The sequence below is a fragment of the Molossus molossus genome, unplaced genomic scaffold (assembly GCF_014108415.1).
Source record: "Molossus molossus isolate mMolMol1 unplaced genomic scaffold, mMolMol1.p scaffold_m16_p_9, whole genome shotgun sequence".
NCBI classification, from domain to species: Eukaryota; Metazoa; Chordata; class Mammalia; order Chiroptera; family Molossidae; genus Molossus; species Molossus molossus.
The window spans coordinates 64,809,621-65,097,978 of NW_023425403.1; the positions used below are offsets into that span (position 1 = coordinate 64,809,621).

The following is a 288,358-nucleotide window of genomic DNA, read 5'->3' on the forward strand; positions in this document are numbered from 1 at the left end:
TTCTGTAATCTGGATATATGTTACAGTCTGTGGCACCTTAGATTTGATTAAAGACAAAGATTAGAGGATGGAGACACCACAGATGTGGTTTTCAAGGCAATGGCAACTCAGAATTAACTTTTTAAAATACATTTTTAAAAACAAGTTTCTAGGCTTTGATTCAGGTCCTCTGAATTGACAGTCATTGAACTAGGTTATGAATATGATAATAAAATGACAGCAGCACAACTTTTTATCCAGTCGCGCTTTCTGGAAAGTGGTGGTAAATTCTATTTAGGCTTGAAAATTTTGTATCCTCAATCGAGGTACCCTTCCTTGTATGTTGTATGTTGGTAAATTGTGAGTTTAGCAATCCACGTTTTTTTCTTTGCTTTTGTATCAATCGTAGATCACAAGTTAGATGAAGTAAATATTGCACTGCTAAATGTTACCACGGGTGACTATTGTAACTGCTAGTTTTAGTGCTTATGGTGATAGAGGATTTTACAGTTTAGAAAGTATTTTGCATAGATATCTCATTGGATCATTACAATGTTGTTGTTTTTGTTTTTAACAGTAATTTAAAGTTTATTCCAGCTATAATGCAGGTTATTCTGACTTTAAGGTAGCACCACGTGGCATACTTCTGAGTCCATTCCCGAGACGTTCTGCTGCACTTATCTCCGTCTGTTTTATAGACCCGTGCAGTCTCTGGCACCAATCACATAGCAGTGAGCAAACAGATAAAAGAACTTTAGACATAGTTAAAGCAGGAGACTACTGTGGTCTTAGAATATTAAGACAAAAGCTGCCATTACTGTTAAATATTTGGGTGATAAATTCTTCTTGTAAATGCAGCCTTAGGTGGTTTGAAGGGGTAGTCTGTAGGAAAAAGAATTGTCAAAAGGAATACACCGCCTGGTTATGGGCTGTCATTAGGTCCCCAAATTGTGGCTAGCCAATGAAACTCATCCCCAACTGGACCATGATTGTGCTGGAAGGTCACAGGCCAGATCACTCATTTCCTTATTCATCCGTTTCAGCGCCCTAGTCTGTGCTTTCTGTCTGGTTCCTCACTATGTCGGTGTGTGCTCAAAGGTCCGGCCCAAACTCTTGATGATCCAGCCGCAGGGAAGGCTTGACTCTTTGTCTCACATCGGCTCTGCCAGACACGGAGGGCACTGAGGGGCTGGGGCCTCCCCAGCCCTGCAGGCTCACGTGCAGGACGTGGCCACCTTTACGGTGGTTGCGGAGGAAAATACAACAGACATTATTATGCCTTTTGGTACCTATGACATCATAACGTGCTAAAGCACCATGGCTAGTTCACATTCAAATCTCCACAGGAAGTCCAAGGGGTCCTATAGACAAGGAAGTGTTCTGTTCTATGTATTTGCAGATATTTATTCAACAGCAGCTTGAGCATTTTTAAGAACAGTGCCATTCATTGTTCTGTGTGCTGTGTGGGACCCAGAAATGTACAATGTATGCCTGTAGATTATTTCTCATTCTGTAAAGATGTAACATTGAGAAACGACAGTTATCTCTGTGGTTATATTTTTTGATGGCTGCATAATATTATTAGGAAATACCAGTTTTGATATAGTATGAGGAGAACACTAGCTTTGGAGTTCACATAGTCGAGATGACAGCACTTAGCTTTTCCATTGGTTAAGTGTCTGTGACCTCGAGCAAGTGGCTTCTTTTTGATTGCTATTTGGAAAATGAAGATGATTCTATCAATTCCCAGAGATTTGATGAGGGTTAACTGAGACTACGAACATAAAGGGCCTAGAAAGTTGCCTGGCAATCAATAAATGGTAGTCACCTGAGATTTGGGCTACCTGTAGGAAATGGAGATTTCCTTTTGAGACCATCAAACTTGGGGTGAATTTTCTCCTTTTTGACAGCTACCTACTTTGCGCCAGGGGAAAGTGTACTTATTTACTCAGATGGACGTAATGTTCTATTTTTGTAATGTGCAAAGGCATAATCTAAATCCAACTGGGAGTGTATTTCTATTACTTATTTCCCTTTGTAAACATTGAAATTATTCAACAAATAGTTTTTGAATGCTAAAAAAAATGGTAGTTATTAATATAATTTTCTTTCAATATTGAAATATAAATTAGAGAAGGGAAACCCTTAAGTCATAATTAAATCGCATTGTAAATTAATGTCTTAACACAATACCAATATAATAATTAAAATTAGGTTTATAAACAAACATATAGGCAGCAGGGATAAATATATGAACAACCTTAGAACCAAAGGTATTTTATTTTATTTATTCTTTGTCCCTTGAGTTGTTTTCTAAGTGTTTAGGTGGCCTGTGGAAAAGCTGGGGAATACATCGTAGTTGTTTTAAGCCCAAGATTCCATGTTTCTTCATAGACAGGATGGTGCTCCAACAAACTAAGCCACCTGGCCAGGGCACACTCAATTATTATTTTACATTTATGAGCACAATAAATCTATATTTTTCACTAAGGATTATCTTTTGATTTAAAAAAAAAAAATTCTCACCCCAGATATTTTTCTATTGATTTTCAGACAGAGTGGGAGGGAGGGAGGGATGGAGGGAGAGAGAGAGAGAGAGAGAAACACTGATGGGAGAGAGACACATTGATTGGTTGCCTCCTGCAGATCCCCAACCAGAGCCAAGGATTGAACCAAAACTGAGGCATGTACCCTTGACTGGAATCAAACCCACGACTCTTTTGCTTGCCGATGCTCTAACTGTTGAGCCAAACCGGCCAGGGTGATATCATTTGATTTATACAGCTACATTCTTTCACCTTTCCCCCAACAACTAAATTTAATTTCTTGAGCATTTGGGCATGTCTAGTATCAGTGGTTACCTTGCCTTTGTTCTCTGTTACTCTAAGTAATAAAGCTACTACTTTTTCCAGCTGTTCCTTTATTTCCTACTTTGTCTGCTTATAAAATGCTGTAAGCAAACTCTGAAAGTCACTCCGCTGCCATGTCCCTGTGTTCTAATTGTCAGAGCTGCTGGTGGTCCGATGTGCTTGGCGAGGCAGCTGAAGACCTGTCATACTGCCAGCGTCCTTTTCCTGGTCTCTGTGATTGCTGATGGCTATGGTTCTGGGTAGGGACAGGGCTCCCTGACAAATTCAAAGTGGTGCTTTCAGGTATGGGGTGGAAGAGGGGCTATCTTGCCTCTGCAGAGTGAAGGAAAAGCCTCCCTGGTGATTCTGATGAACAGTCTTTATCTTCCCTTCATTGACAGTCACGATGTGTAGGAGGAAGGTAGGAGTCCTCCGGCTGCTGCGTTAGGTGTGACTTCAGCTCTGGAATGGTGACTGGAAGGCAGTGTCTGATCATACTGTATTGTCCCCTGGTACTGTTCTACTGCTCCCCCCGTTCTGGACATGTTATGATGAGAGGACTTTTCCAGTCATGCACCTGATCTCGCCCATGCTTGGCAGCATGCTTTGATTTATATGTAATTATGTTTTTGTCTTATGTAACACTATATTTAATACCTTCAGATGATTGTAATCAAAATACGGAAACATGCTTCGGCCTGCATGGCTCAGCTGGTTGAGCATCGTCCTGTGCATTGAAAGGTCGCCAGTTCCTTTCCCAGTCAGGGCACATGCCCAGGTTGCCGGTTCGGTCCTGGGTCGGGTTCACGTGGGAAGCAACCGTTCGATGTCTCTCTCTCTCTCTCTCTCCCCCCCCCTTTCCTATCCCCTCTCTCAAAAATCAATAAAAACAATTTTAAAGAATTGAAATACTTTATATATTCATACGGAAAGCTCAAACATCTGGTTAGGAACCAGGTTATCTGGCAAATCTAGCTGCCTTTGTGTCTATAATTCTAATTTTTATATATTTTTCATAAACTTTCAAAACTCTGACAAATCTTGCCTTTTAATTTCTTCATGGTTAAAGTCAACAGTGAAAACGGTTGCCCAGTTATTTGTCAGTGCCATATTCCAGCCACTGTATCCACTTTTCATCTGCTCACATTCACCGAGGGGCCTCTCAACCAAGTAACTGAGCCCAGAGGAGCTATGACAAACTTCATAAAATAAACAGACCATTGATACATGTAGCAGTTTATCCACAATGGTGCTGTCATCAAGCTAAGTGGTGATGCTATTTTTAGCTTAGACAGGACCCAGAGAAGAGTTCTCAGCCAGGCGGGGTAGGAGCCTGCACTATTTTCTGTTTGTTTGCTTGTTTTTCCCCTTCGCTATCTTTTCTTCCCTCCCCACTCCCAAATAGGTTACACTAAAATTTAAATATTAGTTTTAGATTATATTCCAGAACCAAATGTAAGTGATTTTATACTTGTCTTCTATTTTGAATATTCTAACATTACTGTATTTTATTACTGTTGCTCATTAGGATCTCAATGATAATATCATTCATTATCATGATTACTATGGCTAAGGTTTAGTGAACATCGATTATGTGCTAGATTCTCTCCCGGGAATTTGATTTTGTTTAGTTGTAAAATTATTCTGCGAATAAGTTTTATTATCAGCCCTATTTCATGGAAGAAGAAACAGGCTTTAAGAGGTTAAATGTAAAACAGCATTTGCCAAAAACTAACTAAATACCACTTCTTTCACTTTGAGACCTCATATATATATATACAATTATATATATATATAAAATTATATATATATATAATTGATTTTAGAGAGAGAGGAAGGGAGAGAGAGAAACATTAATTTTTTGTTCCACTTATTTATGCTCTGTATAAATAATTCATTGGTTAATTCTTGTATGTGCCCTGACTAGGGATCGAACCAACTGAGCTATCTGGCTTGGGCTAATAATAATAATAATAATAATATATATATATATTTGAGTTTACTCATTATACAACTGACAAAGTTAAAAAAATATACACACACACACACAGAGAAAGTATATATTATGTTTATAAATTATCCAAGTATTTACTGAAACCATTGAGTAGTCCTAAAATGGAAATTATGACTAATCATTATTAATGAGGACATTTAGCTGAGTTCTCTTCAACACAACGATTGAGCTTAAATATTGAGTGTAGTTACACCATACCATTAGATACAAAGACATGTAAAGTGAGTCTAGCTTGCCTTCTTATGGGTGAAACAGACACATACAATGAAACTGTAGCACGAATCAGATTGTGATGGCTGCTATAATTTGGGGAAAACTGCTATGGGGATAGAGAACATAATGATTGATTTTTACTGGCAGGATTGGGGAAGGCTATAGAGTTGTCATTCTGTTTCTGGATTTAACTGACCCAATTGCATCTTGCAATTTTAAATTAGTTCAAATTGTCATGATTACATAATTTTGCAACATAGTAGGTGTTGTGTGCCCTCTGTGCATGTGGTACACCTTCCTGGGCTATGGCAAATATGAAACTATATTTTTAATATACTTAGAGAGATTCAGAATATAATACTTTAAGGTACCTGTTTGGGGGACCTATTTGAATTTTTTGTAAGAGTGTAATTCCTCAATTTTTATTTTTGAGATTGATTAGATTGCAATTGGAAGTGGGGTACAGACTGACAATCTCCAGAAGAGGGGGTGGTGGGGGAGAGATAAACCACAGAACTTACATGCATGTATGCATGAACAATGGACATGGACAACAAAGCTGGGGACAGGGCGGGGGGGAGGGGAGAATCAGTGGGGGAAAAGGAGAAACATCTGTAACAAAAATAAATAAATGAATTAATAAAAAAAGTATGCACATAATAATTGTTTTCTCATATTAATTTGTGGTTTCTTGTGGTATTTGGTGTCTACTCTTGACAGTATAGTTTCTAGATGAGTATCCTAACATGGAGATAGCTGACTTCATTGTATGTATTTCACATATTAATGTATACATAAAGCAGTACTTTTTTTCCTTTTTAAACATCTCTATTGTTGAATGTATTACAGATGTCCCTCCTGCAGTAGTTTTTTTTTTTTTAATATCTCAATAGTATTATCATATCTTACTCTCTTTTTTATCCTAGCATTGAGCATAGCACCTGTCTGAAGCAAATGATAACTGAATGTGAATTGATTTTAAAACATGGAGATGTAAACACAGGTTCAGTCTTCAGTCTTGCTTTCAGTCTAGTCTTCATATTCTCTACACCACAAGCAGTTTCTTTTTCTTCTTCTAAAATTTAATTGTGCCAACCACTGCAGTAGTTAACTCCTCAGCTGTTTTCTCATTACTTGAAGGATGCAGTCCAATTTTGTGTATGGTCTGCTGCACACTTCATGAGGTGGCCTGGCTCAGCTTAACCTCAGACTTCTCAAGGGACCCATTCCCCCTCGAAGATTGAACCATTTCACTTGGGTACCCTGCACTTCCTGTTGAAATACCCTTCTTTTTGCTCTCAATTAAAGCACTTTTACTCTACTGTAAATGTTCATTCACTTTAGACTCTTTGGTACTTCTTGAAGGCCTTGTTATATTTATGTTGTTCATCTTTTAAATACCAGTGTCTGATTCATGGTAAGTAGGTAAAACAATGCTCGTCGAATAATTGTGTGCTGTTCTCAGAGTCTTGCATAGTTTTTATGCTCATTAAGTTAAGGAATCTTTCAGTAAAAGATACAGTTCCAGGTCAGATGTTACTTTTAACATTTAGTAGACTATTTTCCAAGGAGTTTCCACTGTTGTATGTGCATCCGCTTTTTTTCATACTGACACATTTTACAGTAGTAGTTAATAAAAATGACTGAATTCGTTTTCTATTGCTGCTGTAACAAATGACCATGGATTTAGAAGCTGAGCCAACACACATTTATTATCTTACGGTTCTGGAAGTCAGAGTCTGAAATAGGTTTTACGAGATAAAGCGCATGTGCTGGCCGGGCTGCTTTCCCTCAGGAGTCTGCAGGGGAGACTCCATTCCTTGACTTTCTCTGCAGCCTTTGGCTTGGGGCTCCCTGCAGCAACTGCATCACTGTGATGTCCGTTCCCACCAGTTACATCTTCTCTGACACCCTTGCCTCCCTTTCTCTTGTAACTCTTGTGATTACACCAGTCTCAGTGGGATAGACCAGGCTAATCTCCCCATCTCCAGACCCTTAATTTCATCACACCTGCAGAGGCCCTTTTGCCACGTTAAGTATTGGGGATTAGGACATGGATGTTGTTGACAGGGGACATTATTCTGCCTAATACACCGATTAAAGGCTCTCAACAATTTATTTGTTTTTCTATATAGTGGGCCAAGCAAAAATAGTAATGGATAGAAAGAGAAGCAGATTGAAGAATGTATTCTAAGCAACTACAAGTGAAGTATTTATCAACTTATGCCAGGATTTAGACATAGTCAGTGGTGTATAATTTCTGTTAAATACTCTCCATACTAACCTTATTATTTTGTATAAATAACATAATATTTTTGAGCGAACAGTATGATTTTTATAGGAGAAAAAAACAAAAGGTAAAAAGATCAAGCATATTAGACTTATAGTTATCAGTAGCATATTCAGGCTGATGACAAAGTATTAAATATGAACTCATAAAAGTAAAATTTATAAATTTAATCACAATACTTGGCCTTAAGTGAGTAAAAATCAGCATATATACAGTAAGAGCTAAAATTTTATGTGAAGTTGAGCATAAATATATTTAGCGGTGGCAAATTTTAATTAAAAGTCTCCATCAAGAGACTGGAATTATGTCTTGGATGAGGAACAAGGCAATTTTTGGGAGATTTTCTCTACGGCAAACATATTTATAGAATTTTCAAGGAGAAATAGTAATAGTTATCCTCAGCTGCAACAGCTAAGGAGTTTGTTCTCAAAATATATGCTTCACACAGCACTAGGAAATAAAGTATTAAACCTTCAGTACCAAAATATGTAGGTCTTCATTTAAAGGACCTTAACCCGGAAATATTTTAATCTAATATTGTATCCCCCTTTTTACTGTACAGGTACATAACTGTAGAAATGATTTCTACATTTGCTAAAAAACGAGTCTAAGGAATTGGATTAGCCACTGTTTATCTGTAGTGGATGATGTTGACATTAAACTGCTACAATAAAGCACTGAAGAGCCATGCCATGATTTTTGGATGAAAGTCTTAACACTGTGAAAGTTTTCCATAAGGTTTTACTGTTTGTAACTTGAACTTTCAGTGTTGTAGTTGCGTGCCCTTGCCTTTCAGATCTACCATTGTTAGAGACTTTAGCAGCGTGCCTGTTGGCTATGCTTCCGAAACAACAGGTGCTTTGGAGGACATTGATTGGATTTGCCCCTTTCTGCATATCCGGGATGGAGCCTTTTCCTTTCCTTCTTTTTTTTTTGATCATCTTTAGACATTTGCAAGTGACTAGACTTTTGTTAAAGTGGATATTTCAGGAACCACTAAAATGCAGAGACATAGTTAATGAAATGTTTCTAGAGAAAACCTGACATAAACATTGCTTGTGTTTATTATTTGGAATTATTTTTTTTTTCTCACCAGTGTCAGATTAATAGAGATGCTTATTTGTTTTATTTTGTATGAGTTATATAAGTTTCTAATAGTTCCTAGAAAATCTAATATTAATGGAATATATACAACTTCAAGAGGAAGGTTTGACTATGAAAATTAAAAGGTGGAAATTGTCTTTTGAGAGAGCAGCTCATCATCATTTTAATTATTGGATAAAGCAGAGTGACAAAAAGTTTACAATGCTGAAACATTAGGGTGGGATGGGAGAGTGTTTCTGTTTGTTTGTTTGCCGTATTAGTTGAGCGTTTTTGAGTATCTTCTAGGCCAGAGATTTTCAACCATGTGTTCGGCACACTGGTGTGCTGCAAGAATCTGTAAAACAAGCAATGCCTGACTAGTCAGGAGCACTGATCCCTTTTCCCTTAGATTGTCAAATAAAAAATGATAACAGCTGCCCAGCTGGTGTGACTCAGTGGATTGAGTGTCGTCCCATGGACTGAGAGGTTCTGGATTGATTCCCAGTCCAGGCACATGTCTGGGTTTTGGGCTTTATCCCCGGTAAGGGATGTGCAAGAGGCGGCTGATCAATGTTTCTTTCTTACATTGATGTTTCTATCTCTCTCCCTTCCTCTCTCTTTAAAAAAAAATCAATGGAAAAAACATATTTTAAAAAAATGACAACAGCCACACAACAATAGCTATCCAGTGTGAATGAATCAAAATTATACATTTTATATTTTGTCAGCTTGGCAAAATATATGATATAGTTTTTGGTGTGCTGCAGAATTTTAGTAATTAGTTTATGTGTGCCATGAGATGAAAAAGGTTGAAAATCGCTGGTCTAGGATAACAACTGTTTCCCCAAATAGCAATAATTTCAGATACAGTTTCTCTAAAATAGTTTAGAAAGGACTTAAAAAAACAGGTTTATGGATGATTTTAAGCACATCTCCACTCTTTAGCAGCCCTTTACCAGTAACCAGAGAGTGAAGGCATCTTCAAATAGTTCACAGCAAATAACAGTGACTCTGAACTGAGAAGGTCAGGACACTTAGCAGCCTGCTCACTTTTATGCAGAAATTAGCTGCTACTGGTGAGTTAGCTATTCTCTGAGAGGCTGTTATCCACGGAGAACTGCCAGGCTTTTTAAGACATCAGCAACTTCTTAGTGTATTCAATCTGAAAAGTTGTATGATTTTTTAAATTTTTTTATTTTTTGTGGAGGAGCTAGAAGTAGCCCCACAGTTTTGTTGTTGTTGTTGTTAAGCCTCAATCAATAATGGTTCTTCCTTTTTTTTTTTTTGAAAGGAAGGGAGGGGGGAGTGGGAGAAATAGAGATAGATGATAGATAGATAGATAGATAGATAGATAGATAGATAGATAGATAGAAACATTAATATTTGAGAGACACATTGATTGGTTACCTGCTGCATGTGCCCCAGCTGGGGCCAGGATTGAACCTGCAACCTAGGTACCCGCCCTTGACCAGGAATCGAACCTGAGACCCTCTGGTGCGAGGGCTGACACTCTAACCACAGAGCAACAACAGCCAGGGCCACCCCATATTTTGTATAGTCTATAAGGAGACTATAACTTAAAGGAATTTGCTCCAAGGGAATAATTTTTCTACTGGACTCAAGGAATGTGTACACTGTAGCTGACTGATTGTAGATTTTTAATGACTTTTTTTGATTTTTAATGACTTTTTTGTTTTGAAATAGTTTCAGACTTACAGAAACACTGAAACAACATTACAAATAACTCATATTCCTCTTGATCAGATTTCCCGTTTGTTAACATTTTTGCCAAATTTGCTTACAATTCTCTCTTCATATACTTTTATGCATTTTTAATGAATTTTTGAACTATTTGAGAGTAAGTTGCAGATGTGATGATTTGCTAACCCCAATAGTACTTAAATGTGTTTTTCTTTCAAAAAACGTCACTCCTATATACCCACAGTGCTACCCCTAAATCAGGAGTCAACATCGATCTATTGTTACCATTTAATCTACCAGCCCCACTCAAATTTTATCACTGATCTCCATGATGCTTTTCATAGGTATAGGATGTATGTCCAATTCATTTGACATAAATCCATCTAGTCTCCTTCAACCTGGAATATTTTCTTGTCTTTCCTTCCCTTTCATTACCTTAATAAGGATATCTCTCAATTTGGGTATGGCTTTTTAGAAGAAATGCCACAGATGTGTGTCCTTCTCAGTGCATCATATCAGGAGACATAAGATGTTGTTTTGAGCCCAGCTGGTGTGGCCCAGTGTTGAGCATTGACCCATGCACCAAGAGATCACCGGTTTGATTCCCAGTCAGGGCATACGTCCAGGTTTTGGGCCCAATCCTCAGTGGGGGGCATGCAGGAGGTGGCCAATTGATGTTCTCTCTTATTGATGTTTCTCTTTCTCTCTCTCCCTTCCTCTCTCTCTCTAACATCAATAAAGAAAAAAAAAGATGTTGTTTTGTCCCATTACTGGTGATGCTAACTTTTAAAAAATTGAGATATAATTGACATACAACCTTATATGGTGGTGCTAACTTTTATCACTTTGTTAAGATGGTGTCTACCAGGTTTCTCTAGTGTAAAGTTAATGAGATTTTGTACTTATAGATTAATGATATTAATATTTGTGAGGAGGTACTTTCAAACTTTTACCCATGAGTGTTCATTGATGATTTTCTTCCTAAATCCATTGTTACTATTATGGTGGTGAAATGGTAATTTTTTTTTTTTATCCTCACCCGAGGACTTTTTTGTTTTGCATTCATCTTCAGATAGAGTGAGAGGGAGAGAGGGAGGAAGAGAGAGAGAGAAACATCAATGTGAGAAAGACATTGACCGGCTGCCATCTACATGACCCCAACCCGGGCTGGGGACAAACTGCAACCAAGGTATGTGCCCTTAGTGGGAACCGAACCCAAGTCTCTCTGGACTGTGGGCCGACACTCTAACCACTGAGCCAAACTGACCAGTGCTGAAATTGTTAGTTTTTGATTTCTTAACACTTAACATGTTATTTTGAAATGTCTATGTGTACAAGTCTATGTCTCCTACTCTATTTTGTTTCTAACAAAAATAGTATGAACCCTAGTGCTAATACAGATTCAGGCTCATTATAGATACTCAGAAACTGTTTGTTTAATGAATGGAATGACAAAGCAAGGATCTGCCTACTTCTATTTACAAGTAGTTCCTTAAAAGATCTTTGGTAACAAGGATGTAATGTAAAATTCATGTTATTTATTTTTATCATAAATCTGTTCTCTAACCCTGATTATTAATGTAATGAAGATTACTGAGAAAATTTAGAAAATGCACAAAAACTGTCCTATAATTCTACCATCTGTATGCTTGATAGACATATGACATCTGTTGTCTCATTTCTCGAGAATGAAAATTACACAGAAACAAAGCATTCAGCACTCAGATTGCTCATACTTTGTGTGTACTATTACTCGCTTCTACAAACCAATGAGCAAATTCCTAATTTCTAGGTCCTCTTCTATAATTGATTAGAAGTATTTAATAAAGCTTTTGTAAAGCCCATTCCAGCCAGGTTTCCCTTTTATTCTCTCTGGGACACCTCCAGAAATAGCTTAGCTTAAGCTTGCCATGGGTATTCACTGGCTGGGGTCCCCTCAGGAGCTGAGTTTGAGTCCAGCTCACTTTAAGCCACAAGGCTTAAAATTTACTTAAAAATTTTTTTTCTTTATTGATTTTTAGAGCAAGAGGAAGGGAGAGGGAGAGAGAGATAGACATATCGATGAGATAGAACATCGATTGGCCGCCCCTCACTGGGGACTTGGCCCACAGTCTTGGCATGTGCCCTGACCAGGAATCAAACTGGTGACCTCTTGGTGCATAGGTCGATGCTCAACCACTAAGCCACACTGGTCAGGCTTAAAATTTACTTTGTCTTTGAATGAGACAGCAAATATATTTTTTTCAGGTATGGTGATGGGATAGTGGGGAGCTGGGTAGGAAGGCAAGTGTGAGCAGACGTACCTGGAGAGGCCGCCATGCTGTATTGAAAGGAGAAGTGGGGGGAGAGAGAGAGGGGCATGCCAGAGGAGGAAGCCTTCGGGGAGCACTGGTTCATATCCACACAAATCAATGGGAAGTAAAAGAATGAAAGATTCAAAACAGAAACAGCCATCTGCACCTATAATAAACATTTGGTAAGTTGTGATTTCTCCATCTGTCCCCTGATGAGCTGGGGGTGTTAAACTGGTATAAAGCAGCAACACGTAACAAGAGAAGCCCTTGTAATGACCTCTTTCCCACTTACCCAGTCTGTCATTCTGTTTTCTAAATTGTGATGGGGACCTTTTGGTCGTGTCTGGAAAGATGGGGCTAAGAAATAAGAAAGAAAAGAGATTTTGGAGTGTGTGCTTGGGATGGGATGAGGGAGCAGTATAGACTGTTTTGAGAGATGGCCTATTTAATTTAGAATTTACAAAATTTATTTATTTAATTCCAAAGCAATGAAACATGAAAACTCCATATTTTTTTCAGAGTAGAATGTTGTCAGCCTTTAAAGAATGTGTGTGTTTCACAGTGAAAAAGGAATGTCCTCTAACTTAAAGTGTAATTTTTGTCATGTCTTGATCCACATTACAGAGTAAATTTTGTAATTTCCAGTTACAAAGTAAATTTATAGTAAGATATAGGTTAAGATGCTGTAAGAATACTTTGTGCAAACTTGGATTCTCAACTGTCATGTGTATTTGTCATAATTTTCTTTTATTATGTTCACCAGGGTGCTTGCTATAGTGAAGGAATAAATTTTCCTGATCTATCCTTGTCTGGAAATTCAGAGTGAAATGCCTTTATCAGATCTCATTCTATGTGGACTAATTTTTCCCCTTTTCCATGTGAGCATTCTTCGAAGACTTCATTATGTAGATAACAAAATCATTCTAAAGGTCTTTTCATTCTATTCAAGTTCTTCAGGACTACTCTATGCTCTGCGGTCCTTTGGGTTCTGAGACTGCTTCTTCCAAGTTCCTCTTTGCTTTTCAGTGTTGTTTTAGTCTGTTTGTGCTGCTATAATAAAATATCATAGACTGGGTTGCTTATAAACAACAGAAACCTTTTTCTCACAATCTGGAGGCTGGGAAGTGCAAGAAGAAGGCACTGCAATGTTTATTGTCAGGTCGGGGGCCACCTCCTCGTTCATAGATGCTTCCCAGTTCCCTCTGTAACCCCCAGAAGGGGCCAGGGAGCTCTCTGGGTCTCTAAGAGCACTAATCCCATTCGTGAGGGCTCCAGTCTTAGGACCTGTCACCTCTCAAGTCTCCACCTCCAAATGCCATCACATTGAAGGAATACATTTCAATATGTGAATTTGGGGGGTGGGGCACAAATATTCCATCTACAGCAAGTACCTTAAGGTTTAAACTTTTGTTTTTCTAATTTGCTCCAGATTTTTTTTTTTTTTCATTCCTTTTTTTTTTTTTTTAGTAGCAGTTCTACATAAATAAACTTAAAAAGCATTTTGGATTGCCCTGGCTGGTTTGGCTCAGCGGTGGGAGCATCAGCCTGCGGACCAGAGAGTCCCGGGTTCGGTTCCCACTAGGGGCACATACAAAAGCGTTTTGGATCATTTAAATTTATACCTTTTATTTTATGTTACCCAGAATTTTTTTTTTTGAAGAAAAATTATATAGACTTTCTTATGTGACAAAAGTAAAAATGCCCAGGAATGGAAATCCTGGCAAACAGCACACTGTTTGTCAAGCCCCAGAGCCTTAGCTAAGCGAGGTCAGAGCAGAGGATTCCAGAGCACTGGGTTAACCCATTTTACAGCCACACCCCAGGTCTGTCCATATGAGGACTTCGGTTTCTTAACTGAACGGTTGAACTGGACTCTTCCTTGTGATTGATGAAAACAGCGTTATTTTCAGTGACGGAGATTATGAAGGGAGGAAGTTTGCTTTATCTTCTCTAGACTGTTGATTCCCATATTGACCTACTTCATAGAGTAGGGTAAGCATTTATAAACATTTAGCTTTGTTTGCTATGTTGCCTGAAAGAAAAATATTATCAAACATAAAGTAGTCATGGATATGAAATATTAATGATAAAGAGCTTAAAACATTCCATATGAAATGTTAACAATTTTTGATTATTTTTGACCATGATACTTTATTGACTTTATAGACCCCTCTATGTAATGCGGTATTCCTGAATCTATTTGCTGTGTTTTTACACAGTTTTTCTCCAAGGATGGACATGGGATGACTTAATATTTACCCAGTCATCATTGAAATGAGAGTATCTCTGTTTGACAGTCTGTCTTAACCTGTTTTAACTCTAGAAGAAAATGAAACAGTAGCTAATATATTTGGGCATGGTTTTTAAAGCACTTTCATATGAATCATGTCATTTGATTCTCACAATTGCCTGGAAGTAGGCAGGACAGAAGTCTTTATCTCAATTTTACAGATGTGAAAACCAGCTTTAGCGTAAGAGTTAAATACCACGCTGGAGATCACACAGCAACCTTGGTGACAGAATCAGAATCAGAACACAGGATTCTTGGCTTGATTTTTTTCTTTCAATAAATGATGCTCTCTACAATGAGTTATTAATTTTATAGAAGGATATGGAACTCTACAATAAATTTCAACATCAGACTTCTTTATATAACCAGTTTGACTAAAAGGGTGGTTTTATCATTTTTACATGGGGGTTTTGGAAGGCATTGTTGATGATATCATCAGTCATGGGTTTGTAGTAAAAATGTGTTCCCTTTGCTTTGTAGGACCTCCCCTCCCCACTCAATCTGGTTTTTATAATGTTGCCTACTGAAGGTTTCAACCAAGAGAAAGTGGTCAGAGGCTGGCAACACTGGGTGGCAGAGTTCTGGTGGGGCCTCATGATTGCCTTGTAGCTTTAGAATTGCTTTGTTCCACTTTAAAAGAGCTGACCCTGAACTCTGTCTCTTGACGACTTGGCTCATTCACTGATTGCTTCCTTTAAAACTCATTTAATTTTTAATCTGACAATTCCTTTAATTAATTTAATATTTTATTATAGGCTTGTTAGTAAAAAAATATTCGGCTTTCTCATTTTCTTATTTTGGTGTGATAATCTCTTGAGACCATCTCTTCCAGTTATCAAATGGTGTGTTCCCCTTTTGGATATGCAAAAATGTTTAATTTATATTTTAGGTTACTCAAAATACTCTTATATTACTAGTAACTAAAAATTACAACCATTCATATCCTACTGGTGGTTAGAGGGTCCTGCTGGAAAAGTAAAAAAAATTCCCTCAATTTTGAGAGTCAAATTTTTTATCACCAGACAGGTAATTTAAACAAAAGTAATACTTCAGAATCTATATCAAAACTTAATCGTCCCCAAACTTTTCAGTTTGCTTTATTTCTGCATTATTGCTTCCAGTGTATTCTGCATGAAATGCTTTTTATTAAAATGAAAAATAAGATTGCAAAATGAGCACTGACCATTAAACAGAATACGAAACACTTGATTTTATGTTTTGTGTACAGTTTTTTGTAGAAACTGACCTAAATCTGGGGTCACATGTAGTGGAACTAGTTCTTCATTGGTCATAAGGTGAAAAGCACAAAACAGGAAATGTTAGCCAGTCGGAGGGGGGAGCCTGCCAGTGGAGCGCCTGGCCTTTGATGAGGGGTCTTTTTCAGCAATTTGGAATATGTATGTCCCTAGTATCCCAACATACTCTATCCAGATCCGGGAACTGAAGAGATTGGGATAGTCAAGGGCATTTGTCTTTTACTCTGTGTGGTGGAAAATGACAAACCTGTGAGCGGATACAAACACACATACCTGTCTGCTCTTTTCCATACATTCGGGACTTGATCTCCAATATGAGTCAATGTCATATGCAGGTTAGCATGTTTTCCTCTCTATGAACTCGTGTGGATCCACGTGCCTGTATCTAAGCATGCGTCTACACATACACGATGAATAGGGGCCTGGTGCCTCATTATAGGTGACCTTGTATTTTATAACAGGTGATTTGATGCCATAAAAACATAATGTGATGGTTTTAATTTGTTCAGTGATGCATGAAAATAAAAAACAAAAGGAAGTCTCACCCAAAGCTAGGATAGTCACCACTGGCGACTGTGTGATGGTAATCTGGGCGTGTGGTATATGAGATTTTGTGATAGTTGGGTGATTCAACAGTGCAGTTTCCACAGTGAATTTATTCTTATCTCTAGGGTGCATGAGTTTTTAGAAAGTGGGGCTCTCACCATCATTATTTCTCTGAAAGTTAACCCCTAAAGACCAAAGCCATAAGAGATAGCAACAGGGGAGCTGTAGGACAAGTGTGATGAAGGGGGTTCTTGGTGACAAGCTCGCATTCTCCTATTCCCACCCCCACCCCTGGTCGGCCTTGAAGATGTTCGTGACAGGCTTTGGTCCAAGAAGGCACCAGGCTCTGTAACATTGCCTCAGATTTGGTGTGATTCCATTCAAAATGGACAAGTGAGCTAATCCAGTGAGCTATGTCACCAAAGTCCACTTTGGAAGAAAATGTTCCTTGGTTGCTGATCATATTTTTATTTCTGTTATGTTCAATTCCTGATTCTATAGATGGGGTGTTTTAGCTTATAAAAGTATTGTTTTTATTCATAAGAGCTAGATGAAATTATTATGTATTAATTACTGACTTGTTTTTCTAGAAAAATCTAAAATAGAACCAGTTCAGTGAACACTGTACTAATTTTCCAGTATTTATTTTACATATGCTTTTAAAAATGAAGAGTAGAGCAGAAACATACTATGGGATGGTATGCAAATGTGAACATTTTCATAGGTACATTTTCAATTTTTTCTCTTTAAAATTCTGCTTTGATAGTCCACATCAGAAATGAGTGTAGAATGTACAAAAACAGATACATGTTTGAGATCTGTCTCTGCAATGAAGCATTTATACTGTAATATGAGAGCTTTGCTTTCTTTATTTCTTGTCTTCTCACCGAAAACCTTAATAAACCATAATAAACACACAAACCCCAAGTATGGAAGCACCCAGTATAAAAGTTGCATAGTATATCCTTTGTAAGTGTTTATACCTGTAGAGAATACCAGTTACTAAATACCAAGATTTATATTATTTGATATCAAGTATTAAGTGTTCTCTTCCGGACTTTAATTTTATGGTTCACACTCTTACAATCTATCCCTTATTCCAGTCCTTCTTCCTGTGCATAGACTGTTAAAGGATTGTTTCCCAAAGTACATTAGAAATTGATAAATAATTTACTCAATTAATTATCATGAGAAAAGTAATTTAGCGTTTTCCTTTTGATCCTCTAACCAACACAGAGTAAAAGTGGACAGGAATGTGCAGTATGTTGTAGAGGCTTTTCAGTTAAAGAGTGAGTAAGGCACAGCTGGAAATGCTGCAGTGGATGGAAGATGAGTGAGACCCTGACCCATCCCTTGGTCTAGGGACTGGGGTGGTGTTCATGAGGAGTTTGACAAAGAATGTAGGACTAAGGTAAGTTTCCAGTGAGGCATAAATAGGAAGGAGCCAGCCTCAAGCCTCAGCAGTATCAGGTTCGTGACCTGCTCTCAGAATTCTGTTTTAAGAATGTCGATATACACGAGTACTTAAAAGTTGGTGTTTTGAGATATTTATTCTCTCTACTTTTTTTTTTTTTTTTTTTTGGTAGATGCTCCTAGCGGGAACTGAACCCGGGACTCTCTGGTCCATAGGGCAACGCTCTAACCGCTGAGCCAAACCAGCCAGGGCCTTTCTACTTTTTTAAAAAGATTTTTTTTTTTTTTTTGGTTAATCCTCCTCACTCAAGGATATTTTTTCCATTGATTTTTTTTTCCCCCCTTTTTTAGAGAGAGTGAGAGGAAGGGAAGGGGAGAGAAACATCGGTGTGAGAGAGACACATCGATTGGTTGCTTCCCGCATGCTTTGGGGTCGGGGATCCAACCTGTAACCCAGGTACGTGCCCTTGACTGGGAGTGGAACCCACAACCCTTCGGTATACAGGCCAGTGCTCTAACCACTGAGCATACCAGCCAGGGCTGTTTAAAGATTTTTGATCTGGCATTGTTTTCCCTTTTGTGATGTTTTTGTGCATCAAAAGCTTTTTGTGGCCCTGGCCAGTTTGGCTCAGCGGTTAGAGCATCTGCCTGCAGTCCAGAGAGACCCGGGTTCAGTTCCCGCTAAGGGCACGTACCTCGGTTGCAGTTTGTCCCCGGCCCTGGTTGGGTTGTGCAGGTGTGTCTCTTTCACGTCGATGTTTCTCTCTCTCTCTCCCTGTCTCTCCCTCCTACTCTGTCCGAACAAAGAATGGAAAAATGTCTTCAGGTGAGGATAAAAAAAACAAAAAAAGCTTTTTGTACTTCATGACCAGACATTGGATTGTGCAAGACGACTTCCGAGCTAGTGTAGGGTGTTTGACCCATTAGGTAAGGAGTTGATTCAGTACTTACCTGACGCGCACTTCCTGGAATTTCATACCAGTGTTGCTAGGATAGTAATTTACATGGGAAGTGAGTAAGAGCAAGCATTATTGGATTTTTGTGAATTTATCCTGCTAAGTCTAGAATCACGGGATTAGCAGAACCAGTCATAACTAAAGGTTAACCGCCTCCTCGTTACTAGCTGTTTGTGTGCTTCCTGTGAAACCACTTAGTAATAGGAACCACTCCTCCTATTAGTTTTGAAAATATGATCGACTTAAGCATTATCTAAAATGTTTTTGTTTTTTTTAAAAGCAGTTACAAAAATCCAATACAATTAAAAGATATAAAATTTATTAACTGACATTTCCTGGAACAATTCTTCATCCATAATTTTTTAAAAATTGATTTTAGAGAGCAAGAGGAAAGGGGAGAGAGAGAGAGAGAGACAGAGAGACAGACCGGTCAACCCGTGACCTTGTGGTGCATTGGACGATGCTCAGTCCACCGAGCCACGCTGGCCCGCCTGGTGTCCACTTATTTATGCATTCCTTGGTTGATTCTTGTCTGTGCCTTGACTGGGGATTGAACCCATAACCTTGATGTATTGGGATGATGCTCTAACAACTGAATTATACTAGAAAGGCCTTAAAATAGAGACTCAACAGAAAAAATAGCTGTGAAGTTACTAAATGGTGGAAGTTTTCTTTGAGAGTCTCATAGTGATGTCTTCCTTAGCTTTCAGTACCTAGAATCAGTAGAGTTTTAATGTCTGGAATTGATCACTGTCTTCACCTGCTTGGGTTTCCCCCTCCACCTTGGTCATTCAGTCTCCTTCCTTTTTGCAGCTTTACTAACTGTAAAAAATATTTTAAGAGAAAACTCCCTCTTTCTTAAATATAACTTCTGGAGTGAGGCAGCAGTCTCACAAACCACCTCTTGTTAAAAACTATGCTTCCTGTATTTTTACTGCTGTAATAACTGAGGGGAAATATATATGTTATTATGCCACATTCTTTTGGAAATAAGTTATATGGAAATTTGCTGAGATATTTCTCTAAAATTTACTAATTAGCGATGAACAGCAAAGAAAAACTTAAATGTATGTATATCTAGCTAAATATGTTAAACATTAATATTGGTATATTACAATAAAACTGTAGCTACTTTGACTGAGGGAAAATGCCAACGCTCTCTTTAGACCTAGTTTGCGATTACTTTGGGCTAGTATTTCTGTTTCCAATTCAGAGAGCTTTTGCTATTTGAAACGTTCCTTACCAAGATCAGCTCTGGTATAATGCCATCATAATATGTTTTCTCTGTCCACTGGGTCATTAGCATAACACTGGCCTGATTTGTTTGAAGTTTAATTTGAGTAAAAACTATAAAGTAAATTAAAGTAGAGTGGTAAACAGATGGCTGTTAGACATACAAAGTAATGGAAAACTAAGGCAAAAATCCATTTTAAAATCCGAAAGTAGCTAGATACTTGATTGAATTCTCTGTTTTACTTGTATAGAAAAATGATCACATTAAGGGTCTCCTAAGTATTCTGTAGCATTTAGAAATGCATTGAGGGTTTTTCCCCCTGTGTCCCAATTTTTATTAGAATAAAGTAATTTTTTTCAGTGACTCTATTTATTAGGAGGTGCATTACCTTTACATAAAAGCCCAGAGCAGGTCCTTTTCACGGTCTCTGTAGAACAGTTAATTTAGTAAATGTATAACTAAAGTACAGCAGTTTTCAAAAAGATGAATTTCAATCTTGTGAAGGGTTGGATTTTTAAAAGAATTTTATTTGATTATGAAAAATTTATAGTACAAATTCTCAATATTTTAAAATGAATTTCCAGTATTATTGGATTCCAGAGTTAATTAATTTTTCATCTGAAATAATTAACCCATTTAAAAAATTTTTTATTTTCAGAGAGAAAGAAAGGGAGAGAGAAAAACATTGATGGGAGAGAGAAATATTGATCAGTTGCCTCCTGTACATGTCGTGACCTGGGATCAAACCTGCAACCTGAATATGTGCCTTGCCCAGGAATCAAACCAGTGACCCTTTGGTGCATAAGATGATGCTCAACCAACTACACCACTCTGGCCAGTTTGCTTGACACAAATGTGCTTATCAAAGGGTATTTTAAGATGGAGACAAATGAGATAGTGTCTGGGACTGTGTGCCACTTGCAACTTCTCATGTTGTCTGTGAGAAAGGACAGGCTCTCCTCTGCTGTCCCAGAAGCAGTGGCCTTCTAAGTTCAGGCATGAATTATTTTGATTTTTTTCCCTCTTAACACTGTATTTTTTAGATAGCATCCCAGGGGACTCTGTGAGGTCAGGGGACAGATGGATTCATCTTTGCTCAGTATTTCACAATGTGGATCAGCAACTTTAGCCCCTTGGAATAAGATCTGTGATATTATAGTGGGTGACATTAAAAATAACATCTAGTTCACTCCATTTTCATTTTAGTGTGCAATCGTTGTACCCCATGTATCTGGGGGTAGGGGGACAGAAAATGCCTTTGTACAACAGTGAATGAAATGGAAGAACAAAGAACCTAAGTGATTGATGTATCCCGAGGTCAGTGATTAAGCTAAGTCACAATATTAACCTTAGAACAAACATATCTTTTACAGATTTAGAATATAGTTTTTTTTTTTTTTTATAAGATTTTTTATTTATTTATTTTTTTGTGGTATGTGCCCCTAGCGGGAACCGAACCCGGGACTCTCTGGTCCGCAGGCCGACGCTCAACCACTGAGCCAAACTGGCCAGGGCTAGAATATAGTTTTCTTTTGCTAAGAAAGTTTTCACTTTCGCCTGGCCTGTTTGGCTCAGTGGTTAGAGCGTTGGCCTGCAGTCCTGAGAGACCCGGGTTCGGTTCCCGCTAAGGGCGCGTACCTCGGCTGCAGTTTGTCCCCGGCCCTGGTCGGTTGTGTGGGTGGCAGCCACTCGATGTGTTCCTTTCACATCGATGTTTCTCTCTCTCTCTCTGTTCCTCTCTCTCCCTCCCACTCTACCTGAACAAAAAATGGAAAAATGTCCTTGGGTGAGGATAAAAAAAAAAAAAAAAGAAAGTTTTCACTTTCAAAGAAATTCCTTAGTTGTTTTTAATATTAAAGGAAATGAGGTATATGTATTTTTAAAAATAATTTCCCTTTATTGACTTTATAGAGAGGGAAGGAAAGAGAGAGAGAGAGAGAGACATTGATGAGAGAGAACATCAATTGGCCGCCTCCTGCATGCTCCCCACTGGGTATCGGGCTCACAACCTGGGCATGTGCCCTGACTGGGAATCGAACTGGCTGACCTCTTGGTGCATGGGTCGATGCTCAACCACCGAGCCACACTAGCTGCGCGAGGTACATGTATTTTAAAACCCTAAAATTGTCTTATTGAAAATGAGATTTATTACAGTTCTCTTTTACTAGTCCATGATATGCTGATTCATATCATATCTCTTCCAAGACTCTACACACAACCAATATAGTAACTATTAGTTCTCCTTTGAAGTGTAATTAGTCTTAGTAAAAATAATTATTCCGGAGTTCTTGTTATAGAACAGTTTGTTACAGGAAAGCATGTATAAAAACACTCCAAAGAAAAATTTAGTAACTGAGTTTCCAGTTCCACAAGAAGTTCCTGAGGACGCTAGACCAGGCCCCCAAGGGTTGCAAATGTGAGTGTGACCCAACTCTCAATCCTTGAGGACTTTTGTGAACTCGGCATGGGGATAAGATCACACAGTTAGGGAACTGGAAATGGGGTCCGAGAGACCAAAACCAACAACAGTGATGTTTCTAGAGATGGAGGGATTAATTTGGCCACAAGGGTAAGAAAAGGCTTTGTGAAGAAAGTGGTTTGTTTTATTGTCCTTGTTTCGAGATGTCATTTGTGTTATCATGAGATTTACAGAAACACCTCAAATACCTGTGGTGTGGCGATGCCACCCAGTTGTTCCCCAGTTTACTACTTCTCTGAGAAAAACTTGGAAAGCAAATATGGCAGAGTTGCCCAGATTTCATTAGTGTTTCATTTTGAATATGCAGGTACGGTTTCCGTTGATAAGCAAACATATACGTATGAATGAAGAAAGCTGTTTTTCATTTGCTGATGTTGGAATGTCTAAAGTCGAGCTCTTAATAATAACCAGATATAAATCTATTCATATCTTTCCTACTGCAGCATTTTGTATTCATTTAAGTTCCATTTTCTAAAGGTGTTGTTCAACTCATATATGCTACCTCTCTTCTCCAGAATTGCTTCTCTCTTTCCAGAACGATTTCCTACTTTTATGTTTTCTTGGACTGTTCATTCTCTTTCTGTCTTCTTCTTATTCTTTTTTTTAATCCTCAAGTGGGAGGGAGAGAGAAGAAGAGAGAGAGAGAGAAACATCGACGTGAAAGGGACACATCGAGTGGCTGCCACCCGCACGACCAACCAGGGCCCAGGACAAACTGCAACCGAGGTACGTGCCCTTAGCGGGAACCGAACCCGGGTCTATCTGGACCACAGGCCGACGCTCTAACCGCTGAGCCAAACTGGCCAGGGCTCTTTCTGTCTTCTTGGCATCCGCATACCGCACTATATTAGACGTAACTTAAATTATTGTTAGGTAGAATTCACAAGGATCTCACAAGGCATGATTATGTGAGGTTATTTGAAACTCTTTGTTATGTCTGATTATGTTCCAGGAACCTATAATAGTGATCTGATTATGATTCCTGCTTATCTTCTTGAAAATAGAAGTATTTGCATTTCAGGTTGCATTAAATACTTCTAAATTTCTTGCTTATTTGCTTCACCAAATCTTCCCTTGAGACCCGTGTAGTGTCAATGATAAAAGGTAGGATACCTGCATTTTGTTGATGACTTATTAAGGCAGCACTCTAAAAAGAAATTCAAACTTTTAAAAATCTAAAACTTACGCCGACTCCATGCTTATGATTTACATACCATAAACTCGCCTGCACATGTGAGTACTTCTGCTCTCTGAATTTGTAAAGGCCATGGCGTTAGAAGGCTAGGTACAGCTGGTGCATCATGGCTGTCCTTACTCAACTGAACTTCTCTGGATCCACTTCAAATAAGAGAAGTCTCTGTTCCAGTCCTGTTTCTGCTGCTCTGCCCAGCTCTCATCCCCCACCCCTTTCTGGACGCTGTTGGCATTTAACTTCTTTGTTTGCCACTGAGGAATTTCCCAGACCCAGGCTTTTTGACATTCTCTGGCCCGTTCTGTCTCTGCCAAAATGTGTTACTTGGATTCTTCTGATACATTCTTCTCTCTCCTCTTACATGGGTTTGCTAGTGTAACATTCTTCCCAGTTCTGCTCAGTGAAATCCTGCTTTTCCTTCAAAGTCTGCCTCTACTCTCTTCCCGCACGAGGTCTTCTGATCCTTCCAGAAATTGTCGTCGGTGCTAGTGGTATGATGTTTTCTAGGGCTTATCATATTTGGTGTTCTGTGGTTGCATGTGTGAATCCTACTCCCCACCCTGGAGGAGAGCTGCTATATCATGTAATTCATTTTAATATTCCCTATGGTTTGTAGCATGGTACCATGCACATGGGAAGCACTCTGTAGAGATTTTTTTTTTTTGATTTAATGACATTTCTGAGGCCCAAATGTACCAGCACGCATAAGGTGGTGATGGCTGGGGACCACAATTAACGTATGATGCCTGCCTCGGCCTCTTCTTGGGAAGGCTGTGTATTGTGATAAACTGTTTACTACCATGTGGCGGTTCTCATTCATTTCCTATTGTCATTTAAGAAGTACCTCTATTAGAATATTTGGATGAATTTTTTTCTCATTTAATATTATTTTAATAGCTTTTTCATAGAACTTTGAGGTGTGCTTAATCCGAATTAAGATACTTGCCTTCTTTTAGTCTATACTTTCTTAAAGCTGGTAATAGACTAGTAAATCTAAAAAGTTGGTAATATCTGTGAGCTTAACCAGATACATGCATTTCTTAATGTAGCAATCCAAGGAACAGAATGTGGGAATGTTGAATGAAACTTCAACTTTTTTTTCCCTTCCAGTGCTGGAATGGGAAGAGGGCAGATTGGTCAAGAGGCCAGAGGGTTGCTTAAAATCACCTCTTGGATTTCCACAGAACTTGACTAGCAAAATAAACTCCAGTGAAACTTTCTTAAGCAATTAGCTGAGGGGATTATAAAATCAACTGAACAGGAAAGGAGCTCCTTAAGTAAAGGTCATATTCAAATTGGAATTCCTGTAAAAGCGCCTCGAGTTAGTTATAATCAGAATATCCAAATTATAATAGTCAGATTATTAACATTTATTAACATGTGTGATCATGTTACCTATATTTTTAACTTAATTTAACATTGCTTGAGATGCTTTGAGGTATTTGGAAAGCAAGTATTCTATTTCATTCCATTAATTAATCAACACTTTTTATTGAAATATAATTGGCATACAACATTATATTAGTTTCAGGTGTACAACATAATGATTCAGTGTTTGTATATATTGCAAAGTGATCACCACGTATAAGTTAACATCCATCACCATACATAGTTGCAGATGTTTTTTTTCTTGGACTGGGCTAAGTGGCTTTATTAGAGAGAGCCAGTATTGACATAAGAGTTGGCTTTGGGGATCTTCTTTTTGCCATAGGTGGGCACACATAGACAAGACGTCAGTTGTACTGCATCTGTGGTTTAGTCCGACCAGTCTTCTTTTTTCTCCTGTTTGGCCACCTTGGGTGTCCGACCTCTTACTTTCCTGGCACGGGCCAGGGAACCATGGACTTGACCTCCAGACATGTACCTGGCTGCTTCCAGAGTGATCAGAGCCTCCACCTCACACTGGCCCAGGCAGCCTCTTCCTCTGGGGGCGTGCCTGCCAGGGGCACAGCTTGATCTGTGGTGATGCCCCCCAGCAAGGCTCATGGCCTTGATCTGGGCCACAGTCTCCTGGCCTGTCCCCTCGAGGGTGTGTAGCTCCTGGGCACGGACACAGAGCTGTGTCAGTGACAGAACTTCGGCCTCTCAAGATTTCTTTTTTAATCTTCACCCAAGGACATGTTTTTGTTTTTGTTCTTTAATGTTATAGAGAGAGGAGTGGAGAGAGAGAAAGAGAGTGAGAGAAACACTGAGTGGTTGCCTCCCATGCATGCCCTGATTGGAGATTGAACTTGCAACCTAGGTTTGTGCCCTGACCTGGCATTGAACCCACAACTGTTTGGTGCGTGGTGTATGACACAACACTCCCAACTAACTGAGCCACCTGGCCAGGGCTCCAGATTAGTGTGTGTGTGTGTGTGTGTGTGTGTGTGTGTGTGTGATGAGAATATTTAAGATCTACTCTCTTAGCAACTTTAAAATATGCAATATAGTATTAACTATAGTCACCATGCTGTACATACAATCCCCAGGACTTATTGATCACTGGTAGTTTGTACCTGTGACCACCTTCACACATTTCACCCACCCTCACCCTCTGTCGATCATGCAAATAATCTATTTTAAAAGTACGTATTTTCTGGAAATGTTTAAAGGGCCTTATCTTAGATTCATTAACAAGAAGTTTTGTCCTAATAGCTAAATATATGTCTTTAATTGCTTTTGATTTTTTTTTTTTTTTGGCCAGGATCTCTTCTTCCTTGTTCACCTGGCTGATTCCTCCTTACCTCGAGGGCCCAGCTCAGATGCCACTTGATCCATGTAACTGTCCCAGATTCATCCCCTTTCTGGTATGAAAAGTCATTGTCCCTCCATCTGGATTCTTATTTAGATCAGTCTTTTCCCACCTTTTATTACAATTTTTCTTAACATTTTGACTTCCCAGTAGAGTGTAAGGATAAGTACTATGGTGTCCTCAATACTATATTTTGGAGCTAAGTATCAACAGTGACAAAAATAAATCAATCAAACTTTGATTGAATTAAAAATTGGGAAATTAACTTAATTTCAAATGAATTTCACTAAATGATTTGTAAGTCAGTCTTTGTCAGCTCTAAGATTTTATGATTCCAGGAGAAATATATACTTTTTAGTATTTTTACAATCATGATGATGATAATAGCAACAATAAAAGTAAAGTAGTCAACATTTATAGGCTATTTATTATATTCCATATTCTGTGATTTATACCATTTAATCTTGGCACCAGCATCATGGTGTTGTTAGTGTTATTATCATATTAACAGATGTGGAAGAGATAATGTGACTTACTTGAGGTCACATAATTAGTAATTGGAAACTTTTGACCCTAGGTGTCACTGACTTCTGAGCTTATCTGTCGGTAGAGTTGGAGTTAAAAAGTGAACCAAATAAGCAGCCATCTGGAGCATTTATTTACAAGGGTTGGTAACTCACGAATCACTGGACTGAGAATAAATACTACCAGTTAAAATAGGTTTCCTATATTAACTCTTACTGTCTGAGAAAAGCTGCCAAGTGCAGGCCTGAAGGAGGCGTATTCCTCAGCGGCTGTGCTCCCCTTCCTCTGCCTCGTCTCCACTCATTCCTGTTCTCCACAAGCTGAAGGTCTGGCCCCAACCAGGCCTTTGATCAAGCCTGTCCCCCTTCCCTAAGCTAGAAGCAGCGTCCTGTTCTGAAACCACATGGTGTTCTTATTTCTGTGGCTCTTCCTTTCTATCTGTGTTATAGTGTCAACAAGATGATACAATGGGATTCTGTCTGAGCCGAGGTCCTAAGTGCCTGTCACTCTCATGGTCCGAAGCACAGGGCGGCACCTCCTAGACAGGACTTGCTAAGGGCAGGGTGAGGAACGGGTTCGGGGATGCCGGGTCAACACCGCCTTCAGCCTATCAGCGAGGCTGCTGAGGCTGAATGGAGATGTGGAAAGAGGAGATGATGAAACTGGTGTGCTGTGAACCCCATCCCAGTGAGAGGTGGCAGAGAGAGCCTCAAGTGTGTGCCCTGGAGCATGGGGAACAGAGGGCACTGTGCGTCATGCCAGAGAGATTAAAGGGGAAGAAGTGGGCTGATACAGCCAGTGGCAGCGGATAGAGGACAGTGGACGGGAAGGAACTGTCTCCCTCTGCCAGCGGTGGTCTGTGGAATTGTAGGTGACCATCCAGAGAAGGTGCCTTCATGCCCCTCAAGGATGAGCTCACAGAGGGCCCACCTGCTGGTAGAGCAGTCAGCCTTGAGCATCTGCACAGCAAGCCAGTCGGATACGTGCAGGGTAGTTCGGACTTTGTCCGCCCCTTTAGCTCCCCGAAGGGGGTCAGAAGCAACTGCGCATCAGTTGTCAGGGGCCTGGGCCGATCTGCTGTCCCCGTGCAGAGAGGAAGCTGAGACGCCCTCCTGCCCCAGGCACGCTGCTGGCCAGAGCCAGGGGAGGCACTGCTGCGGTTTAGAATGACATCTGAGTTTGGTTTTGACACGGACTAAGTGTTTAATGACTGAACTGAGACTATTTTAGGGACTTTTTCTTATTCAACACCTGGCACACAAATTTGAGGCCTGTCCTAGATTTAATCCCAGGCCCGAGGAAGATTTCCCCTGGCAGAAGAGGTTTCTAGGTGTGCACGAGAAAGGGAAACCCGTTGCTTTATGACTTCTGTGTGTTGCTCTTACAGTGTCCTGGGTCTTAGTTCTTCTCTCCTGGACATGAGGTTCCTTGGCTGTGGGAGTTTGGAAATTAGAGGGAAATGGTGTCTTTGTCATCAGCTCTTAGTTATTTATCTTTGTAAACAGTGTGGAGCTGAGCACCCATCTGTTCAATGCGTATTTACTGAATACATGTTTGGTTTATGATATTAAGCAAAATGTGATACAATCTTTAAGTAAAAAGAAGTACAGTCATTTTTTTTTTTTTTTAAAACAAACTTCTTATTTTAGGGTAGTTTTAAATTTATAGAAAAATTACGAGGATAGCACAGAGAGTTCCTATGTACTTGCCAGTTTTCCCCATCATTAAAATCTTACTTTAGTGCAGTGTGTCACCAATAAACCAGTGATTACTTTTTATTGTACAAGTTGTGCTTCCTACAGTATGAGATAATCCAGGACAGAATGCCACAGTATTTACTCCAAAGAGGAACCATCTTGATTTCTGGGTCAATAATTTTGTACTAAGTATTTGTTAAGCTTCTTCAAGAGTTTGCGTTCTACAAGCAATCTGCTTCCTAATTTTAGTTAGGAATCAAAGAATATTGCAGAACTCATGAGTCATGCCACTAAGGCCCCTGCCCCTTGAATTTCACAAAGTAGTTGCACTTTTCTTTAAAATGGTAACGGAGAAACTTGATATTTATGGGAGCTGCTATTTTCTTCAGTCCATGATGGAGTGTTTCATGTTGCCAGAAGTAATATGAATAAAAAGTTAAGATTGCTTTTGGTTCAGGTAGTTTTGTACAAAACCATATAATATCAGGAAGTGATCAAGTAAAACTTTTTGATCTAGGAAATTTTCCTCTCTCTGTAGCGCAGCCTTTATATCTTTGATCCAAACAAATTGTGTGGTCTTCCTCACAGAATAATTGCAAAGGAAAATGTCAGTTCATGTAAGAAAAATACTCAAAGCCAAAAGCCCTAAGTAAATTCAAGCAACAGAATCAATTTTGTGTTAATCATGTGATACACACTTTATCACTGTTTGCCAGACCACATGTGGTGGTCTGTTATTTAATATTTATGTGTTCACAAGCACAGTTTAAAAATCAGAGTAAACAGCCCTGGCCGGTTTGGCTCAGAGGTTAGAGAGTCAGCCTGCGGACCAGAGAGTCCCAGGTTCCATTTGGGTCAAGGGCATGTACCTCGGTTGCGGTTCGGTCCTGGCCCTGGTTGGGGCTCTGGGAGGCAACCAACTGATGTGTCTCTCTCACATCGATGTTTCTCTCTCTCCCCCTTCCACTCTGTCTGAAGATAAATGGAAAAATATCCTTGGGTGAGAATTAAAGAAATTAAACAATGCTGAGATTAGAAGTACTTTGAAAAGGTGTGCCGATGTAAAAATGGCTTCATAAACTTAGTCACCGGTAGGGGAAACTTGATCAATCCAACGCTCCTCTAGTGTCACCCATTTTCAGCAGTCTTGTGGTCACTGGGACTTCTCCCGTCATGCCTGCCGCCGGGGCTGGCGGCCATAGGGTGTCTCCATGTCACTCCAAACTCAGTATGTCTAAAATCAGCTCAACTTTTTAAGTCTTTAAGTATTTCTCTTGACATCCTCTTTTCAGTTTATGGCAATAATTCGGTGACCTATCCTCAAACCTCCTATTTTACCTTTGATTTTTTTTTTCTTTCCATCCCTGTATTCAAAAAATCTTTACATTGTTGACTTAGAGTGTATTTCTTCTTTCCATTTCCAGATCCTTAGTTTAAAGCTGGAATACCTCTTATCTGAATTATTGGCAAAGCATCCTAAGTGGTCCACCTTCTTTTATTTTCTGTTCCCCGACACACGCATACCACACTCCGACTCCTACAAAAACACATCACAAACAGACATCCTGTCCATACCCTTCCTGTACAGAAAGCACGCCTGTGCACACATGTACACACACACACACGCACACACACACACACACACACACACACTTTTTAATTGATCTAGCTCATGGTCAGAATAATGTTTCTAAAGGACTTCCATTCATTGAAACATACTAACAAACTTTTTAAAAAAAGTTTTCCCCCCTTTATTGATTTTAGAGAGAAATGAAGTGAGAGGGAGAGAGAGATAGAAACATTGATGAGAGAGAACATCGATTGGGTGCCTCCTGCATGCCCCCCACTGGGGTTGAGGCCCACAACCTGGGCATGTGCCCTGACCGGGAATCGAACTGGCAACTTCTTGGTTCATGGGTCTGTGCTCAACCACTGAGTCACAACGGCTGGACCGTACTAACGAACTTTTAATGGATGGCTCCTCATGCTGATAGAATGTTGTCTGAACTTCTCAGCCTGACTTTGTAGGTAGTTCACCTTTTATTTTGCTTTGTTGAGAACCCCCCCTCTGCCTGCCCCTGGATGTCTGTACATTGGAGATCCCTGTCCTCTTTATCGAGACTTCTAAGAAAGTCAGCTATTTTTTGTGGCATCATCCAGAGCTCAGTCAGGACTGTCCACTGACCTCGGCCTAGAATCCTCCTTCTCTTACATCGAAACCTGAGAATATACTGATTGATCTGTGCTTAGCTGTATGAAAAATTATAGGATTAAGTAGAGTTAATATTGCAAGTGCAGGTAGTGCTTTTGATCCCTAACAGTTTTAAAAGACTCAAAACCCTCTGTGGTTGACTGACTCAGAAAGTAGGGGCTGTTACTGTAGCTTCAAACACCAGCTTCAGCGTTGTTTTTTCAAACACTCTGGAAAGTAGTTCCTGCCACTGGAGCATTTTGAGAAAAGTCCTTCCCCCCAGATGTTTGTGGCTTTGAGAGGGATCCTAAAGGCCTCATGGGGCAGAGCCCTTTATTGACAAATTATATTTTGTGTATAAGTATATCATTTATAATATTGATACTATTAACTGGGTTTTACAGGAGACCTTCTGCTTCATACTAAGTGGTACTATTTCATTATATGACACTGAAAAGGAAGAATGAATGGTATTGTGTATTTTATTTCACTCTAATTTTCGGCATTAGAATTTGAATTATTGTCCTATTTACCATATGCTTGCCCTTTAAGCTCAGTAAAGCAAAGGAACAGTTGTGGACAAGAGAATCATTTAATTATTGTAAAATCTGTGGCACAATGTGAGGGCACTTTTCACTTCCTAATCTGATACAGCTTTTGCCTCTTGGATCTGCAGTTTGTGTGACGTATCTGTTGTTTGATGTGGGCTGAAATATTTTATACTAGACTTAGAATGTAGGACGTACGTTTCCCTCTTCAGTGTTTCTAAGGTAGTTATTTTTACCTTTAATTTCCATGTAGTATCTCTGAAAAAAAAAAAAAAGACGGGTGTCTAATATGCTGGGGACAAATGTAGATCTGCACGTCATGTGGCAGCTTTCTTCTGTGCCGTGTGCTGTGAGCCATCGTCTTAGGAAAATATAGCACATGTGGAGTTTATTTATAGCTTTGACATCTAGTCTTCATTGGCTCCTAGTTTATTTGGGGCATAACTCACTAGGGTTATGGGTTGCAGTATCTAAGGGTCAGCTGAGGAGAAGGAGACAGAAGAAACCTGTCCTATGGTGGATAATACACTGAGGTGTGTCCACACTTGGATTATGCGTTATGCTGGGTGTGGTTTAGGAAGACCGTTGAGGAAGGCGGACTGAAGGCACAGGAACACCTGCTGTGAAAGGGGGAGATGGGCACAAAATAGAAAAGCTTTGAAAATATGCTTAAATATTACTGCCCAGAGCTATCATTTCCTGAGTGGTTGTCTTGAGCATGCACTGTGTTAAGAGCGTTATATACAATAGCTTATTTAAACTTCACAACACGTTTCTGAGAGGGCTATTATTTCCTGTGTAGCAAATAAATAGCTGAGTTTTAGGGCTGTGGCAAGTCAGGTAAAATAAACAAACATGAATTCAGTGGAAAAATTTAAAAATTCTGAAGTTGAGTAAAACCTGGATAACTTCTGTGAAATGGATCCGAACATTTAAAAGTTTTGCTCTCAGATTCATTTTCTCAAGAGGTAATAGAGCAGGACAGGTATAAAATGGCAATGGTATCTTAACATCCAAAGATTAGAAGGGACTTCTGTAGCAATCTAGAAAAGGGTTGGCAAATGTATTAATTGAAATTACATAACTGTCTAAGGAGAAGCTGGAATTGCAGAGAACATTTATCACCTCCTTTAAGGGGTTTGTTGGCAGCAAAATATTAATTTGCTAAGGAGATTTGTATTTTTGATCCATAAAATTATATCTAGGATTTTGTTTGTTTTGCTCTGAAACTTCACCAAGGATCAATTTAAATCAAACTGTGCACTTCAGATTTAAGTGAACTAGCATAATTTGCAAAAATTCAAGAGGAGCCCACATACTTTAAATGATCTATTAACCAGAGTATATTGAAGGGAGAAAAAATCCTGAATGAGTACTTTTAAATAAATCCACATTGGAAAAGAATTGAATGTTTGCTAAAACAATGGAAGTGGAATTACAAAATAATTGTGAACCCAGTCATTAAATATATGCAGTTGATCAACTTCCTGGATGGAAGTGAAAACACACAGTTTAAAAGTGAATAAAAAATTTAAGATTAGAAAAAAATAGACATATTTATTATAGAAAAAAACAAAGTGAGCAAAGAGTAAAAAAAAAAAATGCCCATAACCAGCCATCACTATGATGAGAATATCGGTAAGATTCTGGCATGTACTACCCTAGCTTAAAAAATGCACACACATATAAGCATAATTATATCCACACACATGTATATATTAGCAATAAACAAACCAAAAATTATATTAAGAAAACAATTAAATTTACAATAGCATCAAAAAGAATGAAATACTTAAGAGTAAATTTCACAAAAGAAGTGCAAGACTTGTACACCAAAATCTACAAAATGTCACTGAAAAGCAGTAAAAAGGTCTAATAAGTGGAAAATCATCTATGTTCATGGAGTAGAAGAATTAATAATGTTAAAATGGCATTGTCAAGTTGATCTACATATTCAATACTGTCCCTATCAGAACCCCAACTGGCTCTTTTATAGGAATTGGCAAGCTGATCCTAAAGTTCATGTGGGAAGGGAAGGGATCCAGAATACTGAAGACAATCTTGAAGAGAACTAAGTTGGAGGACTCATACTTCCCAATTTCAAAATTTACTACAAAACTTCAGTCATTAAGACAGTATAGAACACACATAGAGAGAGACATATAGATCAATGCAACACAATTCAGAGTCAAGAAATAGACCTTTACATTTATGGTCAACTGACTTTTGACCAGGGTGCCAATTATTTCTCAACAGAGAAATAATTATCTTTTCAACAAATGGTTTGGAATAACAGTATAACCATCTGCAAAAGGATGAATGTGGACCCCACCTCCTTCATGCCATACACAAAAATTCACTTCAAGTGGATCATATATCTAAATGTAAGAGTTAAAACTGTAAAACTCTTGCAAGAAAACATACGATATCTTTATGGATTAGTAAATGATTTTTAGATAGAAATTTCAAAACACAAAAGTCAAAAGAAAAGACTGATAAGTTGGACTTCATCACAATTAGAAACTCGTGCACTTTTGCAATCAGGAAGTGAAAGGACAATTTACAGAATGAGAAAAAATATTTGCGAATCATATATCTAAAGGGACTTATAACCAGAATATATAAAGAATTCTTACAACTTATTTATACAGAAAATAATCCAATTTAAATGGCAAACTATTTGAATGGCGTTTTCCCAAAGGAGATATGCAAATGTCCAGTAAGCATATTAAAAGATGGTCAACATCATTTGCCTTCAGAGAAATGCAAATCAGAACCACGCGATACTACTTGACAACCGCCAGAACAACTAGATTAAAAAAGACAAACAATAGTAAGTGTTGACGAAGGAGTGGAAGAATCGGAGACCTCATACATTGTTGACGGGAATAAAAAATGGTACAGCCACTATGGCCAATGGTCAGGTGGTTCCTCAAAAGGTCATAGAGTCACCGTCTGACTCATCAGTTGCACTCCTAGGTATCTACTAAAAAAAAAAAAAAAGAAAACATAACTGCATACAAAACTTGTACATGACTGTTCATAGCAGCATTATTCATAATAGCCGGAAAGTTAAAACAGTTAGAATGTCTCTCGAGTAGTGAATGGATAAACAACAGTGGTATATCCATACAATAGAGTATTTATTTTAGAATAAAAAGGAATAAGTTTATGAATTACTAATCATGCTGTAACATAGATGAACTTCCAAAAGTGCTAAATTAAAGAGGCCAGACACAGAAGATCACATATATTTATATAAAATGTTCAAATAGGCAAATCTCTATATAGAAAAAACAGACTAGTGGTTCCCAGGACTGGAGGAGTATGGGAAGGTCAAGGGTGTGGAGATGCTACTGGTAATAGATACAAGGATTCTTTTAGGGGTATTGAAAATGTTATAAGTTTGGGTAATGGTGTAAGTTGCACAACTTTGTAAATATAGTAAATACCAGTGAATTGTATGCTTTAAAAGGACATATTTATGATTTGTACATGATACACGCATAAAGCAGTTAAAAATACAGTAGTTTGTTTTCTGAGATTTCTGGCTTGTTCCCCTCTTTCTCTTTGATCTGGGTCTTCTCTTTCTTTTTTTCTCTTTTTTTTCTCTTGTTCTGCTCGTTTATTTCTGTGCCCAGCAGTTTCTTATGATTGTGGGTTCCTATCTTGAATATGAGTGCTGGGGGAGCAGAGTCAGAGTTTAGACCGTCAGACGTGGCTGGGGCCTTCCCCGCGCCTGGTGTTGGCGTAGGCTGGAGCCTTCCAGTTCAGCTGCTGTTCTCAAACTGGCAGCCAGGCCCTCAGGGAGGACTGGCAGCTGCCCCGCAGTCCCCGTTCCCAGGCCCCTTAGTCACCGACGTTGCCCTGTCTTTCCTCAGCGGTATGGAGACTAAGTGTAGGTATATGTGATTTGTACCAAACCCTTATACTTTGGAATTCAAGAGGATACTTTCTCACTTAATTTTGCTGTGACGTTGTCCATGGGTTTTGGTTCTGGTATCAGCCCTTCTCTCTGTATGTGCTCCTGTTGCTGCTGCGATAGTCCTAGAATTCAGAAGTATAGTCTGCAGACGATTTGAGGAAGAGATTAAGAAGGAATCGATTTGGCAAAGACAGTGCAAAGTCTCCTGGAGATTTTAATATCCTAGAGGGAAGAGCCTGTGGTTTATTAATTTTTCTATATGCAGCACCTAGCACAGGCCAAGGCATTAATTAACACCCAGATAAATATTTGGCAATTAAACAGACGTGACCTAGAATTTATAGCTAATACCCACTTCCCAGCATTGACATAAAGTGGTTTCCCCTCCTTACACATGCAGATCAGAAACTGCTGAAGTCTTTGTTCAGCTATTCAGCTATTTTACTTGCCTCAGTTTATCAAGAAATTGTGAAATGGTATCATCATTGTAGGTTTCTAGTATCCTAGATATTGCTGATCTAGGTTGCTTGGGTTCTATAGGTGCACCTGAGTGAGTGTTGGTAGACCCTTAATTGAGCTGTAGGTTCTGGGTCTATGTCCCAGAAGTCCATGGGCTTAGTATTTTTGTTTATTTGTTTTCTGTTTTTTATTTTTATTTTTAAACCAAGCCTGCATGGGGGTAAACAAATCATGTACATGAGAGAAAGTCTTGTCATGTAGGATCTCCAGTCTGAAATAGGGGGGCTGCCTAGTCTTTCCTGAGCTTCCCTTGCTTCTCTAATAAATCAGTTTTGTTTATTCTGTTCTCCTAGGAACTGTAAAATCTTGGTAAATAGGACTATACATCTTACAAAAGTGAATTATCTCAAGGCTTTCCTGTATTCTGAAACTACTTCTGGGTTGCCTTGGGCCAGAAGGCTGTGCTAAATCCTTGCTGTTTCCTTTATCCTCATCAACACTTCCCTTCCTGTGTGTCATTTCCCTGGTACTCTGTGTTTTGCAGCATTTAGTTTGATGAAATTGTGCTGAGATAGAAATGAAGGATAAAGGCATAAAATATGCTGTCTGTTCAAGGTGACGTATTTACATGTGTTGTACCACAGGCCTGCAAGGGTTTGACTCAAGAGAAGTTGATTTGGGTGGAAATTTGAATACTTTTGCCATTTTTTTTCAAACCCAGGTGATACCCAGTGATTTCAGGAATAAATAAGAGATGTAAATAATAAAATTAGAAAGAGTGCAATGTTTACTCTTTGAGTGGCTATGAACCTGATTAGAGGTACATTTCTGGGCTAGACTTTTGCATGGATTTCTTAACAGATTCTCTTGAGATGCATGTATCAAATCAGCTTGTTAAAAAGCAAAGGAACATGTAGCATCACCTTCACAGTTTAATTCTCTTAGACACTGCAGTTGTTTCAAAGGCCTGGGTGAACGAATTCAATTGTGGCTGAGAAATCTATCTGTTAGTGCTTGTCGTGAACATCCCTCTTAAAAACCCCAATGATAGATGTGCAAGGAATATAGGTGGCTACTTTTAATTTCAATTAGAAAAGGAACAAAATACACCATGGCATTTACACTCTTAAAAGGTAAATGAAGAATTGTAATCTTGGTATGTCATACTTGAAATTTACTGAACCTTCCTTTATTTGATTTACTCTTTGGAACCGTGTCTAATTTTGTATATAATGCTTAATTTAACTTTCTTAATAAATGAGTTTTTGGGATAAAGCTTTTCTGTTTAAAAAAATTTAAATAATAATAGAAGATGCTCACAGTAAAATTTATATACCATAAAAATATAAAAGGTAAGAAACAACTTTTCTTTTAATTTTCTGTCCCCTCAGGAAGTTATAAACTGATGTATACCCTTCTAGACTTAAAAATGCATATCTATGATTTAGTGGAATAAGTGTATTATATCCTTTTCTAAAAATTACATCATACTATTTATACTATTTTGCAACTTTATTCTTTACCAATAGTTCATGATCTTCTCTCCATATAGATGAGAATTTAACAAGCTGAATTCTCCTGTTTTGTATTCATAAGGGCTTTCAGTATTGGCTTGTCTGAAAGAAAGATGTCAGGAAGAAAGACAAGCCTCCCCGCATAGTTTGCCCTTCTCTGCCTCCAGCCTGAAGGGATGTGCCAGTACCTAGAAGTCATTCAACAGCTGTCAAATCAATTGCATGGCTGCTGGTGACTCTGAGGAGAAGCAGCAGCTGGTAGACAAGTGTAGCCTCCCCGTTTCTGACTCTGGGAGGAGGGACAGCAGATGGATATATTTCTGCTATTGTCCCATTTTTAACTCCATGCTTTTCCTTCAGGTGTTTCCCTTTCCAGTTGTACAAAGTGGTTTCAGTGAAATATTTTTAAAAATTGACTTAGATAAATGAGAAGAAAAGAGTTACCCATAGACCCTCATTACCTAAGTTAATTATTGTTAACATTCTATTCTAGTTCTGTTTTTTTATGCCTTCTAGTGAATGTGTGGTTAGAAATAGCACTTTACTTTTGTGATTTTCCTCACCAAAACTCATCATCCCAGTCTAATCACGAGAAGAGCATCAGAAAAAAATCCCCGTTAAGGAACATTCTGCACAATGGCAAAGATTATGCCTCAAAACTGTCAAGGTCATCAATAACAAGGAAAGTCTGAGAAATCGTCACAGCCAAGAAGACCTTAAGGAGACTTAAATGACTATATAAAAGTAGTATACTGGAAGAGATCATTGAACAGAACAAAAAGGACATTTGAGAAAAGTTCAGACATCTGAATAAAGCATGAACTTTAGTTAGTCATAAAGTATCAATACAGGCTCATTAATGGTGACAGATGTACCACGTTAAAGGACGATGTTAACAAGAGGAGAAACTGAGTTTGGATTATATTTAAACTCTATACTATCTTCCCATCTTTTCTGTAAATATAAAACTATTCTAAATAAAACTAAAAAATTATAAAGTGTAGTTATACTATATGCACAGTTTTATATTTTGCTTTTGCTTTTTGTCTTATCTTTTTTTTTTTTATTCTCACCTGACATCATTTTTCCATTTTTTGTTCAGATAGAGTGAGAGGGAGAGAGAGAGAGAGAGAGAGAAACACTGACGTGAAAGGGACACATGCAGTGGTTGCCACCCGCAAGACCCAACCAGGGCCGGGGACAAACTGCAACCGAGGTACGTGCCCTTAGCGGGAACTGAACCCGGGTCTCTCTGGACTGCAAGCCAGCGCTCTAACCGCTGAGCCAAACCAGCCAGGGCTTTTTGTGTTATCTTTAAAAAATTAGTGATTATCTACTATTTCCCAGAATGAATATGCTACAACTCATCTATTTCTTTCATGTGGGATATATACATCATATAAATGGTTTCTAATAATTAGTAATGCTCTGATAAACATCTATATTATTTATTTGTGTGTGTGTGTTTAGTATTTTTATTGATTTTTTTTTTTTATCCTCACCCGAGGACATTTTCCCATTTTTTTGTTCAGGTAGAGTGGGAGGGAGAGAGAGGAAGAGAGAGAGAGAGAGAAACATCGATGTGAAAGGAACACATCGAGTGGCTGCCACCCGCACGACCAACCAGGGCCGGGGACAAACTGCAACCGAGGTACGTGCCCTTAGCGGGAACCGAACCCGGGTCTCTCGGGACCGCAGGTCGACGCTCTAACCGCTGAGCCAAACCGGCCAGGGCTATTGATTTTTAGAGAGAGAGGAGAGGAGAGGGAGAGAGAGAGAAACATCAGTTCAAGAGGCACCAATCGGCTGCCTCCTGCGTGTCCCCTACTTGGGATCGAGTCTGCAATCTGAACATGTGCCCTGACTGGGAATTGAACAGGCAACATTTCGGTGCCGGGAGACACCCAGTCAACTGAGCCACACCAGCCAGGGCTGCAAAAATATATTTCTATGTAAATTTATTTTGGTGGGGTAATAGATTCTTGTAAATGAAGTTACTGGGTCAAGTTGAATGAAAATGGTAAAAATTTTACGCATTTGTTTTACTGAAAGACTGTTTTAATTTATAGTTATACCACCAATGTGTACAGGTGCTAGGTTTCACTGGACCTCCTTCAGCATTGTGTATCATCTTTGGTTTTAAAATCTTTCTCAAAACTAACATCTTAATGAGGTAACCTGTATTTATTTAATTACTCTTGAATTTAAACATCTCTCCCTTATCTTTATTTTACTAGTTCTCTTAAGAATGATCTTTTGCATCCTTTGCCCCACTTGAATTTGTGTTTTTCTTGCCAATTTTGCTAGAGCTCTTTAAATAGGAAACACAAAATCTTTAATAGTGAACACAAAAACAGGTGAGATATTGGGTGTCATAAGTCCTCTTTTACAATGCTGATGTGCAACTAGGAAGAGGAAAAAAGTATAATTTATTATGACAAATTCCAGTGCAATTGAAGTTTGCATCAGAAGAGGTTTAAAAATAATGCTGTGCAATCAAACCATCATTTTGTAAAGCTAAACTTAGTACAGTGTTATATGTCAATTACATCTCAATACAGCTAGAAAGAAAAACATAATAGTAAGTAGTCAGTCATTTCCTTTGTATATGGGTAATTCTTTTGAAGCAACATATGAATTTTGGAAATGCTGGAGTGTTTAACAAAATTATGTATACTTGTTGGTTTTATTTATTAAAGTATCAGGTCAAAATTAGTAAATTTTGCAATCATATGGTAATATGCTAAAACTCCCACAAAGTCATATAAATGTAGTTTAAGCAATATAAATAGAACATATAATAACATCTATTTTATAAATAGAACATATAAAAACTAGTTGTTAGCAAATGATTTTCTTATACCTATGAAATTGGAAGAAATCATTATAAATGCTCTCTCCCCCACCAAAAGAATCCACACATTTTTCTCTGAAATAGAGAGTGAGTCATGTGGTGGAAGATGAGGTAGTGAAATGCAGTGACCTTGCCGTGGTCTGTGATACCTGGCCACGCACAGGACTAGGTCGTCAGCCATGGGGGAAAGGCAGTCCAGGCTCCTGGTTTGGTTTATTTTGGATCTGCGTGCCTGGAACAGCCCTTCAGAGAGGCGCCCCGGAGCCCACAGCTGCATGCTCTTTCCCCATGACTGCAAATGCCAGACATACTGGGGAGCTGACGAGGGAGCTCATTCACCCAGGGCCTGGAGGCTAGCGTGCCTCACGGCCGCCTGTCGTCTTGGCTGGGGACAGACGCTCACAAGCCTTGTGTGTATAACTTTACCTCTCTGTGAGTTGTTTTTCTTTCCTGCGCTTAGGCAAGATGTGATTTTAGAGATGAGCAGCCTCCCGTATCTCCCTCACTTTTACCTCCTTTGTCAATTTTACCCCTTGTTCTGTGCTCACCTGAATTAAAATACATATGTGAAATAATTTATTAGAAATTTTTTCATCACAGATCATGGTACTGGTGTGTGTGTGTGTATGTGTGTGTGTGTACATGTGTGTGTGGTGATTTACTAAGGGCAGAAGATCACATGGAAAATAATTTCCAAAGTAAAATTGTATATACCAAATGAAATATATGAGTCAGGTCAAAAAGTGACCTTTTAAATGAGGAATCTGAACAGAAAGTTCAATTTTAAATACTTTATTCTTTTTTTTTTTGAAGCTATTACCTGAGAATGGAAATACTTACTATACTATAATCATTGTTATATAAATGTCTGGTTTTTTTTGTTTTGTTTTTTAGAAATGATGGTGAAATGTTTTATTCTGTCCTTTTGAATTTTCCAACCAAATCTTAAGGGCAGAGGAGGGTGAAGGCATACACCTGGGGTGACTGGAGGTGACACCCTGGTAGTCGGCCACAAACTCTGCAATACTTCTAAGCCTTGGTGTACATTAAGAACAAATGCAGATTTTAGTTTCTTCTACAATGCATCTTGTTTATTTTAATATGTTTTAATTTGCTTATTGATAACATTATTAACCCCTCCCCTTCACTCTACAAGTAAGAACGGTTCTACTAGAATGTATGCCAGGCACACCCTTGACTTTGGGACACACTTGTCTGCCACACAATCTACACGGTACACCTCGCTTCATTGAAATGGATTTGTGACCCACAGAGCAACCCAGCCCAAGATCTGCATGTTTTAGGAGATGCAAAGCAGAACTTTTATTTGAAGTATTCATTTGAGTAGAAGTCCTCACGTTTTCATAATTTGAGTAATGCCTCACTGCTTAATGTTCACTTTTCATACATCCACTCTCTAATCTGACAATTATTCTAGTCTCCAGGACTGCAAGAGCGTCTGTCTTCATGGAACTCCCAGTGCTGTTTTCCCTGTCATTTCTAGTTTGACAGCCACCTTCTAAAACTAGTTCGAACTTCTTGCCTTTTTCATTAGCTAAAAAAAAAGTAAAAATCAAAGCCCAAAGCATTTTTATTATCTGGGAAATAAATCTGCTGCGTTCTGTGGGTGAGAAAATGTATATGAGTCTGTTCATTATTGCTGAGAAGAGACTTTCTCATTGCCCGAGGATTGCGTTTTCGCGTTCTATGCACAGCTCTCGATAGAAAAGAATGGACTGTGCCCTGACACCGAAGCACTGTGTGCTTTCTGATTATTCTTTACTTTCCGCTGTCGAACAAGCGGCCTAATGCTGAGGTCGTTTATTATGGAGTGCTGACTGAAGATACCACAGAGGCTGCGCTGCCCGCGGAGCACCGGCCTCAGAAACAGCGCCTGCAGACCGCAGGTCGCCCCTGCTCAGCGCGCCTCGCATCCGGGAGCCTTCGTGAGAAGGAGGCTTGGGTTTGTGCAGATGATGTGACTGGAGAGGAACAAAGCGGGGAATCAACAAAACAGAAACAGACTCATAGATGCAGAGAACAGACTGATGGTTGCCAGAGGGGAGGACGGTTAGGGCACTGGGTGAAAAGGGTAGAGGGACTAATAAGAACAAATCGGCACTTACGAAGTAGTCATGGGGATGTAAAATTCAACATGGGCAATATGGTCAATAATATAGTGATAAGTAGGTTTGGTGCTGAGTGGGCACTGGACGTATCAGGGGGAACATTTTGAGAATTACAGCAAATTAAAGAGATCAAGAGATTGTCTAGTTTTTGTCTAACCCTAGTGTTATGTGTAAAAGAAGCTGAAGGCTGTTTAAGTGACTTGCCCAAGCTCACCTGGGTAATTAGTGGCAAGACATATGCATCTAGATTCCAGAACCTAGTCTTGGATTTTTTTTTTTTTTTGTACTAGACTTATTCTTTCTCTGGAGTGCTCATTGCCCATGGGAGATGATGGGATGAGAAGCCGAAGAGGTGGTCTGAAGCCAAATCATGAAAGTCATTGTATGCCTTTTTGGGGAATTCTCCTGTGTGTGATGGTGAGCTGGACATGACATTAGATCTGCATTTAGAAACTTTGTACATTAAGTCCTCATTTAGAAACTTTGTACACTAAATTCTCACTTAACATCATTTAAAATTCTGTGACTTTAAACAAAATGATGTGCAATGAAATCAATTTTACCATTGGCTAATTGGTATAAACAAGAGTTAAGTTCCTATGGCATCTCGTCAGTGTTACAATGAAATGAGGTTGAATGAAACAAGTTATTTGAGGACCTGCTGCAATTTGGAGAATGAGTTATATCTGGAATGATGGTAAATGGGTGAAGAGATATTATTAGGAAACTACTGGAACAGTCCACTAAAAAATTATGAAGTTGAATATAAACAGTGTGAGTGAAGAAAAGAGTGGACTTCTTAGAGCAATATTGAGGTGGAGACAGAATTTAATGATTATTTGTATATTGGTGCTAGATGGGGGTAAAAGAAGAGTGAGAAATTACGTGTTTTGATATTCGAGGGTGCATAACAAATCACCTTACCAATTAATGGCTGAAACCAATATGTATTATTCAAGTGCTCACTATGTCGCAATTTGGACAAGGCTTGGTTAGGACCACTCTGTACTTTATATGCTGTCTGATAGAACTGGAACGTTCAGGATGGCTTATTTACTGTGTGCAGTGAGCTATGATTGCTATCAGGAAGGGCTGGCCAGGAATCTCTCTCCTTGTGATCTCTCCACATGGCTAGCTTTAGCTTCCTCGTAGCACATCAGCCTCATAGTAGTCTGACTTCTTGCACGAATGAAGGCTTTCCTAATGTGTGGGTGCAGAAATCCCAGAATGTTATTTCCACTGCATTCTATTGGTCAAAGCAGTCACAAGGCTAGACCAGATTCAAGATGAGAGGAAATAGCCCCATCAAATAATTTATGGCTATATATTTAATTCACTACAATCTGCCCTCTAGTCACAAATTATTTACATTCTTTCAGAGGCAAAATAAACTCTACCAAGATGCCCAGCAGTCTCATTTCATGGCAGCATCACACACTGACTCAAATATTAGAATTTTATTTATTATGTCATGTCTAGGTACAGAGGAAGTGTGGTTTCTCAGGTGCAGAGACTTGTGAACTAAAAGGACAAGTTATCTCCCCCCCCCAATATAAATTGGGGGAGATCAGGACAAGTGGATTATTGAGTTGTATAACAGGTCCTGGTCCGTTAGCAATTCCAAAATCCAGGCAATTCCTCCTGTTCTGGGGGAAGGAGATAGATGTTGATTAGGGCTCTGTTCTCACTGGGTTTGATTTCCTGCAATTCTTGCCTTCATCCTCTGTCATTCATCCTTTCCAGTGAAAAATGACTATGTTGGCAACTGAATGGCTTTTCAGTCTGCTTCTTGTTCATACAAGTTTAGGGGCCCAAAGGCCTATTTTCATTTTGGAATATCTCCTTTTATTTTTGTCTAATCTGGTATAGCTCCCAAATTTTTAAGGGCTTCCGGTAAATCAAATTACAGTCTACTCTGTTGGACCAATGTCACAACCAGAAATAATTTTGAGAGGGATTTGCCCTTCTCTACTTCAGCCTGGCTGTCAGGTTGCTGGGGGCAACACCAGCGGGGGCTCAGAAGCACCTTTGTCCAGCTGAGAGTCTGGGAGACAGGTCCTCAGAATGACATTTATTTTTACGAGTCTTACTTACATGATATTTATCCTGTGGACGTTTTTACTGGCCAAGCCCTATCTTGGGTTTTTGCCCAGAGACTAGAGACTATTTGTTACTCTTTTGCTGAGAGACTCTGCAGATGAGAAGCTCTTTTACTGTTGGATTCATAAAGTCCTGGATCCTTTATATTTCCTCTAATTTATGCTTTGAAAACTCAACAATTTTTTCTTAGCTTACCTTGCTTGTCCCATAGTTTATTACAGGCAGCCAAAAAAAGTCAGCCGCACGTCTAACTTTCTGGCTGGGATCTCCTTAACCTTGGGTACTCTTAGATTCATTCGATATTCTTCCTACTGTGCCTCTTACTGTGAACAACAGTGTCAGTTGTTTCTCCAGTGCACAACCTGTGTCCTTCCTCTCCAGCCTCCGGTTGCAATTGCCCGCTGCCCTTCCAGCTCCCACCAGCAGCCCCCTCGAGGCCTCTACAGTGTCCGCTTCCAAAGCCAGTGCCACGTATTTTAGTTTTTTGTTATGGCACCATCCCATTTCTAGACACTTATATTTATATTGTTTGTTGTGTTACAACCACCAGCAAACTTAGTGGCTTCAAATGACAACAATTATTCAAAATAGACCCAGAGACATAGAAGTAGGGTACAGACTGACAAACCTCAGAGAGGGGGTGGGGGAGGGAAGAGATAAACCACAGAACTTACATGCATGTGTGCATAACCATGGACATGGACAACAATGCTGGGGATGAGCGGGATCGGGAGGAGGGTGTCAATGGGGGGGAAAGGAGAAACACCTGTAACAAAAATAAATTAATAAAAAAATAAATTTTAAAAAATGAAAACAGTTATTTACTTACTACCCTGCAATTCAGGTTCTTCTTGGTGAGGACAGCTTATCTCTGCTCCACGGGCACCTGCTGGGACTGGAATGTGCACAGTGGCTTCTTCACTCTCATGTCTGGAGCCTCAGCTGGATGGTTGAAACATCTGGAGCCTGGCTAAGCATCTTTTTATACAATATCTTAGCAAGGCTAGCTTGGGCTTCCTCACAGCATGGCGGTCTCATGGCAACCTGACGGCTCACATACCTGCTGGCTTATTTTCAGAGTGAAGAGGCAGAGGCAGTCAAGCCTCCTTTGTGCCTGAGCTTGGAAATCCCAGAGTGTTACTTCCCTTGCATTCTGTTTGTAAAAAGGGCGAACCCTGCTTCAAGGTGGGACAGATAGCCCCCACCTCCCAACCGGAGAACTGCGAAGATTTTCAAGCTCTGTCAAATCCACTACAGTAGGATGATAATTCCTAGGTGATTCTGGTTTCGGTAACTTGGGTAGATTATGATCCTAGTCACTTGGACTGTTTTCTGGGAAAGGTGATGTTTTACTTGTGGAGACATATAAAAAGCTGAGTCCAAAGTAAAACAAAACAAAAGAAAAAGAAAAACCCATTCTGTTGAAGATGTAGACGGACTCACAATATGATTCTGTTACTATTTTCAGGTCCTCTACCCGTTACCTCAGTTGTCTTTAGCTATAGATAACATCTCTCAAAATTTCTATGTCAACTCTTCCATCTTTGTTTTTATCTCTTCTTCTTTCCAGTTCTGGTATCTGTAACTTTTTTATGTTGTTAAAATTGACACTACATCATGTTGTGTCCATATTTAATTCCATGCTTTGTTTGTAGTTCAATTTGATCATCAGTAATAGGTTTTATGCTACTGTGACTATGTAAATATTCACTAAAGAGTCAGTGTGCCATCATTATACATCTTTTGTTTTATAGGTTGTTCCCTCTCCCCCCACCCCCAGAGTCTCTACCAGTTTTTTCTTGCCTTCTTTTCTTTAATTGTATCCTTAAGTTCTTCTAATCACAAGTGTACTAACGAATCTATGAAGCCCTCTGTTTCTTAGACCCTCCTTAGCTAGAGCCCCTGCTACCCAGTCTCAGCTGGGACCTGGTGGCCCTGTTGTCTGGGCACAGCCTTAAGTTTGGATTCACTGTTTCCTAGATCCCATGACTTCTGCTTCTTATTTTTCTCTTTTTTTCTTTGCTCAAAATATATATTTAAATGACTTTTCCAGAACGCTTGTATGGGAAACGTTCTGAATATTTCCTATGTGAAAATGTGTCTGAACTGATTAGAATTTATTTCAACATTGTTGGAAACAAAATTCCTAAGTACTCAGACCATTGTATCTTAATTATGTTATAAATAAATGTAAGGGTATATGATTACCTCTTTTTGTTTTTGCCCCCCCCCCCCAATTAGCTTATGTCATTCCACATCATCATTGTTGTTTCTGTTTGGTATTCATATTTTTGAATTGTAGAAATTGCAATCAGACATTAGTTGTTGGGTTTATTTATTGCTAATTAATTACATTAGATGACAAAGTTGTAAAATTTTACCTAAATGAAAATCATTATTGTGAAGCAAGTAGATAAGCTTTTACCTGAAACTGCACGGATGTTTGGAATATCCCTTCTTAGTCCTTATTTAAGAATTTCTTTGCTTTTTAACCTGGTGAGATAAGCGGGACTGTTTAAAAGTCCTATTTCAAGAAGGTTTGTCGCAGCAGGTGAACTTAAGCTTTATCTTTTAAAAACACAGTCAACAAGATCTAAAAAGGTTTTGACCCCTGAACAGTGGTGCTCTTAGGTCAGTTCTGTTATCCACCCTTTGAAACAGCTGTGGAGAAAATAAAAGGTTGAGATATAAACTCCATTAGCAGCATTCATGCCTGGAAGAAAAAGGGCTTTATTGTTTTAGTATAATGAATGGAGCAGTCTGTGGGTCTGCACTGAAGTTTTTCTACACCTGTGGAGGTGTGAGAATTGAAGCTTGTGATTTTTAATGAAGGAAACTGGATTAAGCATTCACCCTTTTCATAAATTATGAGCATGTGAAATAACACTGTGGAAAACATTGCCTGAAAGCAGGAACTACATTAATAGTAGGTCATGAGATTTGGGAAGTCCAGCGCCAGTGGGCTGCAAAAGCCACCTGATTCTGTATACAAATGAGGAAGCTTAAACAAGTCAGCCGATTAAAATGGAAGGAACAAAAACGAGTTAGTTTTTGATACATAACAAGGTGTCATCCCCGCCCCCCTCTAGTGGTTTGTGAACTTCGTAAATTGCTTATGGGTTTTCTGTTTCTAGCAATATAAGGTGTCTCTATATAGATCACCTTTGATAGAATATAGTGTTTTATGATAATGTTTGAGGAATGCATTTCATACTATGACTTGTGAACTTTATTACTCATTTTTTAAAAAGCGTGAAGGAGGTCTTTTAGTGTAAAGTCAGCTTTTCACACATCATCCCTTTTGGATAGTCCACAGAGTTAAAAGCCAAAGCGACTGTGGTGAGGAAGTCATGGGAGAAGCTGTGGTAGATGTGTCCTTCCCCGGCTTAATGTTACCCCACTGCCGAGTCTGTACAGACCAGTATGTGCACCTGTCGCCCTTCAATCTCTGCATATCAGAGAAGTTCTACTTTTGTTCTTAAAGGAAGATGACTTGAATACTTTGGGAAACAGCACCGTTCTTTTCAGAACATATATTAAAAAACCATAAACTCATTTTTTAAGTCACATACTTCTATATGCAAACTCTGAGCATTTAGCACCTACACGCTGTACATGGTTGTTTGTATACTTGGCAATCTCTCTGCTGGATGCAATCTTTTTGAAGGCAGTGACTCCCTTTATTTTATGCTCTGGCAAATCTAGCAAGGGTTTTGCACATATGAGATGCTCAGTAATGTTTGTCGAATGAAATTAATTAGATGCAGTCCTGTTCGGTTGTTTCACTTTAACTCAAACTCGACGCCGTGTTAGTGTACTGCAAGCACAGTAGCACTGTTCCCAGTGTTCAGATTCGCTGGGAAGAGCTTGTTTGGTTTGACTTTCACTGAGAAATAAAACATGAACCAAACAAAACAGTAAGCTACCAACTTTTTGTTTTTTTTTTTAAAGATTGGCTGGCAAATCTGGCTTCTGTTGTATTTGCAATATGAAATAAAGTTATTTGTGTTATTTAATAATAAGGTGTATATTCTAGCCAGTGTTTGGAGTGAAGGTGGTTCTTTCTGAACACTTGTTTTTTGTTTTTCTTTTCTGTATTTTCCTTATTTAAAGAATCATCACAGCTGAAACATTTGGCAAACTAATACACAGACAGAATTACCACTTTTACTGTGTGTGTGAATGGCAGTGCTTTTGATGACTTCTTGTGGTTACTAATGTTATTTATTTTTTATAATTCACAAGGGCCCCAGCAAGATCTAAAACTCGTGGACTCAAAACTGTAGCTCTGCTAAATCTGGCTGAATAAATAAGAAAGTAATACGGTAATATGAATTTGAGCTTAAAATAAATGGGTCTGAGTTGACAGTAAACTTGTGTTTACTTCTGTAAGGTAATTATACTTGTCCTGTCTTCTTCATAAGGTAATATTAAGAGTCAACTTAAAATTAGTTGAAATACCTTTATGGGAGTATTTGGGAGTCTACACTTCGTAGGTTAGGCCCGCGCCTAGCGAGCCAAGTGGGCAGTAGTGGGGAGTATACCATTTGGTGAACTAGCACAGCACAGGGTAGCCATTGATTCATACTTATAAAATGTTCAGAACAGGGCCTGGCACACAATAAGCCCTGTATAATTTTTATTATATAAATTTAAAAAACCAAGAAAATATTAATTATTTTAGTAAAAAGGTGGTTAAGTGTAACATTCCAGAGACCAGTTTAGAAGAATGAGAATCAAAAGTGAGAAGGCAGGGTTTCAGCGTGTGTGAGGAAAGACTACCCGCTTCATTTCTGGAGGGCTGGGCAGAAAGGCCAGGAGAAGGAAACCCGAGTGAGTGGTGGGGTCAGGAGATCAAACCAGGGCTCTGGGAGTGTGAGTGTGTGTGTGTGTGTGTGTGTGTGTGTATTTTTTACATTTAAATTTTAATATATATTTAAGATGATAAAAAAGATGAAGCCCGTGGTGAAGAAGTGATTGGAGGTCCTAAAGAAGAGGGCATACTGTGAACTTGAAGTCCTCTCTCCCAGGAGGAGAGATGGACCAGGGGCTCAGTAAAGATGGAGGACTCATTCGAGAAAAGGGAAGAGAAATGTCTGCACTACTTAGAGGGAAGTCTGAGATCCATGTGGTGACCATGAGATACTGAAGTGAAATAGAAGCAAATGAAAAAACTTACCTGATCTCACAAGTACAATAAATGAAAAGTGGGTTGTCTGCTGTGGGGACCTTCTCTGCCTTTGGATTAAGATTACTGGAGAATGAGTGGAACTATAGGAAATGTACATCTGAGACATGTGACAGAGAATGAATTTTGACTGTAAAGTAGAAATAAAGTATGAAGGAGGATATGGTGATATTTGTGGTAATATTTGGAACATACTGTTTGGATTTTTAAATAAAATATGGTAATTTTTTTAGGGTCATTATAGGTGCATTTTAAAACACGGTCTTTTGTTTATTAATTCAACAAATATTTTGTTTATTAGGCATGTTTATTTATTAAAATTCTTGGGTTTCAGCCTGGCTGGTGTGGCTCAGTGGATTGGATGTTGTACCATGACTGAGAGTTCTTGGTCAGGGCACATGACTGGGTTTCAGGCTCGATCCCCAGTAGGGGGCGTGAAGGAGGCAGCTGATTGAGGTTTCTCTCTCATATCAATGTTTCTATCTCTCGCTTCCTTCCTCTCTCTCTAAAAAATTCAATAAAAACATTTTTAAAAAATCTTTGGTTTCATGGGGCTTGTATTAGTGTGGGAAGACATGTTGAAAAGATAAAGAAGTAAAATATATATGTGAAATAGTGACAACTACTAAGGAGAAAAACTATGCAAAAAGGGTGAGGATGGAAGGAAGGAAGGAGGGAGAAAGTGAATGCAGAAAGCGTGAGAGAGAATGAGAATCAGTTTTGGAGAGTGTGACCATTGAAGTTCTCATTGAGAAGACGATAGTTGAGTCATGATCTAAAGGAGGTGAGTGACTTATTTGTGGAATATAATGAACAAAATAAGCTGATGAACAAAATAGACCCAGAGACATAGAAAAGAATATGGTTCAGACTGACAAACCTCAGAGGAGTGGGGCACGGGGGATGGATGAGGTGAACCAAAGAATTTATATGCATGTATTCATAACCAATGGACATAGACCACAATGCTGGAGGGGTGGGTTTGGGATGGGGAGGAGGGTGTCTAGGGGGGAAAAGGAGAAATATCTATAACAAAAATAAATTAATAAAAATTGAAAAATATAAATAAAGGAGGTGAATGAGGGAGAGGGACAGGAGCTTCTCAGACCTGAGCGGGAAGCCTACTGGTCTTTGGAAGGAGCATAAGGAGGCCATTTGGCTGGAGCAGAGAGTCCGGTCGAGTGGTAAGAGTTGGGCTCAGAGAGGTGGTTGGAATCAGATAGTGTAGAAGCTTGAAAGCTGTGAGACTGGGTGACATTACTAAGTGGAGTGAGCACAGACAGAAGAGAGAAGAGGCCCAATCACTGAGCTCAGGGTGTCTCCAAGGGTTAGAGTTCTGGGAGATGAGAGGGAATAAGCAAAAGACACTGCAAAAGGAGAGCCGGGGACGTGAAGCAAAACTAGGACAGTGTAGTGTCTGGAAGCCAAGTGGAGAAAGTGTTCCCGAGGAGAGGAAGTGATCTTATCTGTCAGCTGCTCTCTCTGAGTCCAGAAAGAGGACTGAGAATTAACCTCTGGAGTGAGCGTGTGGCAGTCTGGTTTGATGGGATAATGGGAGCAATTGCCTGACTGATGTGGTTTCAAGAAGGAAAGGGAGAAGAGCGATTAGAGACAGTGAGCTCTCTTGCAAAGATTTTAATTGGAGGAGAGAATTGGCATTGGTAGCTAAATCTCTCTGAAGTTCTTGAGCAACATCCTGATGCTTTTATTCTAAGCCTGGGGGAATTGCTGTTAGAAAGGCAGAAGGTTAGATTTAGATTCCAGTTCACTTTCACTGATTTTATGTTCTAAGCCTGGGGCCGCTATTCTACAGAAGAATAGGAGCCACACAGTGAATGAAAAGTGCTGAACGTGGCAGTAAAAGCGCCCCCTGGCGTCAGAAATTAGTAACACATTTAAAAACACTGGCTCCTAAGTCCTGGGGGAGGGAGGGAAAAGCCCTCTCAGTGGATTCCAAATCCTGACCGCTCTGCAGAGAGACTGGCACCTAATTAATCTCCTGGATGCTGGACCTTTTGACCACTGAGACTTGACTTTCCACTTAATCTGTGTTTTGACCTTTTCATTTAAAAGTTTTGCCTTAAAAACTTAAGTCTTCTGGACTGATTCTTTCTGTGACTTCTGGGACCCCAGACTTCTGAATTGCTGATAATTTCCCACAGCGTGTTGACCTTTAGATCTTTCTGCTCAGTTTTTTTTTTTTTTTTTTTTTTTGCTGGTCTTTGTCTGCATCTGACAAACACAATTGTTTGATGCCTAGAATTGAGATGCAGTAGCCAATTAGACTATAACTAAATTGACTGGATTTTTAAATTGGGTTTGTACATTTCAATAATTGCTATGCCTGAACTGATCAGAATGATTTCCTGAAATGATGACATGACTTACCTAGTCAAAATATGATCTTTAATTTTATTGTATTTATTTAATCTGTTTAACTGTATCTCATAATCTAAAAATCAAACATAAATCAACTCTGGAAACATAATAGTAAGATAAAACTAAGCTTTTCTATAAACAAATCTGTTTTTTACATGTAGTACTTTTCTCAAAGAGCAAAAGAGAAAAAAAATATCCCACAGATGGTAGTCTTTGAAATAAATACAATTACATAGAAAAAGATGTGGTTGTGACTTAATTTTAGTATGAAACCTACACAGTATGCTTAATGCTCTTATCTTTTTTCCAAATCTCCCCTCAGTGTTGTTTATGTTGATTTGGCTGCAGGGAAGGTAACCAGCAGAGGCAGGTCCAACCTGTAGAGTAAGCCCTCCTGGGATCCCTCAGATGGTTCTAGCTGTCGTGACCAGGATTCAAGTAAGCATATTGAGGTCCTGTGTTTTTATTTTTTACTTTATTTTTTGTTAATCTCCACTCAGGGATATTTTTTCAGTTGATCTTCAGAGAGAGAGTGGAAGAGGGGTGGGGAGAGAGAGAGAGAGAGACATCAATGTGAGAGAGACACATTGATTGGTTGCCTCCCACATATGCCTCAGCCTGGGCTGGGAATTGAATCTGCAATCCAAGTACGTGCCCTTCACGAGGAATCAAGTTGGAGACTTTTTGGTCTGCGGGCCGATGCTCTAATCCCTGAGCCAAACTGGTCAGGGTGAGGTCTCATGTTAAGTATGAGAGAAATCTGGAATATTGCATTCTGTCTATCAATTTTGTAAAAAGCCTGAATGCTTGAACCCAGAATAGATATTGAACAACATTGGCTGCTGTTTAGTGAACACTTATTAAGTACTGAGCACATATACTCTCATTTACTCCTTACAACAGTCATTAAAACTAGTATTAATAAACCATTTTATATGCAAAAAACTAAAGTTTTAGAGCAGTTTATGATCCATTTGTATAGGCCACGCAGGCAGTAAATAGGAGAGCTGGTATTGCAGCCAGTTTAAACAACTTTGAAAGGTGTTACAGTTATAATCTATATGTCTGTAAGTTTAGCAGATAATTGAACGCAGTGGAGATAACTTAAGTTGATGTTATAGTATATTATTGCTGTGGGCATGTTGGGATACTCTATTACCATGAACTCTGGGGCTTTCTGAGATGCTTTTAGTGGGCCAGCAAAACTGTTTTCATCACAACGTTAAGACGTTCTGTGTCCTTTTCACTACATTGAGGCATTCACTGCTGGTACAAAAGCAATGGTAGCTAACACTGCTGGTGCCTTAGCATGAGTCCATGTATTGGCACCAACTCTACTAGTGGTCACTGTATTTTTCATCAAGAACTCACAGTTAAAGAAAAAATCACCCTGGCTGGTGTGGCTTAGTAGGTTGGGTGTCATCACACGCACCAAAATGTTGCCAGTTTGGTTCACGGTCAGGGCACATGCCCGGGTTGTGGGCTTGATCTCTGGTGGGGGTTGTGCAGGAGGCAGTTGATAGATGTTACTTCTCTCACATTGATGTTTCTCTCTCTCTCCCTCTCCATTCCTCTCTCTCTTAAAAAACATCAATAAAAATATATATTTTTTAAAACCCCACATTCACTTAAGAGTGTTCATGATGAATCAGTAGAAATTATTCAATTAATTAAATTTGACCTTGAGAACACATCTTTTTGATATATGTAACTGTGACAAAACGGGAAGTGCACATCCACATACAGTGGTTGTTTGGAGGAAAGGTATTTGTGCCATGGTGTACAAATGTATTTCTACCATGGGTGTGTGGTAGGAAGAATCATGGCTCCTAAATATGTTCATGCCCTAATTTCTGTGACTCTTTCACCTAACATGGCAAAAGGGACTTTGCCACTGTGGTTCAGGATAAGGATCTTGAGATGGGATGTTTGTCCTGATTATCCAGGTAGCCCCAATGTAATCGCATGAGTCCTTAAAAAGGGAAAGAGGAAGATAAAAGAGAAGGTCAGAGAAGCATGATCTGAGATGAACTAGACCTGCCATTGCTGGCTTTGCAGGTGGAGGAAGGGGCCATACTCCAGGGAATGCAGATGCCCCGGAGAAGCTGGGAAGAGCCCTGGCTTTGTAGGTGGAGGAAGGGGCCATACTCCAGGGAATGCAGATGCCCCGGAGAAGCTGGGCAGAGCCTTCAGCTGAGAGCCAGAAAGAAAATGGTCTTTGGTTGTGCAACTGTGAGGAAATGCATTCTCTCTCAGAGATTCCCAGAAAGAGCACAGTCTGCTGGCACCATGACTCTGGTCTCGTGAGACTTGTACTGGACTTTTGATTTACAAAACTGTAAGGCATTAGATGAAGTGTTTGGCAGTTTGTTAGGGCAGCAGCCGAGAAATACAAATGGTGAGCTGAAATAGTCACTTTTTCACGGAACACCATTTCTGCCTGAAAGAATGACTCAAAACAAAAGATGTTTAATCAGTGTAGATGTTATCTTGAAAATGGACAAATGATCTCACCACTTTAATGGAAACAACGGATAGTATTGATAGTTTGGGGAAAAAGTATTTATCACTGTGAACCTGCCAATACTGAAGACTTCTGATGAGACTGGTGGTGATGTTAACAAGTGTGATACTTTGGTAGTACTTAATAAAGTGTGTTAATGTCAGCATTTGTATTACTCATTGAACCAATATTATCCAAAAGACCAAAGCATGATGTACGAAGTCATGCATTGAAAAGATACATTCAAAGTATAAGGAAAAAAAATGGATTTTAATTCTAATGAACAAAATAGACATAGAGGCATGGATACATGGAACAGACTCAAAGCTGTCAGAGAGGAGGGGGTGTGGGGGCTGGATGGAAGAAGGTGAAGGGATTAAGGAAACACACACACACACACACACACACATATACACACACGTGTGTGTGTGTGTATCTCACATAGACACAGACAACCGTGTGGTGATAGCCAGAGGGAAAGGAAAGGGGGGTGGGGGTAGGTGGAGGTGAGCAAAGGAGGGATAAATGGGGGAAGGAGAGAGACTGCTTGGTGGTGGGTGCACGATGCAGTGGGCAGATGATGTTCTGTTGAGTTGTATACTTGAAACCTATATGGTTTTGTGAACTAGTGTCACTCCAATAAATTCAGCTAAAAATGGATTTTAATTGAATGGCATACGGAAAGTTCACTGCTATAGTATCAGATTTCACATTGCAATAGACTTGTGAACAAACTATCATTTATTGGTTTGAGGGATGGTGTCAAAAAAGAATATTTCAATTATCTGAAAGGGATCTTAAAATCCTCCTTTTTTCATTTATATATATTTGTGTGCTATTGGACTTTCTTAATATACTTCAACCAAAACAGCATATTGCAACAGATTGAATACAGAACTAGATAAGAGACATTTAAGGGATTTGAAAAAATGTAAAACAATACCAATATTATTATAAAATTTTTTGTTCTAAAAAATTAAGTTACTTATAAAAACATATGTAATAATTTATTGTTATTTAAAATGAATAAATAAATATTAAAAAATTCTGAATTGTAATATCTAATTTGGTAAATATTGATAAATACAGCCACACAAAAACTCTTACAAATTTCTCAATAATTTTAGAGCATGATAATTGTTATTCTAGAAAGCACTTTAAAAATAAGGATAAAGATATAGAATTATTGCCCTGGCCGGTTGCTCAGTGGTGAGAGCATCAGCCTGTGGACCAGAGAGTCCTGGGTTTGGGTCCCACCAAGGGCTCATACCTCGGTTGCAGCTTGTCCCTGGCTCCGGTTGGGGTTGTGTGGGTGGCAACTACTCGATGAGTCTCTTTCACGTCTATGTTTCTCTCTCTCTTTCCCAGTCTATCTGAAGATAAATGTCCTCGAGTAAGGATAAAAAAAATATATAAAATTATTGAGATGGAAACATGCCTAAGCCATATTTTCAAGCACAAAATATTGTGTTTAGAATGACCCTTTTTATTCAACATTTTATACCTATACTAACAATATGTGCATGAGATATGTCTGGAGGGGTGTTTACTGATAATTCAGTAGTGGTAATCTCTGGATAAATATTTTTTTATTTGTGATTGTCTTTTTGATTTTATTATTTTACAATGAGCTGGAATCAAAGAAAGCAACACAGCTATATTAGAAACCACATTTTATTATTTTACAGCAAATATCATTTTTATTAAACCACATAAAAAGTGCAGAATGTTCATAAAAACTGTTTTTATAGTGCATTCTTTATTAGACATGCTAAATAATAGTTGTAGTTTGTGGTCCAAACTTATAGCCCAACAATTTAACTTCGTAGTTTGAATCGACATAGTTAAGACAGTATATTGGTAGCTTGACCCAGTAGGTATTGATATTAGATATTTCATACACAGCTGTACATTAACTTTACTACTCCTTTTGTTTTCTACCTAGTATTTATGTTTAAGCCTTGGAAGACAGAATTATACTGAGGATGTTTGTAAAAATACTGTAAACTGCCCTGGCTGGTTTGGCTCAATGGTTAGAGCGTCACCCGAGGACCAAAGAGTCGCGGGTTTGATTCTGGTCAAGGGCACGTACCTCAGTTGCGGTTTGGTCCCTGGCCCTGGTCAGGAAATCATAAACAAACACTGACACAGAAACCTAGTGTTTGATGTCTAATTCATTTGATCACATCTTTCTCTCAAGTTATATTCATTGTCTTGATTCAGTTAACAGGATTTAATGAGCGAGTTGAGGAAATATGAACATATGGCAGTTTCCTGTCAGTAAAGTCAGAATAATGAAAGCATTACCTCAAAGGATGGTTGTGAGCATTGAAGGATTTAAAATATGTAAAGCATGTAGAATAGTGCCTGGTGCATAATAAATACCCGATAAATTATTTAGAAAGTGCACAAAGTAAGTCCTATTATTATCTAGGAAGTGCACAAGGTCTGTCTATAGCAAACATTATTTACAAATAGCTAACCTTTTCCAATATTCATTTATAAATTGTCCAGTGTGTACATTAGCAATGGTTATGAAGAGGCTCTTACCAGGTTTTCTGTTCAGAATAGGCATCTGCTTTTAGGTGTCTTTCCCCCTGTGATTAGTACTGTTTTCCCAAATGAAAATACTCTGGGCTCAGGCAAGAACCTTTGCAGTGTTCTGATCTGGGAAAGTGAGCGGAACCATTTTCTCTTCGATTATGTTTGTTCCTTCATTTTTTCATTCACTTTGCAAACATATATTGAGTGTGAGCCATGTGCGCTATGCTTTGTGCTAGTAATAGATAAGAAGGCACGAGGCATCTGTGGGAGAGAGATGCCATTGGGTGACCAAATATGGTTTGTTGTGTCTGTGGGTGATTTGGAGGGGCCTGGTGCTGCTACTGGGCTCTCGGCCTGGGAACCAGTTGGAAATGGTGATGGAGGGGAATTTCTCTGAAGGGAATCATGTTATCTTGCAGAAATCTGAGCAAAAGGGCCTCCCAGGTCAAAAGGGCCCCCGGGTTGAAGAGCAGTGTGGTTTGTTCTCGCTTGTTTCCGTTCTCCCAAGGACACTTGATCATCTGCTGATATTTCTTGGAGGCAGTTTGCATGGAATATTTATTAGTGATATTTTTATGTTCTTCATATTCTATTCACTAGGCTAAAAGAGAACATAAGTGTTTTTCCAATATTTATAGATCATCAAAAGTTCTAGGAATATTTAATAAAGGTAAGGAGGTTTCTGAAAGTTTTTACTTTGGGTTCTTTTAACCATGACTGGAGTTTTAAAAAAATGTAATGTTTATTTCTGTTTTATTTCAGAAACATTGAAAGAATACTCTTTCCCAAATTCTTTTTTTTTCCAAAGCAGTTTACAAACTTGTAGATTAAACATAAGGACATCATTGAACTGCTATCTGTATAAAGAAATCTTTTATTATAATTGCATGTTCAAATTTGGGGGCTCATATTCTTACCTTTTGCAGTAGTTTTTTAAACTCTTTTTTCTCCATGATCTTTTGCTGTTGTTAAATTGGAGTATTATTTTTGTGGAACTGGAGAGTTACTGTCAGGATGATCTGATGCAGTGCAGGGGCATCCAGACAGGAGTCTGTTAGCCTACTGGAGGTAAGTTTAGAAATGCCTCAGGAGCTGGGGAGTACGAGGTGGGAGAAAATAGTTCAGGGAAGCAGACACGCTGTGTGCCCAGGAAATCCATAATGAGGTAACACTGCATACCAAGCAAGGAGCCACAAGGGAAGAAGTCAAATTATATACAAGTCATAAGGTAATAAGCACCATGAGGATAAAAACAAAATGTTTTAATGGTTTATTCAATAAATATTTGTTGAGTGCCTACTCTACGCCATGGGTGTGAGGGAGATAATTTCTACTTAAAGAATTCAGGAAAGTTGATTGTTTTTAGATTATGATACATTCCTTGATGATTTAAAAAAGTTAATCTTATCTAGCTCATTACCATTTTAGAGACAGACCTCTCGTTTGTTTCCTTTTTCTAACTATGGAGTTTTGCAAAAATCTAGGGCTTGAGAGGAATCAGCATGAGAATGGGTAGGTGATTTTTGTGATATTTTTAAATAGATTCTAATCAATATAGATTTAATATCCATTTAAAGAATTTTTAATAATTTCAAACAACTTTTAGTAAAATGAAATTTAAAATATATTGATGAATGTTTATTGTACAAGTTGGAATATATGGAAACAGAGGCTAAGGCTGAAAGAGGGATAAGGAGTAAAATCTTACTGATGGATTTTTCACTAACAAAATGCTAGATGTAACTATAGTACTCATCTATTGCTTATTATAGTAATTATAATTTATAAAACTTTTAAGATATGAAAACTCCAAATCATAAGATTTTTATACTTCAAAAGAGAAATTAAGGCACTTAATTGTTTCTATCAATTAAAAGTATATTTGCATGTCATTAATATGTAATTGCATGCTACTTTTATGTACTCATTGTAGCAAGTTCCTAAGTGAATTCTATTAAGCCTGGTTTAATTGATCCATATAGTGTTTTTAATATAATGGAATATCATTAAAGTATTTTTGTAATTTAAATCTTGCAAGTTCTGGCTTGTCTTTATCAGTGAAATCATACTTGACTAGCAGGAGGGTTAGGTGAATGTCTTTGTTTTTGCTCATTTGTGTTTGAGGAACCAGTCTTAGTGCCCATGGGACAGAACACTGATATTTGCATCAAATGATTGTTGCAATTGAGCCTTTTTGTTCTCATTGGCTTTCAGAGTTATAGACACAGACACAGTATGGTGACCACCAGAGGGTTGGTGGGTGGGGGGTTGTAAAGTATAAATGGGGTCAAGTATATTGTGAAGGAAGAAGATTTGACTTTGGGTGGTGGGCACATAATACAATATACAGATGCTATATATAGAATTGTGCATTTGAAACCTATGTAATTTTATTAACCAATGTCACCCCAATAAATTTAATGAAAAAGTCAATATACAAAAGTACAAAAAAGTGTATTAAAAAATTGCTGAGACATTTTCTTCTAGAAACAAGCATAGGGTAGTAAAGAATCAAAAAATAATTTGTATGTCACACTTCTTTTATAGTTTTGGAGAACAGTCTACAAAAATAAACAGATGGCCATAGCAGTTATTCTTATAGTGCTCCAGCTCTCACTCAAAGGTATTTTTCCATTGATGTTTAGATAGAGTGGGAGGTAGGGAGAGAGAGAGAAATGTTGATGTGAGAGAAACACATCGACTGGTTGCCTCCTGCACCACCCTGACTGGGGCAAGGATCGGATCTGCAACCCAGGTACGTGCCCTTGACCCAGAATCAAACCCGAGACCCTTGGGTCCTCAGGCTGATGCTCTAACCACTGAGAAAACTGGCCAGGGCTCAAGTTGAAGGTTCTTTATGGTGCAAATAGGTTTTTAAATTTAATTTAATTTAATTTTATCCTTACCTGAGGACGTTTTTGCATTTATCTTTACATAGAGCAGGAGAGAGAGAGGGAGGAAGAGAGAGAGAAACATTGATGTGAGAGAGACACATCGAGTGTTTGCCATCCACGCAACCCCAACCGGGGCCGGGACAAACTGCAACTACATGCCCTTAGTGGGAACCAAACCTGGGCCTCTCTGGTCCGCGGGCCGACGCTCTAACCGCTGAGCCAAACCGGCCAGGGCTGGTGCGGATAGTTTTTGATATTTAGTTAGCAATTGGCTGGGAACAAGGGGCCCCTATAGTGTTACATTGAAGGTATGATGTTCACACTTTACGACAGAAACATTTACATCACGCCTACTGAAACCGTTTAAAAAGAGATGTATATAATACACACCCCAAATGACTAAAATGAAAAGTTATAGACATTGTCAACTCTCAGCTGCTCCATAAATTCTTGTAAGAAAATAAATGCTGATTTAAAAGAAAGATGACAATGTTCCCTGTACTTGGCCTATTGGAATGAACTGAATCCATAGTTCCCAAGATAAAACATAATTAAAACGTTAAGTATAATTATATTTATCTACTAGTCTCATTGCTTTGTGACTACACCTGAATACTACACTACATGCAGGGGCATATTACAGGATGAAATAAGTATTAGGTGGTTGTTTGTGGGTTGTTTCCCCATTGCTATCTTTATAGAAATGTAAAGGTTAATGTAAAGACCACCACACTAAGAAGGCTCTAGTTAGAAAAAACAGTGACAAATTTCAGTGGTGACTGCTGATGTAGCTGACTGCATCACCATCGGAAATGCTTTATTATCTTTGAATGAGAAACTACAGTCCCATGAGGACTTGTCATAAGTTTGTTTTTTTTGGAAACACCCAGTCCAATCTTATCTTTATTAAGTACATAGTTCTGCTGCTTTGACACAAGTCTTTTTTTTTAGAACTACTACATGATTTAAATACTCCGACTTATACTTGTCCCCAGCTTTTCTTTGTTGAGGAGCTTTGACTGGTGCCTTTTTTCCTGGTGAATCATTGACAGTCATGACAGGAATGCAAGTTGCTCCTGATGTCTGTTCTCCCTTCTCTAGCGATGGGATTTACTAGGTACGGATCCATTCAGAGCTAGGACCACATTTCCTAGCTTCTCTTGCTGCTAGGAATCCCTCTAGTTCTGGCCAGTGGAGTGTAAGTAGCTTTTTGTGTGCGACAGCTTCCATAGAAAGAGAGTGTCGCGCGCGCGTGTGTCTGTGTGTGTGTGTGTGTGTGTGTATGTGTGTGTGTGTGTGTGTGTGTGTGTGTGTGTCTGTGGTGAGGTGAGGTGGGGAGGGAATACCCCTTGCTCTCTTTACTATTCATTCCTTCTTCACATCTTGCTGCCTGGAATACAGCTGACACTGTTTTGGATAGTGGTATCGAGGCCCCCAAGGTGGAACAGGAAGGTAGAAGGGACCGGAGTCTTTGATTTTAATGGCATGATGGAGTACCAAAACTGCCCTGCACCTCCAACTGGACTTTTGTATGAGAGGGGAATAAACTTGTATTTTGTGTAACCAGTTGCTGTTTGGGGTTTCAGTCATAGCAGACAAACTCCATCCCAGTGATCCTCATAGACTTGGCTTCTAGTTAGGACTCAGGGGCAAAGGTGAACATCGCCACCCATGAAAGGATCCTGATTGACCCCCAGAACTGGAGACCCAGAGCTCCTGAGTCATACTTCCAAGGCTATCTACAACCAGAGATCTGGCCCTACCAGGACTTTCTCTCTGTATCTTTTCTTTCTTTATTTAAAATTTTCTTTTTTATTGATTTTTAGAGAGAGAGGTAGAAACATCAATGAGAGAGGATATCGATTGGTCACCTCCTGCATGCCCCCCATTGGGGATCAGGCCTATAACCTGGGCATGTACCCTGACCGGAATTGAACCAGCAACCTCTTAGTGCATGGGTCGATGCTCAACCACACCAGCCGGGCTGTATCTTGTTTTCTTTTAAAGATTATGCAATAGAGCCAGCATCTTTTTTTTTTTTTTTAATTGATTTCAAGAGAGAGAGGAAGGGAGAGGGAATGAGAGAAAAAATCAGTGTGAGCGCAAAACATCCATCGGCTGCCTCCTGCACACACCCTACTGGGGATTGAGCCCGAATCCTGGACATGTGCGCTGATCAGGGATTGAACCAGCAACCTTTCTGTGCATGGGATGACACCCAGCCACTTGAGCCACACCTTCTTGGCTTTAATTCTCTTTTCCTCTTAGTTTCATTTTGTGTTACTCCAGGCTTTCTTCAGTGAAGGGAGTTGGTCACCTGTGGCCAGACTGACTTCCTCATCAGCTTGAGACCTCAGCTGTGTGTCATCTACTATTGAAAAATATTGAGGAGCGACTTAGATTGACCTGACTTGGATCCCATGCCTACCCCTCTATCTGTCACTGGTCCAACTTGGATTGCATACCCTTCATCGTGGCCTACTTTGTGGGGAGGTGGGAGATTGGGTTAGGAGAAGGATTCAAGAATCAGCAGTGCCCACTAGAGCCATTTGCTCTAAATTAAAATGGGCACTATTTAGGTAAAACAGTGAGTATTTCAGTTAAGTAGTTCCCAGATGATTTAAGAATCATATTATTTCTTGAAAGCAGTCCATATATGAACACACACACACACACACACACACACACACACACACTGAAGGCTGCTAATTTGCTTTGAATTTACTTCTGACTTTGGATGTGAATTTTTGTAAGACACAGCTCAGATAGCTCCTTTGTTTGGAAATGTTAATGAAAATCAATTCTGGCCACATTTACACTGTACAGGTTAATTGCTAGTCGATACTGGACAGATCTCCCTAATTTCTTTGATCTTCAGTCATGTTGATGGTACTGTCAGCATTGAAGCATTGTTGTAATCTTAGTCCTTTCAGTGTAGATACGAGCAAGCATTTGGGGTGTTAGAAAATTAAGGCCGTTACCTCATGAGAAATAGTTCAGTGCCACACATTGTATTTAAAATTCTAAAGTGAGAGTTTTCTTCAAAGAATTAAAATTTGGCAGTTAAATGGTGGACATACATAAGAGTTGATAAATAAAAATAATTAGGGGGGTTTTGGTATACTAAGTTACCAGGTTACTTGAAAAACAATGAAAGGTCAGTTAACTGAAAGATGGTGGTGTCATACGATTGAGCGCTGTGAAGGGGAGAGGCAGTCTGTCCACAGGCACGTCCCGGGGTGTGGAGGGCCTGGTTTGTGCCGGCCGAAGGCCAGTCATGGCAACGTGCTCGGCTGTGGCTTTGGGGCCATAGGGCGACATTACAGAGACTTCGGAAGTAGAGGTTTATTGCTTTAGAATTACTCTATTCATTAATGTGTTTTCAAGTCAGATGTCTGTGGAGTGCGTAGGAGGAATATATTTTTTCTCCAGGACTCTGAAAGGCTAGAGCTTTTCATTGTTTTCTATAATTAAAGATGACAGGAAAATGGGTCGTTTGAGTCACCTAAATCATTAGATGCTTTCCCTTGGTAGGATTTAGCCAGACCACACAGGAGAAGGGGAAGGAGGGGATCGTTGATGCTGATGGGCAAGGAAGAAAATCTTTAAACATCTAGCATCAGCTCTGAAAAGAGTCTTTTCTGACCAGAAACTTTTCTAGGTAACATTCATCACAGATGCAGGGAAGAAGAAAGAATAAGCACTAGAACTGCAAGTCTTTCAGCAAATTTTCATTGTATCAATCTTGTATGTCACGAGGAGCAACTGTATCAGGCACACTGCAATGTGACTTAATTCTGTGTGCAGGGGGTTAGTTCTGCTGGGAGGGCTGGAGGTGATGCAGCGTAGAGCTCCAGTGTGAATAGTCACCACGTGGACACAGATTCTCCTTCATCCGAGGAAAGGGCGAGTCCAAGTCAGAGATGAGGCGGCTGGTGGCTTGCCACCTCCTTCCCTTCCAGCCCAGGTTCGGAGAGAGGCAAACACACGTTTTCCTTTTTATCCTTGGGTGGTAGGCAGGACTTTTCTTCTTGGAAGAAGGAAGACATTTGCATACTTAGTGCGCAATGATAATGTGTTTGGAAACTTGTCTATGATTAGAAGCTCTAGGATGGTGTGTGATTTTCATTTGCAAGGTGAGAAATCTGTTGTGGTGGTATAAATATCTGAAGTAATACAGTAAGCCAGGACAAAAATAGGTTTCTGGGAAATCCATGGGGTTCTGTGCTTCCTGATAATATTACAGCTTTATCTACAACCTCAGACCTCAGCCAGAGCTTGTCATGGCAGGGTCCCCGTGGGCTTGGCCTTCGCTCCCTTGCCTCTTCCCAAGCCCCGTTCCATTTCGCAACTAGCCGCGCTTGAGAAGTTCTCTCTCCAGGAGTTTAGACATTTCAAAAGTTAAAAGTGCTCATTTAAGTGTTCAGTTTTAGCATTTTGTTTAGGTGACTTTATACTTTCACGGATCACGGTGAAAGACCAAGACATACATTCTTATTAAATTATCATGTCCTGTATGAAAACATCGAACAGATTAAATGTTACCAAGTGCTGATTATTTTGATATACTCCAATTTTTTAGTCTAACTTTATTTTATTAACTTACTAGTTTTATTGCCAAACTTGTCTACTTAGTTAAAATGCCAGTTAATTTACTTGCCAGTAATTAATTTTATAAGCCTAAAATAGGAGCAGTAGTAATATTTTATAAACAATGGTATTTTTTTTTTTCATATTATAAAAAGCTGTTTAAAAAACATTAAGCTCCCTCTAGTGTTTCTTGGAGTAAATACAAATGTATTGAACTGCATACTTTTTTTTTTTTTTTTGGTAAATGCTTTCCTGCATCTGTTGATATGCTCATGTGGTTTTTACCCTTTGCGACAGCATGGGTGGACCTGGAGAACGTCATACTAAGTGAAATAAGGCAGTCAGAGAAAGACAAGTACCATATGATTTTACTTATATGTGGAATTTAAGGAGCAAACTGAACTAAAAGCAAAATAGAGACAGACTTATAGATAGAGAGCCGGCAGACAGCTCTGATGGGGAGGGCATGTTAGGGTGTGTGTGAGGGGACTGAGCAAGAAGGAAAAAAACAGAGAGAGAGAGAACTCATGAACATGGACAAGTGTGGTTATCGCGGGGTGGGTGGAGGTGGAAGAGGGTATGGGGGGATAAATGGTGATGGAAAAAATGAAATAAAATATAATAAATTAAAAAATAAAGAAGAATGTAGACTAAAAAATACTTTTTTTTAGAGCAATAAAGGGTTCGTAACAAAATCGAGAGGAAGATACAGAGATTTCCCATATTTCTCTGCCTCCACACACACATGGCCTCTCCCGCTATCAGTATGACTAACAAGAACTGTGCATTTGTTACCAAGGGTGAACCTACGTGGATACGTCATGGCCACCCAAAGTAACTAGGTTACCTTAGGGTTCACTCTTGGTGGTGTACACTCTTTGGGTTTGGAGAAATGTATAATAACATAGATACATCATTATAATATTAGGCAGAGTATTTTCACTGCCCTAAATGTTTCTGTGTTCTGCCTAGTCACCCCTCCCCTCCTTCTTTACTGTCTTCCTACTTTTGCCTTTTTCAGAATTTATGTGGTTGGAATCACAGACTTTTCAGATTGGCTTCTTTCCCTTAGTAATATGTATTTAAGTTTCCCCCATGTCTTTGTATGGCTTCGTAGCTCATTTCTTTTCGGTGCTGAATAATGTTCCATTGTCTGTGTCTGGATGTAATACCATTTATTTATCCATTTATGTACTGAAGGGCATGGTTACGTCCAGGTTTTGGAATTTATGAATATATATTGCCTTTTGCACATCTATGTGCAGGTTTTTGTGTGGATATACGTTTTTGAGTAAATAGCAACGTGCATGCATTGCTGTATCTGATGGTAAGAGTATGCTTAGTTTTGTGAGAAACCGGTATTTTTAGCTTTAAAACTATCTTTCAGAATATCCGTCTTTCAAAGTGTCTGTATCAGTTTACCTTCCCATCAGTAGTGGGTGGAAGTTCCTCTTGCTCCACATTTTCACAGCATGTGGGTTGCTGGCATTCTAGATGTTGGCTATTCTAACAAGTGTGTCGTGTTGTCTCATTGTTGTTTTAATTTCCATTTCCCTGATGACATGTGATGTGGCCCATCTTTTCATAAGCTTATTAGCCATCTGTTTGTCTTCTTTGGTGAGGTGTCTGTTAAAGTTTTCCATCCATTTTTTAATTGGGTTGTTTGTTTTAGTATTGTTGAGTTTTGAGAGTTCTGTATGTGTTTTGGGTAACAGTCTTTTAGCAGAAGTCTCTTTGGTGCATATTTTCTCTCAGTCTGTGGCTTATCTTCTCATTCTCTTGATACTGCCTTTTGCACAAAAGAAGTTTTAAATGTTAATGAAGTCCACTTATCAATTATTTCTTTCACAGATTATGTCTTTGGTGTTTTGCATTTTACATATGAATATATACTCCATTTTGAGTTAATTTTTATGAAGGGTGTAAGGTCTGTGTCTAGATTCACTATTTTGCATGTGAAGGTCCAGTTTTTTCAGCACCATTTGTTGCAGAGACTGTTTTTGCTCCATTGCATAGTTTTAGCTACTTTATCAGAGATCAGTTGACTGTATTTAGATGGGTCTATTTTGGGTCTGTCTCTTCTTCTCTTCTTTTTAATTGATCTATTTGTCTATTCTTTCACCAATAACACACTGTCTTGAATACTGTAGCTTTCCAGTAAATCGTGAAGTCAAGTAGCGTCAGTCCTCCAAATCTGTTCCTCTTCAGTATTGTGTGGGTTAGTCTGTCCATGTAAACTTTAGAATCAGTTTGTCAAAATCCATAAAATAACATGTTGGGGATTTTGACTCAAATTACATTGAATCTGTAGATCAAGTTGAGAATAACTGACATCAGGACAATATTGAGTCTTCCTGACCACGAACATGGACTCTCTCTCCATTTATTTATTTTTATTTGATTATGTTCATCAGAGTTTTGTAGTTTTCCTCATCTTGGTCTTGTGCATAAATATTTAGATTTATACCTAAGTATGTTATTTTTGGGGGTGCTAATGTAAATGGTATTGTTAATTCTAATTTCAAATTCCACTTGTTCATTGCTGGCATGTAGCTAAGCAATGGACTTTTATATGTTATCCTTGTATGCTGGAACCTTGCTATAATCATTTATTAGTTCTAGGAGTTTATTTTGTTGATTCTTTCAGAGTTTTTACATAGATGATTATGTCATCTGAGAACAGAAAGAGTTTTATTTCTTCCTTTCCCATATTTATACCCTTTGTTTCCTTCTCTTGCTCTGTTGCATTAGCAAGGACTTCCGGTGTGACGTTGAAATGGAGTGGTAATCTTAGTGGGTACCCAATCCTTGCCTCGTACAAGAATTTAGTGGGAAAACTTTGAGTTTCTCCCCGTTAGGTAGGATAGCTCTAGGTTTTTTGTAGATGAATTTTATGAAGTCGGGAAAGTTCCCCTCTATTCCCAGTTTGCTGAGAGTTTTTATAATGAATGGGTGTTGCATTTTGTCAAAAGTTTTTCTGCATTTATTGATAGGTCATGTGATTTTTGTTGTTATTGTTGATGTGATGGATTATATTAATTGATTTTCAAGTGTTGAACCAGCCTTGCATATCTGGGATGAATTCCACTTGGCCTTGGTATATAATTCTTTTTATGCTTTTTTAAAAATTCAGTTTGCCAATATTTCAATTATTTTTGTATCTATGTTCATGAGCGATATTGGTCTATAGTTTTCTCTCTGCTTTTTATTCTCTGAGATTATAGAGAATTGGTATAATTTCTTTATTAAATGTTTTATAAAATTTACCAGCAAACTAATGTGGGCCTGGTGTTTTCTGTTTTGGAAGATGATTAATCATTGATTCAATTTCTTTAATAGATGTAAGCCTACGCAGATCATCTGTTTCTTCTTGTGTGAATTTTGGCAGATTGTGCCATTTAAGGAATTGGTCTATTACATTTACGCTATCAAATTTCTGGGCATGAGAGAGAGAGAGGAAGAGAAAGAGAAATAGAAACATTGATATGAGGGAGAAACATTCATCAGCTGTCTCTTGCACACCCACAACCTGGGCATGTGCCCTGACTGGGAATCAAACTGGGACCTCTCTGTCCATGGGACGATACTCAATCCACAGCAATGCTGGCTGGGCTACTGGACAGTATTCTTTTATTATCCTTTTAATTGACAAGGGATCTGTAGTAATGTCCCTTTTTCATTTCTGATATTAGTTGTTTGTTTTCTCTCTATTTTTTTTCTTATTTAGCCTCACTAGAGGATTATTGATTTTTGAGCTATATACTTTTAAGAATGTAAGCACGAAGAAAATAAGACTAATTTGATGAAAAGAAGGCATCCAGTTTAATAAACAAGTAGTAGGCTGATCTCACATTGAAGTATTTAAAGTTGGGTAAAGGTCTGTGCTGTGTTTGAAATTATGAGTTTCATAGTGCCAACTTACATAAATAAATAATAAATTTTCAGGGGTGTTTCTTAGATGCCTCTATTCTATAATTATAGTGAGAAAATGAAAGATTTAATTTTATTGATTACATTTATATGAGAAGTTTGCTTTTTTACTATTAATGAGTTTTCTTATTTCATCTTTTTGGTCATATCTGTATAAATACCCACATGCAATAAAAGAAATATAGAATCATTTTTCACAAGTGGCACAAATACTTTATGATTAAACTATGTTATTTTTATTTTGGTAAGGTACAGAACTGTATTCTTTTTGCCTAACTACATGCAATCTTTTTCCAAAATTTATTTCTTATATAAATATTACTTATGTAGGATAGTTCCCAACCTCACTGTAGTCAGAAAAAGCAGTTTATGAACAAGGTTTCATTTCAGGGTAGAAATTTTCTTTTTTAATTATTGGCTGATTCCTGAGTTTCATATGACCCTTGAACCCTCAGAATAAAGCTTAGAGTAAAATGCATATACCCTGGGAAGGGGTTGTGGGGTCCCATTTTGACATCCTTAGAGCACAGAAAGGTAGACTGAGGGTTCTAACGATAACTTCACCTCACAAGTTGCCTTTGGTCATCATTGAATCAAATTAAATGTTCAATGTTAAACACTCTGATCTTCTTCCACGTGCTCAGCTGATGATCATGCTTTCTGTTTAACTGAGGAAATTAAAGAAGTCAGAAGGGAAATTCTCTAAACTCCCACCACCATGTCTTCCTGCATCTGTGCTTTTAGATTCTGCCTTTCCCTTGGAGATGAACTGTTTTTGCTAGGGGTCAATTCAAACTCCCTTTGTGCCCTAGATTCCGTCTTCTCTTGCCTACGTAAGGACATTGCCAGCAGTTTGACCCACTTTCTCAAGATTGTCAATGTCCTTTTCACTATTGAGTATTCCCTGTTGGAGCTGTCACTAATAAGAACCCTCTTTTGACTCACTTGTATCCCAGCTAGTGCCCTAATACGTTGTCTGTACCTATAATTTTGGATTTCATTCCTGAAATTTTCTTTGGAATCTACTCCAGGAAGGCTTTTGCCTTAAGCCCTCATCAAAATGTGCTTGTCGAAGTCACCTATGTCTCACCCTGTCTTCTATACTCTCTTGATGAAATCATCTCACCTCATGGCTTTAAATATCATCTACATGCTAATACCTCCCAATTTTTCTTCCTCAGTTCTGCTCTCTCCCCTGAGCTCCAGACACATATTTTCATCTACCTACTGTCATCTCCCCTTGGACATGTCAGAACAGAACAGCTCCTCCAAGTTATCATGTCCAAAACTAAGCTTCTGCCCTCTTTAGCATCCCCTCCCCGAACGGGTTTTACTGCAGCTCCATTTTTCTAGTTCCTGTGACCCAAACCCATGAAGTTCATCCATTCCTCCGCTCCTCTCTTACACACCACATTAAATACATCAAGAGATCTTCTTGACTGTGCTTTAAAAATTACATCCAGATGCCCTCAGCTATTTTTCTTGCTGTTGATCCTGGGTGAGCCACCCTTGTCTCACCCTGGGTGGGTGCAGTAGGCTCCTGCCCCGTCACCCTTGCTGTCTAATCACGCAACAGCCGAAGAGAAACTTTAAACACAACTCAGCATCCGACCTTGGCTTTCTGTCTCACTGAGAGTAAAAGCCAAAGTCCTTTTAAGGTCCTGCATGGGTCGGGTACCCCCCTCCCCACAATGGCCACATGGATAATCTGCTCACTCACTTGCACCCACACTGACTCCTTGAAGAACATGCCAGGCAATCTGTTGCTGCCAGGCCCTGGTACTCGATGTTCTATCTGTCTGGAATGTTCCTCCCCCACATATCGGTATGGCTCACCTCCTTGCTCAACAAGGAGGAGAAAGTCATTTCTCTAAAATTGCAAATATTTTGCCACCCCCTTCAAACCCCCTCCAACCTTTTGTCCCCCTTTCCTGCATTATTTTTTTCCTTGGTAATTTTTACTACCTAAAATCCTTTATAGTTTACTTATTTTAGACCCCCTGCTACTAAATTTCATGAAGACAATGTTTTCTTACTTAGCAGCAGCTCTTCATTTCTTCCATCTGCTTACACAATGCAAATCCAACCTACTTTTTAAAATTTAATTGAACAGTGTTGAATGCTTTCCCTGTCCCTGCAGTGTGTCCGGCACATTTGCACATTTAATTTAATTTTCCCGGCTTACCTCGGAGGTAAGCATTGTGGTTCCCGTTTTGCAGAAGAAAAAGCCAAGGCTGAGAGGCTGCAGTGTCTTTCCTGTAGACAATAATCATATTGGAAACGGGGCTTCCGAGTTAAGACCTCCGGCTGCATGTGATGTCCTTTTCTGGTCTGCCACGCTGTGGACTAATCCCCTTTAAAAAGAATGAGTTTGCTTTTGAAAGGGAATTTGAAAGGGACTGTTCTTACCTATCCTTTGTCATCTGACTGTTTCCACCTCCTCTCTGTCTTGTGCTCATCTTTTCCTGTAGCACTGAACCCAGCAGCTGCTGAGGACATTCCATTCCCTGGTCCAGCTGCGCGGTTCCCCACGCGTTTCCCGCGACTTCCTCTCGTCTGTTTTCTGTTTGACCACTTGCGCAGATTTGAAATGGTCACACAGGCACAGGCTGTGTCTTCCCGAGAAGTTCAACGGTACGATCTGTGAGATGGAATGGGAGGCTTCGCTGAACGGTTTCAGGAATCTCTCTGCCTCGGACGCTTGAACTGACTCAGAAGCCCCCAGGAAAGCAGCCGTTCAGAGAGCGGCTGAGCCAAAAATGAGTTTAGAGCACAGTGACCGGGAATGTCTAAGAAATAGCGCCTGGTTTGAGAGGAAACTGTTTTGGCTCAAGCTCCAGACAAACCCAGCAGCCGGGATGCCTGTGGTCTAAGTCACAGAGATACTCTGCTTTCTTTGGTCCTGGAGTCTCCTTTCCTGTAATCTCATTATCTTCTGCTTTACTGGTTTAACTTTTGATGTAAATAGTTTGCTTAGACAGCTGTAAAACAAGGGAGTGCAGCTTTAGTTTTAAAAATCCGTAATTAAAAAAAATCACCGATTTAGCACCTAGACCTAGTGAAAATTAAACCCCCTTTTAATGTGCAAAATGTCTCTTAAAATAACATTTTAGATTTTTAACTAAATACAAAGAATCGCTAAAGTACTTTTGCATAAAAGTGAAAATGGTTTAAAAATAATTATCATTCCTTAAGATTGTCAGACACCCTCCCCTTAAAAATGACAGACTGTACTTCCAAAGCAACTAGAACTGGGAAAACTGCAGGGGTTCTTAGGTAATGGTTAGTGTTTCCTTTCTGTGGGGAGCTTCGTCGTGATCACTTTCCATCGGCTGAAGATGAGATATATTTTTTTAATCCTCACCCAAGGACATTTTTTTGCTTTTATCTTCAGATAGAGCGGGAGGGAGAAAGAGAGAGAGAGAAACATCGATGTGAGAGAGACACATCGAGTGGCTGCCACCCACATGACCCCAACCGGGGCCGGGGACAAACTGCAACCGAGGTACGTGCCCTTAGCGGGAACCGAACCCGGGTCTCTCTGGTCCGTGGGCTGACGCTCTAAACTGCTTAGCCAAACCAGCCATGGCTAAAGATGAGATTTTAAAAAACAAATAGAAATTATAATATTAAATTATAAAATGGAGCTTTTCTCAAAATACTGAACTGATTTTAATAGGAAGGAAATCTATCCTCCCCTTAAGGCGTGTATTACTTCCAAAGCAAATGCATTTCTTTTCCATACTGTCTCTGTTTGATTGAGACTAGTTTAAATAGTTCTCATTAGGCAGTTTTTTCAGTTTACTTGAAATGTTTCCCTCAAAAATTTTCACCCCTCTATCCTTTTTTTTCTTTTTTTTGCATTTATCTATATCTTGTTGTGCTTACTATAATTATTATAAAAAGGTTAGTAAGGAATCAAGCAGGTTAGCTCATATCAAATGTAAAAGGATTTACCTTTTTTTTTTTTTTGCTTAAAGTGTTTTCAAACCACTTATTCTCACATTCATATTTGTATTTGTTTTTTAAATGTTTGCCGAGGTTCATCTGTTTATCAATTCAATCTATGAGGAAAAAAGACTTTGTACTAGAGATTCATCTCTACTCTTCATTATTAGTGAGTGCTGGGCACTTGTGATGATCTAAGTAGCATAAGGAGGACAATGGTTATCAAATTTAAAATGTTCTTTCTAAAGAAAGCCAAAGCCTGTGCACGTCGCTCCTGAACAATCAGGGTGTTTCCTGATTGCAGAGTCAGGAAATACTTTACTTTTGAAGCAATAACGGTTACTCCTGGAAGGTTTTATAATTGGCTGCATAGCGATAACATGGGCTTCCAACAAATACAGTGAAATACTGCTGACTTACTTACAAAGAAAGAAAATTTCTGAGTGCGACAGAAGGCTGATCCTGAGGGTCTTATCGGTTTGGCTTCTTCAGTGCTCTGGGAGAACCTTGCAACCAGCTTCCTGAGCGAAGGTATCTTTCCTCAGTGCTTATAATGATCTAGGTTTTCATCCTGTGTTTGCTTGATTCTTTAAACATTACTGTGTTGTAGTTATAGAATTTGTTTCTTAAGTCAGGCCAAATGTAATTTTTATGATACCACTGGATTGCACGGAGTATGATTAATAATTATGATAACTGATGACATTCAGAGATCTAGTGGGAATTCTATTTTTATTTTTATTTTTTTTTTATCCTCACCCGAGGACATTTTTTCTATTTTTTGTTCAGGTAGAGTGGGAGGGGGAGAGAGGAAGAGAGAGAGAAACATCGATGTGAAAGGGACACATCGAGTGGCTGCCACCCACACGACCAACCAGGGCCGGGGACAAACTGCAACCTAGGTACGTGCCCTTAGCGGGAACCGAACCTGGGTCTCTCGGGACTGCAGGCCGATGCTCTAACCGCTGAGCCAAACCAGCCAGGGCGGAATTTTATTTTTTAATCTAGAGTGAGGAATTGCTTTAATGTCTGAATTTTTGATACTTGAATCTAGATTCTTTTAGCGAGGTTACTGAATTGTAACGATAAAATACTAGCTAAAGGTGGCGCTGTGCTTTTCCTAAATAATCACGAGGCATTTGAAACAAGCTCTGTTCATTTTATTGTTTGTTGAATTGATTATTGTGTGTCAATGGAGATGAATAATTTCCATGATTTACAACACTTCTGGCTTTAATGATAGAGATCATTTTTCATCTCCTTTTCATGTATATTATCTCGCTCCTGTAGTGCCATTAGTACAAAAATAAACCCACAGAAATTTGCATCTAGATGAGACCTTATTGACTATGTATCTAGGCCCCCCTCCCACCCTTTACTGGAGAGGAAACTCTGGGAGGCAGAATAGCAAACGTTTCTGGCCGAGCTGGGGATAGAATTTAAACCTCTCAATCTCTAGTTTGGTAGAGTTTTTTGAGGTCATTATTGTTTTATGTTAAAGCTTTTGTGCTGCCACAGGATAAAAACCTTGCCTTGAGTTGGCATTCAGTCCTCATCAGGCCTGCGGGATGTGGGCAGATGCTGAGCAATGGCGTTTTTGTAGCTAAACTAGAAGCAAGCAGACCGAGCAGTGGGGGTGTGCAGCTCCAGGTGCTCCGGAGCTTCTGGGGACGTTCCTGATACACATTTGCTTCTTGATCGGGTGAGCACGGAGCGGAGTGGAAAGCCATGGCCTTCCGTGGGGGCTGCCAGGTCTCCTGAGTTAGCAGCAGGAATTGAACAACCCTATCTCACTGCCGGAGAACTTTCTATTTCCTTGTGGCACGTTTATTTATTATTTATTTATTTTTAAATCCTCACCCAAGGATATTTTTCCATTTATCTTCAGAGAGAGCAGGCGGAAGAGAGAGAGAGAGAAACATTGATGTGAGAGAGACACATCAATTGGTTGCCTCCTGCACAACCCCAGCCAGGCCAGGGACATAACTGGTACCAAGGTACATGCCCTTGACCATAATCGAACCCGCAACTCGTCGGTTCGTGGGCTGACTTTCCAACCATGGAGCTAAACCAGCCAGGGCACAGTTATTTATCTTAAAAGCCATGTTTTGGGTTATTGTTTTTCTGGAACACGTACAGCGTGGTAGTGTCTTTATTTATTTATGTGGCTTAAACAACAGAAATAGATTTCCTCATGGTTCTGGAGGCTGGGGTTCTGAACGTGCCCGCATGGTCAGGCTCTGAAGAAGGCTCTTCCTGGCGTTCAGCTGGTCACTTCACTGTGTCCTCACATGGCAGAGAAAGAGGACTGGGGGGGGGGGACTGCAAGCTCTGGGTTCCCAGACAACTTCTACTGGGGTTCCAGGCGGTGGCTCACCGCTGTTTATATGCCTGTTTGCTGACAGTCCCCAGTTCCTTCTGAGCGAGAACACTTCCCCAGAGGCTACATGGAAGAGCTCTGAGTAAGATTCAAAACCGCCCCAACTACTCTTTCACTCTAGAGCTTGTATAATGGCAGAAAACAAGGGGGTGCTGAAAGATGCAATACATACAGGAAGGCTAATTCATTTATATAGGTAATGTCAGTTAACACTGTCCTCTGGGAGAATGCTGTTTCCCCAAAATATCATTGGTATGTGCATGTACTGAATGGAGATTTTATTTCTCTTCTGCTGCTTCTGATGGCTCCTTTAAATAAATAAATGCCTCAGTAGAAGGATTTATGATTCTCTGATAACTCATTTCCCTATTACGGATATTTTATTGTTTTTATCCGTGTGACTCTTCTGCTGTGGGCTCTGAGTATGTAGACAAGGCTGTGCAATGTTAACTTTTATGTGTGTCTTCCACATAATGACAAGTAAAAACAGCTGAATGTTGTTAGATTAGTCTCAGTTAGAGACTGTGTGCAGCACAGGTCACCTGAGAAAAGGTGTTACAGGCAACTAGAATTTGTGTTTTACAGTGTAGTTAACAACTCAAATTCCTGGAAGGTTAAATTAGTTAGTTCAGTCCAGATGATGAGCTTTGCTTGTATATGTTGGGTCATTAATTGCATTGCATTTTGGTGCTGAGCCTTTACCTGTGGTCAGGGAGGTGACCATTGAGACTACAGACATTCAGCTACGAATCAGTGCTTCATGTAAGAGCTCTCAATATAATGAAAGAGAAAAAGTACAAGCATGTAACAGAGAGTAAATGACACAACGGAGGCTGAATTGACTTTATTTGCAGTCTCAATGGTGGAATACAGTATAACTTTGATACTGCACCAAAATACTTTAAATATTTGTAACAAGATAAAAGTTCTTCAGGTTCAAAAAAATCCTCCAATAATATTTCTGATTTTGTACTTTTATAGAAATATGTTTGGAAATTTAGAAGCACTTGGGTTGCAAAATCAGATGAAAAGTATTTAATAAAAATTTGGTTTTTGAGGAAGAAGGGATCATTCTTTCTTAGGGCTTTGCCTGTCGCAGGGTTTAATGTCAGCCAGTTCACTCTCCATAGCTCTGAACCTTGTCAGGTGCTAAAGTAGAAAGGAAGTATCAGAGAGCTAAGGGTGCTGGTCATGCTTCAGTACAAAACACCTGACTGCGCCCCTGACCCATGTCAAGTGTTCAGGGTGAGTCATTGAAACTGTGGTGTTTGGACTTCATTCTTTCATAGGAAATACTCATAACAGCCAGCTGAAATTGTGATTTTTAAATTGTGAATTCTCTGGCAATGTATCCCAAATAATCACACAAAGGAGAAGAAATTCCGGATTTAGAAGTGGTGCTAGAAGACTTGAAGATATACCATAGATGTCTGAATGTAAAGCAACCCTGAAGATGAGATGATCTCCTCTTTTTCCAAAGACAAAAATTAACAAAACAGTTTTTGTTTTTGTTTTCTTGCTAGTACACATATTGAGATTCTAATATGTACCAGGAATTATTCTAGGCTCTGAGGATACAACAAGGAAAAAAAGGAAGGAAGGAAGGAAGGAAGGAAGGAAGGAAGGAAGGAAGGAAGGAAAATCACCAATCTCCTAGAGCTTATATTTTAGCAAATAAATTACATACAATGTTAAAGGTGGTGAGTGCTATGGAGAGTAATAAAACGGGGAAAAATCCAGGAAAATGCTGGCTCAGTGTGTGTGTTTGTGTGTGTGTGTGGGAGCAGGGGATGGGTGCAGCCTCACTAGGTGACATTAGAGCATGGATTTAAATGTGGTGAGGGAATGAGTCTTGCAGTTATCTGGGGGGGGGGCACATGGAGTTCAGAGATCTGGAGAGAGGAGTGTGCCTGGCATGGCTCAGGAGAGCTGGGAGGCTGGTGGGCTGATGCAGACTGAGTGAGGGGAGTGTAATGTAAGAGGAAGGTTTAGAGCTCATGAGGTGGGGATGGAAAGAGGAAAATCCAGGTTGACTCTCTAAAGATCATATGAAGGATGTGTAGCCACAGTGAACATTTAATCTATATGTATGTCATATGCAGATGGCAAGGGCCCTGTAGAACATTGTAAGGATATGGTCTTTAACCCTTAATGAATTGGGGGGGCTTGGAGGATTTGCACGTGATTAACATGACAAGTTTAAAAAGGATCCTTTTTGACATTTGAAAATAAACTGAAGGGGGCAACTGACACCAGTTAAAAGGTCATTGTAGTAAACTAGATGAGAGATGATTAGTAGTCCATTGTGTGAATGCACCATATTTTGTTTATCCATTCACTTTTTTTCTTCAGTATTAATAAAATATAATTGACATGTAATTTGTGTTAGTTTAAGGTATACAATATAATGATTTGATACCTGGGTGCATTATGAAATAATCACCACAAGAAGACTTAGTTGACCACCTTATATCAGTGATTTTCAACCAGTGTTCCCAAGAATTTTTAAAACATGCAATACCCCATGCCCTGGCTGGTTTTGCTCAGTGGTTAGAGCATCAGCCCGAGGACCAAAGAGTCATGGCTTGATCCCGGTCAAGGGCACATACCTTGGTTGTGGTTTGGTCTCCAGCTCTGGTCAGGGTCATGTGGGAGGCAACCAATTGATGTGTCTCTCTCACATTGATGTCTCTCTCTCTGTCTTTCTCTCTCTCTCTTTCTTTCTACCTCTCCCTCCCTCCCACTCTATCTGAAGATAAATGGAAAAATATCCCTGGGAGAGAATTAAAAAAAAAAAAAAAAAAGCAATACCCAACTATTTAGTCAGGGGCACTGACCTTTTTTTCCTTAGATTGTCAAATAAAAAAATGACAGCAGCCCACACAATAGCCAACTGTCTTCAATCATAAATATAGGTCATATAGTACAGTTGTATCTTATTGGTCATATCACATAATAATTCCTGGTACCAGAAATCCTTATATAGAGGTATAGGCACCTGATTTTTAAAAAAAGTCACTTTGGAGTAAAAAAGGTAGGTAGTTACTATTATTATTATTTTTTTAGATCAATCAAAATTATACCTATTTTCGTCAGATCGGCAAAAATATAATTTTTTTTGGTGTGCCGCAGAATTTTTTTTTTTTTTTTTTTATTAAGATAGAGCGGGAAGGAGAGAGAGGAAGAGAGAGAAACATCGATGTGAAAGGGACACATCAAGTGGCCGCCACCCACACAACCCAACCAGGGCCAGGGACAAATGCAGCCAAGGAACATGCCCCTAGCGGGAACCGAACCCGGGTCTTTGTGGACCACAGGCTGACGCTCTACCGCTGAGCCAAACCGGCCAGGGCTGCCGCAGAATTTTAGTAATTAGCTTATGTGTGTCATGAGTTGAAAAAGGTTGAAAACTGCTGCCTTACATAGTTACAACTTTTTTCTTGTGATGAGAACTTTTAAGATCTCCACTCTCAGCAACTTCAAAATATACAATATAGTATTGTTACTTGTGACCATCATGCTGTATATTACATTTCCAGAACTTATTTACTTATAACTGGAAGTTTGTACCTTTGACCACATTCACCCAATCCCCCCACAACTGGCCATCACCAGTTGTTCTCTGTGAGCTTGTTTTTTTGTTTTTGGATTTCACATATAAGTGAGATCATATAGTATTTGTCTTTTTTATTTTTCTGACTGACTTTACTTTGCAAAATGCCCCAAGTTTCATTCATATTGTCCCAAATGGCAGGATTATTTTCTTCTTTTTATGGCTTTCTTTCTCTCTCTCTCTCTCTCTCTCTCTCTCTCTCTCTCTCTCTCTCTCTATTTCACATTTTCTTTAATCATTTATCTGTCAGTACACTTTGGTTGTTTTCATGTCTTGGCTATTGTGACTAATGGCTGTAGTAAACATCGGAGTTATGCAGATATCTTTCAAGATAGTGATTTTTCTTTCCTTTTTGTATGTATATACCCAGAGATAGAATTACTGGGTCATATGGTAGTTCTGTTTTTTTTGTTGTTGTTTGTTTGTTTTTTTGAGAAACCTCCATACTGTTTTCCATAGTGGCTGCGCCAGTTTACATTCCCACTAACAGTGCACGAGGGTTCCCTTTTTTGCAAGTCCTCACCAGCACCTGTTATTGCTTGTCTTTGTGATGAGATCATTCTAACAGGTGTGAGGTGATGTCTCATTGTGGTTTTGATCTGCATTTCCCTGATTAGGGGGTGTTTACTTGTTAATGAACATTTGGGTTGTTTTCAGTTTTGGGTTATTCTGACTAAGGCTTTGATGGATAGTCGTGTACTCACTTTTGTATGGACTATGTTTTCAGGGCTTTTGGCTGAATCTCAGCAGCAGAATGGTTGGGTCCTGAGTGAAGTCTGTGTTTAACACCTAAGAAACTGAACCATTTTCTAAAGTGGTTGTGCCATTGTACATCTCTGAATATAGTGTATGGAAGTTCCATTGTTCCACATCCCAGTGGGCTCTTTGTATGTTCTGTTAGCCATTCCAATAGGTGTGCAATGTTGTCTTACTATGGTTTTAATTTGTATTTTCCCTGATGGCTGGTGCTGATGAAGGGTGGCTGGCTTCCAATCTATTAATCTGGAAAGTTTATGTTATCCTCATTGTCGAAACTTTGCTTACTTTCAGTCGGGGCTCATAATAACTTTTATTTACTTATTTGTTTATTTATTTATTTATTTATTTGTCTTTTCAGCCATTACACTTAAAAAATTTTTTTAAATCATTTCCCCTTTATTTTAACTTTGACACCTTATAATAACTTTTAAACCTATATACTATGATTTATTAAAGGTTGGTAGTGGCCTATATCATCTCATGGTTTTGTTTTGGGAAAATGAACACATTAAAAATGGGAATGTATAACTTGATCTCTTCAAATGTCAATCTGACTTTTAAGTCATTTATGTCAGACAGTGTAATGTAAATGTTTTATCTTATGTAGGGTCTGACTGTTACTTTCTATATTACTTAGTAGGAGAATGCATTCTGCCTGATAATAAGTCCAGGTAAACGTACATTGTCTCTCGAGAGTCCGCTGAAATGAGTCTTTTTAATTATTGCTTAGGTTCCTGATGTTATCAGCAGCATAAGGCAGTTGTCCAAAGCTACCATGAAAGAGGACGCCAAGCCCAGCAAGGACAACGAGGACGCCTTCTACAACTCCCAGAAGTTCGAGGTGCTGTACTGCGGAAAGGTGACGGTCTCGCACAAGAAGGCCCCGTCCAGCCTCATCGACGACTGCATAGAGAAGTTCAGCCTGCACGAGCAGCAGCGCCTGAGGATGCAGGCCGAGCAGCGCGGCCTGGACGCGGGCAACGGCCAGGTCGTCTTCGAAGTCGAGGGGCCCAGCTGGCCCGCAGACATTCTGCTGGAGGAGGGCGACGGCATCACCAACACCCACCCTGCCTTGCCAGCCGTGCCCAGCCAGCCTGCGCTGTCCAGCTCTCGAGTCTGCTTCCCGGAGCGGATTTTGGAAGATTCTGGCTTTGATGAACAGCAGGAGTTCCGGTCTCGGTGCAGCAGCGTCACCGGAGTCCTGCAGAGGAAAGTCCACGAGAACAGCCAGAAGCCACAGCCGCGGAGGAGGCACGCCAGCGCGCCCAGCCACGTGCAGCCGTCGGATGCGGAGAAGAACAGGACCATGCTGTTCCAGGTGCGGCCCCGCAGGGGGCTCGCTCGCCTTCCTTTGCTAGACAGAGCCGCCAGGGCCGGCCCTCCCACTTCCCCATTCTGCAATAAGCCAACTTTTATCGCTCCGGCCCTGGGAAGCAGATAAGACAGGCTGGAGAAAGAGCCAAGGACCGGAGGGAAGGGCTGGGAGGCAGACGTGGAATGTGGGTGATAAGAAACGAGGGAGCAGGGCAGGGAGAGGTGCAGAGAAAAGCAGTTACAGAAAGGAGCACTCTGGAAAGCTAGTGGACGGAGTAAGAACAGAAGAGTATTCATATCACCAGCAGTTTGCCTTAAGCGGATTCTTAAATAAATGTTGTTGCTGTTTTTTAAATAACCGCAGAAAGCCACTTTTTTTTTTTTTTAATGGGAGTGCACAGTGACCTCCAGTTATGACTCTCTTATTTCATTTGGGACCCTGAAGGGGCAGTTTTCTCTTCACTTTGAAAAAGATCCTCACCTGAGGATATGTTTGTTGCTTTCAGAGAGGGTGGGGAGGGGGCGGGGCCAGAAACATCAATCCTACAAGCCTGCCCGGAGGATTGAACCCTCAACCTAGGTATGGGCCCTGACAACCTTTTGGTGTACCGGTTGACACTCCAGCCAACTGAGTCACCTGGCCAGGGCCAGAAAGCCAGTTTTATAGAGGACTGGCAGATGTGAATCTGGAGAGTGTGATTAGGCATGGAGGTGAGAGAAAGTTTTCTAGAGGGACAAAAAAAGAAAAGTTCAGAGGTTCATAGGTATATTTTCAGATGAGATTATACCCAAAAGAGAAGGTTAAAGAAACACCATAGGCCTCATAATTTACTAGATGAAGGATTAAAATTTGGTGCATATATGTATTATAGGTATAAAAGATAATGTCTTAATTATAAAAAGTTTTAAAAGTTGTACAGGGTATAGAAAATAAATTCCACTTAAATGAGCTCAATTTGTTACAAAGCCCTGTAGAGGTTCTTTAATCCTGAGTTTGTAAGATTAGTTTTCTTTAAAAAAAAAAAAAAAAAAAAGAGTGGCAGCCCATTTATCCTGTTGTAAAGAAACCAAGAAAAGGAACTTCCACAGCAGAACTACTTGATAAACAGTCCCTGTGTGTAATATTTGCTTTATCAGAAGTTCATGAGTTCTTTCATTTTTTAAAAATTATTATTATTACTCTAGACATATTATTAAAATGTCGGTGGTTTTGTCTTAGATAATGTGTTAGCTGTTTCCCCTCTTCTTTGGGCTATGAGATTTATTCTTTTTCTTAGCCACAGTCCATGATGTTCACTTTTCTGAATAGTTGTTTATTTAAATAAAAAAAAAATGATTTGCCCATTGGCAAATAGTATATCTTTCTGTTGACCATTTGGGAGAAAGTATGATTATAAATTATAATTAAATAATTCGTATTTTTAGAAATCATAAAGGAAAGGTTGCATTGTTTTTGAAGAGATAATCACTTTAATCTGAAACAAAAAAAGCTTTCTTTTATCTTGTAAATTAAGACCAACTTAATTACCAACTTAACTTTTATGATTTTCAGGCAAAAGGAAGAAGTATTATGAGGCAGCTGATATTTGGAGTTGAAATATTGGTTGGATTGGATGATGAAGCACATGTGAATTTGTATGTCTGGATATAGCCTTTGGATCTATATTATTAGTTGAATATTTAATTGTAAAGTAAGATGTTAGGTCCTTGAATATTGAAATTAATTGGATGTTTTTATTTTTAAGGTTGGACGATTTGAGATTAACCTTATCAGTCCAGACACTAAGTCAGTTGTACTTGAAAAGAATTTTAAAGATATCTCTTCTTGTTCACAGGTATGTATTAAAGTAGATCATAGCTTTGAAGAAACCAACTGAATCTTGTTTCTAAATTAACCACAAAGTAACTGGGCTTTAACATCTTCAAGTTGTGTTAATTTTTTAAGTGGATTTGTCTTAAACTGAGAATGTTCATGTGTTTGTGTCTATGCCAGTAACAAAGGCCTGTGCAGGTTTCTCAGTATCATAACAGTTTGTCCTCATTTTTGTCAACCCTTTCTCTTCATAGTGTCACTTCATTAAGTTGTTTCCACTGATGGGATTTTTGTGGTGATGAGTTCTTTTAAAAAATAACTTCATAGATAGTGTTCCTCCAAATTCTGGGCAATGAGACTTGTGGGTATCACTGAATCATGTTTGCTCTTTATACTGTAGTAGGCAGTATAAGAGAACCAGTACTTTCAACTTGTATTAGTGTAAATGCTAACTTTTGAAAAGAAAGTTTTGGTACATTTTTGTTCTTTTTAAAAATACTTTATATTTTATTTTTTAAAAGATTGTTTTATCTTTATTTTATTGATTTTTAGAGAGAGAGGAAGGGACACACACACACACACACACACACAACACACACGAGAGCTTGTCTCCTGCATGTCTCCTGCATGCCCCCTACTGGGGATCGAGCCTGCAACCTAGGCACGTGCTCTGACCTGAAGTTGAACCAGTAACTTTTCGGTGCATGAGCCAACACCTGAGCCACACTGGCCAGGGCTTTTGTTTATTTTTAATTCACAAACTGTGATTTTGAAAGTTCTTTAAATATTTGATACAGCTAAATGTGTACAAAGTCATTTTAGGCACAAATGAATGTCCTAAGCACCATACTGATAATTTAGAATATATCCAAAAGTCAGAACTACCTAAATATATTGTAAACATAGAAAAAAAAATAAAGATGTTGGAGTACAAGGAGAGTCTAAATCTAAATATGGGCAGGTTGAAAATGCAAGGTGCCTTTGAGGAGGTCACTGGAATAGAGAAGGGTTAACTTCTTTCCTAGCAAGGTGACTTAGATGTACCTACAGGGAGCTGACCTGGACAACATCTCTTCCTATATTTTAATGTTGAAAACTCAAAACTGTCTTAAAAAAATTTTTTTTGGAGTTAGCATTACCATAGGTATGCTATTCAAACATTTTCCCCTTAGAAAATGACAAGGTTTTGTACATCTTGTTAATTAGTCACTTCAGCCTCAGCTAATGCTGTTTCTTTTGTGCTGTTGTATGGAGACAAAATTATGTTGCAAAGGTAAAAATGTTTACTCTAGTAACAGAGAGAGGCAGCATCCCTCTATAGGAAACATATGTTGCAAATTTCTAAGTCCCTATTGAAAGGACAAAAAATGGGGTAGAAAGATTATCACTTTAACAGAAAAAGTATTTATTGAGCATTTTCATAATTAGCTGTTTCCTGGGAGTCCTTGCAAGATCCTAAGCTCTATGAGAGCAGGTGTCTTATTGTGTGTTGTCTTATTCTGTAGAGCATCAGAATAAGATGTGTTAAGACAGATCTTAACACTTAGGTATTCAGTAAATGTTGAGTGCATATTTCTCTTTGTAGGGTCTTGTGCCAAGTACTGGGGAGAGAGTGGTATACAAACTAGTGTAGTGACTGCTTCCCAGAGCATGAAGAATCATCCTAAAAAGTGCCTCTCACCCCACGGTCTCCAAGCCTTTTAGTAAGAAAACTGGTGATGCTCATTGAGCACTCAAAGGAAAAAAATAAAGGAAAAACAAAACAACAATCAAAAAAATTTAAAAAAACCCAATGGAGCCAAACCAAATATGTAAAACTGGACTGGCAGTTCAAATGTGATTTTTGCTTTTCCTTTTTTATTTTATTTTTTAAGTAAGCTTTCTATTCTGACATTCTGGTCCAGAAAAATAATTATACAAAAATATGACAGAAATTTGTGGAATGGCCTTTGAATGGAATAATTGTCAGGTTAGCCTCTGTTCCTCACTGAGAGGCCCTGCTCTTATTACTTCTTTCCACAGAACTGAGCTGATATCATGTGGTCACATTCAGGAATAAGCATGCGTTTAAACATGTGAACGCACTAATGTTTCATTCTTCGGAATCTGTAGGACTGCGTCCCTGGTCAGCATGGGGAATAAGAGTGGTTTTCTTTACTGGAAACAGTGCCCACTCCCTGAAGACTCACTGACTTAATGAGGTCCTATGAGTTTTTCTCATTTAGTATTAAGCTGGTAAAAGATATTCTTTAATCACTAATGAGTTGTACCAGATGGAGCTGACTTTCACCTCGTGAATTATAACCTCACTCCTCACGACTGACTTCTTTCTTTTTATCAGAGTTGATTTCCCTTTCCCATGTCAGTTGGATAGCTCAAGCTTGTTATTACAAGAAGAGTGGTTACCATTTATCAAACGTGCCAGGAAGTCGGTTAGATACTTCTTGGTTCCAAATCACAAAGATTTCTTGCAATAGATGCCATTACTACTGGTTTATAATGAGAAATGGAGCCTCAGGGGCAATTACTGGCAACCCAGCATAATGTCTCATACCTAGTGAAGGGTAGAACTAAGGTGAAGCTCAAATCTCTCTGACTCCATAGCCACCACCCCCACCCCCTTTTTTCATTGGGATTTATGTGGAATCCAGGACAACTTTAAATTTTTGCCTACCTGGCTTTTCACGTCCTATGCTTGCTATTAAAATAACAAGGTACTGTGTACTAATTGGTATGTATGTGTTCAGGCTGACTGAGATTCACAAGTGGTTCAGAACTTTTTATTAAGGATAGCTGAGGTTATTTAGCCTGCATTCAGGAAATACAGTGATTTGTGAATTTGGATAATTGACACCTGCAATAATTACTGGATTGTCTTCTAGCAGGTATGGCTCCTTAAAGTCTATAAGTAGACAACTATTCTAGTATTTTTAATGCACACTTTAGGGAATTGCATGCCATTTGGTTCGAGCGTTGTCAGATAATGTTTTTCTGATTCTTAGCCTATGGATTCAGGGTGTGTGATGAATCACCAGGCTGCCTCTTCTAAGGAGACCAATAAATTGAAAATTCCATTACCTGCAAACACCGAGTAGCAGTTTTATTACAAGAGACAGTGGATCATGCCATCATATTTTTCTTCCTGTAGCCCTGAGTAAACAGTGTTTGTCTGAAATATTTTAAAAATGTGAGGTTTTGGTCTCACCCTCTATTTTATGTATCAAAAGGCCACCCTATACAGTTTTGACATTATGTCCCTATCACAGCGCTGTAGGGGACTGGCGGAAGTGTGAGAGCATAGAACCGAAGTTGTTTTCTATAGTGTTGATTCAAAGGACATATCCCATAAACACCCACTTCTTCCCCCAGGGTATAAAGCACGTGGATCACTTTGGCTTTATCTGTCGGGAGTCACCAGAGCCGGGGCTGAGCCAGTATATCTGTTACGTGTTCCAGTGTGCCAGCGAGTCCCTGGTAAGTGCCGTGATTGCTTCTGCCCAGACATCGCTGATGGGGACCCGCCTCTGTGACCCAGGCCTCACAGAACAGCCATCAGTGGACAAAGAAGAGGACACCCAGAGACAGGTCTCTGCTCTTTAAAGCAGCACAATAGGGAAAACAAAATTGGTCACGGTAATTTTTTTTTTTTAATTTGCACCTGAGGATATTTTTCCATTTATTTTCAGATAATGGGAGGGGGAGAGAGAGAGAGAAACATTGATGTCAGAGACAGATCAATTGGTTGCCACTGGCATGACCCAGACCGGGGCCGGTAACTGAACTGCAACCGAGGCACATGCCCTTGACTGGAATTGAACCCACGACCCTTTGGTCCACAGGCCAATGCTCTAACTGCTGAGCCAAACCGGCCAAGGCTGTCATGGTAATTTTTAAGACAGGATACTTTTTTCGTGAAGTTAGCACTCCAGTCATCTTATCAGGAGTATTTTTAAAAGGTAAGGAAAAACTAATAATAGAAGAGCTGCTACTTTTTGTCATTGCTCATGTAAAAAGATAAGGAAGGCCACTCACCTCTTAGTCTCTTAATTGCTATGACATCTCAGACTAGGTAATGCTTCAGAGAATGATTGTGCTTTATTTCATTTGCCCTGTCATTGTTTTTAAAATACTTCACTTCTGATGGTCTTATTTTAGCCTTCATTTTCTTTTTTTGGAGTTTGAAAGTCAATTCATGTCTTCACCCCCTCTCCCCTCACACACACACCTTTTATGAGCGCTGTTGGAGTTTGAGAAGAAATATGTAAGGCAAACTTGGCAATACATCGGAGTGAATAAAAATATATTGGAGGGATGAGATAAACCAAAGAACTTAGATGCATGTATGTGTAACCAGTGGACATAGACAACACTGCTTGGTGGGGGTGGGATAGGGAGGAAGGTGTCTGCAGAGGAAAAGGAGACACATCTGTAACAAAAATAAATTTAAAACATAACTAAATAAAAATAATCTCTCTCTCTCTCTCTCTCTCTCTCTATATATATATATATATAGTGAGAGACATTTTCTCCTTAAAATTTTTTACTTATTTGTCTACTTGTGATGTCTTTCCTAACTATTTTAATGCAGATCTTTAGATATATCACCATAATTTGAAGAACAATACTCCCTTGGACATATAACAACCCTTTCACAAACATTTCCCCTACACACCACTTAGACATCCTCAAATAAGCCAGGCAACATTCTCTTCATTTCCTTGGTACACGATTCTTGTGTAGCTCTTGCCTTCTGTAGTCTCCGTGTGGAGACTGAGTTTTGGAATAATGAAGAAATGGAAATGATTTGATATAAAGACACTTTCTGACTCCTGCCTTCTGGGTCTCAACCTTTCCCTAGGGATTATAGCATTCTTCCACTAACCATTTCTCACTCAAGAGAGATCCATTTGAGTTTTGGTCGCACTCTAGGGAATTAGCCACATCTGTGAGCAATCCAACTGTTGCTATCGAGGTGACCACTCTGTAATAGCTCAGTTCAGGGCTTGATAGAGAAATTTGAGGGTTGTTGTTACGTAAATGACAGTTGAAGGCCTGGGAGTGGATGAGCACCCCGGGGGAAGCAGGAGAGAGAAAGCCAAAGAGAACCAAGGAAATAATACTGGAAAATGCCAACCAAGTAGGGGGTAGGTAGAATAATAATGTAGGGTCAACTGCCGCCCATGCCCTACTCCTCACCAGCCCCAGCTCAGCTCACCCCTCACTCCTTCCCCTCTCTGTCCGTCCCTCTTTTGATCTGAGACTGATTCTTCCACCATGGTCTAGATCCCTTTACTCTCCTCCCTTCCCCAAACCTGTCATATATCCCATTTTTATTTATCCAGCTTCCCAATTCAGAGACCACAGTGTGTTCTCCTTCACCTTCTATATCCACTGTGCACCAAATTCTAACTCCAGGTAGAAATGTCCCTTATGTCCATCTGTCTTCCTTTTTCTCTGTCTGCTCCCTGGTCTGGGCATTTATCTTCTTAGACTATTGCGCTTGTGTCTCCCTGCTGCTGGTTCAACCTGTCCTCTGTTCACCTTCTGTATTATGCTGCAGTTTTCTTTCTCACAACATTTCCTCATCAAAAACCAGTTTATGCTTCTTGTTAGGGGACAAAATCTAGATCGTCTGGTGTGGCAGAAGGGCCTGCCTCGTTCTTTTCCAGTCCCCACTGAAGGCCTCACTCTATCATGAGGGTGTCCTCCCCTATGCGTTCTCTAGGCCAGTCCCTGGAGGCCCGTGTAACCACGCTGCTTTTTAACTTTTTGGGGTGATGTTGCTTTTATTTGGTTTGCTGTTGGGTCAGCGAATGGTTTGTGCGTGCGGCACGTGAGGTCTAGGATTGCAGTGAGTGGCTGGGGCTCTCAGAAGTGCTGCTGAAGTTCAGAGGTCACTGTTGGCCCCTCACATGGAGGGAGGAGTCTTCCAGGTTAGGAGGCGGAGCCAGGGCTCACCCCTTGTGGGTGGGAAGGAGAGCATGTGTGCCTCCAGGGTGCGCCCTGCTGCGAAACAGGAGATGGTGCCGTGTCCTCATCTAGTTTTACATTCTCGTTCCTACCACTTCACTGGCTGGGAATGTGAGGCAGGCCTGGCCTTGCTCTATTGGGACCTGATTCCACTTCTTCTTTTTCTCTACCATGCACCTTTTAGGGCCCAGTCCAAATATCACATCTAGTGAAGCCTTTTCTGGCGCCTTTGTCCAGGAATTCGCCTGAGCTGCTCTGTTATCAGGGCTCTTGATATATACATCTTGTTCGTAGGTCCCTAATAGTTCCCACAAGTCCCCACATTTATACATTCACAACTTTCTGCTCCACTAGATTGTGAATCCCACAGGGGTGGACCATTCGTATTCTTCCTGCATCCCCCCAGTGTTTCTAGGATATCAGGTGCTGGTGAATAGAATTTTGAGTGATCAAATGTATTACTCTTAACTTCCAACCATCATTTTCTGGGTGCTGGTTAATCTCTAATTACTGGGTCAGAGTCATAGGAAGACTATGTAGAGTCTTCTTACTTTCCACCCCTTTTACAAGTTTTGTTTTGTGTGTAGTTTTAGTATTTGTGTTTTACCCTCATGCATGTGCAATGAGTTTTGGAAACGGATTCCGAGTAGAAAGTCTGGGAACGTGCTGCGTGTTTCCACCTTAACAAGCTCTGTGACTAAGGCAACAGACTAGACTGGCTGAGAATGTCTTCCTGTTACATTGAGGCTGGACTAGAATCTCCGGGTTGGCATCGTTGTCCTACAGAACAGGTCCGTGCTAGAATCTTTGCAATCCTGTTTACTCTAATTTTATCAGAAGGCATCTCAACTGAATAGTGAGACATCAGAACTGCAAGCTAGGAGAAGAATGTGTTTCCTGCCTAACCGAGGATGGCTCAAAGCAGCTGACATAGTGAGCAGAACAAAGCAGTCAATTAAATATTACAGGTCTAAGCAGTGTCATGATTGATGTGGGTTGGCAGTTGTGTAAGACAAAATAGTGCAAAACCACAGATGCTGACTTATCTGAGCACAGTGAATACACAACTAGCATTTTCTTTTGCTACTTTGTAGCAAGTGCTATAAATTGATACATAGTATAGTGTTCTGATGGGCCATGGACAGTTACACTGGAAGTTGGATGCTCAGCTACTCCTTCCTTCTTTTGTAAAATAGCTGTAGGTAGATAGGTTAATTTTGTTTAACCAACCCTTGAGATTTGTAGAAAATAACCTTTTTGCTTTCAACAAAATTGGTTTAAAAGGTGTGAAATAAATGGAAGTTGCTACTACTTCGAGACAAGGAAAAAGTAAAACTCCACAGATGCAGACAACAATGACCAGGGAAAGTGTAACAACAACAACAAAAAGACCCAGGCTACCCAGACTCAAGTTAAATTTTTCCAGAGAATTAAATTTGATAATCCTTTGAAGTCCTTATACATTCTCTGATCCCTAGATTTACTCTAAAATGCTACACAATACCTAAACTTTGTTTATAAATGTTTATGAGCATTATCTTCATTATGGATTTTCACCTAAATATCATAAGTTGGTGTGTTTTGTCCCATCTCATACTTTTCACTAGAAATTTGCCTTTGCCTGATAGTAATGTTAAGAATACTTTTTTTCGTTTGATTTATCTTTATCTGTTCCTTTACTTTTAACCTTTTGACACAACCTGTGAGTTTTTATTGTTGTATCTAAACAAAAACAATTAAGTGATTCATACCACACTAAATTGAACTTGTAGCTGCTCTGATATCATTATAGAACTTGTAGGCCGGGCGGGAGCGGGAAAGGAGGTGGATTTAAAAAAAATAAAACATTTAAAATTTTAGAAGTCAAGTAAAATTTTTAGTAAGATATATAGCTGGAAGAAATTGGTAACTACATTTCAGACATCATTAAAATGGCCTTTAGTTTCATCTAGAACAAGGTAAGACAACATGAAAGTTTAGTATTTACATTGGAGGCCTTTTACAAGGCAGTGTTACTAAATAACAAATAATAAACCTGTATGAAAGCTAAGCCCTAAATAAATGAGAAACAAGAAAATAAAAATAAACATTTACATAAGTAATTGAAATTGCTTTTGAATGCATAACAAGGCAAATGAAAATAAAATGTGAAGGCATTAAACGTGCTCTTATTTTCAAGAACTAGAAGTCTTTATTTTTAATTACAGTATAAAAGAACAGATTTTATGAATAATTCATTTTAATTCATGGAGTGATATAAAGTAATTCCTAAACCTTAAAAAAAAGTAAAGTCAAACATAACTGAGTAACGAGTGGCTGCTTAGTGTCTGACCTCTCCTTTCAGTAATATTAGAAGAATAAAGTTTCTTTTTATTCTAGGTTTTCCATACACTCAAATGCAGAAGTAGAATAAATCCTTTAAGTATTATATTATTCTTCAACTAGGCCTAGGGAAAGGGGAAAAAGAGTCTTAAGAAAACCCCACACCAGTTTACAAGCATGGCGAATGGTCTTGAATATTGACGGTAGTCCCACGAGCCGCCTGGTTCTGCACAGTTCTCCGTGCAGAGCTTAGACTTTGATCACAGTCCCACAGTGGGGGAAAACCACACCTTACATTCATGCTGTTTATTTCCCAGAGAAGGCGACATGGCCTGGAGTTGATTTAACAGTGCTTGAGGACGAGCTGATAGTTGACCCGAAGGAGCTACCAGGAAACTAGAATGCTAGGTTCAAACTTACTGACCGAATCATTGGAAGAGCAAGGAAGAAAGTAACGGGCAGTTTTCAAGCTGCTGGCCCAGCGGTGAGACCAGCGATTACACAATAGGATGTCAGAACTTCTTAGTGTCACAAATCAGAAGCAAAATGATAATACGTTAGAAGCCACAGAGATAAGATGAGCAACCTTTCATAGACTTCTCCAACATTATTTAAATGCAGCTCATTTCCTCCCAGAACTGTGCCTGAATAAGTTTTATTTGTTTTTACACTAAAAAGGATCCAGAAGGACAAAGTAAATAAGATACCTATTAACACAAGTGAATAATAAACCTATTTTGTTGCCCACTATATATTGCAGGTAAAACTTCCAAAGAGATCTTTGTCTGAGTAACTGCTTAGACAGAGACTTGATTGACCATGAAACTGTGCTAGCAGAACACTTAGTGGGATTCAACAATAACATTTCACGTAACAGATCGATATTACACTACACGCATGCAAATGGCCTTATTTTATCCCGCTTTCTATTACATGTATTACCGAAGGTCTAACTTCAAGACAGTATTTTCTAAGATATCAAAATAGATGTAAAATTCCATGATTTATTATTTAGTCAGCATCAATAAAGTCTCACATTGCTGCTGGGATTTTAATGTGTTACCATGAGCGCAAGCCTTTATAGACCTGAATTTGGTTTCTTCCCGCAGGTGGATGAGGTAATGCTGACTCTGAAACAGGCCTTCAGCACGGCGGCTGCCCTGCAGAGCGCCAAGACCCAGATCAAGCTGTGCGAGGCCTGCCCCATGCACTCTTTGCATAAGCTCTGCGAAAGGATTGAAGGTACAGTGGAACTTGAACTTTGCAAAAGAGGAGTTTGCTTTGGCATTTGGGAAGTGAGAAAGTTGCTACTGTCATTGAAAGGTTCTTTGTTTCGAGGTAAAGCAAGGGCCCAAAGAGTCATTTCTCACGTCCAGTCAAATTTGTGTTGTCAGTTTCTCCTAGGAGCTTGGCTCGTTCTTTCCCCCCTTTCTTTCTCTCTCTTTTTTATTTTTAACTTTTTTTTTTCCTTCCTGAAGGCAGATTCAAGGAAGGAACTTATATTTCCCACAGTTCTTAAGACTGTGCTATGTACACAGTGGGAACTGACCAAATATTTGTTGAATGAATGAGGAGCAGCAGAACCGTCTCAGAATGTCGACTGGTTAAGTCTTTCCTTTTCCAAACCCTTCACTTGATGACATTTGCCTTTTTTTCTATAGTTTAAGACTGGAATGAAACTTGTGTGGCTTTGAGAGGTATTTAAACATGACAGAGATAATAGGTGTGATGTCAGAAAGCAGGGTTTTTTTGTTTGTTTTTTTAGTGTCCTGAGGAAGGGATGGGGCATGAAGGAGAGGTGACTCTGCATTTTCTTATCTCTTACTAACAAAAACGTTTGAAAAGGACTGCCCGAGAGAAGATACACAACTTAGTAAGCACCTGCTAGGCATCACCTGTGCACCAGGCAGTGTGCTGGGAAGTGGGAATTCAGAAGTGATTGAGGGGAGGACTGTGCCTTCAGAAAGCCTGCGGACTGGAGTATAAGACGGGCGTGTGAGCCAGTAACTCAGGTCAGCCTGATAGGTCGCAGTAGATGGGAATGCACACTCCAGAACACAGCAGACAGCGGTCAGCGCTGTAAGTGCAGCCTGACTGCTCTTCAGTGGGCAGCGGAACCACAGGCACCTGGCAGAGTCGATGGGGAACACCATGCAGCGTGTGAGCGAGGACTATTTCAATGTAATATTCCAATATAAAAATGTGTAATTATAATTTTGTAGAATGCACATTATTTTCAAACATACATTTAACCTTTCTAAAAATGGAACACTTTTAGAAAGGGAACATTATAAATCTGTGGAGGTAAGGCTGAATTACTCAAGAAATGGTGTTGAATCAATTTGCTCTCCAAGAGAGAAAGATTCCTTTTACTTGTCCTACTGAATTCCATTGCAGATGGATCAGAGGCCTCAGTGTAGAAAGAAACAAAGGTTAAAATCATTAAAAGAAAATAAGAATATTGTTATGTCCTTAAACAAAGAAACTTTCATTAAGACACAAAAATGCAAAAACTATTAAAAGAAGATATTGACAGGTCTGACTTTATAAAAATTTAATTTTTACATAACAACAACTGCTTACTTTGAAGTTAAATGATAAGTGACAAATGAGGAAATAGGTTGGTGTTCAGAATTTGTAAGAACTCTTATTATCTATAAGGAAAAGAGAAAACCACCAGTAGGAAATTACACAAAACATATTAAAAACACTCCTGAAAAGGAAATGAAAAGGTCTATAATAAAAATGAGCCCTGGCCGGTTTGGTTCAGTGGTTAGAGCGTCGACCTGCGGTCCGGAGAGACCCAGGTTCGGTTCCCGCTAAGGGCACGTACCTCCATTGCAGTTTGTCCCTGGCCCTGGTTGTGTCGTGAGGGTGGCAGCCACTCGATGTGTACCTTTCACGTCGATGTTTCTCTCTCTCTCTCTCTCTCTCTCTCTCTCTCTCTCCTCCTCCTCTTTCTCCCTCCCACTCTATCTGAACAAAAAATGAGAAAATGTTCTTGGGTGAGGATAAAAAAATAAAAATGAGAAGATGCTCAATCAGAGACATGAAAAGGAAAAAATAAGCTATTCATCACATTAACTGTTGGTGAAATTGTAGGGATATTGGTACATTTATGTGACACCGATGGGAATTAGTATAGCCATTTTGGGGACAATGAATAGAAACCCAACCTAAAATAGCATATACCCTGTTAACCAGTTGTTCTAATGAGAGAAACTCTAACATAGGTTCAGAAGGTGACCTTTTCATTTTCAGGGTTGTATTACTTCTAAGTAATGGACATTGGAAACAATCTAAATGTGCATCAGTAGTGTAATTGTTTTTTTAAATTTATATTTTTATTGACTTTAGAGAGAGAGGAAGGGAGAGAGAGAGCTAGACACACCCATGAGAGAGAAACATCAACACTGATAGGCTGCCTTCTGCACTACTCCCTTGTTGGGGATCGAGCTCACAACCTGGGCATGTGCCCTGACTGGGAATCGAATGGCAACCTCTTGGTGCATGGGTGGATGCTCAACCACTGAGCCACATCTGCTGGACCACTGAAGTATGTTCATATAATTGAGCAATCAATGGGAATGGATTTTAACTGTTTATCAACTTGGATACATCTTAAAATTACATTATTTTGTAAAAAAATAATTTACTGAATAACACCTACACTTTGATGCTATGTCTGGAAAAATACATAAAATGATATCCTATATTTCTTAAAAATTTGGTCTACTGTAAGATTTACATAGAAGTTGCAGTGGGTTTTCAAATATTCCTCCCCATGCACTCCCACTGTTAACATCATCCATAGCCCAGCGCAAAGAGAGAAAAGGGTATTAACACTGGTACAATAGTATTATCCTAACTGAACGCTGCATTTGATCTTCACCGTTGTTTTCACTCACATCCTTTCTTTTTGTTCCAGAATTTCAGTCAGGGCACTATATTGTATACAGTTGTTATTTCACCCTGGTCACCTGCGGTCTGCAACTCTTCCTCAGTTTTTCCTTATCTTTTATGACCTTGACATCCCCAGTGAGTGTTGCTCAGTTATTTTGCTGAATGTCCCTCAGTTTGGCCTGTCTTGATGTCTTCTCACCTTTGGACTGAGGTCCCTCCTCCTTGGCCAGAGCGCAATAGAACGATGCCACGCCCTTCTCAGTGCATCATCTCATGGGGCTCATGATGCTGACAAGTCTCATTACTTGTTGTGTTGACCTTATCACCTGGTCAGGGTGATCTCAGGAATTTTCCACTGTAAAAGTACTATCATTCCCCTGGACTAAATATTTTATTTTATTTATTTATTTTTTTATCCTCACCCGAGGACATTTTTCCATTTTTTATTCAGATAGAGTGGGAGGGAGAGAGAGGGAGAGAGAGAGAGAGAAACATTGATGTGAAAGGGACACATCGAGTGGTTGCCACCCGCACGACCAACCAGGGCTGGGGACAAACTGCAACCGAGGTACGTGCCCTTAGCGGGAACCGAACCCGGGTCTCTCTGGACCGCAGGCCGGCGCTCTAACCGCTGAGCCAAACTGGCCAGGGAAGGACTTAATATTTTAGGGGAGACTGTTGAATCTACACAAATCTCTTTTCTCTCATGCTTTTGCACACTGATTCTATAAAAGGCAAAAATTATTTGTAATGTTCTAATATTTTAAAAATGTAGAACTTATATTACTTGGGTAATAAAATATAAAGCAAATGTGTGTGTGTGTGTGTGTGTAATTGGCAGTGAATATGCTCCAAATGTTACTAGGATAATAATGAGTAATATTTTCCTTTTTGAATTTTTAGTTTTCAAACCTCACACTATAAAAATAAATTACGTCTATGTAGACAAAGCTACACACTTAGGAGTAAGGGAGTGACTTTGTATTTCTCCTTTTTAAAAAGAACACTGTAAGTTTGTTTTAAAAAATATTTTCTGTTACAGAAAAGAAGTTTCAGACTTTCCTACAATAGATGGTCTGTCGGAAGCTGGCTCTCCCATGATAGGAGAGTGTAGCACATGGAAGAACTGTCTTCATATGGATACAGGGCTAGACCTCAGTTTGGTGGCATCTGAAGTGTTCATAGTTTTAAAGACTTTTCTGAAGAAAAAGCATGCACATTATGAATCTAGAATTAGCGGAGCCTCTCCCCAAATCTGGAAGGGACTTGAAATGTAAGCTTCCCTAGCCTCAGTGTATGCATATATCAGCAGGGAGCAAAGGAAAGGTCATGTTGACTGGGAAAGTTCACACAGGTGATTTTCCAAAGGCCTTTGACATTAGGCAAAGAGAGCGCAAGATATAGGGCAGTGCTGTTACAGTAAAGATAAAAGTAGTAACAATAGGAGTCATTGTTTCTGGGCACTGTTGTGTTTTGCATATATTAGTCCACTTAATCCACATAGAAATCCCAGCATGTAGGTACTGTTGTTAATCCTCATTTTCCACTTGAGGAAACTGAGGCACTGAGACACAGAATGGGTAATAAGTACCATACCCACAATGCCCGGAAAGGGCAGAACCAGGGTTTGAACTTGTTCAGTCTGTTTCCAAAGCAACCTGATGCCTTCTCTCTGAGGGACTATCAGAAGTCCAGGATCGTCGGGGCCAAGCTGCCTTGAAGCCTGGGTCTCTGTGTGTTTCTCAAGGAGTTATTTTCATCTAAGTAAGATAACAACATGAATTCTAAACTTGTTTTATGCTTAAGTACAAAGTTTAAAGCTGGAAAAAGGACCACATTTAGATTCAACACAAACTAATAGGAATAGAAATAGAGTGAGGAAGATATTTACAAGTAGTATGTAGATATTATTGCATATCACTTACTGAAGATTATACTATCCTCTCAGTACTTTAGTACACTTGGCTGCATTAATGAGTTCTATTTTCACTGAAATAAAAAAAAAAAAAAGAAAATAGGTAAGTGTGCTGATGTGAGCTGATGAGTTTGCTAATTGTCTATGCCCCTGCCTAAAGAGTGTCACCGTTTAGACCAGGAGGAGCAGGGCCAGCCATGCCTGCAGACCAAAGTGAATCGTGGAGGCGGTGTCTGAGAGCAACTCGAGTTCCTAGGACCAAACCTCAGAATGCGAAACTAAAGTGATGTTAAGCATTATGGAGATGGAGCGATTATCGCCAATCTTGCTTTTTCACACTAACATTCATGAGGTGTAAATAATATACTCGCCTCTCAGCATCAGTAATTCACTAATCTGCTATGCTAAAATGGGGAAAGAAGGAAGTCAAATTAGATTCACAGCCGTGGAGTTGGAGGGAGCATGTATAATAATGAACTCCAGCTGTTTCCAATTTCTCTACTGAACTGAAGTCTAAAGAAACTTCCGGGGCTATGGATTTAGTTAGGTGTGCCAAATAACTGCCCTCTTTCCTTCTCCCCTCTGTCATCGTGCATCCTCCCAGGCATGTTAATAAGACACTGGAGTAGTGAACAACATAAACTAAAACAAGGACGATCGTGAATCAGCTTCTCAGCGTGCTGCCTGAGGAACCTCTGCAGGAGGCTTTGCCAGCAAACAAGCTGTGGTAGTGAGCGCCGTCACGTGTCACAAGGAGTCTCAGCGCTGCTGTGTCTGTGCTCGCTCTGCGCTCTCAGAACGTCGTAGCTGCACAGAGGAAGGTGGCGCTGAGGTTCCAGAGGCTTGTCTTTCAGATTTTCAGTGTGTACCCTACAGGTGGCCTAAAACAGGTTCTGTGGCAGCACTGTGCACCTTCTGACAGCCATAAAGTGAAGGCTAGTAGTTTTACACCAATGATTTTAAAGTGCCAGATTACCCATAAGGTTCGCTAAATGTTATGTATATTGAGCTATCCTCTTTCTCATCGAACGGTAGCAGTGTTATAAAGGGCACCTTACGCTAATAGATGGTCGTTTGAATCATTGTGAATATGAATTACAGATTCTCTTTTTATTTATTTATTTATTTTTACTTAAACAGTGTTTATTTTAATTATTTATTAATTTATTTTTGTTACAGATGTTTCACATTTTTCCTCCATTGATACCTTCCTCCCCTTCTCCCCCCTGCCCCATCTCCAGCTTTGTTGTCTATGTTTACTGGTCATGCATACATGCATGTAAGTTCTGTGGTTTATCTCCCCCCCACCGCCCCCTGAGGCTTGTCAGTCTGTACCCCACCTCTGTGTCTCAGGGTTAATTTTGTTCAGCATTTTGATTAGTTCATTATATTCCACAAATAAGTGAGATCATGTGATATTTGTCTTTCTCTGATTGGCTTGTTTCGCTTAGCATAATACTCTCCAGGTCCTTCCATGTCATTTCAAAGGATAAGAGATCTTTCTTTCTTACAGCTGCATAGTATTCTATTGTGTACACGTACCACAGCTTTTTTTACCCATTCATCTACTAATGGACACTTGGGTTGTTTCTAGATCTTAGCTATTGTAAATAGTGCTGCTATGAACATAGGGGTACATATATTATTCTTTCTGATTGGTATTTCAGGTTTCTTAGGGTACATTCCTAGAAGTAGGATCACTGGGTCAAATGGCAGTTCAATTTTTAACTTTTTGAAGTAATACCACATTGTTTGCCACAGTGGCTGCACCAGTCTGCATTCCCACCAGCAGTGTACTAGAGTCCCCTTTTCTCCACACCCTCGCCAACACTTGTTGTTTGATGATTTGTTGATGGCGGCCATTCTGACAGGTGTGACATGATACCTCATTGTTGTTTTAATTTGCATCTCTCTAATGATTAGTGATGTTGAGCATTTCTTCATATGTCTTTTGGCCATTTGTATATCCTTTTTGGAGAGGTGTCTATTTAGGTCCTCTGCCCATTTTTTAATTGGGTTCTTTGTCTTCCTTTTGTTAAGTTGTATGAGCACTCTAGATATTTTGGAAATTAACTCCTTATCTGATGCATCATTGGTGATTATGGTCTCCCATACAGTGGGGTCCCTTTCCATTTTGATGGTTGTTTCTTTTGCTATGCAGATGCTTTTTAGTTTGATGTAGTCCCATGTGTTCATTTTTTCCTTTTTTCTCTTGCCTTAGGTGTTGTGTCAGTGAAAATTCTGCTGAGTATGATGTCTGAGATTTTGTTGCCTACATTTTCTTCTAGAATTTGTATGGATTCACAAGTTACATTTAAGTGTTTTATCCATTTTGAGTTTATTCTCGTGTAGGGTGTAAGTTGGTATTCTAGCTTCATTTGTTTTTGCAGTAGCTGTCCAATTTTCCCAACATCATTTATTGAAGAGACTGTCTTGACTGCACTGTATGCTCTTGCCACCTTTGTCAAATATTAATTGAGCATAGTGTCTTGGGTCAATTTCTGGGTTCACTATTCTGTTCCATAAAAATATAGAATGCTTCACAAATTTGTGTGTCATCTTTGGGCAGGGGCCATGCTAATCTTCTCTGTATCGTTCTAATTTTAGTATATGTGCTGCCAAAGCGAGCACTATATATTCTCTTTTTAAAACAATTATAAAAACAAAAATGTTTTCATGGGAAAAATTTGTTTTGCCTAGGGATTTTCTATAAATTATATATAACAATGTGATAGATATATAAATAACATGACATAAAGAAGTAATCAATTTTTTGGTAAAATGATAGCATAAAAATGTCACTAAATGTTAATGTTGTCCTTGAATTTTTTTTTGTTTTTTATCCTCACCCGAGGACATTTTTGCATTTATCTTCAGATATAGAGAGAGAAACATCGATGTGAGAGAGACCCATCGAGTGGTTGCCACCCACACAACTGCCCCAGGGCCGGGGACAAACTGCAACTGAGGTATGTGCCCCTAGCAGGAACCGAACCCGGGACTCTCCGGTCCGCGACCTGATGCTCTAACTGCTGAGCCAAACTGGCCAGGGCTGTCCTTGAAGTTTTATGACCACAGGACAAGATGTGTGTGAGGAGGAAGGGATGCCTGTCTAAGCTGTAGCTCTGCCTTTTAACGCCGTTCATTATTCTTTCTTGTGTAAAGGTCAAGTTTGATTGTTAGAGATTTTGATCAAGGCTAGTGTTTAGCTTTTATTTCCATGTCAGGAACTAGGATAATGTCAATACACAAGTCCCTGTGGAGGCTAGTTAGATGGTTACCATAGTCAATGGCATCTAGTTAAGCTGTTGATGTATCATTTAGAAATCCTTTGTTGCTAAATCTGACTTTAGGATCACTGACAGAGCCAGTGATGCTGGCGATGAGGTTTTCCCCTCACGTCTTAATGATTTTGTTGTAGTGTTCCCAGGCTTGTTGTAGACAGGGACACATCTCCTTGAGAAGATTTTGCTTCAAAACCTGTTGGCGAAAAGCTTTGACACATGACATATGTTCTGATTTCCACAGCTATGCTCTGTTTAGTATTGACCCCCATCATTTTCCGTAGGTCTGTACCCACCAAGAGCCAAACTGGTAATTCAGAGGCACCTCTCATCCTTGACAGATAATGAACAAGCTGACATCTTTGAACGCGTCCAGGTAACATCACTTACAGTTCTCACCAATAAGACATGAGGAATGGGAATTGGATCCTGAGTTCCTTTTCTCATTTCCGTATCTGAAGCTAAAGATCTATTGCACTGCTGGGGAGGAACCAGAATGCCACTGTTGCTTTTGCTTCTACGAGCAGTGAGAAGCTGAGCTTTATTTATGTCTGTCTGCCAGACAGATAAAATCGAGTGGGAGTAAAATAAAATAGAAGCTGTGTTGCCATAGTGTGCTCTTGGTTTGTCTGTTCAACAGAAAATGAAGCCGGTCAGTGACCAGGAAGAAAATGAACTTGTGATTTTGCATCTGAGGCAGCTGTGTGAAGCCAAGCAGAAAACACACATCCACATTGGGGAAGGCCCGGCGGTGAGGAGCTCCTTCTTCCCTGACCTTATTCTGTTTCTATATTTAGTAAACTTACCACAGAAAATGGGAAAGGGGTTTCCTTCCTTTTTCATTCTCATCTTTAGCACTAACGTCCTAGCGGATTTATGTGTCAGGATTTTAGGACCTTTATAGGACATTTTCACAGTCATTGTCACATTGAAAATTAATTATGGTTTTTAAATGTAAAGATATTTGTGTTGTTTTTGCATAAAACATAACATGATCATGATTTAAAGTGAGCATGAATTTTCAGTTACATTAATGTATTCTTTTATTTCAAATTTATATGAACATGTGGGGGAGGAAGGAATTTCCTCTACCCTTCTAGGTTTTCTTGGCTAGCCTACTCATTAAATAGACATGAGACAGATTAATAAGAGAAAATGATCAAGTTTAACTACATTCACGTGTTCAGGAACCCTGCCTATTTGAGAATTAGAGACCTCATGTACAAGAGGGTTTGAGGTGCAGACAGAAAGGGAAATGAGGTTCGTGTGACATTCTGAGGTGAGCAGGAGGTAATAGGCCTTGGGCTTCTGAGGGGAGGACAGTCATTGCAGGATGATAAGAAGATGCTAGAAAGAGCAGATGTTCAGTAAGTAGGAGTTTGCCCTGCCCTATAGATTGGTCATAAGCTATTTCTGGTGCTAACTCTTATTATGGGCAAGGCCCCTAATTTAAATTTTTTAAGGGAGAGGTAAAAGTTTCTTGTGAGCCCTCAGGGTCTTGATTGTCTTCAGCTCAAAATAATCCACATACCAGAGTAGCGCCTCTTGGGAAGGCCTCCTCTGAACCCTTTCAATCATTGTATTTCATTAAAAGCTTACTCAGCCTTGAATGGTAAACCACAAATACCCAAAGAAGCAGTCGTATCATGGAGACAGCTCTTCGAGCTGCAAACTAAGGGGTGATACTTTTGTGCACACGGTTTCAAATGTGGTTCCTCCAGCTGCATATAAATAAAGCAAGACCACCCGCAACAGCATGCAGAGATGATGACATCATAGTTAACTCTTAATAACCCTAATCCAGGTTGTCTTTATTTCATTTTATTCAGAACAAATCACATATCACTTTATCAGTGATTTCTTAGTTTATTCATTGAGCAAGCTCTTCCAGAGAAACGTCTATGAACCAACCTGTTGTGATAATGGCAAACAAGAATGTGATGAATGAATGATGTTCCCTCCAGAGAAAGGCTCAAATATTCCAAAGGGGATTGCAGACAGTTAAATGGACACATATAATAGAGGCACCAAAGTAGCTTTTTATTTTATTTCTTTTATCCTCACCTGAGGACATTTCTCCATTTTTTGTTCAGATAGAGTGAGAGGTAGAGAGAGAGAGAGAAGCATCGACGTGAAAGGAACACATCGAGTGGTTGCCACCCACATGACCCAACCAGGGCCGAGGACAAACTGCAACCGAGGTACATGCCCTTACTGGGAACTGAACCCGGGTCTCTCTGGACCCCAGGCCAACGCTCTAACTGCTGAGCCAAACCGGCCAGGGCCAAAGTAGCTTTTTAAAAGAGTGTTCAGTGAACACAGAAGTAACTAAGCATTTGCTTTGGAGCTGTAGTAGAGAGTAAGGGTAGAGGGAAGCATGAAAAAATTCATGAGGAAGATTTGGTGGGCGGTGGGGGGAGACTGGAGTTTTAAGGGAGATACAGTTTGCTAACCACAGAAGTTGAGGAAGTATGTTTTGAGAAAGGGACATTAGCACTAAGTTGTGTAAGTAACTTTGTGTCCAGCAGTGAATGTACTCCATGCAGACCATGGGAGTTCATGCTGTTTTTTTAGGGGGAATTGGGGACTGATGAGGAAGTAAGGCTGGGAGGATGGGCAGTGATGAGATGATGAAGAGCCTGAAGTGCTAGACCTCACTTTGCCATTGAAGAATTTCAAGAGTATGAGAAGATCAGATTTGTACCTTCAAGAGAAATTTTACTGTCACAGTGGTGGTCAATTTGGGGGCAGGTTGGTGAGTGAGGGTGTTGACAGCATTAGGACTAAGGTCACATTCTCAAATTGAGAGAATTTTATAATAGAATGTGTGAGAAGTGGTTCATTTCATTATGCACAGACGTGTCCAGGTGCATACTATTACTAGGCAGTGGTGATGAGCGATGACAACTCTTTTCTGCCATCTAACTATTTAGGAGGAGAAACCAACCTGTCATCAAATAAATTAAAATATGGAAATATGGCCCTGGCCGGTTTGGCTCAGCGGTTGGAGCGTTGGCCTGTGGTCCAGAGAGACCCGGGTTCGGTTCCCGCTAAGGGCATGTACCTCGGTTGCAGTTTGTCCCCGGCCCTGGTTGGTTGTGCGGGTGGCAGCCACTCGATGTGTCCCTTCACATCGATGTTTCGCTCTCTCTCTCTTCCTCTCTCTCCCTCCCGCTCTATCTGAACAAAAAATGGAAAAATGTCCTCGGGTGAGGATAAAAAAAAAAAAAATGGAAATATGGTGCGATTAGTACAATGATGTAAGTACGTACCAGACAGAGATAGCATGTGTGCATAAATAGATTGAATGATTCTGCCTTAAACATTTGTCTTGGAGAGAGGCCAAGCTGGAGCACTGGAGATGTGGGGAAGGGACAGAGTCACGAGCTATTGGAGGTATGACGGTTAGGACTTAGTGTCTGGCTGAACAGGTATGTAAAGGAAGGGACAGACCCCAAGGTTGCAGATTGGGGGAAACTGGATAAAACAGCTGAAAAATACAGAAAGAAGACCAGAGTGAGGTAGGCGATGGAAATAAGAAGTAAGGGTTTAATTTAAGAAATGTGTTTGAAATTTTATTAGAAAAATGGGTTAAATTAGAAAAATGGAGGGATTTGGGTTGATAGTGTAAATATTGGAGACCATGAACTTTGGCATAGGTTTGAAGTCAAAGGGGGGATGTATTGAGGAACACTCACATTTCAGACAGTGCATTAAAATTGAGCTGGTGAACAAGACTGAAAAGGAATAATGGAGTATAAAGAGACTTAAAAAGATTTATTATGGTAGGTGACCAAGGTAGGAGAAGAGTTGAAATAAGATCAACAATTGTCAGTGATATATAATAGGAAAGTCAAGAAACATTCTGACTCAAATCTCTTAGTGGGTTTGTTTATGTCAGTCATTGATGGTGATGGTGATGTTGACCAGAAGGACAAAAGCAGTATGTGAGCAGTGGTGTGCATTTTCTTTGTGATGAAGGACGCTAAAGATCACAGAGGAGATTTTGAACAAATTGTAGTTTGCTGCTAATCCTTCTTCCTTCTCTGTCTCTCCCTCCCTCCCTACTTTTCTTTCTTCCTGCTGGGTGTTTACTGAACAGCTTCTGTGTTCAGCATTGTGTTAGTGTCAATACAATCTTCTTCTTTAAGTTGTATCATTAGCCTGAATGCCTTAGAATATTGAGTCATCCAGTGCTTTATATACACTTGCAGCCCAGTCTAGCCCACTTCCATATCTATTGTTCCCTTCCTCTCCCTTCCCCCCCCTTTCCTCACCTTCCCTTCCTTAATGAGGGTCATATCTTTTTTACCAGTAATTTCTTAGATTTCCCCTTGGAGTGAATTCTAGTATAGATCTTTATTGTCTCCTGCATAGACTGTGCTGATGCCTCTAAGTCTGTTTTTCAGTCTCTGACTTCCTTGTCCTTAAGGTGATTTTTTTTTCTCTTTTTAATCCTTACCAGAGTATATGTTTTCATTTATCTTCAGATAGACTGGGAGGGAGGGACAGAGAAAAAGAGAGAGAGGGGGAGAGAGAGGGAGAGAAACATCCACGTAAGAGACACATTAACTGGTTGTCTCCTGCACGACCCTGATCAGGGCTGGGGTACGTGTCCTTGATCAGAATTGAACCCAAGACTCTTTGGTTCTCATGTGATGCTCTAACAACTGAGCAAAACTGGCCAGGGCTTAAGATGATTTTTGAACACTCCTTGCAGATAACTCTCCCCCAGACTTTACTTGCACAGTGATGCCCTTGTGCTTATAAATCCTGATCGGTGACTCTTTCTATTCAAGGTTTTATCTCCAGCCTCACTTTTCCAAGTTACTTCCCATTACTTCCTTCTGTTTTAGCTGAACACCTGTGCTGACTCCCTGTCCTATGAGCTTTGGTCTTTATGATTTTGCCGACTCCACCCCGTTCTGGGGATGTCTTCATGCCCTTTCCCCTATTGCTCTGAATCTTGCCTGTTCTTTTCTTCCCGACTACTGAGACCCACAGCCTACCTTCATGCTTCCAGATGTGATACTTACATGTTTCCTTGTGTCACCGCTTAATGCAAGTATATTCCCTCCCCAAGCAGGGCTCTCTCTTGGAAGTGTTCTGGCAATAAGAACCATGTGAAATACATAGTAGCTTCTTAGACCAGTAGGATGAACCTAAGAGAGAACTTAAGAGAGTATAGACATTGTGGATTCTCATACAGTTCAGTACTATCAGTGAATACTTGTTGATCCCAAAGATAAATGGCCCACTCACAAATGAAAATGGAATTATGACAGAGGCAATAGGGGAATCCAGCCTTACCTGAAGATTTTTTTCTTTTTAAACATATTTCCTGTGTTTTTCTTGGTAATTTGGATACAAATATGCAACTTGAAAGGGATGGCTATAGCTGTCAATCAAAGTAACAGCAGTAAAAACATCTCCAGTGTAGTTTCCCACAAATGCAGTGGGAACAAAGTAGCAGAAAAGGCATAAAGGAAAGATCTTATTTCTGTCTTTTTTTTTTTTTCAAACAACATTAAAACGTAAATCCTTTTCCTCATAATCTGTGTGTTCACAGTGTGGAACCTAAATTATTACTCCTTAATAGAGCTGCAGAAGAATTCTTATGCTTTTTAATAGCTTAGTGATAAGCCTGTCTTCACAGCCTCATTTAACCTTGAGTATCCCCAAACTAAAATTTGTCTGTTTTCTTTCTACAGACTATTTCAAACAGTATAATCCCAGAAAATACAGCAAGCAGTGGAAGGTTCAAACTTGACGTTCTGAAAAACAAAGCTAAGAGGTCCTTAACCAGCTCCCTGGAAAATATCTTCTCAAGGGTAAGATTTCACTGAGACTCTTTTAGTTATTACTGTCTGTGTTTTTTAACTGCTTTGCTTCATTCTCCACTGGCTAACAGAAGACTTCTTTAAAACAAAACAAAACAAAAAAACTACTAAGATAACTTTAATTTAGTTAACACCTATTTATAATAATCTCTCGAACTAAGTTTCATTCTCAGATATAGATTTATTCTGGTGCTTATAATATCTGAATTTCAGTAATAGAGATTTTTTAGTAGCGATATATGCGTAAAAAAGGAAAAATAGAATATTGATGCCCAATACTATAGAAACTTTTTATCATTTGCCACATAAAGTTATAAAGAAATCATTCTTTTTTTTTTTTATCCTCACCCGAGGATATTTTTCCATTTTTTGTACAGATAGAGTGGGAGGGTGAGAGAGGAAGGGAGAGACAGATAGAAACATCGACGTGAAGGGACACATCGAGCGGCCGCCACCCGCACGACCAACCAGGGCTGGGGACAAACTGCAACCGAAGTACGTGCCCTTAGCGGGAACCGAACCCGGGTCTTTCCAGACCGCAGGCCGACGCTCTAACCGCTGAGCCAAACTGGCCAGGGCAAGAAATCATTCTTTTGCTCATCTTAAGAACTGATAGGAAATTCTGAAAATAGTGAGTATATGGTAACAAAAATCGATGTATTCCTTCTAGTAAATTTGGAGGGAGAAAATAGTCTATTTAAAAATGAGCAAAGAGATTCCTCTTCCCCTTCATTTTCTTCTTCCTGAACAATTCAGCCCTAATGCTATTAGATGAGATGAAGCAAGGTTGGTGTCCTAGGAGTGGAGGATGGGAACCACCGCGGCTCAGAGCAGGGGACCACGTCTAGTGCGTGCTGTGTGCGTGGGGCGGCTCCACGCACACATGGAAACAAGTGTGGTGAGGACATCTCCTGGGAAGGCAGCCTTGCTCAGGAAGTCGCAGCCTGAGTGGTGAGGAGGGATGGCGCAGTGCGGGGTGTCAGAGCCAGAGTGGAGGAGGGAAGGCACTCAGGGTGCCCGATGTAAGGAGTTAGAGTCTGCAGGGTGAGGATGGCATCCACGTCGGGGTGGCAGCCCCAGCATGTGTGCTGGGACTTCAGTAGGATGGGGAGAGTGTCTGTGAGGTGACAGTTGTGGAGACTGAGCAAACATGTAAATGTATTAAGGATAGGGTGGTGTTGGGAGAAAGGAGCTACAAATATGCAAAGGGAGGGAATGATAATGAATCCTGCATTAATGAATCCAGTTCAGAAGTAACAGTGTAAAATCTTGGTTATCCATCTATATTTTTGAGGAATATATTATACATATATAATATATGTATTAACACGTGTGTGTGTGAATGTGTGCATATGGTCTCTGGCTCTGTCTAGAGCTGGGACCAGCTTTTCTACAAATATCAGACAATGAATTAAGCCTGCTGGGTGACACCTAGCCCCCAGATTTGGAATTCTATGTATCATTCTACAGGAGGGACCATGGGGGTAATGGCTAATTCCAGGACTGCAGGGAAAGTACAAGATAAACCCTGAGTGTCTTGGTGTCTAGATTATAAGGAAGTGCTCAAAGAAAAATGCTGATATGTCACAAAGACATGAAAACCACGAAGGGCCCCCGCTGGTGACATCTGAGAAAATATAAGCATCAAAATTAATGATTAGTCTGCTGCAAAAAATAGGACACCATCAGTCTATTCTGACATGAAAAATAAAAGAATGCAATGAGAGCTTGATCAAGATCAGGATACGTGATGACACTTATTGATTACAAAGAGGAAAACAGTGACTTTACAATGGAAAAGGCGGGCACACAGCACCTTAATTAAGTAATCAAACTGAACATCCTCAACAATGGGACACCTGACACAAAGAATACAGCGCCACCGCTGTGGTTTTCCTGCCAAAGGGGCAGTACCTGGACCTGATCATGAGGCAGTATCACCTGTCCCAAGTTACTCTCTGCAGCGCACAAAACAACTAGCCTGTGATCTTCAAAGGTGCCAAGGTCAAGGAAGTACAATAGAGCATTAGGACATAGTAACTTCTGACATGTGATGCTCTTATGATTATTGTTTTTTATTTTGCAGCAACTCAAAATACTTTCCTAGGTGGTTTTCTTAATGATTGAGATTCTTCTAATTCTAACCAAAGCCCTGCAGTAAGCATGGTCAACTGGCAGTGCAGTTATTTTATCAGCAGAAACAGAATCTAGAAAAAGAGTACCTAGGAGATCTCTTAGAAGTGTGTTCCTAAAATTTTACCAACTTATTTTCTTCAAAATTCATAAATTAGTTGTGTTCTTTCCCTCCCTTTCCCTGCCCCTCCCCCTCCCTCTCCTTCCTTCCTTCCTTCCTTCCTTCCTTCCTTCCTTCCTTCCTTCCTTCCTTCCTTCCTTCCTTCCTTCCTTCCCCCCCGCCCCTCCCCTCTTCCCTCCCTCCCTCTGTCTTTTCCCCTTCCCCTCTCTCCTATGGTGTTCCAGTGAGAATTTTAGCAGAAAGTCCATTTGAATAGATGGTCAGGGGCCACGAAATTCAAGACTTGGCCCTCGCAGATTTTATATTTATGACTTTGGACAAGTTAGTTGCCATCGTTTCCCTATCTGTGAAGCAGGCGTACCACGAGCGCTCACCTCACACTACCGGGAGGATGGAGGTCAGAGTGTGGGAAGCTTCACACGGTAGGTGTGAGGCGGTAGAACAGTGGGAGCTCTGAAACCTCGTCATTTTCCAAGTGACAGAGGACATTTTGAGCTTCTCTCTCCCCCAAGTGCTTTGGCATTCCGCAGCCCTGCACTGTGGCTGGGAGGCACCATTTACACAGCCTTGAATGACGGTAGTGACACTTGAAGCAAGGGCACAGCCCGGTCTATTTTGGTCAAGGCAAATACTCCAGCTTTTGTGTCACAAATGCTGCCAAGTGTCATAAATTACGTGACCCAACGAGGCCTTGCTTGCACCATGTGAGCAGCATGGACTAATGGGGGAGGTTGGCAGCTACCCATGTTGTATCAAAGGTCACACAGAGAAGGGGTTTTGTGTACTTCTAAAACTTAGGAGATTATTTCCCCTCCTCTAAAATGGACACTTCAGTCCTAAAGTTTGGGTCCTAGTTGCTGTCATTTGTAACTGTCAACATGTTTTATTTAACTAACTGTAGTTGTTTATGAAATAGGATACATTTTTAAATAGCTCAGAAGCTTAGCTCACTGACAATTAAAAGTGGGTCCAAGGGAAGAGGCTGGGCACATGTGTCACCAAGTCGTAATGTAGTAAAACTGGAAAAGCTATCTGTTCAAAGATCAAAAGACAGCCTTGCATTCTGGTTGTTTGTTGTTTTTTCTCAAGTTGAAGTTTACCAAAAGAGAGATATTTATGAATATATTTACAAATATACACATTTCAAAAAAGGACTATAAATTAAATTGTGAGTCATTGGAAAATAGGGAAAATAGTCTCCATTTCATGCTTTCTTGGGTGTAATATCCATTGTCCTCACTTGTTGAAACTGTGAATAATTAATTAAAGTTTGTTTTTCTTTGTGTGCACACACACACACACAACACACACACAACACATGGGTAAAATACCACTGTGAGTGAAATGTGGTTTTAAATTGCTGTTGTAATAATGCAAATGGTCTGATACCCATCTGACTACTTTTACTATTGTGACCAAATAACCTGTTTAAAATAGCCAGGCAGTCTTGGCTGGTTTGGCTCAGCGGTTAGACTGTCAGCCCGAGGACCAAAGAGTCGCGGGTTTGATTCTGGTCAAGGGCGCATACCTCAGTTGCAGTTCGTCCCCAGCCCTGGTCGGGTCATGCGGGAGGCTGCCAGTCAGTGTGGCTCTAGCACATCAATGTTTCTCTCTGTCTCTCTCTCTCCCCCTCCCTCCCACTCTATCTAATGATAAATGGGAAAATGTCCTCGAGTGAGGAATGCAAAAAAAAAAAAAAATAGCAGAAAGCGACCAGGTCTTTACAATATTTTCCTCATGACCACACACATGACACAATAATTTATCAGCCACAGATATAGTTTATTATTGGAAGTATGTCATGTTATGGTATAGAACTGAAGAACTGAAATAACCTTGATCAGATTCCAGGCATTTGTAAAATTACACGTAACCAGTAAAGGCCATAGTTTTATTTGTAATTCTACGTTTTGCAAAACTCTACCTTGAGGAAGGAGTGTGGAGGAAGAGCTCAGGAGCTTCACTTTTAAATTGTACTGCCCGGGTTCAAGTCATTGCTGTCCTTTGACTAGTGGTGTACACACTGTGACAACATAAGCATATCAGAACTTGTCTCCCTATCTGTAATGTTGAGCTAAAAATGACACCCACCGCATAGAATTTTGGTGAGGAGTACATGATATAATGCAGCGTAAAATGCTCAACATACTACGTGGCACATGATAAACAATCAGTAATAATAGATGCAGCTCTTAATATTATTGTTTATATATATAATTGTTATTTAGAGAGCCACCAGCAATATAAAGCTGTAATTAATGTACATAGATAAGAATAACTATTGTTTCTATGAAACTAGATAGGATACCATAAATATAAACAGTTGACCAAGAACAAGAAAGAACTCTTAAAAGTTTCTGATAGTAGACATAAAAAGAAAAACTCAATAAAAGGCTAGGAAGCTAGAGATTTAAAAAAAATCTTCAAGAAAGTAAAGCAAAATGATGAAGAAATGGAAAATAGGGGAAGAGGGTAAAAAGTTATAGGATTAGTCTGAAGATCCAAAAGCCAAATGGCAGGAGTTCCAGAAAGAGAAAGTGTGTGCACAGTTTTCAAAGAAATCACTTTAGAAATTTCTCAGAGCTAATGGTCATGTTTTGGGATTTAATGGGCTCAGAATATGTACAATAGAACGACCAAATAAAGCCACGCCAAGGCACACTGCTGCAAAATTTGAGAACGTCCAAGGGTCAACTTTGGATCTGTCCCAGAGAGAACTAGCAAGTCTTACGAGGGCTCCATCACAGTGCATGAGACTTCTGTGCCCGACGGAACTTGAGCAATGCTAACATTCTGAAGGAAAGTTTCTAAATGAAATGATACATTCAGCCAAACTGTTAATGTAATATCAGTGTAGAATGATGACATTTACAGACATGAAAATTAAAAAAAAAAAAAGTTACCTCCCTGTCTCCCTTTCTCAGAAAACAGTCGGAGTATGTGCTCCACCAAAATGGAAGTAAACTAAGAAAGAAGAAGACATGGGATCAAGAAGACAGAAATTCCAACATAGGGTAGCATTAAAGGATATTTTTAGGTTAATAGTGAAGAAAAATACAAGGAAAATCTGTTCAGCAAGCCTAAATTGCAGCTGTCCAGACTGGAATAGGAAGACAGAGGTCTTCATGATGGGGAACTCAATGAAAAAGAAAAAAAAAATCCCCAGCCTGTGTGGCTCAGTGGATTGAGCATGGTCCCATGGACGAAGAGGTTCCGGTTAGATTTCCTGTCAGGGCACATGCCCAGGGGCGTGCAGGAGGCAGCTGATGATGTTTCTCTCTCACATTGATGTTTCTGTCTCTCCCTCCCTTCCTCTCTCTCTCTAAAAAAAATTAACATTAAATAAAAAAACATTAAAAAGAAACAAAAGTAATTGATGGATTATGGGTTGTTTGACTACAATGAGATCTGTTGGTGGTTCTTATAATACATTAGTGATCGCTGAAGTGGATGTTAACTCTTTAAAAAACAAATTGTACAAGGTATGAGTTGTAATAATCAGGTTCAAGCAATATTCACAGTCATAATAATCTAATCACAGATTATTGTTTTAACTGAAAGCTGTGATATAACGATTGAAAGCACAGGGAAAGGGAGAGTATGTATATAGGGTGGGTAATGAAGTAAGAATGCTAAAATCTCATCTTTCAAACTGGAAGTTAATACATAGTGCCCAACGTGGAAAGGTTGGGATAGGAATATGAGCGGAATACCAGAAGCATCAAAGCAAAACTTTCAAGTGTTTATTTTTGGCGAATGGGATTCAGTGTGCGAGAGAGGGGTGAGGTGGTAGCTGTCATTTTTCATTTTGAGCTTGGTAGCACATTTCACTTTTGACATTTTCTGCAGATATTAATTTGATTAAAAATTAAAATGAAATTTAACCCTCTTTCAAAACATTAGACCCAAGTATACATAGCCACAAACATTAAAACTGCAAATAGTGCCCTGGCCGGTTTGGCTCAGCGGTTAGAGCATCGGCCTGCGGTCCGGAGAGACCCGGGTTCGGTTCCCCCTAGGGGCACGTATTTTGGTTGCAGTTTGTCCCCGGCCCTGGTTGGTCGTGCGGGTGGCGGCCACTCAATGTGTCCCTTTCACGTCGATGTTTCTCTCTCTCTCTCTCTCTCTCTCTCTCTCTCTCTCTTCCTCTCTCTCCCTCCCACTCTCTCTGTACAAAAAATGGAGAAATGTCCTCGGGTGAGAATTAAAAAACAAACTGCAAATAGCTATAATAATTGTGCATTTTTTTTCCCCCCAGAGTCACTGTCACACTGATTTGGCTTTAATTTCTAGTTATTCTTTTTAGAGCTTTTTTATGGCTTTTGAGTTATTTAGAACTCCTCAGTCTGTGTTTTATCTCTTAAGACCTTCTGTATGATGTAGTTCCCAGCCTGCCTTTCCATCCTCTTTCCTTCCAACGGTGGCTTCAGTTTCTTCCTATATAAAGTGAAGAACATAAAACATAGTACTGGAAGTCTTAGCCACAGCAATCAGACAAGAAGAAAAAATAAAAGGGATCCAAATTGGAAAGGAGGAAGTGAAACTGTCATTATTCACAGATGACATGACATAGAAAACCCCAAAGTCTCCATCAAAAATTTACTAGACTTAATAAATGAATTTGGCAAAGTAGCAGGATACAAAATTAACATCAAGAAATTGATGGCATTCTTATACACCAATGATGAACTCACAGAAAGAGATACTAAAAAAAATCCTACTTACCATCGCTACAAAAAATTAAGATACCTAGGAATAAACTTAACCAAAGAAATAAAGGATCTATTCCCAGAAAACTACAGGTCATTGAAAAAAGAAATAGAGGAAGATATAAAAAGGTGAAAGCACATACCTTGTTCATGGATTGGAAGAATTAACATCATTAAAATGTCCATACTACCCAAAGCAATCTATAGATTCAATGAAATCCCCATCAAAATACCAACAACATACTTTACAGAACTAGAACAAATACTTCAAAAGTTTATATGGAACCAAAAAAGACCCCAAATAGCCACAGCAATCTTGAAAAAGAAGAACAAAGTTGGAGGGATCACAATAACAGATACCAGGTTATACTACAAAGCTATTGTCATCAAAACAGCCTGGTACTGGCACAAGAACAGGCAGATAGGTCAATGGAACAGAACAGGTAACCCAGAAATTGACCCAAGACATTATGCTCAATTAATATTTGGCAAAGGTGTCGAGCACACAATGGAGTAAAGACAGCCTCTTTAATAAATGGTGCTGGAAACATTGGACAGCTACATACAGAAAAATGAACCTAGACCACCAACTTACACCATACACAAGAATAAACTCAAAATGGATAAAAGACTTATTTTTCAAATGTGACTCATGAATCTATAAAAATCCTAGAAGAAAATGTAGGCAGCAAAATCTCAGACATCACATGCAACAGAATTTTCATTGATACAATGCTTAGGGCAAGAGAAACAAAGGAAAACATAAATAAGTGGGACTACATCAAACTAAAAGCTTCTGTACAACAAAAGAAACAAGAATCAAAATGGAAAGGGAACACACTATATGGGAAAGCATAATTGCCAATGATATATCAGATAAGGAGTTCATTTTCAAAATATATAAAGTACTCTTACAACTCAACAAAAGGAAGACAAATAATTTAATTAAAAAACAGGCAGAGGGCCTAAATAGACACCTCTCCAAACAGGACATACAAATGACTAACATGCATATGAAAAAATGTTCAGTGTCGCTAATCATTAGAGAGATGCAAATTAAAACAACTATGAAGTATCACCTCACACCTGTCAGAATGGCCGCCATCAACAAATCATCAAACAACAAGTGTTGGCGAGGTTGTGGAGAAAAGGGGACTCTAGTACACTGCTGGTGGGAATGCAGACTGGTGCAGCCACTATGGAAAACAATATGGTGTCACCTCAAAAAATTAAAAATGGAACTGCCATTTGACCCAGTGATCCCACTTCTAGGAATGTATCCTAAGAAGCCTGAAACACCAATCAGAAAGAATGTATATACCCCTGTGTTCATAGCAGCACTATTTACAATTGCTAAGATCTGGAAACAGTCCAAGTGTCTATCAATAAATGGGTGGATAAAGAAGCCGTGGTACATATACACAATGAAACACTATGCAGCTGTAAGAAAGAAAGATCTCTATCCTTTGAGATGACGTGGAGGGACCTGGAGAGTATTATGCTAATTGAAATAAGCCTGTCAGAGAAAGACAAGTATCAAATGGTCTCACTTATTTGTGAACATAATGAACAAAATAGGCTGATGAACAAAATAGACCCAGAGACACAGAAAGGAGTATGGTTCAGACTGACAAATCTCGGAGGAGGGACGGGGAGGAGGGAAGAGATAAACCAAAGAACTTATGCATGTAAGCATAACCAGTGGACATAGACAACAATGTTGTTTGTGGCTGGGGGAAGGAAGGGGTGGGATTGGGAGGAGGGTGTCAATGGGGGAAAAGGGAGAAACATCTGTAACAAAAATAAATTTAAATAAAAAATACCAATAAATAAAGTAAAAGAAATACAGGGTGGGGCAAAAGTAGGTTTACAGTTGTTCTTATGGAAAGTAATACAATAATTAATAAATAATAATACAAGAATAAACTGTTTTGAGTCTTCACAATTGTAAACCCACTTTTGCCCTATCCTGTATATGAACCCACCTCTTAGGTGTCTCTTTCTTAGCTCGTCCATGAGTACCATACCAAAGGACTACGTGAAAAAAAACTAAGACCCAATCATCACCAGTATTGAAGTGGACTATTATTTAGTCTTTTTCAAGAGAAATGCTTTATTGAGTTTGTTTTGCATTATGGAATAATGAAGGAAGCTTAAATCCGTACATTTTAGGATGCAGATTTCTCTTCTTAACCTGTGTTTATTATAACCCTGCGATGTGAATTACGGTGCTTGCAATCTTGGTTGTAGGGAGGTTGTATGTGTTAAACTGTGTTGTGGTTAGCTGCGCTGTACCATCTACACTTGTGTTTATCTACAGGAGACACAAAGTTAATGGGGCTCTCACTGATGTTCTGGGTATCTCCTGATCATGTGGAAGAATGATGTTTAACCTTGTGACCAAAATATCTCCAAAATGCTAGATCTGAGTATCTAGTAATGTAATGGCTGAGTTAGGAATAATGGATATAGATTGCGAATGGCTGTGTTTACTGTGCTGGAATGGCTGTTAATACTGCCAAGAAAATTGAGTGAACTGCAAAAGGGATCAATTTAATGCTAACATAAAGAGCCAACGGCTTTTTATAGTAGTTTTAAAGTACAAATTCAAGCCATATGAATGATGTAATGTTCTTCTTTTTCACTTAGGGAGCTAACAGAATGAGAGGTCGACTTGGAAGTATGGACAGCTTTGAACGGACCAATAGTCTTGCTTCAGAGAAGGTATATAAGCAGAGGCCCCCCCCCCCTTTTCCTTCTAATTGGGATTTGGCACAAACCAACATTGATAATGGTAATTTGCGTGCTTAGTTATTTTGTTCTGAATCATTTATGACTTTTGTTGTTGTTAATCCTTATCCAAAGATATATATATATATATATTTTTTATTTTTTTATTTTTTTGAGATAGTAGAAGAGAGGTAGGGAGGGGGAGAGAGAGAGAGAAACATTGACCTGAGAGAGATGCATCCATTGGTTGCCCCTACGTGCTCCCCAACTGGGGCCTAGGATTGAACCTGCAACCCAGGTATGTGCCCTTGACCAGGAATCGAACCCAAGACCCTTCAGTCTGAGAATTGAAGCTCTAATCACTGAGCAACTCCAGTCAGGGTTTGTTTATTATTTAAAAAAAATAAATATATGAGGCATTATTATTCTAAATAAGGAGATTCTGGATATGAGTATGTTGCTTTTCTTCAGCTGAAGCTTTTTCATGGAGAAGGAACACATCCCTTGCAGACTAGCTCTGCTCTGTCAGGCTGCTCACTATTTGGAGTTCGTATGCTTTGGAGGACAGTATTTGCGCAACTTGCTCTAAAGCCATAGAAAATGAGCCATGTAATTACCATACTTGTCCAGTGATCTTTTTATCTTTTGTTTTCTCCCCATGTTATTCCCACCCCCCAATTTTTAACCATTTTAACTGCAACATTACATTCTTTATCTCAGACAGTTCTCAGTAGGTTTGGTTTCCTGTTTCCTGTATCATGCAACATGTAACCTGAGGCATATGCTACCAATTTTTTAATGAAAAAAAATATTAAAATATTTTTATTAAACTATCTGTTGATAAAATTGAGGACTTAGCTCAGCTGTGAGTCGTTTTAGCCCTAACCTATGTTTATTAAGCTAAACATTTCTACAGTGGTGATTGTTCTGGAAAGTATAAACAGCATACCTGTGTAAGTTGAAAGATTTATGATGTCTATGCATGCAATATGAGATGCATTCCAGCATAAGTCACTTTTCATTCATTTCCTGTTTTTCACGTCTATTAAAAAATATTACATCAGGGAACATGCAGTTGGATGGAAACATCCATAGTGAAGGAAGATACTTAACGGGCTTTATTTTACTTTCCTGAAGCTTTGCCATCAGACTTGGACACTTAAATGTTGTGATGTTGTTTTGACAGTGAACAGGAAGCATGCAACCGATATGTCACAGAAATCGGTAGAGACGTAAACACAGACTCCGCCCTCTTTTGCTCATGATCTCTTTTCATCTTTCTGGCAACAATGAGAAAAGCACAGTAGCAACAGCATTTTACCACAAAGTGTTGGGGAAAGAATACCTTTCCTTATCATCCCTTTCGCTTTCTGGCCTATCTTGACGGATGCTGTCTCACAGCTGCTTATCAGAAGAAATGAGCTGTGGCGATACTGATTAGCCTTCAGCATCCATTGAGGGGGAAAAAGAAAAATACCGGTTTTGTCATGAGTCAGAAGGAAGAAGAGGCACCCTGTCACTTCTGAGCTGGGGTCTGAGCGGGTCTTCCATGACCCATGTAGGAAAGAAAGCCCTCGCATCTGCTTGCTTTTCAGGACTACTCACCAGGGGACTCTCCACCAGGGACACCGCCGGCCTCCCCACTGTCCTCAGCTTGGCAGACGTTCCCTGAAGAGGACTCGGACTCCCCGCAGTTTCGAAGACGGGCACACACGTTCAGCCACCCACCTTCAAGCACGAAGAGGAAGCTGAATTTGCAGGATGGGAGGGCTCACAATGTGCGCTCCCCTCTTCTGAGGCAGAGCTCCAGCGAGCAGTGCAGGTGAGCCCGGACCTCTGTCCGGAATGGAAGTTTCCCTTCCTCCCTGTTGTAATCACTGTGGAGTGATTACAGCATGTAGCCTACACTTAGTTTTCAGAAAGACCATAAAGATAAATTGAGTTATAAAAACCGCAGTTACTAAGGGAAACAAGGCAAGATTTAAGGCATACCCAAAGAGCTGAGTTAAAGCATTTTGGATAGAAATTTTTTTTCCCCCAGAAAAAATAGAGGAAGCAAGATATTGTACATGTGGTTTTGCTTGAATAACTTGCTGACAGCACATGTTATCAGTGTCTCCTTGATCACTTACTGAAACAAAGTCAGCAGATTTGAAAATAACATAGCAGTAGGACTTCCTGTTAGCCTACAACAAGGGTTAACAAAAAAAATCACCTAAATTATCCTCATATGAGACCAAAAATGGCTATATTTTATTTCATAATTAAAGCCAAATAAGGAAATTCTTTAAAGTTTTATCTAGAATAACGTGACGTCTATAAAGAATACACACAGCATAATTAACAGGAAGTAGTCATTAGGAATTATTTTACATGGTATTTAAACATAACTCAATGAAATTGTTGGCATTTAATAATAAATAATAAAGGGAGTAAATCTGGAATAGTAGAATTTTTATACTTCTTACTGTGTCACACAAAACAGAATTTATATCCTAGGACTAATTTTGTTTTTCTTCTTTCCCCATGAGTTTGGTACAGGAAACAGGGTCTGATAGAGATCCCAGTTGGAGAAAAAAAAACAAAAAACAAAAAATAAACCAGAACCCAAAGTAAAAAAAGAGGTTAAATTTTACATTCTTATCAATATTTTTAATGATCACTTTATTTATATTTACCTGGGCAGTAAATCTCTTTTTTCCCCCCAGGAAAATTATTTTTAAGAATTAAAAATATTATTTTAAATTATAATGATGTCTCTATTCTTCCTTATGATTTCCACATTTTATAATGTATAAGCTCAAATAATTTCTATCAGTATAAAAAGATGCTATTTGTATCATTGTAAAAAGTTGCTGGGGGAAAAAATCTAAAAATAAAAAGAGCTATGCTGGAGATTTAGGGATTCAGATAAAACCATGGCTGCAAGAAAGAATATGGACATTAATGTTTGTTAGGCCAAAGTTGTTATGATGATTCCAACAACGAAACATGTTGTTCTTAAAATTTTAAGAGTTTATGTCTCTAAAATGGTTAAGTCTTTGAACTACCGATCCTTGTTTTTTTCTTCTGAAACTTGTTTCCTGTAATTATTTGTGCTTTCCTATTTTTCCCCCCATGAAGTATCCTTTGCACGTAAAAACAAACACTTTTTGTCCTAAAATTATTAAGAAATTGTTAGTGACAAGCACATACTACACAGATGAGGAGGAATTCATTTGGTGGAAGGTGAAACGGGGTCATACTTTTAAGTAGAGAGAACTGAATGCTCCCTCTTTTTCCCCCATATGAGATCCAGCCCTGAGTCTTTAACGGAAAGATTGAATTAATAACAAGAACCTGTGTATATACTTTGTCATAGTGAATGAAGACTTTGCCACAATATACATTAAGACAAATTTGCTGTGTTTTCTGTACTCAGCATCCTTCCATCTGCCCGGCGCATGCACAAGGAGAATAATTCTTCCTCCAGCCTTCCAAGTCTGCACACTTCCTTCTCTGCCCCTTCCTTCACTGCCCCCTCTTTCCTGAAAAGCTTTTACCAGAGTTCAGGTAGACTGTCCCCACAGTATGAAAATGAAATCAGGTGAGACCAGTGTCCTCTGTTTGCAAAGCAAAATTTTCTGCAGTGACATACTGATACGTTACTAAGGAGTGGCTCATTTTGGAGTGGCATTTGTGCATCCTTATGTTGTGCTTGCTCTAATCTGTTTCTAACACGTTGGTTTTCATTCCACTTCATTTTACTAAGAACACTTCTAAAACCGGTGTTTCGAAACTTTTAAAACCAGCTTTTTGAGTACATGATAATCTTACTTTAAAATTATTATTATTTTCGGGCTATTTGTATATTTCTTTGCCTTGAGCCCCAGAGTCTAACCTTTGTTCCTGTTTGGAACAAGACCTGGTGCTAACACATGCTAACTGAACCTCCCCTGGTCATGCCCTTTTCTCTCAGGCTCTCTGGACATATCTTACAGAACTTAAAAGCCACAGATTTAAACAACTCTATTGAAGTGATGGATATACTATATCTTTATTTTTAAGTATATAGAATATTTCCTAGACATTTCTTTGATTTTTTAACACCATAGACTTACTTCTCTGAATCTCAGTGTAAGTCACACAATGGGTACAGGATCTTGTTGATAGCAACATTTTCAGATGGCATAAGAGATCTCTTGAATTTTGAAGACATTTGACTTTGTTCTGGTTCCCAATATTGAAAATGACTAGCCCCTTGAGTTTTATTCTTTGCTCTTATAGCTACACAAAATTAGATATAGTGATTTTAGAAAACTGCCTTTTTAAAAAATTGAAATTATGAACTCTTGCTGATCATTCATATTCTTAGTGGGGTGTTCCTGCCTTTGGGAAGAGATGGGTTAAGCTGGGAATTTTCAAGGGATTGTTGTTGGCTTAGAAGTTTATGAATTGATTCATTCCTGTTTTCATATGTGGCTTGGCTCATTCATTTTTACTGCTGTATAGTATTCCATTTAATGCATCACAGTTTATCTACTCTCTTGATGATGGACATTTGAGTTGTTGGGCGTGGTTTGATAATTGGCAATTCTTGCACTCAAGGACAGGGATGCATGCTGTCAGCCACCCGCTCATCCTGTGTATGCTTTTGGCCTCCTTTTCTTTAGACTTAAGAAATCCCCAAAGTTAACATGTAACTAGGTAACCCTCAATGACTAGTGAAATTAGACTATTCCTTGAATTATCTCTGAGTATCTTTTGTTCATGCGTGTCAATATTTTTCACTCCAACATAGATGATTAATGAAATTTTGAATCTGAACGTTTCTCTGAATTTATGCTGCTTAATATAAGGTTATGTGTTCATCCTTAGTAGTTTCTGCTTTAGTGTGTATATTCTTCTCTCTCATAGCTTCCCCTGGTCCTCTATATCTTATTTTAGTAGAAGGATATTGAAGTCCAGAGGGCAACTCTATGTTCATTTTGCACTGAAAAATGTCACCTTTTTGTTGTCATCTTATTCAAATTGCTACATTTAAATATGAGGAGAACTTTTAAATTTGTAGGATCATTCAAAATTTTGCTATTTTTTTTTTGTACTTTGTCATGTATTCTTGGCTCTGAGAAATTCTGAAAATTAGAAAGCCCCTTTTTCTATACTTTTGTATACTTTTTAATAATTTTACAGCATAGAATCAGTAGGCTAAAAAGACACATTTTTTTTATGAAAATATGTTTTATTAAAAAGTAACCATTTGGTTGATCAGAATGAACATTCCCTGTAACTGCCGCCTCGTCATTAAATGTGATGCTACCAGCAGCCCTGCAGCTTCTCCCGTTTTCCCACCCAAATAGTACTCCGGTCCTGACTGCACGTACCATAGCTTAGTTTTGCCTGGTTTTGAACTTTATTTAAATGGAATGATACAGTATAAATTCTTTTATATCTGGCTTCTTTCATGAATTTTAGTTTGTGACATTTATTCTGTTTTTATGTGCACTTTAGTTTATTCATTTATATTGCTGTATGGTATTCCATTTAATATTGTATTGATCCATTTTTTGCTGATGGACATGTGGGTTTTTTCATAGTTTTTTTTTTGGCTTTTAAAGAGGACTGTCCTGGATATTATTATTTATGCCTTTAGTTGTATATTTTATGCATTATTGATGACTGTCTATGCAGTAATAAAAATGTTGGACAGAATTAACTCTTAATAGGGTTATTTCACCGAATACATCACTTAGACATACATTTACCAGCTACAATTTTGAAGAGAGTGCTTTTTAAATTTGTACTTGGAAATCATTTTAAATTTGCAGAAAAGTTACAAAAATTATGGAGAACTCCTGCTAACTCTTGACCCAGATTCATCTGTCTTTACTGTTTGCCCCAGTTGCTTTACCATTCTCTTTCCATTTACATACGAATATATACATGCAACTGTACATACATTTTTTATTCTATGCCATTTATGAATGGGTTGCACACATCATGTCCCCTTACTTGAACTACTTTTGTATGTATTTCCTAGGAAGGAGGACATTCAAGAGCCTGGTTTTAATCCAGTGGTTTCTGAACTCGCGGTATCCCCTTGTCACTACTTTCAGAGGGAGTATTGTACGTACGCGGTTACCATGATGTCCGGAACCACGCAGGACATCGAGGGGAGCAGGCTCACAATTACACTGTGAAGTGCAGTTTTCTTTTCACTTGGTGACCTCATATCTTACTAGCTTTGTAGAATAGGTCTCCAAATATGCATCCAAATATGCGCCGTAAAGTAAGGTATAGAGTAGGTGAGCATATAGGTTAACAGATACTACTTTGTAGACGGCATATTAAGTTGAAATTTGAAATTCAGACGAGGCATTCTTCTCTAGGCACTCTTCTGCATTATTCAAAACATGTCAGGTTACTGTTTTTAAGCAGGCTGAGAAAAAGGAGCCCAGATATTTTTAATGTCATGGTTTATGGATCAGTAGGTTCATTTTCACAGCATTAAAATGGTAAAGGAAAGGGAATAGTGTATGTTTTGTTTTACCTTACTTCAAATCAATTTTTTAGATGTAATGTTATTTCACTGTTTGGTAGATAAACTATAATCGTCTTATGATGATTCAGTATATTTATATAATATCCACTTATCAAATGTAACATGTCTTTTCCTATCAACAAGCATCTTGTCACTCATTGTTGCTTCTCAGCCTTTAAACCTATAATTAAGAGTGATTTGTATTGAAGTTCATTTGTCAAAAGTAAAATGATAGTCATTCCTTCTACTTATCAAACTTTTCAATGGGAAAATAGGATTTTGTTGATGAAATGCTTCGTATACTGTTTTGGTTCTCTGTAGGTCTCATATTCACTGACAAAAATCGTATAATCACTCATTTTGGTTCATTATTGAAATAACCTTATTTATGCATTAGTGACTTATGGGAATGCCTTTTTATTCTAAATCCTGGTTTTGGACATATGTCTCTTTCTCTGTGCTAATGACATTCCTTGTTTCCTGTTGCACTAGACAGGACACTGCTTCAGAATCAAGGTGATTAGAGGTCTAAATATTTTCCTTTAAAAATTTCATAAATTCTTTCAGCTGGATGTCACCATTAGTGTAAAGAGCAGATGGGGCTGTCTCCTGAATGCATGCAGTCATTCTGGTGCTATGAGGGTCACACAGGAGGAAAAAGATGACACCTGGCACAATCAAAGATCCCAAATGGCCATATGAAAGGTGGATTGCAAACAGAAATCCTGTTTCTACTCTATTCCATGTTGAGATTTTCTTATAACCATTCTGTATGCTTCAATCAAAGCCTAATTCTAATGTTGAATTAGTAGAATTAGCACATATAAATTCCTTATATCAACTAGTTTAGAGGTATGTATGTACATATAAGGAGTTTATTCTAAATCACAAGAAGATGCAGCAATGAGAACCTAAAAGAAACATACTCATAAAAGGGACTCTGGTGTGGACCTGAAGAGGATTATTAATCTATTTCTGCTCATCTTCATTCCTGTCACATTGGTTACTTTGTGACACTGCTGAGGCCTGCAGACCTCCCACTCGCCTGGACACAGGAAAACACCTACTTCCTTAATAAGGAAGTCTGACCACCTCCCTGATGACATTTCCCTTGACCAGCATGCTTTTTGTGGTCAACATCCAGAATCACTGCTGAATGTGTTAACTGGAAACCGTTATTCTTTGCTTTGTTCTAGTTTCTCTGTGTTGCTTGCATCATGAGCTCAGTGAAAGACAGACATACCCAACTTCCTATTTGGGACCACTGACATTTAGATTTTTTTCAAGTGGGAGTAAAAATGTAATATTAAAGCTTGGACTAGAATGAGATGTACAAAGAGAAAAATGCTCTTTGAAAATTATTTTGGCCACACTGGAAAGTTGAGAAGTGACTTTTTAGATTCCTGTAATTGATCTATACATTTTTTTATGGTTGGGTATAAGATCATTTATGTAATAATTCTTAACTATTTTAAAAAGCCCAATGGAAATATTAGTTTTACTGTTTGTCCTTTTAGGTTTTACAATAGCATAGAATTAGATATATTTGTTACCTTAGATATTATTTGGCCTATAATTTCCTTATTTTAAATGTGTTCAAATTAAGCTATGGAAAAATTTAATGTCTTCCTTGTTATCATTTTCTTAGGTTAAAAGAATATGAGTAAATGAGCTACCCAGAGATATTGTAAATTCCAATGTAAAAAAAATTTTTAAATAAAATTTGCATTCAGTGTAGAGTTTAGGAAATAAAGCTCTTTGTTTTCCTCATTCTTTTTTTGTTTTGCACATTGTTCCACTGATTAATCTATCACGTTTGACTCATAGCTCAGATGCTGAATATTGATTTCCACTAGAATAGTTCAACCTCAATTTTTTTTTAATTAGTAAAGATTTTCCGTAGGATGATAGATGGTTACGCAGTTGAAAGCCAGGACTTAGATAAACTATTAGTGCACCTGATGAGATTAAGAGTTAAACTGTGCTATGGATCCTGTGGGAAAAGCTGGTTCATCCCTCTGTTGTTAATGCAGCCTTCCTTGGGGCATTTGTGACGAGAAAGCTTTTTTAGACTTCTGTTAAAGAGTACTATTGCATTAATCAATCTGTCCCGAGTTGTAATACATTGTGAATTAGCTATAGATTTAATCAGTGTGTTGTCGTTTATTTGGACCCTAGGAAACTGGTAGTTTTAGATGGGTGCTCGGACTTAAAGGATGAGGAGCGGTTTGCTGCTCAGCAAAACAACACCTCTGTAAAATGATCCTGGCCCAAGTTTATCTTTAAGAAAAGTGTATCCATGTTGCCCTGGTGGGAAATCAAACGTGACGGCATCCTTCTTCAAGTAGAGTTCCTGTGAGTGGTCATTAAAATGCCCTCATTCTGTACAACAGAATTCATGATTATTAAAGAAGGCAAGTGTCATTAAAAATTCTGTATCAACATAAGAACCACAATGCTAATTTAATAGTAGACGTGGTGAAGACTGTAACTTCTTGGTCAAGGATGTGTGATTAAACAGTTATCTTAAAGTTCTGGGGGAGGGATGCTTCATATCACATCCATAGCTTTCGATCAAGGCTGTGTCTAGAAGGGCTTGGAAATGTCTCCCAGCCCACATCGTGATGCACATTATATTTCCTCCCCATATAAGTCCTGATTTTGTTCATGGATTGTGGTTCTGGATTAATCGGCAACTAGTAATAGGAGGAATATATAACATACACCCAGAACATACATACATATAACACACAGAAATAGGTGGGAGTTCTCCCCATTGTATTTTCCTCCTAGTTATTCATTTTTAATTCAATACATTTAAATAGAGGTAATGCTGGCACAGAATACTTTTCCTGAATATGTTTCTTGGGAATTAGTTTTATAATGCATATGTTGATATTCCAAAATACAGAAGGATTTAATTTATTTCATTATTATTATTATTATTATTATTATTAATTTATTGATTTTAGAGAGCATGAGAGAGAGAGAAATATCAGTTGGTTGCCTTCCTCATGTGCCTCTTCCGGGGATCAAAATCAGAAACCCAGTATGTACCCTGATGGGGAATTGAACCCTCCCGCCAACTTTTGGTGTTTGAGACAATGCTCCAACCAACTGAGCTACACTGGCTGTTTTATTATTTAAAAAATATAAAGGTAATTAATATACTAACATGTATATTCTACCATATTAATGATTTATTTTATTTGATCCTCCTATTTAAAAATTAAAAAAAGTATTTACATTTTGGAATGCAGTGATTTTAAGAGCAAAGGAAAGCAAATGAGATGTTTACGTAAATGAACACTGAATAACACTCTGCATTCATTTCTCTGCTGAAATAAATGACATTATTCCTTTTAAAGAAATGAAAAGAGAGGTACTGACCGAAAGACTTACTGCTAACGAGAGACTGATTTTTTTCACCAGAAATACACGGGGTCCTGGGAGTCCTGACAGCTTTGTTTTTGAGGTTCAGCGGAGCTTTTCTGAACTAATGCAAAGAGTATTTACATTGGCAAGATAAGCTACAGTACCCACGTGTCTGGGTTCTGGACTGCCTGGGTTTGAATTCTGGCTTCTCCACTTCCTGTCCATGGGATGGTGGGCAAGTTACTTAGCTTCTTTCTTCCTCAGTTTTCTCACTGAAATAGGAACAGTAATAATACCTTCCCCGTAAGGTGCTGGGAGGCGGAAATGAATTCACACTTGTAAAATGCTTAGAACAGTGCCTGGCACGTGGTGTGTGCTGTTCGTATCAGCTTTATGATTACTATAGCAAATACCCTACCTGTTGTTTTGTTTTACTTTCACTCAACAAGTGGACATTGTGCTTGGCTACCTGTACATTTAATTAAAGGAGAAATCAAAGTGACCACTAATGTAGTTACAAAAACAACCAGAAGTATAATAACAGCAAAAAACAAACAAAAAAACCCAAATCAAAAACCAACAAATCCCCCACGAAAAACATGTTTTTCACTTCATTCTAGTGTGGTTTCAAGGTGGAATGCAAGGATTTTCAGGCATCATCTTTCACATGGTTTTGATTCTTGAAATTACCATCTGAAGAATGTCAGCTTGCTGACTAAATGTAAATCAGAGATTGAATTACTGTAAGTTGTCTGTGTGCCCTGACTGGTGAAACCCTTATCTGGACCTTGGCTTCTGAATACATACCTTCTCCCAGCTTTTGCCTTATCTCAGCCACCAAACTGCCTTTCCAGGATGTTGTTTTTTTAATACTAGAAAAAGGTCAATGGTCTGTTACATAAGTTCTTCCTTTCAGTACATTATTATCTTATATTTTGACTGCTAATTTTTTGCTTGCTACTCACTGTTAAATTCCAGACATGGGAGGACAATGGGTCATTTGGCATTTTTCTTGGGAATTTAAAATTGTAGGCATGAAATTTTCAAATACGTAAAGCTAACATAAGGGTACTGTATGTACTTGTTTCATAACATATTCCTCCCCAAAGTTTATATTTTATAGACAGTAGTAAAACGGATATAGGTACTTCTCAGTCTCGTTTGTAGTACTTTCTAAACACTTGATATGTCATTAACAGTAAATCAGAAGGAGATTTTTGAATGATGGTCTAATTCTAGCATTAAAATGTAAAAGTTTCAGAATCCTTTGGTTTGGTTTCCTCTAAGAGGCTAAGAGAAGCTCACCTTGTGAGGCATTGAAATAGGAGCTTTTACATAATATTTTAAATTATTAACTAGATGCCCTTATTACGGGACAGGAACAACACTTGCCTGGTAAAATGATGCCTTGTGTTGCGTACTAACATTGTTTTCATCATCGATGGTTACCGGTGCCATCAACAGCTTAGTCTGTGATTTTGGGAAACAGAACTTTTTGCCAGAAAGACTTAAAAGTCATGACTACTCACAAAGGGTTTAAAGAAGATCAATCTTTTATTTATCCCTGTCATGTTAACCTAGCCAATGTTACTTTTTGTCCATTTAACATTCGGAGTTAGTGTTTCATATGGTTTCACAGTATTCATTTATTCAATGGATATTTGTTGAATGCTTATTGTTATTTGCCTGTTACTACACTAGGAGCTAGAAATACACCCATAAACTGGGCATTTAGCAAATAACTGCCAGGGAGGTAGTGTCGCGAAGATGGGAGTGCTCTCCGGATGTGACATAAATAGAAGAGCTGAACCATACTCTCTGAGAGGGTGATGCGTGGACGAATGCTTTCCAAAGTGGAGGTAAAGAGAAACAGACACATTCGCTATTTCAGGGCATTTCGAACCACGGGCACATACTAGGGTTGTAATTGTACCCAGGATACACAGCAAAGGGTTTGACTGTATTAGATGTGTGTATCAGCTGCTCTCTGAGGTGTCATAACACATCGCGGCAGCGGCTGTCTGTGTAGCAGCTGGAAGGTCTCTTTCTTAACCTTCATCCAGCTAATCCAGAAGTAGTATTTCCAGGATAATAGATCACGATTAGAAATAGCTGAGCTACCCAATATGTGAGCACAGACAGTAAATTAAGTGTAACAGGCAGGTGCTCTCCTGACTCTCGACGGCCTTAGCACTGCGCAGTTCTGCGGAGGATCTGAGTGGGGTGGTGGCTTTTCAAGCCGAGTTTCTTTTCTGACTTGAGAATGGACACTTCTTGACTTCATCGACTTTTCTGCACTTTCACTTATTGGTATCACTACCTGTAAACACTTGTAGCTTCCTCATTCTCTCAGGAAAGCTTAGAGACTTTGAAACTTAAAGAAGTAAAATAGCCCTGGCTGGTAGCTCAGCGGTTAGAGCATAGGCCCGTGGACCAAAGAATCTCAGGTTTGATTCCGATTAAGGGCATGTGCCTCAGTTGCAGTTCAATCCCCGGCCCTAATTAGGGTTGTGGAGGAGGCAACTAATCAATCAATGTGTGTCTCTCACATTGATGTTTCTCTCTCTCCCTCCCAACCTCCCTCGCTCCTACTCTATCTGAAAATCAATAGAAAAATATCCTTGAGAATTGAAAAAAAAAAAGTAAACTATTCCCACCACTAACAGCAACAATTATCGCATGGCATTCCAGCTGCTAGCATAATTGGTCTCAAAAGTACATTTGGACCCTGGCCGGTTTGGCTCAGCGGTTAGAGCGTCGCCTTGCAGTCCAGAGAGACCCGGGTTCGGTTCCCGCTGGGGGCGTGTGCCTCAGTTGCAGTTTGTCCCCAGCCCTGGTTGGGTTGTGTGGGTGGCAGCCACTCGATGTGTCTCTTTCACGTCGATGTTTCTCTCTCTCTTTCTCTTTAAAAAAAAAAGTACGTTTGGGTCACAATGATCTTTTATTGGAGATAGGCCTAGCATAACTTAGAGTGATCTTTCCTAGGAAAGGAAATTCTTAGAGCAGACTTAGAGCACTGATAATAGAGAGATGTGACATCCTCAACCCCCCGCTTCAAAAAAAAGTTGGGGAAGGTGATTCTGGGGTTGAATAAGAGGAAAATTTTGTTCACCATTTCTTTTTGGAGAGTTACAATGCATGCCAACATAACACAGTCTCTATGAAGTCCTACTATAAAGAATATGTCTACTCCTGGCCAGTTTGGCTCAGCGGTTAGAGCATCAACCTGCAGTCCAGAGAGACCTGGGTTCGGTTCCCGCTAAGGGCACATTACCTTGGTTGCAGTTTGTCCCCGGCCCTGGTGGTCGTGCAGTTGGCAGCCATTCGATGTGTCCCTTTCACATCGATGTTTCTCTCTCTCTCCCTCCCACTCTATCTGAACAAAATATGGAAGAATGTCTTTGGGTGAGGATAAAAAAAAAAAAAAAAGGAATATGTCCAATATCTTTAAATTTAACATGTCCAATCTTATTTGACCACCATTTTATTTCTTAACATATTACCTACTAGTAATCCCAAAGTGGACCATTCTGACTTTGTTCAGGTTACTATCTGCCATGATCCAGCTGTTGGTAGCTAACAGTTTGGAGACAGATCTTAACACTCCCAGGCGATTAGAAGCTATCTTTATTAGCCTATTCTATACAACTATAAGAAAAGCTCTTTATGAGCCTTTCATGGAATACTCACATTGTTTAGCGTATACTATTAATTTGAGATTTTTAGCAAGGCATGAGTTCATTACTTAAGCAACCTTTGCTTCTCTGCATACGTGCTTCTGTTCCTTACATTAGGACTTAGAAGGTGGGCTCTTATGGAATGAGTAGAAACAGGTGAGCTTGCCATGACTGGGCTGTGGCCTGGGGTGCTTTTCCCCCGAGATGTGGTGCCTGGGTGCCCAGCGTGCCTCCTGACGCATGGCTCCGCGTGGCCTGCGGCTTGCGCTTGCCTGTGGCAGGACTTGTGAATGGCTTGTGCTACGTGTCGTTGCGAAGAACCCAGTTATGTCGTGGTCCTTACAGGTGTATATTTAATTGCTTTCTGCAGTGATGGAGAGGGGAGGAAAAGGACCTCATCGACTTGCAGCAATGATTCCCTGAACGTTGGAGGAACCCCGGCCACTCCTCGCCGAATCTCCTGGCGGCAGCGCATCTTCCTCAGGGTTGCTTCTCCCATGAACAAGTCTCCCTCGGCAATGCAGCAGCAGGGTCTGTGCGGTGCTCGCTCACGAGTTACTCCTCACTCATGTGAATTAGGGAACGGGGAACGCAGTGGTGTGTGTGCAAAGAGATCTAAGTATTCCAGTGGAGAAGTAACTTATCTTTCTATATCTGAGATAGTGGTTAACTTCTCAGATAGCATTAGAACGTGTTAGACACTCAGTAAATGCTTGTTGAATGAATGAATGAATGAACGAACGAACGAACGAACGAATGAGCTTCCAAAACCAGAAACGATGATAGTGCTAGAAAAGAAGTCAAAAATATTTTTTTAACTTTTCTATTTTTTATTTTGAAAATATCTTTTAACTGAATTTATTGGGGTGATTTAGGTTAATAAAACCATATAGGTTTCAAGTGTACAACTCTGTAACACATCATCTGTACACTGCACCGTATGCGCACCACCCAAAGTCAAGTGTCCATCAGTAGATGAGTGGATTAAAAAACTGTGGTACATATACACAATGGAGTACTATGCAGCTGTAAGAAATAAAGATCTCTTATCCTTTGAGATGGCATGGAAGGACCTGGAGAGTATTATGCTAAGCAAAACAAGCCAAGCAGAGAAAGACAAATATCAAATGATTTTTCTTATTCGTGGAATATAATAATTTTGCTAAACAAAATTAACCCAGAGACATGGAGGTGGGGTACAGACTGACAAGCCTCAGAGGAGAGGGCAGTTGGTGGGAGAAGAGATAAACCACAGAACTCACTTGCATGTATGCATAACCAATGAACATAGACAACAAAGCTGGGGATGGGGCTGGGGGGAAGGGGAGAAGGGTGTCAATGGGGGAAAAATGACAAACATCTGTAACAAAAACAAATTAATAAATAAAATTTTTTTAAAAAAAGAAAGACAGGAATCAAGAATTAGAGGATGACTATGATATTTTATGTGTTTGGAAATGAAAAACCCTAGAAACTCTGATCAGAGCCCTACATATAATACTTCAGTGGTACTTAGAGGGCATTTCTAAAATTAAGAGCGTCAAAACTTCAATGTACTAAATATTCAACTCAAGAAGCTAAAACAGGAGTGAAAGAGTAAAAATATTTTAAAAATTATTTATGAGGAAAATAAGGATAAGAGTGGAGGTCAATTAATAAATTTTTAAAAAGTAAACAATTGACATTGCTAAAGATAAAATTAACTCTAGGCTGGTCCGAAAAAACTTCACAGAAAAGTTAGATATTTATTTGATCTCATTGCTGAGACAAATATGGCTCAAAAAGAGGAACTAGCCAAGCTCGAGAGTCATTGGAGGGAATTTTGCAGTCAGAGAATCATGAGAAATTAAGCACTAGGCGCAGAGAACAGGCAACTGAGGAGAGGCTAGAAACATTACATGAGGTCAGAGTCTGAAGCCGTCTATATACTCTCCCCAGGAGTCTGGACTTAGTTCTTTGGGATATAAGCAATCATTGAAATGCTTTAAGAGAGAGGATCACAACTAGTCGATGTGTCTCTCTCACATTGGTGTTTCTCTCTCTCTCTTCCTCCCATTCTCCCTCCCGCTCTATCTAAAGATAAATGCAAAAATGCCCTCTGGTGAGAATAAAAAAAAAAAACGAGAGAGACAGGTTCATGTCTGTTAATATAAAAAAAAATTGGCCACAGTACAAAAGATGGCCTGAAACAGAAGAAGCAAATGAGCTCCAGGAATTGGGTAGGAGTGTTGCAGGAGGAGCGAGCAGGGGTCTGAGCCAGGACAGGCCCGGATGGCTCAGTCCCGTTGTTCCCTGGAAGGCTTCAAATGGTAGATGGGGCCTTTAGGAGTTCCCGCATACGCACACAGTGTTTCTGTTTTGCACAACCAGAGACTGTACATAGGTGAATTACAGAAGTGTTAAAACTCAGGGGAAAGGCCGGTTCATTTCGGAGCACCTACCTTATAGGTCACGTTGTGTGGAAAGGGGAAGTGGTGGAGGACACAGGCTTTCATTTCACTCTGAGAGGGAAAGCTGGAAGGGGAATTCAGGCTGGCGAGTTTACTTTAACCATTAGTTCCAGAAACTAAGTTACTGGGAAAGTGGTTTTGTGCAAAGCTTTAAAGGTGGACTGTATAGGATGAGAGTGTGTGGATTCCAGAGGAGACTTCTGTAGTCTGGGTTACTCTGTGGAATGCCCCTCACGCTTTTCCTCTCTGCAGATGGCCTGGACAGGAACGAGCTGCTGCCTCTGGCCCCTCTCGCTCCCACCATGGAGGAGGAACCGGGGGTGATATTCGTGTCTGGGGATGATGACCCAGAAAAAGTTGAAGAAAGAAAAAAATCAGAAGAACTGAGGAGTTTGTGGAGAAAAGCTATTCACCAACAAATCTTGTTGCTTCGAATGGAAAAAGAAAACCAGAAACTTGAAGGTTAGCCATTCAAACAGGGCTAAATGGTATGATACTATAATTTAAGATTGTAGGTTACAACTATCCCTCTGCCCCCTAAATTCACAGCTCAATCTTGGACTGTTTACACACTTTTACTAGACTATGGATTGTAATTGCTTATTTCTATTTTGGGAGGTGGTTATGATGTGGGAAAGGCCAGCTTAAGATATGTATTTGCATTTTGGTTTAATGGATTTGAAACATCAAGCACCCTTAGAGTATATTTGGGTAATAGAGAATGTAGATAATACAGTAATCAGCCATATGTATTTGATCATCAATGTTATTTGCCATGACTAAAGTATCATTGTGCATTACTTTTTAAAAAAACACTCTTTAATATGATAAAGCAAATTCTCTTCTTATTGAATATAATTTACAACTTTCAGGCTAATTGTATTTATAATAGGAGAAATATGACTATTTCAAATAAATGGTATCCAATTTAACTGTCTAATTAACTACATATCATCAAATCAAAGTTCCTATTTTTTGTTACTGCTTTATAAATTTTCTATTTAAAAATCATATTCAAACCATTACATTTGTAATTGGATAATTTATAGTAAGTATTGTTCTATTTGTGGTGCTTTATTGCTAAGTTTATGAATACCAAATGCTTTAGAATGTGTTTTCCAGACTTTGAAATATCGATGTTATTTACCCCAGTACTGATAGAATCACACACAAGATGTGGAGACAGTACCAAAATATGGAGACAGAACTAAAATGTATTAATGCCATTATCTTTGGCAAATCACTTAACTTAAAAGAGCCTTGTCTTTTACATTAATAAAATGAAAGATGTAGCTTAAGTGGGCCCTTTGACTTTTCAGTCTTAGAAACTGTACAGTCCAGGTTTGTCTCTGAGTGGCTTTTATTATGTTGCCTCTCGAAAAACTTTTTAAATACAGGTATTTACATTTCTGTGCTCATCTTCCAACTTAAGAGTCCTCTTACTATACCTGTTATTCAATTTATTTTGTAATTTCTACAGTATTTATTTAGTTTGCAAATACACAATTTATTTTCTTTATTGTTATTATTATTATTATTTTAGCAAAATGAAGAGTACTAAGCTTTTGCATATCCCTAGGAAATAAATCTTAAAAAAAAAAAAAAAATGGAATGAGTTCTGTTGCCATAGCTTTAAAGCTCAGTGTGATAAATGGAATGCCCACTTGAACTTTTTAAAGGAATTGAATTTACAGGGTGGGGCAAAAGTAGGTGTACAGTTGTTCGTATGGAAAATGCTACAATAATTAATAAATAATAATACAAGAATAAACTCTGTGTTTTGCATACTCACAACTGTAAACCTGCTTTTGCCCCATCCTGTGTTTTTTTAAGCAATTGGTTACATTGTGAACTAACTCATAAACAGCAAAGAGGTTGAAAAAAGGATGACTGTCGTTCCTTCCTCTAAAACATTTAAAACATGAAATTATATTTCATTAACATTTGGGAGTCTGTGCAGGAGAATCTTATATTAAATTTCAAAGGGTAGTTTTACAATCATAGACTATTTGCTTTGGAAATGGCCTTAGAGATTATGAAGCACCCTTCCTTATTCTGCAGTTGTTAGTCATTGGCGTGGCTGGGTAAGGAATTAACCTAAGGTCACACAGTGATACACCGGCAGACAAGTACTAAACCTCATATTTACTTCTCATGGTTCTTGGGCTTTTCCCAGAGTGCCATAGTATTTCTCAACTATGTGTGTTAGTATAGGGAAATAGAATGTTTTAATGCAAATGACTTTGTATTCTCTTTTTTAAATCCTCACCTGAGGATATTTTTATATTAATCTTCAGATAGAGCTGGAGGAAGAGAGGGAGAGAGAGAGGGAGAAAGAGAGGGAGAGAGAGAAACATCGATGTGAGAGAGACACATCGATTGGTTGCCACCTGCACAACCCCACCTGGGGCAGGGGACAAACAGCAACCGAGGTACGTGCCCTTAGCTGGAATTGAACCTTGGACTCTAGTCCGCAGGTGACGCTCTTACCCTTGAGCCATACCGGCCAGGGCTGACTGTGTGTATTCTGAGGTCAGTTATATTACATAAATTGACATAAGAAAGGAGGTGACATTTAGAGCATTCTATAGAAACCTTTATCAGTTCTATATTTATTTCCCCGCTTATGTAACAAAGACAAAAAATAGTTTAGCTTATCAAATTCTAGCCAATAGACAATCATTTCTTGGTGGTGCTTTATTCGTGCCTGGTGAACCAGTTGAGGGCAGAGATGAACTGCTCTTACCCAGCAGTTTGTCTTCGGGGCTTGCAACTGGCAAGTAGGTGCTTATTATTATTTTAAATGAAAACAATGGTCTAGAGAAGATTGGAGAAAAAGAAAACCTGAGGTTATATTACACTCTGTTCATTGTGAGAAAAATCATTAGTAAAGTTAGATGTAAGATTGTATTTATTATTCGATTTAATGAACTTTTATTTGATTATCACAGAGGAATATAAAGCAAATATTGAGGGGCAAAGCTAAATTATGTTAGAAAGCCATCTAGTGGTATCCAGGAGGAATATTTTTGTAGTGCGATTTATTATTTTTTTCATCCTGTCTGGACTTGTAAGTAGAAAGTTTTACAGCTCTGCTTGAATAGCGGTATATTATAAGATACTTACATTCTTTTGAAAAGGTTTCAAATGCAATTAAGTAAAGAGTAATGCTCGTTTTGCTGTTGTTTTTGTGCTGTCGAGGACTTTGGAGGCATGACTAAGATTTGTGTTGCAGAAGGTAAGGTGGTTGAGACTCCCGTGCAATGTGATACGAATCGAAGAGAAAGAACATGCTTTCATAATTTTCCTTCCATCTCTACTTTGAAATCAAATAAAGACCAAGTCAAGAAGTGGTTACTTTTATGGGCATTTCTTTTAATGAGCCCTGGGCTTATATTTTAGACCATCAAATGAAAGATAATTTTGTTCTATTTGAAAAATGGAAGCAGTGATAACTTCAGTAAGATAAATTTTCCTCTTTAAGATGATTCAAAATGAGCACAGGAACACATAACTCACTGTTGTTAAGGGCAGTGTTGGTAACTCCAGAAATAGTTATAAAAATATATCAGGCTATCATGGTCAAATATTTCTGGAAGTCAAGGTGAGCATGAAGCATTGTTTTCTTATAGGTGTCAAACATAAAATATTAACACTTTAATGGTGTTTGAAATGATGCAAGTTGTCACTTCTGAGGCTATCACATTTATCAACAAATTGAAATTTACAGCATAGGAAACATGATTTGTTTTTATGTTCAGCAGAGTTACAGTCCATGATATACACAATAAAACTCTTTAGGAAGTTATTCCTGACATTTCCTTGCAGGAAATGACTCAAAGTTTGAGAACCTTTTATGTATTCTCAGTTTTTTAAAAGTTTTCTTTTTGAGAAAATGTTAGTGGTTGATTCCTAAAAGTCATTTGATAAAGTTTTACAAGTACAATAAAATGATAAAAACACTATGTTTTAAAAACACATCGGTCCTAGATAAATTCTCTTGTTTTTCTCAGCGAGCAGAGATGAGCTCCGATCCAGAAAAGTTAAACTGGACTATGAAGAAGTTGGCGTATGTCAGAAGGAGGTCTTAATAACCTGGGATAAGAAGTTATTAAACTGCAGAGGAAAAATCAAATGTGACATGGAAGACATTCACACTTCTCTCAAAGAAGGTATTCTGGAACATCTCAATCTTTTTTTTTCCGAGAAGCCTCAGAGATTTTTTTCTTTTTATTCATGCACCTCGGGCATACTTTTGTCTTTATGCTTTACCTGTAAGAAAAGGGCAGTCATTATTTCTGCCAGCAGCCAGTGACTCCCTCGGTAAGAAATGGTGCTCATGGAGGAGTGTCCCCGAGGAGAGAGCAAACACCTTTTTGCAGACGTCCCTGCCTCCTTCACCCACTGTTCTCAGCTCTGTGTCCTTGTTCACCAAGGAAGGAGCCGATCATGGGCACAGATCTTTGATCATATGCATAAACATAATTCAGACTGATAAACTTGACTCATTGCCATCATTTGCTTTGAAGGGTTTATTTACATACATGTACGTGTGTATGTATGTGTATATTCACCTACATGTATGTGTTTATATATACAGAATTATATTCTTATTCATCAATCAGTTTTCCTTTCATTTATTTATTTTGGAAAAATTTACTTTTATTTAGCCATTCTATTGCATTGCTGCTCTGCCATATAAAATGACTGATATTTAAACATCGTAAGTTTAAAATTAAAACTGACACGTACATACTTTGGGTGCGTTTCTGTGACCCAGATTACATATATTGAGCATCTCCAAGGCCTGCATAAACTGGGTGTAAAATAAAAGTCCCCCCACCAAAAAAATCCTAAGAAATCTGACAACGAATCTGGTTTTAAAGGGTTATAGTAACGTGTGAAACTGTTGCGTAACTAAATGTAAATTAAGATTAATTTTGTAAGACGCTACATTTACAAGCCTAATATATTGGTGTGTTTCCTTGAAGATATGGAAATCCTAAACTATTCATTGAATGCATTATTTGGGAGACAAGAAATTGTTTAATAGAATGTGTGGGAGATGTATGACTTTTAAAGATGTTTTAGGGGTTCTCATCTTTCCATTCCTTATAGGATACAGTTCAAACTTCTGAGCATTGTGTCCTAGACCCTCCATAATCTCTCCTTCATCTTTCTGATCTCGCTTCCTGCCTCTTGCTACCTTGTATCATGTGCTCCAGAGAGACTGTGGGTCCCAGTATGTCCCAGGCTATTTCTTGTGTGGAAAGCTGCAGCCTCTGTACACTTCCTTACCATGCTTCCTGCCCCCCTTTCCCATCTGCCATTCTTTCTGTCCCATCTTCTTTCCACTCCTCCTTCCCCCCATTCCTGCGCCCCTCTCAGGGCGTTCACCCAAATTCCTCCTCCCGAAGAGATTGCTGCCCACATTCCCAGTCTGAGAATCCTATTATCCTCCAGCTCTCCGTTCAAATACCATTTCCTTAGACATAGTATGGCTGTCCCTCTCCTCCACCACAAGGAATGAGCTTCATCTTATTATTCTTTCTTGTGATTCTTTCCCTTTCATTGTAGTTATCATGATTTGTAATTTTATATTGATGTACGCATCTGTTGGGATGGTTTTTTTTACCCCTCCACTGCTGTGCACATCTGGCATCTAAGACAACATCTTGCACAAGTTACTTACTAAAGGGCTGAGTGGAGAGGTGAATGAATAAATGAGACTAATTCTCCTGAGAATGCATTTATTCCTCTCTTAGTGATGAGGTACCCTCCGTGCCATGCTTTGTACTCTGCTACATATTAGATGCCCAACAAATATGTGTTTAACGGAAGAGAACTACCTTTTTGTAAAACTGAGATAGATGGATAATAAAACAGTCCACTCTTGTTACCAGTAATTCATTTAACGAGCTAATGAAAATTACCCTTGAAGAATGACATTTCATACACTCATTCATTCATGCAACAGATGTTTAAATAGTGATGTATATTCTTGGACTGCATCATACACAGATGAAAGCATGCTCACTGTTCTCAAGGAACTTACCACTGAAGTAGGGAAAATAGACAAACATACAGTATAGAGCTAACTGTAATCTAATGTGGCACTGTTATAAGTAGAGTATGAGTCAAATAGTATGTGAAAAGGGGGTGATTACTCCTAGAAATGTCAGGGAGATCTTCAGCAGAAGAATGGCATTCAGGCTCATCCATAAAAGCAGAAATACACTAGGCATTCAAGTAGCGGAGCCTGGGTTTCCATAAGACAACGGTAAGAAACTAGAGGTGTGTAAATAACCATACGCTTCTTCCACTTAGCGCATGGTGGGAATAGGAGGCAACTGGACTGAAAAAGGTGGTTTGGAGGTTCATTGTGGAGGGCCCTACGAATCATGCCGGTGAGCCTGAGTTATCCCTTTTGGACAAGAATACCTTTAGCTTATGCAAACTGTGGCTTTGTGATCCAAAAGATTATTGCCATTAAACCTTCCTTTAACCAGCTGGGGCTCAGGAACGTAGGCCAGATCTAGTCTGTCTAAACTGAAAAAACACTCAGTGAAATAAAATGAGCTGCTCTGTGAGAACTGAATTCTGTCCCTCCCAGTGCTCACTTCATATCCCCTGGCACAGAAAGCATGATTGTAGCACACGCTGAATTGCTTGTGACAATTCAGACATGGAGTTTTCAGACATGGAGTTAATGCTTCATCATATAGGCTAGAAGTATTTTTCTTAAAGACCGAATGTTGTTCAGGAGCGCTCCGGTTATACCGTCATATTGTATTTCTCGTTTTTATTATTTGATTCTTCTACGACCCTATAGGAATGCTATTTAATTCTCTTTTACAAAGTTACTTGTTTATGACAACTATTTAGAAGTTATCATATGGAGATGTGCATGTGTTACCAGCTTCAAACCAAATAAAAGGTGATAATAGGCAGTCATACATTTCAGGATTTCAGCATGTGGTCTCGGAAACCAGATTTCCTGAGTTCTAATTCTCGCTGTGTGGATTTGGGCAGGTCGCTTCGCCTCTGTCTGCCTCAGCCTCACCATCTGAGAAGTGGGGATAATAGCAGTTACCTCTCTCATTGGGCTGTTTCCTGAGCACATTTACCATGCTTAGTAGTGAGGCCCCCTCAGTAAATGTTGCCTTAGGTGCTCACTCAACGTTGGCTGACGTTGTCTATATTGCCATTATTATCGTGGTCATGTGAAGGTTTTCTTTCGCAAGAGGTCGGCAGCCACAGGATCGAACTTGCCAGTCATTGTGCGGTGACCGCCGGAGGGCGCGCGGGCCGGCACAGCGGACGGTTCGCAGCACCGCCTGGTTCACCAGCCACGCCGCAGCGGCTTCCTTCCAGAGTTCAAGACCCTGCTTTTTCTCTCGGGCTATAGGTGTTCCCAAAAGTCGCCGAGGAGAAATCTGGCAGTTCCTGGCGCTGCAGTATCGTCTACGGCACAGATTGCCCAACAAGCAGCAGCCTCCGGAGACGTCCTACAAAGAGCTCCTGAAGCAGCTCACGGCGCAGCAGCACGCCATCCTCGTGGATCTGGGTATGTTCGTCCCGGTGATGGCTAGTCGCGAGTCAGCCACAGGTCTGTCTGGAGAGCTTCCGTTCGGCTTTTGGTGCTGAGAAAGCGGATCTGTTGGTCTCTGTGGAGATGCTGACTTTCTCCTTTGGGGAGGCCAAGTTGGTTTTGTATCTAGTTGAAGACGCCATAAATGCCTGTGTGGGAGGCGACGTTTCTGTTCCCAGACTTACCCTCGGAAAAGAGACTTACCTTAGTTGTGAATCACTATAAAGTCCACATTGTGGGGAACTCAGTTCCTGTGTTTTGAATAACTGGCTTTTGTTTGGGGTAGAGAGTTACCTCCATCAGCGCTGATTCTGAGCTAGGTTGGAGTAGGTTAAAAGGACTACTAAAAATTTTTTTTTTAACAAAGATTGACTAAATGTACCTGGACATATTGTTGAAAACGAGCCTTTGAATATGACTTTTAACAGCAATGTAATAAGTGGTTATGTTGTGGAAATCATAAATACATCCCTATAGGCTGAAAGAAAAATGAGCTGTCCTAATGTTATATGAATGGGTAATTATGACCTGGGGGAGAATTTCCAGTGACAGCATCATAAAAGCCCTACTGAATTTCAAATAACAAGAAAGTAAAAATAGTATGACTTAAAAACTATATTGTCTAGTTTTTCTCATAATTAACATATTATATTTTATTACTTTAAACTATCAAAATTTTTGGATTACATGTAGCACATTGAGATTTGACTATTTGATCTGTATCCCTAAAAGGTGATATATTTACAGTGAAAAGAAAGGTATGTTACTTGAGCCTGTTTGCGAAAACGAGGGGTTAGCATTTATTGGAGTCACCTTATATTAGGGCATATAAAAACCAATGGCCAAAATCTAGTTTTGACCTCTGTTCCTTTTAGGCAATAGCTTTTGTTGTGAAAGAGACCCAAGTCGGTTAATATTTTTGTACCCAACAGAATTAGAAGGGAGAAAAAAACTGAAAACATCGGTTCTTGTCCTGATTTTACCACTGAACTGTGGTTTTAGGCAAATTAATTTGCTTCTGAGTCGCAATCCTGTCTCTGAAATGAGGACTTGGACTAGGCGATCCCTGTGGACTCCGCTGTGGTTCTGTGACTGGAGGTTGATGATGAGACTGGAAATTGGGATGATGCATTCCAGGCTGGTCAAGATGTCCTAACAGAGAGAAGGAGATGGTGGGATCAGAGTATAGGAGTTTACTTATATAACTTATGTATAGTTTTCTTTAGCAAACATTTTGACTGAGAAAGTAAAATGATCATTTAAAAAAGTGCTGATGTGACTCTCAGCCATCTGTGTTTCCTCAGCGCATTCTTGTTATTTTCTCATATCCTCCCTTCCCTTGCTCCGTAGAATTAATCTTATCAGTTAAAAATCTGGAATTCTTACAAGTTTTAACAGACATGAGTAGTGGTTTTACAAGGACGCTAGCATCTTCTTCATTTTTGTGGCACGTGGAAGGGCCCACACTGGTGTCCGTAGTTTGGGTGGTGCAGATGGGTTCATGTCACTGTTTTGTGCCAGCATCTTGGTGACCAGGGCTGATTGTATAGGCTGGCTCAAGTATCATCACCATGGTCATTGTATGCCCAGAGGTGAATGGTAAAAGGCACTTTTTTTTTTATATCACCTTGAACCCTTCCTTTCCTTGTCCTTTTGGGATATAATGGGGGGGGGGAGGTCTACATGGTTCATGGAGGTGGTTTAAGAAACAGAGAGCAAAGGATGTTTTAAATATAAGTATTTCCTGAATGATAGACTGAACGTAAAACCGAACAATCCCCCCAAGGCCCTCCAGTGTCATATTCCAAAAGAAGCAGGAATAAATCTGCTCAGGACTACCAAGATTTCCTGTGAAATCATACACTACCTCTTAGAGAATTCTGGTTTCAGTTAGCGGGTGGTCTTTATGTGACCGTAGGATTTGTTTTGATTTATAGTTAGAATAAATTTTATATTTTTTTCCTCTCAAGATCTCTTCTGCATATATCCTTGATTTGTTTCTAGATTTTTTTTTTTTTTCTAGATAGAAGTTCTGGTTAGCATAAAATGTTTACTTCCCTATTTTATAGGTGGAGCTAGGATGGTGCTCTGCAAGGTGAGACTTGGCACTAAAGAGAGAGAGAGACAGACAGACAGACATACTTAGTTCAATGGGTACACCAAGCAACTCTCACTGGTTTGAAAAAGAATGTGTATTCCTGGAAATCACTGAATTGCAACTTTGCTCTGGTCTCCAAAGCATCAGGACGTCTCAAGACTATTTCTTTTCTTTTCCTCTGCAGGACGGACATTTCCTACTCACCCTTATTTTTCAACGCAGCTCGGTGCAGGGCAGCTGTCACTCTTCAACCTCTTGAAAGCCTACTCCTTGCTGGACAAAGAAGTGGGTTACTGTCAGGGGATCAGCTTTGTGGCCGGAGTCCTGCTTTTGCACATGAGTGAAGACCAAGCCTTTGAAATGCTGAAATTCCTCATGTACGACCTGGGCTTCCGCAAGCAGTACAGACCTGACATGATGTCGCTGCAGGTGAGGCTGTAGATGTTCACGAGCAGCGAGTAATGTTCTTACCAAAAACCTTAGCAGCAGCCCTCTTCTGAATTCCAGTGGGTTTGAAGACATTCAGGCCCATTGTCTTGGAACTTGGATAAATCTAAAGCATGTTTCCGTCCGTGGAATTTGCTGTTTTGCTAAACCTCTAAGTGTAGGACCTTCACGTGCAGAATAACTTTTCCATCAAGTTCCTGAAGTGAGTAAATAAGCAATTCAAGAAAGATCGTGGGTACTCAGGTCTCTATCCCCTAAGTCCACATGTGATGTGGAAGAAGAATCAAGTCATCTATATTCACTTTTTCTCAACTTGTCAGTTGCAAAGACTCATAGGTCTTTTGTTTGCAATCTGGAAATATAATGTCTTTATTCTTTTACTTCATGCACACATGACAGGTATCTATGTCATGGTTCTTCTTGAGCTCACCCTGTCTCCCCTCTTTTATCTTCAGCTCAGAGAGGTCCTTAACTAGGAAAAAGTATTCAAAATGGGTGGTACTGCTTCAGCCTGCTTTTCTCAGCAGGCTCTGAAGAAGCACTGTTCAGATTTTTTGGTTAAAAAGGGTATGTATTCACTGCTCTGCCATCTTTTATAGAGAGAGGAGGGGGAGAGAGATAGAAACATCAGTGTTGGAGAGAAATATCCATCAGCTGCCTCCTGCACGCCCCCTACTGGGGATTGAGCCTGCAACCCAGGCATGTGCCCTGACTGGGAATCAAACTGGGACCTCCCAGTCCATGGGACACTGCTCAGTCCACTGAGCCACACCAGCCGGGCTGCTACTGCCATCTGCAGCCTATTTCGGACTCCCTGTTTACACACTCCTCCTCTCTCGTTTAAATTTCACTTTCCTTAGTGTATAGGTTTCTAACAAGAAGTTTAGATTTTATCTATAGATACGATATCCCAAACAACCACTACCTTGCAATTTAAAGCTTTCAGAAGTAAAATATAAAGGAAGACTTTAAAGAGAGTTATGTCAGTGTTCTCCTGCTTTGAAGTGAGGTAGGCATAATACCTAGCTAGTCATAATATTATGCTTTAGGTAAGAAGTAAAATACTTAAAGTGCTTTGAAGAGGTACTGTTTCCTGCTTCCCAGCGATCAGTTTTCTCATCTAATGTTTTAGGTGCCAATCCACAGGCAAAAAAAAAGGACTTTTTGTTTTATGAATAATATAGTAAATGGGATTTTCTTGAGAGGACGAGTGGAGGAATGCTCCACTTTTCTTTTTGATGACATTTTTGCTATGGGGTAGGCTTTGCTCTCAGTGTTTGATGTTCAGGTGTACGTTCGCCTTCAGGACGTGCCCCGGGGTTTGTAAATCAGATACAGTGAGGTGCTTCCTAATGGAGGACTATTCATATGTCTGAAAACATTCCACAAGTGAAATAATAACAATGACTACGGAAGCTTTTACTTTTTCCATATTGGATAGGAAACATTCGTGCCCTTGTAAGGAATTAAATAGCTCTGATTTCCAGAAACACCAGTTTGGTAGCTATCGCTATAATCTCGAAGACTGGAGAGTACCTGTGAGTATTGTATTTCAGTCCAAAAATAGAAAGCTGTCACTTTAAAATGCAGTGATTTTTAAAATTTATTTTAACATGTCTCATCAATTTGACATGCAATTTTCGGTGGTATCATTTTTATTGGCCACCAGATAGGGAACCTTATTCTAGGAGAGTAGATCCTTTTGCTTTGTAAAGTGACATACAACACATTTCCACTTTCTAGAGCAAGAAGTGTTTTTTATGCCATCGATATGAATTTCAAAAGTGAAGCAGCAATGGCCTTGGAAATTGCTTGGTACGATTTCTGATAACCTGCACATGTGAGCTCAGGCACTGAAGGCTGTCTCAGTTACCTTATCTGTAAAAGGAGGGGGTTGAGGTCTCTTCTAACTATGTCTCATCATTTTTTTGTGTCTGCTGTTTATTTTGTTGACTGATAAAAGTATTATATCTTTTTAAATTTTAATCCTCACCCGAGGATATTTTTCCATTGATTTTCAGATAGAGTAAAGAGGAGGGAGAGAGGGAGAGGGAGAGAAACATTGATGTGAGAGAGATACATTGATTGGTTTCCTCTCTCATGACCCTGACCAGGGCTGGGTATTGAACCACAACCAAGGCACGTGCCCTTGACCGGAATTGAACCCATGACCCTTTGCCTCACAGGCTGATGTTCTAACCCTGAGCCAGATTGGCCAGGGCTATATCTTTTCATATGAAGTCTTTGGTCTCTAGTTTTTTCCATCTTCTCATTGCTCCACCCTTCTCATCTGTCCCCTCTTCCCTCTGCAGATTTGTCATGTTATCTATAAGGTAGAAAGGAAGAGTTATTTATTCTTAGAAAATAGCATTTTATTATTAAAGCTCTCTTTGAAAGAAGACTGAATTGTGATTTTATTTGCCTTTTTCAAAGGAAATCTAATGTAAATATGCCCTGATGGAATGTTCTCCACCCCTAGTTTAGAAAGTAGGAGGAAAGTAAGGTCCGTTAAAAAAATTAAACATTGAATTGTTGCTTCTGGATTACGAGCATAACTAAACAAGAACAGATTGCTTTTGATGCTATGCTTTCTTTTTATTCTGCTAAGTAGATTCTCTGATTTTTGTGCTACCAAAGTACTTTGACATAACTTCTATTGATATAACTCGGAGTGTCTAGTTTATAAATTGTAAATGGCCTGAGGGAAATACATGTTTTTATTCCAATATGGTTTATTAAGATAATCTCATTTTTTAAAAACTTTATGTTTGTAGCTAAGCTTTTTATTTTATAGCTGTGACTTCCTGTGGCTTTCTTTCCTTTTACAGTTTCTGTCAAACCTTAGTTTCCACAGATATGTGTTATTGATGAAGATCAAACAAATAATTAGCTCTATTTATACATAGTACTTAGAATTTTAGTTTTGTGCTCTGGAAACCACAGTTGTTGAATTCACAATATAGCTGGGTATTTTAATGTATTTTCATAGAGCTAACTATTTAAAGATGGTATTTTGTGATACCTTCTAGTGAAAAAAGTTCTGCTAGATTTTATAAGATATTGTATCCATTTCATACTAAAGTGTCAAGCTGATATAACTAATCAAGGAGCCACTACTCAATCTGTTACTGTGTGGATAAAAATATGAATCAAAGTCCAATTCATACATTTATTTATTATTTATTACTGCTCAACCTTACTCCCAAAGTGAGTTTAAAAGTTGCTATGTGCCGTCTTTATAATTTTTTTGAAACACCAGTAAGCCACATGAAGTCATTTCTTCTTTCAATACTAGAAACATTTAGACTGCAGTTTTTGCTTTAGGCAGCTTTGTCATGGAAAGGAAGCAGCTGGAGTACCTTGGACTTTAGAAATCACATCTCGGGCTTCTGGTCCATGACACGGGAAGCCAGCAGTGTCCTCACATGGAGACTCCCTGATGGCCTAGGCCAGAGCTCCGTCGTACAGCAGACGCCGGGCCCAGCAGACAGAGGCCAGCGTTGCTTCTGAGCGGAATGTGGTAGATTCTTTAGAATGGAGGCTTTTCCGGCACTGGTCTGAAGTTCGAGTGGGCTTTCCATGAGAGCCCTGGACCAGCACAGTTCTGATTACACTCCAAAAGCAGCGCCTTCCTACATGAGGGGACATGACCATTTCCATACGTATGTTAAACAAAAACACACGTGATGGCGAAACTTGCCCAGTGGTCTCACATGACCTTTCTGTGACCTGCTTTTATGACCTCAGTTAAGTGAAATTCAACTTTAATATCAACTTCGACCCAACAATAAAAATAAAGGAATGCTGCTTTTATTTATTTAAATACATATGAATTAGTCATTCAATGTTAGAGTAATGAAAAGGAAAGTTTGTGTATTTTTTTGCACCCTCAGATGAATGCATAATATTTTATTTTCTTCTCCACATTAACCTTAGATTCAGATGTACCAGCTGTCCAGACTCCTTCACGACTATCACAGAGAGCTCTACAACCATCTGGAAGAAAACGAAATCAGCCCCAGTCTTTATGCTGCCCCCTGGTTCCTCACACTGTTTGCCTCTCAGTTTCCGTTAGGATTTGTAGCCAGAGTTTTTGGTAAGAGGTGCCTGTGATCAAGTGGAACAGTGTTATTTATTCTAAGGAATGTACTGCTAGCCAGTTGTTTTATCATGGGTCACACAGAATAGCAGATTGCCGGTTGAATTGAGTAAATGTGCCTGGCTCTTTTCTGAGAGTAGTTTGAAACCATATTGGTCTCAGATAAAACTGATATTACAAGCAAAATAGGAAGAGGAATTGGGCTCTCTATTTGAGTTAGCCGTATTGGAGCCCTTACTTTCATTTATACCTAAAAATTAGAATATTTTTGTTTTGTTGTTGTTAATTCTCACCCAAGGATTTTTTTTCCATTGATTTTTAGAAAGTGGAAGGGAGGAAGGGGAGAGAGGGAGAGAGAGAAACAGTGATGTGAGAGAGACACATTGATTGGTTGCCTCCCATATGTGCCCCGAGCTGGGCTGGAGTATAAACCTGCAAACCAGGTACATGGCCTTGACCAGGAATCAAACCCATGGTCGTTCAGTGCCCAGGCCTATGCTCTAACCACTGAGAACACCAGCCAGAGCCAGAGTATACTTAAAAAAAAAAATCCAAACTAAGAAGTTGCTCTGTATCATTTTCCAAATTTTCATACTTATCCTTCTGACCTCTGTTTTGTTTTTTCTTCCCCATTGTCCTCTTCAACCTGAATGCAAAATGTGGAGAAACATGTTCTCTGACTGGGTCAATGGAAATACCTATATTAGTGGCATTTCCTAATCTGACTTGTTAACAAGGGGACTGCAATGCATTGCTTACGTGACTCTCCTTTTGTGCCAGTGGTGGTGCCAGTCTCCACGACCCGGTGGCTCAGGGAGAAGCGCTGGGCACAGGCAGCAGGGCCTGGCAGGTTGTTGGGTGCCTGTCTAGCTCCATCATAGCGTTCAGACCAGGAATAAGGAGAGAGTATGACATGATACGCTCCTTTGGGGGGCCCTTAGATCTGTTCCCAAGTCTTTTGTTAGATTTGTCTGAGTTCATTATTTAAAAAGCAAATATTGTTAAAGAAACAACTCTTTACTAGATGTTTAGGACCTTGATGACCTCAGAAAGGGCTCCCACAATTTTTACGTTCTGCTCATCTCCCTGGTATTCATGGTGCAAGTAGTTAATATTCGCAACTGTGCTTTTGCTAAATTGGAGCTTTTGGTCAAGTTGTATTGGCCCATTTGTAGGTCATTACCAGCATTAGATAAAAAATGAAATCAATAGGATACTGTGAAAATATCAGAGAGTTTTACAAATAATAAAGAAAAACATTACTTGGAGAAACTTTAGATTTTTAGGTATATGTGTAATATGTAAACATATACCAGATCACAATGCACAGCCCCCAATGTCTTTCTTATTGGGAGCTGTGGTTTAAAGAGTTAAAGGCTGTCTTAGCAGCAGTGCAGTTTACAGACAAAGAGTATCAGAAGAGTAAAATCAAGATGCACGAAATCAAATGTTCATCTGATTTCTCTTTGGTGTGGCATATACATGACTGCTTTTCACCAGTGAAGTTTTCTCTGGAGCTTGGGTTCCTATGACTAGGTCCTCCATAAATTCCCTCTCTCTATTCTTCTCAGAGAATAGTATGTCAAATCAAAATGATGTTATAACGTTTCAGGGCATCTCTCTCTCTGACTTATGTTTGGAAGCTTGGTACAGAATTCAAGGAAGAAATCTCCCTAGTAGTCTGCTTTCTCCGACGAGAACACGCACGAGCGATGCTGCCCGCGCTCCCGGAGCTGCTCAGTCCTTTCCTTTGAATTGACTGAACAACAGAGACTCTCAGGACAGGGAAAGATGCATGTGCAAGAGGAGCGGAGCAGTCGTTTTCCAGTTCCCTCTTTAAAAGCTCCAGAGGGAACAGAGCCTTCGATGCTGTGCTTTCTTTCTATTCTGCTAATTAGATTGCGCTGATTTTTGTGCTGCCAGAGTACTTTGACATAACTTCAACTGACATAACTCAGTATGTCTAGTTTATACATTGTAAATGGCCTAAGGGAAATGTATACTTTTTTTCAATATGACTTATTAAGATAATAATCTTATTTTTTTTAAACCCTTATGTTTGCCTGTAGATAAGCTTCTTACTTGATAGCTATGATTTCCTGTGGGTCTTTCCTTTTACAGTTTCTGTCAAAGTTTAGTTTCCATAAATATGTGTTATAAAGATCAAACAAATAATTTGTTCTATTTATATATAGTACTTTGAATTTTAGTTTTGTGCTCTGAAAACAACAGTTGCTGAATTGACAATGTAGCTGGATGTTTTAATGTATATTTATAGAGCTAACTATGCATTTAAGGGTGATATTTTGATGATACGTTCTAGTAAGAAGGAGGAACATCTGTTGGTTTGTTTTAGTCATATATTTTGTTGTCAAATCTAGGTGATTTTGATCAGTTTTCTCTTGCAAAATATTTGGTGGTTTTACTGCAGTAATTAAAAAAAAAACAAAAAACACAGTAAACACACACACACACACACACACACACACACACTATTAGCACCAAGAAAGAGCATGCTATTTGCAATAGTAGATGCATAATTTTGATTATGAACATTATCTCTTTGTTTAGATATTATTTTTCTTCAGGGAACTGAAGTTATATTCAAGGTTGCACTCAGCCTACTGAGCAGCCAGGAGACACTTATAATGGAATGTGAAAACTTTGAAAATATTGTTGAATTTCTTAAAAGCACACTACCTGATATGAATACATCTGAAATGGAAAAAATTATCACCCAGGTATGCTTTAAATAATAATAATAAGTACAAGATTATAAGTCAGTTTCCTCTACTAATTAATTCTATATTAAATATTTTAGCATGAAGATGTATTTTTGCTTGACAGCTGTGTGGGTTTTTTTTTTAAATTTTTTTTATCAGATATATTTTATTTAGAAATGAGACTGTTGTGAACTTTCTACATTGTGACATTTTCTGTGTGGCTGTCCACAGAAAAAGTGGCTCAGTGCTACACAAAGAGTTTTCAGGAATCTTGCAGTGTAGACCTGTGGGGAGACTGAAGATAGAACTGGTAGAGTTAGGAAGAACTAATTAAAATGAAACCCACTTACCTTGGTAATACCTTTTAACTTTAAATTCTGTTAAAAATACAAGGAATACCTGTGGCAAGAGCATGGGGCTTTGGAATTAAACAGTACGGATTTGGCATCATCTTCTAGCTCTTTGGTAGTTGTTTGGCTTGCACACTTCATCTTCTGAAACCTAGTATTCTCACCTCCAAAATGAGACAGTACTCAGCTCAAGGGGTTTGTGAGGCTTAAATGAGGAGACCTGTAGTAATCAGGGTCGCTTGCCGGAAATGAAGTCTGCCATTGATGATTCCAGTGATCGTGTAGTTACACAGTTGTAGGCAGTGTTAAGGGGACCAGAAGTCGATGGCCAGTGCCCAGGAACTAGTCACAGAGGGAGGCTGTGCACACCCATGGTGCTGAGGGGGTGGGGAGGATGTAACACTTACCAGCCCCAGCAAGTGCAGGGACTGTGGAGGAGGGATCTCTGGAGGTTGTTGGTGAGCTAGGCAGGCTAGGAGCAAGGTAGAAACCCCCAACCATTTCCTCCTGTCCCTCTGATCTCCTGCTGGCTCCTCCCACTGGCCATGCCCTACCAGAAGCCAGCAGGAAATGACCTGTAGGGAAGTTCAGGGAACCCGGGTCTGCCTCCCAGGGTCCAGCAAAATGGATAAGGGCAGAGAATGGGTCTACTCCCTGCTTTCCTGGGGTCCAGGCAGGTGGTTGTTATATGTTGATGTTCAGATGACATGAACAGGCTTAAGACCATATTTGTAGATAGGCTGTCATCCTTTATGAGTATTGATCAAGTTTGTCCTCTTACTAAAGGCACTGGGATGGCAGATAAAGGACCAAATTGAGAGCAGGGTAAAGGGAGTTTGAGATCTCGTTCTGGTGCCTACTAACTACTAGCTGAGTGACTTTGGGCAAATTACAACCTCGCTCCTTTCCCTACAAAATTGGAACAACAATAATAATCCTCTTTCTTTTTCATATTGTTTATAGGAGCAAATATAACCAATTAGGTTGAAAAATTTTGTACACTGTAATTCACACTAGGACATCAGCTCATATTATTAGATGTAAAATTTTCTGTCCATTACATGAAATCTAAATCATAATAGATTATTCTGTAAATATCTATGAACATATTTTACTTGCTAAAATGTCTATAAGCTGAAAAGTACAGTGTTTTTTTTCACATTTTTATGTATGTATTTATTCTTCAGAAACATCATTTTGGACTGGCAACCAGAGTTTGTGATTTTAGAGAGAGGTGATATCTGATATTAAAATAATGAGGGAATTACCTGGCTTTAGGGATTATTATTAGGAATAATGGATAGAATTGATAGGTAGGTGGATTTGGACTTCATATTAGAAAGACTTTTCTAACAATCAGAGCTAATTAATCATGGAAAGAAGTGATATTAAAGGAGACTCTGATGAGCTTTGTTTGTGGTCACAGTAAAAATGCAAATAATGCAGAAAAGTACAAAGAAGAAAATAAAAGTAACTACAAATCTCGACACCTTAAAATTAAATTAAAAATTTTTTTCAGTTACAGTTGACATTCAATATTATACAGAGGTATTGGTTTCAGGTGTACAGCATAGTGGTCAGACATTTACATAGCTCAGCAAAGTGACCCCCTGATAAATCTAGTACCCAGCTGGCACCATACACAGTTACTATGACATTATCAACTATATTTTCTATGCTGTACTGTACAGTCCCATGACTGTTTTATGATTGCTAATTTGTACTGCTTAATTCCTTCATTTTTGACACCTTGAGATGTAAAACATTTTAAACTTCCTTTTACACATCTCCATTTACTTATATACACATATAAATATGTATATATTTTTACATAAGTGAAATCTTACTACACATGCTGTTGTGTAACCTTATTTTTGTTGTTGTTTCTGTTCATCTTCACCTGAGGATATTTTTTCCATTGCTTTTTAGAAGGAGTGGGAGAGAGGGAGGGAGGGGGAAAGACAGAGAGAGAGAGAGAGAGAGAGAGATTGATTGAGAGAGAGAGAGAGAGATTGATGGGAGAGAGACACATCACTTAGCTGCCTCCCACATGATCCAACTGGGGCCAGAGATTCAACCTGCAACCCAGGTACATGCCCTTGACCAGGAATTGAACTGCAAGCCTCCTGTCCACAGACTGATGCTCTAACTGCTGAGCCAAACCAGCCAGGGCAATGTAACCTGATTTTTAATTAAAATATTTATTAACTGTTAGACATTCTTTCATGCCAATAAATATAGCTCCATACCATCATTTTTAATGACTGTGCCATGGTCTGTTTTGACCATGTACACCAGTAGGGAAAAAGTGATACTTGTTTGAGAGGTATAACAATATTGTCTAGAAATCTCATTTAAATGGGAAGATTTGAGTGTATCTGATTCTAGAAGGGTAAGTCAGATTCTCTGTGGGTTCTTTTCTCTCCACAGCATTAGTGTAGACACCATTGCTTAAATGGCAGCTGCTACCTCATCTTCCCTCACAAGTTCAGACTTAGGAGGGGTTACCTGTCTTGTAATGATAAATAACCTGTCTTCCTATTTGGTGGCATTGTGGGAGAGTAGAGGCAGCCTGATTAAACCCCATACAACCTCTGTGCAGTGATCAGGGCATACAATTTTGAAGATTCTCTATATGGTAGAATATGTAGGTGTCTCCTAAGAGGTTCACATGGATTAGCAAATAGATCAGAATGTATGAGACTTTTCTGCCCCATCGACAAATAATTGGAAGGGCTTTGGATCTCATTATTGTAGAAATACCCTATGCAGCTCACTAATCAGCAAAGATGATCTCTAACATAGAAAGGAGTTACTTAGTAACTAATGTTGTTTACCTGGTATGCTACATGTTGGGAGATAGTTACTAGATTATGTATATTTTGGTTACAAAATATCTCTGAACATTAACTTATTGTAAGTGTTTCAGCCTCATGATGAGAATGTTTCATGTGTGTAGAAATAATCTGTCTGTCCTTACATTGACATCCATGCTTGCTGTTCTTCCTTTTGTTATGTCATACTATTTATCATTAATAAGTATTTGAAAATCTCTCTGAAATACACCAGATACGCAGGCCATATCTGGGTATACACACTGAAGGCCAGACTAACCCGTGGTGTTTTCACGGCAGGTTTTTGAGATGGATATTTCTAAACAGTTACATGCCTATGAGGTGGAATATCACGTGCTGCAGGATGAGCTTCAGGAAGCGTCGTATGCCTGCGAGGACAGCGAACCTCTGGAGAAGCTGGAGAGGGCCAATAACCAACTGAAAAGGCAAAACATGGACCTCCTTGAAAAATTACAGGTAAAGAGATACGTGCCTCTCACCCGTACAGAGCTATCCCGGGAACGACTTGGACGTGACCTGGATTGAACCATTGCTGACCATGGACCACGCTGTGTCAGATTGTTCCTCAGGGCTATGAGGATACAAATGCACTTGCCAATCAAAATACCACGTGGGAGAGGAAATGCACACCCACAAAATACTTCAGTGGCCATTCAAAGTAGAATCTGTTCAGATGTCTAATGGGTCTTGCATGTACAGGGTGGAGCAAAAGTAGGCTTACAGTGATTTGTATGGAAAATAATACAATAGTTAATACATACTAATACAAGAACAAACTCTGTGTTTTGGGTACTCACAACTGTAAACCTATTTTTGCCTCACCTGTTTTCAGTTAAATTCCAGGAAGGAGGGTTGCATGTGGGCAGTTGGGACGCTCTGGGGAACTTGGGCTTGTGACAACTCGGAATGGTTGGTGGAAGAAAGAGTGAGGGGGGAGGGGCTGGTGCAAATGCAGGGATGTGGCCCAGTGGCAGAGGGACCTTGGTGTCAGTAGTTGAGCCATACTTTAGACGGACTAGTCTGGAAAATTAGATGAGGACAGATTGGAATGGGGAGAGAAGGTAGGGATACCAGCTAGAACCATCTGCACAAGTCTAATTGGGGATAATGAAAATTGTGTAGAGTAAAACTCACAGAAATGGAAAGAAAAGGAGACATGTTTGAGAGAATGGAATGAAAACACGTGATACAAAATCCCTGCTATCAAGAAGTTTACGATTACTAGGAAATATAAACGATTAAATATTTCTTTGTAAATCAATGCACATTTATAGACGCAATAAGCAGTTTAGTGGAAATTAATGTTTCACATCTGCACATTACATAATGCATGCTATGTATTCACACCCTGAGGGGTGGGACTGGGGGGGGGAGGTTGGAAGGTGAACCTTCTGGGGGTCAAGGAGGTAAGTTCTCAGTGAGAGCTTCAGTACCCAAGGGCTCCTAGGTTTCTGCTTGTCCCAGTACTGCATCTGTCCCCTGACCAGAGAACACGACAGCCTGCTTCTGTGTAGTGAACCTCTGGACCAACTAGGAGAACAATAGCTCAGAAATGAGGGAACACTAAAGTAACTGCTCCCCAAGAATAGGGACACTAGCTTTCTTTACTGCATCTTACATTAGCTCTGGTGCATAGAAAAATGCATTTTCTTATATAAAAAAAAAGAGCCAATGTTGTTTGTTTTCAAAAAGAAAAATACACAGTTGGGACGTTGTTCATTAATACATGGATATTTCAGTGGTGGTTAATTGAATACTTCCTTATTAGGCGAGGTGTGTTTGCTCCTGCTTTATATCATAATGATTTTTATTAATGGTTACACACTTTTTCATTGATAGTTCAATGTTGTCATCATGTCTGGGTTCCCAAGTTTCATGGGTACCACTGACACCTATGAAAATGGACAGGATCCTGAGTATGTGTTTAGAACACCCCGAATTTCCATTTAGAGGGTGAAAAGCCCCTTTTAGACCTCAAGGCAGTGTTTCTCCATCAGATCGCACTCATTCCAGGGGAACACCGGTGTGTGGAGTGAGCACCCTCACCCCCTTGGGCTAGTGACTTCATGCTGCATTTTTGATGTGTTCAGTGAAATGAGATGTATTTTGTTAGTACCATAGCTATAATTTTGAGAAAGTTATAAATCTCCATTTCATGGAAGGTTTCAGAGTATTTGCTTCACATATTACTTCATTAAGTCCTATGATATGATTGCTGAATATATATAAGATCTGGCTGCTGCTGCTGCAATGAAGAACCAGGGTCTTCAAATTCTTGATTCGGAGAATTTTTTTTTTTCCTTCTCCATTTCTTCCCAACAGACGGCTCATGCCAAAATCCAGACCTTGGAATCCAACCTGGAAAACCTTTTGACTAGAGAGACCAAAATGAAATCTCTGATCCGGACCCTGGAGCAGGAGAAGATGGCCTATCAGAAGACGGTGGAGCAGATCCGGAAGCTGCTGCCCGCCGATGCCCTGGCCGACTGCGAGTCGCTGCTGAGAGACCTGAACTGCACCCCGAACAACAAAGCCAAGGCCGGGAGCAAGCCATAGCGGAGCCTCCGAGAGGGGGTCCCTGGCGCTGCCCCGCGCTGCCCCGCGCTGGCGGAGCCGCCCCGAGTCTGGTGCTGAGCCCTGTCCCAGCCAGCGGGCCCCCGTCGTGGCGTGCCAACCCAGCCATTGCACACAGGCAGACTAGCTGCTGTTGACTATGTACATATGTAAAATGGACATCAAGAACTCATGCTTTCGGTTATAAGGAGTAAATGTATATTTAGAGCAATTTTTTAAAATCAAAACTTCATGAAGTCCCCACCAAAGGGAAGTTAAAGTGAAATTCCCCTTAGACACGTGAAATCATTTTGTCTTTGTAGTGAAACAAAGCTAGAGAATCTTTGTATATTGAAATGTACTTGAAAAAAACAACAACAACGAATGTATTTTTTTTCTCCAAAGAACAGCATGTCTCACTCAGTGGTGCACAGGGGGGACATTTGTGTACGTTATGTGTGTCTGTCCTAAGACGTAGGGCATGGGATCTCTGGGGAAGGGGACTGATTGACGGTCAGGCTCCTGGGGGGTTTTCGGGAAGATGGAAGCCTTCCTCCCCCGCCTGCTTTGTGCCGACTGGCATGTTACGTGTACATGCATTTTGAGTCTGCTTGGGCATTACCTTCGACATGCCTAAGGAGACAGGGGGCTGAGTCTACCCACCCAGCTCAAGGTGAAAGAGAACCTTGCTAATATTTTTAGCAAATCCGACCAGCATTATAACTCAAACTAAAAAGTATCGGGCCTCAGAATTCTAACTGAGGGCCTCAATGGTCCCTATCAGTTTTTCCCCATTTTTGTTTAAATTTCTTCCGCAGCTGTCTCCCCTTTGCTTGGTGCCACGGTTGGTGACAAGGTTTTGCCATTTCCCCACCAAAATGTGGGTGCTCTTCCATTTCTCCACCTTAAATGAAGGACAAGAAAATGCAATGATGATTGGTTTTCTAAAGATGACATGCTGTGCTCAGATACTTTTGTTTTTTGTTTGTTTTTGGACAGTTGATAGAATGTGATAAGCTCATAATCATCTCCTTCCATGTGAAAACTCATGAGAACTGTGAAACGTTTGAAACAAGCTGTTGACATGCGTTGGCAGGAAAGGGGGAGTGTGGCCAGCTCTGCTAACACCACAGCTCCGGGTCTGGGCTCCCAGCTCCACCCCCACCGGCAGCGAGGACGTTCTCGCGTGGAGAGGACGTTCTCGCGTGGAGAGGACGTTCTCGCGTGGAGAGGACGTTCTCGCGTGGAGAGGACGTTCTCGCGTGGAGAGGACGTTCTCGCGTGGAGAGGACGTTCTCGCGCGCAGGTGCGTGGAAGGAAAGTGATGCTGCAAGCATCCACTGCAGAGAGGATTCCATTAGGGCCCCTGGCGGCTGATGCTGCGGTGTTGCCTTTCCACACAAGTCACCATTACTGCTTTTTGCAGTACTTATATGATTACAGATGGATTACCTGGGATAATTTTCTTCAAAGGCTACACTATTGTAGAGTAGAAGAGTCAAGCTCTAAAGGTTTTGGAAAACCCTGATGAGCAGGTGATAAGTATCTGTTACCGCCCCGCCCCACTGCACGCACCTTTACTCAGTGCAATGCTAATGACCTGTTACAAATCAGCATGCTGTCTAATCTGGGCAGTCTCTTCAAGTGAAATCTGATTAATCAAATTCATGTAATTCCTCGGTTCTAGAAAATGCTGATTCTAGGTGCCCCATTGAGTTGGGGCCACCCACTGATTTGTTGCTTGGATTTTCCCCAAATGTTTCTATTTGTAAGAGAGACTTTTTCCTATGAGGAATATGAAAAATATCCTCTGGTTACTCTCTGGTGGTGAAAATCTTCTGATGTGTGTGACACACAGGTGGTAGCCAAGGACTCTTCAATTTGGGAAAAGAAACTTTTCTTTTTAGTTGTTCAGTTTAAAGTACATTTCATTCTGGATGTTGAGAGGCAACCTCATGAGTATGATGGTGTCCAGAGATTGAGGTGTCTTGGATACAATGTTTCTTTTGAAAATGAATTTCCTTTTCTTTTGCGATTTTGTAAATGTTGCATCAATTATGCTTTATGCATTGTTACATCTTCATCAGGTATATGTCCTGTCTAGTTTGTTTCCAATAAATACATGGCTACAGTTTCTTGGCTTACTTGTTTTACTCTTGTTTGTAATAGGAAGGAAGAAGCTCTTGGTTGGAGTCCTTTACAAGATCTGCATGGTTATAGAGACTTAAAATTGGTTCGCTGATAATTCTTTTTAATAGAATTAGAGACAACAAAGATACTTTTTGGAAACATTTATGAAAGTACATTATTGGTTACCAGTTTTCAACTTCTTGCCTGGTGGAGCCTTTGGCTGATGAATACAAAAAGAAAAAGACCACTGACAGATTTGCGTTCTACCCTTTTGTTGTCTGTGCCCCCTGGGATATAGCAAGGGAGAAAAAGACAATACGTGTTTAAATTGGGTTAGTTCCCAAATAGGAATTAAGGTACTTTTTGGTGGATATAATATGATGTGTTAACATAAAATCTTTAGAATATTCTCAAGTATGTCTAATCTAATGAAACAATACTGTATCTTCTGCTAACTTTGATTTAAATATTTTTTTACTTCTTGTAGTGGTTAAACATTTCAAGTATCAGTGGGCTTGTGTAGTATGGTCTCTTAATACTCATGTCAACTTAACACGTTTTATCATGTTTCACCATTTTTTTTCCCTGTGCTAGATTAAAAATAGGAAAGGTGTTCTCTGAAGTATGTGATCCTCTACCACAATGTGTCCCTCTCACTGGCTGTGATATATTGGGAGAAGCACTGGATCTAAGGTGGGAAGTTTTAGATCTGGATCTTGGTTCCACCTCTCTCATTTATTTATTCAATAAATTGTTTTGTAAGCCAAGCTAGACCCTGAGTGTTCACAGGTGGAGAAGATACAGTCTTTGTCCTCAGTGAGCTCGTGGTCTAGTTGAAGGGGATAATTAGCAAACAGGAGAGTTTGTACTATACCAGGTATGCAAAGTAGGAAGTGATGCTTGACCCGAGCCTAGAAGAGCCAGTTGAAGTTGAGCAAGTTGTCTTATGCAACAGATGAATAGGAGAGGGTGTTGTATTTCTGAAATCATAACTCACTCCTGAAGTGTTCCCTTGGGGCAGTGGTGAGACCCGTCTCCTGACATACAGGGAATTCTCAGTAGACCTTGTGAAGGAGTTTGAACTCTACCTAGGAAGAAAGGGAAACCATTAAATATGGCTAGTTACCTGGAGAGAGATATGACCAGATTTGTTCCAATCCATTTTATACCTTTGGAAAGCAATTAGGGAATGAGAGACTGCAGTCAGGTAACTGCGATCAAAATCTTGACCAAACAAAAACCAGAGTAAAAGCCTGATCTAGGGCAGCGACCTTCGGGATAGCAAGTCAGCCTAGACTCTCCTCTCTGATACAGTCAGTCACCAAAACCCACCGGTTTTGTCTGAAAAATAATTGCCCACTTCCTGCTCACTGCTGCAGCTTTCTTAGTTCGAGTCCTTGCTCAGGTCTGTTAAACAGACCATCCCCTACTTCTGGGAGCAAATTCCCGGGGTGCAGATAGTGAGCCCCTTGGTTTTTGCTTTGCAGTGTCTTAGGTGCAAGCAGAGGGTGGGGCTGAGTGTCTCCGACAAAGAGGGGAAGGGGCCAGGAGAGGGGAAATCCACTGGAAGCACAGGACAAGAGCAATGGAAGAGACACGGGGTTTGGAGTGAGGTGCTGGTGGCTATAGGAGCCCCTTCTCCCTCCAGTCCACCCATGACATTCAGTACAACGTCAGTTTCCTGATGGTCCACACTCGGAGTGAGATTTGCTTCACCACAAAGCCCACGTCAAGGTGAGGGCAGCTCGGAGGGTGTGCCAAGGCACCTGCCCAGGTGCGGGGACCCCCTCTTACCTGGACTGTGCCTCACCTCAGGCAGAGGGACCTGCCCCAAACCTAAGTCCACTGAGTTTATCTGCAGCTTAAAATCCTCCACAAGCTCTTCTTTCTCCCCAGGATCACCCGACCTTTGAGACGACACACTGGGCCTCCCAGGAACGTGACTCTAATAGCCTGTTCAGCGTGGTCTCGGGACCCCAGGAAAGAGTACGCATATTTTAAAAGCTACCTCCATAATGACCCTGTTTAAAAAAATGTGTCAATGGATTTTGGTAAATTGAGACATAGTTGTAGTTTTACTTAGCATTTGATGTCTCTTGATAACCTAGTATGGGTCAGGTGTTTTGCTAAATATTAGGACCATAAAAATGTCTCCTTCTCAACTTCAAGTCAGTTCTTATATGACAAATTCACAGTTTTTATGAGAAAAAAATCTGAGTGGTACTTTGTAAATTGTGAAAGGACTTTAGCCTTAACCTTTTATCACAAATGTATGCTCTGTGCTATATATAATTTACAGTATATACAATATATTACACTTTACCATAAATATATTACAATACGGGCTACAAATGTAATAGAGCTATCACGTGTAACTCAGGAACGTAATTTACAAGGTAATAATGTGGATAGTACTGCTGGGAGCTGTGTCATATAGCCGTTGACAAAATATATCACATATTAAATAACATACATCATATATTGAGAGCTCAGACCATGTATCCCACACAGCCCATGATATTACTATTCCATTGTCTTCATTGGCATAATTTACTACTCTAGGAGGCGCTTATCCAGACAACAACAATACTAACAATTATGATCACGATTGTTAACTTATTATATTAAAGCATTTTTATGTGAATTATCTCATTTGATTTTTGCAATATTTCTGGGGAAGTGAAATATGCTTTATCTATATTTTATAAATGAGGAAAATAAAATCACAGAGTGGTGGAGTTGGGGCTCAGCTACTGTGTATGCTGACTGCAGAATGTGTTCCTTCAGTGACCCTGTCAGACTGCTGGGGACTCCCTGGGTGAGCCAGCTGTTCTCAGGTGTATCTACATCACATCATCGCCACATCTCAGAAGGTCTTGTGATGTGGTTTCTTTTGCTCCAGTTCAGAATGCTTCTCATACTGGCTTTACTGAGAAAAGCAGTTTAGGGATGAGTCAGAATGGAAAGAATGTTTGAAGATTAGGAGGGTCAGAAGTAGGGGGGATACATACTGAGAGAAGAGGAGAGAAGAAAGCAAAGTCTGACAAGAATGCTTCTGGTCTCTGATGACCTGTGAAGTACAAAAAGTTTTGATGAAGCGTGCCTTAAATAAAGCCCGGAGTGGCTGTGAGCTCCTGTTGACTTCTTACTGGAGTCCCATATCTAAACCAACTGGCAGCACACTGCACTGACTTTTTCCTTGGAGCTTGGCCACAATGAATTAGAAAAGTATCAATCTCTATTCTCATAGCTCAATAAAGGCTAAGGAGAGGGCCCTCCCCACCCAGATGTCCACATGGTGGTTCAGTGTGGAGGTCCTGGAGGTAGAGAGGGCATGTCTCAGTGTTCCCCACTCTGCTCCTCATCTCTTTCTCCAGCCTGACCCTGGCTCTGAATAGAAACGACAATTGTTGTAGGAAGAAGCCAGAGCTACAGTGACAGTATTTCATTCCGACAGGTTTATAGAGAAAAAATGGAACTGTAGGGACATTCTGAGTATATCTGTCAGGATGCATGACAAATCAGGTCTGCCTGTCTGATTCCAGATGTTGCTGTGAGTCTGAAAGAAAGCTGTGTGATGTAACTGAATTTGAACCGACTTAGAGATTTCTAGGGACATGCAAGGGGTTTGGTAGAACATAAGTCTGGCTTTGCTTTGAGAAGCAGTTTGGAAAAAGGAAGGACTAAAAGGTCAGAACACAGTATTTCTGACATTACGTCTGTGTTCAGCAACATACTGTATTGACTGGCTGGATGACTTCGAGGGTAGATGGAAGAAATCTCAACATTTTGGAGCACTGGTGTTTGAAAAAGTAATTAAGCAATATCATTTAAAGAATGCTGGGCCATTTCCCCTTGACAGAATGATCTAGACTATCTAGGAAATGAGCTTCCTTTCTATTGGGAGAATAAAACATGGAAAATGAATTATTGTGACTGTAAATTTTTTGTTAACATAACTTAAAGTCACTTCAAAACACTTTGTAGATGTATTTGGTTTTCTGATACCTACTTTCTCTTCACCTCAGAGTCACTTCATCCCTTGTGATTTAGGAGAATTTTTTTTTTTTTTTATCCTTACTTGAGGACATTTTTCCATTTTTTGTTCAGATAGAGCGGGAGGGAGAGAGAGGAAGAGAGAGAGAGCGAAACATCTATGTGAAAGGGACACATCGAGTGGCTGCCACCCGCACAACCAACCAGGGCCGGGGACAAACTGCAACCGAGATATGTGCCCTTAGCAGGAACCGAACCCGGGTCTCTCTGTACCGCTGAGCCAAACCGGCCAGGGCTAGGAGAATTTTATTTAATAGATAAACACACGCATTATGCAATCTAGGATTATTGTCTATAGAACTCAAATTTGGAATATTAATAATTTCACTGTCAGAACCTTGAAGAGGAGGAATAATCAATTAATAGGTGATTTGAAAAACACTGACTAACCTCAGGCATGTCTGAAATTGGCATCAGTTAAATTCAGTTCACACAACATTTACGGGACACCTAATGTGTACAATGTACTTGGGAGAGAGACACAGAGGAGTTTCATTTCAGTTTGGTTACTTCCATAAGATACATCTGAAGCTGTATTTGTACCTAAGTGAGGAAACACTTGGTTGTTCCCAGGAGAGCAGGCAGGAAAGCAATGAAAAGGTTAAAGTGAGTGCTGAAGTATTGGAAGAGAATCAATAGGGAGATTCGTGTGTGTGTGTGTAGGGGGGTCGGTTGGAGGGAGGACGTGTGAAGGCGTGAGGACAGACACTGTTAGCCAGCCTCTGACATTCCTTGATGAGCTATTCTTTTTTTTTTTTTATCCTCACTCGAGGACATTTTTCCATTTTTTGTACAGACAGAGTGGGAGGGAGAGAGAGGAAGAGAGAGAGGGAAACATTGATGTGAAAGGGACACATCGAGTGGCTGCCACCCACATGACCAACCAGGGCCGGGGACAAACTGCAACCAAGGTACATGCCCTTAGCGGGAACCGAACCCGGGTCTCTCCGGACCGCAGGCAGACGCTCTAACCGCTGAGCCAAACCAGCCAGGGCTGATGAGCTATTCTTTAAACCCTCTCCCTCTGTGGTGACTAATTCAGTCTATAGCAGCCGGCGAACCTACGTTTTTCTAACAGCTAAACTGGAGTTTTGTATGTACAGTGAGGAAGAGCACCTACAACAAGGGTGTGTTCCCCAGAGGACCTTGTCTGAGAGCCATCACTACCAGGTACTGGTAGGAGGGCAGCCCAGCCCAAAGGACTGGTAGGAGGGCATCTTAGCTCAGTCATTTCAGCTTTCTGATGGCTACTCACCAGCAACCATCCCTTAGAGATTTGTATTTGACCTCAAGTCTGGGAAACCCAAGGCATGCACTGGGAGTGTGGCTGTTAAGAATTTAATTAAATCATTCCAATTCTGTTGGGTTTAGTCTTTAAACTATGACTACTGAAATAATCGGCCAGTTCCCCCTGGGGGTTCAGTCCTCAGCTGGTCTGATGATTTGGGCTTGTTTTCCATTACACGTATCAGCTGAATCATGAATGGGAAACTGCAATCTTGAAACAGGTTTGCATCTGGATTTTTAAAAAGATTAATGAATTTTAATATATAAACTAAGCAAAATAAGCCAGTCAGAGAAAGACAAGTACCACATGATCTCACTTATTTGTGGAACATAATGAACAAAATAAGCTGTGCACCAAAAGAGACCCAACGTCATGCAAGTAGGGAATGGACTAAGAAACCTCAGAGGGCTGGGGGTGGGAGAGGTGGGAAGAGATAAACCAAAGAACTTACATGCATATAAGCACAGCCAATCCACACAGACACTAGGCTGCGGAAGGCAGGAGGGGCGTGAGAGCGGGAAGGCGGGGGTTAATGGGAAAAAAGGGGGAATATTTGTTATACTTTCAACAACAACAACAACAACAACAAAACTGAAGCACGTTTTGATAAGTTAACTTATATACTGTAACCCCTAGAGCAAGAACAACAACAAAAAATAGTTTAAGAAACAAAACGGAAAAATCACTAAAGAAGCCCTGGCCAGCCTGGCTCAATGGTTAGAGTGTCGACCCAAGGACCAAAGAGTCCAGGGTTCAATTCCACTAACCATCATGTACCTCAGTTGCAGTTCGGTCCTGGCCCTGGTTGGGGTCGTGCAGAGGCAACCAATTGATGTGTCTCTCTGACATCAATGTCTCTTTCTCCCTCCACTCTGTCTGAAAATAAATGAAAAAATATCTTAAGGTGATTAATATCTTTAGTGACTTTAAAAAAATCACTAAAGGAAAAAAAGTATATATATAAAGTATATAGGGATTTATTTATTCAATCATAGATTAGTATATTGAGTGTTATTACTATGGTGTCCACTAGATGGCACTGTTGTTTCTATTTATTTGCATTGATTTGGCTTTCTTCGGAATGGGCTTCGTGGGACAGCAAAGCTACTTGAAATGTAGTGCACCATTCCGCTTCCAGGTAAAATATCTCCAATACAGGAAAATCTGGCTTATTTATAAATGCCTTAGGACAAAATACTTAAATCTCCCTTTATAACACCCTTAAAACTTAATTCTCTTTATTACCAAGAAACTTTTATACCAAACCTATATTTTTAATATTGTTGATTAAAAACATTTCTTCTTCCTCTATTCTCAATGAAGATGAATAAAAACAGGTCATCTTCTTACATATAAAAAGTCTTTCCTATATAGAAGACCAACATAAAATTGCTTTTCATCTTATTTTTTTTTTCCTTAAGGCAAACATAATATAGTTTCTTTTAAGTTTAAATCACATTTCTTCACCATTCGTTCTGCCTAGTGTTTGATGAGATCTGGAATCCAAAATGCTCCAAGGACTTTGGATTTCTGTTCATGGCTGACTCACTTAGTTTTCCAACATTTCAACAATATGACGTAACAATAGTTTCTTGGGTTCTCAGACAAACCCAGAGAATAGAGCTAATATTGGTTTAAGTTACCATAGTTCATTCTGACATCTATCAGAGACCAGAGTGACAGGTGTTTGTCAACTCTGACGTGCACCACGCTCTTTCCACCTCCGGACCTTATTCACTCTAGTAGAGATGGCAGTGTGCGCCTTCCTCTTACCTAGCTTCTGCACTCTTCCACGCCGGTTAGACATCATTTCCTCAGGAGTGGTCCCCTGAGTGGCTGCCCTGCAGACCATGTCCTGTATCCCAGAATAGTCTTCCTTAACATCTCGTACTTTACTTGTGTAGAATTTTGCACACCTGTAGCAGTTTAATTATTTCTGAACACCAGATTAATGTCTGTTTTTTCCCCACTAGACTCTATTAAGCTAGGGATAGGTCTGTTTTTGTTTGTTTGTTTTGTTTTCCACACATAGTCCCAGCACTTTACTGGGGATGCAGCAGGCACTGGTAATAAATCAGTCAGCCTGTTTTGACTAATGGACTAACTTCTGACTTATTTTGCATTCTTTCTTTTCCCAGAGATACAATGGTTCTTAGTAGGGCCATTATCAGGAATCCGGAGATAGGAACATGGCTTATTAAAAAATCTGACAGAAAAGCCAGGGATGTAGATGGGGAGGAAGGGAGTGAGACATATCAGTGTGATAAGGAAGGAAAAGCCAGATTTTAAATTTGATACTATGGGCAAATTAAACTATTGATGAGTCTTTAAAGAGGGAAATTATATGATCAGCTGGTTACAATTCACCAGGAATGTTGAATGGTTCACGAGGACAAAGACCAGTTTGTGTTGATCATCTTGACAGTAAGCCTGCTCTTGGCTGGCTGTAATTTCATTTCCAGCTGTCGTTCTGGAGGTTATTTTACCATGCTGTCGAAAGCTTTCACACAAATGTGGACAACAATGGTGTGGATAACGACATATGCAACGTTTGTTGAGCACTTACTGTGCGCCAGGCCCTGGGCTAAATCGGTGCTCCCACGTCAGCATGCATATCACGCACCTGGGGAGCTTCTCCTTAAATACAATGTGGCTCGTTTTATCGCGCCCTCTTTTATTGCGCCTCACAGATGTTGCGCTTTTACAAATGGAAGGCAAGATCCTTCACTATAAAAGAGATTACGCCTGGCTTTATCGCGACCTTTGCCTCATTGTGGTGATCTGGAGCCCAATCCACAGCATCTCCGAAATAAGCCTGTAAGGGTAGGCTCCACTCAGATTTTCTGACTCAGTAGGTGTGGGGGAGGCTGATCAATTTTGTGTGTCTGATCCTAGGTGGTGCTGATGCTGCTGGTTCAAGGGCCACACTTGGACAACCACTGTGTTCTATCATTAATGAAGACAGCTGTTCAAGGTGGGGACGACTGTCATTTCCTTCTGTAGATGAGCGAACTGAAGCTCTCTCTTGAACTTGACGGTACATCTTTTTGAAACACTTAAAAATGAATTCATTACACAAAAGCGGGGAGAAGGGGAAAAAGACTCAATACTAGGCAGGAGCTCTGAACCCAGAAGCCCTGGGTGTAGGCTGTGCTATTATTTACTCATTCTGTTGTAACCTTGGTTGAATCACCAGAAATTTCCCGTCTCAGTTTCTTCATTTGAGAACGAGGATCGTGATGTGTGCTTTACCAACGCACGGTATTATTGTGAAAATTAAGTGAAATGATGTCTTTTTAAGACTTTATGACCTCTTGAATACTAAACAAATGTGAGATTATTTTTGCCCTGATTCAAAGAGAGCCTTCGCACCTCAGACACATCACAGCTGGCAGTAAGTGAGACTCATTTATTTTTTTCTACCCACGCAGCCATAACACCCAGCTCTTATTTAGGTCGTCATGTCAAAAAGATTTCCTTGGATTGTTAATTTTTTTTTTTCCTGGCAGGCATAAACAGAGACACAATTTATATATATATATATATCATCTGTATGCTTCTGAAAGCACCAAATTATGGGCAGGACTAATGGCTTGAGAATGCTTAACGCCCATGTATCGTGGCTTGCTTATGACATATCACCACCTGAAAAGCCATCAGAGAGAAAAAAAATCATTCACAGTTTAATTTAAATAATGGTCACATCTTTGCAATGATGACAGACCGTGACAGTTTATAGGTTTCAGATGACGACTTCTTCACGCTGTAAAAACCAATCAGCAGCCTGCGGACCCTACAATTATTGCCACACACAGCTGTGAAGTTTTAAAGGGAAATCGAGTGGGCAGCTTTCTTTACAAGCAGGTAAATTTAGCTGAGCGAACATATCCATCAAGCAAGAGGTGAGGTTATTCTCTTTCCTCTGAAGGGAGGTGACAGAGATCAAAAGCTGTGCTAAAAATGACTACTCTTTGTCTAGTACTCCAAAAGATTAGCAAAACTTCTTTATTGAATTCTACCACACTGCACCTTCACTTTGGGTCCTCATTTTCACCCATCCCCCACCCCGTCTCCTCTCCTTATCTCCTTGGTCTCTGTTTATGAGAGTCTGGTTTTTGTTTTCTTTGTTTCGTTTTGAGATTTCACAAATAAGTGAAACTATACAGTATTTGTCTTTCTCTGCCTGATTTATTTCACTTAGCATAATAAACTGTCTAGGGCCACCCATGTTCTCACAAATGGCAAGATTTCATCCTTTCTTATTGCTATGTAATAATTCAGTGTGTGTGTGTGTGTGTGTGTGTGTGTGTACATTATCACCATCTGAAAAGCCATCATAGAGAAAAAAAAATCATTCAGTTTAATTTAAATATCGGTCACATATTTGCAATGATGACAGACCATGACAGTTTATAGGTTTTAGATGGTGACTCCTTCACTTTGTAAGAGTACAGATCAGCTGTCAGTGGACACACACACACACACACACATACATGCCACTTGTTTTTTTTTTTTTTTTGTCTGTTCATCTATTGATGGGCACCTAGGTTGCTTCCATATTTTGTCTATTGTAAATAATACTGCAATGAACACAGGGGTGCATATATCTTTTTGAGTGTTTTTGTCTTTTTTTTTTTTCTGTTCTGGGGGCTGTTCAGCACAAATTAGTGTTTTCATTTTCTTTGGATAAATAACCAGAGTGAAATTGCTGGGTATTGTATCTATTTTTAGTTTTTTTTGCGGCATCTTCATACTGTTTTCCACGGAGGCTGCATGAGTTTGCGGTCCCACCTACAGTGCACAAGGGTTCCCAGCTCTCCACATCTTCACCAATACATAGTTTGTTGACGTTCTGGTAATAGCCATTCTGATGGGTGTGAGGTGACATCTTATTGTGGTTTTGATTTGCATTTTCCTAAGATTAGTGATGTTGAACATCTTTGTCCTCTTTGAGAAGTCTTCTCATGTCCTCTGCCCATTTTTCAATCAGATTGTTTATTTTTGTCGTTTTTGAGTCATATGAATGTCTTATGTATTTTGGATATCAACCGCTTATTGGATATATTATTTGCAAATATGTTCTCTCAGTTGGTAAGTTGTCTTTGTTTTGTTGAAGGTTTCTTTTGCTGTTCAGAAGCTTTTCAGTTTGATGTAGTGCCATTTGTTTATTCTTTTGTTTCCCTTGCTTGAGGGGACATGTCCAGAATACTCATACCCATGATGGATAGTTTACTTCCTATGTTTTCTTCTGGGAGTTTTATGATTTCAGGCCTCACATTTAAGTTTTTCAACCCATTTTGAGTTTATTTTTGATTATGGTGTAAGAGAGTGATCTGGTTTCTTTTTTTTTTTTTTGCATTTATCTGTTCAGTTTTCCCACCGCCACCACATGTTGAAGAGACTGTTGTTACTTCAGTGCATACTTTTACCCTCTTGGTCATAGATTAATTGATCATATAAGTGAGGGTTTGTTTCTGGGCTTTCTATTTTATTCCATTGATCTATGTGTCTGTTTTTGTGCCAGTACCATACAGTTTTCATTATCATAGCTTTGTAATATAGTTTGAGATCAGGGAGCATGAGCATGATACCTCCAACTTTGTTCTTTTTTCATAAGATTGCTTTGGCTATATTTAAAGTCTGTTGTGGTTTCATATAAATTCTACAATTATTCTAGTCTGGGAAGAATGTTATTGGCATTTTAATAGTAATTGCATTGCATCTGTAAATTGCTTTGGGTAGTATGATCAATTTAACAGTATTAAACCTTCTTATTCATGAGCACGGTATATTCTTTTATTTGTGTCCTTTTCAGTTTTTTTCACCAATGTCTTATAGTTCTCAGAGTAGAGGTCTTTCACCTCCTTGGTTAAGTTTATTCCTAGGTATTTTATTCTTTTTGATGCAATTGTGAATGAATAAATATTTGAATCCACATGTAATAACCTAAGAGAAAAGCAGCAATTTATGAGAATTTATGTGTTGTATGATGCTCTGTTTTAAAATACACATATATTCATACATGTTACTGGTATAGGCACCTCACCAGGTTGAGTTTTACAAATACAGTCACATCTCTCTCACCTCTAAAATCTTTTGGGATTCCAGAGTTTTATTTTAGAAGAAAATCCATAGCTGTCTTAAACCATTCCACTGTGAATTGTCCAAAAACCTCAGAGACTTACTTAGTCTAAGTGGCTCTGTGAAGAATCTGATTGGCCTTGGCTTTGGCAGTCATTGCTTTTGTTCGATTGGTCCATATGCTTTCTTGCCTGTCTTCCTCTCCTGATCTTTTATTGGGTTTCTTCTCTGGGTCACATATTGTTCTAGCAGTACTATTTCACATGTCTCTGTTCCCTGCTGTAGTGAGGCACCCATCTATCGGCTGTTGCAGATATCTACACAGGCCACATGGGGCTCCACCCTCAGAAAAGAGGGTTACCTCTTTTGTGCTTCATTGGACTCACATAAGGTAGGGATTGAAGGCTCTTCTAGGCCCAGCCACACACGTAAGCCTTCACTTTGAGAAGGCTTACCCCAGACTTCCTCTACCACGCTGGAGCCCTTGGGGTCCTTTCCTATCACCAGGCCATTTTCAAGAACTTCCCAAATATTCTAATAATATTGAACCTCAGAAAGGAACATTATGATGCTCACTTCCTTTCCTCCTAGGAGACTTGTAGACCCATATGCAAAATTGTCCAACGTCTCCACCAACGCTGAGACTCTGCATTTCAAGGGATATGGGGAGGGTGAGACTATCAGGTTCCAGAGGGTTCTGCTATATCTTTCCCCTGGGCACTCAGTGCCTGCTAGCCTTATTTTTGTGTAACTAAATAATGTCAATTAAGTGACTCTTCTCTGGAAAAGGAAACTTTACTCCAAAATGTCTTATGTTCATCTGTAGATGCAAGAGTTTGGAATAAATGCTATTTAAAAAATTTTTAACACACACACACACGTATATAAACAGACTCTTAATGTTTACAGGGAGTGTTAACAATAACCATCTCTTGGGGACAAGGCATGGGAGCAAGGCAGACCTATGCCTTCCTCCTACTGCGTGTGATTGGTTGGCACACACTGCATGTTGGAGGATAGCCTTGGTGTCTTCCATCTGTCAACTGTGTTCGCTGCCTCCTCTGTGCTGCTGTAGCTCTCTAAAGCTGCCTCTAGCTCCCAAACTCCAGCTGGAGGAGAAGGGGGTAGTAAGGAGATCTGGATTCCATGGCTCCTGCAAATCCACAGGTGGTAAATCATTGAGGAAGCAACAGGCCACAAAAGCTGCTCAGAAGAGTGCGCCCTCTACTGGAAGGGTGGAAAAAACCTCATGGTTACAGGCCGGGTACTGTGCACTCTATAAAATTAGAGGTTATCAGAAGTCCACTGACCTTCTGATTTGCAAACTTTCATTCGAGTGTCTGGTGCAAGAAATTTCGCAGGACTTCAGAACAGATTTGGGATCCCAGAGTGCAGCTCTTGGTGCTTTGCAGGAGGCAAGTGAGGCCCATCTGGTTGGCCTTGTTTTGTTAATCCTCACCCAAGGATAATTTTTCCATTGAATTTTAGAGAGAGTGGAAGGAAGGGCACGGGGCCATGGGGGGAGAAAGAGACAGACAGACAGACAGACAGAAACATCAACGTGAGAGGCATCGATTGGTTGCCTCCTACATGTTCCCCCACCAGGTCTGGGGATTGAAACTGCAACCCAGGTACGTGCCCTTGACAGGGAATCGAACCTGTGACCCTCCAGTGCTGGGCTGATGCTCTCTCCACGGAGCCACACTGGCCAGGGCTGGCTGGCCTCTTTGAAGACAGTAACCTGTGTGCTATCCATTCCAAACGTGTCACAATTATACCAAAGACATTGTGCTAGCACATTCCACACATGGAGAATGTGCTTAAGAATCCACTGTTATGGGAAACAGTTCATTCTTTCAAAAAATATTCTCTTCTTCCTATTACTGGTAGTTCTGAACGCTTGATATTTTTCTCATGACGTTAAAAAGTACCTAAGTATATGATTCCAAGTGGAAAATAGGGGATAGAAGTCAGGTATTGGCAGTCTTTCCATTTTCATTTGTGTGTGAATTGTTTTTAATATAAATGTGTAAACATAAACTATTAATGCAAGTCAATGTTTCAGGGAACAAGTTTCAACCGTTCAACTTTATAGCAATTATAAAGAAACCTCTTAACAATGATAAATAAACCTCTTAAATTTTTCTGGCAAATGCCAGCATCTGAATTAAAAGAACAACAACAACTAAATTTCTTATTGATGGCAACTAAAAACCAAACCAACCAACCAAACAACCAAACAAAAAAACTAATAACCATCTCTGGATAATAAGATCATAAAGCATAACTTTATTTTTTCTTATTTACCTCAAAAATATGTTATTTGAGCATAAAATATTAGAAGTTAGTAAAATAAATATAAAGCAAATCCATAACTTTAGAGTAAAAAATATCCACTACATAGGCCAGAACTGGAGAGTATCTTTGAAAATAAAATATGACACTCTTATCTCCTTTTCATGTCAAACTCCGTTTCAGGTGAAATGCAGGTGGTGGTGACAAGCCAGATCTACAGTTTAGTGACATTTGCTGCGGCCTTTTTTTTATGGAACCCTGAGTATAAATTATAATTGTATTTTAGTTTCCATTTTGGAGTTTATTTTTCTTCTAAAGTATATAAATGGAGAAGTGATTTCAGAACTTTTATTGCAGAAGGAGAACAAGTTGTCGCTTCTACTTCTGTTTGTGTATCATCTTACGGTCACTCTAAGAGGGTTAAACACAGACAGCTCGCCCACTGCATCTTCTCAGGAGGGCTAGCAACAGCTTTCAGGCACTCCCTTTCACTTATTATTTAAAAATGCAATTTTTCATTGTTGATTTAATGTCAAAACCTGTCCTCCAAACAAAATAATCCTAGAACAACATTCCACTCTTCAAATGCAAAGTCGAAGAGAGGAGCACTTTCAATGTCTTACTGGTTGAAGCGCCATTTGTCAGTCACTGTGCCCTATATGCTAACTGATGTCCACACATTGGAGAAAGACAACATATGCAGACTGTGCTCCGGATGGCTGGAACGCGAAATCCCCTGTATCAGCTCCGCGTGGTGAGGGCGCTGCTCATTGGTTCCTCGGACGTCCCTGGGGGCGGAGCTGTGGCAGTGGGGGCGGAGCTGTGGCAGTGGGGGTTCGCAAGAGCTCATGTTCCTTGCAAACCTGGGAGGGTGAGAAAAACGATTTCATTAGGAAGCACACCCCAAAATTGGAAGAGAGTTGCTTTAACACATTTCACAATAAAAAATGATTTTTGTACTTTGCATACGCTTATTCTGCAAATGTTTAACGTTGTTTCTGTCTGCTAGGTTGAATTTTCTAATTTGGCTCTGGTTTACATGTGAAACTGATTTGAATAAGTTAAAGGGAGGATGTTAAGGTTTTTTTGGGGGGGGGTAGGAAGGGGCAGTGGGACTGCTCCGTTATAGGAACTTCATTCTCGAGAGGCTATTTGCAGTCAAATGTCACAGAATTCAGTGAGTGAGAGATGTTTTGTTTTATGTCACATATATTAGATTATTTCATGATTCAGTGAGTCAGAGAATCAGGGATTGTTTTAATTAGCTGAGGACCAGGGTGGAGGGCGGGGTGCATAAGCTGAGCAGTGTATGGGATTCAGCTTGCAAGTTTTTTTCAAAAGCCACACAACAAAGGCCCTCTTCCTGACCACTCCTAACTTCCCCAGTCATGGCAGGGAATAGTCCCCTAGAGATGGCAGTGTTCATTTAGAAAAAATTCTTAGAGTCTAATAGGATCCTCTGGCTGAGAACCATACATTTTATATTCACATGAAAAAAATGAAGAAAGAATAGAAATTCCAGAGAAGTAAAATAACATCCATCCACCAGTACCTCATTTGCAGAGCATTTCTCTATCAAATCTACTGAGGATATAAGATTGTTAAATACCTAGTTTTGTGCACTTAACCATAGGAATGTGTTCTGAGCAGTGTGTTAGGTGATTTTGTTGTTGTGTGAACATCATAGAGGGCACTTATACAAACCTACATGGTAGAGCCCAGTACTGTAATTGCATGTGCTAAACTGTTATATGACTGGCAGCACAGTGGGTTGGATTACACCAGCTTAAGCCCAAACCTGACTAATGGGTGTGGTATGACAGGTGATCGTGGACAGTTCCATTATAACCTTACGGGGTCACTGCTTCATATGCAGTCTGTTGTTCATCAAGACATTGTATGGTATCTGACTGCACCTTGGTTTGCAACCTTGGGAGTTAGCCAGGTGAAATCTGACACTGGTCCTGTGCATGGAGGGCAGAGGTAGACCACTCCTGATTAGCAGGTGAAAATAAGAAGCAAGGGAACTTACTAGGCTTGTCTTGGGTGGTCACCGAGACTAAGATCTCCACACTGCCTGCTAGAATGTTAAGAGTTTATATAAAAGCCTTAATGTGGTACAGACAGTCTCAAAAACATGTTGCTCTCTCAAGGCTGCATCTTCGATGTGGCTCCTAGTGTGGGAACAGTGGACAGACCATACATTCTAAGGACAGGGAGGGGCTGAGGAGCCTCCGATGGTCCCATCCAGCTGGTGGGTCAACCAGCAGTCATGTTCTCTTGATGACTTCCTTTAACAATGTATGTTGCAGGTAGTCTTTCATGTATTATTCCGCGGAATTGCTATATACAGTCCAGGTGTTCACGTCATGACTCTTTCCTGAGTTGGGAGGGTGTTAGGCCCGTTTACCCAGATGGAAAGGGGTCTCAAGCTGAATTATTTAGAAGGGACTGTTCGTTGACTTCGGTATGAAATGCTTTGTAAAGGTTGTTTGTATGCTTCACTGTAAAGGAGTGGGGATAGGCTGGCTGTCCGTTTAGCCTGAATCCTCAGGATCTCTGTTCTTTGTCATCTGCAAGCTCTTTGCCAAGTCTGTGTGTTTAAAATCCAGCAGAGGAGTTTGATCTCTTGTGGCGAAAGAATCCCTTCCTGCTTACAGTCTTCACAGACAATGAATGACTTATTAGATTAAAACTGTGACCCTTCAGATATAACACCAGTACTCAAGCTTGGAGATGATCCCATTTAGACATTTTGTATCCAGTACGTATTGGTTACACAGCAACGTTCTCTCTGACCTGCATGCCCGAGGCACCCACGTTCATGGCTACCCACCTCCCACACCAGTACTGTCCAATTAAGATATAATGCAGGCCACATATGTTATTTTAAATTTTCTAGTAGTCACATTAAAAATAAAAGAAACAGGTAAAATTAATCTTAATTACATATTTTACTTAATCCAATATAGCCAAAATATCATTTCAACATGTAACAATATAATATATTAATGAAATAGTTTACATTCTCTTTTACTGACCAACTCTTTGACATCTGGTATAGATTTTACATTTAGAGCACATCTCAATTTGGACGCTAAATGCAGAATTTTCATTGGCAGTGCTTGATCAGCATTCATACTTAATAAAATTTACAGTCGAAAAGTAGATTCATACCCAAATGTTTCCAAACATATAAAAGTTGGTGAATAACTAAATTGAGTACTGAAAATGAATTGTCCTCCTAAATCCACATACACATTGATCAAATGAGTTCATCTTGTGTAGAAGCCAAATATGTTTCAATGCTATATCTGTCCAAGGGAAGTAAAGTCACTCACTCTTGAGTTAAGGCAGTACTGTTAGCACTGAATTCAGAAGAGGGTTGGGTAAATTGAAAAGCAACTCCAAATTTATCATTATAAACAGTGTTTTTCCAATTTTTCTTGTAGTCTTCAAAGCCAATTTACATACCACTGTCAATTACAATGAAAATCTTGTGCATATTGATTCATGTGAGAAAAACTTGTAAAATCTTTATTATATGTAGTATTATGAAAAATTTCCATTTTAATATAAGTTTTTGTACTTGTCTAGCTTAGTCACAACTAATCTTTTCCTTGGTGCTTCAGATTTAGCTCATTCACATGCAGAGTGATATCTATGAGAACTCATACATCACATTGCCGTTTTGTCTTGGATTATTGAATATTTGGCAAGTGTTCAGTTTATTTCAAGAAAATCATGAATAGAAGTTAGCAGTACAATATATTTTTGTAAAGCATTTTCATGACTCAAATGAACAGCATTGGCTAAGAATTCAAGATCTTTTAATCTATTGCTTATTATTTATTTTAACAGTTCTGTTAACTAACAATGAAGAATCATTTGCACATAATTACTGAATGATTTTAACAACTGTAACTGTGATACTTTTTGTACAGTCTGTTTCAGAAAGCTGAGCACAGGTATATTCAATATGTATCATACAATAGAACAAAGTGATGAGAAGGAAAATGTTAATCTCTTGTTTTAAAATGTTAATAAATATATATTTTTGACCTAACCAAGCTGGAACACCATCTATCATGATAGAAATGATTTTTTTTTTTTTATATCTAGCTGAGATTCTCCTTTGATGGATATACAAGATTTTAAAAAGTTTATTCTAGCCTGGCTGGTATGGCTCAGTGGATTGAGTATTATTCCATGGACTGAGAGGTCCCAGTTCGATTCCGGTCAGGGCACATGCCCGGGTTGCAGGCTCAATCCCCAGGAAGAGGGAGCATGCAGGAGGCAGCTGATCAATGTTTCTCTCTCACATTGTTGTTTCTCTCTCTCTCTCTTCCTGTCTCTCTAAAAAATCAATAAAAACACATTTAAAAAAATATCTATTCTATGAGTTTGAATTTTAAACTGCAAATTGACAACATGTCTTCATACATTGGAAGTCCTTCAAGACAAAAGTACTCTTGGAGAACTCATAAAGGAACATGGCTTTAAATATCATCCATATGCTGATGATTTCCACAAATATAATATGTTCAGCCCTAACCTCTTTCCTGAATTCTAGTCTTGAATAGCCAATGTCTACTTAACGTTTCCAAATTCTTATGTCTCCGGCCAAACTGCTTTTCCTCTAGTCTTCAACAAATGACAACTCCAGGCCAAAAATTTGGGAGTTGTTTTTCACCTCTCTCTTTCCTTCATACCTCATATTCAAATCCACCAGCAAATCCTGTTGACTATACTTTTCAAATGTGTCCTAAAAATGATAATTTCTCACCAGCTCCGTTGTTACCCTCTAATCCAACATGGTCTCTTGCAAAACTTCCTAGGTAGGCTGCTTGTTTCCATTTGTAACTTTTGTTGTCTATTTGAATATACCAGTAAGTCAGATCATTCTGTGCTGCTTGTCAACATCTCTTCAATGGGTTTCCATCTCGTTAGAATAAGGCCCAACGGTCTTTCCCAGGAGCGACATAACTTTGCTCCCATGCATCTCTCTGCCCTTAATTCCTACCATTCTCTCGTCTGTTCCTTCCCAAGTGTCTTCTTTGCTGTTCTTCAAATAGGTCACCCATAGTCACACTTCTGGGTTTTTGGACTTACTATTTCCTCTGTCTGGAACACTCTTTCTCTGATAGCCAGTAACTTGTTCCTTTACTTGATTCATGGCTTTTCCCAAAGGTCTTCTCTGAATACTCTTCTAGCATGTTTCTCTGTGTCCTTTTACCTGGCTCTGTATTTCTTTCTAGTACTTAGGACATTATCTATTTATTTTTTGGGTGTTTCTGTCTTTCTCATCCTCTAGAGAATGAATGTCAGTTGAGCAAGGTATTAAATCCCCTGTGACTACTCTATCTCCAGTGCCTACACCAGCATCTAGTACGTAACATGCTCAATGAATGGTTGTTGAATTTATAAATGATTTATTTGCACTTCTGATTGGTACTCCATCAGTAGATTAAAATCTTGGAATATCTGTTTTCTAGATGTCTCTATTTTTCAAAAACATTTTTCCTTTATTGATTTGAAAGAGAGGGAGGGAGAGACAGAAACACCGATGAGAGAGAACATCAATTGGCCACCTCCTGCATGCCCCCCACTGGGACCAGGCTCACAACCTGGGCATGTGCCTTGACCAGGATTCAAACTGGTGACCTCTTGGTGCATGGGTTGATGCTCAACCGCTGAGCCACACCAGCTGGGCAGGTCTCTATTTTTTTTTTTTTTAAATAACTTTTTTGTGGTATGGTGGCTAAAATGCATGAGAAAGAAATTATGCTATAAAAATAACCAGCTCTTATTTAGATTTTACACTGTGGGTATTTTCTGGTACTTTACAACCATGCAGTGAACATTGGCCAGTGTCTCCTATAGTTTGGGGGATGGTTTCATTCTTAGATAGGCCAGAGTTTTTCATTGTTTTTTGTTTATTCTCTTTAGTTCAGCCTTACTATTTCTACCACAAGTTCTATGTTTATCCGTAGAAGAACCTCAGGTCTCTAGACAGTCCAAGGACTAGCTTTCTTATCCCTGCACTGCTACAAATTTTATAGCCACTACCTTGCGTGTGCAAAAATATAACTTTATTGTCTGTAAAATTTTATTCTGGGGCCCTGAACTCCTACTCCAAAAGTAGCATAAAACTCAATCCAGTATCCTCCAGGGAATTTTAGTCACATTCAGTAATTTCTCAGCCACTTCAGACTTAACCCAGTTACAGTCAGGATATTTTAGGTTTTGTTCTCCTTTCCCCATGGACTCAAGGCGACTCTGGATGTGAGAATGCAGAGCACAGTGGCAAAGCGGGAAGAGTTGCCTCTTCTCCATGCTGACTCTGTCCTATGCCCGTTAATGCCTGTGCCTTTGGGCCTTCTGCACAGGCCATGTGAGGTGCTTCCTGGAATGCGTACTGCGTCTCGGAAGGTCACCCCCTCAGCTCCAGGGAGCCAGCAGTCATTCACCTACAACTTGTTTCCCTGGTCCTCGGCAGACTGTCCATGCTGCACCTTCTGAGGGGGCCTCCTCTTGTTTCAGCTACAATCTAGGCCTTCTGGATCGATCTCCTTCATCAATAATTAGGTCCCAATTATGATTTGAACTTCTAGGTCTTAGAAAACTCAAAGGGTTGTGTCCAACTCTCCCTTGTCTACAGAAGACCTCTGTGGCTTCTACCTTCCCCTCCAGAGGTAGGAAACTTTCCTCTGCAGTGTCCTGTTTCTCTGAACTCTACCTGGGAGCCCCAGCCCTCCCTCTCTCTCCTTTTGATTTCTTTTATTTAAAGGAAGTCCATTGTCCTTTCCTGCACTCCAGTGCTGGTGATTCACTCGAGAGCAGAGGTTCCGCTATTTCTGGTTTTCTCTAAGAATGCTCTCTACTTCTGGCTAATTCAGAGTGTTTTTTTCTGGCCCTTAGATAGTTGGTGCAAAAGATATGGGGAGAAAATTGGTTTTTACTTGCCAGGAAACATTGTCTAAGACTTGGAAGTGGGCAAAAGAGACTACTACATGTTCTTTCAGCGGAGAGGAGGGTGTTGTCTGGAAGAGTAGTTCTCATGTGGCAATGTCTAGAGACATTTCCCCCCAGTTTTCTATTAAGATATAATTGATATACATAACTGTACAAATTTAAAGTGTACAGCATGACTTGACCTTCATATATTGTTGAATGATGAACACAGTAAGTTTAGTTAACACTCATCATCTTATATACATACTAAAAGAATGTTTTCTTCCTTGTAATGAGACCTCTTAAGATCTACCTAGAGACATTTTTGATTGTCATAACGGGACAAAAGGGTATGTTGCTGACATCTAGTGGGTAGAGGCCAGAGATTATATTAAATATCTTACAATCAAGGAGACAGGCTCTTACAACAAAAAAAATTATGTATCCCAAAATATCAATGGTGCCAAGGTCTAGTGGACTCTATGGGGATTATATGATTTATAGGGGTGTGTTTCTTTGATTGCTTTTCTGTTGACTAGATAGTTTTACATCACTGTAGGTGCAAAGTTAACTTGCAAGTGATTTTCGTCCATAGCAATGCAAATGAATTTTGCCCAGTAGAGAGACTTTTGGTTTTTACTTATAGAAAATATGCCTCCATTATATTTTATTGCCCTATATGATAATAACCAGTTTTGCATCTATTAGCAAGTTTATTTCAGCATTCTTGATTGCCTATTATATCTTTACATCTGTTCTTCAAATTCCCTTCTGAGTTGGTTTTAGCATCTTACTCACTTCCTCATTAATGAATGAGTTGAATAAAATCTTTGATATATTGACTTCAAAGTGGCCAACAGTCATGCTTTTAATATTTTGAAAATTATCCTGTAGCAACCTATTTATGTCTCCTTTCAAATATTTGCTGTCTTACACTGGGATGGTGCCTTTTAATGTCAGAGGTCAAGAATTTATTGCTTTCTTCTTGGGTTCTACACTAAAATTCCTCAGCTATGGGGCCTCACTATTGGGGCAGGGATGAGTTTAGGAGAGTGAAGAGTCAGATGAGGCCCTAAAAGCCCTTATTTTTCCAACATGACCATAATATCCATATGCATCCCTTAAAACGTACAATAATTGCTCAATATCAACAAATATCCTGTACTCACAGATTCCTGCTGTTTCACATATTTTTAAACAGTGTTTGAATTAGTATCCAGATAGGGCCCATATATTGTGATTGGTTGAGATGTATCTTAAGGTATATTTAATCTAAAGTTATTCCCTGAGCTTCTCTTTTTATTTTCCTTTTAATTACATTGTTGATGAAATGTGATCATTCATTCCCTAGAATTTCCAATAACTTGGATTTTGTTGATTACACCCATGTGTTGCTGTTATCTGTGCTTCTTGTAGATAGGCATTAGATCTGCAAACTTGATCAGACACAGGTTTGAATTTTTGACAAGAATACCTCATAGGTGATGCTGTGTACATCCATCAAGGGACTTAAATGCCTGGTGGTCTGTTTTATTTATTTATTTTTTTCTTTCTTTCTGATGTTAACAGCCATTGATTATCACTGCCTAGATTGATTTACAAAAGAAGAGAAAAGGATTAGCCCTGCATATTAAATAGATATTATTGGCCTCATTTTCTTCTAGGCTTTCTTTTCACCTTTTCTTTGGTATGTTCCTTGGCTGAGGGTACTCACCTTGTGATACAATAGTAAAGAAGTTTTCCCCGGGAGGTCAATGTGTCTTAAGGAAGGGTAGGGATTGGGAATGGGTGAAAGGAATTACAGGCAAAGGGAACAGGATCTGCCCAGACAAGAGTACACGGACACGCATGAGTCCATTAGGAATCGTGAGTGTGCCCATGTGCTTGGGGAGCAGACTCCAGGGAAGAGCAGATGAGAGATACGCTTGGAGAAAATGCAGATCTGGGTCATTCCGTGAAAGGTCTCATCATAAGGCGTTTTAGAAAGTGTGGACTTAGTGACTAGGTTGTTGCACTCTAGAAGGTCCTGTGCACAGCCTGAAAGGGATAGGACTCCCCACAGAGGAAAACGGGAACACCACCAGGCCCTCCGCCTGCCGCATGCTAATGCCCTCACAGTGCACTCTTCCTTCCTGGGGAAATGAATCAATGAGTTCCACATCATCGAAGGGAACATGAAAGGAGAAATCAAATCCAACCTTGCTCTTTTCAAAGTCTTCGCTATTTCTGTGGAGAGAATTATCAAGAGCCTCAGCCCCTTCACCCTTATTGTGCGATGGGAGAGGGAGAAATCAGGCATGCATCCATTATATTATTTTTCTTGTCATTTTAAATTACTAGGTGGCAGTTTTGAAATACTGTACATGGCTGAATGTGGCTTGGAGTAAATACCATGGCTGATGCTGGCAGACAATAGGTTTCCACAAGCCTGAAGCTTGCAATTTTTAAAGCTCTCTTTTTCTCCTCCTGTTTCTTGAGGTTGAGGGTATTTTATACATAAAAAAATGAAAAGCTTTAGAAATAAGAGCAAAACAAATATATTTAAAAGTCCCATCTACATTTAAGGTTTAGCGTTAGTCATTTATTTTTTCTTTGACATCATTTCAATCACTATCTTAGCTTTTTTTATCCCTCCCTCTGCTCTTTGACAGTTCTATCTCCCTATTTGTCTTCTATAAAATAAACTCAGTGTTTGAAAGCAATGCTATCCAGCATTGCTTTTTCTGGATAGCAGAACCCTCAATTTTCTATTTTATATGTGGATTTAGAATGAAATGGTGTACTAGACTAAGATGACTAAATGTTGCTTTATCCTCAGTCTTTTTCACAGACTCAATACTACTCCTAGGCACAGTAGGATGATTTTTTCCCCTTGTATATTGTCCTAATGTTTCCTTTTTTTCAAAAAAAAATTGTATTTATCGGGGTGACACTGATTCACAAAAGCATACAGGTTTCAAGTCTACTATCACTCAATAAAACATCATCTGCATTGTGCACTCATCGTCCCAAGCAAAGTCTCTTTCCGTCCCCATTTATCCCCCCTTTGCCCCTCCCCCACCCACCCCGACTCCCCTTCCCTCTGCTTATCACCACACTGTTGTCTGTGTCTGTGTGTTATGTATGTATGTTTTTTGGCTAATCCCTTCACCTTCTTTCATCCAGTCCCCCACCCTTCTCCCCTCTGCCAGCTGTCAATATGTTCTATGTATCTATACCTCTGTTACTGTTTTGTTTGTCAGTTTATTTTGTTCATTAGATTCCACATATAAGTGAGGTCATATAGTATTTGTCTTTCTCTGACTGGCTTATTTCACTTAGCATTATAACCTCCAGGTCCATTCACGCTGTTGTAAAAGGTAAGGTTTCCTTTTTTTCTTTTTACAGCCAAGTAGTATTCCATTGTGTAAATGTATGTTAGCTGTTTTATCCACTTATCTACTGATAGTCATTTGGCCTGTTTCCAGATCTTGACTATTGTAAATAATGCTGCAGTGAACATAGGGATGCATATATTCTTTTGAATTAGTGTTTCAGGATTCTTAGGATATATTCCAAAAGTGGGATCCCTGGGTCAAAATGCAGTTCCATTTTTAATTTTTTGACAAAACTCCATATTGTTTTCCACAGTGGCTGCACCAGTCTGCATTCGCACCAGCAGTGCACAAGGGTCCCCTTTTCTCTGTAGCCTCGTTAGCACTTGTTGTTTGTTGATTTATTGGTGGTAGCCATTCTAACTGGTGTGAGGTGATATCTCATTGTGGTTTTAATCTGCATCTCTCTGATTAGTGATGAGAAGTTTTTCATATGTCTCTTGGCCATCTGTATGTGCTCTTTGGAGAAGTGTCTATTCAAATCCTTTGACCATTTTTTAACTGGGTTGTTTGTCTTCCTGGTATTGGGTTGTTTAAGTTCTTTATATATTTTGAAAATTAACCCCGCATCAGATGTATCATTGGCAAATATGTTCTATTCAGTGGGTTCTCTTTTCATTTTGTTTATAGTTTCTTTCTTTCTATTTTGGTTAATCCTCACCTGAGGATATTTCCCACTGATTTTTAGATAGAGTGGAAGGGAGGGAAGGAGGGAGAGAGAAACATTAATATGAGAGAGACACATTGATTGGTTGCCTCCTGCACAGCCCCAACCAGGGCCAGGAATACAATCTGCGACCCTTTGGTCTTTAGGCCAATGCTGTAACTGCTGAGCCTACATGGCCAGGGCTGTTTATGGTTTTCTTTGCTGTGCAAAACTTTTTTATGTGGCGTAGTCCCATTCATTTATTTTTTTCCTTTGTTTTCCTTGCCCGAGGAGATATATTGGCAAAAATATTGCTACGAGAGATGTCTCAGATTTTACTGCCTGTGTTTTCTTCTAGGATTTTTATGGCTTCACAACTTACATTTAAGTCTTCTATCCATTTTGAGTTTATTCTTGTGTATGGCATAAGCTGGTGGACTAGTTTAATTTTTTTTTTGCATTTTATCTGTCCAATTTTCCCAATACTGTTTTTGAAGAGACTATCTTGTCTCCATTGTATTCACTTGCCTCCTTTGTCCTAATATTACTTGACCGCAAAGGTGTGGGTTGACTTCGGGGCTCTCTGTTCTGTTCCATTGGTCTGTTTGCCTGTTCTCATGCCTGTCCCAGCAGTTTCGATTACAGTGGCCCGTAGCACACTAATGTTTCTTATTGGAGTCCTTTTCACTTAGTCACATCAATTGAGAACTTACCATGGGTCAAGCTTGGGAAATACAGAGTGGAACAAGAGAAACAAGTTCCCAGGGAACATGGGAATAAAATGTCCACGTCTGAAATTAAACCTGTCACCTTCCTCCTCATGTCCTATGTCTCACAGCATGAAGTTGTCCCTTTAACCAAACACCAGGTGCTAACCCTTATCTCCTTTCTTTCCCTAAGTGTCCTCCTAAATTTAGCCAATAACAGTTTCTGTTAACTCTATAACAATTTTTACCAATTTTTATTCTTCATCTCTACTCTCACTACAGACCCCGTGACCTGGATGTATACACCTTTATTTTGATTTTTGCCAGACCTTTTATTGCTCTCTCTCTCTCGCTCTCCCTTCTCTTCCTCAAAACCCTCTGGTCTTCGAATTAATTTTCCAGTTGTACAAGTTGAGGATGTCAGGCTGCTCTCTCGAACAGTTTCAGTTACTAGCGCCTCACGCAGGGCAGCGTCTCCGAAGCGGGTTCCCACAGAACACACTGCCCGCCTTGAACCCGAATGAAGGTCTCACAGGTTTGCGAGTACTTGGGTCAAGGAAGGAAAACGAATGAGCTGTAAAGGTGGAGGTGTTCCCTCCGGCACCTCTGTGAGCCTCACATAGGCTGGAGGAGACATTGATCACGGTGGTTCCCCCTTCCCACACTTACCGGGCCATAAAGTACTCCCTCCCATTCTCCACTCAGCGTCCCCCCGCCGCGCTGTGGGTCTCATGGGACTAGTTCCAGGAGGCGTTCGTTTGACAGCTGCTGGGCTGCGGTGCAAATTCTCAGCTCCCTGGACTGGCCTTCCAGACCCGGATGGCGTGACCACCCTCCGCAGCCCGTGCCCGCCTCCCTCGCAGCCTCTGCAGTCCGCGCACCGGTACCCACCTCCCCCTCACCTCTTTGTCCACCTGCTGCTTCTCCCGAAGCGCCCCTCGGCCTCTGTCTCCGGAGCTTGCTCATCGTGAAAGGAGACCCCACAAACCGGAAAGAAAGAAAACCAGAGTGGACTCATGCTTAGAGCCCTCTGGGCAGTGGGGCTGGCTGAAAGGGGAACGAGGAAACAGATTTCTGGAGTCGGGAGCGGCTGGGATCGTGAACACCTTGGAAGCTGCCATCCTGGCCAAGGGTAAGGGTGCGGGAGAGGAGGAGGTTAAAAGCTGCTGCCCAGCCTGGGAAAGAGTAAAAGAAAAAGCCCCATGCAGGCAATGCCAAGTTTATACCCAGGACCCAGTGGCTTTGCTGTTTGGCAGAGCCCTCTACCATGGACGGTGGGAGGAGGGTGGGTTAGCTGTACCTCAGGAGTCCTCCTGTGGGGATGGTGTCTTCAGTAGGCTAGAATCAAAGCCTCCGCCCAGAGTCTTTGCTACATATGAAAGCACAGGCCAGCATCAGAGGCCGGGCAGGGCTCATGAAGGTGTTGGTAAGTAAGAGTGAGACATATGGGCATGTTGGCCTGGAAATGGAAAAACACCTGTTAGCCAGAAAGCCAAGTTAAGACAAGGTGGCCAGAAGAAATGCCAGATAAGCTACAGCAATAATATCACCATCCCTCCACTCCCTACCCAAACATGCAGAGGTAGTGAATTTATCTCCCCTCCAACTGCCTGCTACGCTGCAGATGTTGAAACTGCCTCACATGCACAGCTGGTCAAGGTTTGATCACTATACAGCTTTCCCAGGGTGGCAGCCTGCCATCTTGCCTCCGCAGCACAGGCAAGAATATAGTTACCAGGCAACACCGAGAAGTCACCTGACCTGCAATGGGAAATCCCACAAGCCCCCTTTCTGTCCAAGCCCGCTTGGTTTCCATCTTATAGAAGCTGCCAAGCAGAGCCAACCCTGAGTCGGTTCAGAGGACCTTCCTTTCCTCTGTGCTGCCTCCCTGGTGCTCAAGCATAAGCTTAATAAAATCTGACTGGAAATTTCTCTGGAGTTCCCTCTCGATTTCTATCTTGAGGAACCCAAGGTCCCCAAACTCCAGGAACAAAAGTACAGCAGTGGAGGCAGCAGCCTGGAGACACTAATGAAGGAACAGGCGCTTACAGGAGCCCAGGCTGTTCTTGGAGCATCTAGCAGCTGACGCACGCATCTGGAATTTCTTTTTTCTTTTCTTTTTTTTTTTATCCTCACCCGAGGACATTTTTCCATTTTTTGTTCAGATAGAGTGGAAGGGAGAGAGAGAGAGAAACATCAACATGAAAGGGACACATCGAGTGGCTGCCACCTTCATGACCAACCAGGGCTGGGGACAAAGTGCAACTGAGGTGCGCACCCTTAGTGGGAACCGAACCCGGGTCTCTCTGGACCGCAGGCCGACGCTCTAACTGCTAAGCCAAACCAGTCAAGGTGCATCTGGAATTTCATGTGCTCTTTTTAGTGGTTTTGTTATTGGTGGGGTCCCCTGTGTGTCCCCATGTGTCACTAGTGGAAGTGGGCTTCCCGAGGTGCCATGGGAACAAGAATTTCCTGAGATCCCCATGGGAGGATAAAGTATGTGGAAAGCTTTATTGATAATGTGACATTAAGTTAATTCCCCTCCAGTGTCCCATTTTCCTTTGTCCCACCACAGAAAAAGTCCCGTCTTGTCTTCAACAGGGCTAGAATGAAAGCCTAGAGTCTTTGCTACATATTAAAGCACAGTCCCGTCCAGTGCAGCATCCGGCTAGCTTAACTCATGTTCCCAGCTGCAGTCCTTTGTGAGTGGAATCCCCATGGCCAGGGGCCCTGTGGCTTCCAGAGCCACATGGGGGGCTGGTATGGGCCAAGGAGCAAGCGAGTGCAAGAAAACATGCACAGAGCAAAAGGAACAAGAGGGCGAGAACTCTTTGCCTCAGGATTATAACTAGGAGCTTAACCAATTAAGCCTTTAGGATTTTGTACACGTGCAGTGGGTCCATCCCCCTAGCCAATGATCTTTGTTTTCCAGGTTTGACTGATAGGCAAACACCTTCCCTACCTCATCCCACCTTAACTGTGCATGTGTATATATTCCCCATTGTTGGGCCCCTTCCCCCAGTGAGTGATCTGCAGGGAATGGACCAGTGGCTCCCTGGGGAGTGTAAAGTTGCAGCTTCCTGGTGAGGCTGCCAAGATGACCATGCCTTTAATGTCTGGTCTCCCATTTGCTCCTTTCCTATTATTAATATTAATAACCAGCTAGTTACGATAGCAACAGTTTGAGGAAAGTGTTGGTATGAGGGGTGGTAAGGAGATGGGGGAGTTTGGTGCCTTAGCTTTTGGAGTGCATTGCAGCTGTTTTGTTACCAATTTACTTCTTAATGCACCCACAGGCTGGTGTGACCACATAAAACATTTGAGTAGTACTTTACAGTTTGCAAAATACAATTCATTTACATAATCTCCTTTCTTGCAGGATTCCTGCAGGTTACTGAGATTTGCAGGCAGGCAATTAGTTGTGGAAGGAAGGAAGGAAGGAAGGAAGGGAGGGAGGGAGGGGAAGGGGAGGAAGGGGAAGGGGAGGAGAGGAAGGAGAGGAAGGGCAAGGGGAGGAGAGAAAGGGAAGGAAGGGAAGGAAGGGAAGGAAGGGAAGGAAGGGAAGGAGGGAGGAAGGGAGGAGGCCTGAGTAGAGAGAGAAGCTGGGCTACAATGCAGTTAGGACAAAGGCTGATTTCCCCCACCCCCAGCTCTGCAGCTAGGCTGGCTCTGAGGAGTTAGGGCAGGGACTTGGACTTTAATACAGCTGCTGCTTATTGGATGCAAATAGCTCCCCCCTCCATTCAGGAGGTTTATCCTTGGGCAAGGGCAGCACTCTTCAGCCTAGACATCTCTGGAGTGGGAACTTCAGGTGAGCTGACATCCCGCTCTCGGCAGATGAGAGCATGAAGGAGTACTTCAGTCTTACAGGGAAGGGGCAGATCCGAGGGGTACATCACAGCACCAGCCAATCCTGTTATCATCAGAATAATCTTTAGAGAACCTTATTTGACAGATGAGGAAATGATGCCTAGGACTATTAGAGGAATTTTGGGATTTTATGTAGCCAGTAAATACCCAGTACGCCAGTACTACTCAGAATTTAAATTCAGGACGTCAGAATCCAAATCTAATGCTCATCGCACTTGCCCTGTAGTTCACGGTACATCTCTCCTGTAATAAAGGCACCTTCTCCCTCAGGGACTCGGCCTCTGCAGGGGGAAGGGGCATTGCATCCTGGGACCACACTTATTTGATACCATGAACTAGTATTATGTTTATACTTATGTTTTATATGTTGAGGCTGAAACAGAGGAACCATCTTTTGGAAATGGAGAAATAGCATGAGTTTTCCATTTAAAAAGGTGTCAGTTCAACTCTGGAAAAAGGTCTTCCTTTATGTCTTGAAAAATTAGGCATTTTATAAGCCTCTTGTCCTTTTGCATTAAGCAATGCCTTAATTCTTGGTTTCTTTTATCTGTTAAGGTAGCTGGTACTCCTTATTTTCTTAGAACATGTGCCTTTTTCTTAGTTATATGCAAGGTAAAGATATGCATTCTTGCCCCAGCTAGTGTGGCTCAGTTGGTAGGGCATCGTCCTGTGCACTGAAGTGATGCTGGTTTGATTCCCAGTCAGGGCGCATGCCCAGGGTTGTGGGCTTGATCCCTGGTGGGGGCATGTAGGAGGAGCTGATTGATGTTTCGTTCTCACCTAGATGTTTCTCTCTCCCTGAAAATCAATAAACAATTTTTATAAAAAGAAAAAGAAAAGATATATATTTTTTACCCTCATTGATATGTAGTGCTAGAAACTTTCAAATTTCCCTTCACAGATTGACTCTTACCTGGCTGCTTCATACCTAAAGAAGGGCCCGTGTCATACCTTTGGAGCTGACATGTTCAGTGTTTTGGGCATGTACAAAGTGTCATGAAATTCCAAAAACTTAGAAGGGAGTCAGGAGAAAGGACTACAGAAGACGGTTATTTCTGAATTTTAGGTGCAGTTGTTTTAATCCTCCTGTTCTTCTGATAATAGCATTTCCCCCCAACAATTACAATGACGAAGAGGGGCCGGACACTGGGAGAGGAGTGTGAATTATTGTCCTGGGGGGCAGGGTTGCTCTTGACCTCAGTAAGTTTTTGACAATAATGTACCCAGTGAGCTAGGCCTTCTTCTCTGTGGCGTCTCTTGAGGATAATTAAACTGTCTAAATCCCAGCCTGATCTTTGCTTAAATTACCCCTGGTGACTCCAGAGGCCAAGACTAATGTAATGACAGGGCATCTAGGACTGGGGATGCATTATCCAGCATTATTTTATAGCCTCCCTGAGGGCAGGGACTGTGTCTTTTGCATTTTATATTCTCTACATATGAATTGCTTTCTTATAGCAGTATGCATAAAAAGTGCTTGAAAAATCTATTAAAAATGTAGATTCCGGGCTCTTCCTATATCTCTTTTCTTCAGAATCCACATTTTTGCAAAGCATCCAGGCTACTCTTATGTAAAAGCCCCTTATCACCTAGCAGGTACTTCCAGTGTGTACAGAGTGAGTATAGTTCTTATTGCCGCTATTTTAAAAAGTAACAATTTATTGAGATATTATTCACATACCATAAATTTCACCCTAATGCTGTACACGGTAGTGGTTTGTAGTCTATTCACAAAGCTGTGCAGCCATCACCACTAATTCCAGAACATTTTCTTAGGCACAAAAAGAACCTCCGGACCCATTAGGCACCACCCCTCATTTCCCCTTGTTCTGGAGTTTTCCGTGTACAGGTCTTGCACTTTTGTTGAATTTGTTCCTAAGTATTTTATTCCTTTTTGGATGCTATGGTAAATGAAAATTTTTTTTTTAATTTCAATTTTTGGACTGTTCCTTGCCAGTGTTTAAAAGACAATTGATTTTCCTATGTTGACCTTCTATCCTACAACCTTGCTGAAATGTTCATAAGCTATAAAACAGTATTTTTTGGACTCCTTGGGGTTTTCTATCTATATAATCACGTGCATGTAAATAGAGACAGTTTTACTTTTTCCTTTATAATCTTTCTTCATGGAGATGATTTTACTTCTCTTGTTATACTCTTCCTTTACAATCTAGAGCTTTTACTAGCCATAGATTTACCCATCTTTTCAACTTCTTCTTGAGTTAGCTAGCCTTGGTGTTTATGTTTTTCCAGGGATATGTTCATTTTCATCCAGGTCATTTTTTGATGTGTGGTTTCCATAGTGTTTCCTGACAGGTCCTTATAAAGGAAAGAAGGAGGGAGGAAAGTCCAGAGTCAGAAGTGGTGAACGCAGACCCGGAGGTCATGAGCCAGGGAGGGGGGGCAGCCAAGGAGACAGGAAAGGAAGGGAAACAGTCTCCCCTAGAACCTCCAGGAAAACAGAGACCTGCTGACAGTTGGAGCCCAGTGAGACCCATTTCAGACTTCTGCTTCCCAGAAATATAAGAAAAGACGCTTATTTTGTCAAGCCACTGAGTTTGTGGCAATTTGTTCCACTGGCAATAGGACAGTAACGGCAGGAGGGCCGTCAGGGCTCAGCAGTGCAGACCGCGGCCTTATCCTTCCCGTCCTGCTGTGGGGAGCCGCGAGGTCGGCCAGGATGAGCGAGGAGGCCTCTCCTGGTCTTTCTGGTGAACACCCCGACCTACGCATGTGTGGCTCCCTTGGTCTCCAGGAATATACCTGAACGTTGTAAAGCCCCCTATGGATATTTCATTCCCCACCTTTTCCTTTCAAACTGTTTAGCCAGTCCGTCGTCCATGCCAGCTGGTATCACTGCCTCGGGCAACGGCGATTTTAAACAACTGCCCCTGTTTTGTTTTTGCAAACACCTGGGGATAGGACTTCTCCCATGAAGTGAGCTCTGAGTCAGGTCAAATAAAGGGCAACTCTACAAACGGCATTTTGCCAGGGACATTCCAGACAGGTCAGATGTGGCAGATCTTTGGGAATGGGACCCTTGGGAAGCTCCGAATCCATTTCCACCCACCGTGCTGCTGGTCGTCACGGTTTTCAAAGCCTCCACAGACCTGGAAGAATGTGATGGGAACAGAGCGAGTTAAGTGGCCGCAGAGCCTGCTGTTCATAATGAGAGTCGGCTGGGTGTCTGTTTTTGTTTTTTAATAATGTTCCTTGGATTGTTGGAAGCCTCCAGGAACACACAGAAACGGTTAACTACCAAAGTTCTGGAAAAGTCCATTTTCACCCATTTTGCTTGTGTTCTTGTTGCTTTTACGAAGAAGTCCATTTTTGGAGGTGCTCATTTTCCCGTTCTGGAAATCCATTCTTTGTCTTTATTTCCAACTTGTTTCCTAAACAACTCTCTTCCGTCATTTCAGTTAGGATCTCCTCCCCAAGGCTGCTTTCTGGATGCTCTCGGTAGGAGGAAAGTCAGCTGGACTCAAACCGTGTTCCCCTAACTGAAGACAGCTGGCTTTGGAAGTTTCCTGTGCTCCAGGAAGGACAAGCAGCCTTCGAGGAAGGGGCTCACGTGCAGGGCAGCAAGGATGAAGACACCCTTGCTGTAGGACATCCCTCACCGAGGAGCCTGTGGTCTGGTCGGTCACAGAGACCCGAGCGGAGAGCGTTTCTCTCCGATCCGGGAGCTGCAGAAGTGCAGCCCCCCCCCCCCCAGCCAATGCCAGTGTGGGCCGTGCACGGCGGGTGGGGAAGGTTCTGGAAGATACAGAGGTGCATTTGAGGTGCTCTGGCTTCGTCAGGAGCAGGGGATCTGGTTGGCATTTCACCATGAGCTGTGCTATGAAAGAGAGAAGTCTGGGTTCAAGGTAGCCTCCAGGAACACACAGAAACGGTCCTGCAAGGAGCAGACAGGGACCTTCGGTGGAGGTTGAAATTCCTTTAATAAAGGGTGGGGACAGAGGAAGAAAAGTGTCATTCGTCTTCTTACTGGGATTGTACTGAATTCCCACAGAGTGTGTGGAGAAGGCGGGGTGTATTTAACACTTTCGTTGGTCTTTGGCTCTCGCACAGAAGCGGAGGTGGGGGCCTCCTTTCGGGCCCTTTGCGCTCGTGCCAGGGACTGAACGCCCAGTGAGGGAAGCAGGCTCGAGTTCCCACCTGCAGAGTGGCCGGAAGTTACCCACCGGGTGTGGGAATGAAATTGCTTTAAACCTTCACCTCATCCGTTTCTTCAAATCAGGGGGAAGACGCGTCAAGGACCCGTGTAAAGTATTATGCATTTAAAGAAGTTCCTAGTTGGCCGGGAATCAGTGGAGCGGAACGACTGGCCAGGCTTCTATCGGCCCGAGTCTCCTCTCGGGCCACGTGCGTGCGGGGCGTCCAGTCCACCTCGCCTATACCTTTCGGAGCTAATTATTCATTCTCAGGGTTTAGATTGAGACCTTTATTTTATTGTTTTTTTCGCTAGTTTAAATTGCACAAAGAGTGTGTGCTGTGGATTGAATCGTGTTTACCCCTAAATTCATAAATTGAAGCTCTAACCCCAAGTGTTGAGGCTCCTGAAGAAGTAATTAAGGTTAAATGAGGTGATAAGAATGGGCCTTTGATCCTATAGGATTAGTCTTCTCCACATGCATGCAACTTCGAGAGCTTGCTCATCTCCACACACACACACACTCACACACACACGCTCACACACACACACGCTTACACGCTCACACACAAGGAGGAAAGACCATGTGAGCACTCAGCAAAAAGTCAGCCGTCTGCAACTCAAGAGGAGAGCCCTCATCATACGTCAGACCCTGTGGTCTCCTGGTCTTGAATTTCTGGCCTCTAGAACTGAGAAAATCGATTCCTGTCCAGGGTATAAAATTATGGCAGCACGAGCAAACTAAAAGTATGTGAGAACACAAAGTCTGGGGTCAGCTCATGAGACTAGGCAAGAACCAAGTTCAACATTAAAAGGAAAGAAACCCACTCGCAGAAGGACGTCTAAGCCCAGAGAACTACACCCTGAGGGCCAAATGCTTTTTGGTCATTTTTTTGCTGCTGGCAATTTTCTTGTGAATTAGGGGAAGTGCCAGAAACTGGGGGACTCAGAGCCCTCGGCTACGCTCTGGGTATTTCTTGCCTCTGAACATCTGTCCTATTTAGGCCTTACTCTCAATTGGAAGGGATGTCTTCCTGAACTAATTGCAGAGCCTCACAGGGCAGCAGACTCCGTTTCTTGACTCCGTGGCGTCATAGAAGACCCTGACTCCGGTGTGAGCTGTGAGCTGGCGGACACACGTGCCCGCCTCAGGGAGCTCACATTCTTGTGCTTTGTGCGTTTGGTGTTTTCTTTACTGATGGCTGTACTTGCACATTGAATCCTGCATTTCTTTTTACTATGCTTTTTAAAAATTGGTTGATTAGAGAGGAAGGGAGAGAGACATAGAAACATTGATGTGAGAGAAAAACATTGATTGGCCACTTCTTGCACACTCCCTACTGGGGATTAAGCCCACAACCCAGGCATGTGCCTTGACCAGGAATCGAACTGGTACCTGTCTGTCCATGGGACGATGCTCGACTCACTGAGCCACATGGGCCAGGTGAATCCTTCAGTCTTGAAACTCTAGTGTCAGCTCTGCTTCTCGAGGGTAGCTCTTTAAAGAATGGGATTCTAGCTGTCTGGTTCACTGCAGCATCACACAGGTACCCAGCAGGTGCTCAACATACATTTGTACAGTGGATTACTTTATGGACCACATTTACTTCCCATAGGTTGTTTAGCATCCCATCTCTTCATAAAGCAATTCAAAACTTCTAAACACAGGATAGCCCTCCTCTGTCTAGAATGATTTAAATATTGTTTTTTTTTATTGATTTGAGAGAGAGAGGAAGGGAGTGGAAGAGAGAAATAGAAACATCGATGAGAGAGAACATCGATTGGCCGCCTCCTGCATGCCCCCCACCAGTGATTTGACCCACAACCTGGGCATGTGCCCTGACCGGGAATCTAATCAGTGACCTCTTGGTGCATGGGTCTATACTCAACCAGTGAGCAGGGATGATTTAAACCAGTAATAAGGTTTGCTATTTACCCATAGGCCTTTGATAAAATAGTGCCGATTTGCTCCGGTATCATCCTGTACACCAAAAGTTTGTGGGTTCGATTCCCAGTCAGGGCACATACCTAGGTTGTGAGTTCGATCCCTGTTCAGGGTGAGTACGGGAGGCAACTGATTGATGTTTCTCTGAAAATCAATAAAAACATCTCTTTGAGGATTAAAAGTGTGTGTGTATGTGTGTGGGTGTGTGTGCACATGTATATATATCACAAAGCTGAGGACTCCCACATTCAGAGCACTGTCCTCCCATAGATAATGCCCTTCCTTTTACCCTGGGGTCACTGCCCTGTAGCCGATGGGATACTGGCGCCAGCTCAGACAGGCTTGTGAGGTCTGATGATCACATTTGGGGGAATTTTGCAGACTAGTTAGCATCACAGGGATGGGTTGAAATGAACTGTTGTGAAACATTTACACCATGGAAATTGGCAACTGCTACCAATCACAACGATACAAATGAGCAGAGGCCCCACCCTAGCCAGCTGTTAACATTTGCTCCACTTGGGCGGATAGAGAGAAAGGGTGCGTAATTGTGTCACTGGGCCACAGCAGCCCCGAACTGCCGGCTTCCAGTCATCTTGTTAAGTAAATTACAAGTGTCTTTGTGGTTTAAGCTCTGGCTACTTAGAAATGTGGCTGGTGAACCAGCAGTACCGGACCTCCTGCAGCAGAATCTGCATTTGAACGCGCTCTGGTTAAACATATGGAAACTGGAGTTTTTGAGCACGGGTTGCCTCAATAGCTCTCCGACATCAGTGGGCATCAGATTCAGCTGAGCGCTTGTTTCAACACGGATTGTGGGGCCCAGCCCCTGCCTTTCTGATTCAGAAGGTCAAAGGTAAGCCCTGAGAGTCTGTGTTTTTAACAGGTTCCCAGAGCATGGCGATGCTGCTAGCCTGGGACCACACTTTGAGAATCACAGGTAGTGTATCTATCACTGGCTGCATTTTCTTTTCCTTATTCCTGCATGTTTCCTAACTGACCCAGGCAGCACCGGGCAGGCTGGTGTTTAACAACGGGCTCTCCTTTTTAAGAAACATAAAGCCTTCATTTTTAGTCCTTGCTGATTTTCTATGGTGTAAATGTTCCTTTGGCCAGTTTCAAGCAACCGGCATGCTGGCACCCACCCACGCAGAGTTGAGCACAGGGTGCGTGGGTGACTCAGGCTGTGCACACCCGCTCCTGGGTGGAGGCCACACAGACAGCCCGTCGTCCAACCATGGAGTTAGTTGTTAAATAGTTTTAAACAGAGTGACCCAGTTAGATTTGGTCTCTAGGTGGGTCTGTGTCTCCAGGCTCCCTGTACCAGGGTCAGATAGAGGTGGAGATCCCCCATAGAAGACAATGGTGATATTTCAGCAAAGAGGCTCAGTGAGGCAGAAGGAGAGGGGAGAATTTGAAAACTAGTTAGCAGGTGGATTTGCAGCCCAGTGTGGGGGGAGGGGGAATGGCTAAGGCAAGGGCTAAGTCTCAGATGGTTCCCAGAGATTCCAATAGGGTGATTGGTAGTGTCATTACTTAAGATTCGGAAGACTGGAAGAAGAGAAGATTCTGGCAAAGTTTGAGTGGATGTGATTTCCTAGTCCCTTATACAATTTGTCAGTGGCAGCTTATTCATTTATGTTTTTGAAATTAATTTATTTTTGTTACAGATGGTTCTCTTTTTTACCCCCATTGATATCCTCCTCCCAATCCCGCCCCCCACCCCAGAATTATTGTCTATGTCCTTGTTTATGCATACATGCATAAAAGTTCTGTGGTTTATCTCTTCCCTTCCCCCACGTCCACCTATGCTGAGGTTTGTCAGTCTGCACCCCACTTCCATGTCTCTGGGTCTATTTTGTTCCCCAGCTTGTTTTGTTCATTATATTTCACAGATAAGTGAGATCATGTGATATTTGTCTTTTTATGATTGGCTTAGGATAATACTCTCCAGGTCCTTCCATGTCGTCTCAAAGGATAAGAGATCTTTCTTTCTTACAGCTGCATAGTACTCCATTGTGTATATGGAACACAGCTTTTATATCCACTCATCTATTGATAGGCACTTGGGCTGTTTCTAGATGTTAGCTACTGTAAACAGTGCTGCTATGAACATAGGGGTGTATGTATTCTTTCTGATTGGTGTTTCAGGCTTCTTAGGGTATATTCCTAGAAGTGGGATCACTGTGTCGAATGGCAATTCAAGTTTCAATTTTTTGAGGAAATGCTACATTGTTTCATTTACACTTTTTTTTTTTTTTTTTGCCTCTCCTGTGCATACTGGTACACTGTAGGGGATTTTTTTTCTCCCAGCCCTCAAGCTGTCAAAATCCAAACAGTTTGGAACCCCACAGGGTTCGCAGATAAAAACATAGGATACTTGGGTAAATTTGTGTTCCAGATTAACAACAATTATTTTTTTTTAGTATATGTATACCCAAATATTACATGGTACCTACTTCTACTAAAAAAATTCCTGGTTTATTTGAAATTCAAAATTTGGCTTCCTGCATTTTTATTTACTGGCAACTCTAGCCTCCCATATATTCATGAGGGAAACACTCTGATTGGCTGCCCTGAAATCAGTGAATTCAGCACAGGGCCCCCTGACCACAGGTGGGGGAACAGACGGTAGGTACACAGGGCACCTACCTGGGAGGCTGGAGAGGGGAGGGTGACCGCCAAGCACGTGAGTCCGTGGGAAACTGACTGAATGGGAATTCGTGGTAGTAAACGTACAGCTGGGCCTGTAGTTCATTGTCACTGCCTGAAATGTCTCTTCTCAGGAAGGGATCACTGGATTGCCCCTCCCTGGTATGTTTCTAACGTTTCTGTACCACTGGTCACTTCCACTCTGCCAACTGCGATCTCTGGGGAGCCGCCCGTGCCTCTCTCTGATTCCCTTACTCCAGACTCCTTCCTCCTGCTTTAGATCAAGGTTTTGGTCTCAGTCCTGAATCCCCCTGAGCAGGGCCCAGCTGGCCCTACGCACCGTGAGTGAGGCACAGACCGCGTCTGTGCATACTTTCCACACCTGGGGCCCGCCTGGCGGGGTCCCCGGTCCACAGCCTGGTCCCCTGGAGGCCCCCTGGGGAGATGAGCGGGACTTGGCATGCAGATGGGCCTCTGCTTCCTGGAATACCCTGGCCAGATGTATGGCCCTGACATTGGAGACAGAATCATGTCCATGTGTAAACTTGAAAATGCGAAGTCTTGAAAGTCTGTGCGATATAGTACATCTGATGAGATATTTGGGTGACACTGTGGGCTGAACATTAATTAGGTTTTAGGTAAACGAACATTTTTGTGGGTCTCAAACGTTTTCAAATTGTCTTGTAATTTTGGAGGGGTGCTATTCTTCCATTGTCTGTGCTTCTTGGGCAAAGCAGGTCTTAACCACGGATGTGTTCCTCAGCCCATACAAAAGTAACTCATCACCTCCTCTCCTTTCCTGTCAAAACCTGACCTTACTCTTATATTCCTACTCTTTATTAAAAGTGCCATCATTCACCCGGTCACCAGTGCTAGGAATACTGGATGGTCTCAGGCTCTGCTTTTTCTCCGACCTCCCCCACCATTTAGACACCGCGTCTTCCGATTCTCTGCCAAAGCCTGTCCTCCTCCTGCATCTCCAAGGCCTTAGGCTTACCTCTCAGCTGAAGGTTGCCATGCCCGGTCCCACTGCTGAATTTAGTAGTATTCTGTTGGGGGCCAGAGAATAGATGAATGGACTAGTTTGATATTTGGTGTACGTTTGAGTTTTCTCATAATTTGGCTTGTGTCAAAGTATTGTTGCCTCTTTGCATGATGGGTTGACCAGAATAGCACAAGGGTGGCCACAGAAGGGAGAGTCCAGGTAGCGTAGAGGAGAGGAACGTGGGTCCTGGAGCCAGCCCGCTGAAGTTCAGGGCCCAGCCCTGCCAACGGGGACCTCGGGCAGGTAACGTCACAGCACTGTGTCTGTTTTCTCGTGGATCAAGTGCGATGATAACCAGAGGGCTTATGAGGATTAAATGAAAGTCTTGTGAGGAGTAGGAAGTACTCTGTAGGTGTTGGTTAAATTAAATGGTAGGTCTTAAGGGATGCCAGGTCTGAACCTGTCTCTCACGGCATCTGCCACAAGTTGGGGAACTCACCAGAGGTATGGCTGTCTTCTCACGACAGGATGGTACCTGGAAGACCGAGATCCTGGCTCTACACCTGACCTGGAACCCTAACCAATCTCTAGATTTGTACGTACAGGAAGGAAGCAGGGGGCAGGGGACCCTGGGACCAGGCCTCTGATGTTCCTATTAGAAATGAATTGGTTTTTGGGGTGCATAAGGGGTGCTGTCAATTGGGTTATACTAGTATCATCCATTTTATCAATTTGTTCATTTGTTTTCCCACAATTATTGTACAGGTAGCTCTTGTATGCCTGGCAGTTTGGCACGTAATAAAGATGTACGAAGAACCACAGCATTACCAATTAAAATAAGCAAATTACTTACTCACACAGAGACCAAGATGAGATGAAAGCGGCCAGGAGTTGAGTCAAAGAGACAAAGACATTCAGTGTTTGGCAGTCCAGGCAAGCAGATGGGCGGTCATCAATCAAGAGCAAAGCTCAGTGATCCAGGAACTGAAGGTACAACTTCATGCTCAGGAGTGATGGGGATGCAGGCTGGAGTCACTGACCAGAAGCTGGGCAGGAGGCCCATGCAGGAGCCCACCTGTGACAAGGCCAACAATGGAGGCGATGGTGGTGGTCACGGGGACTCTGGGGCCTCCAAAGAGACCTCCCTGGAGATCCAGCTCCCAAGCAGGGGTCAAGAGAATGCAGCTGGTCTGGGCTGGCTCTTGAGGTACTGACCCCGATCCTGGGCTGGCTGTGTAAGTGTCTGCTGAACCGGCAGGGTGGTTTTTATAAGTACGTTTTTATTGATTTTAGAGAGAGAGGGAGAGAAAAACATCAATGTGAGAGAGAAACATAGATTCGCTGCCTCCTGCATGCCCCCTGCTGGGGATTGAGCCTGCAACCCGGGCATGTGCCCTGACTGGGACTCGAACCAGCAACCTCTCGATGCATTGGCCATGGCTCAACCACTGAGCCCCACCGGCAGGGCCAGCCGGGTTGTTTTTATGCTTCCCCTTTAAGTGTAGATTTGCCTAGAAATCAGGGGAGGCTGAGTTGGTTGAAATAAGACGGCTGAGAACTTGCTCTCCATAGAGCACTGTGGTAGGGACCTGCATATGAAATAGGAAGGAAACTAAGTCTTTCTCTCTAGGAGGAGTTGATGCTTTAACAAGAAAGGTGTGGGCAACACAAGAAGAACACACATGGACACACACACGGACACACACACACACACACACACACACACACCCGGACACATCTCCCTCTTCCATGCTGACCCCACCTCCCATTCTAATCAACAACAACATCCGTACTTACGTGTTGCTTCATTTAGTGAACCTACTAGAGGGTAGCTTCATTTCTTAAAAAGAAGTCTTAAATATGGCAGAGTTTTGAAAGAAGGTAGTGTATTTTGGCTTTGCTATGCCAGCCCTCTGAAATGCAGAATTCTGTGGTTCTTTGGATTCCTTGAAAGTGAAGACTTTATCATGGAGCTGCAGTAGTGAGTAAGGGGTGTCTGCTGTGGTGGGGCAGCCCCGCCCTGGGTCCGAAATCAAGGAGGGTAGTGAAGATCAAACTCTTTGGGGTCTGAAAGTAGATGCCTGTATGGAGGGACACCCATGGGGGCTTGTAGGCTCCTGGTATGGTGACACCAGGGCTGTCCTTCAATCCAGCTGAAATCTGGGACAGAGAGGAAGACGGGGCTCTCGTTACACTCGGGAGTGAAAGCGTCTCTCGCCAGGATGGCCAGGGTTCACACCGCCGCTCCTGGCTGGACCTGCCTGCAGCCTCGTCCCATGGTCCCTTTGCTGAAGATGACCCCTCGGCCCGCAGTTGAGCAGCAATGTCATCGGCTAGCTGCGCTGACTGAGGTGCAGAGGATGCGCCCAGCGTGGGTTTAAGCCGTTCCTAAAGCCTGACCTCCGGAAGCCAAACCAGCCCTATTCTCTCTCCTCCAGACAAGCCAAGTTCTGCTATCCCCAGCTTTTCTAGGGGGACGTTTCCATTTTATCCGCTGAATTTTCTTCCCAAGGATATTTGGGGGAGGAGAGCCAGGGAAGGGGTTGAAATTATGTATGTCATCATTTTTCTTTGGATCCTAACTTTGAATAACCAGATTCCAAAAGCTCTATTGATGAAATGATCAAGATCTGTTCCCAGTCTCCACTCCCAGAGACACGCGGGGCGCTCCTCACATCTGTAGCCAGTAGGTGGCGCTCCACCACCACTCAGCCGCACAGGTAGCCCGCGAATAGGGGCTGGGCTCTGTGGTCCAAACTGAAAACCCGGTGCGACCCACGCAGGCAAGAGGCAAATATTAAACCTAGCATTTTATGCATTTTGAGAAAGAAAGCCTTTCTATTTAGGTTCACTCCAGAGTCTCTGGAGATGTGTTTTGAAAGCCCCTCTGCCACTGAACTCAGCACTATGGCCTTTTATTCACTTACAAAATGCTTCCCCAGAATCCCAGCTCAATTACCTTTTGTTTCCCCTCTGTCCTAATAATCTGGGTGAATGCATGAAAAACAAAGCGGCAAGGTCAGACATCCCCTTTCTCTTGCACAGTGGTTTGTCTTGTTTTCCAGATCCTAATGGAACGGCCCTGCCACCCAAATAGATATGCATGTGTGTTTGTGTGTATACGTATTCCACAAACATATACTTTTGCCCAAAGGAAAGAAATACATCAGCACCTATAAATCCAATAAAGAAACATATGTCTTTTCTTTAGACAAAAGCAAACGTTTTTGGACACTGTTTTCACCAGGCTACTCAGGCATGTTTACATGACTCTTCAGAGGTACAGTATCTGAAAAACTACCAGACTGTCTGATGTTAATCAAGTCAACACCTGCTTACTGGCTGTAATGATGTACAAAGCCTTATAGTCTGTGTTGTGGGGAATCCTTGGATAAACAAATTCTTACCCTCAATGACTTTACCAATGAAAAATAGCCTTTGGACAATTAGAGCCCAAAGACCGAGGGCTGGATTAGAATATGTGCATATGTCTGTGTGTGCGTGTGCGTGTGCGCACTGCATTCACTCCAGGCTGAGTTCAGGGCTGTTCTTGACTTTGAGCAATCTACTGAGACCTGGTGGGGGATGCTGCCCGAGGCACCACGCCTGGACCGAGCAGGTCTTGTGCTCTGTGAATAAAGAGGTGAATTAGGCTCCAGAAAGGAATGCATTTACCTTAGATTGATAGAAAAATTTACCTTCCTTGAAGCACCTCTACATGTACTATCTCAGAGATGATACTTGGCAAACATTTTATGTTGAGACTTAACTTTCAGCAATATATAAGCAAGAGAGAAAAAAATAAAAATAAATAAAGGCATTCAGTGACAATGCAGGACCAGAACCCAGAATGCCAGCCATAGCCTCATCTATTTTGCTTCCTATTGAATATTATTATTTTTTCCCCAGAAAATATTAATGGATTTGGATGGAAAGGGAAAATTCCTCTGGTGGGAAAACACTGTGTGTGTGTGTGTGTGTGTGTGTGGTGTGCACATGTGCTATTAAATGTCTTTCCAGAGGTCTTGGTCTGTTGCAATAGCCTTGCCAATCCTTCAATTAACTGTTTTCTTTCATGAGAAATTGTTACTGGAATGCACTCACCCTTTTAGGGAGCTGTGAATGTGGTTATAATTGCTTGTTTCTAAGATAATTGGCCTGACTGCATAGCCCTGGAAAAGTTACTTGAAAGAATGGAGTGTGGAGGAGCCTGAGCTGCCTTCAGACTCGGTCTTGGCAGCAGGGCCTCGCTGCTGCCATGGACTGTGGTCCTCAAGTAATCCCAGTGGACAGCAAGACATAGGAAACTGGAAAGTTCTAGAAACAAGGCCATCTCAAAGTGCCATGACCACTGAGTTTTGATATTTCATTACAGGAGGGATTTTTTTTTTTTTAATGTTAAGATTACCTAGTTTAGCTTTTGGTGGGTTCAAATTCCGTAGCTGTAGAATGCTAGACTCCCCAGTGGGGCCCACTCCCCTCTGTCAGAGGTTCTGGAGTAAGGATTTTAATGTTATCCAAGTATGCAAGAGCAACGCAAGAGAGAGGATGGTGAGAGGTTGATTGATTTCAGGCATTAAATCAATGCAAAATTGTCTCACATCTATATTATTGCTACTCTCAATCGCCTTTGATGGCATTGATCAAAGGGTTGTGCTAATTCATTACGATCTGACGTGAAATGGCCATGTTATTAGCTCTTGGGAAGAAACTAAAGTATACTTCCACTTAAAAGTGTAGGATCCCAAGGTGTTACAGGACACAATTCGTTTTTCTTTCCCTTAAACTTAGGGCTCGTTTTACGTTCTTAAAAAGAAAAGGAAGATACTATAAAACTACTCGTGATGTATTTCTGCGGCAATCACTGAAACTTGGTTACCTGAGAGGTTAAAGAATCTTCAGCTTGCTCAGAGCAAGAGAGGAATAATTCACAGGGGGAAACAGAGGCTGATGTAATGAGGTGAGGAACCCAATCAAGAATCCCTCATTTAATAAAAGGTTGCTTAACCATTCCAGGATTTGTGGACAGCAAGGCAGGACTGGCAGAAAATCCAACCTAACAAGTCAGGGTTGCTCTTCTATTTCCTGTTTTCATTTTCCCTCCTCAACAACCTCCTCTGTGTGTGGAGGACTCCCCGGGTCGTGGGGAAAGACAGGTTGTATGTAAGCACTGTCAGGATTGGAAATATTGCACTCTATCAGTTTCAGGGAGGATTGCGAAGAGGTGTTTCCCAAGCTGCTCCCCCCACAACCAGCCAGAGCTCAGGGTGGTCCCTGCCAGGTGGCCGTTGGGAGCGGTGACCTCCATGCTCACCGTGTGGAGCTTTTTCTCAGTGACCAGAGTGGAAGTAAGACTCTGCCAGCTGCATTGGATTTTTTAAAAAAGTGACTGCAAAACTAGGCGACGCATACCCTTCTTTCCCAAAGTTCTCCTGAGTCATGACAATGCTATTATACTTTTCCATGTCAAATCACAAGTGTGCAGTCAGTTAAGACCGTGAGGGCAGACCTGTATTTACTAACATAAAAGCTAAATGATGTTAAGTGAAAAAAGCAACAAGCAGAAAAATGTGTTTAGGAAAAGTCTGTTATTCACCTCAGTATATATAGAAAAGTGGCCAGAAGCATATACACCAACTTGGTTATGTTAGGGGAGAAAAATGGGAGAGGGAGAGGGGTAAGAAAAAAATGGATTTATCCATTGTACTCTCTATACCTCTATATGGCTTGAATCATTTCTCTTGCTGAAATATATTAATGAATGTTATGTAATAAAATAGTTTTTAAAATGACAATACGTGGGATTAAACACTGAAAAAAACACCTGTTTTATTTTCTGCTTTGTGTCAGAGCAGAGAACATGATTTTTTGTTGTGGTTATGACGCTGTGCAGGTCAGAGGGGGTTAAGCTGTCCAGGTCATTTTTAAACGCCTGGATTCTTGCAATCAAGGCAATCAAAGTCTGCTTGCACCTCAGCCCTCCGCCACCATTCATCAAACAGGTCCCGCTCTGCTGGGGAGGCGGTGTTTTTTCACGACTAGGGAAATACCCAGCTGCAAGCGGTTTGCAGGGAGCTGGCGGAGGGGACCCACCGCGCATTCCAGGAGAAGCCGGCCGGGGGGTCGGCCGCGTGGGTCGTGGGTCGTGGCGTTTGTTTCCTGTCCTGCAGGGAGCCCTTCCTCCAATAGCCGGATGCCCCGGGATGAAGGAAATACATCCTGGCACGCAGAAAGGCATAAGAAATGAGTGTTTAATTAATTCTAACATGGAAGGGATCAGAAGGGGGAGTGTTCTCTGAAGCAATGGAAACTGGAAGCCAGCTGGCCGGAGGCCTCTTGATGTCCTGTGTGTGCTCAGAGCCCCACGGTCACACCCTGGGACGACTCACTGTCTTCAGCGTCTGTGACCAATCCACGCGTGAGGAAGGTGGAGGGGATTCGCGGCTGGCCTCGGCGCAGGGGGCCTCCGTGAGCACAGGAGATGTTTTTCTTTTTTCTTTCCAGCCTCCCGACCCCTCACCTTCCCCCAGACACAGCTCGCTGTGCGCCCCACGACAGCGTGGGAGGGCATTTCATAAAACAAGGACACACAGCACCATAATCCTTTACTTTTCCTGGGAAAGCGTAAGCCTGATGCCTTTGTCAGTATCTAACGAAATCTCTTGTTTGATTGTTTCTCCCTCCCTGAGTATGATTCTGAGAGTCACAGCCTTGTCTAGGTCATGCCCGGTGCAGGCGGGACTATGAACTGGAGGAGAAATTTGGGCAGGCGTCGCAGGGAGTCACCCCTCCACAAAGCCAGCCTCCTGGTTGAAGCGTTCCCTTATTTCTCCCATTTTGGATTCCTATCGGAGGGCCACACACTCATCAAGGTGAAAATGCTTTACAAGCCCAGCAGATGTGGCTCAGTGGTTGAGCGTGGACCCATGCACCAAGAGGTCGCTGGTTCGATTCCCGGTCAGGGCACATGCCCAGGTTGTGGGCCTGATCCCCAGTGGGGGCATGCAGGAGGCGGCCAATCAATGTTCTCTCTCATCGATGTTTCTCTCTCTCTCTCTCCCTCTCCCTTCCTCTCTCTGAAAGCAATAAAGAAGAAGAAAAAGAAAATGCTTTACAATGTGTTCTTGCTGTTAGGAATCGAACACAGGTGTAAACCACGACAACTCACCACGTCACTCCCCGATGTACATCTTTACCAACGTGCTTATGTTTCACACCGAAAAGGCTTTAAACTCAGAAAAGGTGCACACAAAAGTTACAGTTCAAAGAGCTGGGCTATAAAATCCAACGTGGAAAGTCAAGGAGGCAGGGTTATTTAACTCATATAAGAATTGGTATTATCCTCAAGGCTGAGGAGCTAGAGCAGTAGAGTCCTTACGGTGCACCTGCCCTGGCCGTATCCACTGTCTCTGAAAACAGACCCCCCTCTCCCCACGCCAGCAGCCAGCCTTGTTTGAGTGGTATGACCCTACCTACCTCTTTATGCTGAGCGGCTGGGAGAGTGGACGCTGGCCCAGGAATGTTTCATCCAGAGACTAGGTTTGGCCAATAGGCTCTGTAACAGGGACTTACTTTTTGAAATACACCCCACTGCATTTTAACTTGTCAGCAGTCCAGCATCCGTTCCTGAAGTCCTTCTGCTGTCTTTGCCTGGGAAAGGGGAGGAGGGTGGGAAAGCCTGAGCCTCTGTAGGTAACAGGGGCAGGCGTACGTGTCCTGTCTGGTAGCGAAGGCCTCCATTCCCGTTGCCACAGCCACAGGGCACATCTGGGGCAGGAGAGAGGAAGGAACTGCACGGGGTCAGGCTGATGGTCCCAGCAGGGTGCTACAAGCCATAGGGTGGCTCTGTGAGAATTTGAGAAAGTTAGCCCTCTGCATGGAGGTGGAGGCCAATCTGGCCATCTGATGAGGCCTTTTTGCAAAAGTCCAAGACCCCTTTCTTATAGATGGAGGCGGTGCAAAGCCAGGGCACACCGCTCGGTGAGCATTGCACAAGTTGGGTTTTGTGCCCTTTGCTCCCCTGGCTGGAGGTCTCTGAGCAGTATTCACATGGCTCCACTGTGCACAGAAGCCCGTGGCTGAGAATCGCCTCCCACAGCCTCTGAGCTTTGGTGTGGTGTTTAGAAAGTGACTGAGATTTCCCAGGTCGCTGAGGTGAGTGACGAAGTGGTCGATGCACGGTGGAACGAGACACTTTGTACAAGGCACACAGGGACTCGGCAGGCCAGATTTCATGGAGAACTCACATAGGTGGCCAGGGCTTCATGAATACCTGCTGGAGAAACACTGTAGCTGTCAAAGGATTCTTGAATTCTCCTTATTTCCTGGCAGTTGGAGTTTGCTTTACTTGGAGCTCTGAATGTTCACACAAGTGATGTTTCACTAAATAGAAGTTACTTGGCCAACATAGTACAAATCTTTACTCCCACAGTTTGCTCTTCCGTTTAGATATAAGCTTTCCCCACATTTCTCTGTGACTAGACTCCTCCTGCCGTGCCCCTTTTTGTTCGCTACTTGGATAATCAGCAATCTCCTAACTCACACCACTGTAGTCAAAGTGACACTGTGTTTTTTTGCAAGATTCATGTACTCGAATCTTCATCAGGGTTGCAGATTCCTAAACCATCCACACCACTGACTCACAGCCTTTTTAGTAAAAGGTTGTTCATGTTACACCTGTTGACCAAAAAGGAAAGAGGTAAACTGAGGCAAGCTCAAGTTACCAGAAATGGAGTTTATTTGGAAATAGCAGAGGAATGGTGGTTGGGGACATGCAAACTGCAGCCAGCTGTAGGCAAGTCTGAGGAGGGTTGAGAGTGGGTGGGTTTTATGGGCCGGGAGGCAGAAGGGGAAGTCTGGCCAGGGTCCAGGCAGCAAGCTCATTGGCTCTAAGTTGGGGAGAGAATCTTAGTGGGTCTCATTGGTCTGGGGATATGTTTTGATCTTCTGTAGATCAGGCATTTCTGGGAAATCAGATTCCCAGTCTCTAAGTTTTGTTTTTCTGAAGGTGCATGCATGAGATTCTCCATTTCATAGCCTTCTCTGCTATTTTAGATGAAAATCCCTTCACAGACACACAGCAGGCTTTGAGACAAAAATAATTCGATTGTTGAATAAGTTTGAAAAGACTGTACACTATATTTCTCTCTTCATATTCTCTTCTCTTTCATATCATCATCATCATCCCAAGAGAGTTTATGACAGTTGTTCTAATGGTCCTTTAAATTGTTTTACTCCAAATGGCCTGGACTTCTTTGACTCTGAAACTGTTCCTGCAGAACTGCTCTAGGAAAAACATGTGTTTTTAACTTAATTTACTTTTGTTACAGATGTTTCTCCCTTTCCTCCCACTGATTCCCCCCTCCTCCCTTCCTTTCCTGTCCCCAGCTTTGTTGTCCATGTCTATTGTTCATGCATACATGCATATAAGTTCTGTGGTTTATCTCTCCCCCAAAACCCCCTCTTCTGGGGATTGCCAGTCTGTACCCCACTTCCACGTCTCTGGGACTACCCCATTTCTCAGACTGTTATGTTCATTATATTCCACAAATAAGTGAGATCATATGATACTTGTCTTTCTCTATTTGGCTTGTTTCACTTAGGATGATACTTTCCAGGTCCCTCCATGTCCTCTCAAAGGATAAGAGATCTTTCTTTCTTACAGCTGCATAGTACTCCATTGTGTATATGTACCACTGCTTTTTTATCCATTCGGCTGCTGATGGACACTTGGACTGTTTCCAGATCTTAGCTATTGTAAATAGTGCTGCTACAAACATGGGGGTACATATATTCTTTCTGATTGGTGTTTCAGGCTTCTTAGGGTATATTTCTAGAAGTGGGATCACTGGGTCAAATAGCAGTTCAATTTTTAATTTTTAGATAACACCATATAGTTTTTCATAGTGGCTGCACCAGTTTTCATTCCCACAAGCAGAGTACTAGAGTCCCCTTTTCTCCACACCCTTGCCAACACTTGTTGTTTGATGATTTGTTGATGGCGACCATTCTGACAGGTGTGAGGTGATACCTCATTGTTGTTTTAATTTGCATCTCTCTGATGATCAGTGTCATTGAGCATTTCTTCATATGTCTCTTGGCTATTTGTATGTCCTGTTTGGAGAGGTGTCTATTTAGTTCCTCTGCCCATTTTTTAATTGGGTTCTTTGTCTTCCTTTTGTTGGGTTGTATGAACACTCTCTATATATTGGAAATTAACCCCTTATCTGATATATCATTGGCAATTATGCTCTCCCATAGAGTGGATTGCCTTTCCATTTTTGATGATTGTATCTTCTGCTGTGCAGAAGCTTTTGAGTTTGATGTAGTCCCATGTGTTCATTTTCTCCCTTGTTTCTGTTGCCTTAGGTGATGTATCAGTGAAAATTCTGCTGCTTATGATGTCTGAAATTTTGTTGTCTACAGTTTCTTTTAGGATTTTTATAGATTCATGAGTAACATTGAAATCTTTTATCCATTTTGAGTTATTCTTGTGTATGGTGTAAGTTGATGGTTTAGTTTCATTTTTTTTTTTTTTTTTTTGAATGTTTTGTATGTAGCTGTCCAATTTTCCCAACACCATTTATTAAAGAGGCTGTCTTTACTCCACTGTATGCTCTTGCCACCTTTGTCAAGTATTAATTGAGCATATTGTCTTGGGTCAATTTCTGGGTTCTCTATTCTGTTCCATTGATTTATCTGCCTGTTCTTGCACCAATACCAGGCTATTTTGATTATAGTGGCTTTGTAGTAGAACCTGAAATCTGGTAATGTGATACCTCCAAATTTGTACTTCTTTTTCAAGATAGTTGTGGCTATTCGAGGTCTTTTTTGGTACCATATGAACTTTTGAAGTATTTGTTCTAGTTCTGTCAAGTACGTCGTTGGTATTTTGATGGGAATTGCATTGAATCTATAGGTTGCTTTGGGTAGTAGGGACATTTTAATGATGTTAATTCTTCCAATCCATGAACAAGATATGTGATTCCACTTTTTTATATCTTCCTCTATTTCTTTTTTCAATGACCTGTAGTTTTCTGCGAATAGGTCCTTTATTTCTTTGGTTAAGTTTATTCCTAAGTATCTTAAGTTTTTGTTGTGATAGTAAGTAGGATTGTTTTTTTAGTATCTTTTTCTGTGAGTTCATCATTGGTGTATAAGAATGCCATTGATTTCTTGACGTTAATTTAGTATCGTGCTACTTTGCCAAATTCACTTATTAAGTCTAGTAAATTTTTGATGGAGTCTTTGGGGTTTTCTACGTATAGTATCATGTCATCTGTAAATAATGACAGTTTCACTTCCTCCTTTCCAATTTGGATCCCTTTTATTTTTTCTTCATGTCTGATTGCTGTGGCTAAGATTTCCAGTGATAAGTTAAATAAGAGTGGTGAAAGTGAGCATCTTTGTCTTGTTCCTCTTCTTAAGGGAAATACTTTTAGTTTTTGCCCATTGAGTATGATGTTGGCTGTAGGTCTTTCATATATGGCCTTTATTATGTCAAGATATGATCCCTCTTTTCCCACATTGCTGAGTGTTTTTATCAGAAATGGGTGCTGGATTTTGTTGAATGCTTTTTCAGCATCTATTGATATGATCATGTGGTTCTTATTCTTTATTTTATTTATGTGATGTATCACATTTTTTGATTTGTGAATATTGTACCAGCCTGGCTTTCCTGGGATGAATCTCACTTGGTCATGGTGAATGATTTTTTTGATGTATTGCTGGATTTGATTTGCTAGTATTTTGTTCAGGATTTTGGCATCTATGTTTATCAGGGATATTGGTCTGTAGTTTTCTTTCTTTGTAGTGTCTTTTTCTGGTTTTGGAATTAGAATTATGGTGGTCTCATAAAAAGAGTTTGGAAGTCTTCATTCTTCTTGAATTTTTTGAAATAGTTTGAGGAGAATGGGTATTAGTTCTTCTTTGAATGTTCAGTAAAATTCCCCCGTGAAGCTGTCTGGGCCTGGGCTTTTGTTTGCTGGGAGAGTCTTCTATTTCCCTTGTTGTTATTGGTCTGTTCAAGTTTTCTATCTCTTCCCGGTTCAGTTTTGGGAGACTGTGTTTCTAGAAATTGGTCCATTTCACTTAGATTGTTGAATTGTTGCTGTATAATTGTTCATAATATTTGTTCACAACCGTTTGTATTTCTGTGGTGTCAGTTATTATTTTTCCTTTTTCATTTCTGATTTTGTGTATTTGGGTTCTCTCTCTTTGTTTCTTGGTGAGTCTAGCTAAGGGTCTGTCACTCTTGTTTATCTTTTTAAAGAACCAGCTCTTTGTTAGATTGATCTTTGAATTGGTTTTTGGTTTCAATGTCATTTGTTTCTGCTCTGGTCTTTACTGTTTTCTTCCTTATACTTGTTCTGGGGTATTCTTTTTGTTTGCTTTCTAGTTCTTCAAGTTGTGAGGTTAGATAGTCTATTAGAAATTTTTCTTGTTTTTTTGAGGTAGACCTGTAGTGCTATGAAGTGCCCTCCCCAAACTGCTTTCGCTGCATCCCATAGATTTTGTGTTGTTGTGTGTTCATTTTCATTGATTTCCAGGAAGTTTTTAATTTCTTCCTTGATCTCCATGGTAACCCATTTATTGTTTAATAACACGCTATTTAGCCTCCATGTTTTCACATGTCTTTGCATGTTCTTGTTGCAGTTAATTTCTAGTTGCATGCCATTGTGATCTGAGAAGATGCTTGATATGATTTCAGTCTTCTTGAACTTATAGAGACTTAGTTTGTGCCCTAACATGTGGTCTATCTTTGAGAATGTCCCATGTGCACTTGAGAAGAATGTGAATTCTTCAGTTTTGGGGTGTAATTCTCTGTAAATATGTATTAAATCCATTTGATCTAGTGCTTCATTTAGACTCTGTGTTTCCTTGTTAATTTTTTGTCTATAATATCTATCAAGTGATGTCAGAGGGGTGTTGAAGTCCCCTGCTATGATTGTATTGCTGTTGATTTCTCCTTGAAGTCCTCCAGAAGATTTTTAATATATGTTGGTGCTCCTATATTGGGTCATATATGTTTACCAAGGTTATATCTTCCTGTTGGATAGATCCTTTCAATATTATGTAGTGGCCTTCTTTGTCTCTAGTTATGGCCTTCATTTTGAAATCTACTTCATCATATATGAGTATTGCTACCCCAGCTTTTTTTTCCTTTCCATTTGCTTGAAAGATTTTTTTCCATCCCTTCACTTTCAACCTATGTGAGTCTTTTGTTGTGAGGTGGGTCTCTTGTAAACAACATATGTGTTAGTCATGCTTTCTTATCTAGTCAGCTACTCTGTGTCTTTTTACAGGAGCATTCAAACCATTCACATTCAAGGTGATAATTGATATGTACTTATTTATTGCAATTTTTGTTTAGTGTGGTTCTGTTTTTCTTTCTGCCTCTTCTACTAATTACAGCAGTCCTTTTAGCATATCTTGCAGTGCTGGTTTGGTGTTAATATATTTCCTTAGCCTTTTTTTTTGTCTGAAAAGCTCTTTATTTGACTTTCTATTTTGAATGATAGCCATGCTGGATAGTCTTGGATTCAGATCCTTGTTTTTCATGACCTTGATTACTTCATGCCACTTTCTTTTGGCCTGTAGTGTTTCTGTTGAGATGTCAGCTGAGAGCCTTATGGGGTTTCCTTTGTAAGTAACCTGCTGCTTATCTCTTGCTGCCTTTAGGATTCTTTCTTTGTTTTTTATTTTTGGCATTTTAATTACTATGTGTCTTAGTAATTACTTGGCCTCTTTGGGTTCTTTTTACTTGAGGCTCTCTGTCTTTATTGAACTTGAATGCCTTCTTTCTTCACCAAGTTAGGAAAGTTTTCTGTCACTATTTCTTCAAATATATTCTCTAACCCTTGCACATTTTCTTCCGCTTCAGGGACCCCTATGATGCCAATGTTATTATGTTTTCAATTTTCCCACAGTTCTCTTAAGTTATCTTTCTGTTTTTTAATTGTTTTTTTTCTTTTGGTTTTCTGATGGGTTGATTTTTTTCTACCCTGTCTTCTAATTCATTGATCCGGTCCTCAGCTTCCTCTATTCTGCTGGCTAGTCCTTACAATGTGTTCTTAATTTCTGCTATGTTGTTCATTTCCACTGGGTTGGTTTTCACTGTTTTTATATCTTTACTCATGGTGCTGATGTCCTTACTCATGCTGTTGAGATTCCTCAAGATCATGACTCTGAACTCTACCTCTGATAATTTGCTTAGCTACATTTCATTGATCTCATCTTCGATAGAGTTCTCTTGTTCTTTCATTTGGCATTTGTTTCTTTGTTTCACCATTTTGGCTATCTCAGTGGGTTTTGGAGCCTGCCAAATTTTCCCTGTGGGTGTTGGTGTTCTGCTGTTTGTTGCTCCCTTTACTGGGTTTGGATGAGCCTGGGTGGGCTCACGTTAAACACCACTGTCAAGTCTTACTTTCCTGGGTAGATATGCAAGCCCAGGAAAGGTTCAGTTATCCTCTAGCTTTTTCCTGAAGGCTTTTGGTCTGTTTCTCAGTGCCTTGGAATGTAGCCCTGGTGTTCTGCATAAGAGGATTTCCAGAGCGTGGAATAGATGCTGGTTGTTAATGATCCTCAATTTACATTTCTTTTCCTCACCTTGGAAAGGCTGTATCTCCAAGGGGTGGGGGGCTGCTTCTTTTCCCCACCACTCTGGGAAAGAGCACACTGGTCGTCGTCCTTTGTGGCCACAACTCAGCAAAAACTCTGAGTGCCCTCCAAATCCCGGGTGTCCTCACTGAGTTTCATCCCAGTCTGCCCTCCCTCTGCCAGAGCCCCCAGGTGAGTAGCAATGGCTATTTCAGTGCTCTGTCCCAGCTCTCTGAGTTGTGGAGCGAGTTTGGTCTTTATTCCCCAAGGGTGCTGCTCACAGCTAAGATTACTGCTGTCCATGGGCTCCCAGCCCGCCACCCTCTCACACCTCCACAGATTCTACCAGTTTCCCTGATTATGTGGTCCTGTCCTGCTGCTTTTCTGTTGCTTTTTTTCCTGAGGATTTGTCTTTATTTTAGCTGTAATTCTCATTTACTCCTGGGAAATGGTCTGTGTAGCTTCTATTCACTCCGCCTCCATTTTCACATCCCCTAAGCCTATTTTGTGTGCAGTTGGGTTGTACAGGCCTCTCTGGTGCCCCCACACCCTGCAGGTCCCACGGGTAACTGGATCACACAATATCTTTGGGGTCCCGGCTCTATACTCATCTTATGGGCTGCTGGGTCACACAGGCCTCTCTGGTGCTTCAGCACCCTGCAGGTCCCGCGGATAACTGGATTACACAGTCCCTGCTGGGTTGTGTAGGCCTCTCTGTTGCCCCAGCACCCCGCAGGTGCCATGGGTGGGCAGCTGGATCGCACCAGTCCCTCTTCGGCTCCGTCTTCCCGCTGCTCTTGTGAGCTGCTGGACCACACAGGCTTCTGTGGAGCCCCAGTCCCGCTCCTGGCAGCTGGGGAGTGCTGCTGCCCTGTGGAGCTCAACTCCTGCTCAGCTTTTGTTGTAGTTTTTGGGGCTGGGTCTCAGCTGCTGGTCTGTGCTTCTGTTGCCTGGGGATAGATGTCTGCTCCTCAGCCTCTGTTGCTGGGGGTATATCTTTACTCTGATTGGGCTGCTACTATGGGGGATGGTGCTGGGTTCCTGGCTGTCCAGGGCTTCCATGACCAGCACTTGACAGCTCCACTACTGTGCACCGGTCTGTGTTGACACAGATTGTCCACTGGTCCATTGGTGCCAGGTGCACTGGTGGCCTCAGGTTGCTGGTCCCTAGCCACTCCCACTGCCTCCTCCCAGGGAAGACCCAGCATCTTCCAAAATGGTGGGACCGCCCTGTAGAGCAGGGAGAAGCGCACTGAAGGGCCACTTACTGAGGCAGCCAGATGCTCCATCCACAGCACAGGAACCTTCTTCTCCGTGGCTCTGCACTGCTCGGGTTTGGTCGTCCACCTTCACGTCCTCTCACACTCTCTCACACACTCGCTCACTCTCTCACACACTCGCCCACACTTTGGTCTTGCCCGCTGCCATCTTCTAGGAAAACATTGTGACAAGTGCTGTCCTAGACATTGGATTCTGGTGCAGGATAATGAGCAAACGTCTTGTGCCGGAACTTGGAACACGTTGCATGTTTTTGCATGTTTTCAGAATGGTTTATCTTTCTACCTGGGAAATCATCTCTCCCTGTTTGAAAGCAACTGACCGTGGGCTTCCATTTTCTCCAGTGACCTGTGTGAGTCTGGGTGTTGTGTTTAAGACTTCCTCCATTTGAATAAGTTGTGTCTGTTTACCATTATTCTATTCTTTCAAATGAAAAGTACTATTTTGGAATATTTTTATCTTTTCACTTATGCTCGGTGGCCCTTTACCACGTGCAGAGTACTTTCATGCTCTTATTGATCAGGGTTCTGAACAGTCATTTTAAACTACTTTGCAAACTGTATGTAGAAGTCATCAGGGCCCTTCATATTCTATTTAGTCTGCAAACATTTGAAAGGGTTCATGCTCCACATCCCAGAACCAGGAGAGAGGAAACTTGGTCTGTGGCAGGAATGCTCAGAGCTGCTACTGAAACACAGATTGCCAGACTCCAGCGAAAACTAAAAGAAAGGAAGTTAAAGAGGGGGAGTTGTTTAGAATTGTTAGTGTTAGAAATGCTGCCTTTCTAAAAGTTATGCTTCTCCTAATTTATTTTAAATTCTGGTCATGCCAACAGCCAAGGCCATTGCATAGAATCTAATACCAAAGATTCCGGAAGTCAAGTTGGGATATTCTCTAGTGACTCCCAACAAATATATATCTAAATAAAATATTTTGTGCACTATTTTTAGTTTACCCAAAAACGTATGAGGGGGAATGGTATTTTTAGAGCTGCCTTCTCATGACAAGTTCTAGGATTTCTTAGTTTTATTTTCCTGGTTTCTATTAGAAATAAAACATATCTGTGCAATGATTAAATGATGGAGTAACAACTGCCCTGGCCAGTTTCACTCAGTGGTTAGAGCATTGGCCTGCGGTCTAAGGTGTTGCAGGTTTGATTCCCAGTCGAGGGCATGTACCTGGGTTGCAGGTTCAATCCCTGGCCCCCGGCCCCCATCAGGGTTGTACAGTAGGCAACCAATTGATGTGTTTCTCTCAGATTGATGTTTCTGTTTCTCCCTCTCCCTCCCTCCCTTCTACTCCATCTAAAAAAATCAATGGAAGTAATAACTAACAAACTCCTGGAATTTATGTCCCTTTTTTATACTTTTCCCCTGATACCTTTCATACATAAAATGTTAAGTCTGAACCAGTTGCATTTAGTTCTTAATTATTCCTATTGAATTTATATCATTTAAAGAACTTTATTAAGGTATGATTGACACAATAAAATGTGTAAGTTTAAAGATTACAATTTGGTGTTTGACATGTATGAATGTAAAATGGTCATCACATGAAGATAGCATTTACTGTATCCCTCAAGTTGTTTTCCTCTTTGTAACGTCTCTCCTTGTCCCCGGTCTTCAGGCACCCACTGACCTGTGTCCTGTCATTATAGTTTAGTTTGCATTTTCTAGGACTTGATAAAATTGGAATCATGCAGCATATAGTTTTTTGTATGTCTGGCTTCTCTCACTCAGCATAAATATTTTAGAATTCATTATACTGTGTATCAATTGTTCATTTCTTCTAAAAACATGGTTTGAGCATAAAAACCATTTTTGAGCATATATTATTACTGAGTAGTATTTTATTATCTGAATATTTCACATTTTTGTTCATCTATTCACCTGTTGCTTTGCAATGAATTGTTAGGGTTGTTTTTTTTTTTTTTTTTCTGAGTTGCTTTGTTGTTTTTGCTATTGTGAATACAACTGTGATAAATATGTACCAGCAGGGATGCAGGAATGGCTGGGTAGTCTGGTAGGCAGATGTGTACTCATCTAGAATGTTTGTAGTGTCACTTGTGATAACATCTCAATCACAATCAGAATATCAATCATACATTTAAAAACTATCTTGAGCATATATTATGTGAGGGTACTGTGCCAAGAGCTGAGGATAGAATGGAGACACAAAAAGACAACTTGCCTATTTTTATGCATTTTATAATTATATTAAATGACTATAGTTAATTAAATAGCTATTCTAATCATTGTACATGAGCCTGTGTGTTTGAGGAAAAGGAATGTGATTCTGCAAAGACCATAGTACAGAAAACTGACTTCCAAACCTGGACTCAGGAAAGGCTTCCTGGGGGAAGTGATAATTCAGGGTGGACGGAGATAAACTAGGTGTCAGGCTGGAGGGTACAGAGAGTGGAAGAACATTCCAGAAAGAGGGAATATCATGTGCAAAAGCCCTGAAGGGAAAGGAAACAGGCACATTTGAGGACTGAGTGGCTGCAACGGGAGAAGGAGGCAGGAATTAGATCAGGCAGGGTCAGGGAGGTCTTGGGTTCTGTAGATTGCTCACGCTGCAGCATAGTAGGGGTTGGAATGCTGAGGAAGACCCGTTTGGAGACGTTTGCCAGGTTGCCAGCAAGAGCTGGGGAGGTGTGCAAGGTAATCTCATCCACAGATGGGCCTGAGAGCCGTTCGCAAGGTAAAATTGACAGGTACTGAGATAGGTTAGATAAGGTGTGCAGCGCAACAAGGAGTCATGATTTTTGGCTTGTACAAAATCCAGGGCCAGACGTATGGGAAGAGGACTAATTTGGTTTTGAAAATTTGTGTGTGAGGTATAGCACGTCCTCCAATGATGTTTTGTTCAATATCGTTTCATGAGGAGATTGATTTTTAAAAATTGATTCCCTGCAGGCGCCACTGTCTGTAGAGTTTGCACCTTCTCCCCAGGTCTGTGAGGGTTTCTATGGGTACTCTGGCTTCTCTCACATCCTGAAGACTGCATGTGAGGTGAACTGGCATGTCCCTTGTCCCAGTGTGAGCCACAGGGGGTGTGATGCACCCTGTGAGGGAGGGCGTCCTGTCCAGGGTGGTGGGCTCCCACCCTGGCCCTGAGCTGCTGGGATAGGCTCTGATCACCCTGAACTGGAATAAGCGGTTTAGAAAAGAAGGATCTTTCTCGTTTTTATTTATCTTTCTTTTTTTATTTAATTCTCACCTGAGGATATATATATATATTTTTTATCCTCACCCAAGGACATTTTCCCATTTTTTTTCAGATAGAGTGGGAGGGAGAGAGAGGAAGGGAGAGAGAGGAATAGAGATAGAGAGAGAAACATCGATGTGAAAGGGACACATCGAGTGGCTGCCACCCACACGACCAACCAGGGCCGGAGACAAACTGCAACCGAGGTACGTGCTCTCAGCGGGAACCAAACCCAGGTCTCTCTGGACCACAGGCCAATGCTCTAACCGCTGAGCCAAACTGGCCAGGGCTGGAGGATATTTTTTTATGTATCTTCAAATAGAGTGGGAGGGAGGGAGAGGGAGAGAGACAGAGAAACATCGACATGAGAGGGACACATTGACTGGTTGCCTCCTGCATGGCCTGACCAGGGCTAGGGACAAACCGCAACAGAGGTACGTGCCCTTGACCAGAATCAAACCCACAACTCATTGGTCCGTGGGTCGACACTCTAACCACTGAGCCAAACCGGCCAGGACTTTATTAATCTTTCTTAAATGTATGCACACCTCACATTTATTTCCATGTTTCATATTACAGGCCTTTATGGTCTTTATTTGGAAGTTTGGTGATGTTTTTGTATCCAGAAATATACTGCAGCAACTTAGCTCTTGCTCATATCAATTAACCTATGGTAAAATTGGTCTCATTATTTGTCATTTTGCTTAAAGTCGCAGTTTCCAAGGACCTATGGATGACATTGAGGACTTTCTGTACATTGGAATAATCCAAATGGGTATGTCCTATGAGCTATATCTCTCTGGAGAGGAGTCCTGAGCTCAAAGGAGAGGTTTCGGTTGGAAATACACGTCTGAGCTGTCAATATCTAGATGGTGTGTGGAGCTGCGGGTCCGAATGCGATGGGGTGGGGCATTGTGTCGGGAAGAGATGAGAACCTTTGTAAACAGTGAGGAGCCTTGAGGAACTTCAGCATTTAATGACCAAGTAGGGAGGAAAGAACCTGAAAAGAAGACATAGCCCAAAAGAAAGGCGAGAAGCTAAGAAAGTGTAGCCAGAGGAGTTTAAGATGTTACTTAGTAACATGGAAGGCCAGACTAGAACAGACAATGAAGCAGTTAGTGCTTCAGAGAATGCAGCGTGTCACAGAGGCGAAGGTCACTAGACTGAAGATCAGGGGTCAGGAAGGTACTTATAGTTCTTGAACATCTACTGTGCGCCAGGTACTGAGGTTAACCCTGGCCTTTCCCACTAGCCCTGTGAAGAATGTTCTATTATCCCTACATACAGGGAAAGAATCAGAACGGTACTATCCAATAAGGAGGGGCTCCAGCCATGCTCCAGAGGGAGCTGTGGAACAGCTGCTTTTGAACGTTCATGGATCAGGGAGTCGTGTTTTTTCTTTGGTCTTCAGAATTTTAGTTTTACGTTGATTTACAAATTGTATCCCATTTACTTTTTCAAAGTGTTAAGTTCCCACTAGAAGTGAGGTTACAAATACTCAATTGAGAAAGAAAAAAACTCTAAATGCAACATTTCAAGCCCCTCTCTTCTCCAAAATGTAGTGACTGTATCTCACAAATTCAAACTCTGGTCCAAGGTATTAGGGTTGCATTCAGAGAACAGATGCTTCAGCTCATGGAGGGCATGAAGTCCACTGGGTTTGCTATGGGCACACAGACATTAATGGTAGCGGGGCCATATGTTACATCCCTCAAGGACAGCGTACTAGGCAGTTTTGTGGCTGAATTAAAAGAGTTGTACTGATACATACATTTTCTTTCTCCCCGTGCATTTTACTATTTCCATGCTCCTCCAGCAATTACCAGAAGTATTTGCACCATTCCCTTCAAACAAACCTCATCATCTTTCCTTCTGTAATCCTGCTGTAAAGTTGATGTGCCCAATTTATGACACTGCAATCATCTTCTCAACAGACCGTGGCATCGTAAAAACAAGATTAGGAGGACTTCACTGCAGGGTCAAGCAGAAGGAGAAACCAGGTTCTATGCAGGAGCAGCTCTTTTTCAGGCACTCATTGCTTTGAAAATAGTAGGGAAAAACATATTATTGCTGAGATAGGATAAGAGTCCCAAACTTGTTAGACAGATGTTTCTATCAACTGTGCCCAAGTTGAAAGATCTAAGTCAACCCTTTGATGTTTTTGAAAACAGATATCCAGCCATTGAAACCTGTGTGAATAGTGGAAACTTTAAGTGGTGATTTTTTGGAAGTAGATTTTTCTGTTACTTTTAGACCAATGTTTTAGTGAACAACATATTTTCTTATGTTTCTGAGGTCTGAAAATGGCAGTATACTTGGAAGTTGAAGTTTCAATGTTTGTTGATTTCTTTTATAACTAAGTTTAAGTTTTAGTTCAATTTGAAAAATTGTTTCAGGTAAATTATCATCAATACCAGGTAGTAGTCTATGCTTACACTCTGAATCAAATTGCATCCTTTGTGTTGATGGTACTATATTAGAGAGCTTTTTCTCTATTATATTATGTAACAATCCTTTTTTTAAAAAAATATTTGAGTCAATTTTTCTTCCTATATAATGCTTAGATGTTTTTCTATTGAGAGGAGTATTTAGCATCTCAACAGTGCTTTTTGACATAATGACCTCTCTGTATGTGCTGTGGTTGAATTTAACTCACCGTATTGACTATTTTCTGTGAACCAGGCATCGTTCCTGTCCTTGGCTAGCTCATTGTTCAATCTTGCATATATGTAGTGTAATGCATTCCTCTGTATGGCTATAGCTGTATGTACAAGAGCTACAGAGGAAAGCAAAATACTCCCTTCCTAAGTCTCATCAGACACACAGCTAAGAGGCTGTTGCCTAATGGCAGTTTCTGAGACATTGTCAAAGTGGGTTTTTTGGCACTGTGATCTGAAAATTACTAGGAGTTTGTGTTGACAGCTTGCCTCTGCTAAATGTTCCAATGTCTGACTATACCTTGGGATTTTGCCAGAATGGGTAAAAGTGATAGGGCACAAATAAGAGCTGTTTCTGTTCTTCTCCCACATTTGCCTACTTTTGGAAGTTTTATGCAAAGGAGCTTATAATATAGACAGAGATTCTGAAAATAGACTTGGTGGCTCAATAGATCTGCTTTGAATCCTGGTTTTGGGTTGCACATTCTGTATCACATTTTGTGAATATATTAAGATGGTGATCTAGCTTTCTCTAGGTACATATTTGCTTACCTTTTCTTATTGCTTTCTGGGGGGTTTATCCATGTCCTCTTCCAGCGTAGATTTGAGCTCCAGCTGTTTCCAGACTCCTATTTACCCCATTGCTCTATTTAAAAAGTCCAACTATTTAATTTTTTTCCATCTAATATTTCCACTGGGTTCCATTTCTTATGACTTCCCATTGATGTTTCACATTACTAATGATTCCTTTTATCTTATCAAAGATACTTAGAGCCAGTCTTACTTCATTTTATTATTTTTTCTAAATCCTCGCCTGAGGATACTTTTACATTGATTTTGGATAGAGTGGGAGAGAGAGGTTGTATGTTCTTCTAGACTGTATGTTCCTTGAAGTCAGGGATCATGTTTGCCTTGCTGCCTATTTTTCTGCACTTGTTTCTACCCTCCTTTCTTTCTTCTTGATTCGTTGAGATATAGGCTTAACTGTGACTCTCCAACATGGTAGACAGTCACGTTCCTCTCATGCAGAAGGCTGGTGGGAAGCAGTCTAGGTTTGATACAGTGGCTTTGCTTCACAAAGTCCTCAAGGATTCAGTTTCTTCTCAGTTCACCTCACTGCTGACCCCGGGATGTAGCCCAAGATGCTGACACCACCTTCCATGCAGCAAGATGAAGAAGGATTAGCAACCCTGGCCAGTTTGCCTTAGCAGTTAGAGTGTCAGCCTGCAGACCCAAGAGTCACAGGTTTGATTTCTGATCAAGGGCACATACCTCGGTTGCAAATTCAATCCCAGCTCTGGTCAGGGTCATGTGAAAGGCAACCAATTGATTTATTTCCCTCACACCGCTGTTTCTCTCTCTCTTCCTCCCACTCTATTTAAAAATCAATGGATACAATCTAGCTGCTGCTTGGAGGGAGGTTCCACAAAACTGGCCTTTACATATTAGCCACAATTTAAATGCATAGTCACATCTAGCTACAAGGAAGGGAGAAAATTAGTGTTTACTGTGACCAGCCACACACTTCGATAAACATTTTATGATTACAGAATAGGGAGAAATAGGTATGGCAAACAATCAGTTCTCTCTTTCTTTCTGCTCTAATTTACATTGTCTTTCTATTTTCATTGGCTCCTTCCTCACCTGCCTTCCTGCCCTCAATATTATTTAGTACCTAGTGTGCACCAGGCGCTGTGTGAGATGTTTAACGACCTCGGTGTTTTATTCTGCATTGCCATCTGGAGGACAAAGGTACTTTACTATATAATGAGGAACTCTCAGCAAGAAAAGTACAAGCCGGAAGCAGAAGCTACATTTGTTCTATGGAAAGGGTTTCCTATGTTACAGATAAAGAAACATATCCAGAGAAACTATATCAAAGGTTTAGGTTAAATTCTACTTCTGCAACTTACTAAAAAGTTATAGATATTCAACATTTATTCATTCACCAAATGTGTCAGACCACTGTGTCAGGTAGTAGGAATTCAACAGTAAACAGGTAGTCACAGTCCTTGCCCTCAGCTGGACTGAGGTTGCAGCCTCATTCAGCAGCCAAGCAATGACACACACAAGTAGAAAGAGCAGAGATCTACTCCAGTGTGGTAGGTTGCAAAGCTCCATGCCTTTTCTGCTGGACCACATCTTAAACAAAACAAAGCGAAGCCTTTCTCTCATTTACCTAGTGCTTCCCAGTGTAGCAAATGTTTTCAACATGGTGAGTAAAAAGAAAGATCGGGGTATTTCCAGGCCAAGGAAAATTTGACTTCAGTCACAGTGGTAGAAATAATTTGGAGGAGAAAAGATCAATTTGACCAAATCCTAGCTATTCTTTGGAGAAGGGGAGAGGTAAATTTGGGGACTTGGGATTCAAACCATAAAAACCCTATAATGGCAGATTAAGTTGTTTGGATTTGGGAAAGAGGGAAGCTTTCCTAGAAGATGACTTACAAACATGGTGTTGTAGTAATCAGGTGGAGAGGCAGGAGCCTGGAAACATTTAAGTTTGAGGGCTGAAAGAGGATGATGGGAAGTGGTAACTGGTACATATGAGAGCTCTTAGGGAGGAAAGCTGGGGCCGAAGGGCAGTGGTGCTACTCGTCTCTCACATGAGAGGCTCTGCTGTTCTTGAGCTAACATCTGGCGTGTTCGTGGGGAGGATGTGTATGTCGTCCGCGAGGACCCTGCAGCAGAAGCTGGAGTGATTTTCTCTTCAACTGTGGGTAGGCTTGGCTAGTGGAGAAAAAACAGTCATCTGAACAAGGGAACCCTGTACCAACCCAGGTTTGCAAAGCAAAAAACAAACAAAAAGAAGAGAGGCCAGTGTGATTTATTTTGAGATTATATCAGAAAAATGTTGTCATGTTTGTTTATTACCTGGACGTTATGTCTAGGAGAGCCCTGACACAGGTGTGTGATGGGAACACCATCTTTTAATACCTTCCATAGGGTTCTGGCATTAAATTACTAGAAGACCTTGAAAAAAAATTTTTCCCCCCTAAATGTATTCAGGTAACATTTGCTAATAAAATTATATAGGTTTCAAGTGAACAATTCTATCATACATCATCTGTATTTTGCATGTGTGCCCACCACCCAAAGTCAAATCTTTCATCACCATATATTCGACCCCCTTTACTACCCCCTGCCCTTCCCTCTGGTCACCATCATACTGTTGTCTGTGTCTATGAGTTTTTGTTTGTTTTCCTTGTTTGTTCATTTGTTTTCAGTTTTGTATCCTACATATGAGTGAAATCATATGGTTCTTGACTTTTACTGTCTGACTTATTTCACTTAGCATAATAGTCTCAAGATCCATCTACATTATCACAAATGGCATTCTTTCTTCTTCTCTTATGGCTGAGAAGTGTTCCAATCTCTTGAACATAGTAATTTTTTGTAATGCTGATGTCCAAGAAAGAACTACCTATAGGTGGGAAACACATTTTCTATTTAAATTGCAATATAATTAAAATATAATTGAAAACTGATATTGTACACCATTAGTTTGAGGTGTACACTACAATAATTTGATATATGTATATATCATGAAATGATCACCACAGTTTAGTTAACACCCATCACCATGCATAGTTACAATTTTTTTCTTGTGATGAAAACTTTTAAAATCATTTCTCTTAGCCACTTTCAAAAATACAATCCATTATCATTAACTATAGTCAACGTGGTCTACATTACATGCTACACAGAACTTACGTATGCTGTAACTGGAAGTTTGTACTAAAAATATAGTTTCTTGATCCATTGTGAAGGGGATGAACAAGTGGTCTGAGTGCTTTACTCAAAGATTCAACCCTCCCCCCCCCCCCACCGCCCGCATAAAAAATACCATTCAGAATCAACTGGAAGGATGACCACCCCTTGTGAAAAAAAATTTTCCATACCAGTTTATTTTTGGTATTGAATTGCACATCCTAAATCTCAATAAATGAAGAGATCATTAAATTTCAACGTGTGCTCGAACAACTGTAATTTCAGCCTTCTTGAGACTGGGAGATTTCAGAGAAAGGAGAAAACAGCCCAAGCAGGGTTGGTGTTGTGTGGAGAGCATGTCATTGGATCAAGTGAGCTGAAAATACTTCCCTCTCTGGCTATACCTTGGTTGAATTTTGCTCCAAATTTGTCTCTAAAATTTGATTCATTTAGAAAATGTCTTAGTTATAAATAAAATGTGTTTAGTATTAAAGAAATGGAAATTTAGTCTTGATTCATTATCTACCTTCTATACCACTTAGGAATTATGTTCAACTGCAAGTAATGGACATTTAACATATAGTAGGTTAAAAACAAGGGGTTTTTTGTTTGTTTGTTTTTTTAACCCTAAATCCCCTTTCCTCTCCTGCCCTGCCTTTCCTTCCTTTTGCAAAATCTAATTCTTAACTAGGCAGTTTTATAAAGGTCCTAAGGACCCAGACTACTTTGGCACCATTATATTGAGTTTACCTCAGGGTCCAAGGTGGCTGCTTGAGATCGAGACATCACCTTCACATTCCGTGATGAGGGAAAAATAGGACACTCTGAGTCAGCTTCCTTTAAGTATACTTCTTGAGGCTTGCCTACAGTCTTGCCACTTTGTTTCATTAGCCAGAATTTAGTTATGTGACCAGACCTAGCTGAAAGGAAGACTAGGGAATTTAATATACATTCTGGTAAGCCTTGTGCTTAGCTAAAATATCAGTAATCTATTAGTAAAAAGGCTGTGCTCCACCCTATTACTAAGAAAATAAGGACTAAATATTGGAAGGCAACCAGCAGTCTCTGCCCCATCTTGAAATGACTTAATTAAGAAAAATATGTCCAAAATTCTATGGCTAGAAATGCAGGAAGGAGGTAAGGCAAATGTTATGAGAGGAAATTTTGTGTAGTAAGAAGGAGAAAAAGATAGAGATCCCGTAGGTTGAAGGTTATAATATTTTCAAATTGACCAGTCTGGGAAATCTCCTATTACACTGTCAATAATTGAGCATTGGCAATGTGACAAGTTCATGCCAGGGGAGATGGGTAGCCTGTTGCACACTACATACTTCTAGGGAATATATGAGTAGTGTCTCAGAAATCATGTAACAGAACAGCCCTGGCTGCTGTCATGGGGGGGGGTGTTGGGGGGGTTCTGGCATGGCCACCTGACTCTACTCTTTAATTTAAGGAGTCCTAGCTGAAAGTGATCATCTAAAAGCTGAGGTCAGTGTACTCTCTGTTTCTTCAACCAGAATTTGCAAGCATAAGAGAGGAGTGGAGAAGAGAATGGGACATTAACTAGGCTTCTGCATGGCTAGAGGTCTTTATTGATGCGCTTCGAACAGTTCAGAGAAGAAATTATAATTCCTAGCTAGAATCTTGACTTGAACATCTCTAATACAGGCAATTTTAATCTCAAACTGAGGGTTTCAGAGAGGCTAGGAAGAAAGGAAGGAAAGAAAGGAAGGTGGGAAAAAAGAAAGGGAGGTAAAGAAGCAACAATGATGTGGTAAGAAAAAAAGTCCATTGAATTTGGAATCATACAACACAGGGTCTAATTCCAACTTTGTCACTTGCTAGCTGGGTGATCATGGTTAAATTATATAACATTTCTGACTTTCAATTTTCTTATCTATGTAAAGTAATTATAAAGTAATAATCCCAAGGTTGTTGCAAGGATTGAAGGAATTGGTGTATAATATAAACAAAGGCAGCCAGTATACTACGAAAACTAAAGGGCAAATGTAAAATTCTGGCATTTGTAATAAACTGGAGTCAATACTTCTCACCAATATCCACAGTCTCTCCCTAGTTAACCTTCCATCCCATGAGCTTAGCGGAGCCCCAACTTCGCCACCCAACTCTTACATCTGTGTGCTGAGCAGACCTGGGAAAACTCACACACCTGTGAATATTGTTGCTACAAAATTTCATGACCACCAGCCTCGTTTAGGTCCTTAGTACTGCTTACTGTATGTTGTATGGCTTGCTCTCTCAGGTTCTCTGGAGTGTCTTTTTATCTTTTTTTTTTTTTTATCCTCACCCGAGGATATTTTTCCATTTTTTGTACAGATAGAGTGGGAGGGAGAGAGAGGAAGGGAGAGGGAGAGAGAAACATCGACGCGAAAGGGACACATCGAGTGGCTGCCACCCGCACGACCAACCAGGGCCAGGGACAAACTGCAACCGAGGTACGTGCCCTTAGCGGGAACCAAACCCGGGTCTCTCCGGACCGCAAGCTGACGCTCTAACCGCTGAGCCAAACTGGCCAGGGCTGGAGTGTCTTTTTAAAAAAGTCCTCCGTGAACCCCAAATCCCCTTTCCTCTCCTGCCCTGCCTTTCCTTCCTCTGGCCCTTATCAAGTAATTTCAATTCCCAGATCACAATGAAATTAGAGGCCATCTTGACTCTCGGCCAGCTCTTAACCTATGGAATTAATGTTTTTCCACATCCATCTTTCCTCCTTAATTCTTGTTAATGTGAGAAGTGGCCTTCATCCAATAGGCAAGTTGTCTTCATTTGTTTTGGAGGTCAATCCCTTTCTGCTGCCTTAGTATTCTTGCTTTGTTCAGATTTTATCTCTTATGTATCTGTAAGCTTTTCCTTCACACTGGCTTTTTCCTATAAGCGTTTAAGCACGCCTTACTTTTTCCCATCTGAAGGAAATACCTTTTTGGGAAATATTTCCTATTCTAGCTACTGCCTCCCCACTCTGCTCACATTCCATTGCCCAGAGCCAGCCACATGACCAGGCTCATTGTCAACAGGACGGAGAAGTACCCACCTCATATAGGAAAGCGATGTAAGTTATAAGGAAATGGGGAGGATGCATCCTACTACAATGAGCCAAGTGAACAATTCAAAACGCAGTCTACCACATCTCCTTCTTTTTTTTTAATCCTCACCTGAAGACATGTTCATTGATTTTTAGAGGAGAACGGGGAGTGGGGGAGAGAGAAACATCGATGTGAGAAAGAGAAACCTTAATCAGTTGCTTCCTGCACACGCACCAGTTGGGGTGGAGTGGTAACCCACAACCTAGGTATGTGCCCTGATCAGGAATTGAACCTGCAATCTTTTGGTATATGGGATGACACTTCAACCAACTGAGCCATGGTGGCCAGGGCTACCACATCTTCTTTATTGCCAGACTTTTTGAAAGAGTTGTCTAAACTCAAGTATCTCTATTGCTCAACTTAAAAAAAAAAAAAAAAAATCAATCCCTTCAATCTAGTTTCTGTCTTCACTACTCCAGTCAAACTGCTCTTGCCAAGGTCACTGACTATTTTCTTGTGCTAACCCCAAAAGACACTTTTCAGTTCACATAGTACTTGACTTTGCCAGAATTTGAGAATATAGACCACTCCCAGCAATTCTTCCCTTGGCATCCATGACTGGCTCTCCCAGTTCTTCTCCTATCTCTGACTGCTTGTTCTCATGTTCTTGGGGACTCTGTCTTGGGCAGCCCCTTAGATTGGTGCCATTGTGTCTCCTGTGCACCCCTTTCTCATTTCACACATATCCCAACGATCTCCTCTACTTCCATTTCTCCACTCACGTTCTGTATGGTCGTAGTACGTTAGAAGTACAACCTGGATATGCTAACATGTAGCTTTATTTTTAATAACGTATACAGTTGTGCTCAATCTTTTCCCCCTCAATTCTGCTATTAGTGGGAGAAAAATTGTACCAACCAATAAAATTAACTCATTCTCTTTTAGATAAATATTAAGTTAATCCAATCTTCCTTTTATTGCCTCTCAAGGAATCTTCCTTTCTCATCCCTGCCCATCTCCCAAGAGGAAGTCCGGATGCAGGGAGTGCGTATGAGTATTTTCCTTAGACATGCTGGATGCATGTCCTGGTTTATTGAACAAGTTGGATTCAGTAGGGTGAAAGCTGAAAGCTTCTCACCGAGATCCGTTCAGTTCTACTCTCACTTCTTGTTATTCTCCACTCAGTGGAATAAAGTTTGGTCAGGACTCAAGATTTTTCTGATTATATTTAGATAATAAAAAGCTCAGTCCAACTTATTAATCATGAAACAACAAACTCCAATGCAATTTGATTCTCCCCACCCCTAGTGGTTTTGCTTTGATCAAGTGAGTATTAATCATTTTTACAAGCACACACCTCAGAAGAAATTTTCTAAATATGTAGTACCTTATGATCACAGGAAATAAAAGTTAAATTTAAAAATGTATTTTTATTGAAGGAAAGCATGATGAGAATAAAAGAGTGGACTCTTCTATTGAATCTTTTAAGGAATCTTAAAATCTACTAATGGGAAGGAGCAGGTTCTTCTCTATTTTTCATTCATTGGCCAGTTGCTTTTGAAAGAAAGAAAAGGGTGCAAAAAAATGTTTTCTTTCTGGTTCATTTTTTTATTTGGTGTTATTGCTCTGTGGCTGAGAGAGATATCAAAGGTTGACCCCTTTCTCATGAGGCTCTTTCGTGTGTTTTTGGAAACCTCCCTATGGCTGGGAATTGCCAAGTTGCCTTTTTCTTCACTCCAGGTTCACCTACGGTGGTGGCCACATCTGATCATCACCCTCACCCCCACCCCCAGACCCTATGTCCCCTGGTTCCCGTGTCCTTCTTCCAGGGTTTCTTGGGAGGCTCTTCCTCAGATGACCCAACACAGCCTTCTCCTGTGAGGTGGACATGGGGTGAGTGGAGAATTCATATGGCATTTGCCCTGCCAAGTTCTGGAAGTGTGACCATTCCCAACACTGCCCTTTCGCTTTCTGCTGCTGTAGTTGAGCCCACACCTTAAGTGTTCAGGAGAGGAAAGTCTTCTCTCTCCCATGGGGGATAAGGGAATACAAGTCCATCCTACTGAAATCTCCGAAGAGGACCTCATTCCTTCATCTCTACTTTTTCTCAGACAGCCTGGCAGTCGCTCATGGGCAGATGCTGGCACAACCAGTCACTACCTTGTAGGGCACTGACCTTCCAACTCTGACTTACAGGCCACTTTAACTTATTTGGAAATTGAACTGTGTGCTCCTTACACATTTTTATGTTGATACCTAAAATTTTAATCATAAATTTAAATAGTAATAAGGGATGTAATTTGTTACTTATTATAAATATCAATATTTTAAAATAAAATGTTTAAAATACTCATAAATATACCTAATAGAATTTAATTACCATAACTATTTGATGCCCGCTATAATTTTTCAAATAAATCATCATAACCCACCACCACCTCCACAATAAGGTGAATAACTGTTTTAATAGTCAGAGATTTTACATTGTTCTTTTTCCCGCCTTGAACTCTTTTTCCTATTTTATTTCACCCAAAGAATTTTTCCTCATGTACCATGTTTTGAAGCTTTTCAATCTTTTATTTTCATCATACTTCTCTTAACAAAAATGCATATTTAAATTAAAATGGTTTATTTCTTATTTTTGTTTTTATTTATTTTTATCCTCACCCGAGGACATTTTTCCAATTTTTACTCAGATAGAGTGGGAAGGAGAGAGAGGAAGAGAGAGAAACATCGATGTGAAGGGACACATCGAGTGGCCGCCACCCACACGACCCAACCAGGGCCGGGGACAAACTGCAGCCAAGGTACATGCCCTTAGCAGGAACCGAACCCAGGTCTCTGTGGACCGCAGGCTGACGTTCTAACCGCTGAGCCAAACCGGCCAGGGCTAAAATGGTTTATTTCTTATAATCATAAACTACTATTTAGAAAATTTCTTCTGAAGTTTGTTATCATAACAAGTATTGACACAAAATTGATCAACGCTTAAAAATATTATAAGTTTTGATAAATCCATCCTAACTATAAAAGTAAAGTTTTATCAGAAAAAAAGTATTTTCTAAAGAGAAATGAGGTCGTCTTCCTCCCCCTGTCCTCTTCCTCCTCATTCTCCTTTCAGTGTCAGGGATGAGTAAGGGTTTAGTGGAGATCGGCAGCAACAATAAAAGAAAGTTTGGGGCCTCGAGGAAATATGAGATTACAAAGATTCATTACAAGCCTGAATGACATCATTTGCACTGAAATATATAATGCCTTCCCATTAAGTAAATCCAAATAAAAGAAGTACATGGTAACAGAGAGTAATTGAGGACAGAAGATGTTAATAAATGACAGTAAGCAGTAAAAATCAAAAAGATACTTAAAGTAGTCAATGGTCTTCTGGCAAAAGGTAAAAATAGTCCTCTTAACAATCTGAATAAGTGTTCAAGAAAATATAATACCCTATCTTTATATTTATTTGACTCAAAGATGTAATGTTAATCTGTTATTATTAAACTTGGAGTTTTTCACTTTTTTATTCTTGAAATCAAAATGTGCTGTTGAGACTCAAACCTGGGGCTTGAAGAACAAGAGCTGAACAGACGTGGATATGTGTGCTGTCTCATTGGGATGACGGAACTGCTCCCAACCCAGACAACACACCAGAGCTGAGCTAGGGATGGGCGAGACACTTACCTTTCTTATGGAAAAAAGGAGAAGGAATTCTGTGGAAAAAATTATATATATATAAAATGTTTATAATATATTAAATATATAGTTAAACATATATACACTCTAGAATTAATTTCATAAAACCATCTGTGGCCTTGTACCCCTCTGGAAGTCTTGGTGCACCCCCAGGTATGCCTGTACTCCAGGAGTTACTCCATTTAGGTGGTGGGGGTGGGCTCCTTGATGCTGACTGTATATCCTCATCCTTTGTAGCTTCTGTAAAAATTCTGAGCAACAGAGAACACCACATCTAACTTTCCATTTCACACATACATACATTCCCCTGGGAGGCATCTCTAGCTCTCAGTGGCTTTATAAGAGGTCCACTTGACTCAAGAGTGTTAAGAAGCACCGACTGGCAGATTGACCCCTTTTGACAATCCTATTATTAGGCAACTATGGAGACAACATATGAATCTAGATTGTGTACAGTACATACCATTTCTGCCTCGTTTTGATTCTGCAGACCAAATGGTCTGCTTCTGTTAAGTCCCCCCACATCCACTGGGGACTCAGCTGCCATTCCACAGGGCATGGAGTGCAAATTAGTTATTCAGGCTTCACTGGCAAACAGCGAGGGCACTGTGCAATCTGTTACCCTGTCTAAATCTCTGTGGCACAAACAATCACTTAAACGTGATTATAGTTATTTGAGGCTACAACTTAATTTCGTGATAAAATTGTGTGTATGTATTACCTCTCTGCCAGGTTTTATGAAGATCTTGTCATACAAAGGACTCAGTGTGTTAGGAATCAGATATCCGTTGTAATTTGCACAACATGCACACCCAAAGTGGGATGATTTTGTAGGAAGGTACACAGTAGCAGAACTATGTTTTATTTTGTTTAAAAAAAAAATGCTGCGAAGCCAGGAATGTTTAGAGAATATGCTTCTGGAGAGGTGCAGAAGTAGCTGGGGAGGGGAAGTACACATTTCCTAACCTTGTCTGAGACCTACACAGGTACAAAGAGGACTCGGAGGAAGAGAAGAGTGCATCCTAATTCACTGGAACTAAGGGAACCACCATGCTGTCAATTCACTGAACTGTAGATGTAGAAACAGAATGGAGCCTTTCAATTCCACTGCCTTCTCCCTGGGATTACAGGCCGGTTGCCATGGATATTCTGGATTCCTGCAGCTAGTGGGAGGGAGCTCTGTAGCCCTGGTATCCTGGGGACCCGCCAGGGTGATACATGAAATGGAGGCCTGTAGGTGTGGTGGTGGAAGACTGGAAAGCAAGAGGTCAGAGGGTTGGTTTCCAGCAGAGTTAAAGCTGATTTTATTTCAAGTCACATTCATTTGGCAATCTATATTTTCCTGCAAGATCAGACCTTTTCGTCCCTCCCTTACAGAGCAAAGAGAATCTTCATCTCCTTCAAGTGGTTACTATCGCAGCACTAGTGGTGTCTGCTAATCAGGTGCCCCGAGAAGGAGTGTTTCCAGTGCAATTTGGGGGTGGGGGGAGGGGAAGAGGGAACCTGATTTGGGTTTGGTTCCAAGATTTTAAGAGGTTTAATATCCCCCACACATAGCAAATGGGGTGGATGCATAAGAAAGTTTCTGATTTATACTGTTTCATCTAAAAATATGATTTGTTACCTGGCCCCGTCTCTCCTTCCAATAACTCATTGCAAGGTCAGCTTTTTCTCTATTCCTTTTGTCTGACTTTCATTCAGCCTTGGTTTTAAACCAAGTCGCAGCAAAAACTTTCCCTCTCTATAATCTCTTGGAGAATTTACCTCTCTGGCTGGATAATCAAGCACTTTAAGGTCAAGTTCTTGGACAGTGTTTGCTAATCCTGATAAGCGGGAAGTGTCCCTGCCCTGACCTTCTGAGCTTCCTATCGGGAGCACTGGAACAGCAATGCGGCCCTCTTTAGATGGTTTCGGGGAGCAATAGACTCAGCAGTAACTCTATGCCGGCTTCATCTGCAAATTCCTTCCGTCTGCACTGAAGGAGCTGCTCCAGTGCAGATTAAATAAATCTTAATCACCAATACTGCCAATGATGTGGAGAGGTGCAGCTTGAAAATGAGGACTGTTCTTGGTGTTTCATGTGTCTTGCTTTTAAATCATCACATGGTCTTTGGTTGGCACTCACTGTGTAGCTGGTTGGCAAGCATAACAGAGGAAGGTTGGCATCCACTAATCCCTGAATTCCAAGAATAGAACTGCAGGTTTAATACTGTTGGCCTTGTGGAAAGTAGGAGGACTTGGAGACATTTTCTTGCGGGTGAAACTTAAGGAAGTTCAGTGATTTGGAATCTGGGAGAAGTCGCTTGCCAGACCCAAATGAGCATGTGTTGGCCAAGGAAGCACTTTGGACATCGGCCAGTCTTTTAAGAACTACTGTGATCCTTCCATTACACACCCCCTTCTCCCTGTTGACCATTCCCTTTCTTTTTCTACCATTTTTACTTAATACTTTAGGCACTAATGTAAATACCTGATGCTTCTCTACGGCAAAGGTCTTTTTTTTCTTCTATGTTTTCTTTTCTCTCTCCTCTCAAACTGAGGAATCTGTAGTGGTCATCCACAAACTCCTCATCCACAGCTTTCGCCACAGCTCAGAGGCCACCGGGAGATGCTGTCTTCCTTCATCTGTGGGGTGTTTCCCAGCACGCTCAGGTCTCTCTGCATCAGCACCACCCCGAGGATTGGAAAGCATAGCCTGAATTGGGGTACACAGTGTGGGAAGTGAGCATGGAGACTTTTCCCCAATTGTCGACAGCCAAAGCATCATGGTTTTTCAGAAGGAAAGAACATCAATTATCTGCTTAATTCTCTAATGGCTGGGGGAGTAAAATACTTCAACTGTAGTTTTACAAATAGTAGAAAGTAATGGCGTGGCCATAGTACAATCATGCAATCTCTCAAGATGTTTGTTTGTTTGTTTATTTATTTATTTATTTATTTATTTATTTATTTATTTATTTATTTTTAACTATAAAATGGTGGGCTTGAACTATACGATAACTAAGTGCAGTTTCCAACTCCTGATTTTATATAGGAGAGTATTTATATTACTTATAAGTGAGGAATTATTTTCCTCATCCAAAGAAGAAATCAAGAGAAGTTTAATAAATTTGGTAGCCCCCAAAAGAAAAATATCTGTATATCCAGTAAATATCCAAATGTTAAATATTCATAACATGTGACAAAGGATTAATGTCTTTGTTATATGAAATACTTAAAGTTATTAAGAAAAACTAGTTTAAGGAGACAAATCACAAAAGTATTAAAAACCAAGTTCATAGGTGAAAAGAATATTTGTTCAACTTCATCAATAATTAAAGAAAATAAAAACAATATACAACTTCTAGCTTGTAAATTGGCAAACATAAAAAGTACATTTGGAGTGGTGGTGAGGTTGTAGGGAAGGTAAGGGCAGAGTTAGTCCCCAACACTTGCCTTTTGAAAAGTCATTGGTAATATTATAAATTGCTGAATTCTTACTGCTAGTTATTTTGTCAATAAGTTATAAAGCAATTCCACTTCCAGAAATTTATCCTAAGGAAATAAATAATGATGTGTAAAATATTTAACTCTAGTTCTATTAATTATAACAAACTATTGAAAAATAAGTAAAATTTTTAATCATTGGTGATTAGTTAAATAAATTAAAATGCATTTACATAATAGATATAAAAAGTTAATGAGACGTTACCCAAATGTTTCTCTCTCTCTCTCTTTTTTCTTTTTTTATCCTCACCCGAGGACATTTTTGCATTTATCTTCAGATGGAGCTGGAGGGAGAGATGGGGCAAGAGAGAGAGACACACACACAATTGACTGGTTGCCACCCTCACTACCCCAACCGAAGCCAGGGACAAATTGCAACTGAGGTATGTGCCCTTAGTGGGAACCGAACCAAGGTCTCTCTGGTCTGCAGGCCGATGCTCTAACTGCTGAGCCAAACTGGCCAGGGCCCAAATACTTCTCTTTATATGGAAAGATATTTTACAATGTTTTTGAAACAAATTATCAAATATATAAGTATATAAATAGTATTATTAAAATAACCATGTATACATGCATATATAGTCATGTAAACAATCTTGAATTACAGAGATCAATGTGTTCGAGGTGACTTTTTTTTAAAATTTTTTTTTCTTTATTGATTTTAGAGAGTGGAAATGAGAGGGAGAGAGAGATAGAAACATCGATGAAAGAGAACATCGACTGGCCGCCTCCTGCATGCCCCCCACTGGGGATCTGGCCCACATCCTGGGCATGTGCCCTGACCGGGAATCGAACCGGTGACCACTAGGTGCATGGGTCAATGCTCAACCACTGAGCCACACCGACTGGGCTCGAGGTGACTTTCTAGGGGTAGAAAAGTTTATGGATTTATTTGCTTTTAATTTTTTACCTATTTTCAGTAATGAGAATTTATTGTTTTTGCATTAGAGAACAAAAACTTCATTTAATAAAAGACTTAAAATACTACCATTTTAGAGGAGTGCCTGGTTAAATAACTAGTCTCTAGACTGGCACTCACCTCTCTGATAGTAATGGCAGATGAACAAATCTGCAGTGATGATGCCAATAAAAGCAGTCCATTTTGTTCCAACTGACATAATTCAAGACGTAGATATAATTGATGTTCATTTAGTCATTTCAAACATACATAAGGGGATATGTGAACAAGTATTCCCCATGTCAAGTGTGAAGAGAAATAGGTTCCCAGCAGTTGTAAGTGTTCTCAGATCTGCAAAGATAATTGTGTAGGTTGAAGAAGCAGAAATGAAAGACATTTTATTGGATTTGATTCTAAATAAATCTTTTAAAATCATGTAGTAAAGTACATCAACACTATTAATACTCACTTAGAAAAAGCTGTGAGAATTGCAGAATATTCTTCCCAACATTTATTTTAGATTTGTGTCTATTTGAGAACAAACATATTTTAGAAAGAATTTTGCTGACGTAAATTCAATCTTTTTCTTCAAAGCAAAATGGTGGTTCACTGTCACAGTCTAGTAAAATTTATCTATGTGGATTGACAAATTACTTTAAAAAAATTTACTGAAAGGTTAAACTATTCAGCATGCTTTTCTGTTTTTTTTTTTTTTAAACAATAACAATTTCTACTTATTTTATAATCTTTTCATTTGAGAGTGTCCAAGCTGATGTTGAAATATTTTCATATGATTTTTCTATCAACAATATTATCTTCAGTTTAATGTCTGTTCATGATTTTTACATATTTTCTAATAGGCTTTTTAACCATATTTACTTTCCTCCTGCCCCACTGACCCCCACTCCCACTCCCATCCCTAATCCTTGGCAACCACTAATCCGTTCTCCATTTCTAAAATGCTATCATTTCAAGAAGTTATGTAATAGAGTCACACAGTATATAACTTTTGGGATTAGCCTTTTGTACCCAGCATAAGCCCTGGGGATTCATCAAAGTTGTTGCATATGTCAGTAGTTTGTTCTTTCTTTGTGTTGTGTAGTATTCCATGTAATCCATAGATCATAGTTTATGGAGCCATTCACCTGTAGAATAGTATCTGGGCTATTTACAAATAAAGCCTCAGTGAACATTCATGTATAGGTTTTTGTGTAATACAGGTTTACAGTTGTTAAAATAGAAGCGTAAAATTGCAATTGCTGGATCATACAGTAATTATATATTTAGATTGATAAGAAACTGCCCAACTGTTTTCTAGAGTGGCTGTATCATTTTATATTGCCACTAGCAATGTATAAATGATCTAGTTTCTCTTCATCATCAACAGCATATGGTTCTACTACTTTTTTTAAAAATTTATTTTATTTTATTTTATTTTTTAAATTTTTTATTTATTTTTTTAATTACAGATATTTCACCTTTTTTACCCCATTGGCACCCCCCTACCCACCCCACCCCCACCCCACACCCGGTTTAGTTGTCCATGTCCATTGGTCATGCATACATGCATATAAGTTCTGTGGTTTACCTCTTCCCACCACCCTCCACCCCCTCTTCTGAGGGATGTCAGTCTGTGCCCTCCTTCCATGTTTCTGGGTCTACCCTATTCCTCAGACTGTTATGTTCATTATATTTCGTATATAAGTGAGATCATGTGGTATTTGTCTTTTTCTGCTTGGCTTATTTCACTTAGGATAATAGTTTCCAGGTCCCTCCATGTCGTCTCAGGATAAGAGATCTTTCTTTCTTACCGCTGCATAGTACTCCATTGTGTATATGTACCACCGCTTTTTTATCCATTCGTGTACTGATGGACACTTGGGCTGTTTCCAGATCTTAGCTATTACAAATAGTGCTGCTATGAACATGGGGGTACATATATTCTTCCTGATGGGTGTTTCAGGCTTCTTAGGGTATATTCCTAGAAGTGGGATCACTGGGTCAAATGGAAGTTCAATTTTTAATTTTTTGAGGTAACACCATATAGTTTTTCATAGTGGCTGCACCAGTCTGCATTCCCACCAGCAGCGTATTAGAGTCCCCTTCTCTCCACACCCTCACCAACACTTGTTGTTTGATGATTTGTTGATGGCGGCCATTCTGACAGGTGTGAGGTGATACCTCATTGTTGTTTTAATTTGCATCTCTCTGATGATTAGTGATGTTGAGCATTTCTTCATATGTCTCTTGGCCATTTGTATGTCCTGTTTGGAGAGGTGTCTATTCAGCTCCTCTGCCCATTTTTTAATTGGGTTCTTTGTCTTCCTTTTGTTGAGTTGTATGAGCACTCTATATATATTGGAAATTAACCCCTTATCTGATACATCATTGGCAATGATGTTCTCCCATACAGTGGGTTGCCTTTCCATTTTGATGATTGTTTCTTTTGCTGTGCAGAAGCTTTTTAGTTTGATGTAGTACCATCTGTTCATTTTCTCCTTTGTTTCTGTTGCCTTAGGTGATGTATCAGTGAAAATTCTGCTCCGTATGATGTCTGAAATTTTGTTGCCTACATTTTCGTCTAGAATTTTTATGGATTCACGGGTCACATTTAAGTCTTTTATCCATTTTGAGTTTATTTTTGTGTATGGTGTAAGTTGATGGTCTAGTTTCATTTTTTTGCATGTAGCTGTCCAATTTTCCCAACACCATTTATTAAAGAGGCCGTCTTTACTCCACTGTATGCTCTTGCCACCTTTGTCAAATATTAATTGAGCGTATTGCCTTGGGTCCATTTCTGGGTTTTCAGTTCTGTTCCACTGGTCTATATGCCTGTTCTTGTGCCAGTACCAGGCTGTTTTGGTTACCGTTGCTTTGTAGTATAACCTGATATCTGGTATTGTGATCCCACCTACTTTGTCCCTCTTTTTCAAGATTGCTTTGGCTATTCGGGGTCCTTTTTGGTTCCATATGAACTTTTGAAGTATTTGTTCTAGTTCTATGAAATATGTCGTTGGTATTTTGATGGGGATTGCATTGAATCTATAGATTGCTTTGGGTAGTATGGACATTTTAATGATGTTAATTCTTCCAATCCATGAACAGGGTATGTGCTTCCACTTTTTTATATCTTCTATTTATTTTTTCAATGACCTGTATTTTTCTGCAAATAGGTCCTTTACTTCTTTGGTTAAGTTTATTCCTAGGTATCTTAATTTTTTTGCCGCGATGGTAAATGGGATTGTATTTTCATTTTCTCTCTCTGTGAGTTCATCATTGGTGTACAAGAATGCTGTCGATTTCTTGACGTTAATTTTGTATGCTGCTACTTTGCCAAATTCATTTATTAAGTCTAGTAGATTTTTGATGGAGTCTTTAGGGTTTTCTATGTATAATATCATGTCATCTGCAAATAATGACAGTTTCACTTCCTCCTTTCCAATTTGGATCCCTTTTATTTTTTCTTCATGTCTGATTGCTGTGGGTAAGACTTCCAGTACAATGTTAAATGAAAGTGGTGAAAGTGGACATCCCTGTCTTGTTCCTGTTCTTAATGGAAATGTTTTTAGTTTCTGTCCATTGAGTATGATGTTGGCTGTAGGTCTTTCATATATGGCCTTTATTATGTCGAGATATGATCCCTTGATTCCCACATTGCTGAGCGTTTTTATCAGAAATGGATGCTGGATTTTGAGAAAAAGCTTTTTCAGCATCTATTGATATGATCATGTGGTTTTTATTCTTCATCTTGTTTATGTGGTGTATCACATTTATTGATTTGCAAATATTGAACCAGCCTTGCGTCCCTGGAATGAATCCCACTTGGTTATGGTGAATAATTTTTTTGATGTATTTCTGGATCCAATTTGCTAATATTTTGTTCAGGATTTTGGCGTCTATGTTCATCAGGGATATTGGCCTGTAGTTTTCTTTCTTCGTAGTGTCTTTGCTGGTTTTGGAATTAGAATTATGCTGGCCTCATAGAACGTGTTTGGAAGTCTTCCTTCTTCTTGAATTTTTTGAAATAGTTTGCGGAGAATGGGTGTTAGTTCTTTTTTGAATGTTCGGTAAAACTCCCCCATAAAGCCATCTGGGCCTGGGCTTTTGTTTGCTGGGAGAGTCTTGATTACCTCTTGAATTTCCTTAGTTGTTATTGGTCTGTTCAAGTTTTCTATCTCTTCCTGGTCCAGTTTTGGGAGACTGTGTGTTTCTAGAAATTTGTCCATTTCGCTTAGATTGTCAAATTTGTTGCCATATAGTTGTTCGTAGTAGTTGTTAACAATCTTTTGTATTTCCGTGGTGTTGGTTGTTACTTCTCCTCTTTCATTTCTGATTTTGTGTATTTGGGTTCTCTCTCTTTGTTTCTTGGTGAGTCTAGCTAAGGGTCCATCAATCTTGTTTATCTTTTCGAAAAACCAGCTCTTTGTTTCATTGATCCTTTGAATTATTTTTTTTTGGTCTCTATGTCATTTATTTCTGCTCTGATCTTTACTATTTTCTTCCTTCTACTTGCTCTGGGGTTTTCTTTTTGTTTGCTTTCTAATTCTTTAAGTTGTGAGGTTAGACAGTCAATTAGAAATTTTTCTTGTTTTTTGAGGTAGGTCTGTAGTGCTATGAACTTCCCTCTCAGAACTGCTTTCGCTGCATCCCATAGATTTTGTGTTGTGTGTTCATTTTCATTGGTTTCCAGGAATTTTTTAATTTCTTCCTTGATCTCCTCGGTGACCCATTCATTGTTTTATAACATGCTATTTAGCCTCCATGTGTTGAAATGTCTTTGCATGTTCTTGTTGCAATTGATTTCTAGTTTCATGCCATTGTGATCTGAGAAGATGCTTGATATGATTTCAGTCTTCATGAACTTGTAGAGACTTAGTTTGTGCCCTAACATGTGGTCTATCTTTGAGAATGTCCCATGTGCACTTGAGAAGAATGTGTATTCTGTAGTTTTGGGGTGTAATTCTCTGTAGATATCTATTAAATCCATTTGGTCTAGTGCTTCATTTAGAGTCTCTATTTTCTTGCTAATTTTTTGCCTAGAGGATCTATCCAGTGCTGTCAACGGGGTGTTGAAGTCCCCTGCTATGATTGTATTGCTGTTTATTTCTCCTTGGAAGTCCTCAAGAAGATTTTTAATATATTTTGGTGCTCCTGTATTGGGTGCATATATGTTTATCAAGGTTATATCTTCCTGTTGGATAGATCCTTTCAATATTATTTAGTGGCCGTCTTTGTCTCTAGTTATGGTCTTCATTTTGAAATCTATTTTATCAGATATGAGAATTGCTACCCCAGCTTTTTTTTGCTTTCCATTTGCTTGGAAAATTTTTTTCCATCCCTTCACTTTCAACCTATGTGATTCTTTTGTTGTGAGGTGGGCCTCTTGGAAACAACATATGGATGAGTCATGCTTTCTTATCCAATCAGCTACTCTGTGTCTTTTTATGGGAGCATTCAATCCATTTACATTTAAGGTGATTATTGACATGTACTTATTTATTGCCATTTTTGTTTAGTGTGGTTCTATTTTTCTTCCCATTTCTACTGCTAATTACAGCAGTCCTTTTAACATTTCTTGCAGTGCTGGTTTGGTGCTAATGTATTCCCTTAGCCTTTTTTTGTCTGGGAAGCTCTTTATTTGACCTTCTATTTTGAATGATAGCCTTGCTGGGTAGAGTAGTCTTGGATTCAGATTCTTGGTTTTCATGACTTTGATTACTCCCTGCCATTCCCTTCTGGCCTGTAGTGTTTCTTGTGAGAAGTCAGCTGAAAGCCTTATGGGGTTTCCTTTGTAGGTATCCTGTTGCTTATCTCTTGCTGCTTTTAGGATTCTCTCTTTGTCTTTAATTTGTGGCATTTTAATTACTATGTGTCTTGGTGTGGGCCTGTTTGGGTTCTTCTTACTTGGGACTCTCTGTGCTTCTTGAACTTGAATGCCTTCTTCCTTCACCAAATTAGGGAAGTTTTCTCTCACTATTTTTTTGAATATATTCTCTATCCCTTGCTTATTTTCTTCTTCTTTGGGGACTCCTATGATGCAAATATTATTACGTTTCCAGTTGTCCCACAGTTCTCTTAAGCTGTCTTCCTGTTTTTTAACAGTTTTTTCCTTTTGTTTTTCTGATTGGTTGATTTTTTTCTACCCTGTCTTCTAATTCACTGATTCGGTCCTCAGCTTCCTCTACTCTGCTTTTTAAACCTTCCAATGTGTTTTTCATTTCTGATATGTCATTTTTTATCTCTTCTTGATGGTTTTTAATTTCCAATTGGCTTACTTTCAGTGTCTCTATGTCCTTATCATGCTGTTCAGCTTCTTCAAGATCATGGCTCTGAATTCTAGCTCTGTTAACATGCCTAATTGCTCCACATTGATCTCATCTTCGGTGGAGGTCTCTTGCTCTTTCATTTGGCTTCTGTTTCTGTGTTTCACCATTTTGGCTATCACTGTGGGCTTTGGAGCCTGTCAAGTTTTCCCTTGGGTGTTGGTGTTCTGCTGTTTGTGGCTCCCTCTCCTGTGTTTAGATGAGAGAGGGAGGACCCACATTAAACACCACTGTCAAGTCTTACTTTCCTGGTTAAAGTTGCCAGCCCAGGAAAGGTACTGTTATCCTCCAGCTTTTTGCCTGGAGGCTAGCAGTGGAGGTTACTTGATGAGTTTTGGGTTGTCAGTTGATTGGAAAACTCCCTCAGGTGCTCAGAACACAGGGGATTTCCTGAGGGTGGGGCAGATGCTGGTCGTTAGTGAGCTTCAATTAGCACTTCAATGGCCCACAGGGTGGGGTTGGATCTCTGAGGGAGGGGCTGCTGCCTCTCCTCAGAGCCCTGGGAAGGAGCAATATGGCCACAGCCCTGCGTGCCTGCACTCAGCCAAAGCTCTGAGCGCCCTCCAGTTCCCGAGTGTCCCGACACAGTTCCAGTCCAGTCTGCCCTCCCTCTGCCGGAGCCCAAGGAGTGGCTGTGGCTGTGGCTGTTTCAGCCTCTGTCACAGCTGCGCTGTGGGGCCGCCTGGGAGTGTGACCCGAGGGCGCCGCTCCCAGCTGAGGCTGCTGCTGAGCTGCTGACCGTGGGCTCCCAGCCCCATCTCGCGCCTTCGCAGTCCTACCGGGATGGAGTCAGTGTCCCTCGTTGTATGGTCCTCGCAAGCTGCTTTTCTGTTGGTTTTTCCTGTCGATTTGTCTGTGTTATAGTTGTAATTCCAGTTTGGTTCTGGGAGACGGTCTGTGTAGCTTCTGTTCACTCCGCAGCCATTTTTCTGGTCCCTTTTTTTTATTCTTATCCAAGGATATGTTTTTATTGATTTTTACAGAGAGAGGAATGGGGGACAAGATGGGAGGTAGAGAGAGAGAAGAGAAACATTGATCAGTTGCCCTGACTGGGGCAGGGATCAAACCTGCTACTTTTTGGTGTATGGGAAAACCCTCCAACCAACCACCTGGCCAGGGCTCTATTACGATTTTTATTTTAGCCTTTCTGATAGATGTGTGGTGATATTATAGTGATATCTTATTTGCTTTAATTTATATTTTCCTGATTGCTAATGATGTGAAATATTTTTGTGTGCTTTTTTATCATCTATATTATCTTCATTTTAATATCCGTTCATGAGTTTTACATATTTTCTAGTAGTTTTTTTTAATTCTTAAAGTTTTTTTTAATCCTCACCCAAGGACATTTTCTCATTTTTTGTTCAGATAGAGTGGGAGGGAGAGAGAGAGAGAAAGAAACATCGACATGAAAGGGACACCTCAGGTGGTTGCCACCTGCACAACCCAATCAGGGCCAGGGACAAACTGAAACTGAGGTACATGCCCTTACTTACATGCGGTAACTGAACCCATATTTCCCTGGACTGCAGGATGATGCTCTAACCACTGAGAAACCAGTCACAAAGTTTTATAGTTCTTTATATTCTAGATACTAGTATGTTGGATATGTGGTTTGCAAATACATTTTCTGAGTATGTAGCTTATTTTTTCATTATTTTTGCATGGGCCATCACAGATCAAAAGTTTTTTAATTTTGATGCGATTGAGTTGATCAATTTTGTGATTAAAAACATATCAATTTATGGATAGAGTTTTTGGTGTCAAGTCTAAGAACTCTCTGCCTAGTTCTAAATCTGAAAGATTTTCTCCAATTTATTTTTCTTAATGTTTTATAGTTTATATTTTACAGCGAAGCCCACATAATACATTTTGACTTAATTTTTGTCTATGATGTGAGGTTTAGGTCAATGTTCATTTTACCTTTTGCTTATGGATGTCCAGTTGCTCTAGCATCATTTGTTAAAAAAGGCTATCTTTCCTCCACTGAATTGCTTTTACACCTTTGTCAAAAATCAGTTCATATTTGTATGAATTTATTTCTGGGGAAGCTCCATATCGTTTTCTAAAGTGGCTGTACTAGTTTGCATTCCCACCAGCAGTATATGAGGGTTTTCATTTGAAGTTCCCAACTATAATTGTGACTTTATCTACTTCTCCATTCAGCTCTATCAGTTTTTTGGTTATCGTATTGTGAGGTTTTGTTATTCGGTGAATATACATTCAGGATTGTTATGTCTTCCTGGTGCACTGATACAACCATTATGTAATGCCCTCACTCTCTATACTAATTTTCTTTGTTCTAAAATCTACTTTATCAAATATTAAATAGCCATTCCTGCTCTTGAAAGTTAATGTTTACATGATTTTATTTCTTATCTATAACTTTTCTAAATATATATTTTTTACTTTCAATATACATATGTCATTGAATTTGACGTAAGCTTCTTTGAACAGCATGTGTTGGGTCATTTAAAAAAATTGATTGTACCAATAACTGTCTTTTGCTTGGTGCATTTAGATTATTTACATATAGGGTAATATTGAAATTAGTGCTTAAATCTGCTATTTTTGTAGGGCTTTTTTTGTTTGTTTGTTTCCCTCTTATTTTTGTTCTTCTATTTCTTTTTTTAAATGTTTTTAGAGAGAGAAACATTAATGTGAGAGAGAAACATTGATTGGCTGCCTCCCACACACCCCCTATCGGGGATTGAACCCCCAACCCAGGCATGTGCCCTGACTAAGAATCAAACCAGCCATCTCCCCGTGTTCAGAATGATGCCCAACCAACTGAGCCACACCGACCAGGGCTTCTGTTTCTCTTTTTGTCTTTTGTGGATTACTGAAACATTTTGTGGGGATATCATTTTGATTTATTTATAGTACATCTAAGTATATTTCTTTTTATAGTTTTCACAGTGGTTACTTTGGGTATTCTGATATGTCAGATGGTTTATCACAATCTGTTGGTATGGGAAGCAGACTGTTCTCCTCACCCCCAAAAGATGTCTGTATCTGAATCCTTGAAACCTATGAATACCTTAATTTACATGGCGAAGGGAACTTTGAAGATGTGAGTAAGTGCAGGTTCTTGAGATGCAAGATCACCCTGTATTACCTGGATTTGCCCAATATACAAGGGCTCTTACCAGAGGGAGGCAGAGCATCATAGAAAGGTATGTGATGATGGAAATAGAAGTCAGTGAGTCAGAAAGAGCTTTGTAGATGCTAAATGCTTCTTGCTGCAAAGATGAAGGAAGAGACCACAAGCCAAGGAATGCAGTTGTGTCTTGAAAATTTTGTCTATTATGTTAAGAGTGTTTGGATCCTAATTAAATTATTATTTTAGTAGTCTGTCATTTTGTTTTACATGCAGACCTTAGCTTCTTTTTCTTTTCTTTCTTTTTTTTTGGGGGGGGGGGCATTTTCACAATGACAGCTTAATTTTTGGAGCTCTTGCAGTGTTATTTTGGTCTACTTGACTTGTTTCTGGCTGCTGGGGCTCCCTAATACCTGCTGGTGCTTGCTGAGGGATCAAAGGGTTCCCCCAGGCTGGGCTACTGGGTGTATCTCAGCTGGCGAGAGGAGTCTCAGGCCTGTTGGGTCAAAGGGGCTTCCTGAACTGAGATACTTGCTGTGCCTGGCTCCCTCTTCCAGCCCTGCTGGACGGTGTCTCTCTGATCTTTCAGTGATAAAGGGGAATCTTAGTCCCAACAGTAAATGAGAGTGGTTCCCTAGGCCGCTCATTGTTAGTGGGGCTCCTGACAGATCTCTCGCCATTTCTTCTGCACTTGCCTGAGGTCAGAGAGGCTTCCGCTGTTTCAGGCAGAGGATGGAGCCTTCATAGGCTGGCTTTTGTGGCTGGGTTGCAGGTCTGAACATGTTGGTTTGGGTGATTTACGAGTTCTTTTGGGGGAGAGGCACACAACACCCTGACTCTGTGTTGTTCCTCCAGTCCTGGGGTTCCAAACAAGTTTGGCTTCTTATCACCTTTCAGAACTCATCTTTGATTATCTGTTGCATTATTGTGTCTAGTGGGAAGAAACATGGAGAAATGGTCTATGGCTTCTTGTGTAGACCAGAAGTCACCTTTCAACTTTTGATAATACCAGGATTTTTCTCTCCTTCCCTGGAGAGGGTCTACTCTATTTGAGGAGCTGGAAGAGACATCTCAGGGGGAGTGAACTGAGTGTGGAGTGAGATGAGGTTGGAGAAATAGGAGAAGCCGATCATTGTTAATTGTTTTGGAGTTTGAATTTTATTCTGGGTACAATGGGAAACAATATTAAGGTTATAAGCAATGGAATGACTTGATCTTTTTTTTTTTTAATTTTAGAAAGATCATTTTAGTTTCTATGTGAAAAAGAGAGGATAGGGCTTAAGAGCGAAAGTCGTGAAACAAAAAACTATTACCTACTATACTGAGACACGATGGTTACTTGAACAAAGATGTGGCTGGGGAAAGTAGGGAGATTGCAGATAGATGTTGAAGGAATTATGTGTAGATTTTGTGATGAAGTGGCTACAGAAAATGAATAAAAGGGTTATACCACAAATGCCTCTGAAAGTTCTGGCTGAATGAACCGTGCGAGTGAGGAAAGACAAGAAGGGGAATAGATGTGAGGCATAGTGCAAGAGTTGACTTTGAGACGTATTTTACATATCCAGATAGACATGCCACGGAGATGCTTATAAATAGCAGAAGAGAGGAATGGGCTAGAGATATAAATGAGGCCGTTATCAGATCATAGGTAATAATGCAAACTGCAGGAGTGAATCAGATCACTTTGGAGAAAATATAGAATAAGTAGAGTTGAGGGCTCAGTTAAGAGCCCCGAGGCAAACCAACATTTAGTTATTAGAGAAGGAGGGATGTGCCAAGGAAAATAAGAAGCAGCAGGCAGAATGCGATAGGAAGAAAGCCAAGACATGTTTCCCATCGCTGTAAGAATGTATTTCAAATTCTCATCACATTAATCACCCATAAGGATGATAAACAAAGCACAAAGTCACAAAAACACTCCTCCACATAATACAATGAGGGTCCCTAATTATTCAATTACCTCATTGCCAAGTCACATGTGAAAGATTATCTGTGGGAGAAATTCCTATATGCACACACTCAAAAATTTGGAAGATAATGTAAGAAAATGTTCACATATTATATTGAATGATAGATTTATGGGTATTTATTACTTTATTTCAGTTTTCTAAATTTTCTATTTTGCTATAATAAGCATGTCAGAAAAATCATCTACATTCTATTTATGTTCTTTGTGAGAAAATAATTTTCTATTATTTAGAACAGGGTAAAGTAATCTGAGTGCTACTGCGCCCCATGATTTTATGAAGCATTCCAACTGTTTTTCTGAGTTAGATGTATGTGATTTATTTGCTTCTTTACTATCTTCAGGCTTTTTCACACAGATTAGCGTGTAGTTATTTATAAATAATATTGTGTGACAGTGATGCATAGATTAAGGAATGTGAAAACTGAAGTTAAATTATCTACGCTTATTTGAATTTCAGCTCTGCCACTTCATAGCTCTGTGACATGACATGTTGTAAAATGGGACTATTAATATATATCTTGAAGTGTTATCTGAGGATCAAAATGAGATAAAATATATGAATGGCACAGTCCGCTTCCTAGGACGTGGTAGCTTATTGATATATGATGGTGGCTAATAGCTTAGGCTGTGTTGATAAGACGGCCTAGGTTTGAAATTTACCCATCATTTACCAAATGGGTCACCTTCTGAAAATTATTTTACCTCTCTGTGCTTCATTTTCCTTTCATGTCAAGTGAAGGTTTCAATAGTACCTACCTCAAGGATTATTATGAAATAATATATGTACAGCACTTAGAATAGCGCCTGGGAATAATACTCAAGTACTCAACAGATAGCATTTTCCATAGTTCTTTTATGATTAAGAGTCTTCTTTTATTTCAGTGATTAGATTTTAAATTCTCCAGGGGGCAGGAAGAAGGTCTTGCTCTTTTTTTTCATACACAATGATTATGTGTTCAAAATGTTTGTAATTTAGGACTATTATTCCAAAGAGGAATTCTCAGGACATAAGGAACTCTCTTAACAGATCTTCGCTGGGCTGTCTCACCAGGCTTACTGATGCTCTCATCCTCTTCTGGCTCAGAAGGGCTGGTGCCCAGAGGATACTGATTACTCCTGCACACTGCAGGCCACTATTTTCATACTTCTGCTCCTAATGGTTGTTTTGTTTGTTTGTTTGTTTGTTTTTTAACCAAGAGACCTGTGCTTAGTTCAAAGTCAGTAAATTCCTATTGTAATTCCTATGACCTATTTATTTAAATATAAAATAAACTTAAACTTTCTAGTACAAAAAGAAGAGATTGTGTTTCTTATAACAATTAAGTTGACTGCTTTATAAAAATTTGATAAAAGTGAATTACTAAAAATTGTTGTCAAGTTAGGTGTGGGCAGTACAAAGAAATATATTGAGAAAACCATCTCCACGCATTGACTCACAAATATCTTTAGGTTCTCTTTCCTTTTAAGAAATACAAACTAGAAATCATAGGCAATAAGGCATGTATGTAATTTGTGTGTGTGGTTTATGAAGGTCCATATTTTCATCAGTGAACTCATATTGAAAGAAGAGATTTTGGCCCAACATCTAAAGATCTATAAGGTGCCCAGAAATGTACACAAACTTTGAATAATTATAAAGCCAGTGTTTATTAAAATACATTTCATTTTCAAAATATGATAGATTTTACAGACACCCTGTACACACACACACACACACGTTTAACTTGAAATATATATACATGTACATATATTTCAAATTTAAGTGAAATACTTAAGATTTATATGAAATCGTTTTTAATGCTTCCCTTCTTTAATCAACAGCTATTCACCCTGAAAGAATAAGAGGTCTTCTGAAGTACTTACATGGATTCAGCAGAAATTAAATGGAATATCTACTGATTTTGAATTTAAGCTTAATCATACGCTAACCTTATGATTTTGAGCAAGTTACTCATCCTCCTGAATCTTGGTCCTTCATTTGTAAAAGGCAATTTTTTAAATTAATGAGAGTTTTTAAATTAAATGAGACCACACATCTAAAGTACATGGCAGAGTTTTGAGAAGGGAATGAGAGCTTAATAAAGATAGTTTTCTCTATGCTGATGACGACTCCGTCTTCAACCAGGACCTCTCCCAGGCCCTAGAACCACATATCCAGCGCATCTCCTCAAGACACCTCCAACACTCTTGGATACAGTCTCAGACTGATTTTCAAGTCATCATTCTCCTGTCTCTGTATTCTTTCTCATAAAAAACTGACCACCAAATATACTTGATTTGGGATTTTAGAAATATTTTTCCTTCTCTCTCCTTTTTCTCCACTGATACTTCCCCCTCACCTCCCTTCTTTCCTCCCTTTCTTCATAATTGTTTTACCTTAGTTAGTGTAACAAGCGCTATTTATTTCCATTATTGAAATGTGGGTTTACATAGTTTCTATTAATTTAAATAACAGTCTCAGTTGTTTATTTGTCTCAAGACTTTATTACTTCTCATAGTACATTCCCATCTCTCTTCTTCCCCACCAATGTGCATGTGCACGCGTACACACACACACACACACACACACACACATGCACGCACGCACAGGCTTAAACATTCATGCCTTGCCATTAAGCCTGAATTGGGATCCAGCCTCCTTAGCTTCATATATGAGCCCCTCACAACCCTGCTGGAACCCCTCTGTAGGTTAAGCTCCCGCCTCCCACCCACCAGACCCAAATTTGTTGTTCTCAGTCACACCTGATTTTTTCACAACTCTAGACCGTCTTTTGTTTCCTCTAGTAAGTGAAGTACTTCATCATTTGGAGCACCTTTTTTTTCTGCCCGGGAATTGACCTCATCCCCAATTATACAGCTTGGAAGGTATCTGGGGGATTTGAGGGGCTAAAGCTGTATTTCTGTCACTATCTAACTCTCTCTCTCTCTCAAAACGATTTGCACATCTGTAGGCAGAATGTAATTCTAGCAGAGTTCTCTTGGGTTGACTTAGTGTCTTCTCACTAATTACTCCACATAGGGCCTCAAGTGACAATAACAGCTGGTTATGCAATTAAAACCTCTGGGCCGTGAGTGGAGGGCTCAGTGAGGATGGCTGGAAGGGCACAGTGTTGAACGCACTCATTGGTTTAATAAGATGGAAAGTGTTCAGCTGCTCAGTTATGCAATTCATTTTAACTTGAATGGAGAAATCAAATTAACTGCAGGCAGGTATTATAACAGCCGACAGCTCCAACATCCTCAGTGTTCCATGAAACCAGAGATTGTCCTTGGAGAATCACAGGTGTTCTCTCTCCCTTTCTTTTTCTTAGAGCATTTCTACATGCTAAAATAAAAATATTTTCTACTGCAGCTAAAAGGATATTTTGGTTTTGGCTCTGTCAACTGCAGAATTAGAGAAAAAGCAATGAGAACCTCAGTAGCGAGGCTAAACCTTAGTGCCTGATCAGTATTCTAAGTTGCTGGGTACCTTGCCGCAAAAAGGGCAGAGAGACATATGGACACAGTGTTTCCGTCTCATTTAGACTCATCGGGGTAATTGTGATTCATGTTTCACAGAAAAATAAGAGTGTCCCTGTTTTCCAACATTAGTTTGATAAAGGCTGATGTGGTAGATTTGCTTTTCGTAAGATAAGGAGAGAATAAAGAACAAATTTAACTTCCTTTAAAATATTCCTTACTTTACCTTTTGAGGGATTTAGGATGTTTTCTTAAAGGTTTCAACACATGGCCCAAAGAGAGAAGGCAAAAATTAATAGTATAAATTAATAACAGCAACTGTAATGCTCAAAGCTCCTTGAAAACACCGACTGCAAGTTATTGTATAGAAAGAGCACCCTTTCTTAATTTATTTGGTGTATAATTTCAGTGAACAAGTAAGTGGAAGTGAGAGAATAACAATTACAGAAAAATTAAACCACTTGGCACATCCATTTTAATTGTTGGAACATTTTATGTTGATATAAATTTACTGAACTGTATAAAATTTAATGACTTATTAAATCTTTCATACATGCGACTGTTTCCTCATGCATTTGTAGCTGTGCTGTGTAAAACAGAGGAATTATGTATCTGTGTATTCCCTCCCTCTCTCCCAGTACGAGCTACTCGTGGGCCAGGATTATGTTTGTCATTTCTCTAATCCTGTCACCTATCAGGATCCAGCTATTAGTATCTTACTTTTAATGAAGGAATTAATTCTTTAAACACTTAAATAATAGTTACTATGTGCCATGTACTATTTTAAGCACTCTTTATATTAGTTAAAATATTAGCTAATTTTATTCTCAAAACAACTGTATTTGTTGTCAATGTCTGTGTAACAAACGTCCAAAATTTAGGAGCTTACAGCAAGCACAGGTATTGATTGTCTCACATAGTTTCTGAGGGGCAGGGATGTGGGAACAATTAGCTGGGTGGTTTTGTTGTTTCAGGGCCTCTCATGAGGTTATAGTCATGTTGGCTGTAGCTAGAGTCATCTGAAGGCCTGAGCAAGACTAGAAGAACAATTTCCAAAACGATTCACTCACCAGCCTGACCAGTCAGTGCTGGTTGTTGGCAGGAGGCCTCAGTTCTTCCCATGACGATCCTAAATTCAGGTTGTGGTGACATGTGCTTCTGACTGACTGGCTGCACGCTGGAGGCTCCTACCACCCCTTCTCAAGTTTCATTTATTGGCTAGAGTGGCTCACAGAATTTAGAAAAACAGTTTGCTTATCGAGTTATTATAAAAAGATACAAGTCAGGAACAGTCAGACAGAAGATGCACGGGGAAAGTTTTGTGGGAAGGGGCACGGAGCATTCGACCCTCTCCTGGTGCCCCCTCCAGCACCTGCACAGTCACCAACAGGAAGCCCTCCTTTTAGATTTTTATGGAGGCTTCCTTACATAGGCATGCTTGATTAAATCATCAGTCATTGCTGATTGATTCAATGACCAAGGAAGAGGCGGTGTCTGAAAGTTCCAACCCTCTGATTCCGGTTGGTTCCCCATCCTTCGGAGCTTTCTAAAAGTCACCTCATTAACATAAACTCAGGTGTGGTAGAAAGGGGTTTGTGATGACTAACAAAAGACACCTGTCACCTTTATCCCTCTGAAGCTATTTCAGGAACTGAGTCACAAACCCAAATATTACAAGAAGGTGCCGTTATTGCTCTAGTTATAAGTTCCAAAAGTTTTGAGAGCGACATGTGAAGAACAGTTTTAAAGACCACATATATATTTCATATAAGTTATAGTTATCACAAGTGATCATTGTAGACCATCTTGAAGGCTGGCCACCACAACAAAATATATAAAACAGGGGCTTTTGTTACTTATTTCATATATTTTATAGTTGGGAGAAATGAGGCACAGAAAGGTTAAAACATTTGGGTTACGTTGAAGCTTAAATGAGAACGCACACATGATGTGGAACATTACATGGCACATACTAAGCATTCAATAAACATGAACTGTAATTTTTTCCTGCAAACCCAAATCATTGCCTTTGGCAGTTGTTTTCAAATTCTACTGGGTCAACTTTTGGTTCAGTTTTGTGGGAAAACATTTTGTGGCTATTGAGAGGGAACACTGGCAGCGGTGTACACTGGCTTCCTATTGCTGCTGGAACGGATTACCGCAGACTCGGTGCCTTAGCACAACACTAATTTATTATATTACAGTTCCGCAGGTCAGGAGTTTGATGCAGATCTTACTGGACTTGAGTTGGCAGGTCTACATTCATTCTGGAGGCCCTAGGGGAATCCATTTTCTTGCCTCTTCCAGGTTGTTGAAGCTGCCGAATTCCTTGGCTCCCGGCCACCCTCCTTCATCGTTAGAGCCAGCAGAGGGGCACTTTCCAGCTTCTCTCTCACGTCTTTCCAGCCTCTGCTTCCATGGTTACATCACCTTCTCCGCCTTTTCCGACTTTTGTGCCTCCCTCTTCCAGGGGCCCCTGTGATGGCATCGGATGCACCGTCATCCAGGGCATCCCATCTCAAGGGTTGTAATCCCATCTCCAAAGTCACTTTTGTTGTGTAAGGTAACAGTCACAGAATCCAAGGATTAGGATGTGGAGGTACTTGGGAGGCTATTAATCAGCCTACCCCATGATGGGTTTCTTATTTGAATCAAAGCTTGTGTTATTACTGCTGAACTTTCTTGGGCAATAGAGGGAAAATTGAGTCCATCTCCCTCTCATGAGGGTGATTTTCAAGGCCATGCTCTCCATTTCCTGAAAATGGTCTAAGCCTCCTTCTGCAAAGGAATGTGGGAAGCAAGCCTATAGCAGAACCACACTGGCCCAAGGATCAGAGCCTGAATTCTTGCACAAAGTCTGCCTCTTTTTTTCTGTGAGACCTTGGGGAAATCATTTAGCATTAAAAACAAACAAACAAAAAACCCCAAAACTAAACTTTCTTGTGACCAAAAGTCCCCGTCTTGCCTACCTCACAGGATTGCTGTGCTCACCAGTTGGATAATAGGAAAGGATGTACAAAGCCAAACAGACATGCGGTCCCTTCGGTTATCATTGCTTGCTATTTGAGGGGTTTGCTTTAGTGTATTGCGGGGGAGGGAGAAATTTTTCTCCACCATTCTAGTTTCTTCTCTCAGGTCTAATAATGAAATCAACATAAAATAGACTAAGAAGGAAATAGCCAAATTTAATGATAAACATGCAGATAGGAACCTTATGTATATGAGAGAATCAGAGACAGAAAGGGAAAATGAGGTATATATGATATTCTGAGCTAAGGATGGAGTAGGGCACCTTGGGGGCCGCAGAGGGGAGGAAGGTCATTCACAGGAAGATAATAAGAGCAGATGTTCAATAATTAGAATGTTCAGTAATTTTCTGCCCTATAAATAGGTCATAAAGAGTTACTTGTGCAAAGCCCCTAATTTAACTTCTTTCAGGGAGAGGTAAAAGCTCCTCTTGAGCCCACAGGGTCTCGTCTGCCTTCACCTCAAATTCTTCTACATGCAGAAGCAGCACATCTTGGGGAGGCCTGCTCTGAACCCCTTCATACACCACCTGGGGGAGAGCCCATCAGTGGGGCCAATGCAGTCCTCTGGAAAGAGCCTCTTCACAGTGCCAGCCCCTCACCCTCTCCTGTCCTGGACCCACACCCTCCTCACTGCCAGTGTAGAGCTAAGCCCCTCACAGATGAAGCCACCTTTCCTGTGAGCATGGCCAAGGACAATTTCAGACGCTCTGAGGGTCTCTGTGAGTGGGCAGGACTATGAGGGGAGTATATCCCCCCACCCCAGCCTCTACGAGTTACGTCATTTTCTACTCTGTGGAGCTAGGTGGACCACTGGAGAGATTTTCCAACCAACATGATATTTAGAGCCCTTAGGATCTTCCATATTTTAATAAAAACAAAGCCAGGCTTTAATTTGTGAGGCTGGATTTAAATAGCATGGTAATCAAGTTAAAATGTGATTAAGTGGCCTTTATATGTCAATCCGGGAGGGACTTCAGTGCTGAATATTATTCTGGATTTGCTTTTTATTTACTGGTGAGTATGTCATGAAAATAGACATCTGAGGGCCAGTGGAGATGTGTTAGAAAACTGGATGGTCACAAACGTGGAGGGGGAATCCTGGATCAGGACACCTAGTCTTGGTGTGTTCCTTCTTTCATAAATCTGTCTCGACTGCCTCTGTGTGCCTGCGTCAGGGCCCTTAGAGGACACCAGGGCTTTCATTTAGTAATCCTTTCAGAGTCCATGGATACAAATATAAACAAGCCTGGGTCTGCCCCCATTTAGTTCTCTAAGCAGTTGTTTATACAGTGAAGACCAGGAACCCTGTCATCTGAAAGAATGAGCTACTGAGGAGTCCGAGAATGGTCAAGGAAGCAGAGTGCTGAGGATGGAGAGGACACCCAAGAGGTCCTAAAGTTAGCCCCTCATTGCTACTTAGAGCCTTAGAGATTTAAGAGGTGCTTTCTGCCACGGTTTGATTTTCTTAAAATCATTATTGATTTGTCTCAACAATCAGTCCATTTTCTATCGCTGCTGATTTTTTCTACCCACGAATCCATCCTGCTCCAAGGCACTGTGGGGTTGGAGCTTGGGGGCTCATCCTCAGCAGTGTGCTTGTCTTCCAGACCACCGGCCACACACAGCACGGAGACATCAGTCACCCTGTGGGAAGGGGCTACAGATGACTGCAGCCTGTACCCAATCAGTATCTTTAACAAAAGACACAGGATACTTTGAATTTCTGGGAAACAACCTGGGTTTTGGCCTTATTCTCCTTGAAGTATCGGTTTCCCAGAACTCAGTCTCCTTCAGCGAGGGGACTCACTGCCGGCCCTGGGAAGGAGTCAGGGACGCTCCTACCTTTCTGTTCATTCGTCCCTCCATATAACAAGGAGAGAAAGAAGAGAGCCAATCTTCCTAAGACTGAGCAGTCATATAAGATGTGTGGGGGGAAAAGACTGTTCTTTTTAAATCCTACCTTTCATACTGAATATCAAACTTAATTATTCAGGGAGCAAAAAAAAATCTTGATAAGAATTATCCTGACCCTTTGATGTTTTCCCCTCCTTTTTGCTGTCTGACGTTGAGACATTCTGGTACTCATTAACACTTCTCTTTCATACAGAACAGAGAAAATAAGAGATTTGACTAGAAACAATTCCACTCCCTTTTCAAGATAATTGATGTACAGACTGATATAAGATGTTCATTTAATCTCTATCTCTCACACATCATTGTTTGCATAAGGTTTTATTAAAATAATGTCTTTATTGATTTTTTAGAGAGACAGGAAGGGAGAGAGAGATGGAAACATTAATGTGAGAGAGATACAATGATTGGCTGCCTCCTGCACTCCCCCTACTGGGGATCAAGCCTGCAACCTGGGCATGTGCCCTGACCGGGAATCGAACTGGGCCCTCTCAGTCCATGGGATGGCACTCAATCCACTGAGCCACACCAGCCAGGCACATAGAGATTTTTCAAAAAAGTCAAATCAGTTTTCTTTGATTCAGCATTCAGCATAATTAACTGGTTTGCATTATTTGCAAGAATTCTAATGTATTTGCTGAGTAATCCATCTCTAACTGTGGCATTCAAACACTCTGAAACTTGAGATGCAAACTTCAATTTCTAGGACTAAAAGCCCAGTTTTCTTTGCTAGAAGGATAAATCTTTTTATGGCTGAAGTGATTGGTCTGTCAGTCATGGATCAGAACAGAGAATGTGTTATGTAAGGGGTGATCCCATTGGATCTGCAGAATAAATGACATGGTTATGGATGTACTATGATGAAGATACCCTGCTATATAAATAAGGTAGAGCTGGGGCACAGGGGAATCAGAGCTGTGGAGTGCTGGGATCTTTGGAGCACATCTCCCTGGGACGCTATAGTCCCAGACTCAGACAAGCACTAAATTGTGTGATTCTGGTGTGGGATTATTCTTATCCCTCGTGAGCTCAGCCTGCGCCACTTCCCCAAAGGGAGACTCATTTGATCTGTCCCTCTGATGCCAGAGGCACTGCCCTGCTGACCTTGTTCCTGCAAAGGGGTCAGCTGGCTGCACCCAGCCGAAACCTGTGATGAGCTCCCTCTGGGGGAGCTAGGTTTGGAGACTCAGGTAAAGACTGCATGGTATGGCTCTGAAGTAGGGGCCACAACATAATTAAAATGGCAAAGGTTAAAGATAATGAGGAAATCTTAAGGGCAGTAAGAGAAAGTTATTGTCAAGGGAGCTCTTATGAGGCTCAGGTGATTTCTCAACAGAAACACTCCAGGCCAGAAAAGATTGGCATGAAGTATCCAAAGTGATAAAAGGAAAAGACCTATAAACAAGACTACTCTACATAGAAAGGCTATCATTTAAAATTGAAGGAGAAATAAAGAGCTTTCTAGACAAAAGAAAGATAAAAGAGTTCATTACCACCAAACCAGTATTACAAGAAATGTTAAAGGGTCTTCTTTATGAAGAAGAAAGAAAACAGAAAGAGAGACAGATAGGCAGAGAGACAGAGAGAGCACATAGGTATAAAAAATAGAATGGCAATAAACAAGGACTTTTGAATAATTATTTTAATGTAAATGGATTAAATTTACCAATCAAAAGACAGGGTAGCTGAATAGATAAGAAAAGAAGACTCATGTGTGAGTACACACACACATACTCACATACCTATATGTGTGTGTGTATATATATGTATATATATACACACACACATATATGTGTATGTATATATGTAAGTATATCTATCTCTATCTATCTATCTATCTATCTATCTATCTATCTATCTATCTATCTATATTATGTCAACAAATTGGACAGCTTGGAGAGGTTAAACCTGGAGAAATGGATAAATTCCTAGAAACATGAAGTCTTCCAAAACTGAAGCCAAAAGAATCAGATATTATGAATAGACCAATTTCAACTAGTGAAATTGAAGCAGTAATCAAAAAACTCCCAGCAAACAAAAGTCCTGGACCAGGTGGCTTAACAGACAAATTTTACCAAGCATCCAAGGAAGAACTAATACCTATTCTTCTCAAACTATTTCAAAAATTTCAAGAGGAGAGAGGACTTCCAAGCTCATTTTACAAGGAAAACATTATTCTAATTCTAAAACCAGGTAAAGATACTACAAATAAAGTAAATTACAGGCCAATTTCCTTGTGGACATAGATGCTAGAATCCTCAACAAAATATTAGCAAACTGGATCCAGCAATACATTATAAAGATCATACACCATGGTCAAGTGGCATTTATTCTGGGGCTACTGGGTTGTTCAATTTTTTCAAATCAATAAATGTGATAAACCACATAAACAAAGTGAAAGATAAAAGTTACATAATCATATTGATAGATGCAGAAAAATCATTTGGTAAAATCCAGCACCCATTAATGATAAAAACTTTCAGCAAAGTGGAAATTAAAAGGGAACATACCTAAATGTGATAAGGGCCATATATAATAAACCCACAGCCAATATCATACTTAAGGGGAAAACTAAAAGCATTTCCCTTAAGATCAGGAACAAGACGGGATGTCCATCTTCACTATTCTTATTCAACATTACTGGAAGTTTTAGCCACAGCAGTTAGACATAAAAAGAAATAAAAGGCATTCAAATTGGAAAGGAAGAAGTAAAACTGTCATTATTTGCATATAGCATGACACTGTATATAAAAAACTCTAAAGACTCCACCAAAACACTACCAGAACTGATAAATGAATTCAGTAAAGTAGCAGGATAAAATATTAATATTCAGAAATCAGTGGCAGTTTTATACACAAATAATTATCAGAAAGATAAACTAAGAAAACAATTCTATTTACTATTTCAAAAAATAAAATGTACCTAGGAATAAATTTAACTAAAGAGGTAGATGACCTGTATTTGGAAAATTATAAGATACTGAAGAAAATCTGGCCAGTGTGACTCAGTGGTTGAGCATTGACCCATACACCAAGAGGTCACCAGTTCGATTCCTGGTCAGGACACATGCCCAGGTTGTGGGCTTGATCCCCAGTGGGGGACATGCAGGAGGCGGCCCAATTGATGTTCTCTCTCATGGATGTTTCAATCTCTCTCTCCCTCTCCCTTCCTCTCTCTCTAAAATCAATAAAGGGGGAAAAAAGATACTGAAGAAATTGAGGAATATACAAGAAGTGGAAGAATGTACTGTGCTCATAGATAGGAAGAATTAACATTATTAAAATGTCTATATTACTCAAAGCAATCTATAGATTCAACTCCATTATTATCAACTCCAAAGCAATCTATAGATTCAACTCCATATACCAATGGTGTATATCACAGAACTAGAACAAATATTCCAAAAATTAATATGGAATCACAAGTTACTCCAAATAGACACAGCACCCTTGAGAAAGGAGAACAAAGTTGGAAGTATCACACTACTGAATATCAAACTATACTACAAGGCCATAGCAATTAAAACAGCATGGTACTGACATAAAAATAAACATATAGATCAATGGAACAAAATAGAGAGCCCAGAAATAAACCCACACCTTTATGGTAAATTAATATTTGCCAAAGGAGGCAAGAACATAAAATGAGGTAAAGACAGATTAGTCAATAAATGGTTTTGGAAAATTGAATAGGTACATGTAAAAACAAAAAAATGAAACTAGACCACCTCCTTACACCATAGACAAGAATAATCCAAATGGTTTAAAGACTTAAATGTAAAACTCGAAACCATACAAAAAGAAAACATAGGCAGTAAAATCTTGGACATTTCTCACAGCAATATTTATGTGACATATTTCCTAGGGCAAGGGAAATAAAAGAAAAAAATTAACAAATCAGACTACATCAAACTAAAAAGTTTTTGCACAGCAAAGAAAACCCTCAAGAAAATGGAAAGACAACCCACTGAATGGGAGAACATATTTGTCATTGATACATCTAATAAGGGGTTAATATCTAAAATTTATAAAGAACTCAAACAACTCAATGCCACCACCCCCAAATAATCCAATTAAAATGGGAAAAAGACTTGAATAGACAATTGTCCAAAGAAAACATACAGATGGCCAATAGACATATGAAGATGCTCAATAGCACTAATCATCAGGGAAATGCAAATTAAAACTACAATACAATATCACCTCACACCTGTCAGAATGCCTAGTATCAATAAATCCACAAATGGCAAGGATGTGGAGAAGAGGGAATCCTCACATACTGTTGGTGGGACTGCAGATTGGTGCAGCCACTGTGGAAAGCATTTTGGAGTTACCTCAGAGATTTCACTTCTGGGAATATATCAAAAGAAACCCAAAACACTGATTTGAAAGAATATATTCACCCTTATGTTCAATGTGGAGCTATTTACAACAACCAAGGTATGGAAGCAGCCCAAGTGCCTCTCAGTAGATGAGTTGATAAAAAAGCTGTGGCACATTTATATAATGGAATACTATTCATCTGTAAAAAGTAAGGAAATCTTACTTTTTGTGACAGCATGGATGGATTTAGCAGGTATTATGCTCTGTGAAATAAACCAGTCAGAGAAAGACAAATACCATATGATTTCACTTATATGTGGAATCTAATGAACAAAACAAACAAACATGATAGAAACAGAAGCATAGTACAGAGAAGAGACTGACAGCTGTCAGTGGGGGTGGATGATGGTTGGGGAGCTGGGTAAAATTTGTGAAGGAATTAAAAGACCTCATAGACACAGACAACAGTATGGTGATTGCTAAAGGGAAAGGGGGTGGAGGCAAGTAGAAGAGGGCAAACGGGGGATGAATGGTGATGGAAGACTAGACTTTGGATGGTGAACACACAATGCAATATACAGATGATGCATTGTAGAATCATACACTTGAAACCTATATAATTTTATTAACCAATGTAAACCCAATAAATTCAATTAAAAAAAATTGGTCTAGGGATCTTTAATGTAAAACCAGGAGAATTAACCAGGGGCATGGCAAGCTACCTACTGTACTTGTTTGCTGGATTGCTTTTATTTTTGTGCTTTACAATTCCCCATAATCAATTTCATGTTTTAAAATCAAAGTATGTAAAAATTTTGCTTAAAATAAAGCAACTGGGAAGTACGTATGTATGCATACATGCATGTATGTATGTATCTGTTTATCTATGCATGCATCACACATATAAGGAGAGTCAGAGTGGTTAGAGGCAGGCATGGACAGAGAAGGTGGAGGCACCATTAATGTGGACATTGAGCCTGTTTGAGTCCCCAAACTGGTTCTTGGGCAAGCCCAGCTCAAGGTAAGAAAATGAGAGATATTACTAAGGTCTGTGTTAAAGAGGAGATATATTTCCATGATTAACTCTGGAGTACAATATGCTGCATGCATTTAACTTAGAGTCCTACATATCCTTGCCAAGAATTCAAATTGTTACCTAGAAATTTGGCACTGCATTTGACAAGGTGAGATGGTGTGCTTGTTAACATTCCATAGAGCAATGTGAACAAGCCTTCATCTGAGAGGTGGTTTAGAAGAAGTTAGGAGCACTTACTTGATTACCCCGCACCTGTCTCTCAAAGACTGGGTGATCTTGGCAAGAATATAAAGCAGTATTTTCCTGGTAATGTTTGGGAGTGTGGTATCTTCCTCATGGATTTCTCTCAAGGATTAAATTATGAGATGGACAGAATTAATGTATTCTTTTCCTTCATTCAACAAATATTTACCATGCCTTTACTAGTTCCAGCCTAGAACCAAGTACTAGGGTTATAGAAAGCAATTTGCACAAGTGTGGCGTTGTCCTCAAGGAGTGCACAAATTAAATAAATGTGTAGATTCTAGAAAATTGCTTGGCAGATAAGAGGCTCAACAAATACTATTTTCTTTACTTTTTTAATTTAAAAAATCTGGAGTATGTCTCTTATTTCAAACTTTTTAAAGTTGCAAAACTGTAAATAACCCTTGATGTGTGAAAAGGAAATGTTTCTTTTATTCACCTACTAAATAGTTATTGAATGCCTGTTGTGTGAATATGGCGTGATTACTGGTACTTATGTGAAATACAGCAGTATATTGTTGAAAATTCACAATGTGTCTACTATGTGCCTGGCACAATTGAGTGATTAAGGGGATACAAAACTATTTAAAACGGTTTCTGGCCTTCCAATAATTTGTTCTAGTATCGTGCAGAATTTTGTGGGGTTGTCAAGAGTTTTATGTTTTGACTCCAAAGGAGCACTCATGATCTGGTCCTTGTCTTTAATCTCTGCTGTCAGCTCTCCTTCCTGTGTTCTGTGTCACCATCCTTGGACTTGTTCACTGGATCCTTGGGCTCAAAGAGGCTTCCCAGTGAGAGTCCTTTGCCTGGTCTCCAAACCAGGTGAGCACTTGCCAATCAATGAGACTTCTAAAGAAAACAGCCAGAGGCAAGTCCCAACTCCACAGTAACTCACTGCATCTCATTATGAACACTTGCTTCTCTAATGTGCATCTTTCTGGTTTGAGTGTAAGCTGGGCAGTGTTACTTGGATGGCTTTTATGTGCCTAGTGCCTGTGTAACCAAACAAAGAGGGTCCACCCGATACCAGCAGAGTCAAACACGGAACACCAGACTTGCAGTGGAGAAATTAGACTCGTGTTATGGGTAGTGATACACAAGGAGAATGGGAATAAGAATGCTTAAAAGCTAGACTCCCTGTCCACGTACAGGCGGTTGGTTTTAAAGGGTGCAAATGGGAGTAGGGGTCTTTAAGGCATGATCAGGTCATGGGTATCTTCTGACTGGTTGGAGCTGGAGTTACAAAGAAGTATTTAAAGAGTTTTGGTCATCAGTCCCCCAGCTAGTTTGGGAATTAATGTGATAGTGGTCAGTGAGAGTCAGCACTTTTGAAATGGATGGTTTTGTAAAAACAACTCAAGGTATGTGTCAATAAGTTATCCATGATTCCACAGCAGGAGCTTGTGCCCCCAAGACCCTGATTTATGCCTGAGAAAGTTGACGTAGGTGAATATAAAGAAAAGGGGATGGCTTCTTGCAATCAAGAAACTTGGGGGGTTGGGCAGGGGGCTTTGTTTAGAAGAGATTCTGGCTTGGTCTCACCTGGCACTTTGCTGGGGTCAGTAGGGGCATGGTTAATATTTGTTGAATGGATGAGAAGACGAATAAATGAATTCTTCACATCGTAAAATACTTGTGATATTTTGAAAAACCACAAAAAATAAAAGGAATGAAGGACACTGGTCCTCTCTTGTGCAGACCATGCTGGCTTCCCCGAGAATACCAAGCTTTTTTGATGACTGTGCCTTACTGTATTGTGATCCCTTTTCAGGGAGCAAGTTATACAACTTACAGGTTGCAATGTAGCTGAATTAAATTGAAATTCTGTTCTCTTAAGTTTGGGAAGTACAGGGTTAAACCATGTTGAAGTGATTGCTCTTACCTGTGGGACATCTCAGGGGCATTACTAGCGACCGCATGGTGAATCTCTAGGGAGATGTGAGGTACAGCATTTTCTAACTTATTTGACTTTGGGGTTCTTTTCTTGGAGTATTTTGTGCAAACTTGCGTTCTGCAGCACACCCTTTGTGAAGCACTGTGTTTGGCTGTCATCAGGAAGAAACACAATTCTCTCAATAGTAATAAGAGATCATTGAACTCAGTTTTACTTTTTGCTAAATTCTGCTAAGGAGAACTTACTATCTGCTATTGTCTTCAAAGAAAGAAAATCTGATCCAATGTAAACTCTAGTAAGTGGTAGGAAATGAGCTCCCAAGTGTTAAGAAAAGCCAGACAGCCTCCCAGCAGTGTTCTCCCACATGGCCGACCTTCAGGCCAATCTGGAGCTGCCAACCAAGGGCCTGGGGAGATTCCCACGGAAGCAGATGGTGCTGCCTGGAGACAGTTGTCCGCAGCTTGGCATCTGGGCTCATGAGTGCTGTCCAGCTGAGGACTGTTCAGGCAGAATGCTGGGTGATGGGCTCCCCGCTGAAATCCATTAGCGCTCGCTCCAGCACAGCCTATCCTTCTTTTCCTTAAAAAGGGATTTGTATTTTCTAAAATCATGTCAGAAACATGTGCCCGTGAAAATGTGCAAGGCAAATTGTGGCCTGTAAAAAGCAAACTTAAGGACACAAAAGTATTAGTAAAGATGGGGGTCACCTAATTAGTGAAAGCTGGTCCTAGGACCTAGCCGGGTAGTACCTGGGGAGGAGGGTTCTCTGTGTTGCTTCCCTACAGCAATTACCTTCTTAGAGACAAGGACTCTGCACCTGACCAGATTTTAGTTAGGCTCCTCTAAGCCGCCTTCTTGACTGGGCCTTGAGTTTGGGCTTCTGTGTCTGTCCTTGCCAAGTCCAGTTTTAGCAGGAATCTTGCTGAGTCAGTTCAGAGAGAATCCCTCCATCCTTGATTTCTGATCACCCTCCATATCTGATAAAAGCTCTCGATCTCCACCCTTGATTTTTGGTCACTCTGGCCTCAACAAGAATCCTGTTACGGTGGTTTAGCAAAAATCTCCCTTCTCTTAGTAACTTTCCATCCACTGACCCCCTCACTTTGCTGCATGGCTATACATCCCGACTTGACCTTGTTGTATTTGGAGTTGAGCCCAAACTCTCTCCCCTACTGCAATAGTCGAATAAAGTCTTCATGACCATTTTAACAGGTATAAAAATAATTTTTTTGTTTTTGTTTTTTAAATATTAGACATGCTTTTTTCCACTATGAAGCTCTCTGCTTGGGATCCTATGTGCTTAGTTATAATTAGCAAAGGTGAAAAAGTGAATGATTTAAAAAGGCATTGAACAGAGATGCTAGTTTTCTCTTTGGCTCATTCATAAATAGCTAGACCTTCAGTACAATGAAAGCTAAGCGACAGGATCACCAGGAGGTGAGAGAAGGGACAGTTCCTGAATTATGCCCACAGCCAGAAGAAATATTTATATTGTTCTTAACATAAGGCCAAGAATGTCAATAAATACATATTATAGATATGGCCTATCGTTTCCACAATTTTATTTGCCTAATGATTATTTTTCACAATTAAACTTAATGTTAAAATACAATCTAAAGCTTTATAGAAAAATTGATAAATATTTATGTAAAAAATCTTTCCTATGCCTCATCTACACAGACATTTAATTTTTATGTAGTTCTTCTAGCTATGCCTAAAGAATCAGATATCCCAGTTAGTCTAGAGCACTGTTCAAACTAGTGCTCAACTGGACAGTTGTCCCAGAGAACAGTTTCCCCAGAACACTGTCTGTCTTAGCATTTGTCCTAGACAGAAATCTCATTTGGATTGTGAAATATATGAATCCTCTAACCCTACCTGACATTGGATGCATCCAACTGTTGTAGTGCATACACCTGTATGAACCCCCCACTTCTTGTCAACGACTGCATCAGATGCTTCTCATGACCCACCTTGCATTCTCTTGGCTTCAATTGTCTCCTGAGCCTCTCGCCAGTTGGTTATCAAGATGAATGTAAGGCCAAATGTGTGTGGCTCTATCCAGCCACATGTGAAGCAACTGATTTCATTGGAATGCCACCCACTGGTGCCTTTCATGCCTGCACCATCCACCGCTCCCCTCCTGTCCTGAGTTTTCTCTGTTGCACTTGAGGAATGAGAACTTGCAAAGCCCTTTCAGGCCCCATGCCTGGGCCATGAGGGGTGTTTATGTCTACCTATGTGCCCAATATTGCCCCATGCAGGGACAGGAGAAAGCAAACAAATTCCACTCCTTTTTTCCTCCTGAAACTCAGTAGTTTTTAAACTTATTGGCAGTTAATTTCGGGAGTTAGAACAACCAGTTTCATATGACACCAAGCGGTACACAGCTTGATAATACACAAGTATTGATTCTCCCTCTTTTCCTGCTGCATTCGGTGTTTCCTTCACTTCTGTTTTCCCGGGACTGAAAGTTCTAAGAAAATAGCACATAAGGTTTTGCTCTGGGCTCTGGTTTCTCAGGAACCCATACTAATAAGTGTATTCATAAATCTTTCAGCTCCACACCTCCCTTTTTATTCTTTTCTAAGATTCTGGGGCTGGGACTCTGCAAATTACATTTCGCAGACTCCGTTGCCAGTTTGCCTACGGGTTCTGCCAACAGGAAGACTAGAGGGCAATTGGAAGCGAAAGAAAAGAAGCAGAAAGAAGAGATTTCTTGTTTTTGACAGTGTGGCCACAGCAGTGGCAGTTAATGACCCCAGCCTCCAGCTTCTTTCGCCAGTCCCCCAGACCAGCCTCAGGTACACAGAGGCAGCAGAAGCAGCTGGGTGATAGCTCCCTCTGAGCACCGCCTCCAAGCTCTTAGGTGCAGGCTCCAGTAATTGCTCCTCTTCCTTTACCTAAGCACAGCCCTTAGGAAAGTGGCCCTTTCCTTCAGTATTTTTCTCAGTTTTGTTTCCAAGGATTTGTGTGAGGATTAAATGAGATAGTACACAAACATTCGATTCTTGGTAAATTCTATAAAATCTCGGGAACACTAAATTAGCAAATACTGAACCATTGTCTCTAGAGGAAACATGTACGTACACACACACACACATTCTCTATATATATCTCTAGGTCTCCACCCCTCAGCAACCTCCCCCCCCCCCCATACCTGTCTCACATAGATTATACTGTTAAACCCTAAAATAATTCAGCCTGGTAGAGTCTAGTTTGTTTTACAAATGAGAAAACAAAGAGCAAATCTAAGGGACTTGCCTTCACTTACCTAAGGCCCCCCTACTGCACAGTTGCTCCAGCTGTGACTCAAACTCCCTCCCACTGTCCCCAGAGTCAGTGTTTCTTGAGCTGCCTCACACTGCCCCCTCCTGTCGTCATCCTCTGCTTACTTCCTTATGAGAACTGAACAGGACGGACTTCTGGCCCCAGATGTTAGGTACCTTCCATTTTCACAGCGCCGTGCATGTCCGCCAGTTGTTACTGAATAGGAGTAAGTACGGAGTCCCCAGATAATGAGGGTCAGCTGTAATAAGTTTAGACCCTTATTTGGCACGCAGCAAGTATTCAGTCAATGTTCACTGTTACCCTGTTATCTGCATTTTACAGTTGAGAAAATTTAGTTCACATAATTTGTGTGTGGCAGAGACAGAATTAAATTTCTGCCTTGGTTCATCTGATTTCAATACTTGTGCTTTCAACCGTTATACTGTATCATTTGCAATTTTCTCAAAAATTCTTAAAATTATAACCTTTAGTGACCATATTACATTTATCATTCAGATATATAATACTTTTCTTAAACTGTTCATGTAATATTAAGGATGTAGATGGGTTTCCATTTTTTATATAGAACAATTCTGCAGTGAACTTCTATATGGCTCTATCATTTTGTTTACCAAAATTCTCAGGGCTAATAATCTGACACAAGTGATATAAACATCTTTAGGGTTTCACTACATGCTTCATTTTGTTTTCCATGTGGTTGTTTAATTCACTTCACCAGAATTCATTCAGTGCATCTATTTCACCAGAATCACACCAGGTATTCTCAAATTGTTACTGTTAAAAGCATAAAATTATTTCTGAAGATCATCTTACTTTTAATTTCTCCACCTTGGAGAAATTTTTTTTCTATTTGTATTTGAATTAGCTATAATATGTTTCTCTCCTATAATGTTTGAAGTCTTACTGTTTGTCTTATACATTTGTGTTTTCTACATATTAAAGAGAAACTTTAATGTTATATTTAATGCAATTTTTAGTCTGTAATACATCTTAGTAATTTTTTTTATTGCAGAAGTGATTATGCAGTTTAGTGTTGAACTGAATTTGGGATTTTTGTTGCTGTCGTGGAGAAAGGCTGCATCGGGGTTCAGACACAACTGGAAAAAACCAGCAGCATCGTGGGGGTTTGGTGGTGACTTGAGGAATAATAATTTGATTTGCTTTTTTAATCATTTCATTTTAAATCTTAATTTTTCTTATTTGTAAAATGAATGAATTTGAAAGACAATCTTTAAGGTTTCTTTTGCTGCTAAAACCATTTGTTTCTAAGTGAATCAAGTGTGATTCCGGATAAGTGTGGGGGGAACTGTTTGGTAAAATTTGTCTGAGCTGTGGAAACTGTATCAGTATGCTTGGCTGCCACAGGAAAACACCGCAGACCGGGCGGCTCACACACTGAAATTTAATATCTCACTGTTCTGGAGGCTGGAAGTCCAGGGACAAGGCGCCAGCTGGGTTGGTTTCTGGTGAGGCCTCGCTTTCTGGCTTGCACACAGATGCCTTTCCTGTGTTCTCACATTGCCTTTTCTCTGAACGCAGAGAAGAGACATCTCTCTTGTCTCTTTCTCTTTTTATAAGGACACCGATCCTATCAGGCATCATTTAATCTTAGTTACCTCCTTAAAGGCCCTATCTCTAAAGACTCACATTGGGGTAAAGACTTCAGCATATGAATTTTTTCGGGGTGGGGGGCACAATTCTTATATAACCAGATGCATTCATCGAAGCTGCCACACTAGTAAAGTGCTGTTGGGATTCTGATTTCAGTGGAGCTGGGGATTGAAGAAAATTATGAAATCAGTGCGCCTGTCTGGGCTGCTGTCTTAGCTTTCCCACATGCCCCACGCACACCAACCTTCCTTCCATCTTACCTCCAGCACACACCCGTTCCCACCTTTGGGCCGTTCCATCCGCTTTCCTCCTGCGTAACTTTTACTTTTGGTCTTCAACAGGCCAGCTCCTACATCATCCAGGGCTTAGCTCTGCAGCTCAGCCCACGGGGCACCTCTTCCAGCCCGCCTCTTCTGCACTCCCAGTTCTTTGCATAGCTCTTCCTGTTTCCTGAAAGCAGCTTCCTTAGCTCTTTGTTTACCTTTTTGTTGCCTGTCTCCCTGTCCGTGAACTATGATCTCATTGAGAGCACGGGCCTTCTCCAGTGTGTTTCTTCAGCTCCTACTACATCGCCTGTTACTACTAGGCCCTCAAAATTACTTGTCGAATGATGGAAGCCATTAGGAAAAATTTGAGTTGTTTCATATACAAAATGGAAAGGGGTAACTTTGCAACAAACGTAACAGATATTGAGGTGATCATTTATTCTAAAACAAGACTTTCATTTCCGATTTTTGGTAGTCAAAGGCATGCAAGAAAGACAGACTTACATTATCCCTTAGGAATTGTCCCTCACTTTTCGAATAGTCAAGGCATTATACATGATTTAGTCTACTTTGTCATCTGGGACAACAAGAAGGAATTAGCTTCTGAGGTCAAGACTGAAGCGAAGGAGACTTTATCAGATCGCAGTTATTGCCACGCCAAGAGTTAAGATGATTTGAATGCTGCACAAGCTTTACTCTACAACCCAGAGCTCTAGCCTGCAGGTACCACTCACTGGCACATTATTCTTAAGGAATTATTTATTGAGCACTGGGAATGCAATTGATCCTGCACAAAACGTAAAGAGAGACTTGTCTCCCTTTGATGGCTGTTCCTTCCAGACAGAAAACACAAAACAATTAAGGTGGCGAAATGCAGCCCCTGAAAGAAGGAAACAATTTAAAGCTATATGACTTGTGAGTTGTGAGTTGGCATTTCTCTTAGTTGTATCAAACATCTAAACAATTGACCCTATTTACTTTTTGATATATGTACAGAGTTGGATTGCCCCTTCTTCTAATCTCATCAATATTTCAATGGCTGACTCGGTTTTATCTTACAATTTATATACAATATATATATATATATATATACATATATATATGTATGTTTTGAGGACTAAGCTTTGTGTGTGCATGGAGAAAATTAATAAATTTGTTGCCCAAAATCTTTGGGTTATCTCCTATTCAATTTTGCCTACACATATTTCTAAAATATGTTTTTGGAGAGTAAGGAAGGGAGAGAGAGAAAGAAACATTCATGTGAGGGAGGAACATTGATCGGGTGCCTCCTGCATGCCCCCTACTGGGGATTGAGCCTGCAACCCAGGCATATGCCCTGATCAGGAATCGAACTAGAACCTCTCAGTCCATGGGACGATTCTCAATCCACTGAGCAACACCAGCCCGCATGCCTATGCATTTTTAAAAGCTTTTGTAGGCTAGGAGATATAAGAAATAAAATAAAACATATATGCAATATATAGACCCAACAACATGTAGAACAGTTGCAAGTAATATATTTCATTCCATCTATTTCTCTTGTGTTGGTTATAAGCTTTTATTACTCTAAATTAGATTTATAAGCAAACTGAAATAGATATCTTTAAAAAAATTGTTTTCTTTATTGATTTTAGACAGAGAGGAAGGGAGAAGGAGATAGAGGTAGAAACATCGATGAGAGAGAACATTGATTGGTGGCCTCCTGCATGCCCCCTACTGGGGATCAGGCCCACAACCTGGGCATGTGTCCGGACTGGGAATCAAACTGGCGACCTCTTAGGCATGGGTCAATGCTGAGCCACTGGGCCACACTGGCCGGGCTGAAATATATATCTTATTTTATAAAAATAAACTATGCCTTGGTGGGGGAGAGATAGACCACAGAACTTATATGCATGTATGCATGAACAGTGGACATGGACAACAAACTGAGGACAGGGCGGGGAGGGAGAGGGAGGGGGCAATCAGTGGGGGGAAAAGGAGAAACATCTGTAACAAAAATTATTAATAAAAAAATAAATAAACGATGCTTAATTATAAATTAACAGATCTTTGAGTGATAAGGTGGGAGCATAAGTGGAATATCTTAATTTTGTTATCTTCATGTGCATATTATGTTGAGAGGAAAAGTGGGGTAATAAGTGAAAGAAAAAAAAGAGAGCAATACTAATCTTTCATTTGCTTCTAACCAGCACAGCTTTCTTTGGATACAAGTTCAGGTATAGACCTCTCCCTTTGAAATTGACTTGTTGGGAAATCATAGTCACTTTACCAGTTTTCTTTAAATTTGTCTCAAGTTAGGCTAGAAATATGCAGCAGAAAGAGTTAATAGCTCAGGGGGGAAATATCTTTCCCAGGAGGGTGAGGGGTTTGAAAAGTCTGAGGAATATTTAGAAGCCTAAGAGGCCCCTTCCCTTATAATTCTGGATCCTCACAGGCTGAATCTATATAAAACATAAAAGAACCAGTTAATAAAATAAGTCGAAATAAACAGTTGGTTGGTTTAATAGGAAAAGAAAGATTAAATTGTAGCTTGACTAAATTTAATCATCTGGTTGAACTGGTCGGAGAAGCAGTTAGATTGTTTACTGTCCCAGGAGTTTACCAGTGGCACCTAGTGTCCCTTGGCTTCTTCCTTTCTGCTGGTGCATCTCCTCTGAGGGAGCTCTGTTGCTGCAGTCTCTCTGGCTCTGTGTATACAGGTGTGTATGGGTGTGGTGGTGTGTGTATGTGTGTGAGTTCAGGTGTGGTGGGCTGTGTGTGTGTGTGTGTGTGTGTGTGTGCGTGTGTGTGTGTGTGTGTGTGACTGCCTTTCTCTTACGAAGCCCCATCCAAGTGTAAGGTAAGCTCTTCTTTATCCTGTAGTGGGCTGTGGAGGCCAGGCTGTAACTTTACCCAACCCTTAAAAGTTGTGTATATAGAGAATAATTTCTAACAGTGATGCAGGTGTAGACCCTTCTCCGGCTGTCCTTAGCCTGATTCCGTGTGGTGGAGGCCAGCATGCTGTTTCTACCTACCTCTCCTCCCACCAGACATACAGCAGGTGTCTTCTGACCTTGGGATTCCCAACGACACTGACACTGACTTCCCTGTTCAGAGAAAGGGGCATGGGATTTCCTTATTCGCATCCAAGCTTCACTGAGTTCTCTTTTTTGTCCTATGATCAACTTCTTCCCAGGAAAACTGAAAGTAGAAACTTTTTTTCCCCAGAAAAAAATTCACCCTTAAAAAGGTTGGTTTGCCCTGGCCAGTTTGGCTCAGTGGTAGAGCGTCGGCCCGTGGACCAATGAGTCATGGGTTGGATTCCGGCCAAGAGCACGTGCCTCGGTTGCAGTTCGTGGGAGGCAACCAGTCGATGTGTCCCTCTCATGTTGATGTTTCTTTCTCTCTCTCTTTCTCCCTCTACCTCCCTCCCACTCCATCTGCAGATAAGTAGAAACATATCCTCACATGAGGATTAAAAAAAAAAAAGGTTGGTTTGACTTCTAACAACACAATTACTCAAAGTCTATAACAACACATTAAAAAAAATCTGTTTTATTATATTTGAATAATAGTGTGTATGGGATAACATTACCCATCTACATGACCTAGGTTGTAGTTCAGTTTTTAAAATATCTCCTCATCAAGTTTTTAAACAAATACACACCTCGGTGTACAATCTTACCGATCTAGTTATGACTGAACAGCAGCAGGTCCTCAATGTCATTTTAGGCAACATTGTTTCCTTATAACATTGGTAAGATGCCGTGGGAACTTGACTCTTGTTTATATCAATTAGCCTATCTTAAAATTGTTTTCTCTGTATATCGGTTTGCCAAGAACCTGCCAATGATAAGTGAGGACTTACTGTAGAGTTACTCAAGTTAACCTCCATATTTCACCCATACCATTCATTTTCAATGTTTTGCTATGCTCCTCATCAAAAGTTCTCAAAGAACTTTCATGTGTCCATTGATGTGTCTATTATGATTCTTTTAAAATGGGTTACTCTTCTAACTTAGTGAAAGATACCTAAAAAACCCTGTGCTTTGATCTGAGATACCAGGCCATGGAAGTCACACAATTGATTATTGAAGTCACACAATCTCAAGATGATGATCTTGACCTTTGTATTTACAATCCAAATTACTTTTCACTTTAGAAATGGATGGCAATGATCCTTTCACACCGAAATATACTGATACTGTCTTATTAAAAGAATTGGGAAATGATTGTTGCAACAAAAAACGAGAACAACGTAACACAAGTAGCAGCAGTATAGCAGGAAATGCTGTCACCCGGTATCCAGTCAGGGGACTGTGTCACACAGGTAACCTGAAGCGGGAGCTCTTTCCAGCCTGCTAAACAGGATTCTCAGTCAGATTCCCATGACTGTGGCGGGTGAGAACAATAGAACTAGTTGAATTTACAAACAAGAAGGTACCTTGAACAGATTCAGATTTCTCTAAAGTGGAGTAAAGGTGATTCCCCAGGGCATATCCATCAATTTCAAAAACTCAGTCCTGAAGCTGAGTAACAGCTAACAAAAAAACATCTCTTCAAGGCGTTCGTCTCTGCCGCATTCAGTGCTCAAAGAGGATACACTGACCTAAGCTTAAGAAATCACAGATTGAAATATATCACGAGGTTTAAAGATATTTTCAGCGATGTCAGATCCAGGAGAACAGGGCAGGGCACATGCACGTTTGCAGGTCTCACATCCCAGGCCATCGAGTGGAAGTCACTTTGAAAGATGAAGAGCCTCGGTCGGGAGAACAGACCCCGACCGAAGTGCCAGCAAGTAGGTGTGCAGGCGGTGGTCAGTGTGCTATAAAGCAGGCCTGAGCCCTCAGGAGAGGGATGAAGAGGTGAGGATGTGAGCAGTCTGTTTAATCATGATGTGTGTTGAGCAGAGAGTCAGAGTTTCTTCCTGCCCCTGCTTCCCAGCCAGGAGGAGAGAGAGGTTGGAACCCAGTGTGAAGTGAGGCAATGAATCTCTTGGAAGCTTCTCCATCAATCCCACCCCAGCATGGGAATTTAGCTCCTAATCTTTTCCTACAGCACAACCCTGGAAGACAGTTGAAGACCAGTTAATGGGATGTGGTTGGGAAATGTTTATTAGAACCGCTAATATAACAGTGACAACTAACAGTTACTGAGTGTTTGCTGCTGTGTTAAGTGTTCTACAGACATTATTTCATTTAACTTCCATAACAACCTATGAGGTGGGTTTGATGATCCTCATTTTAAAGATGAAGAAATTCTGGCTTACAGAGGTTAGTCCGTGTATCCTTAATAAGATATGGGGTTGAGATTCAAATATAGATCTGATTCAAAACCCTTCATTCTTAACAACCATGATGTACTGCCTCTCAATGTAGCAACTAGACAAGTTAATGAACTCAACTGCTTATCTGATCCCAGAGTGTACTTCTTTTCCCAGAAGCCTTTCAGTTGCAACTTAATTTCTGGGCACTCATTCTGTTCTTTTGTTTGAACCAGGTACAAGCTTTGGCAATTAAGAACATATCAAAGGGAAAGTAATTCTTCTGTCATCCATGCGTCCTTGGAAAATACATTTCAAAATTGATTATAACCTTATGAGTTTTTATAAATCCACTAGTATAGTGTTTAAAAAATAATAACTTAAGGCCATAATATTGTCCCCTATATAAGAACCAAATGACTAAAACAAGAACCAGTGGTACTGTTATTATAGTTGCAAAGCTTAATAAGATTGTTGAAAGGTAGACAGTCTTTGTAATTGGATCGTTTTAACCCTAATTTGTAAATCTTGGATCATAATCCCAAACCACTCAAGGTGACAATGATCGTCTCTCTTGCTGAATCTATGTGAACACCATTATGTACTTTTTGTGACCAATTATGCACTGCTTTGCCATCTCTTGTGCAGGTAAACAAACATCTGCCTTCCTCCTTGCTGGTGAAACCCAGATTTTCTTCAGACTTCTAGCCCTTCCCTAGCAGTGGTAGTTCTTAATTCCCTTATCAGGGTTTCATTTAGGACATGTTAACAACCCAATCTTGTTCACGGAGAGGCACAGGGAAATCTACTGGGTGCTTTTGGGAATGGAGTCTTTGATGTGAGAAAGAGTCACACAGGAAGAGAGATGCTTTTCTTCCACTGGATATTCTTGTTTCTGGTTATGTATCTATTGGGATAGTGGCCGCTACCTTGTAACCATGAGGGAGCTGTTCTGAGAATAGCAGAGTAGAAAGTTGGGTAAATATTGAGTCCTTGATTACCAATTTAAATTTCTAATCCTGAAGCCAATAGCTTAATGTAAGAAATAAATACATCCTTGCTGTGAATCAGTTTCCAAATTTCTGTTATTTGCAGCTCCAAGCATTCTAACTGATATAGATGACATCCTATTCCTTTTATCATATAAACATATTTATAGTATAGAAGAAACTTATATTTGTTTGATATCATCCTTTGAAAATGAATCTGAGTTTGTTATTGTTTATCATTCTGTGAATTGTGCATTTCCTTAGATGAACAGTAAGATGACAGAAACACATCTTTGCTAAGAGCAAAAGAAGACATTCAGATGAGCAGAGAAATAGGCACAATTCAGAACAGAGGGTCTGACATTAATACCTTACATGTAATTCATGTGTTTAGAAAAGTTAAATGATAATTACTCTCTGCAAGAATTGGGAAAATTGCCTTAATAAAGTCATTTATTCAGTCGCTCTGCCAATTAGTGTTTATTGCACATTAGCATTTATTGAGTGTTAATATTTACATGGAGTGAGGTGTTCTCACCTAGTTTTACTCTTCAGGTGCTGCCTGGTGGAGGCTCTAGTTAAATAGATGAGGCAAGATCCATGTGTTGTATTTACTTCTGTGCAACAAATGCTCCTAAATGCAGCAGCTTAAAACAGTTCTCTCGCAGTCCTGTGGCTCAGGAGTCCAGGCATGGTTTAGCTGGGTCCTGTACTTCAGGGTCTCCCACGAGGCTGAAATCAACGTGTCAGCCAAAGCTCAGTCTCATCTGAAGGCTTAATAGGGGAAGGGTCCCCCTCCAAGTTCACTCACAAGGTTGTTGGCAGAATTCAGTTACCCTGGGGCAGAATTCTGGATTGAGGACTTTAGTTCCTCGCTGGAGTTTAGCCTCAGGCAGCCCTCAGTGCCTTGCATGTGGTCTTCCTCAACAGGATGCCTCACTTTATCCAAGTGGACAAGCGAGAAGGCAACAGAGAGAGTCCACGAGCAAGACAAAGTTATAGCCTTTTATAACCAAATCAAGAAATGGCATCTAATTGCTTTTGCTGTATTCTTTTATTTGAAGCAAGCCACTCTGTCTAGCCCACACTCAACAGGAGACAATTATGCAAGGTCAAGAGTGTCAGGAAGCAGGAGTCATTGGAGGCCATTGTCTAAATCTGCCTACTACAATACATACATAAATAGTTTCCATACACAGCAATGGGTGACACATTCCAAGCGAGTAAAATAAACCAGCAATGCATAAAGGGGAGGCACCAGTTCTGGCTAGAGGCACAGAGAAAAGAAAATGTGCACAGAGCTGGGTACTGGAGTCAGCCTGCATATCTTATTTATGCTCCAGCTTGTAGGACACACTTATCTGTCACAGTGGAAAAACAACTAGAAAATCGCTGTTCTTGGCAAGAGAGCTCCGCTGAAGCATTATGAGCAGGGGAGTGACCCCTCACATGAGATCTGGGTGGGATTCACAAGGTGGAATGGAGGGGACGTCTGGAGGCGCAGAGGCCGAGGGACAGAGGACAGCTGTGTTGAGAATGGGGCATGATGACTGCATAGTCTTTGGGTTGTGGCGGTGCAAAGAAAAGGGTGTGTGAGGGAGATGGAGACGGAGGCGGTGGGAGAAAGAATTGGCCTTGGTGATAACTGACTTGTGAGTTAACCGAAAAGGTCAACTTGAAGATGACTCGCTGTGACCCTGGAAGCCTGGGCTAATGTTAGTCCTGTTAATGAAAAAGAGACATCAGGAAGCTGATTTTTTTGGGGGGTGGGGGGAGCAGGAAGCAGTTGCAGTTCGAGGTCCTGCTAGAGACCCCATCAAGTTTCTACTCAGAATAGGTTTGTGTCTTGACCGAACTAATATTAGTAAAAGTCTTGTTTTCGGGCAAATGCACAAAGACAAAGCTTAGTAAACCCCACTGATATCTGCTGCTCCAGAAGACTGTGAAATGTATTACCATCATCATTGCAGTGCTGCGATTTTGTTTCTGAAATTCCCCAGATGGAATTTCTGCCTAAATAAATAGCCATCAGATGACATTACGGGTCAATTTATCATAGGGTATTATAGATAATCAATTTACAAAGCATTTGGGAAAATTTTCCTGTAGCTGTTTTATTGGCTACTATTAGTGTCACATGTCAACCATCTATTATTTTGGATTTGCAACGGCAGCTAGTTTTTTACAAGAAATCTAATCAATTTGGTGCACAGAGGCTTGTTATTGAGGTGAAATTCTCACAACGAGGAAAGCTTCTTTTGTTCCAATGAGACTACACCACAGTTTTAGGTTCCATTATTGTAGCAATATATATTTACAATTGTACATAAGTAGGCAGAGCAATTCTGATCGATAAACTATGATGGTTTAATTCAAGAGTGTGTTAGGAAATAAGAAAAATGGAGTGTTGGAAACTGCATTTTTTGTTTTTACAGTTGTAATACTATACATGGAAACAATCATCTCAGCTTTTTATGAAAGGCAAAGCTGTCAGCCAAACTACACAAACTCCCCATGAGCAGAACCATGCCAGGGCTAATATTGAGAGCAAATGTATCCATTTTGTTCCCAGGCTGGTGACAGAGTCCGCATGTTTATTGGAACTTTCTTTGCCTCAGCTACAGCCAGGAGTCTCTGGAATATATAACATGGGCAGTTCTTAAAAGGAACTTCACCAAATGAAACTAATAGATGACATGTTATTTGTAGTTCTTGTCTTCCTTTTAGTTAATGTAAATAAATTGGCATGCAAATAACAAAAGGTGGCCAAAATACCTAGACATGGCCTGGAACAGGCTCAATCAAGATCTTGGATATAGATGAAGATATGGTTGAAGACAAAGGTTGTTTTGTTTTGTTTTGTTGTTATTTTTGCAGTTTCCTAGGTAGGGAGCCCATACTACAGCAGGCACTTACTTGGAAGGCTGAAGGAAGTCAGCTAGAGACTCTTTGCCTGGTCAGTTGTGAAGAGGCAGGAACTGAGGAGGTGGGTATGTGGGTTACTGGCTGGGGTGGCGCAGGGGAGACACTGCACAGTGGAGGGCACTGTGAACACCTGCGTGGAAAAGCCTGCAAAGGGGCTCGGAATACACCCGGGTGGGGGTGCTGTGTGGGTTCTGACATATTTGCCTAAAGCAGGGCTCTTCCTTTTTTCCCTTTTGTTCCTGGTTCTCACTTGGCCACCCCAGCTTGACCCAGTTCTTGTGAAATTGTCTTGAAGTTGGCAGGATTAATATTCACTCGTTCCTAAAACTATTTTTCTTAAGATCATTTAACAAAATGTGACAACTGTTAGATTCATATTTCCATGAGAGTTTTGCTAAGAGAGGAATATCTTTTCTAACATGTGGAGACATCTCTCTTTTTTTTCTTCTTCAGAAATTCTCAATTTATAACAGAATTTAATCTGGTGAAATAAATGTAGAAACAAATGTGTCAAATGGATTTGCTGACTGCACTCTTATGTGAGGAAAGCTACACAGGGAAGTGGCTGAGAAGTATCACAGCTGTGAACTTGATGCAACATTGTTGCCAAGTTTCGGTCCCTTCCTGCTGCCCCCTCCATGGCATGTTAAAATACAGCTTCCAGAAATCAAGGGCATATTAAGTCCCAATTGCAAATTGAGGTGAACTCTTTAATCCATTAAAAAATATTTATACATTTTCAAATTAAAAAGGGAAAAGATAAGTTTAATTTCCTAAAAGATTGCTTTTATTTTTAATGATAATGATTGGTTTATTTTTAACAGTTCTAAAGAAAATGTAGTTTCACTGTAGAATATTTGAAAAATACAGAATACTAAAAAGATGACAATTACATTTAATTACCCCCACCCCTCCTCCATCAAAGGCAGACTGTTATCTTTTTATATGTTTTCTTCTAGTTCTTTCTCTGTTGCATCAAGTTTGTGAATAGTTTTAAAAGTTAAATTCAAGTTTTATAAATATTTATGTGTCCCACTTGTTTTTACTTAATACAAGCATTTTCTAATGTCATTACAAAGCTATATAACAACCTACTAAATAGATGTAATATAACTTACTATTTCTCTTCTGTTAAGCACTATTTACTACATTTTCACACTTACAAATAAAGCTGCCTAGCTTGGCTGGATTGAGCCCATGGGCTGAGAGACCCCAGTTCATTCCTGGTCAGGGCACATGCCATGAGACAACTGTAGGGAGCGTGCAGGAGGCAGCCCTTCGATGTATCTCTCCCACATCGATGTTTCTGTCTCTCTCTTCTTTCCCCTCTCTCTCTAAAACACTAAATAAATAAATAGGCCAGCTGGTGTGGCTCAGTGGTTGAGCACTGACCCATGCTCCAAGAGGTTGCCAGTTTGATTCCCGGTCAGGGCACGTGCCCAGGTTGAAGGTCCAATCTCCAGTGGGGGGCATGCAGGAGGCAGTCAGCCAGTCGATGTTCTCTCTCACCAATGTTCCTATCTCTCTCCCCCTCTCCCTTCCTCTCTCTCTAAAAATCAATAAAGAAAAAATAAATAAAATAAAAGTAGACTGCTATGAAGTAATTGCCAAAGCTCTCTGAAGGTACAAAGGGGAAACTGTTCTCTTCCCAGACTCTTGGATGGCTGACACTGTGAGTGCACAGAATGCCTGGAGCAGACAGCAGTGATGCTCTGACAGATGCCTGTGTGTGTGTTTCTCAGCCTGTGCCTTCGGCCTTCTGCCTGCGGCTCCGGGGCTGCTTTGCCTGCACACACAGAACCAGGGGCTCTCGGGGACTCGATGCTTCCTGCCCCTCGCCAGCCAGACCTTAATTACTGACCTCACCAACTTCCCTTAGGAATGTTTCTTGACTCTGTCATTTGTACATGAATCCTTCTCTCAGAATCTGCTCCTGGGGTCTCTGGCCTAAGAAATTCCCTAGTAACAACTTTTGTGAGAATTGAGTTTTAAAATTCTGGAAAAATTCATCTACATGATGAGATGGGTGTTCTCAGACAGTAATTTCTAAATTTCCCTCTGGCTTTAATATTCCAAGATTCCAACCCCAGCTCTTCTACTGCGTGCAGGGTGGGGACTGTATTCCTGAGAAAATAAATCTCTGTTCTGTTCCAGGGCTGGCTCCACTTCTTCTACCTAATTTTTTTTTTTTTTTTTTTTTTTAGGAATTGTCTCTCTTACCAGCTGAGATGAAAGTAGTCAGTATACCAGCAATGAATAATGCATTGGTTTTATTGAAACCATTTGGTTACATAGTATAAGTAATTTGTAAAAAGAGAGAGAGAGATAAATACAAGTGAATGGAAAATTGGTAAATTAGAGAAGAAAACAGTGAAGGCAGAGAATTTTCATCACAAGGTGACGGAAAAGACAATAACTGAGCAAACTAAATGGAAGCTAGATTTAAAGACCAGAAGAGAGGAGGAAGGAGACATTTACAATTTAAATAATAAATATTTAAATGCAAAAGGATGACCAGGAACCGATTTTAGTCAACAAAAATAACCTACCTACTGTCAATCTATTTTTCTCAAAGCTTTACAAAGTTTCTTAGGGATGCAGTTTCTACCAGAGCTTAATCTTCCTGGAGCTTAAAAATATAACAGTAGCCTTGAGAGGCAAAAATGGAATGTCAAACATCTTAAAAGCAGACTCACTTTTGGGCAAAAGTATGAAGAAAGCTGAGGGACGCGGGTATCCTTCTACCAATATTTTAAATGTTTTCCTTAATGCCCCTTCATGGTGTCTGCTCCTCAGATGCATGGCTGGCCACACCCCCTAAGTGACAGTCTCCCTCTGCTTCCTGACATGGCACTGCCCCATGAGGGTTCTTTCCTAAACTGCTTTTGCTTCCTCTGGGTCCCATTCTCTGATATGCATTAATGGGTGGCATTCATTAATCTCTTAATTAACTTAAGGAACCTCTGTTAATGTGTTGACTGGGTAACTGACTACCTTCTCGGACAACAATGTTCTAACCCTTAAAGATAAATGTTTAGCAATTTAGTTATTTATAGGCCTGGTTTAGGGAGGGGAATATTTTTTTTAACAAAAGTGGTATTTTTTTCTTGGACCTTTCCCCAGGAGGAATAATGACATGAATCTGTTCAAATAAATGAATGTTGCCTTTCTGATGACTGGCCCATAAGGCAGGAAGAGGTTTACATGCCAACATGTAGGCTGCCTGACGTGCCCCACCAATCCCTTCACTCACGGGCATGGATCGGAGTACGTTCACTTTCCTGCTCTTCAGGGTGACATTCATTGACCTACATGCTTGATAATCTGTGTAATATGTTTGTGTAGGAAATTACAATTGTAGAAAGACCTTGCATCATAGGAAGAGAGGACGTTCTAGAGAGGATATTCTCAATTTATCAAGATGGACCTTGGGTTTTTATAGTGCTCCTCAAGCCACACAGATGGCTAATTTTTTGGTAAGGACGACTCCTGAGGCTTTGAATAATGTGACAGAACACATAGGTGACATTGGTTAAGTACAATTTTTGTGAAGTTGTGGGAGGAAAGACCTGATTGCAGTAGGCTGAAGAGCAAACAGAAGAACTCGGGCAATGCTTTTTGAGAGCTCACTGGAAGAATTCTGCTCTGATGGGGAGGAAAGAAATAGGAAGTAGCCGAAAGGGAAAGGGGGACCATGAGAAGGTTGTTTTATTTACAGGGGGGAGAAACAACAGTATTTTGTATGTTCGTGGGAAAATCAGTGAGAATGATAAATCGATGATGCAAGAGAAAGAGAGAAGACTTCCTTGAGTGGTAATCTCGGTTAAATAAGACGGGGATCTGGCACATAAGTTGTGGGGTGGCTGGAAGAATTTAGGAGTGTGGACAAAGCCCAGAAATGGATGTGAGAGCAGAGGATCTGGCCCAAATTCAGGAGATTGATTGGATGTGATCCTGGGAGCTTGTGGAGTTCTCTTCATATTGATTCAATTAACACTGAAGTCAGAAGCAAGGTCATTGCAGAGAATGAGGATGAGGAGAAGACAGGTAGGAAAGAGCCATATGTCTATTAGTCTTGGGGATGAGGAAGGCCTGGGTATCCTGATCTTTTTGTGGGGTCTGGCATGATATGACTATCCTAGGTCAGTTAATAGTATCCAGGCAGTTAAGGGTGGCCAGGATATGAGTGTTGGGCAAGAGAGTTTTCCAGAGTCCTGAGCGTACCTCTTGATCTTTGTTGATGGAGACTTGAGACTGTCGGATGGATGGATTGTATTTAGTACACAGACCCCTCTTGACTTACATTTTACACACAATGTCATTTCCCACTATGTTAAGATTGAGATGAAACTGTGTTCTGCTGACCTAATGACTTGGTAAGACAAGCACTGCTTCTAGGCTGGTTGTTCTATGGCTCTCAGAAGAGTGATGCAAGTGGAATTAAATGGAATTTTTAAAAAGACATTTCCAAAAAAAAGACATTTCCTATCAAATCATGAGATAGCCACTAAACACAATGTACTTTTATTAGTTTCACAAAATGATTAATACAGATCATTATTACAGTTAATAACAACGATAAGTCCTACTATCCCGATGGGGCCTATTTGCGGGGGCCTATTTGCGGGTGCCGGAGGCTGTTCTCCTAGCCGTCCGTGCTCACTGAGCTATGTCCTGAACGTGCTCTGATGGAAAGCCTTCAGCAATGCCTGCCACCTGCTGGAAGTACCTTCAGGTGGAGGCTACGTGGTTCTTTAAGCCATATGCTTGGGGACTGAAAAGAGTCATGGGAAGAACATTTTGAGGATGCTCTTCAGTCGGTGGGGGTGGGGGCAGGATCCACCAATCCAGAAATAAATGTAGATAACAACTTTCTCCTAAAAGGAGAGTAACTTCTTTGGTTTTCAATTCATTTCAATCAAGGGTGACTTTCTGGTTGGCTGAGAAATGTCAGTAGCCACTGACTTCAGAGTCCTGAGAAAACTCTGGTCCTTGGCGAGAGTAGTGCGAAAGGAGCAGGAGGACACATGCCTTTAAGGTGATTTTTCCAACGTGTGCAGAATTCTTCATGTGAAGCTGAGATCATTAAACCACCTGCTATAGGTCATTTAACATATGCTCCATCCACTAAGGGAAAGTAGTGCCTTTCTAAGCCAAAGGAAGGGTCTTTTTAAGACCAGTTCAAATGAATTCTGGTTGCTTCTATCACTTTAAGACAGGATCTAAAATACACAAACATGCAAATGCCTCAAAGAGAAAATCTCCCCAGAGTTCCTGAAAGACTGGGGAGAGAAGAAGGGGGAATGAAGTATTCTTACCCCCTCTGAAATGCGTTCACGTCTCGGGGAGCATTCTGTCCTGTCTGTAAGGGAAGGGACATTGGCAGTGAGCCTGGGCTGTCTCTCCAGCTGTCTCCCTGGAGCGCCCAGCCAGGGACTGGGACACATTGTGAGTCCAAAAAGATCCTGTACTCTTGGAGAAGGAGCTCCTCTCTCCATTCGCACGTGGCTACTACTATTAATTTTTATCTTTCTGACTCGGAAACAAAGTGTTACTGGGTGAAAATTTCCAGAGATGTAATAAAATGTTCAAGGAGCAACTATTATTAAAAAAAATACTGAGTAGTTGCAACTTACGCTTCACTTATGGCTCATTCTGAAGCATATTTTTTTAAAAAAATAAGTGGAAAATTTAGTCTAAAGTGAACTATATACATCCAAATTTAACTTCGAATTACTAGAGTTTCAAGTTGGTGCAGAGCACAGTGAATATAAACTACAGTTGGCCCTTGAACAACATGGGTTGGGGGGCTCCCCCCAAAGTTCAAAGTTCACATATAAATCTGATTCCTCAAAAGTTAACTACTGTCTGCCTTCAGTATTTTTGGAGAATAGTTTCTAGGCTGAGTCCACCTCCCCCTCATAGATACCAAAATTTGAAGATGCTCAAGTCCCTCTGGACAATGGTATAGATCAACGCATACAGTCAGCCCTCTGCATCTATGGACCCCCAATTAGGGATGGAAGAGACCGATTGCTACCTGTGGTTGGGTGAATTCTCAGATGTGAACCTGTAGACACAGAGAGCCAACTATATTTACTGAAATAAAAATCTGCGTATAAGTGAAATAGCTCAGTTCACACCTGTTGTTCAAGGGTCAGCTATATACATGGGCATTAGAATATATTCATCACAATAGTTAGATTAGTATCTTAAATTTATTTTACCTTACAGAATAGGGGAGTTAAAAATATCAGCATATGCCCTGGCTTGTTTGGCTCAGCGGTTAGAGCGTCGGCTCGCGGACCAGAGAGACCCGGGTTTGGTTTCCACTAAGGGCAAGTACCTCGGTTGCAGTTTGTCCCTGGCCCCAGTTGGGGTTGTGTGGGTGGTGACCACTTGATGTATGTCTCTCACATTGATGTTTCTCTCTCTTCCTTCCTTCCTCTCTCCCTCCCATTCTATCTGAAAAAAAAAAAATATATATATATATATACACACACACACACATTAGCATATAAAGGATGATTGTGTCAGTTCAAAGGCATACTGTTTATATCTCCTCAAAATTAAATGGTCATAATAAAACAAAAGTTTGGTGCAAGCCCTCTGAATACCTGTGATGATGATCAGCTCATTCATAGTTTCATTTGTTCATTCATTCATTCACCAAATAGTACTGTGCGTGTGCCATTTTTCAGGAAGTATGCAGAGCCTCAGGCAACCCAGCAGAAACCGAGGCAGACATGGTCAGCATGCTCAAAGGCCATAATGGAGTCGGGTAGACAAGTTAAGACTGTATAGGAAGATAAAAGAATATGTAAGGAACAGTTCTGGGATAGTGGATGGTCAAGGAAGCCCTTACTAGAAAAATAAGCATAAGAGACTAAAGCATAACGGCTGTAGCCCACGCTGACTCCCTTTATCTTACTGGGGCCATTTCTACTCAGAGGCCATCAGTGAACAGTACAACCTAGGGCCCAAAATTCTACGACTCCCTGTCTTCGAACTTAGAGCCTTTATAAGAGCTCAGTGTTTTTCTCTTTGCACACGATTGGTTACATGGTACTTAGCAGATAGCTTAAGATTCTTGATTTCTGTCCTGCCAAGTAAAGGGAGAGTCTGGGTCACTATGCTATCAGCTTGTTAGTGACAGTTGGAGGAAAACGAATGATCATACTGTCCACTACACATATGAATTATGGCACCAGCTCTTTTGCATATTACAACCTTTATAAATTCATATGTGACATCAACATTATCTTCCTCTGGCTGCGATTCAAATAACGGAAGTGTGTTTTATTCCTGAAACTCCGCCGTTTGGTGTTAGTGTGCCTAGACACGATGTGTGGAGTAGTGGCTTCGTGAGGGAGGTGTGATCATCTTGGAGAGGCCGGGGGAGCCCTCGATAATGATGCTGAAGTAGCTAGTTAGAAAATAACTCGAAGGTTTTTCTCTACATATACAAACAGAGCTTGGGAAGAGTTGTTTCTGATTTGCAGGATTTGCGTAATCATCCTACTAGAAAAAAGTTCCAAAGCAGGAACAGATGTGTAGGGTTAAAGGAACCAAGTCAGGAGATGTGGGAATCTGGCAATGAGCCCAGAATGGGAGAGGCTGAAGAATTTCAGGAGGGATGTTTGGAGGAGACTGCCTTTGGGGGGTTTGAGTAGCTAGAGGGGAAGTTTCGAGTTGAATCTCTAGTGTGAATCTGGGCCTGGCTGGCAAAGGACCTTAAGTCTCTACAATGAAAATGGCTGGAAAACATAGTTCAGCCTTTGACAATGGCATAATTTTAAGAGAACTTGCCAGTTAGTCCCCAAGACCCAAATGTCGCTACAATTAAAGTACAGCAGTTGCACCAGTGCATGAGGAGGAGTTGATGAATGAGGCGATTTTTCCAACCCCAACTAAGCTGAGTAATGACGTGACGTGGGAAGGGCCTGGAATCCTCAGTCTGTGGAGGAGAATTTATTTATGAAACTGGATAGTCGCACCAAATTTTTATTCATCTGAACAGTGCCTTTTCCTGTCATGTTCTGGGGCCATGTTTGGTCTTAAGCACCATGTCCAGCCACTAGCCACCGTCATCCTAGTTAGCATGGTGCCATAGTAACTGCACAGGTGTGTCATGTCATTTTGAGCCCTGTGAGGAGGCCCTTTGAATGGAGGTTTACTAATCCACACTCAGTCATCAAGGTTTATCCTTTCCCACCAAGAGCTATCTGGAAAGTATAAAGTACAACTTTATTTAATTTTTATTTTTTGTTAATCCTTATCAAAGGATATATTTTTTTTTCCCATTGATTTTAGGAGAGAGTGGAAGGGAGTTCAGGAGAGAGAGAAAGAGAGAAAGAGAGACATCTATGTGAGAGAAACACACTAATTGGTTGCCTCCAACACATGTCTGACCAGGGCCTGGGACTGAACCTGCAACTTGGGACGTGCCCTTGACCGGGAATGAAACCCGTAACCCTTTGGTGCATGGGCTGATGCTCTCACCACTGAGTGCACCAGCCAGGGCTGAAGTACAACTTTAGATGGCAGGGTTTTTTTTGTTTTGTTTTGTTTTGTTTTTCAGGAAGAGATTAAGAGTGAGGCAAGAGGTGTGTGTTGTTTGTTTCTTCCTGAATTTGAAAGAGTGAATTTGTGTCATACAGCTTAAGAAGATATAAATTCACAACTTAATTGGATTTAATTAGTAATAAATTCCCAGGAAGATGTTTTCAGCTTATCAATTCACCTCCCAGGGTAATCTTATCAACTGAGAAGTTCTCTGGGCTCATGGTATCCTCTCTTTGGGGGTGTGAGATGTACCTCCTTAGCTAAGTGCTATTTTTTATTCTCAGCCAAATGAGAGATCTCTCTTGAGCTTTGAAAGCCATGCTTGTGGCTGGAGACACAAAGAACTAGTCCCGGGCTTAGGACCAAGAAAGCTCAAATCAGGTCTGGTGTTTTGATATCTTGGACTAGACATTCTTATTATTATGTTTATTAATGCATTCGCTTAAAGTAACCAGGGTTTACCTATTACCTAAGAATCAGCGATAATACCTTGTACCAAAGCGTTTTCATCTAGAGGCAAAGAAGGATCATGTCCACTGAATGCAGTTGAAAAGGGTCTGGGAAGCAAAAGTAAAGTCATATGATGCCTGGAAAACAAAGCTGCTGTAGAAATTAGTCTGTTGGTTTCCTGATGGGACCACACACAGGAAGTGGTACAGAAAATGCCGGGCCCATTCAGAGGCAGCAACACCTAAGCGTGTCAGTGTGTATCAGATGTCCTGGATAGCGAGCATGCTTCTGCTTTAGCTTTGTGTTTCTATTTGGGATGACTTCAGAGCTGACGCTTGTGTGCACTGCTCTTTGGGCTCCTTACGTTGGGCGAACTTGATATTTTCAAAGCCTCACACTCCCTAGCAATCTCTAGGCTCTCACTTGGCATCTGGGACATCCACACTGCAAGAATTGTTAAAAAGCTGCTCTTTCCCAAGGAAGACTCCAGACTATTTATCACAGCCAGAAGCAATGCATGGAATGACTGTAACAAACAAGTGAATGAGTGCCCAATAAATCACAGTAGCTTGATTAATCAATAAAGATATTGATTTTTTTTAGTGATATTTCACATTCCTTCCCCCTCCCTTAGCCAGGGGATTTACACAGGCCACTGAAAGATAAATTTATCTTCCATTCTTTGGGGCTTGTATTTGACCCATTGTAATAGGAATTGATCATTATCAAATGTTGTTTGGGCTGGGATGGTGTAGTTCACAGCGTTACAGGGCCTAGAGTTGCCTGTACGGGCGCCATCATCTCTAATTACATCTTTGTATAATACAGACTAATGCTTCTTATCAGGAATCCCTCTGAGGTCCTCCTTTCCCAATTACAGGCAATGAGGAAAAATAATACCAATAATGGTAACTCTCCAAACTGAAAGGGGTGCATCAGTGAGGACTATTGTTTAGCAGTGGCTGGCACCCTCCACAGGAATTTTAGGGGAATGAAAAGGCCAGAAGCTGCGCCACGATGCCCAGTGTTTTACTTTCTTCCAGAGGAAGAGAGGTTCCCAGTTCCACAGTGGGAAGCATGGATTTCTTCTTATACTCCTGGAACGGGGGTCATGGTTAGGTGGCAAATGTGCATGCTTCTCTTGCAGTAGAAGAAAATGGGAGGGCAGTTTACCATCACCGGCTCCTTCCAGGCACATTCCTAGCTCTTTCTCCACACTGGCCTCCCTATGAGGAGTGCTCAGCCTGCATCAGGGGGCCGGGGCAACCTCCTTATTCCCTCCTTGGTCCACGGTGACCTTGAAGGACAGTACCAATTCATCCAAAGTTTGAAGTAGTAAATGTAAAAGAATCACAACCGAACCACATGGTTTGCATTTGTGTGTGTGTGTGTGTGTGTGTGTGTGTGTGTGTCTGGAGAGCAGTACTGGGTATTTGCTAATGAATCCTGATCCCTTGTAATGCCGGCTTATATACTTTAAAAACATTTATTTAATAACAGAATTATCAGTCTGTCAGCTGGTCTTGGATCTTTCCCATCCCTTTACATTCTGATCTCTTTCTTTCTCTCTCTCTCTCTCTCTCTCTCTCTCTCTCTCTCTCTCTCTCATTTACATAAAACCATTTCTAAAATCTCCTCAGTGTATACTCTTTCCCTTCATGGACCTACCCAATCTCAAAATTTAAATACCATCCAAATGCTGAAGACTCCCAAGTACTTATCCATTTTTATCTGAGCCCCAGACTTATACATTCAGTGCTGCTGTTGCGTCTCCTCTTCAATGTCTCCTGAGCATATCGCCCTTAACGTGGGCAAATGGAGCTCTCGGTGTACGTCTCAAACCTCCTCTCATCCAGGCTTCCCCATTTCGGTCAGTGTCATCTCTATTGACTCTGCTTGCTAAGCCAGGAATTACTCAACTAATCTTGACGGAACTGGAAGACTTTTTACAGGGTAAATCTAATTGTATCATAGTCAAAGTCCTTCAGTGTCCATGGAGCTTACAAGATAATTCATGATCTTTACTGTGATCTTCAAGGCTGTTTGTGGTCTAGTTCCTGCCTGACTCTCAGGCACACTAGCTCTTCTGACCACCCTTCCTTCTCTGGACACAGTACTGTCTCTTCTGCCTTGGAATCCTGCCCCTTCTGTTCCCGCTTCCTGGAGCCTATTTTTACCCCATATTCCTTCTCAGGTTGAATATCACTTCTTCAGAGATTCAGTTTCTAAGTCTGTCTACAGTAGGTCCTCTCCCTGTTCTTCTCAAAATATCCTATTTCCTACAGCCCACTAGTCTCAATATGAAATGATCTTCTCCATTTGTTTATTGTTAATTTTGTGTCTCCTCACTCCTCTCAAAAAACATGTTTTGGTTTTTTTTCAGGGCCAATGACTATATCTCCCTTGTTGATTACCATTTGCAGTGCATAGTTCAGCTTCTTGCACCTGCAAATAGTCAGTATATTATTTGTCGAATAAATGTCAAAAATTATGAGTAAACTTACTAGACAACTGGCCATTCCCCAATCAAATAATGATCTGTTACCAAATACCCATATGTTGGTGAAGATGTGGGACAGTTGCACTCTCAAGCACAGCTGATGGAACTACAAGTCAGTGTGACTTTTCTAGGAGGCAATCTGGTAATGGGAATTTATGAAATATGCTTACTGTATGATCCGGCAACCATACTTTTCACAAAATGGGAAGAGATTTTGCCCAAGGAGCATATTATAGAGCTATTCATAATAGCACCAAGTTGGAAACAACTCAAACATCCATTAAACTGGTTAACTAAATTATGGTCCATAAGTACAATTGAATAATAGGTGACCATTACAAATGATGTGGATCTATCTTTACTGACATGGATGAATGTCCATGCCACATTGTCAAGTAAAACCCTCCAATTACATATATTATGTACATATATTAAGATTCCCTTCCCACAAAGGTGTTTATATTTAATTAGGTGTACATATATATCTAGAGAGAAAATGTAGGAATGTTAATTTCAATGTTAGTATTGATTATATCTTGGTAATGGAAATTCAAGTGTTTTTTATTTTTTATTTTTCTGAGTTGTTTGGTTTTTATAAGGAGAATGTATAACTTTTGTACTGACAATAAAACTCAATCCTTATACCTAACTTACCTGGGCTCAACTGATAACATTTTATTTGGAAATATTTAATGTGTGTTCACAAATCAGGTTGCTCTGCAGTTTTGTTTCATGGGCATTTTGTTGGTTTTGGCAGCACGCTTTTGATAGCATGTTTAGCTGGTTAAATAAAAAAAACTGGAATGACTCTTCTGTTACGTTATTGTATGCTGTAGAACAATTACGTACTGGAAGAACGATTGGGTTTTTAAATCATTAAAATATATAGGTTAGGTGGACAGAGGCGGGAGACAGTGTTTCTTTGACAACTTTTAAAATATCTTTCATGATTGTTGGACTATTCTGAATTATACTGTTTGAGTAGGTCAGTTTTAGTGTCTTACATTTTCCTAGACATGTCTTTATTTTCAAAGAAATGAGAAAAAATTAATTTTATTTCAAAAATAAATATAATATTATTCTGGTTATATTTCTGTTTTCTCACTCTTAGTTGATTTTACAAAGGTTGCATCTGTAATTTAGTTTGTTTGCTTCAAAATAGCAGCTCTTTGGTTAATTAAAATTACTGAATTCCTACTTTCTAATAAATTTAGTTCTTAACCTTTATTAATAATAAACTTCTAGTTTTCTTATCTAGAAAACTAGTTTATAGTTTACCCTATCTTTCTTTTTTTAAAACTTTGAGGTAAATGTCTTATTCATTTATATTCATTTTACTTTAATAACAAAACAGCAGACTAGTGAATCTATATAATGGAAAGTAAAAGTCAGTAAGTCTCATTTCATTCACAAAGGCTCCCACTGGTAAGGATGATCAAACAGAGGAGAACCAACAAGCAAAATTCAGATTTTTATCACTTAAAACACCGGACTCTATCTGACAAAATTTGGATAAATGATCACTTATAAATAGAAAATAAGACCATACAATTACAATACATTATTTCCTTTGTGAGATTTAAGAGGACATTGCTCTCCTAAAACAATAACTGATGACATAAAAATAGAACAATGTAAGAGCAGAAAAGATTTCTTAGTGGCTTTGTCTAATTAAAAGGGCAACAGTGAATTGCATCTTATAAAAACCAAACTGCTCTATTAGAAGACAAACTAAAAAAATTCTACAAACTACAAAATTTATAAAATAGTATATAAAAATGCAAGAAAAGAGACATAGAGGATGTACATCTAATATTCATGTAATAAAACCTATATGAGAGAATAGGGAAAATGAAATAGAAATTGCCACAATGTTGAAGGTTCAAGTATAAAGTAAAATGATGAAACCTAACTTATATTTAGATAAAACCTGTTGACATTTTGGGGTTTTAAGGATAAGTATTGAGGTTGAACAATCAGATTGACTATGAAGATAGAATCACAAAAGCAAATCTCTTCCTTTAATCTCATTGGCTGAGGGTCCTTCTTCACCCTCTCAAAGGTAATTGCCTTCTCCAACAGGCAAATGCACCTGTATTAAGAACAATAATGTCCCTTACTTGCTCATCTTACCGTTTTGCTCATGCCAGATAGAAGACAGGGTCTGTGTGGGTTATTAAATCTCACCACTTCCTGAGGCTTTTGTGTGACTGAATTAAATTATTACTGCTTTCTATGAGCGAATAACCCTCTTCTTCTTTTGTATAAGTTGAGGGATAGGGAATGGGGTTAATTAAGTTATGTTGGAAGATTTTTTTTCAGTTACTTTTGCATAGGCTTTTTAATCATCTCTAGTGGTGTAGTTCGGTAGGTCTTTGCCTCAATATAATTTATGAAAAAATTTTAAAACTTTGTAGCATGTGGGTGGTTCTCTTACCTAATTTCCAGTGGTGAATGTTGATTGTATTTCTTTAGACGTTTGAATAGAAATCTGTAGAGGGAGTGCAATTAAAGCCATGGACTAATACTGCCATTTGGACCAACGGTCTTCAAGATGACGTCTTGTGAAGACACCTACCTGTCTGTGCCCCATGTGTCATACTTAGGGGACGTTTGGCAAAGAAAGGGTAGCTTTTAATTTGGATGTATGTTCCTGAGACATTTTTTTTTTCAACGAAGTTATCTGTTTAGTTTCTATAATAAGTGCTATCATATACAACATAAGTATTTAAGAATTTATAAAAACTAACAAGTACTGTCAGGAATGTAATCAATGCTTATTTAATAGTGAATCTTTCATGAATTATTGTTACCTCAGTCGATATTTTCCACTTAGCCCAAAGTTTTCCCCGTGTGTGTGTGTGTGTGTGTGTGTGTGTGTGTGTGGTGTGTCACTGTTTTCTTTTTGTTAAAAAATAAAGATGAGGTTTATATAGCAAAGTGAGCAGGAATTTTCATGCTCCACTATTTCATCTCCGGAAGGGCCCTCGAAATTCTTGAACCCTCGGAATGATTTCTCAGTGTACATATTAAATACCAAGGAAAGAAGATGGCACTTTTATTGCTAAAAAGTTTTTTTTCCTTGTGTCTTTAGAGTACTATTTGTAAAATAACAAAACAGGCCAATCTGTGTGTCAATGTGGATTTGGAACTATTTAGGGGAACATACAAATTGTTTTCTTTCACACAGTTTTAGGCTTGAAAGCTGCCATCACACCGGGCAAATATATATTGTGTTTGCGGAGAGAAATATTAGAGACTGTCAGTAAGAAGAGACACTGGCGCTATATTTAGTATCCTAAAGGCAAACTTCAGGTAGTGCTCGCGGGTGCAAACGCACATGCACACACACGCGCACGCACATCAATTCTAGCGGTTTTAGGGAAGCAAATACGTGACTCTACATAGTGAGTGTAGCACGTTTTCTGCATTATTATGGTCATTGACTCTGATTGCTCAGTCCACATCTGTTGCAGTTGCCGTCTATGGCAATGTTGCTTCTGTGTATAAATTCCCCTCAAACTGAAGAATAC

At 40.3% G+C, this 288,358-nt stretch overlaps 1 protein-coding gene and 1 non-coding gene across 3 annotated transcripts; one reads left to right on the plus strand and one right to left on the minus strand.

Moving 5' to 3' along the window:
• The first annotated feature begins 58,077 nt into the window (after positions 1-58,077).
• TBC1D4 (TBC1 domain family member 4) lies at positions 58,078-156,156 on the plus strand. Of its 2 annotated transcripts, none has more exons than XM_036250134.1 (20): positions 58,078-58,147; positions 79,924-80,511; positions 82,253-82,342; positions 85,690-85,794; positions 91,722-91,854; positions 99,999-100,090; positions 100,355-100,465; positions 105,426-105,545; positions 115,167-115,241; positions 116,843-117,069; positions 118,669-118,833; positions 129,190-129,350; positions 131,522-131,731; positions 135,283-135,441; positions 138,678-138,836; positions 141,143-141,387; positions 145,342-145,501; positions 148,076-148,245; positions 151,712-151,888; positions 153,755-156,156. In XM_036250134.1, exons 2-20 carry the CDS (start codon positions 79,969-79,971, stop codon positions 153,986-153,988), a joined length of 3,336 nt encoding a protein of 1,111 aa, XP_036106027.1. In that variant the 5' UTR covers positions 58,078-58,147; positions 79,924-79,968; the 3' UTR covers positions 153,989-156,156. The 2 variants fall into 2 exon arrangements, with proteins under 2 accessions (XP_036106027.1, XP_036106028.1); XM_036250135.1 differs by lacking the exon at positions 58,078-58,147 and adding an exon at positions 72,925-72,972.
• Positions 98,955-99,061, minus strand: LOC118623152. The gene has a single exon (XR_004958236.1). It is a non-coding gene; the product is annotated as a U6 spliceosomal RNA (small nuclear RNA).
• Positions 156,157-288,358: the final 132,202 nt, after the last annotated feature.

What these genes read in the sequence shown, in the direction of transcription:
- TBC1D4 (XM_036250134.1), top strand. Translation starts at nt 79,969, where the DNA reads ATGAAAGAGGACGCCAAGCCCAGCAAGGACAACGAGGACGCCTTCTAC. An exon ending in AGCTCCAGCGAGCAGTGCAG is followed by an intron (nt 117,070 to 118,668) that starts GTGAGCCCGGAC and finishes TTCTGTACTCAG; the next exon opens with CATCCTTCCATCTGCCCGGC. An exon ending in TGGAAAAAATTATCACCCAG is followed by an intron (nt 148,246 to 151,711) that starts GTATGCTTTAAA and finishes TTTTCACGGCAG; the next exon opens with GTTTTTGAGATGGATATTTC.